Genomic DNA, 259,092 nt, shown 5'->3' with positions numbered 1-259,092 from the left:
TTTTAAATACCTTGGGGTTATAGTGCAGCAAGATGGTAGAATAGATGGTGAAATTATAGCTCGATCCCAAGCCTCAGGGAGACTCTTTAATGCGCTAAAGAGAAATTTCCTAAATAATCCATTAGTGACCAAAAATACGAAAATCCGTGTGTATAAAGTGATATATTTACCTACATTACTTTACGGTAGTGAAACCTGGACATTGACAAATAAACACAGGAGTAAAATGCAGGCTTCAGAAATGAGATTTCTCCACAAAATAGAAGGGAAAACAAGAAGAGACAAAATTAGGAATCAGACCATTAGAGCTAGCCTGGGCGTATCACCAGTGCTTGAGAGAATCGAACAGAACCAGTTATGATGGTTTGGGCACATACAAAGAATGGAAGACTCCAGAATAGCTAAACAAGCTTTGAATGCTAAGATGCAAGGAGCAAGACCACGCGGGAAACCCAGAAGAACATGTGAAGAAGACGTGAAGGTAGCTGTAGAGGCTAGAGGAGGAGAGTGGAGGAGAGCAAAGGAGCTGGCCCGAGACAGAATCCGATGGAAGACCCTCTGGGAAACCTCAACACCGCAAGGTAGAAGAGGATCGACTAAGTAAGTAAGTAAGTAAGATAAAACATAAACTAAACGTAAAGTTTCAACATTCCAGCAAGGTCTTCTTCAGACTTTGCACCAAGTACAAATGTAACAAGGTTCAAAACAGGATGATATATACAGGGTGACTAATTACAGATGTATTCCCTAAAAGGGGTTAAAGTAGAGGCAATTTGCAATAAATTTGACTATATGATACCCTGTCCGAAAATTAGTACTTTTCGAGATAATCAAATTTTTATTGTTCTTTTTTTTTAAAAAAAAATTACAATTTGCACATAAAAGGATGAATTGAGAAAAAACTGCTCATTGTATGGCACATATTTCAGCGTTTTCTGATAGCTAACAAATAAGTGGTTCGTTGAAAAAAAAGATTTTCCCAAATAACAATCACATGTAAGTAACGGGTGGGTCTAAACTTACAAGTGGCAATAAAAAAATACACTCTTAGTTTACTAGGCAACGTATTATTAACAAAAATTATATGACACGAAGCGTACAAATTACTTAAATTACTTCCTTGAGTCATCAGCTATCCAACAAGGTACAAATGTTGCTACCATTCACATTTGTGTACAAGAAATAATACTTGATTCATTTTCATGTGAATGGAATCAATGAACATTACAATTAAAGAACATTACACATCTTGCTCAAAGTGGGCACCTCCATTACGAATGCAGGTACGCAGGTTTTTACGGACATTTGGTCTCGTAACTCATGATGTGCTGGTGTCCTTGATGTGTTGACCAGCTGTTAAGATCCTCGCCCTGAGCTTTTCTTGCGAGTTTACCGGTGTCTTGTAAACTAAGTCTTTCACGTGGCTCCAAATGTAAAAGTCACAACCACAGATTCGTTTATATTTGTTCATTGTAAATAATAACTATAAAAGCACTTGCTTCATAAAGAAGCTAAGGAAAGCAATCTATAAAAAGACTCTGTTGTAAATTGTAAAATGCAGGAATACACTCATTACAAAAATAATAATAATAATTCAGGAACCAACAAAACCTCAAAAATGGATTCCTTGCTTATATAGACTAATAAAAGCATGAGAAAGTGGTATCTATAAAAATGACTTGCTGCAGTACAAGAACTGTTAATTTTGAAATACCATCTATATGTAGATGCACCACAAAATAGGACCACTTTCAGAGTGTCTACATATAGATCCACTGCAGGTAATGGGTTAATGCATATTCTTCACTATGAATAATTGCATCCTTTGTCTTGGGACAGTGTCTTTTGCTAATGTTAGAATCAGTTTTCCTATCCAATTATTTTGGATTCTTCCTAAATATATTTTCCCTTTCAGTATCTCATGGCACCTCTTATTCTTTAAAAAACACCATCTCTTTTTTCTTTTACATTTTGACACTGCCATTGCGAACAACTGCTTTTGGACACTTTTTGAAATATTTTGTCCTCTTGCGTCAGTGGTCTGAAACTTCTTAAACACCCATAGTAACGGACCAATTAGGAAACATTATTTTAGGTGGATAAAATTACCAGATTGAACAATGTGTGGGCCTCTTCCAAGGCATTTGCTACTACCTTGTAATCTAGAGATCCTGGGTTCATTTCCCAGTGAGGGTGCATTCCAGTATTATAGATCCTACTCTCAACTGTAGGCCCGGTCCCAAAGAAACTGTCCATGCATGAACAAATGCTTGGACAAGACATCCACATGGATACTTACTTGCCTTTCTGTACCTTTCTTCTTGGATCCAACCACATGTAAGAATATGTTTCAACCACCATGAGCAAAATTAATATTTTAGGAATTAGTTGGGTGAAATTTGATTATCTTAAACTAAAGGGATAATTACGATTAAGAAAACCTGTAAGTCCTTCCTGTATGCAAATTATGAATGTCAATCTTTCCAAGTCTCTTGAACATGAACAAGAGGAAACGAAGGGTGATCAGTATCTATTATTTAATGCCTTGTTTAGAATGGAACTAACTTACTGAGTAGAGTTCAAAATTTTCACAGGTATCCTAGCAACAGAGAATGCATTGTTGAGACGAAATAATTACTTTCTTATGCTAAGGTCAATAAAGAAAATCTGAATCCAAAAACTGCTGACAAAGAATGGAAATAATAGTTAAAATCCAAATTTGAAAAAGTAGAAATGCTTTAAAAAGATAAAAAAAATTTATACAAATACATAGAAATATTTTGAGAGTAAAGTCATTTTCATAAATTAAAATTAGTAGTCTCCAGTGTGTTTTTATGGAGTACCTGACAGGCACAACATACTCGTATATTTTTCCAGTGTAAGGAAATAAACATCCTTACATTGTCAATTCCTCTCCAGTGCTCTTTCAGATCTCTAGAATCTAAGTTATATCATTCTTACCTCATTCACAAGAAAAACAAAATCTAAATTTCATATTTAAGAGTGTATTTCACAATTTGCAGTTCATTTCACATTATTTCGTGACAAAATAGGATAGGAAGATGCACCTCACACCTTTCAGAAATTTAGAGTTTATTTACCGACCCGTCACTTTCTGAAGTCAGAATTATCCTGTGAGTTATGCATTTCACGAAAAATTGATTAATTCTGCTGTAAATATTTGAGAAGCAAAAATGGACACCTTCATGCAATATAAAATTAATATTCTGGTAATGACATGTGTTATTAGAATGGATTTGTTTATTTTGTGTAGTAAGAACAGTTCTTAAATCAATTTTAGGGTTAGTAGTGTGTTTGGTACTATTATAAACTCAACAAATGATGAACCCCCCTCAGGCAGATTTGGCTACACTTAAACCTAGCTCAAGATGAGCATATGAGCTTTTTGCTCAAGTGTGGTACTCTGTCTAATCCAAGATTTTTGTAAAAATGCCCTCGGGAATTTCCCGAAACTACAGTGTACAAATGATGAGCCCCCTCAGATTGATTTGCCCATACTTACAAAAGTTGCATCAGCCAGATTGTTGTCCATAAGCTTGTTAAAAATATGCCCCTTCTTGATATTGTTTTGGATACACTTGAAATTAAGCCAAAATCCTCATAAAACCCACACCCACACACACATATTTACTTCCGGATTAAGTTCAATTGGGCACCAGGCTCAACTTGCATATCTAGTACTAAAACAATGTAATTCTTCTAGAATTGCTCTGTGACTCTCTCATTTCTTACATCATAAACATATGATTTTTCACCTATGAGAATAACACTACATATGGTGTCATCAGGGAGTGTATTGTGGAATTCACAGATAATTTTAATGTTTGTCCTGTCATTAACCACAACTTGTTTTCTTTTTAAAGTGTTGATGACAAACATGGGTCTCTGTGCTTTGAATTCATCTGGTGTGTAATACATGTCAGTATTGCCAGTAGTGACCCTTTTGTATGCCGTAAATGCTTCATATAATTTAAGGAAATCATCCTTGGACATGTCTAAATTATAATTTTCTCTAGGGAATACCTCATTTCTGCCATTTTTAAGATATATGTTCTTGATGTTGCAGTTATCAAATCTACTTGAATTTTTTTTCCTGATTATTGTGTCTTCCAGTCTGAAACAGTACCACCACAAAATCCGGCATGTCATATTGTATACTGGAGAATGAATTTGTAGCATCAAACTCATAATAAGTACCAGTGGCAGGCTTCTGTACACATTGATATGTATAAAATTGTAAAGGTACTTGTGGATTTTTTATTATATCAGCTTTGTATTTAAGAGCATAACTGGCCTCATATTCAACAACTGGGATTCTTAGCTCCATAGTCTGAATAATGCATTTGCCTTCATCAGGTAGGGTATTAGGCAAAGCTTCCCCTGTAGAGTTTAATGTGCTGTACCTCATCAAAGGATTATTATCATTGGCAGCTCTTCTAAATGTGATTCTTAAACCACCCTTCCACATAATATCTTTGTAATCTGAGAAGAATCCTGGCAACAGGCGCATAGGGAACAGAACTGTGTGGCTCTTAGATATAATTTTATCACCAGCCTCAAATCCACCTATTTTGTAGTAAGAAGCCTCGGTTTTGGATAATTTTAGTGTGGCCAAAGCTGTGGAGGTAATGCCGGGATAATCCACTCTGTTTATAACAACACCATGCTTTCTGATCTCAATTTCAGAGAACAGATGCGGCACAAAATTATCTACCAATCTTATATTTGAATTTGCCGGGTAATCTGTTCCATCGAGCTTTACAACATCAAATTTGATGTATAGATCTGCTCTGTGGGGGTGTATAAAGCCATCCCCTACATCAAGATCAACCTCAATCTCTGTGTTGGGTTGATTTAAATTTGCAAATGTCCTCCTGTTTGGAGGGAATGATTGTAGCTCATAACTCTCAATATTTTCCATTTTTTTTGTATGTATTTTTATTTAAATATTAATCTCTATGATTGCAGTTGTTGTGGCTCCAGCAAAATCAACTAATTCTTCTTTTTCATTAGTGACCATCAACTCAATATAATCTATTCTATTATGGCACACAGGAAAATATAATGTTGGGGATGGAGTGTAGATGATTGGCTCCATAAATTCAGAATTAGGTTTAAATGTTGCAATGATGCCAGTTTGTTTGTGAGTGCCTATGCCATTTGATTTGGTGATCATACCCTCAGCGACATTACAGTGAATATTCAGAGTCTCTATGGCTAAGAATTTAGGTATATTAATAGCAGTGTGTTTGATGGCTGGTTCAAGTTTTGTGTTGTTCTCAAAGCCTAACAGCTCTCCCTCCTATAGTACCCAGATCCACTGTTTCTGTAGCAGATACAATCTCTACTCTGTGAGTGACAGAATTTTGAGTTAATACTATACCTCTGGGTAATTGAGTATTTAGAGTGGACAGATTATATTGCCCTGGAGTGATGACAATTTTTTGATCCCCTACTGCAATTTTGTTGTTGTGGTGTGTAATATTAGGGATCAAGTACATGCCATAAAATGCTCTGAGAGCTATTGTTTTGGGATACACTATATCATCATGTAATTTGAGTTTCAATATTGAATTTTGGCTGGTGAGATGGAATACCCCCATGATGTTTCAGATACCTCAGGGCCTTTTGAAAATTTTCAATTGATGGTTTATTTATTTGAGACATATATCTAAGAACAGATAAACACAAATGTCCACAATTAACATCTTTGAAGTTTTGAACACGGGCATTATTGTAATAAAGATTAGCTGATTTTAGATATTTTACTAAATTTTCAGGTGGAACACCTCCAAATGAATCAAACACAAATGCCTCATTGTTTAAATATTTAAGATAACAAATCCAGTGAGTGCCCTGATTTTTGTACTTATCCAAATTAACAATGCCACACTCTTTGTTGAGTGGTTGTTCTGGTAAAGAATCAGACATGTACACACCTCTAAAATTTTTGATGCCCAGTGGCTTGATTAAAGCTTCAATATCTTGGTTTGTAAGCGGCTCTTGTTTTTTTTTTAAACTTATTCATGGCTCTCTTAACACCTTTGCCTTGTTTCTCCATGGCCAGGTTATGGCGCTTTATTTCATCTAATTCTGCCTTATTTTTCTTGGCATCTATTACTGTTTTTGCTATGGCAGCTGATCCCCCAGCCAAGCTCCCAACAGCCCCAAGTGCTGCTAAGATGGCCGGGATAGTAAATATAAATCCACCCACATGTGATTTTTTTCTAGATTGTTGTAATTTTTTTAATTGGGGGGTACTAAGTAATAATTTCATACCATGGCCCTTGGCAATACAAGAGCTTTTTTTCTTGCACTGCTTTTTGGTTAAAAGACTATTAATAGTTTTAAGAGATTGAAGACCTGCATAAGGTATCTGATACATAACACCCTTGGCCTTCATCATAGGTTTATTATATACATATTCACAGCCCCCACCCCAGTTTTTGCTTGGTGTTCATAGCTATGGTGGTTCCCAATGCTGCTATTTTTTCACTCAAACAAGCATCTTTGCTTACAAATCTACCAAATGCAGCCTCTTCTAATTTCTTGTCTGCAACATGTCTCTTGTCAAGATCAGTATGTGTGTTGTATGCTATGTCATGGTCTCTACAAGCAGCATCTAGGGGATTAACACCAGGATCACCTCTGTTTAATCTATGGTCCAATTTTGTACCGGGACCACAATACTGATAGCCTGGAATGTGTAGTTCAAATGGCAGCTTGTTTATAATGTCATTAACCAACCCCCGGCCCTCAGAAATATTCCAAAATTTAGGTGGTAGAGTATTAATAATTTTTATAAGATATCAAATCCCCTTAGTGTCATTCACTATAAAATTAGACAATTTGGTGCTTATCATGTCCATAATTGCAACCTTTTCATTGTAAAAATTGTGGTTGCCAGCATTTTCCTCCCCAGCTATCACCAATAACCTGTCTACAAGTTTCCTGACATCATCAACCCAGACAAATTCTTTAGGCAGGGTGTTGTATTGTTTGATTCCACTGCCTGTCTTAATTTGTGACCATATGGGCTTGATTAAATTGTTGTATTTTGCTCCACTGCTAGACTTGACTCTTTTTTGTGTGGGATCATTGTTCTGGTATAGAGCATCTGATTTTATTAATATTTCTTTGTAGTGCTCATAATCTTGATCTGTATAGTTGCCAGGCCTTTTCCTAGTCATCAGTTCCCACAACCCAGGTGTGCCGGGATATTTAACAAAACCACCTTTTTCTCCAAGATGAGATTCTGAATATACAATGAGATCATCTCCCATAAATGTTACTCTGAAATTGCCAATTCTATGTATGATGCTACCATCATGCTCTGTGTCAGCATATAAGCCAAAGACCTCATCTTTGTTGTCTTTAGGTGTGCTTAAATATTTTTGAGCAAGAAGACCCAATTCAATAGGATCCAGAGTAGCTTCAATTCTTTGAGGAGCAACAGGACTAGGTGTATGAATACTGGAAAGTGGGGTGATTGGATAATCTAATATGTTCCTTGCAGCTACAGGTACAAGCTCTGTGATCAAATTTTGATTTTGCTCTGTATCAGTTTTGATATTTTTACCTAATTCACTAACAGCATCAATAATAGGCTGTTCTGTTTGTTTGTGTTGTTCATAAATTCCTCGGTTCTGTGATTTCCATCCCTTAAATCTTTTTACAAGATAATCTCTTAATTTAAGATCATCAATGATTGGCCTTTTCATGGTTATTTATATATGTTTCAATGTCTAGAAAATTGTTGATTTTATTTCTGTATTTGCCACTATTGGGTTTTCTTGTCATATCAATTGTGACAAACCCATAACAGTTTTGATTCCAGCACCTACTGCAAAACTTGGAAAAATCATTGTAGCTCAAGTCCCCACCTACATATTCATCATGTATGTGTTTGAGGTTGGTATGATCTTGATGAAACACACATATAAAATTGCTGTTGTCTCGGATTAGCTGCTTTGGTATTTTTGAAAAAGTCTGTGCCAGGTAGAAGCAATCTATGTTTTTGTGTCGGCCCTGTGTAAAGAAATTTCTAACCTTGTTTTGATTATCCAGTATAATGTCATCAAACACAACAACAGAATTATCGAGATATTCATGGAGTGGCTTAACATCTGGTTCAAAAGTGGCAATATCCAATCCATCATATAGCTTCATCAGCTGCTGATATTTTAATTGTTCCAAGCTCTTAGAGAAAACATACAAGTGCCTGTTTTTCCAATCTAACCAGTTGGGTGCCAATAAAAAATTATCAATCATTAGTGTAGTTTTACCACAAGCTGATGGCCCAACAATAAGACATCTAATATTATTAGGCAGCAACTTGCCATTTCTCTTAATCTGCTGTTCAGGTTCTGGCAGCCTTTTTATAACATCCCAGGTGCTCATATTATCACTTTGTCTGCATCGATCCAGCTGTGTTCTGGAAGTCCTAGCCATTTGACAAATAACTTGTTGCCTTTTCTGCAGATGATTTTTTCTATGAGATATTGTGACGTTCGCTAGTCAATCATTTGCACGATTACATTTCGTTCATAAATATTTGAAACTAAAACGCGAAGGTGAAGGTACAACTTCTATGGGTCTATATATTAGTGAAATAACTGAGAAATATGCAGTTCACTATTACCTATATTTCCATTTTTTTCAGACACACTACCACACAATGACTATTGATTCTCGTTGCTATAGCAACGTTAGAATTCCAAATATCTCGTTTATACAGCGTATAGCGCAATAAATAACATAAAACATAATTAACGTAGTACAAAGTAATTATTATACATTTTTTTGAACAGTTAATATAAAGTGATTTGTATAATATGAAATTAATAATTTCAATAAACATACAATTATATTGTGCGGATTCACAGGACCGTCACAACATTCCCCTCCTCCGGGAAAATGAAAACTACCGAACAGCGAGGAGGAGTTTTCATTTACAAATCAGTCCGTTGTTTATCAACATAACTAAAACAAAGTTACAAATGGACAATATTATCTGACATTCGACAACAACATGCACATAAACAGATTTGTGCCTAACAGGTAATAACATATCAGAACATAATACAACATTCAATTGTACAATATGATAAACAGAATGGTTTCCCTTTTCCAGTATCTACTCTCATAAATTTAATTCTCAGACAAGAGTTGATTCCTCTTTTCTTCCGAACAGTTAAACACTCGAAGATTTGAAAAGTTCACCTTGTCATAATATTGCTGGTTCATTGTGTAAAGAATTGCATTATTGTCCTTAATTTCCTTAACAAGGAATGGCCCAATATACAAGTTGAACAATTTATGAATCTGGCTGTTAATTTTAGAACTAACTTGCCTATTTCTTATCATAACCAAATCTCCTGTTTGAAGTTTAATCGAGTTCAATGCATTCTTAATCTGTCTACTTCTTCTAGATTGTCTAGTCCTGATTTCCGCTAAAAACAATTTGCGTTTCCATGGCAAAGATTTAATTTGTTCTGGCCAGCTGATTTCTTCAAATATTGAGTCCTTCATATCTTCATGTAAGAAAAGTTCACTAGGAGATAATCCGGTAACTGAAGAGCATGAATGATTTAATAACTGAATAATAGAATTTATTTTTGGATACCAACTGGTGTGATTATCATTGCAGAATAATCGCAGTAATCTAACAATCTCCTTATTGTACCTCTCAATAGGATTAGATTTCGGATTGTATGTAGTGGTAGTAATATGCTTAATTTTCCTTGAATCCATGTAGGCTTTCCACTCATTTGATGTAAATTGGCTCCCACAATCTGATAATAATATATTACATACAGGGTAATGTTTAAAATATTGTTCTTCAAAACGATTGATAATTTCTCTGGCAGTCGCTTTTCTTAACGGATAAATCATAACAAACTTTGACATAACGTCTACAATTGTGAGAAGATATTCATATGTATGTGATCTTGGTGATTTTCCGATTAAGTCAATAGAGAGGAAATCGTGCGGTTGTTGAGAAACGACGTGATATTCATCTCTCCGCAATGGCCGACCTACAATCTTGGTTCGTGCACATTCTAAGCAATCTTTCAGGTAATTTCTAATAGATTTCCTCATGTACGGCCAAAAATATGCCCTTCTACAAGCTGATAAAACCTTCTGATAACCAAAATGTCCATTTAAATCATGCATTTTGTGCAATACCAAAGGTATAAGCTCACGTGGCACTACAAGTTTACAAATTTCTTCTGAATTGGGTTTATAAAAAAGAATTTTGTCGTGAAGAAGATACTTTGAAAAGTCTTTATCAGTTGTACTATTTTCCAGGTGAGAAATTATATTATTACATTTTTCATCTGCTCGTTGAGCTTTTAGCCAAATAGAAGAAGTACCATCTTGTGAATCTTCCACAATTACTTGATTGATATATAATTTATCATCCAGTGCACAATAAGTAGTACAAGGCGGAAATCTGCTCAACGTATCAGCAATATTATTCGAAACTCCTGGGACATGATATAACGTGAAATCAAAACACTGCAGTTTGAGAGCCCATCTCGTAAGACGAGAATTAAGTGATTGTGCAGTTTTAAGCCAAGACAACGACTTATGATCCGAATATAAGTTGAAATCAGTTCCTTTAAGATATATAGCAAATTTCTCCAGAGCAAATAATATAGCTAAACATTCCAATTCGTGTGTACTATATGTAATCTCTGCTCCTCTAAGAGCACGACTGCCGTATTGTATTACACGAATTTCACCATTATCAACTTGCCAAAGTACACAACCCAATTCTTTCTGGCTTGCATCAACAGAAACACAAAACCTCAACTCAAAGTCGGGTTGACTCAATGCTGGTGCTGAAATTAGAGCATTCTTTAGTAACAAGAAAGCTTCTTGACACTGAGGTGTCCAATAAAATGGCACATTCTTGCGTAAAAGATGATATAATGGACTAGCGATATCTGAAAATCCCTGTATAAAACGATTCCTCCAATTTGCCAGTCCTAAAAATTTGCGAAGTGACTTTTTGTTTTGAGGAACAGGAAACTGTAGAATAGCTGAGTCTTTATCATGATCGACCTTAATCTCAGAACCAGACACCACATGACCCAAAAACTTAATTTCCGTTTGGAAAAATTTGCATTTGGCAAATTTTATGGACATGTTCGTCTTCTGCAATGTCTGTAGAACATAATCAAGATGTTCAAAATGTTTCTCTATTGTTGGGCTAAATATTAAAATGTCATCCACATATATCATCAGAAATGAATGAGTCTCTGGTCCAAACACCTTATTCATTCTTTCAACAAAAACAGAAACAGCTGATTTTATACCAAATGGCAAGTAACAAAACACGTGCTGTCGTCCTCGATACGAAAAAGCTGTGTACTTATATGAGTCGGGCGTAAGTGGTATTTGAAAATATCCACAGGAGAGATCAATCGAAGAAAAATATCTTGCACCCTTAAAATGTTGAAGTAGCTCGTTTATCGGTTCAACATGGGTAAGTGGTGAAATTACATGTTGGTTTAGGCGACGAAAATCCACCACTGGACGCCACTCACCATTAGATTTTGGGACGATATGTACTGGGTTCAAATAAGGCGAAGACATCTCTTTAATTATTCCCCAGGCTTTCAATTTTTCTAGTTCCTTTTCTAACGACGCTCTTTTGGCGAACGGTACTGGATATATAGGTGCCTTAATTGGTTCCTTTGTGTCTAGTTCAATTTGATAAGGTTCTACGAATGCAGATCGGGGTCGATCAGAAAACAACCTATGATATTCTATTATTAGATTCTCAAGCTGAGACTGCTGCTCCGTGCTGAGTGATTCACACGACCGTACCTTCGTTGTGATCTGATCTAGAGAAACGATAAGTAAATTTTCTGCTTCTTCGACTATAGTAACTTCCTGCATCTGGCAGCGATCCCTATCAGTTGTGCATTTGCTAGAGTTAAATGGCTGAACTAGTTCGGAACCAGTAGACGCCATCAAACTAATTTCGTTTCTTCTAAAATCGAGTACAGCTTTGTATTGCCTTAAAAATGGTATTCCGAGAACTAATTCAGCATGCAGTTGCTTCAATACAAACATCTCCAAAGAAAAAACTTCCGAGTTAATTGAAATACTTATAATCTTCCGACCAGCAACACGAAACTTCTGATGTCCTGCAAACGGCAATAACTTAAGTTGATCCACTGTATCCAGTTTGGCACTCGGAATAATTGATTTTATACTGCACCATAATTCATAACTGACTAAATTACACTGGCTTCCACCGTCGATGACACACTGTATTGTAATACCGCAAACTGTTCCTGTGATCAGAGGTTGATCAGTAATAGGAGTAGGTATGCCAGTATCATTTAAAGTCCAAGTAGGTTCATCTTCGTACCAATCTAACTGGAAAAATATTGAAAGTGGATAACAATGATCCATTTCAGATAAAACGGAATTACTTAAAACAGCATACTGACAAGTTGTGCTTATATTATCACTACGATATGATTTAGACGGACCCTCCATTATGTTAGTGCGAGCAAACTGGTCCACGTTCACCCGCGACGTTCGTTTAATGTTGCTTCAGGGACAGAAGAAATGAACTGTTTACAAGAAGTTTCTCTTGGATCGAAAGATGGAGCATTTTCATTTAATGGAGTATTCGCCACTGCAGTTGCATTGCAACTGTTTCCCGTTGACAACTGAGAAGACGAATATCCGCAATTCGCACATACACTGCATGGTTGGAATGAGTGGAAATTATTGTTAGAGAACTGAGAGTTAGGACGCAGTGTAAATTGCTGTTGTTCTTGCTCGTTTCTGGCATTGAAACTGTTGCTCATAAATCTACCATTATTGTTGAAGTATCGTGAGCTTTGTGGACTTCTATTTTGCCGGAAATTTTGAGTCCCTGCACCATTACGTCTGTAACGATTATATGGTCTGTTAGTTAGGTTAGGTTTCCCAAAATTATTATTTCTATTAAATATCATCGTCTTCTGGCTGGAGTTTGATTGTTGGTTTTCAGCAACAAATGGAACATCTGTACGTGGAATCTTAATTCTTTTATTTTCATCGCTAGAAGAAACAAAATGAACACTATCATTAGGTCTTACGTTACGTCTTGAACCTTGATTTCCATTAGGTTCATCATCGTTCACAAACGTTGAACTTTTAGCAACACTCTGAACTCTCAGTTTTGCCCTTGCACTATTATTGTCGGTAAAACTTTTAGAATTATTCCCATCATGTCGGAAATTTTTTTCACGTACATTATCATGAACATTAAAACTCTTGTTTGATCTTGAATTCACTAAATCCAACCTCTTTAGTAACGCAATTACATCATCCATTTTAACTAATCTAGCAGCTAATATTGTTTGTGCAATGGATGTGGTCAACTGATTGATTAAAATATCAATAACTTCTGCATCATTCGGACGATCAACTAAATTATAATATGCTGAATGCGTACGAATAGCAAAAACTTCCATACTACTCGTCGATTTAGGATCATATTTACGACTTCTAAGTTCAGATAATTGAGCCTGAGTTAACGAATAAGACGTGTAGTGATTCAGAAATTCGTCAACAAACTGTTTGTATGATGTAAACGAATCGACATGAGTATTATACCAACCTTCTGCAGGTCCTTGGAAACAATTAGTAATACATTCAAGCCTTTGCATGTCAGGAACTTGCAGTAAGTCTAAGTAGGACGATAAAGTTTTAATAAACTTACGTGGGCTTGATTTTTCAGGATCTCCAGAATATTTAGGAAGAACAGTAAGTTCATTCAATCTTACCAACCGTCGAGGTTCTTGAGTAAACGAACGCACACAATTGTCAGGATAATCACATCGATGATTCTGCGGGTTTGATGACTTTTGGTTAACTTGCCTTTTTCTTTCCTGCCCAGAACCATCAGAATATAAAGAACGGGTTGATTGACATAACTTATTAGTATTACTAGTTCTCACTCGATTATTTCTAGAACGTTTGTGTCTTTGTGAATCAATGCGATTGTGTTCATCATCAGAAACATCACACGCTGAAGAATCAGATGATTTAGGAGAGGTTAGGTTCCGTGCAGGAATACCAGATTGACAGTTACTATTCACATGAGAACTGTAAACTTGTACAGGATTACTTGATTCAACATTAGTCGAAATATTAGATGTTAACTTAGTAATATTTTCCTCACATGCTTCCACGCGCTTAGTTATTTCGTCCTTGCTCACAACGGCTTCAAGTCTTTGAACTTGCCGAGACAACCCTGAAACATTGTTCTGGCATTCTGTAATCTGATCATTCAAGCCAGCAAGTTTATCAGAATTCTCTGTACAAGTAATGTTTACTTCCTCGATTTTCTCTGTTAGTCCTTGCACTTCTCTTTCCATTTCCTGATGTAATGAACGTGTTGCTAATTTGCAGGACTCTGCAACTTCAGCTAATTCCTTTCGTAACGATGTACTCAATTCGTGGAAGTCAAGCTTGAGTAGTTGCTGTGAATTTTGAATTTCCTGTTGAGATTCCCTGATTTTTGTAAACTCAAGCTGTTGAGACTCTTGAGTTTGCCTCATTTTTGTAAACTCAAGCTGTTGAGACTCTTGAGTTTGCCTCATTTTTGTAAACTCAAGCTGTTGAGACTCTTGAGTTTGCCTCATAGAATCTTGAGTTTCCCTAATGTTTGTAAACTCGAGCTTTTGAGTTTCCCTAATTTTTGTAAATTCCATCTGTTGTGACTCGCTGATTTTTCTTAACTCTGCCAGCAGATCAAACATTTGAAAAGGAACATTACTTTGACCCGTTGATGTCTCTGCCAACACAGAAGGACGAATGTCAATTTCTTGAACATTTTCTTGACTTCTTTTCCATTGCACGAAAGCTTCAATACTGAACGGATCATAAGATGGATCACAATCTCTACAGAAATAATTTTCATTTAACTGGTATAATTCCCAATGCTTATCGGACAAACCCAAACATTGTAAATGATACCAATGGCCACAATTTTCACAAGCTACCAACCTTTCCTTGTCGGGATCTTTGCAGCACTTCACCATATTCATGGCACCATTCCTATTTTGTGATTCATCAGGTTCATCACCACAATTGATAGATCTAGCTGTAAGACTTGTTTTGGATCTCAGATTATAAGGATTACTTGACGCGTACATAATATAAATTTATGTACAAACTAGATTCACGAGAATAATGGTGTAAGTTAACACGCAAAACACATCACTCAAGATCGTGCTGATAATGTTCCACAATACTGGACCACCAATTATACTGTGACGTTCACTAGTCAATCATTTGCACGATTACATTTCGTTCATAAATATTTGAAACTAAAACGCGAAGGTGAAGGTACAACTTCTATGGGTCTATATATTAGTGAAATAACTGAGAAATATGCAGTTCACTATTACCTATATTTCCATTTTTTTCAGACACACTACCACACAATGACTATTGATTCTCGTTGCTATAGCAACGTTAGAATTCCAAATATCTCGTTTATACAGCGTATAGCGCAATAAATAACATAAAACATAATTAACGTAGTACAAAGTAATTATTATACATTTTTTTGAACAGTTAATATAAAGTGATTTGTATAATATGAAATTAATAATTTCAATAAACATACAATTATATTGTGCGGATTCACAGGACCGTCACAATATGTGTCAGGCTGTTTAGTTTTGTTGAGTTCTTCTTCATAGAACCGGCCTTTGAGAATTTCTCCTCGGTGATCTTTTATTATATATGTGTTAAGGGTCCCAGGTTTAATATATGTGTTAAGGGTCCCAGGTTTAATTTGAACCACTGTAAATAATTCAGTGCTCCAGTTTCTTGTAAAGCCTCTTTTGAATAAGTGCTTATATTTGCTGATTCTTACTTGATCACCCACCTTGTATTTGGCTTTTCTTGTTGTTGGCTGGTATCTAGGATAATAAACAGTCCTGATCAATTTTTGCTCATCAGATGAAGTTACTTCAGAGGGTTTCATGTTGATTGTGGAATGAACCGAGTTGTTATATTTATGTAGAAGTTCTGGAAGAATATTAAGCCATTTATAATTACCTTGAAGTGTAAATTGTTTATACATAAGATTTTTTAGGGTTTTGTTGAATCTCTCTACAATTGACGCTTTGAGATCACTGTAACTCGAACAATGTTGTATTGACTGGCTTTTAATAAATTGTTGGAACACAGAATTATAAAATTCTTTGCCATTATCTGTTTGCAAATAGCGCGGTGATCTTCCACTCTGATTGATGATTGTCCTGAAGGCTTCTGTAACACATTTTCCAGTCTTGGATATGAGTGGCACAGCCCAGGCAAATTTTGAAAATGTGTCTATTACAGTGAGTAGATACTTGTAGCCCTTGTTGATTTTGTCTAAGTTTTTCAGCTGTCCACTTGCCATCTCAATCAAGTCGCTCTGCCATAAACCATCTATGCCTTTTGTGACTACTGGCAGTCTCTTATAATTATGTCTGGCTTGTCTGTGTAATTCATCAACAATAATTTGTCTAGACATAATATGTAAACAGGAATATTGCAACTATGGGGTGTTCAGCAGCTGATACTACAGGATTTTCTAAATATAATTTGTCTCCTATTTGTATATGAAATTCCAGAGAGCCATCATCTTCAGCAAAAGATGTTTCTAATGTATTGGGATCTGTAAAATCCTCTAACTCTACACTGGTGATTTTTGGTTTGTTGTCAGCATTTGTTATTGATAAGGTGGGGTAGTGGTGTGCCTGTGGTTGAAGCCAATATTTGATCTTGATTGGTCTCAGTGTGCCCCCAACAAAAAACTGGTAATAAAATTGTGCAGGGGACAGCATATATATTTTGCCACCTGGTGTAAATGGTGAATCATATTCTTTGTTGGGGATGCTGTACAATTCAAGAATTACTGTATGTTTTGGATTCTCGATTATGCCTGTTATTTCTTTTTCTGCTGTAAGCAATCTGCTTGTTACAGATTCAAGGTGCTCATTGATGGTCCTAACAACATCATCATGGCCTGGCTTGATTTTTATGTCCACAACAAGTTTCTTGTATTGTTGCACAATCTCTTGAAGCTGGGTGGCAAAAACAGACAGAGCATTTGCTTGATTGGATTCCATGGTCCCTAGCTGTTGCTTGATATTAGCTACAGTTTGTTGCAAATTTTCAATAACTGCCAATTTTGAATTTTGAGCAGTAAGATCATGGACCTGTCTTCTGATATCCTCAAACAGGGCATGCAGTTCATTAATATGTTGATTAGTTGGTAGAGTGGCCACTGTCTGAGTAAGTTGTTTGATCTCTGTCTGGATATTCTTGATATCTTCTGATTTCAATATGCGATTCACAGCTCTCTTAATATTTTTAAGTTCCTGTGATGTAGGCAGATTTGATACAGTATTTTGCAAAGATTTAAGTGCCAATTTCACATTATTTAATTCAGAAGCATCAGCCACATTTTGCACAGCATTTTAGAGCAGGGCTATATCAGCCTGAGTGGGTGTTGATAGTTGTAAAATTTCAAGCTTTGTTTGGATATCATCGATCAAGTGATGAAAATGAGATAGCTCAGATTCAGTGTTGAGGTTTTCAAGCTTTGTGATCTGTTGCTGGACACTGACAAGTGTGTCTACAATACCAGGCAGGCGAGATTCTAGAGATTCTTGTACATTTGTCAAATCACTTTGCACTGCTGCTATTGTACCCTCAAGATGGGTTATGGTACTTTGAATTTTTCCAAAATCTTCATATGTTTCAAGTTGCAGCTTAATGTTGGCAACACTCCGAGTTAATGCACTCAAAGCATCAGAAGATGGCAAGTTGTTCATAAAATTTTCAAGTGTCTCAATTTTTTCTTTAACCTCAGCTATGGCATTGTTCAAGGGGTCCAGATTAGGTATCTGGAGTGATTGAATCTGTTCTTTTAGAGTGGAAATCACTAGATCAAAATCTTCTTGTGATTTTATGCTTTTGACAATTGTTTGGAGCTGTGCCTGGACATTATTTATCTGCTCTTCCAATTGCTGTTTCAATTGCTCAGAGTTGGTGGCCTGGGTCTTAAATTTGGCTTGAAGAGCTGCTACAGCTTCTTCTAAACTTTGAAAATTATCCAATGTGGCCAAATCAGTATATTTCTGAAGCAGCACTTTGAGTTCTGAGTCAATTTTAAGAAGAGGGTCCATGCATTGTGATTGTAATTTTGTAATTTCTAGTTGAAGACTGGCATTGAGTGTGGTTTGTAAAGCTTGTAAATCACTTCTTAATTTCTTGACTCTGACATCAAGCATCAGAATCTCATCACTGTGATCTTCATGCCTTGTATGGCCAAATATATCATTAGGCATTTCTGTTTTAGTGGTTATTTATTATTGAATATCTAATTCTTAATTCTATAAAAAAAGGTATAAGCTTGTCATAGGATCCAGGGACCTCAATATATAAGCAATCACCAGCAGAAACAGTATATACAGTGCCAGAAATCATGTTTGAGTGCTTAATTCTATAAATATTTCTCCCTACTGAAATCTTGACATTACCCTCAGGGGTTGTAATAAATTGCAATTGACCACCTACAGGTAATTGGTAATGATTTAAATTATTGTTAAATATGTACAATGTTTTACCTGTTTCATCATCAACATCTGTAAGTATGCTGTTCAGATGAATAATTAACAAAGCACTTAGTTTAGATATCATATCAGAAGAGGGTTGTGGTGTTGGCAGGTCCATAATAGCCTGTTTTTTGAACCCAAATAAGTTCATAGGCATGTTTATTTATTTCAAATCATGCTCTGTAATTGGGCATTGATTACCACTTTTCAAATCACAATGACCCCATGGTAGAGTATGTATGCCACATGATAAAATGCATCTCTTATCATCATGTGGGTCCAGAGCCACTTTTCTTACAATATTGCTAGTCAACAAGTGATCCACACTCTGAATTCTGGATTCTGATGTTCTGATTGTGCTACATGATTTGAGGCAATTTTTGTAATCTTCAAATTCAAGCTCTTTGTCCACAGTCACTCTGCCAATGCCCTTGGCCTTTTTGTAAACAGTGCCACTACATGTTTGAAAGCTGTACATCTTGGCTCTTAACCCAGCAAATGCCACAATAACATCACCAAGTGTCTCATCTTTTAACTTGCCAGGCACCTTTTTGTTGTGGTGTTGAATCTCTGTATGTTCACTGGTATCAAAATATTTAAACAATTCAGGCTGTGTTATATCTTGATAAACATCTTCTGTTTGAATATCAAGAACAAAACTATCTGTGTCCATGTACATCAGTTTTACACGATCCTTATAAAAAGGCTTCAACACATCATAATACAATTTTAACATGTGTAATTTGGCCAATTCCAATATCACAGCCCCTACATAAATAGGCTTATCAAACTTAATCTTTGTTTTTTTCATGTTGAAAAGTGCCATATTCTCATCATAAATTCTTCTGTAATTGAAGTTGGGCTTTGCAATCAATTTTTTGCTCCAGCTGGGGTCAGTAATTATTTTAACATCAGTATTTTTTTCTGACATTTTCTATTGTTTTGCCATACACAGAATTGACCATCAATTTAAACAAGGTCGTATCAAATTGGCTCATTGCAGATGTTCGAAGCTCTGTGTTTGTATCAATATATGGTTTCAACCATCTTGAGTGCCTGAACCTCAAAACTTTGCCAATTTTGGTCACTTGAACACCATGATTCATCAGGAACTGGAGGTTTTTGTAATATATGACATAATCCTGTTTCGGCTCTAGAGTCATCATCAGTTTCTTCTGTTTAGAGCCAGGTGAGCACTCAACCTCAGGAATTGGGGGCAGATCAGAAAATGTGTTGTGTAAATCATCAGGAATTGTCAGATCAACCTCTAAGAACAGGCCATAGTTACTGTCATCAAAATTCTTAAGATCTTCAATGTTGAAATCTTCAACCCACTCAAGCCCTGCATATGGCAGTTTTTTCATCATGGCATAACCATAGAGGCTGTTGGCATATACATACAGTATATAATTTGATGGCAGTGCTGGATCATAATCAGGAATATATTTGTTATTTGCTCTGGCATATCTCTGAGAACATTGCACCATGCCTCCTCTTATACATTGTTCCATAAACAGATACATATCTTGATCCTGGATCAGATCCAATTGCATTTTAGTGTTTAAAAACATTGCAGACCATGCTAGGCCCGGAGCACTGTAAAAATACATTGGATCCAGCTCATAATTTTGCATGGAAGATTTTCTCAATGCCTGAAGTATATCAGCTAAGAGGGTCACATCAAGTTTTAAATATGCCTTGTGATAATCACCAAATGTCTGGCATTTTAAATTGTTCCACATCAACTGGGCATGGTGATAATCTTCATCAGTGATTCCAGATCCTCTGATTTTGCTGTAAAACTCTTGTTGTGGTGGCAGAGAACACTCATCAAATTTAGAAAAATCTGTAACATAATCATATGGATATACACCCTTCCGCCTAATTAATTTCAGGTCCTGATTTGGAAACAAAGCACATGTGATTTTGAATTGATCATCAGATAATTGAGTGGCCAGTGTAGCCAGGCTAGCAGACAGAATTCTGTATGAATCAAGAAATCTCAAGTGAATAGGAACACCATTAACTTTAATTATTTTGCTAATGGCAATATATTTTTCATTATTTTCAGCTAAAATATTTAAATTCTGCTTGTCAAACCCCTCGTACCTGATCAGATGATGAAAATCATAATTGGATGCACCATGGCAAAATATAGGGACAAATTTTGGTCTCTGGATCTTAATATTACAGCTATTACACAGGGCCATTAAGAATTTACCATCTGTATGAGAATGGTGATGAACCTTGATATTTGTATCTGAAAATTCAGAATCACATACCGGGCATTTTTCTGCATTGTTGAAATCTTCAATCTGTTCCTCTGTTAAAGGCAACATGGGTTTTGATTTTAATAAGACATTAGATGCTATGTCATGGCACTCATTTTCTATTTTATCTGCAAATTTTTTGATGGCATCTGCTCCCATGTATAAATCTTCTTTACTAACAACACCATCCTGTACAACCACATAATAAAAACTAGAAGGTTCATGTAACTGGTATGATGTAATTGAAGGTTCATCAGGATCTGGGCTACAGAATGCAAGAGGTTTGAGGTTTGATTCAAAATCACAGACTATATATGCTTGGTGTTCCAACAAGGCTTCAAATTTTTTGAATTTGGCATTTTCATTTGGGTAGGCATAAGCATATGAACAGGTTTATGGTTGCCACAGTATTTCAGATGCTCAATTAACTTGTTTTTAGCAATTTCTGCATTCTTTTCACAAACACCATTCACCATTTTTCTACCATCAAATACAATTAAACATCTTCTGCACAACTTGAATGTTCTATTAAATTTGTCTAGTTGTGTTCTGACTAAAGCTTCAAGATTATGTATCAGAGTGTAATGATATGTGCCATCCCCTTCAATTAAGAGCAGATCAATCGGAACAGCAGAATCATCATCAAGTGTACTGATTCTGAGAGGTGCTATCAAGCAATTGCCACGGCCAGTAGAACAAATAAATACATTAATAGATAATTGTTTACCATTAATATCCCTGGCCTTTTTTTCAAATTTATCAATATTCTGAACAGACATTGGATATTCTAAGCCCTTCATTGCTTCATGAAAATTGTGGTCATGCTGTTTATAATAACTTATTCTCTCAGGATTCCTTAAAACTGGAAACAAAGCAGCTAAAATACACCACAAAAAGCATTTCTCATCATTATTTTCTATGTTAACCACGGCTCTTTTGTTTTTAATATTGGCAGGTAATGGCAGATATGTAGATCCTTGTAATGGGCTGAATTCAGAAATATTAACATAGAGCTTGTGTGGAGAACCGCATAGGCTCCATCCAGACTCTTTTGCTGCAAATTCAGAGTGTTTAATATTCAATTGATCTATCAAACTGCTTATTATTTTGTCTGAATTTGTATTTGAATATACAGGTACAGTTTCTGTTATGTGGGGCTGTGTAAATTTTGTGCCATTTGGCTTCTTATATTGTGTAAACAATTTGAGGGACAGCTTATAAGAGCCATTTTGTGCATTTAGAATTGCCTGCACATCAGGATTTATACTGTTCAAAAAATTCTTAATGTCGCATCTTGGCTCTGATACAAACCGGTAATCTCTTAATTGGCCATTAAAACTGCTATGGATAGGTGGTGCATAGAGTGGCTGCTTTGCTGCTCTAGCATTAACAGGTGCTTCATGCTTCCTTTTCAGACCAGATGTAGATGGTTGTGGGGGCAATGTTGATGACTGTGCAGAGCAAGAGCCTACATGTCTATTGAAATATGCCTTGCTAAATATTTTATGGCATTTGGGGCATATTTTTGTGGGAGTTCTATATTTGCCTGGGTCACAATTTTTTTGGTGCCTAGCAAAATTGGGGCTGGATATATTTTTATTACACTGATTGCAATATTTTTGATTTGGCATTTTTTGTTGTTGGTTTATTATATAAGATTTCCTGGGGTTCAATTCAAAATTTTGTACTTAATATATATATATATATATATATATATATATATATATATATATATATATTGTTCAGCTGTGTGCTTTGTATATTTCTTGTGTATATTTAATATGTTAATATTATTAATTTTTATTCTCGGTTTATTATACAACATTTTTTGGGTTTTAAATCAAAACTCTATGCTTATTATGACAGGTTGTAAAGCTAATAGCCTACAAGTGGAAAAAGAGAATAAATATTGATCTACACTGACCTTCCGCAAATGCCTGCACAGACATGCATGTCCTAGAAAGGCAATGACCTAGCACTGTGTTATGTATTGATTTTTGTAGAACAGGCTGGGACAGATATAAGCCTGACTCTAAATAAGAGTGGATTACAACAAACAAGCTGGATGCAACAAATATCAGATTTTTTATACAAAATATAAGCCCTTTTTGTTCAATATACCAGAAATATATTTAATATGAATAATAAGAAATATTATATATTAAACCAAACAGGCCTGTAAGTATGAGAAGCACTGTAACAACACATCTGTACTCCTCAGCCACTCTCACAATACTGGCTGATATATAATGCAAAATCTCTTTATATACCCTAAGCATGAATTAAAACATCTGAAACAATAAAGCAATCAGAATATAACACATCATCACATTATGTCATAATTAACCAATCAGAAAACAACACATGCATAATATTGGATAATAATTTGTTGCACAGCATGATGCAATAGAAATAAACCAGAAGTAAGCATATGTGTGTGTGGGTGGGTGTGTGTGTGTATGTGTGTGTGTGTGGGTGTGTGTTTTATGAGGAATTTGGCTTAATTTCAAGTGTATCCAAAACAATATCAAGAAGGGGCATATTTTTAACAAGCTTATGGACAACAATCTGGCTGATGCAATTTTTGTAAGTATGGGCAAATCAATCTGAGGGGGCTCATCATTTGTACACTGTAGTTTTGGGAAATTCCCGAGGGCATTTTTACAAAAATCTTGGATTAGACGGAGTACCACACTTGAGCAAAAAGCTCATATGCTCATCTTGAGCTAGGTTTAAGTGTAGCCAAATCTGCCTGAGGGGGGGTTCATCATTTGTTGAGTTTATAATAGTACCAAACACACTACTAGGGTTATATTCACAATTTTAAAACCAAAATGTCATTTTATATACCACTTTTTCACCACTATAACAGTGAAATTATATTTTATTTACCGCTTTTGAACCCGAAATTGACTCTGTTTTTGTACCGAAATTTTGCTTTTCTATTTACTAGGGATGGGACCAATTAATCGGTACACTATCGGTATTGGCCGATATAGCCATATCGATGTATCGGTTTATTGGTAAAATTACCGATTATTTTACCGATCCAATATATCGATAAATATCTGATAGTTTAGTGCAAAATTCTGCCATTTTGTTGTAATTTTTATGGATAATCTCCATGCCCTACTTTTTTTAAAAAGTAAATGTCTAAATATGCAATTTCTCTTGCACTGTAGTCACTTTGAAATACACATTTTTTAAGGAGGTCAATGAACCTTTCAGGTTTTTCCAGGAACGTTTCTAATTTTATATCGGTACTTTATCGGTATCGGCCAAAATTTCATATCGTCCCATCCCTACTATTTACCAAAAACATGTGCCTCTACATATACACCAATACCTTAATTAGAGAACAATTCGTAATAAGTAAAAATATTTATAATTGTATCGACATATACACACATTACTTCACTGAACTAAAAATGAGTGCCATTTTAAAATTATATAAGGGCAGCAGATTTGTCTTCTTGTTTCAAGTTGATTCTGTGTGAGTGTTTCTTTTCCTGTTTGTATTTTTTATCTTATAATTCAGATTTTGTTTTTCTTGTGAACAGTGACGTGCACTGAGGAGTAGCTAGTCTAGCAGAGATAGATTAATCAATCTCACATCTCTAATTATTTTAAAATCACAATATTTATTGTCTTGTTAAAGCCACAGTTCATATGCAACACTTTATTTTTCACGTGCTTCTCGTCCCTAGGTGTGATCCGCAGACAAAACTGGCCTAGCTCGCTCTTCTTCCACCTTAGCAGTTCCAGTTAGAAACAGCCGCCCGAAGGAAAAGTGAAGATTTCTGCCTCTAACTCCCTTGCCCCCTCACCCTCGCTGCAATGGTTGAAAGCCTGTGCTTTCAGGTCCCCCAGTCTATCTCCTATAGGACAGATAGGGGATTGGTTTCCATTCGATTCCTTTGTAAATCCTCTAAGGAACTCAAGGGAAAATTTTCTGCAGTACTTATGTTCTCTGTATTTACACAAGCTTTTACACGTTGTACAATATGTATGTATAATATGGGATGTAGTTTTATTATTTATGAAATGGGAACATGTTTGTTATGTACAGACAATAATGTTATGCCTTCTTTCTTTTTAGTTTTTCGAATATGGAATATATAATGATTAAATTACAAATATTTGCTCAGGCTCTCTCGCTCTCGTTTTAGTAGGTTTTTTTTTTTAATATACTAATCTCTTGGCCCCCAACGGATGTATTTATTTGGGCAAGAGAACGCACATTCATATTGTTGTTGGTTTGGTTTATTTTACTTCACTTTTCTGCCACATTTGGTTATCGCGAAAATGAGAATGATGTGATGAAATTAATGAAGAGACCTTGAACAATCCACACCGGGTTTTGAACCCGTGATGAGCGTGCATTCTTGTTGCTGTGTTGTACTCTGCAGTGAATAATGAAATAATTTGAAATGAAAAATGTATCTCAGAACTCAAGAAGCCAAATGAATATTATTGAAAAACTATAAAAAAGTGTGTTTTGTTACCTTTTTGGTTTCTGTGCATAAAGTGGACTTAAAACACCAAATCAAACAACCGTGGGGGAGTGGTTATCACAGCGTGCTAGGACACCAGGAGTTCCGGGTTCGAACCCCGACCTGGGTATGGCTGTTCTTTGTGTTTGTCCCTTTATTAATATATCGTATCATCTTCGCAATTAACCAAATGTGAGAAAAAAGCGACGCTAAGTAACAAAAATCAAGTCAAATCATTCATTGATTGCTTGATGTGGTTCATTTTACTTCGCTTTTCCGCCACTTTTGGCTAATCGCGAAGATGATACAATATAATTGATGAAGGGACACACACAAAGAATACCCATGGCCAAGCCGAGATTCGAACCCAGGATCTCTGGCTTAGTAGTCAAATCAAATCTTTTTTATTTTCAAATGGGGGTGGGGGTTACGTGTACTTTTTTTAGTATTCATTCATCATTTTGCAATCTTTTCCTTTTATTGACATTCTTTTTTTAGGAATACTGAGCCCTAAAGGGGGAGGGGTATGAGCACACCAACCTCCCCCCCTTGAGCACGCCACTGATTGCTACCCCAAGTGTCGACGTCACCGCACGTCACTGCTTGTGAATGAGGTAAGAATGATATAACTTAGATTCTAGAGATCTGAAAGAGCACTGGAGAGGAATTGACAATTTGATAAATACTTTTTTAGGATGTTTCTTTCCTTACACTGGAAAAATATACGAGTAACATGAAACATGAAAAATTAACATTACAATGTGTTATTTCACATTTCGTGTTTTCGTCAAAAACGAAATATGCAGGCCTCTATGTATATGTATATATTCTACCATTCACTTAATGAGCAAAAGATTCTGGAGCTGTAAAGTAAATAATTAGTCTGATCTATGGCCGAAAACATTGTGTGGTGAGCACCTTTCAGATACTTGATGCACCTTTGTCCCCCAAGTACATGTATATTAAAGGTGGTGTGAACCTCAGACTTCCTATATGCAGTGACAAAATCAGAAAAATTCCAACCTTTCAACCTTGCTGAAGATTAGGATGAGTGATGATATTGATGATGGGACCCTCCATACACTAATGCCCAGGCCAGGATTCAAACCCGGGGCCCCTAGCATTGTAGTGCACTGTCCTAACTACTCTGCTTTGTTAGATATTGATGTAACATGATAATTGTATATAAAAACAATGTTACATTTATAGGTGTGCTTGTGAAAATCTAATGATAAATTTCGAAAGTTTCCACACATTTACTTCACTTGTGGTAAAGAGCAAAACAAGTATCAATGCAAAGTCCTAGCTCTCCTGGACATTCTAAACAACAAAATGCAGTGTTTTTTCCCTCTATTGGTACAGGAAATAAAAATTGTAACGTTTCAGACTAGCAATGTTACCAAGAATAAAAAAGGAAAATGCTGTGAAACGATGGCTTGATGCATGACAAAAGGAACTGTAATGCCGTTCGATGCAACAATGCTAAGAGAGACACGCAAAAGAGAAACCAAGCTATGTTTACTTCAATCCTTGAGTAATGTGCCATGAAAGACTTAGAAGCCTGCTATGCAGTGCCGCTGATGGGCAAACATTCAAGGAAGACAATACGCATGACACACAGCTACGACCCCACATGATGCATATAGGCATCACCTATTTTCTTTTTTCTTTTTGCATACTTTTACTGAATCATCCTGAATATGCACCAATGTTTGAGAGACACGTTCTGTCTTCAACTTCAGGGTGTATTGTGTTTTCTTGCTGTGTGATCAGTAGGTTTCAAATTTTGGGTTAAAAGGTTGTTTCTTCTTTACAGGCAAATAAATAACAAGTTATGTCAGCGGCACTTGGTTAAAAAAATGCATTAACCTATTTTGCTTGTTGGAATTTGTTATAAGTTTATGCACCTAAATCAGTTTTGGTTTTTATGTATATTTTAAAAGTTTTATAGGATTTGTATATCACACAGAGGTATTTGCACTTCTTCCAAGTCCATGACGTTTTTTCAAAGCTCGAAACAAAGCAAAATGTCTGTTGCCTGCATGGTTCAAAGTGTAAACTTCTGATTCATGTGATCTTGCTCACTGTCGTGTTATTTCATGGCTTTGTGGCATGAAAGCTTTGCAATGTAACATGATCCTCACATACAAAAGGCTGAGATTGACTGAATTGCATGTAAAAGATTGTTTTGTATTGTGCAGCAAATTATGCATAATTCCTCTTTTTTTCAACAAGTAACAGTAGCAACAATTAGTGAATAATTTTGAAAAAGATATATACATTAGGTTAGAAAATTAATATTTCTTACAGTTTCTTTGAAATTTTGTTTTTAACGATTGCACATAATCAATATTTTTCAGAAATTTTGAACAAATTTAAATTATTTAGAACCTAGTTCATGATTTTTTTAGCCTTGTTTACAATTTTCTGAACCTATAAGCACACTTGTTAGAGCCTAAAAATCTGAGGTCTACTGATCAACCACAAAGAAGAATTAGAAATGGAACATTTGCATTCTCAGTGTCAAATTGCAGGCTATATAACCATTATAAATTTAATCACTGTTATACATTTTTTCTCTTTATCAGGACATAAACTGGGTTGTTACTTCTGTACTATGCAATGACTGGTTCTCATTATGGCTACAGCACTCCCTCAATCCTCCTCCGTAGCCGAGGGGGTTAAGGCGTTCACTCGTCTTGAGATTGTTCGCTGCGGGACGGCGTAGGTTCGAATCCGGCTTTGGTCGGAATTTATTCGGCCTACGTATAGGGCCGGTGGCAACCCACCATCGTGAGGAAATTGGGGAGCTCCGAGTGAGTGAGCGTAATCCGGTCACGGAGACCTACTATAACGGCTGGGGATACGTCAGGCTGACCCCCCAATACTGGTTGAAGATCTCCACGCTTAGAGGTGATGAAGGAAAGCTTGGGGGGGAGACCGGCAGTCGGTAGGTATGCCTAGGCCCTTCATGGGCTGTTGCGCAATGGACGGAATGCTCCCTCAGTTGAATATGGAGAATGTAAACCTTCACATTGAACAAGAAACATAAACTTCTTCTGGACCTTGAAATTCTTGTTGGGGATCTAATGCTGGTGAAGTTGCTTGTTGGAAAAGGTATGTTTCAGGTTTATCCATGAAAATAGGTTATTTTATGTCGCTTTTCTGCCACTTTTGGCTAATCACAAAGATGAGCATCATTTTTTTTGAGTTTTTGAAATGAAACCTTTTTTTCTCTCAAAGTGTATTGAACATATACACATAGGGAGAGAAGTTGTTAAAAAATACATTATGTTTCAAAATGATGTGAACGATTTCAACTCTATATTTAATTCATAAGTTGTCAAAATAAGATACAATTTACACAAATGTAATGTAACTGTCCAAGTCTAAGTGCCAATGGTTATCGCGAAGTTAACTCACAAATGCTCAATGTAAGCACCCTTCGTTACCCTGCACACGTCAATATGATAATCTAACTCCATCCCGACAGAATGTTCTCATCAATGGTTTGCACCACAGTGTTAATGCGATAGACTTGTTTGCTGGTGGATCTTCATGAAATTGTGTACGAAACTGTTGTTTGACACTCGCAACCGACCTACTCTCACAAATTGTTTTCTCATCACCACTGGCAGCCATTTTACAACTGATCAGCCTGGCACCTGGTGACAGAATTTAGAACTACTGGGACCATTCCAAACAAAAATGTAAGAATGTGTTTGAATTTATTTTACTAGATATCCGATTGATGATTATGTTGTATTGCTCATGGAACTTGTTTTTATCGTTCATACCATTTTTAAACATGCTGTATAGTGGAAATGGTTCCTATTTTTGTGCATCACTTTTCCAGATTTGATTTTATCCTGTGCATCTCAATTTTAATTCATTTAAAAATTAGTGAATAAGTGTTCAATTTCACACAAATAATATAGAGGTAGCTACAAACAATATTTAATTAAAGTTCATAATTTTAACTTTTCTTTTTACAAACTATAGAAAAGCTGTGTTTTGAAATCTGCAAAAGCACATCGCTTAAGAATATACTCTATGTGATCAAAAGTATCCGGACACACCGCGAAACGTATGTTTATCATAGAGGGCGACACAGTACTGCCATCTACCGCATAGAACACATAGTCAGCGAACTCAGTAGCCTGCAGACAGTGTGAGACAGCAGTATGGGATGGTCTGAGAAACTCGCAGACTTTCAACGTGGTCAGTTGGTTGGGTGCCACTTGTGTAGGAAGTCTGTGTGTGAGATTTCCACCCTCCAAAACATCCCTCTGTCCACTGTTTACAATGCTATATTGAAGGGATGTGTACAACACAAAAGGGGTGCAGGCCAACCTTCCATGTTGTCCTCGAGAGACCATCGAGTGTTGAGGAGGGTCGTACAGCATTATCGTCAATCATCCATCGCCACCATCACACAGGAATTCCGAACTGCATCAGGATCTACTCCAAGCACCATTACCGTTTGGCGCAAGGTGCGGCAACTTGGTTTCCATGGCCGAGCAGCTGCCCATAAGTCAAACATCACACACACAAATGCCAAACGCCGCCTCGTGTGGTGCAAGGAGCGTCGAGACTGGACCATAGAACAGTGGAAAACCATTGTGTGGAGTGATGATTCACAGTACGCAATGTGGCGATCCAATGGTTGGGTGTGGGTGTGGCGAATGCCTGGTGAACGATATCTACCAGCCTGTGTAGTGCCGAAAGTGAAATTCGAAGGTGGTGGGGTTACAGTGTGGTCATGTTTCTCCTGGAGGGGGCTTGGTCCCCTTGTTCCTTTACATGGCAATGTAACGGCACAATCTTACGTTGACATTTTAACAGCTTTCATGCTGCCTACCGCCGAAGACCAGTTCGGGGATGACCATTGTGTCTTTCAACACGACCGAGCACCCGTCCATACTGCAGGGCTTGTGGGGGAGTGGTTTGACGACAATGTCCCACGAATGGATTGGCCTGCGCAGTGTCCTGATTTGGTCCCATAGAACATCTCTGGGATGTCTTGGAATACCGACTTCGTGCTAAATCACACCGATCCACATCAATACCTCTTCTCATTTTGGCGCTCTGCGAGGAATGGACTGCCATTCCTCAGGAAACCTTCCGGCACCTGATTGAAAGTATGCCTGTGAGAGTGAACGCTGTCATGAAGGCTAAGGGTGGGCCAACACTGTATTGACTGCCAGTGTTCCCGATGGAGGGTTGCCCAAACTTGTACTTTATTTTCAGGTGGGTGTCCGGATACTTCTGATCACATAGAGTACATAAAAAAAATTGTATTGGGAGAATTTTGTGTGAGGTTAAATTTGATTTTATTTAGCGGGAAGGAAAGAAGACCAGAACTTTGGCAGCACAATCATACAATAGTTAATCCTATACAAAAACTGAAAATACAATGCCTAATACAAAAAAAAGTGTTGCCATATCTGTTCTGAAAAATTAGTTTTACTCTGCTCCTCTGTTGAAATTGTTCTTTTTTCCATTTTTTGTGAAAAACTTTCTTAAAACTCTACTTAGTGCATGGTGAGAAAAAACTCTTTAAAATTAAACTTTGCATGACCATAATACTAAATTGCACATGGGTTTATTGCAGGGGGAATAGTGTCTTTTGTGTGCAGGAGAGATATTTTCATTTCCTACCTGCACTTGAGATGAGGTCAGAATCTCACTTCCTGTGAGAAACTCGTTTGAAAAAAATCATCAACAAACTCCACAATATTTTGACATTTTTTTTACAAAAATTAATGTTCATAAAAATAGTAGCAAAATTGCATGCAATTTAGCAATGTGTCTGATGCCAATCAGTCTGTCTCATCCTGAATAAATACACTTAGTAAAACCTTTCTCTATATTTCAGGTTGTGCTGCATTGCCAGAAAGCTCCTGATTGGAAAAGATGAGACAAAACTCTGCTAGCTTGTATCTTCCACCATCAGATCCTCCTGCAGTTATTCTGAAATTTTGGAAATATGCAAATCGCAAGTAAGCCCTTCTTTTTATAGTAAATAGCTCCATTCAGCACCATATTGAATTCAATATAGTGCCGATCTCGATATATTTTGCAGAGAACCATAAAATGTAATCTGTGAAAGCCATATGTAGGGACATTGAATTTTTGAGATTCCTGCAGCAAGTGACAACATATACAGGAATTTTATTTTACAAAGTAACACAAACTTTTGCATCAGAAGATATGAATACAAAGTTTAATTTCCTTCCCCTCTAAATATCCATTACAGGTGAAGCACAATTAATTTTCTACTCTGCTTTTGCAGAGCAAACTTTAAGAATGAATCATGTGTAACACCTTGCAGCCACTTGCATAGCTTAAACTTTGTGCTGACTTGTCAGATTTCCCTTCCAACTGATTTGTTAAGTTGTTATAAGAATTAGATGAAATGATACCGACTAAAGCCGTGAAACTGTTAAAATGTGGTGGGCTGAAATTACCTGGAAAGAATTTTCTTGTGCTAAAGCATTTCATCTGATGGTCTGAAATGTATTGAGCAGCACTATTATACTAGAAATACACTGTTCTACAAGGGTCGTTCAAGGTTGACCAGGATTTTCGTACGTAAAAAATCGATGAATAGCCAGATCATGATGAAACGTGCGGGTGACATAATGTATTCCTTCGCGAGTAACTAGTGCCCGGCATGACGTATTTCGCGCATGCGCAGCAGTTGCAGCGAACATGGCGGCAAGCAGTGTGTCTGTGGCTGTGGAGCAGCGGTGTGTAATCAAATTTCTCGTGAAGGAGAAAGTGAAACCAGCTGAGATTTTCAGACGATTGCAAGCACAGTATGGTGAACAAACAATGTCACGGACAAGAGTGTACGAATGGTGTGAGCAGTTTCGCGAAGGACGGGAGCAAGGTGCAAGGTGGGTTCCCTGCCAGCTGACATTCGATCAAAAGTGGACACGCAGGACGGTCTGTGAACAGCTTCTGAATCGGTTTCGAGCAGAAGGTGATGAATTGTTGCAATCCATCATCACGTGTGATGAAACATGGTTGCACAATTCAACCCCAGAGACCAAAAGATGCAGCATGGAGTGGCGGCATAAAGGTTCCCCGCCCCCCAAGAAAAGCAAAATGCAGCCGTCCGCTGGAAAGATCATGGCAAGTGTCTTCTGGGACATGAAGGGCGTTATCCATGTGGATTTTCTGGACAAAGGGAGCACGATTAATGCCCAGTATTACTCCACATTGTTGAGTGGTGCTGTACGAAAGTCCATTCGCAAGAAAAGACCTGGGATGTTGTCTGGAAATGTCATTCGTCTCCATGACAATGCCCGCCCTCACACGGCCAATGTGACAACAACAACTCTGGCCGACATGCGCTGGGAAGTTCTGCCCCATCCCCCCTACAGTCTGGATTTAGCCCCCAGTGATTATCATTTGTTTGCACCCCTTAAAGATCATCTGGGAGGGAAGAAATTCATGACAGACGAATCACTGCGGAGCGATGTCCTCCAGTGGCTACGACAACAACCAAGTTCTTTCTACGCCAAAGGAATTCGGGAGCTGCCAGAACGATGGCAACGGTGCCTCGGCGCGCACGGAGAATACTTTGAAAAACTGACATAGTTTGGTGTTTCTTCTGCTACCTATTTCCTCTGCAGAAATAAAAGTCCCGGTCAACCTTGAACGACCCTTGTAGATTAACTCTTACCTGCTAAGGTTGTTTAAAATATGTATATATATGAAATAAATATATTATATCAAATAGAAGATGGTTTGTTACAAAACTTGTTGAAGTTTGTTGGGTTCTCCACATAAGAAACTCTGGAACGAGACGGTTCAAAATGGTACCTTTTATTCTTGTGGCAAGAATTGCAAACTTGTTGCTTATTAGATTTTTTTTATCTGAATGTAAAAGTTGTTTTCTTTTTACAATGAAAATTTGCCCCATCAAATTCAATTTGAGTATATAGTAATAGGATGCCTCAATGCCTGTGTAGCACTCAAAAAAAGTATCTTTCAGCATTACCTGAGTCACAGTATGTACAAAAAGTTGATTTCAAGGTCTTTGCCTTCCTTTTTTCACAAGTGAAATATGAATAGACACTTGAGTGCTGTATTATTTACATATCTAAGAACTAAATATATGTATTCATAATTAGGAGAAGAGAGACACGGTAGTACATAAATACTGAGAAACTAGTACTCATTTCATCCGCGAAACTGTTTTTTTTTTCTATTAATTTCAGTGGCCACTGCCACCATCCTTGCTGGAACTTGTACTGTTGCTTGGCATGCTTCTATTGTTCTTAGTTCTCCGGCCACCGCTAGGTTCGCTGTTGTTAACTGTACGTCTGCTATTTCCTGTGCATATTTCACAGAATATGTGTGTTCCTGGCAACCCTGGAACGCATCGCTTCATGACAGGAAATGACGTCTCAAATGCAATCAAATGTTATGTGAGGTTGCCAGCATTCAGGTGGCAAAATAGCCTTCTTTGAATTACTGTAGTGATGAAACAATGCACCAACGAGAAAAATGTTACTGAGAAAAGATGTTTGTTTTGATGTCCACTACATGTTTCTGTAGTCTGTGGGTGCCATTAAAATGACACACTGTATACCATTCATGTATAAGAAGGGATACATTAAGTTCCACATGAAATAAAATAGAAAATGCAAGAAATTTAATGTATCTCTTTTTATATGTGAATTGTATCAATTGTTCTTTCATTTAAAATAATATTTTTAGTGGAGTGCAAAAATAAACTATAGCCCTTCTTCATTTCCTTTTTGAAGGCAAAGTACAGCAAATAATCTTATCATCCGCTTTGATGAAAACTTCCTTGGAACAGCTTACCACATTCTATAGCTTGCTGCCATTTAAACCTGGCTTCATCGTTTCAGTGACATCCCTGTCACACAGTAAAGTTAATTCACAATAAAAGTCTATATCTAGCAGATAAGTACACTTTCAACTCAACAGACATGCCGCTTACATTGTGTTTGTTACTGTTTAAACCCAGATCTCATTGTTGCAACAATCGCTGGAATTTACTCCCAATACTCATGGAGGGAAAGATAAGGTAGTAGGTGCTTGATTTTTCTTTCCTCTAAGCTGCACCAAATAGACAATTCTTGAATGTTTTGTTTAGGGAAAATACAGTCCTACAAAATATTTGATATCTTGTCAATAAAGGGACCAAGGAAGATGTTTTTTTAAAAAGGGAATGTAGACTGTAAAGCTTGTCAATAAAGGAACCAGAGAGGAAAATATTTTTTAAAAAAGGTAATGTGGGTTGAAAAAGGGAAGTCAAAACCATGTAATCTTGTTGTTATTTATTCTATGATACTTGTTGAAAAAAAAAAAAAAGGAATACCCTTCAAATCTGTTCTCTAGTTATGACTTTTACTGCAAAAAAAGACATGTTATAAATAAACATTTTGTACCTTTTATTTAACCTTAAATGTTTTTTCTTACATATGGAAATGGGTTTAAATTATTTATACATCCATGGGATTTACTGTATTATACCCAACTCATTCAGCTAATCATGTTTTCTTTCATACTCCATGATGCACTCTTAAATCAAGTCTCAAACATCTCCCAACTCAAAGTATTATGCATAATCCCATTGTGTGACCCAGCATGACACACATGGATGCAAGGTCAATGGAAGTTCCATTGCTACAAGTCTCTGTCTCGCTCGCCATGCTAGTTTGTATTGAGGAAGGTGCGGTGCTTACCTGTGGTAGTGAAGAGTAAGCTCAAATTTGGTGCATACTCCAGATAACTTCCCGTTCACATGAACCAAGTTGCACTGATATCCAAAACATCCAAGAGTGATGCATAGAATGTCCCAAATATATCCTTCCTGGATATCCTATGGATGTCCCTTGGATGTACAGTGAGAACCATTCTAATTCCCGGATGACGGGGAGGGAAGTTTCTCCTTCCAGACAGCTGTGGCTGCGAGGCTGTCACTGGGGACGAGCCAAGTCAGGTGGTTTCTACCTGCCTGCTATGGCACAACAGGCATCGCGCTACTCGGAGCTTACAAGCCACAACTGCGAAGGTTGCGGGAAAGAAATGAAAATATGTTTCACATGCATTGCACATTATGTGTGCACATTTCGGCAAGGGGATATGTGCATGGTAACTATTATATTAAAGACCGTGCCGATACATACTGCATTTAGGGCATTTGAGGGTTAGTTTCCGATTGAAACTAAATGAGAATAATCAAAATAGAGGGCAAGTATTCTCGAAATGTAATCAAGGGGTGTGGGCTTCAATTCCCAGTGGAAGCATTTAATGGCTCGCATCTCATTTTAAACTGTAGATCCGGTCCCGATTAGCCATTCTGTGCATAAAGTGGAATTAAAGCAACAATTCAATCAAACAGTCAAATTCATTTTAAATTTTATGTGTATTTTCATGGGCGTTTATAATAATTTATTGAAAATGAATGTTCATTTTTGAGGATAAACTCAAGGAAAGCTTGCCTTCAGTTCAAGCATGTTACACGTTCTATGAGGTTTAGCTTATCTACAAATAATGCCGTTACTCTTTAAAGTAACGGTAAACTCTCGAATTCAGTTAAATTCCATAATCAAGTAACTGTGTCAGTCCCTTTTTGGGCAAAATACTACAACTGGCTTACTTTTACGAAGTAACTTTACAAAGTCTGAAAGCAACAAGCACACGAACTTTTATCTGTCTGTATGCTGGAGAGAATACGTTGTTTAAAAAAAATTCAACTCAGTTTTCAATAATTCATTTTCATTTGTTACATGCTGGAAAATAGTTCACTAAAGTAAAATTAATACGTAAAAGTACTCGTTGAAGGAGAATCGGACTTTTAACAAATCGTTATTTTATTAGCCGAAGATACTCTAGTATTTCGCCATTAGCAAAGTTGATCTGTTACATTACGTGCATATGCTTCATGTATACTCTCCTAGCTTTGTATTATTAATAAATAATAAAATACTTTGGGAAAATGATGGAAATTAACAAGCACTTCTCAGGTTGCCGCCCGATGATTTTGTTGAAATACTACATTGTGTAATCTACGAGCTTCCCTTTCTAAACATAGAAACAAATTGATGATATTGAAAAAGAATGATCATTTTTACAGGATTCAAACTCAGGAACACCCCTCTGGTCTACTGGCAGACGCGTTATTAAACTTGCATTGACATTGTAGTGTTGAGTTACAATTGTATTACTTTAAAATATATAATCACATGTGCTTTGAAAGTAATAAATCCTTCATTCCTCTCGAAATCCATGCAAACGTGTTTTACTCCATATATATTCCCTTCCGTGTGAGCATGCAAAAACCGGTTCTGCAGCTTGCCTGGGATTTCAAGTGTGCCAGGTGTTCATCGCAGACACCACTTCGCTCGTACCCAGCGACAGCGCCCTACCTGCCTGGAGGGGAAAACTTCCCTTCTGTCTAGGAATACAAATGATTCCCACTGTACATGGGTACCCAGGGGATGTCTACTGGATATCCTTGAGAGTATCCATTAGATGTATCCTGAATAGTGTGCTATATGGGACAGTGCAAACATACACATTATGAAGTAGTGTTTGTTTGAGATGATGTAATATGCAATATCATCATTCTTGCTGAAAACTTTTCCACTAAATGTATGTACAAAATTGTTCAATGATGTCTGACCATTCCATGTAGAAGAAGAAGAATACATGTATAATGCAAAATATTTCTCACCCATTCCTCTTTGTCTTCCCTTTTACCTCATGTTTTCACACCCATGGCCACATGACAAGAGATACAAACACTTATACCCAGAGACCTACACACCATGTATACACATAACTATGTACATACTGCAAACACATGCCTAGCTACCCTACATATGTTTTGCTTTGCTCTTTCTCCCACTCTTATTTTCCAATACTTTTGTTTACCCTTACACAAAACCAATACAGATGGTGAAATTAATATGAAAAGTAAAGTAAAGTGCTCCCCTGTGCTTTGCACCATGCCATAAAGGTGCATACGGTGTGTGGAGTTAGGGCCCCACACTTTCTTGGTCACGGCCAAAGGTGGGGCTGATGTGATCAGCACCATGCCCCTGGCTGCCTTTACTCCTGAGTTTCCTCCAGGTACCTACTTTATACGAAGCTGGGTAGGTGCCAGAGCCACTTGAACAGGTGGAAAAATTCATGGTTCTCCCCCACCGGGGATCGAACCCGGGTATCTCACATGGTAGTCAGATGCACTAATGACTGAGTTACTGCGGCTCCATGAAATCTAATATGACCTGCATAGAAATATTTTTCACATGAAGTTTTAAAATGGCATCCACATTCAAATTATGTTGAAAGCACTAAAAATGAACATTTTCTCCCAATATGAGATCCACGCACAGATAGAAAATTCGAAATGGAAGATCAATTCATACCAGGGAAAGTTTGGCTATATCCCCCATGTAAGGAATCTGACTTTCTACCAACATTTAAAAACTAGTATTTCAATTCAGATAGGAGTATTTTCCTCAGGCCTTTAACCTTAAGTAGACGGCTGGTTTCGATCAAAACCACCTCCACGTGGCCGCAATTAACACGCTATATCTTGAAAAGTACATGTGAAAATTCAGTTTTGTCTTTTTTGTTCATTTAAATACATATGAGGTACGCCATACTCAAATTACTAAACATGTATTGTTACTTCTATTAACAAGCGCAAATTGGAAATGTCTATGTTTTCCCCAACTATTCATCCACCCCACTTTTTCCTGACATGTACATGTAATAATAACAAAACACATTCAGAACATGTGACATTTAAGGGTCCAAAAGCAAAGATCCAATTTTTAAATTTCCATAAAATGAAGACTCGAAAATGTTGCATAATTTCAGTTTTATCAAAATGGGGGGGGATAATTGTTGCATGACCTCAAAGTGTGATATTTTACCATGCTTCCCTGCAAATTTGGTCCATCCAGCTTCCATAGGGCTGACGCTAGATTTTCCAGTTTTTTTGTTCTGTAAGCTGCTCTTGTGCATTATTTTTTCCCCATAAGAATTATCAGCCTATTTTTAATGAAGGTTTGCAAGATTGTAGGAATGTACTACTGCTACATACTAATTTTTTTTCATTCATTTTGGTGTATTGTGGTGGCCATGGGCATTCAGATACCAATTTTTTTGGGAGGTACAATGTATAAATATCACCCCTGTTAAAAGCCCTGTCATTTTTGAAAAAATAAAAACAATTTCATCTTTATATAGACTGTTAGCAAAAAATGCAGGCTCGACCAGGACTCAAACCACTGAGCTACTGAGCCGGCCTGGCTTTGCCTGAATTTTCGCTTTTGCTGTTTTACCTATGTGGAATCGTCTCTGCCAGTGCTACTGCAACGAGATCTGTTGCCTTTGAAAAACAGTAGACGTTGACGTTGCCTCTTTCCTCCCAGCGTAGAGATGTTAGGTACTTTATTAAATTTAGTTCTACATAGTACATCTCCTGTGTGTGCCTAATTTAATGAATTTCATCTTTCCGTGACAATTTGTTCTTGAGCTACGATTTTTTTTGTACGTTGCGACAAGTTTGAAATGCACGTCCTTGAAAAATTCCCATCCATAGAAGCTTACACACCTTCTGCTCATGCGTTTATACAAAAACCAGTGTCAATTATATTTCACTCTAGGTTTTAGTAGCAATTGAGACTTTTTCTCTCTTTACTTTAAAGTTTGTTATTAATTCTCTGCTCTTCAGTTTCCCACAAATGAAACCATCTCTGTACGATCACATACATACATATTGATGAGGATGTTTCTGTTGTAACCCTTATTACACTTTGTGTGTGACATGGAAGAGAAATTAATTCAAGAAACTCAAACTATGGGTCATTTTCATCACTTAGCATGCAATGCAGTATTTGTTGGAATCTGACGTATCAGTGGTGGCAGAGTTGTTGATTCAGTTTCCCAAGAGATGCACTTCAAAAGAACACACTGTTGTGAGCAGTTACTTTTCCTCTCACTAGAGGAGTTAAGAGCAAGTCTCGCCTACGTACATCTGCTCTTCCATCAGTGTTCATGGACAGATGCAGGTTCTCAGGAAGGAGAAGATATGCTGAATCATGTTTTCAACATCCTTCATGTACTTATCACTTGCTGCACCTCATGCTATTCCATGCATGTCTTGCACCTTCAGCACAGTGTGGCTTGAAACTGATGGAAAACCACCCCATACAGCACAAATCTCCATAGAATATCTACAAATGTCCACATCAGATCCACGGACATTGTGGATATCCATTAGATGTTCATGGGATATCCAGATAATGTTATGACCTGGATATCCATGAGATCTCCAATGCTGGATATTCATGGGATATTCAGTATATGTTCACATGTCTTTCACTACGAGGTAAAACCTACTTTAAAACAAAAGATACTAAAGTCTACAGCTATGAAGTTGGATTCTCTGTTTCTGTTTCTTGTGTACAATGGTAAGCATAAATAGTACAAGCAAATTGTCCATCACCATGTTGATTTTAGCAATATGAAGTTCAAGAACTGAGACAAAACACCAATAAAGAAGCTGACAATCTTTGAATAAACTTCAGCTCAACTTCATTCCCTAAAAATTATGTGCAATGCAAGAGAAAAGTTAGTAAAATTAGTGGACAATTTGGTATGATTCATTTTTACCCAGATCTCCCCTGCCTGGATCTTCTGTACTTTTTGGTAATTCTGATCCATGTCAGGAAGTTTACATTTTATGGCCTTGAATGAAAGTATCTGTAGGTCTTGACAGCTTTGTCTTCAAGTTAACATTAATAGTAATCATACGAAATGTCAGTTTTCAGTTTTCAAAAATAATCAAGTTCAATTATTATTTTAAAATTAATAATTTTTCAAAAGTGGGAAATCTTTATGAAACACAGGGTATTTTGCAGGTCTGTCCATCCAACAGTTCTAGTAGATAGCCAGGTATGTTATTCAGTGATGTCCGAACTATTGATAGTTCTCTACACTGTATCTTTATTGCTTGCAAGTATTCGTCCACATGCACACCATCAGACAACTCGTCCACTAAGAATGTAAATGTTCTTTGTCCAATTTTTCATTTTTTCAGGAGAGCCCTTTAAAGTTTTGACATGATATATTTATTGAACCTTTGTCAACATTGCACTGAAAGTTTTGTAGTAGTTCGTTAGGTACTTATGCTGTAAATAATAATTGAAATTTCAGATAAACTGAAGATAATAAAAACACTAGCTTTGATTTGAGTGTGCCAGTGTTCTATCTCAATATGTCAATATTGGTAGGCATCAGATGACAGAGATTAAACAATTGCATCCTAAATAGACCAGGGCCAAAAATATATCTATTTCTTTACAATTAGGAGATAGAACATTTGCATTCTCAATGGATGAAGTCAATTTTGCTTGTGAATAATACGTTCTTGACTTTTATTTCACGGTGTACATCTATAGTCAAGTATCAGCATCCAGGTTTGTATGGGGGGGAGGGGGTAGATGCTGGCAAAGCAATTTGAACACCATTATTTGTAGGATTTGTTGATTTAATTTCTTTTACATCACTTTGATTCCACTTTTGGCTAATCGTGAAAATGATATCAATGCTGATAGAGATGGATAAAGGAACAGTCACAAATACGCATGGACAACATAACACAAGCCTCCACAGAGAATTATCCTGGGTATGGATCCAGGTGCCAGAGCCTCGTTAGCATGCATGCATTCCAAAATGCAGTCCAGGGTGTACTACATGGAAGAGAGGCCAACAACTGAATGCCTTTAGAGAAGGTAACTCCTTACACATTCATTTTGTGTAGGAAAATTGAGCAACAGAATTATTTTGACCTATTTTCAGCAATAAAATTAGGCTGTGACTACTTTCACCAGGTGATGCAAATAGGACTTTTGCCAGTTGGTGAGAATAGCAGAAAGTGCTGAAGTCCAGAAATCACATGATCGGGTGTTGGAAGTATTTGCAGATTTAATTTTAATGCTAACAGCCCTAAATCTGACCTGCCTATCAACAAATGCTTTTCGGAATGTAACCCCTTGATACCTATGTCACGTATACATTAGCAGTAGCAGTCCATACTATAACACCCTCCAGAATTTACACCATGCAGAGAAAAAAGTACTGGTCTAAAGCACGAACATAAGTGCACACCAGCAACTAAAGAACAGGTGGAACAAGTCACAGATCATGTGCAGTTTAAAACCTGGTGAAAATAGTCACTCCAATAAAATTAATTCCAAAAGGGAAAGCTCTGACCCCCTTTGCCTCATCTGTCTCCAGGATATACATCAACAAAAATACAATCACTAATATCACCAATTAATGCCCACTCAAATACACTATGTTAAAATAAAGATGATCACATGTACACACACACACACACACACACACACACACACTCACACTCTCTCTCTCCCTCACATGCACCATACAAACAATTCACAAGTAAATAGTCTAGTAAATAAAGTTTTTTTTTTAAAAAGCAATAATCACCGAGTTTTTATCTGCCAAATAATAAGTATATTGAGTATTATGGTTAGTAAATTAATCCTAACCTGCACGATTGCACAGTCACCATTTCTAGAAATTTACATGTGACAAAAATTCAGTGACAAAAGATATATTAGAAAAGTGTCTCTGGGGGGAGGGGGGAAGGACTATAACTGAGAAACACAAACCAATACTTTTAACATTTTCTAATCATTCTGAATATTTATACAAGGGATTCAAAATGTATTTGTATTAGGCCCGCTTTAGACAAAAGCATTTCCTTTAACATATTCGCTAGCATAAATGCTTCCAAAAATCTCGGCAAATAGTACTTTAGATGGAAGCATTTCATGTAAAATTTTGGTAAGCTTTTGCGATTACAATGTATAATATGTATATACAGCATGTCGAGTTACACCATCTATGGTGAGTGCACGGTGTTTACAATTGAAATAGCTAAAATATTCTTCCATACGTGTACAGTAAATGCTATACAGCATGTATTTATGCACCGCCATTGATTTGTATCAAACTATTTAATAGGAAACCTTATTCCTCTCGGTTAAATACTTATCTTGTTTTAAAAATGTGAAGTGATGCATTCTTTACACCTCACACAGTTACCATTACATCATTACATCTGCACTTATGGCCTAGAGGTTGCTTATGATTGGTTATGCTGCGGAAATAGAGCCCGTTCTATTCTTGAGAAATGCTATGAAATATGATTTTTCACTTTACATGGCAGAATTTTGGTCATGGCGTAAATGTTAAGGAAAATGGACCTTAGACATTCCAACATGCAACATTAATAGTTGAGTGCAACTTGTATTTGAATAACCAAATTCTTCCTTCTAGGTTCACAATAATAATAAATTGTGGTGGAAAATGTTTAGCTCACCTAACTGGCAATCTCAGTTTTCCATAATCCCTCTCAAATTCAATTTCTTCAAATTCTTCCTCACAGCCCCACTACAGCCACCATTCTGAGGTCACATTGGAGATCAGTTACTGTAGCAGAGATATATGATCAAACATCGGTCTTCTTACAGGGCTGTCATACATTTACAATCATTCCAAACTTGCCTAGTGTAACTTATCTCAAGTGGCATTGCAACGACCTCTATGGCAGAGTGGTTAGCACTGCATACTATGATGCCAGGAGTGTTTCGTTCAAATCCCAGTCTGGACATGGGTCTCCTTTGTGAGTCATTTCATCATATCAAAGTGAAATATATTAAACCAAATCAATCAATCAACAATCCAGGTATGAAGAGCTGAAGAGGCAACGTATTGTGTAGTCCAGTGCTCGAAAGGGGGGAGGGGGTAGTAGCCCCCTAATTAGGGAAATTCTCAAAGCTGTTTCTATGTCACCATGTTAAGACTCAGCTGAATCTTCGACCGACGCTAGGGCAGCTTTTTTGTTAATTTTCCTCTCTCCTTTCGAAAAACCGCGATTTTTCAAAAGGTGAGGAAAATAAAAAATTGGCCAAATATCCAGCCGAGCCTTAAGCCACAGGAGCATCCCCTAAGTTAACATTTTTTTAGTTTAAGTGCTGGTGTAGGCAAGTTTTGTATATGCACATTGCAGTTTTCATTGATGTTCAATTAATTTCGAAGGGCCACTGCTTTCAATAACACAGATTATGGCATCTCTACTTTCTTTACCTCCAATCACCAACCCAAGAATAAACCACACTAAATGGAGCAGCACCATGCATCAGACAACCAGCCAATCAACTCCACTAGTTGGAAATCAAACTAATGCCAACAACACAACTGAAACTAACCACCAACATCCACCAGATAGGGAACTACCACCATCTCCATCCGAGATTCCGTAACCTTGGGTTAATGAAAGCAGTGGCCATTCAAAATTAATCAGACACCAATAAAAATGGCAAGATTGAAATAAATACTGTAACCACATATGCAATGCCAAACCATGAAGAGGCAATGTTTAGAAAATCAGCTACTGTACATGATGGAACATGTAGCTCTCTTGGATTTTGATGGCATCTTCAATCAAATGCAAACCATGACCGGCAATTTCTGACCATGCTCCACCAGGATGCTGCAGCATGTGGTGGTTACTTTGTACTGGGCTGACTTCCCCCTGAAGCTATAAGAATATAGAGATGGCAACTAACAAATGTTGGTTTCAAATAGACATTGGCTATGAAATGTACCCATTTGTAACTATCATGTTCCAATAGTGGAGACTGAGAAGATGCTCAAAAAGTGTAATCCTTAATTCTTTTGAGCTAGTGTTTCCAGAAAAATTTAATAATTTCAACCATTTACAATTCTTATCAACCACCACAAATTTATATATTTTACTCAATTCTGCTAAGGGATTCAAACCAAAATGGTTACGTCCAAATTCAAATATTAGCACCAGATTGAAGATTGTAGTTTTGAATGCAAAAATCTGTAAAGCATGCCAAAAACTCTTCTGGTAATACATAGTCCAGAGTGTGTTGAAAGGTGCGTGTCAACTGGGACAAACCCAGAACTCCCCCACACCAGAAGATTTAAAATTTTAATTCTAATGTCAATTAAAAACTGACAACAATACTAGAGTCAAATACATGATTCAGGCTGGCTATTCTGTAAGAGAACTCAAAAAATAACACTTTCTGCTCTAGGAAACACAATTTATTGTCAGTTTCTTTTTCAGTATACAATATAAACACACTCGAACACATCAAAATATAAGTTATTTTTCTTATCCTCTTTTCAACTTTATCATATTTGGCACAATGGTATATGGACACAATTTCTTATACTGTAAAAGAGTTAATTTCACAAACCCATTACACAACTATTGTTCTCTTGATGACTAGAAATAGTAACACCAGGAACTTGATATGTTTTTTTAAACTGTATCAACAAATTAGTCCAATCATCAAACTTAATCTGTCATTAACTTGTATTTCATTTTAGGATAACAGATATATGCATTCCTCAGAAACAAAAATATATATATTTTTTTAAGTTTCTGAATCCGAGAAAATATTATTTATTAATATTTGAAAAACACACCTGAAAACATAGAAGCCTATGCAAAATTTTATATACACAAATATATTCATTCACACAAACAGACACACATTTTTATCATAGTAGAATGAAAAACATATGCACACACACGGACAAGAAATTCTGTCTCACTTTTTTTTTAATGAATACAGTACTGGATCATTTTCTAAAAAAAATAATCTACTCCTAGAATAAAGGAATTTATTTTTCCGTGTTTATACTAACAAATTGTGAGCAACAATTGAGTAAAAAACTAGACAACACTTCATTTCTCTCGGGCATCTACAAACCATTCATTGTATTCTACTAATTGATAAAACAACTCATTAATGCTCTTTGAGTATCATTTATTGCAGTGCTGCAATACATGTACGTATTTCTCATTCCACATGTATAAAATTCATTGGAAACAACTTTTATGTGCAACTTTAAATTAACAATTACACTGAATTTCAACTGATTTTTTAAATAAAAAATTCATCTCCAGTTTGTTTTCTCAGTTCATTATCTTCAAGGCACTAAATATGTTTCCATAGGAAGCCAATTATGTTAGAAAATTAATGTTAATATGAAGCAGTGAAACAAAAGTAACATTTGCCAGCTGGAAATACTCAGTCTTACTTCTTACCTTTCTTCTCTTGTTTTGATCTTGCTGGAGGTGTTGGCTTCCCCTGGGATGAGCCCTTGTCACCACCTTTTGGTGAAGCACCCTTAGGAGCAGATGGTGGCACTGGTGTGGCAGCTGCTGGCTGACTTGGTGGCACTGGTGCAGCACCCTTAGGAGCAGATGGTGGCACTATTGCGGCTGCTGCTGCCAGCTGACTTTGTGGTGCTGGTGCAGCTGCTGCTGCTACTGCTGGTGGAGTTGGTGGCGCTGGTGCAGATGCTGCTGCTGCTGGTGGAGTTGGTGGCGCTGGTGCAGATGCTGCCGCTGCTGGTGGAGTTGGTGGCGCTGGTGCAGATGCTGCCGCTGCTGGTGGAGTTGGTGGCGCTGGTGCAGATGCTGCCGCTGCTGGTGGAGTTGGTGGCGCTGGTGCAGATGCTGCCGCTGCTGGTGGAGTTGGTGGCGCTGGTGCAGCTGCTGCCGCTGCTGGTGGAGTTGGTGGCGCTGGTGCAGCTGCTGCCGCTGCTGGTGGAGTTGGTGGCGCTGGTGCAGCTGCTGCCGCTGCTGGTGGAGTTGGTGGCGCTGGTGCAGATGCTGCCGCTGCTGGTGGAGTTGGTGGCGCTGGTGCAGATGCTGCCGCTGCTGGTGGAGTTGGTGGCGCTGGTGCAGCTGCTGCCGCTGCTGGTGGAGTTGGTGGCGCTGGTGCAGCTGCTGCCGCTGCTGGTGGAGTTGGTGGCGCTGGTGCAGCTGCTGCCGCTGCTGGTGGAGTTGGTGGCGCTGGTGCAGCTGCTGCCACTGCTGGTGGAGTTGGTGGCGCTGGTGCAGCTGCTGCCACTGCTGGTGGAGTTGGTGGCGCTGGTGCAGCTGCTGCCACTGCTGGTGGAGTTGGTGGCGCTGGTGCAGCTGCTGCCACTGCTGGTGGAGTTGGTGGCGCTGGTGCAGCTGCTGCCACTGCTGGTGGAGTTGGTGGCGCTGGTGCAGCTGCTGCCACTGCTGGTGGAGTTGGTGGCGCTGGTGCAGCTGCTGCCACTGCTGGTGGAGTTGGTGGCGCTGGTGCAGCTGCTGCCACTGGTGGAGTTGGTGGGGCTGGTGCAGCTGCTGCCACTGGTGGAGTTGGTGGGGCTGGTGCAGCTGCTGCCACTGGTGGAGTTGGTGGGGCTGGTGCAGCTGCTGCCACTGGTGGAGTTGGTGGTGCTGGTGCAGCTGCTCCTGCTGGCAGAGTTGGAGATGCTGGTGCAGCTGCTGTCGCTGGTGGAGTTGGTGGTGCTGGTGCAGCTGCTGCCGCTGGTGGTGCTAGTACAGCTGCTGCTACTGGCAGAGTTGGTGGTGCTGCTGGCGGAGTTGGTGGCACTGGTGGAGATTGTTGTGATGGTGCACCTGCTGCTGCTGGCAGAGTTGGTGGCACTGGTGCAGCAACTGCTGCTGCCTCAGATTGTGGTGCAGGTACAACTGCTGCTGGTGGTTCAGATAGTGGTACAGGTGTGGCAGCTGCTCCTGGCTCAGATGATTGTGCTGGTGCAGTTTCTGTTGGAATGGCAGCCACGGCTTGCACAACTGGTGTACTGGACACTTCTTGAGCTAATGATTTAGAAGTTTGTACTGGTTCAGGTGTTGGTTGTTCTGGTTCTTTGTCATGTTGCCCTAGATTAAGTGTTTCTTGAATTTTTTTCCATATGTTTTCAAAAGAGTCCCTTCCTAGATAGTCCATCTGGCCATGTTCCCACGACTCCTTCCGGATATGGTCTTCCAATGCCATCTGCTCTGCAGTTTTAGGAGCACCAAGGGTCATTTTTGAGAAAGCACCAGCCAGACCAGCCTGAAGTAAATAAATTAATGCAGTTACATATGGAAGATATCAAAGTATCCATCTTTTTCACAATGAGGTGCATGAAGATCTAAAGATTCCTAGGGTTGTTTTCCTTAATCAGGACTGGGAGCATATAAACATGAGAGTTGTTTTGAGTGTTGCCGACATTCATGAAGGTTATGAGGGGCAGTTCTAAATGTGCCTTCATGGCACAGTGCAATATGCATGGGTACCTTACTTTACCTATGAGGGTAAGTTGGTGGGCATCATCGTCTGGCTCACAGAAGGCTCGTGATGACGTGTGGCATTGGAAGCATTTTAAACTATAAAGATGGTAACATACATGTTCCAAGAATAGCACATTATGATCCGTTTTCTCTGCTTGCATAGGAAGACTCCTATCGCGGAACAGGGGTCTGCATTCGCGGCAGCCATCTGCAGAAAACTTTCAACATTTTCAGGTTCTCTTACAGGATGAAACATATGAAGGTCATTTCTTCCACAGACACTAAACACTCCAATGAGGAGGGTGGCAACAGTTTACCCACAAGTCCTAACTTCTTTAATCAGTCTGAGAACACAAGACTCCAATAAATAAAAACATGTCTGGGCTTACTGGGATAAGGAAAGGTTACACCAGATCTATTTATTTATTATACAAGGAATATAAAAATGTTAGCACACTTACGCTTGTGTATTTTACCTGTAACTTACATGTGCTTTTACCTGCACTTCTGGTCTCTAAGAGAATAAAAGGGGGTTAAGAAACATCCAATGTGTTCCTCGCATTGAGGCTGACATTCATGAAGGTTATGAGGGGCAGTTCCCCTCAGATCGTGGCACTGGTGCAGCTGCTGCTACTGGCAGAGTTGGTGGCACTGGTGCAGCTGCTGCTACTGGCAGAGTTGGTGGCACTGGTGCAGCTGCTGCTACTGGCAGAGTTGGTGGCACTGGTGCAGCTGCTGCTACTGGAAGAGTTGGTGGCACTAGTGCAGCTGCTGCTACTGGAAGAGTTGGTGGCACTAGTGCAGCTGCTGCTACTGGAAGAGTTGGTGGTGCTGGTGGAGATTGTGGTGATGGTGCAGCTGAACTTAATTGTATTTAGAAATTGATTTATTGTTGCAGGTGCCCGGTTCAGTAATAAAGAATGCCACTACACACTTGAGCATCAGCTGGGAATTGGCAAGCCAATTGGTACTCCCTGTGCAGGGATGGCAGGTTAGGAAGGATGGTCGAGGTACTTCCTACAAGCCAGGCAGATAGAACCTCAGTACCTATCAGTCAAAGCGATGGACCAGGTAGATAGGTTGCTGCTGGGCTCCTCTTTCTAGGATGGCTTCTAACTGGAAGGCCGATTTACCATGTATGTTCGCTGCCAGTTCAGGAGCAAACTGAGCTCTCTGCCTCGCAGCACTGGCTTTATACTCGCGCTGGCGCTTGGGAGGTGAAAACTCTAACTAAGTCTGCACAGCATTGCCATCCCGCTTCCAGTTACACCTTGTAACTGGAAGCACTGAGACCAACATGTTTTTACCTTGTAAAAATCACTAATGTAAAAGTTAAAAGAAGCACGTGGTGATACAAATTAAACACTTGCGTGCAAAAGTAAATATGTTACAATAACAAATTTACAAACAACGCACAAGACAGAAATGCAAGTTACATGTTTAACAACAACTACTGAAATGTACATAATGTAAATGTTCAAACTTTAACTGAGTGCATAAACCTCACAGGGCATTACGTATGATTTATTAATTGAAGGGCTCGGGTGTAAAACATGGTAAGTGACATTTTGGTCATCAGAGTTCATTAAGAATAAAGATTATTAGAAGTTATACTTTAGATAAATTGTTTTCGTGTTGTGTTTACCAATTTCAGAAGGCTTCACTGAGTCTAATGCAAATTGTATGACATGGCAATTTCACTCGAAAATTGAAGGATGGCACATTTTAATTTGTAATTCAAATGTGACCAAAATATCACTTACCATATTTTACACCAGAGCCCTTCAATTATCTTTAATTTAATTATTTTAAAGAATATGGCGACCATGTAGGATCATTAAATATGGTGACCATGCAGGGTCGTAACACATTTATTTTATTTGTGCAACCATGTTGCTGAATCAGCTGGCATGTGGCCACGGATGCAGCAGTTCATTGACGCACAATGTTCAGTGTTCTTCAAATTTTTCCACCCAAGAATGAATATTCTTCACATCCACGATGACTTCTCCACATGTTTCACTCAACTGACAATATATGCCAATAGGTGTCATGCTACTCAGAGAAAACTGATAATAACAAGCTATTCTTGGAACAATCATGTTACCATCTCTAGTGTCTAAAATGCTTCTAATGCCAGTTGGCACCATGAGCCTTTAATGAGCTGGACAATGGTGCCAACTGTTTTGAATAACTCCCATGAATGTCTGCATTTTAAAAAAATAACCATGTTTCTACATGCTCAAATTCCTGAAAAACTTCGGAGACCTTAGAACTTCAATGCACCTTGTACATATAATTTGACAAAGATGACAAACTCTGCAAGAATGCTACCACCATTCTTAAGAGAACTTCAGATAAAGATTCATGTAGGTATAAAGGCTATTCAAGCAAAACTAAGACTTTCATACATGAAGTATGAGAATGCAGTGAAAATCATATTTATTTATCAACATAACCCCTTCTACATTCATACCCTTGCCCTAACATTCCACTAGTGCCTGGAAACAATATTCATAGTAACACGTGAGGCTCTACTTTGCCACAAGTGCTGAAATTCTACTAAACCCAGTGGCACAGCAGCCCTTGAAGGTCCAAGGCCTATCCCGCAGGTTTTTTTATTGGGTAAGAGCATTAAAGCTCTTTACCGACTTTCAAGATTGGAGTCTACTAGTGTTGCTTTCAAGTAGTCGTCAATATTTTGATTTTGTTATTTAGCTGCCACTTCTGGCTAATCACAATGATGTGGATGAGTGATGATATGATGAAATTGATGAAGGGACACAAAGAACACCCATGCTTAGGCTGGGACCCTTGGCATTATATTATGCTGTGCACATTCCTCACAATGCTGTCAACAAAATTTTGTACCTCCCCCAGGAATCGAACCAAGCACCACTTGCACCAAAAGTGAGAGTACTACCGTATTTACGCATGTATAGTGTGCGTGCGTGTATAATGCACAGTCTGGTTTTGGATGGGTAAAAGTGACAAAAAATTATATCTCGTATATAATGCGCAGTACAATCCAGTCTCAAGAAATGGCTCTCTTAGTTGTAGGTTGTAAATCTGTTGCTATGCTGATCAAGAGTGAATGACGTCATACCTATTCAATTGCTCATTCCTATTTTTTCAAAATATATACTTTTTCCTTTCCGTGACTAATGTAACATCTATACGAGGCACATTCAGGACCTTCCAAATAGCAGTTAGCACCACAAGATTTCTTCCATTAAGGAATTTACACACTCCATGTATGTCATATTATTTGTCCAGTAATACATTTTAATTTTTATTATTTTTTCCTTATGTTTTCTTTCATCCAAAGTACCATAAAAATCAGAACGTTGCTTCATTTTTTGATGAACTTATTTCAACTGCATTTCACATTAGTGTCATTATCTTGTATGGAATACTGTTGCCATATTCAGAAACTGCAGGATTCAAGCTTTACAACGATATATAACATGATAGGGTTCCGTAAACATGAAAAATCAATGCAAGTGTCCCAAAATCATGTAATGACCCTGTATGGTTTCATGTTGGTTGTCTGAATTATTCCATGCATAATATGCACCACAGTTTTTGGGGGCAAAAATTTTGGAAAAAAGTGGGCATTATACATGAGTAAATACGGTAATTATTTGGCTACAATAATTGGAAAGGCTTTAATATTCTACTACATGGAAGCTTTGCTGGAATTCTATTTTCCTAAAGGCTTTATAAGGGTCTAAAAATGTGTGATTGTTATAATGGATATCTGTAAGATACTCCAACTGTTCAAATGGTTTACTGTGGATGATTGTCTCATCAGGGTTCTGTGCTTAAGTCTTCTGTAAGCATTCATCAGTTTCACAATTCATTTTTGAGGAAACATCATAATATACAGTCCTGTGTGTGTCCTGACACTGTTGCCTGCCATTTTGGCTATTAACCCAAGACATGCATGCCACACGCGATGGGCAATGGGTGCTCAGGCAGAGAGAACACTGTAGGAGACAAGCCAATGACATTTTCAGAATTCCTGGTGGCTACACATTCTCTGAAAGAGCTTCAATAAAAGGGACACTGATTGGCTGTCACAGTACTTGAATCTCCAATGTGCACCATACATATGGGTTCACTGGCATTCATATAGGCTGGTGATAGAAGACAGAACTTATAATACCAGGTGGTTATAATTAAAGTGACTGTTCAGAGTGGTACAGCACGGGCTGTAATGAGAATAGCAGTCTGAAACTTCGTAGATATGCTAATGAAGCAATGTGCTCGCGATTTATGCAAAAAAAAAACGTTCCAATTCACGCCATCAGGGTAAAAAAATGGTGCTCTAAGCAGTCAAAACGTGGGATTTTCCGTAACTCTGACGTCAAAGTCGGTGACATTGCATAAACATTGTGTGAGCTCCCTGGTTGTTGTTGGTGACGCTTGTCGCTTTTTTTTTCCCTTTAGTGATGTGAATGTTCGCCGAACATTAAAATTCTTCCGTGTAAAAATCAATGGCTATTACGAAGAAAGACCATGCACTGCTAGTGAAGTTGTTTTACCAGAATGGGAGCAATAGTAACGCTGCACTGTGGAAATATCGCCAACAGAAGAGGCTGAGAAGAGGGCCCATGTCAATTAATGGGCTGAAGAAGAGATGAAGAAATTCGAGGAAACGGGTGAATTGGGTGTTGCACCAGGGAGAGGAAGGCGGCCCATCCGCGTGGAAGTTGTGGACGAAGTTGCTGTAACTGTAGCTGACCGTGCAGCACATGCCTCAACTTCTGCAACCAGTGCTAGAGGTGTGGCACGTAAATTGTCACTGTCATCTCTAGGCAGTTTCCAGATGCATGGCCTTCCAGATCCACCGACCTTAATCCATGTGACGTCTGGCTGTGGGGATATTTAAAAGATCGTGTCTATCAGGGACACGGTCTCTGCCTGATCTGAAGGCTAGCATACAACGATATGTCGCTCAGATTTCACCAGACATGCTGCGAGCAAACGTCGACCATGCTGTGTTACGAATGCAGCATGTTGCTGAATTGGGAGGCCATATTGAACAGTTCTTGTACCCATAGTTCCTAATAAACATGCCAGAGCCATTGTTCTCATGTGTTTGATCTTTCCTGCCTTTTTCCTGTAACTATACCACGTTTTGACTGCTTAGAGCATCATTTTACCTGGTGGCGAGAATTGGAACTATTATTTTTTTTTGCATAATTCGCGAGCGCATTGCTTCATTAGCATATCTACGCAGTTTCAGACTGCTACTCTCATTACAGCCCGTGCTGTACCACTCTGAACACCATCACTTTAATTATAACCACCTGGTATAAGAAGCCCATTGTAATGGCTAGTGCTTGGAAGTTGAGGAAATATCCTTTTTTTCCCTAGTGTCCGAAGACGAGGCCCAACATAATATGTTCATTTTGGGTCATTGCAGGCCAGAAAAAGGTGGGTTTTATTTGTCCTTTTTTGCCTTTTTCGGTGTTTTTTGGCTTATTGGTCCTATTTTAGCCTTTTTTTTAGGTCTTAACGGCTTTTTTTTTTTGCAACTTCACCTTCTTTTGACTACATTTTTACTGCCCATTCTCAATTCGAATCATCATCAGTTCATCACCTCTTAAACATCCTTTCTGTAGTAAAGAAATAAAAAAGAGAGAAATAAATATATCCGAACCATCCCTGAAACTAGAGAAAAACATTTTTGGACGACTGAAGCAGGTACGGTACAAGGTCCTTTAACCGTAACTTGTCTGGAAGGTCGCGCTGTAAGTGGCAACTTTCTCTTGTTTTGAAGCTTTCAGCATGGTGTATATGACCAGACAGCATGTGCCTGCAAAGATCTCAAGTCAGATACGGAAGTGCCGCGCATATTCATAAATATGTAATTAAAACTGAAGTTATTAGTTAATTTGGATCACATTTATATGTCCTTTTTTCAGTTTTTGGGTTCTTTTTTTGATATTTTTAGGTCTTTTTATAGGTCTTCAACTTTCGAGCCCTAGTAATGACATTCCTCTTCGTGCCTATGAAACTAAAAGTTCTACTTTGTCTTTAATGCACCTGGTATTATATATTTAGGGCCAATCTTTCAATGTCCATCAGATTTTCAACATGAAAATATATGATAAACGACAATTAGCTGATCTCAAACTTGCATTGTTCAGTAGAGAGTTGGAAATATTGAAGCATGGAAGTATATCAAACTTGATCAACATACCATCCCTTGCATGGCTGTCGCCAGAAATTTTTCTAGAGGAGTGGCCAGACCAATGATAAAAGTTGACTCCTTCCCCTCTCTCCCGACACCCATGATCTCTTGTTATATTTCCAAACCAAATTTCAACTGAAGGACACATATGCATGCCGCTTTTCAAAGAACACAAACTTCGAATGTGGAGTGCAAAAAGCAATTGTTGCTCACTGTCATAAGCACAAGATACTGTTATACCCAGTCTTGCCACAAATATTCTCCTGTCACAACTTTGGAAGATGGCTCCTCACCTGGTGTTCAAAGTCAACAACTACTTCTGGCTAGAATGAACACGTGGGTCATCATTGCTAGTTGAACTACAGAAGTAGTAGAAAGCTTGTGAATGGGGCAATTATAAGAACCGTGTGACTATTATAGCACTACATAACGTAGGGAAGTCAGCGGGCGAAATCTTCAAGACCCTCCGGAAGCCTTAGATCTCCAAGGGGTTCGTGTGTCATACTACCCAGCACTTCAGTGGCACTGGAACAGTGAATGGCTAGCCCGTGCACCGCAAGGACCACAACTGGTTAAATCAGTGGCAGCCTGTATGTGCAAAAATCCTCTACAGAAGCTAACAGTGATGGTACGTGAACATTTCCAAAATATGCAAGTATGGTGTGTTACAAAGTGACCTAGGACTGAAAGTTTACAAAGGATGTACAGGTCACTTTCTCGGAGCCGAGTTAAAGCATCGGAAGGAAATAAAATAAAGGCGCCTACTGGAATATTACACAGAAAAATTCTGTTCACCAATAAAAAGTTTACTCTTGGAAGAGGCTTTCAACTCTCAAAAAGTCAGGGTGCATGCATGCAGTGAGTTCATAAGGTTCCAAGAGTTCATAAGGTTCCAAGGGTCCTAAGAAGCCACAATGCTCCTCCTATGGCACCACTGAGCTGCATTTCTATGAGAAAGGGGTAAAAACATCATCCCGAATGTAACTGGAGACAATAGTCAAAGATCTCAGCAACACCCTCTTTCATGGTAAGAAGGGGAACTTTCAGCAGGATTCTGCACCAGCTCATAAGGCTCAAGCAACCCAGCAGTTACTTGAGACAGATGTGCCACTTTATTTTCCCCTCAGACTGGCCATCGAACAGTCCAGTTGTGGTCTGTGCTTCAAGACATGGCTTGCAAGAAGACACACCACAGTATTGCCAGCACTGGCATATGCAGAGGAGGGGCTGATGGGGCTAGATCCCCCTCCAAAAATTTTAGAAAATAAACATTTTCAAATTAAAGCAGTGAAGATATCAGGGGGGGGGTAGAGTGGTAAATGCAAACTCCCCTTAAAATTACCTTTGATTGCCACTTTCATGAGTAGAAACTTCTAAATATACGTAATATCTTATTGTGTATACAGTCCCCTAGAAAGCAGCTTTACAATTGCAGCCCCTCCCAAACAAAAATCCTGCGTACGCCAACGATTGCAAGTCTGAAGAACTCTTGTGAAGGAAGTGGCAGATTTCCCTTTTGATATACAGTGTGTAATACAATTGATGAGTTGGCACAGAGACTTAAGTAGGGCACATGTGCGAGCCAAAGGTGGTAATTTTGGACAATCTGTACACATCCATGGAATATTACAATATCTTAAAGCATCTTGTTTTATTCCAACCTTCTGACAATATTTATAGTAAGATTTGGTATATCCTGTGTGTTCATGTAAATATTTTTATACATGTCTTGACTATAAGCTTTGTGCAGCCTTTGTGAATATTTGTTACTCAGAAGAGAACAAAACAACCTTTCAGTGGGTTAACGTTAAATTATCTCTGTATATGAAGATACAAAAGTATATTTTACATAAATATTTTGCTGTGGTAGGATCCGGTGCTTGAAGTTGCAACGACCCCAAATTATATCGTAGCAAAAGATTTATTATTTCTTTGTTTAATTTAATTCTTTGTGGAAGTTTCCTTGAACCCCTTCCCTGTGTTCAGCGTAATATTACGCCCTTGGTCACTATAGCTTATTCTGTGTTGGGCATAATATTACGCCCGCGAACATCTCTGACTGAAGTAACCTGTGTTGAACGGAATAATACGTTTCTTGTTCGTGAAACATGTGTTCTGCTATTGAAGAACCAACAACCTTTTATTTAGTCACGATTTTCGGTACCAAAAAGAAAAAGAAAAAAGAAGAAGTTCAGAGGAAAGTAAACTGTTTTTGTGTTATGCTGACAAAGTGCAAACGTGAGTTTATTTGTGTGCCGCGTTTAGTAAGTTGCTTTATGTACATTTTTTCATGTTCTGTTATTCGAACTGTTGGTGATTTATTGTTGGTTTTGGTGTGTAAAATAGCAAAGAGGAAATGTGCCAAGAAAAGTGTTCAAGTTCAGATTGTTTTTCCTAAGTTAGAGTTTCTAATAGTATAACAGTGGCGGCGATTTAGGGGGGGGCAAGGGGGGCCGTTGCCCCCCCTTTTTGCCACTTTTGCCCCCACACTATGCTAAATCTAGTCTACAAAGGGAAATACGTCGGCATACCCAAAAGAAACTGAACTAATTCTGTGGTGGGCAGAGCTTTTGTAGTACCGCGTTTTGCCGCTAGGAGCGCATAGAGCAAACCTTCCTGAGTCCGTAAGCAGAGTGCCGTCGCTGAAGCAGGTCAGGACACGTTTCGGCGGAGTTTAGAATGACAGCTGTTTTGTGTGATCGTCATTTTTTCCAATGGCTGATTTTCGGGAACAGCGTGCGACGGTGAAATTCTGCTTTTTGCTCGGAAAGAGTGGAACAGAAACTCTTGAAATGTTAAAAACGGCGTACAAGGACGATGCTATGGGGAAAACTCAAGTGTTTGAGTGGGTTTCCCGTTTCAAAAATGGTGAAATGTCAATTGATAACAAACCTCGTTCTGGTTGTCCTTCCACGGCCCCATGACAATGTTGAAAAAATTTGTGAAATCATCAACGAAGATCGACGACGGACCATTGAACAAATTGTGGAGCTGTCGGGAGTGACTTGGAGTTCAGTGCAGCGAATTTTGACAGACGATTTTTGAATGAAAAGGGTGGCTGCCAAATTCGTGCCACGACTGCTGACTGCTGAACAAAAAGCATGGAGCAATGCCATGCTTTGAAAGAAGAGTCCCAAAATGATCCAAACTTTTTTTCAAAAATTATCACAGGTGACGAAACGTGGTGCTATGCTTACGATCCCGAATCGAAGCAACAATCAAGCCAGTGGAAGACTTCAAGTTTGCCGCACTCCAAGAAAGCTCGTCAGGTGAAATCAAACATTAAAACAATGCTGCTTTGTTTTTTCGATGTGAGAGGAGTCGTCCATTCAGAGTTTGTTCCGCAGGGTCAGACAGTTAACCAGGCTTTCTACTTGGAAGTTTTGAAACGATTGCGCAACAGTGTGCGGCCCGATTTGTGGCAGTCGGGTGACTGGTTTTTCTATCATGACAATGCCCAATGTCTGTACAACAATTCTTGACCAAAAATGGTATGACCCCTGTTCCTCACCACCATACTCACCCGACCTTGCCCTGTGTGACTTTTTTTTGTTTCCTAGAATGAAAGGAGACATGAAAGGAAAGCGTTTTGCTGATGTTGCTGAGGTGAAGAAAAAAACGACGGAGGCGCTATCACGCATCACAAAAGATGACTTAAAAAAATGTTTTGAAAAATGGAATCAAAGATTGGACAAGTGTCTTAATGCAAGTGGAGAGTACTTTGAAGGGGATTGAAGGTTTGTACTTAAATTGTGAATAAATAAGTTCACAAAAAAATTAGTTCGGTATGTCCACGTATACTGTCTTTGCCCCCCCCCCCCCCTCCTACCAGTTTGACACCTTGCTTCCCCTGGTTTTGGAACCCAATCACCGCCACTGGCTACCATTTGACACCTTGCTTCCCCTGGTTTTGGAACCCAATCACCACCACTGGCTACCATTTGACACCTTGCTTCCCCTGGTTTTGGAACCCAATCACCGCCACTGGCTATCTAATAGTATTGTCAAGCAGGATTGCAAAATATTTTTCCCTCATACCTATTGAAGATATTGCAGTGAAACTTGGGACACATTACGTATAGACCATAGTTATTTTTCAAGGTAGATTATAATCGGGTACCTATATCCAGGGCTGGTCCAGAGGGCCCCAAAGTTACCGAAAGGGATTTTTCGGAGGGAAATTTCCCGAATTATCCCAGATTTCCCTTTCCTCATACTTGATGTACACATGTGCATGGTACCACTTGAAAGCCTGTTCTATTCTGAAGATAGAAGTATGAACCATGATACTTAGATGAATTGTGCTGAAGCAGTAGCTACCTAAAAATATTACTACGCGAACTCAGGAAAAAAATACGCAGAGCGGGAAAGCATTTTGTCAGAAAATTACACTGGGAAGAGGTTAAACGTGTTGAGTCACAAGTGCTAACTAGTTTCTAGGTAAGTCAATTACAGTTAATAAAGTGTGAAATATAGTAACTGAGACTATTAATTAAACCCAGCAAGCCCTGGGTGCAGCAGAGTTCTCATACTCCTAGCCTGAGACGTAAAAAAATTGGGGATATCCCCCCGGTTATGAAAATTTTCATAAATCATTCCCCAGCTGGCATAATTTGCATAAGCATTCAATCACCTATCGCCAAACTCAACAATGCATCCCCACAGCTAAGAATTTCCACTTGCAGCAGTGGTAAGATGTGTCAGTGTCATGCGTCACAGTATCTGAAGCACAACCTTGCCAAGAGAATTCTGGCAACCACTCGCTCAATTTCACCGTTAATATGCACATTGGTTAAACTGTGCCAAAGAAATAAACTTTTTATACCAATCACTCAAGAAGGAAGTCATTTTGCTTCCCAACTTCCACTTAAGCAGCTAACTGCAATAAGTAGGGTTTAACCTTTTGTGTCCCAAGCGTCTCGATCGAGATACCCAAATGTAACCCTCACGGTCCCAAGTGTCTCGATCGAGATGCTGTGTCAAGGTCGTAGTTTTTACGTTATAACTTTTCTATTTTTGGCTAGAATTTCGATTTTTTTTATATTGTTCCTAGCACATGTATTTAACAGAAATGTTTCTTTGCATTTTTTTTTTTTGTCTTCATGAAAATGGAGGGGAAAAGGCACTTCTCTTTTCAAGGTCAAATGTTTGCCGACAAAGGAAGACCGGCTTGTTGTTCTAAAGCAATGCTTTTTCACTCCCCCCTGTTAACTGCATTCGAAGGCCGATGTCAAAATGAAAGTTTTCCGTGAGGGCGCAAGCAGGGGGAGGGGGAAGGCTGGTTGTTGAATCTGCGTTGTGAGAATGGAATTTCGAAGCACGCTGAAGGAAACCTTTGTTTTTTTAGCACAAGTGTCCACAAGTTGCAAGAGAGGTTAGCCTGCATTGTCTAAAAATAGAATTTCAAGCAGCTGAAAGAATTGGCGCTCATTTTTCACTGCGTTCTAGCTTTTCGTCCGTGAATGTTGTGCGTAGGTGTCGTTTTGTGCCCAAGTGCGAGGACATTTTTTGGGTGAAGTGACAATTTTTTAAAATAATTTTTGTGGGTTTTCTCCCTTCCCCCTCCATATATACGCCAAATTTGCATAAATTTTGCATTTTGACATTTTTTTCGGGGGGGGGAGGGGCCGAAGGGAAACATTTTTTTTTTAAGAAAAGTATTTTTGAGGGTATTTCCCCCCTTTCCCCCTCCATATGTACGCCGAATGTGCATAAATTATATATCTTCTGAATCTGTGATTCATTCTGCGTACAACGGTATATCGTTCATATCTCCAGGGCAAATAGTCTGAGCTAAAGTCATTTCAAGGTACCGCTGCATTTTGAAGCTTGAATCAGTGGCATGCAGACCATTCCTTTTGGGGGTACAACTCAAGTTACATTGGTCATATGATAATAATGCAAATATTTTTGTGTTCCTTACATGTCGGCGATCATTTCCATGTGCATGTCGACACTGTCATGTACTTTTTTCTTGAGGGGAGGGTGGGGGAACAAAATTTTTTCCCCGAAATTTTGGAATTTTGAGAGTTAGCCCCCTCCCCACCGCCACATATATGCCGAATTTGCATAAATTTCATATAGTCTGTATCTCTGGTTCATTCCACGTACAACGGTATATCACTCATATATCTATGGTAATTAGTCTCCGATCTACACTCATTTAATTGAAACTCTGCATTTTGCTCAAAATCGGCTTGGGCATCAAGGGGGTTACATGTGAAAATAGCCTTGGGCTCCAAAAGGTTAAGTTAACTGTCACCAAACTTTCTGTTACAGAGCTACATTGAAAAACTGGCCCTAAATAAACTACAATTTGTTGTGATAGCATTAGTCAAGCCTCAAAACATTATGGGGGGAGAGTTGCAACAATAACTGAATCCTCATTCAGGAGATTTCTTTCCAGCATCATTAAAAACACAAACACATACATACACACACACACATGTGTGCACACACAATTATACAGGAAGAGCATCAGTTGTGTTGTAAATTTTTTAATAATCTGAGCTTCTGCAAAGTTCTCGCCACAAAAAAATGCATAAACAATTAACTTTCCACATTACACAATTCCTGCTGAAAAAAGAACAAGTATAATAAAATTAATAAACATGATAGAAACTGTCTTATGTTGGCATCTAATAGTCTTATCAGTCACTAACAAATATGTATTTTTATAAACTTATGCACAGTATTGGTGAAATATTCTTCATTGTGTTTTTGAAATTGCGTAGACCAAAATTACCTTAAATCTTGATGTTACTTACATCAGTATCAACTTCATTGTCCAACAGCTTTTCCTCTGGTGTATGAAGATTGTTCTCTACCGCAATAGTCTCGCAACCAGATGGCTCATTGTTAATGGATTTGCTATTTTCACAGTTGCACACACTATCTGCACTATTCATGCTAATATGAGTTGAGGGGACAGGGTTGTGTGTTGGGACTGACTGGTGTGTTGGTGTTGGGTGTTGTGGTGGTGTAATAGCATGTGAAGATTCATGGTGATGATTCGGAGCAGCATTGTGTGCTGGTACAGAGTGCTGTGGTGTCCCAACTGGCGTGTATTCATAGTGCTGTTTGTGAAAATCATGGTGTGTGGCAGTTGGGGATGGTGGGTGATGGTAGTACGTTACAGGCTGAGGGGGTGGAGTATTCTCAATGTAAGGGTTGTGTTGTGGAGGGTTGTGTTGTGGAGGGTTGTGGTGTGGAGGGTTGTGGTGTGGAGGGTTGTGTTGATGGGTCCAAGTATCCTGCTGAACTGCTCTGATAGGTTCGTGCTGCTCTTTGTACGAGCCTCCAGTGTCTGCGAACCATACGACACGATACTCGTGCGCTGACGATTCATGTTTCGACGCACCGTGTGTCCAGGACGGTTGCGTATTTTGCTGCCATGAGTTGTGATAACCACCGTGGTGTTGGTGTTCGTGGTGATATGCATTTTCTTTATGGCTGTAGTTATGGTGGTTAGATTCCTCAATGTGATTGTGTTCACTGTGGTGTTGGTGTTTCTTGAAAAGGTTAATAAGGTAAGAAAATGCAGCAGACTCTACCTGGGATGGTCTGTGTCCCTGGCAGCATGCAAATAAAGAAAAGAAAAATAAAAAGGTATTTTTAGTGCTCATCGCTAATGCAAAAAACAAAGCCACACAGGGGATAATAATTTTAAGTTAGCCAATAAACAAATAGTGCAACACTTTCGTAAGCTGTTATTCTAAATACAAAACAAAAGAAAAAGAAATTATTGTCCATCAGCAAAAATTAAATGCACAGTTTCATTGCAATGGCTTTTAGCAGAATGTTTTATGTAAAGATTATTTAACTTGGTTTTCTTGGTGAATTTGGAACATGTTGTGTAAGGGAATAGGGACATTTAGTTTTACATTCACTTGATTCTATAACATGCCATTTAAAAATATGGTCAGGAAAATGTAGGTACCTTCACGTTTGAGTTTCTAGACATCAAATTGTAGCCATATTTAATACCGCTGTTTGCAAACTTTCTACACATTCCTTTATGAAAACAACATACGGGTTTGCCATGAAATCAAGGTTGTGATTTCAGAACAGCATGTCACCAATATTAAGGCATAAACTGAATTCAACCTACCATGCATTATGAATCTTTATTTACACAAGTGGACAAAAGTGTCAGCGTGGACTTCAAAATGCTCACAAGCCACTTTCTAGGGGCTCAGAGTGCTTGGAACAAAATTTTAAAGAGTATCCACTGTAGCACTGACTTTCAAGTAAATTTTATAAGAAAAAACAGACCCATTTAAAGTAGATGCAAGCTAACGTAAGATAGTGCAGATGTACTCAACACGATAATTGTATAATCTCCAAGAAGAAGAGTTTTGAAGGGTGGTATGAATGCTATCTGATGGATATAACCAGAGTTTATACGTTACTTTAAAAAAGTAACATGTTACAGTTACTATTACTTTGATTTCACAACTTTGCATCATTTTCCTATTGTAACTTAAGTTCAAAATCTCACAACAAAGCATGTTTCATCCTAGTAAAAACATCCTCCAGTTCTGAATTTATCGAAGTGCAAGTAAGTAAAGAGAAGTAACGAAGTGCCATTAAATTTGTGTTATATTACTTCCCAACTCTAGAACCGTGGTTAACAAAATACACCACCAATTGGTTCACAGTTTACCAGAGAATCTAAAAAGTACCTCCACCAAGAAACACACATTTTTCTTTTCAAGAGCCATGCAGATGTTCATCCATTCACCAAAAGAATGTGATTCAACACCCTAGCATGCATATTTGATAAGGGAATAAGAAATACCACATGCACTAGCTGTTTCCAGTAATTACCAATATAATTTTGATTTCATGTTGTTTATTTACCACTTTTGGTTAATCGATTGACTGATTTGGTTCATTTTAATTCACTTTTCTGCCACTTTTGGCTAATTGCAAATGTAAGATTAAATTGATAAAGACACACTTCCAAAGAACACCCATGCTAAGACCAGGATTCGTTCCCGGGACCACTGGCGTTGTAGCATGTTGTGCTAACCACTTCGCCATGGAGGTTGGCACTTTTGGTTAATCCCAAAGGGAGCACTCCACAAAAATTAGTCCTACTCCATGTAACAAAATGAATTAATCTGGAAATTATTATTATTTTTAATTACATTCAGGTTTAAATGTTTGTAAATGCATATAATTTATTTATACATTTTTAAAGCATCATACATGTAACACATTTTTGTTAATGCTTTTCATGTGTTCAGGCTATGTCATCAGGCTCATTTTTGTTTTAATTTCTTAGCAGACACCACAGTACTTCATAATTCTATGAAATGAGTTCATAAAATATTTTAATCCAATCTCATGTCTAGACCCTTCCATTTTGAGTGTAAAATGTCACACGTGTAACCCTGGAATGCCCAAAGGTAATTACCAATATGGTCAACGGATACATTTTAATTTCTATTCACTGGATACATATCAAGGAATATTTGTTGAAAGTACATGCAATATATTGCCACACAATTAACAATGTAAATAAGAAAGCTGATTTCTTAAACAGACATTTTTCCATCACCTAAAGATATGAAAGAGCACCCAAATTTGGCTGAATGCTTTCCCCATGCTTACATGCACTTTGTGGAATGTGAAACTCTCTCACCAGACCCACATCACTTTATACAGAGATTTTTAAGAATAACATATAACCCATGGTGCAACAACCCTTGCTCAAAGGGGAAGAAGATAGTATACGTCAGATAGGAAAATTTATGCATAGCATCCCCTGCTGTCCCATTAACACAATGTTAAACCATAGGAGCATGGCTGATTAGGACAAAACATATGACCTTATAGTTACCAAGTATTTATACATTTTTAAAAATATATTTGCATTCACGTGAATGTTAAGTTTGCAAAAAATCAACAATTATAATAAGGAACAGTGGTATGTCCTCCACATTAACCCAGACCCCGCACAAAAAAAAATTGAGGAAAAAATAAAGACCTTCACTTATGGTCATATTCTCTAGGGATGGGCCGATATGAAATTTTGGCCGATACTGATAAAGTACAGATATAAAATTTACTGATACTGATAACCGATATTCTACCGATATAAAATTAGATATGGTACTTGAAGAACATGAAATGTTCCTTGATCTCCTTAACAAATGTGTGTGTTTTAGGTGACTGCAGTGCAAAAGAAGTTTAATATTTAGACAATTACTTTTTTAAAAAGTATGGCATCGAGATTGTCCATAAAAATTACAACAAAATGGCAGAATTTTGCACTAAATTATAAGATATTTATCGATATATCGGATTGGTAAAATAATCGGTAATTTTACCGATTAACCGATATGCCTACATCGGCCGATACCAATAGAGTACCGATTAATCTGTCCCATCCCTAATATTCTCCCTTGCAAAAATCCTGGTCAATGCACATAACATTTAGGAGAAAAAGATAGGAAGGAATGTGTAAGTTTTCTTTTCTTCCAAGAATACCACCATGTATTTCTGTGTGTGTACCTTCCTCAGTCCTTGATGATAACCACAATTAATATTTGGTGTGTACTGTGAATGGTAATGTTTGTATTTGATTATTCAACATGCAACAAAAAGAGCAAGCATGATTTTCTTCAACTGTCTGTTGCTTACATTGAACATATATCTACTTTCCTATCCATGTATCGTAAATCACTTTCTGAATGACAAAAGCCAAGCAATTTAGCTCGAAGAATGATTTGCAAGCACAAGCAATCAGATAAGCACAAGCATGTTCAAATTTGAGCACTTATTTAACCACACTTGAATTATGAATGCAGGGCACCACAACGGCAAAATTTCAAAATGTAGAAACCGAAAGTGTATTTTGTATGCATGATTTCCACTTCACCAATTTGGAATGAGAAAAAACAAACTACTTGCATCATCTTTACTGAAATACCTACCTTTTTTTACCCAAATTAACACCGGTGGAAAATATTTCAGCAGATTTAATAACCAATATCTATAACAAAGGCAAGATTTCTGATTTCTCAATGAGAAAACTTACTTTTAATAAAAACAAAAGTATAATTAGATGAAAACACAAGACAATTTCTACCTTTAAAAAATGACAACCAAGAAATTTTATAACTTATCTTCAAATTTCTTCCAAAACTCTGACTGGAATAAACTGTGCACTTACATTAGTGTTTGGACAATAATTTTTTTTTCTATGAACAATTCATTCTACTGCTAACAAGAGTATGTGCATACTCTCACACAAAACAGTGACAACTATGAAAATCTAAAATTGTGCAAATGGCAACATTCACAAACAATGTTACAACAATGGTTGATTACACACATTTAGTTTATTTGTAAGTAATTATATGAATTTAGTTATCGAAAAAAGAAATGGTCAATGTATCATAACACTTCATGGGTTTTCTCTACATACAAAGTGTGTGTACTAAGTTTTTAGACTGGCAACACTGTAACAAGATAAATGCTGCCATCTGGTGTTTGGTACATGTATTACATAGTGTCACACGTGAAATCTGTGTGTTTCGGTGCAATATTGAGTGAGTTACAGCTTTTAAATTCGTGGATTTGAAAACAGAACTAAGATAGAAATAAAGTCTTGTGTAAAGCTTGGCAACACCCCTTCAGAAACCGTTGAAATGCTGAAAACTGCTTATGGCAATGAAGCCTTTTGTCATGCCAATGTTTTCATCTGGCATCGTCGATTCCGTGTGATGGTTGGGAAGATGTGGCGGATGATCCCAGGGAGGGTAATCCCTCCACCAGTCGAAACTCAGGATAATGTTGAAAAACAAAAACTGAATGAAAACCATGCACAGTCACTGAGGATGATTGCTGATGATGATTGATGATTGCAGCTGTGTATAGTCATTTCTTAGTACTTGCTAAAGTACATATGAGACCAGAGCTGGTTGCATCCAGTGATTGGTTCCTGCAGCACGACAATGCACCAAGCCACAAGGCAATTGTTGTCTAACATTTTTGGCACGGAAACAAGGGACCCACCTTACTCATCAGATCTGGACTGGCAGACTATTTTTTATTCCCCAAATTCAAACCCCACCTGAAGGGCCAACGTTTTGACACCATTTTAGAAATTGAAGAAGCTGTGATGAGGCACCTAAGCACAATCCCAAAACAAGATTTCCACAAAGACATCCAGCAATCGTACAGCGTTACCACTAAGTGTGTGGACTTAGGAGGGATGTACATCAAAGACTAACTAAGGCTTACGCTAAATCTTACATATTTACACTTTTTATTAAGCCAGACTAAAAACTTTGTACACACATTCTGTAATACTTTTCATTGTAGAAAAAATGATAAACAAAGGTAAAATGGTTAAAACAGAAAATAATGATATGTCGCAGTGAAACAACGACGAATATATTTTTTGTGGTCATCTTGACATAGTTAACTCACATTGCTAGTAGGCACTAGTAAGATTAAAAGATTTGTGGCAATTGATGTAGGAAATATCTGGTTTTAATCTTTATTGTAAATATAATTCTAGCCGAATCAAATCAAATCGATATAACTATTATGTTAATGAACAATATTTCCAGTAGTCTAGAACTATACAACACAGTGCACAAAATACAGTTATAGGTTCACCAAATGGCAAATAAAATTCTGTAATTATAATGAAAAATAAAATAAAAACCTACAGGTGAGCTAGGTGTTAAATAATATTGCTAAAAAATAATGAAAAGAAATCAGAGAAGGTTGTACAATAAGTGTTTACATGAGATGCTAGTACTGAATGACTGGTCTAGGAGGAATGATTTTCTTAAAATCAAAACAAACACTGATATGCAAAGTGAAAAACTTCAAATTTTGCAATATTGAGGAAATATCCATCACATGCATCTCCAACTATGAACGTAACAGGAACGAGGTTCTTCGAATGAGATTTGGGATCAATCGTAGAACACCTGGATTTCACAGCTAAGTTTTATACTTGTGCGGATATGGAATTTTGACCCACTGGGTACAAATATAAATATGAATGATATTATTCACTTCCCTTATCTTGATTTTATATTAAAACAAAGTTGTTTTAACGTTAATGAAAGTAACAGAATTCTGGAAGCAATGGTATTGCATTTAAACATATTAAAATGAGAAATCTTACTGATTATCACATCAGAACTTAATATCCTTATATAAAATATTGACAATATATGACAATATAATTTTCCTTGCCGGTACAATGTATACAAATGAATGGAATTGAATTTTTCTTCTAAGTCCACTTTATGCACAGTTAGGCAAATTGGGACTGGACCTACAGTTTTAAGTGGGATCCAAATCACTATGTGCCTCCACTGAGTATCGAACCTGGGATCCCTTGATTACAAGGCAACAATATATGTATAAAATGAGGAACTACATTATTCAAATTGATTTTCTGCTTTCAAATCACACTTATGTATTGAACAATGATGTGGAACTCTCTATACACACAGACCAGTTGCAAAGATAAATACAATTTTTGGTGATTGTGTTTTTCTTATATTTGTGCAGCACTCAGAATGTACGCCCATGTATGTCCTTCTCAAGAACAGAAAATTATTCATAAATGTAAGAATGTGTGAGATTGAATAAATTTACATGAAAGAAATCTACAACGTGGAAAGTACCTGAATCCCATTTATCATGTTAGATATGGAGGATGTTTGACAAACATTGACAATGGTGAAATAGGGGTTAAATTATGTGGTTTTCCTAACATTGGATCAAATGTGGGATCCGATTTCATTAGAATGCACTTTGGTCTTCAAATAGACTGCTAATGTAATAAAACATGACAGGAAGTATGGAAAAGGAAGGGGAGTTTTTGTTTTAAGCCCACTTTCATGCACAGATATACTAATTGGGACTGGACCTACAGTTTATAGTGGAATCCGAACCACTACGAGCCTCCACTGGGTATCAAGCCCAGGACACATTGATTAAAAGTCGACGACATTACCACTACGCCATCGGGAGGGAGAAAAACCAACATTCCACGTGGGAGCTTCCATTGCTTTACTAGAAGTATTGATTGTTTTGCAATTTCTTATACATATTAAATTTTTCAATCATTCCTTGCTCCAGACAAAGAAATGTGAATTGCATCTCAAAACAAAAAAATTTAAAAGTACATTTGTACATTAATATTTTAATATCAAATTACTGTGCAATGTTTCTGCCACTATGCAGATCACTATTAAAAACTTACTTCCTTGAAATATTGAATCGAAAGTGTCTTTTGAGGGGAGAGGTGTATTAGACGGTATGGATACACAGTTTGAATGTCCAGTTGAGCTTGTTTAATATGAAGGAGATAACTATGCTTTCCATATCATTAGAAATGTGGAAAATGAAGTAGCTCCTTACATTCACACAAGAGTCAACCATGTTAATTCTATGGATGAAACTATGCATTTAACTTGTACTGGTGCCACAATGAACAGTTAACACTGAATATAGTGATCACACACTTTACACACGTATTTTCTTCTAATTATAATTTGTTACTACTTAATAGGTGCTTCTCACCCCATAGATCAGTAACTTGTGACCACGGTTATTTCCACTATCTTCTCTCCATACATTGCCATGCAGTGTTGCCAGTCTATCGCTTTCTATCTGCTTTTGGGTAGAATTTGCACATGACATGTTAGTAGGTTGAGGGGGGGTTTGTAAAGTTCCTTCAAAAATGAAGGTTAGTCTTGTGATTTTGTGAAAATTTGCATGATGCAAGAGATATTAACAAAATGCTTGAACTTCAAAAGAGGGACATGGTGCTCTTGATCTTCAAAGGAGGGACATGGTGCCCTTGATCTTCAAAGGAGGGACATGGTGCCCTTGATCTTCAAAGGAGGGACATGGTGCCCTTGATCTTCAAAGGAGGGACATGGTGCCCTTGATCTTCAAAGGAGGGACATGGTGCCCTTGATCTTCAAAGGAGGGACATGGTGCCCTTGATCTTCAAAGGAGGGACATGGTGCCCTTGATCTTCAAAGGAGGGACATGGTGCCCTTGATCTTCAAAGGAGGGACATGGTGCCCTTGATCTTCAAAGGAGGGACATGGTGCCCTTGATCTTCAAAGGAGGGACATGGTGCCCTTGATCTTCAAAGGAGGGACATGGTGCCCTTGATCTTCAAAGGAGGGACCTGGTGCCCTTGATCTTCAAAGGAGGGACATGGTGCCCTTGATCTTCAAAGGAGGGACATGGTGCCCTTGATCTTCAAAGGAGGGACATGGTATCCTTGAACTTCATGAAGGACATGGTGAAAACGTACCCAATTTTTTATGCACACAAAATACGTGTATAAGCAGAATAGATATTTTTAAAAAATCTATCCATATTACACCTATCAAAGTGAGCACCATGCCCAAAATTGTCAGAACTTAGCACCAGCTATGAACAGGAAGAACAGGGAGACATGATTTATGGGAGTAATGTAATTCTGTAGTGACCCTTTGTTTAAAGTCGGTATTACATATTCCAATGTAACAAACTTTGTTATTTCAACATGTTCATTCAGTTTAGGTTGAATATGGTCAGGTTGATCCAATGAGAAAAATTATGTTACTAGCAACACTGCAGGCAGGCCACTGTATTGGGAGGAGAGAACTGAAGAAGTGGTCCAGGGTAGGGGTTGGAAGGTAGACCTTGGGATGCCTCTACTCACGTAAGGCCCTAGCACCTCCAATGTATTTCATCAATCATATAATAAGATAATGATATAAAGAAATTAAATTTCTGACAAGCAATTTTAGTGTAACAATATCCTGCACATCTTAGCATTTGTCAAAGTGTCAGTTCCTTAATAACTGCTTTTCAGGGATCATGTAAATCACTTTACTTAAAATGCACAATTCAAGTACATCATTTTGAGGTATCATTTGAAAATTTTACATCCATGAAAATACGAAACATTTCTGCAAATTTCATTGCTTTTGTGCTTAATCATTAAGTCTGAGAAAAATGGTTTTGATTAGACTTGTTTCAATTACTGATTTGTACTAAGGAGTATATGAACATTGTAAAACATTGATTTCAACCAATTTTCTTAATTTGTTAACCAATTCTGTTTTAATATATCATTCTATGGGGTATAAAAAATACAAGAAAGGAAAATGTTAATTCACACAAAATTTGGAAATTCAAATGAAAATATTCACTATATTGAAACACAAGCAGGCATAAGACTAAAGAAACTATGTTAATAATCACAATATTGTTAATATGATTATTGTAGAAACATAGATAATAACTAAAAAACATTTAGCATGCATAAAAAGCAGTAAATACTAATTACAAACATGTATAATTATTACTCTTTATAATCTTACCAGAAATGGGCAGAACGTAGACTCTGTTCCATGCTGAACTATCACTGTAGTGCAATATTTACTAGCTATATATCCTACCTTGACTTTTGTCTGTCCATATGTGGCAGCATGCACAAAAACAGTAATAATCAAAGAACAGATTTTATTCTGAGCAAGCTTATGCTTAAGGATCATAATTCTTACAGGAATATCACGAGAAACACTTGATTCCAATATCGCACCATATCTTTCTATCACCAACATTTTTTTAATTTCAATTCTGGTTATTTTAATTGCATCTCCGTGGCCTAGCCAATAGAGCTGTCACATAGAAGACCAGAGTTCGATCCCAGGGCGGGTTGGAATTTTCTGGGCTTGCCCCTGCATAAAGTGGCTCTCAGCCTCAAATAAATGGGTACCTCCCCTTCTCCCCACCCAAAAAAAGGCTGAGATCGAGAATGTGTGGTGCCCTATCTCCACATTTTCCCTAAGTCTTCATAACACTGTGCACAGACGTGGGGGAACTAGTCCACCCTGCCCTCCTAATTAGAATTCCTGATTTGTGAAAGTAAATACAAAAGTGAATACTACTGTATATACAGTCAGTATTAGTTCTATCAAGAACTCAGAATGCAAATAATAAAAATTAATGTTTACAGTTCACATAGTACATATTAAAGAAGGGCACCTTTTATTGTAAAAATCATTACATCCATTACTTTTTCAGAATGATTTTTCATTTACATTAATATCCTAGTACGAAATAACCTTTATTTACAGTAAATAAATTAACAGAGCTTCACCATATCAGTTGCATTTTTGCACATTGTATTCAAATTCAGGTAAAGGCGTGAAGCAGGTGGTCAACAACTTGACTTATAATATTTTACATTACCATCGTATTGCTCATGCACACCATTATCTACAGCGTGTCCCGCTTATACGTATAATAAAAGAAAAATTCATAACTTCTAAACGAACTGTCAGAATGATGTGATTGTTGTTTCATTTTAAAGAATGACTCAGAATTTTTTTTAGCAACATATTCAGTGGTAGTTGCGCATGCACAGTAGCCAGAATGTCTTGAAAAATGATATCAGTTTCTTAGTAGCCATTCGTTCATGGTCGCCACAAGAAAAGGTGTTTTGTGTTTTAACGTTGTCTGAAGTGAAGTCTGTGACACTTGTGCAGAGACGATTTCGTGCATGTTATGGTTTGGGTGCTAAAGAAATAGTTCCATCGTGCATTTCAATAAAGAAATGGGAAAAACAGTTACGGGAAACTGGTTCATTTCTCAAATCTCGTTAGAGACTTCCTGGATGAGCATTTCAATGGAAAATGGATAGGAAGAGGTTCAAATTTTATTGGATGGCCCCCACGGTCGCCAGACCTATTTGTGTGATTTTTTGTTGTGGGCGTGTGTTGAGGACAAAGTTTACTGTACACCGGTTAGAGATTTGCAAGACTTGCGTGAAAGAATTGTGGTTGCAGTAAGCAACATTACCCTGCACATGCTTCAAAATGTCTGACTTGAGGCTGACAATCGGTTTGACATTTGCCATGCCACTAACATATGGAAGTGTGCTAGTTTTCTTGATTTGTAAAAAAAATTTGAGTTGTTACATGTTTGTACAAAGTTGGACAAAAAATATAGGTAAATAAAAAAGTTTTGATTTTTTCTTTTATTATACGTATAAATGGGACACGCTGTATAATTAGGACGTTTCAATACAGTTGTTTTTTTTAAAACTAAACTCCATTTGCTAATGGAGAGAATGCTAACTGATTGGCTATGTGGGAGCCCTCTGCTAAATTAACTCTGATATATCAGTGAAGATCAGAGATGTGTCATAGGTCTATGCCGACAATGTGGACTACACTAAAAATTAAATTTCAATGCTGTTCTGAAGTGAAAGTTGTATTTTTCAACTATAGAGCTGTAAAGAATCCTATTTAGAACAAAAAATTTCCACATTATCTTCCAATCATCAGTTGTAGGGAGAGCTAAAATGTAGGCAAAAACATGTGACACTTGTTTTTTCTGTCAATTACTATAATATTTCATATACTTCCTTTATTTGTCAGCGAAAAATTAATTGTAATTGTACAGTAAAAGTTACTTCTGATACTTCAACAATTGACACACTGAATAGTTTTTACTTCAACAATGCTCTTTCTTAAGCCAACCCATTACTGCAATGTTGTTAACAGATTACATTGCACATACATATGTCATAGTCTACATTGTTTATGTAAAGAATGTCTACTATCATGTATACATAGAGGCACATCACTGGTGAATATATGCTTCATGTTCTGTGGCCATAAAAAAAAGTTCGAACCAAATGAGGAAAAAAACTTGCACAATTTCTGAAATATGCATATTTAATTTCAAAGATTTTTCATGATTGTATTGTCTCGTCATTTTTTGCCAACAAAACGTTGACGAGACATGCCTCATCTTAAAAAAATATTACATCTTAGCAACATGTCTATGATCAACTTTCAAGACACTATTTGTATAGCATTTCATTTTTTTTAATGTTGAATCCATCTCTTAATTTTGGCTGATCGAGATGAGGATGAATGACTATTAGATAACAGTCACGAAGAAACTAGTTTGACTACTTAATGTGCTCAGGCACTAAGCTGGCAAGATTGCAGCTCTTGAAAAAGATACACATTTGTGGTACTGAAACATGAAAAAAGTAACGCCATAGATGGGTTAATTCACTGTTCACAAGACATGAACTTTCACATGTAACTTGGAAAAGAAATAAGCAAAAATATATTGACTCACCATTTCTGGCAACAAGCTAGAATGGATATCTGAGCAGAAGATGTCCCACCAATACTGAAGAAAATATCTCAGGTGTTCCTCACCGGGAGGTGATCGGACCTGCCTTGTTTCACTGTCAAAGTATTGCATCCAAGGCTTTGAAGATCCAATGAAATGCACTATCTTGATGTTCTGTCCGAACCTACAGAGAGATTTACGCATTAATACAAGATGAAAATTTCAACCATCTGTAACATATGATATAGGCATATCTCAATACCCTGGCAGTATTTTTATCAAATCATATATCTTGTATTTGATACAAGATATATGATTTGATTGTAAGATAAAACATATATTTATTACAGTTGATCATGAGGGAGGGGAATTTTAGTTAAAATTCTATTCCAGCAGAAAAACTGAGGGAAAAAACGTTAAATGTAGGGAGCAAAATTCAGAAATAAGTATTTCATGTTCTTATACCCTGCCACTTAGCCCAAAGACAATAAAGTTTTACATAAACTTCATGAATAAAATTTCCAAATAATGTTCAAACGCAAGTAACCAGAACCGTTGGGCCAACTACAGTTTTTATGTGGGAAACGATGGATGTACGCGCACATTGGTTGGCAAATTGAAGTGGCCTTACATTGGGCCAACAGTTGTTGCCAATGCTTACCCAACCATGAAAAAGTGAGTCAAAATCAGTTTTAAAACTACTTTCTACTGTTAAGACCATACTGAAGAGTGAGTAAATTCAAGTGTAAAATAAATTGTGTGTAACAGTGTTTGTTTTTGAATATTTCAGTCACAGCACATACTGAAAATATAATATTTTGTTAATGAAAGTACAAGCTATTCGTAACTTGAAGTCACTCACCAGTTCTCTGTCAGCTGCCATGGATGAAAGATATTTCTATCAGGAATTGCTTATGATTTGTCTGTTGAACTGTAGCAGAATGAGAACATTTTTACATAGGGTGGCCAATCTAGGACCAAGATAAAATTCAAGTATAATTCTCGGTTTTCAAGGTGAACTTTCCAAAAATTCAAGGCTACAAGCAGATGCTTTCTCTATTTCATCCTTACACATTGCTGCCTCTCACCACCCACACACTTAACACACAGGTATACAGAGGTTGATTCATATATATTGAGCTGAAGTCAATGTGCAACTGTACCACGCATGCGCAACGCATGCGCAACGCATCGCCGTGAGATTGCCACGAGGAAAGCAATAGTATCTCGTTAGTCACGCAGTAGAGAAGTGTGGTCGAGCGTAGTCTGATGCTGCCAAAACTCAACAGATTCCAGTTACATTGTTGCCCTTTCCGACGGTAAGTCTGACGGAATCGCGCATCATAGAAATGTATAAAGTGCGTAATTTTTGTGTAGGTCGTGCCACTGTGATTCGTATTATATGGAAATATGCGGCACCGAGTCCTGGGCCCACCACACCTTGATGAGGCGTGAATTTACCTCACAGACTGTGGTAAAGTTCGTGCCATTACATACAGACCTGTTGACGCCAAGGGCCGAAGCACGTTCTTCCACCAGTGTGCAGAGAGTTTCCTAAAAGGGTTCATGATTGTGGCCGGTTTCTCGTACAGGGGGAAACTGCATCTCCGAAAGGTGGAGTGAAACATCAAAATCAATGCAGTCAGACTCATGTCCTGACTGAAATGTACCAGCATGAAATCCCAGCATTGTACGGACAAGACGTGAACCAGGTTGAACTGCATCAAGACAAGGTATCCAGCCACACGGCGAAAACATCGCTGGAATTCTATCGCCGTATGGAACAGGAAACTGGAATGTCTGCAATTCCCTTCTCCGACATCCCTGTCAAGAGTTCAGATGCTAGCCCAATGGACTATTGTGCTTTTGGACTCCTCAAGTGGTGCCTGTCCCTTCGTCGAGTCTGCACAGTTTCCGGCCTGTGGAAAGCCTGTAACGAGGAGTGGGATGCAATACCCATGGTCCAGCTGCAAAAGGTCTCCTGCTATGGAAACTCCGATGCCAGGCAATAGTCAGTAGTGGTAGCCTGCACATCGAACACAACCGGTGGTGGAAACACGGCATTTCCTAGGTACGTGGCACATTCGAATTCGGCTGAATATAAATGAATCAACCTCTGTATTAACAACAAAGAGGATCTGTGTGTTCCCAATGTATTCAAAAATTCTATTTTAATTCAATACATATACATATATATAAACATATGTATGTACATGTACATTTAAGGCACGGAGTTTATATTTGCCATTTCACATACTCTTGACTCCAAATACATCTTCAAAAACAAGTCACAAATATTACGGGATACACTAATCTATGAAAAATTGTTAATTGTATAAGAATTTCAAACTCAAATTTACCTAATCGACTTTAAGATATTTTATCTTGCAATAATCTTCCGTCTGTCAGATAGATTGTTCCGCAAAGAACACTAACAAAATAAACGGATTGAGAGAATTCTGTTTTCTTTTCAATGAAGCTTTCTTTTCTTTCCTTGATGAAAATAAAAACTAAACTGTGAAAAACTTGCCTCAGGAATTTATAAATACGAGGGACATTACGAAAGTAAGTTTCGTCATTTTTTTTTTCACAGGAAAGCTGTATTACAAAGTGAGAGCAGAGGAGCGATGGCGCATGCGCAGAGTGCCAAAGACTAGAGATAACCAGCAGACCAACGTGCCAGAGCTCATTCGAGTGCAAACCAGTATGGCAGAAATGTGGTCACAAATAGAAGTGCATGCTGTCATGCACTATGAATGGGCTTATTGTCATTTTTGCAGTCTTGCGCTCAGGGGTGAACACTTGATGCGGTACGAGTGCGAGGGCAATGACTTCCTGTAAAGGTTTTGTTCTTGGACGACAATGCAAGACTCCACACAGCAAGCGTCACTGCAGAACACATTCGTTGTCTGGGATGGGAGAGATGGAATTACCCGGCCTACAGCCCTGTTCTTGCCCCATCAGACTTACACCTTTTTTCTGCGTTGACGTCGGCACTATCGGGACGTCACTTCGGAAGCAATGAAGAGGTGCAACAGGCTGTGAAGAACTTCCTTAAATCGCTGGGCACCGATTTTTACCAGGAGGGTTTCTTAAAATTGATTTCACGGTATGACAAATGTATCAATGTTGGTGGCGACTATGTGGAAAAATAGCCAAAAGATTGTTTGTTATGACATTGTATTCTTCTGTTTGTAATAAAGCTTCCCTGCGAAAAAAATGACTAAACTTAGTTTCGGAACGTCCTTCGTATTATAAATTCAATGGGATTTGTAATAATAAAAATGTCAATTTTTCAAGTATACGGAGAAAAATTTCACAGAATTCTTGCATAATTCCCGAAATTTAAGGAGTATATATATATATTTCATTCATGTTATTCTACAAATAAATTATTTATGAATAAATTGCTATTAATATTGAGTACCTCTTTGAATGAAGCAAATAGTAAAATCCTGATCATAATATGAAAATTATGAAAGCTATTCACAATGCTAATATTAGTTTCAAACTAATTTTCTACAATGTAGGGAAGACCCCTCCACTGTTATTATTATTATTATCAACAGCAGCAAATTAATAAAATTGAACTTAATAGGTTTTCCCCTGTACTTTTAAAATGTTATTTGCTTGCATTGTGTACAATCTTAAAAGAATCTGACCTCTGTGTCCCCCTCCAATTTCCATGAAACTTGGCAGGTGTATAGAGGGGCCCAAAGGAAGAAATACAGGTCTTTTTTGTTTCAGCTAAAAAACTGTTTTAGGGGGCAAGAACCCCCTCAAATGTCAAGATAAAGACAAATGAAGTGAGGATCTGAACATTATATATATATATATATATATATATATATATATATATATATATATATATATATATATATATAATCACAACATAAACCTATACATTAGCTTTCAGTACATTGGCCCAATGTAAAATACACCTGATGGACCAATGTTGGAACCATGGCCAAAATCACAGTTGCCCAACAATATGTTTTTACATTTGGCCAACTATTTTTAGTATGGTTGGCCCAACAACTTGAAAAGATTGTCCTTGGTTGAAGTGGAGCACAATTGTGAATGGTTCTGTATTTCAAAGTAATAATTTTGTATGAATGACTTTGGCAAACTCCTTACAAAAGTTCTGGCAACTCATGTTCTGTGGACAAAGTTTTCTGCATGCACTCACAAACAAAGGACTTTCACAAGACAGTAAAGTTGGAAATGTGTAAAAGATTGTTTCACGTCAACTTTTATATTCAGATAGGCTAATTGGGACTGGCCCTACAAAATCCATCGGAGAGGGATAGTACTAAATGCATGGCCATGAAACAGGCAGCTGGGCAGAACTGCACTGGTGCCAGATATGGGAAAAGTAAAGCGAGAGTGGGACAAAAGCCACTGGTTCCCATGCACTGTGTGGCAACGTCAACCAGGCTGCGTTGCCTAGTTTCAGCATCAGACCGACCTCTCTCTCCAGGGCATTTCTCGGTGAAGAAGGTTGGAAACACTGTATACCCACTAATCGTCGATGCTACTGAAGCTGTACCCACCATATTTTGTCTTAAGGGCATGCAATACAATTTCCACGGGAGTCTTCCCAAGCCCTTCCATCCATGGCAGTGTGCAAACTTAGCTCTCTTGGAGCCAGATCTGGCTCTTTCGTGCACTCTAGCCAGACCCTGTGGCTGAGTGGTTAGCACATCGCGCTGTGATGCCAAGGGTCCCAGGTTCGAATCCCACTTGGGATTGGTTGTTTGCGAATGTCCATTCATCAATTTCATCACTCATCCCCATCTTCACAAATTAGCCAAGAGGCACAAAATGCGAAGTAAAATAAACTAACTAAATCAATCAATCAATCAATCTCTCGTGCACTCGTTCGGCTGTGAACTGGGATGCCCACCCCCCCATGCCCCACAATGATGCCATCTCTGGTTCCGATCCACATAGACCACCTTTCATCATAATTATACATTTTGCACGTGACGTGATATTGTTATATTGGCTGTGTCGCCCCACTCTCTCTTAGCTCTCCAGCTACTTCTTTATAGCACAATGCTAGACGTGAAATTGACATAATATTGTCATCAGGGAAATCTTTACTTTCGATTTCATACCACCGTCGGTGGATTATTGAGATGGATGATGCCGCCGGATCTAGATGTTGAAAACTAAGAATAAATTGTCATCAATTTAGAGTTAACGATAATAGCAGTGCCCCACCCCTTTGACAACTAACATTACCCTAGAAGGCACTTTATCCAGCCATCGTAAATCTAGCTCCATGAGAGTCAGTTTTAACTCCATTTAAGGTGAAATTTAGTTCTTTTATGCCCATCAGGTTTGGCAACACTGCCAGGAGGCAAGGGAAAAAGCATTGATCATATGGGAGTATGATTTGATTCATTCTCTTGTGAATATAAAATTTCCGATGGAATAGAAAGAGATGTCAACGGGAAGAGGGCACTTTGAAGATGAATTTCATCAGCGGAAAAGTCGAAACTTCCATTTGATTAGCCGTAACTTGATGTTGAAGTTGATTCCCCATAAGGAATACATGGGATTCCAAAAAATATTATTCATCATATTTTTCAAACATCGTGTCCAGCTTAATAATCAACATAACAAAATGTTTGCACTTGCAACATGGAGAGAAATTCATCCTCTTGGATACACCCAGGGTTTGTTTTAGTAGCAGTGCCCATTCGGGCGATACTTAAATAAATGCACAATTTCCTCGCCTTAAGGAAGCAAAAAAAGGACGAACAATAATTACTATTATTGACATTATTTTCATCAGAAAATGTGAGAAAAGCAAAATCACACCTTAAACAATCTTTCGCAATGCACAATAGGTAAGTACGAATGTAAAAAGTGACGAAAAAAACGAGTGACAAGTGTTAGGCTGATCGACAACAGGTAATGAAAAATCAGATTGCATGTGATTCAAGAAGAACTGAAAGATCAAGGAACAAATAAATAACAGTGAACTCTTAGTTGCACCACAAGTAGTAGTTGCAACAATGATTTTAAACATTCAACAAGTGTTAGTAAGCAAGAATGAAAAAAAAGCTATCTTACTGTTTATATGCTGGAATATAGGAGTAAACAGCACTGGAAACCATGTTATAGATGAACGGCAAATGTCTACTGATGTCCTTAGTGGCCCAGTCGGAAAAGAACAGATTCAGAAGTCCTTGATCTCCACCTGTGGAAATTAAATATATTCATTGCAACAAAACAGGGATCACACACATTGCCATGGTATCAACAATAATGCATTTACCAATGTAATCAGAGACATTAAAAAAATAATCTTCATGCTCTACACCATTTTCACAATCTTATCTAAGGAGGTTCTTGGTTTGAGTTTTTTTAAGTCCACTTTATGCACAGTAAGGCTAATCGGGACTGGACCTAAAGTTTAAAGTGAGATCCGAAACACTTGTGCCTCCACTGGGTATCGAACCCAGGTTCCCTACATTACAAGGCAATGACGCTACCACTGCACCATGGGGGAGGACCTCTAAGGAGGTTCTGAATGAAGTCCTGGACAAGGTGTGGCTGTAGTCCATTCTGTTTGTCTTTAAGGACAAAAAGTCCAGTTTCCTTCATGAAGCGCAAATAGCCAGATGAGAAGGCAATCTGCATTGACTTTTTATTAGCGTTGTTAACACATTGGGGTCTCACGACGGGCATAGCCCGCAGTGCACTTAAAGTCAATGTGGACGAACGATGGGCATAGACCATCCTGCGGTATGCAATCGCTTTGCCGATTGAATGACGGGCTATGTTCGTATTTCGTCTCACGAGCGTGTTCATTCAAGCCCCTCTGTTGAAATTCCGACTGCTAGGTGACTCATGTGCTATTTTTATCTCGCACCTCTGACTCTTTGTTGTCGGGTTGATGTACTATGCATTGTTTAGAATGGCGTCATCAGATCCATACTGCATAGAGGATTCTGCCTCAGAGTTTGAAGTTAGTGACGATTTTGATGATGCAGATGAATTTGAAGATTTGGAAGGTAGGTCATATTCGTAATAATTATTGTCGACAATATAAACAGTGTTGCAAACTAGTATTTTATGAATGAAGTGAGAAGAGTTAATTTTTTTGGGTCTATTCATCTTGCCTCTTGCTTGATTCTCCTACATGCTCTGATGTATTTTTAGTTTTTCCATTTATTATTTTGTACAGTGTATGTCAAATGAAAATTCATTTTATTTATTTACTTTATTTATTTATTTATTTGTTTAATTTTTACAGATGACGCAGAACCAACTGATACATCGTCTGGTCCTGTCCTGCAGCCACTTTTTCATACAAAAGATAATTACTTGTAATTTGTAATTATTTTTGGTTATGTGCACATAAGAAGTATTCTTATGCAAGATTCAAAAGATGTATTGATAGTTTATGTAGTTAATTATTGAAATTTCCAGATTACGAACTTAAAATATCTCTATATTAACATTTGTTACAATGTTGTACTTTTTTCTTCTTCACAAAACATTGCTGAAAAATATATTAAGAAACGTCTGAAAATGAAAATAAAATGAAACAAATGTTTGTTCATTGAAAAGAGGAAGTTTTGTAGATTTAAGAAATGTGTGGTAAATAAAAACAAATTGAAAATATTTTTTCTATGATTTTTTGAAAAACAACCAAAAACCGCAGACCGGAGGTAACAATGCTGTATTATGAGGCCAGACCCGAATGTGTTAGAGGTGCAGGAGCCCATACATTCCAATGGGTTCTATTGGGATCTGCTGCAGAAATGGAACCTTTTCTCTCTCACAATTTAAATTCGATCCAAGTTGCGTATTGTTTCATTGAAAAAAGATTCCTGGACCGTATTTAAATTGATCCAGAAAAAAAAAAAAAGGTTTCTGGGTCAAATTGAAACACATACTTTAAACATACGTAAAAAGATTTTTTACGGTCTAGAACCCATTTACAATTGCTGATTTTCTTTCCCAGGTCGGGAATTGAATTTATTTCAAAATTCGACCTTTAACCACCCTGCTTTTTATATACTCTACAAATATATTATAAGAGAAAAACATCAAACGGCATGGTGGTAATGTCATTACCTTGTAATCAAGGGGTCTCGTTACAAAGTGGTTCAGATCCAACTTTAAACTGTAGATTCAGTCCTGATTAGCCTATCTGTGCATAAAGTGGACTTCAAACTTCAAGAACTAGTCAAGCCCCTGTTGCAGAAAATAGCATCCGAACAGAAGTGTCAGATTTTGGGTTTGAATGGTGAAAATGGAAAGTTAAAAATGTTTCTTTACATTCTCCCCAGTTAGCACAACATGCTACAACACCAGGGGTTCTAGATTCGAATGTAGGCCTGAGCATATGGGCGTTCTTTATGAATGTCTTATCATCAATATTATCACTCCTCATCATTATTGTGATTAGCCAAAACTAGCAGGAAATAACAAATCGAATTTTTTTTTACTTTTTCTTGACTCCCCCTCTCAAAGATAAATAATTCGAAGTATCCTCACCATCGAAGCTTCCTCTTGAAACAGCAAAACTAAGAAGAGCCTGGTAGGTATCTGTGGAAGGACGGAATACGAACACTCCAGAGTTGAAGCAGTCAGGCCAACCGGCGTCAGGTGCTGCCGACAGCTCTTCTCTGTCAAAAAGTTCATCACATGGCTGTACCACCTGTTGAGACAATAACAACAACATAAATAAGAGTAATAGTAAAATAGGAAAGCATAGGTTGTTTTAGTAATAAGAGGAGTTGGAAAGTAATGGTTGTTGTAAAGAAGGCATTGTTGGTGTTGTAACATAGTGGAGTTGTTGTTGTTCTTGTAAAGTACAGTGGAGTTGTTGTTGTTGTTCTTGTAAAGTACAGTGGAGTTGTTGTTGTTGTTCTTGTAAAGTACAGTGGAGTTGTTGTTGTTGTTCTTGTAAAGTACAGTGGAGTTGTTGTTGTTGTTCTTGTAAAGTACAGTGGAGTTGTTGTTGTTGTTCTTGTAAAGTACAGTGGAGTTGTTGTTGTTGTTCTTGTAAAGTACAGCAGAGTTGTTGTTGTTCTTGTAAAGTACAGCAGAGTTGTTGTTGTTCTTGTAAAGTACAGCAGAGTTGTTGTTGTTCTTGTAAAGTACAGCAGAGTTGTTGTTGTTCTTGTAAAGTACAGCAGAGTTGTTGTTGTTCTTGTAAAGTACAGCAGAGTTGTTGTTGTTCTTGTAAAGTACAGCAGAGTTGTTGTTGTTCTTGTAAAGTACAGCAGAGTTGTTGTTGTTCTTGTAAAGTACAGCAGAGTTGTTGTTGTTCTTGTAAAGTACAGCAGAGTTGTTGTTGTTGTTCTTCTTGTAAAGTACAGCAGAGTTGTTGTTGTTGTTCTTCTTGTAAAGTACAGCAGAGTTGTTGTTGTTGTTCTTCTTGTAAAGTACAGTTGAGTTGTTGTTGTTCTTCTTGTAAAGTACAGTTGAGTTGTTGTTGTTCTTCTTGTAAAGTACAGTTGAGTTGTTGTTGTTCTTCTTGTAAAGTACAGTTGAGTTGTTGTTGTTCTTCTTGTAAAGTACAGTTGAGTTGTTGTTGTTCTTCTTGTAAAGTACAGTTGAGTTGTTGTTGTTGTTCTTGTAAAGTACAGTTGAGTTGTTGTTGTTGTTCTTGTAAAGTAGTGAGTTGTTCTTGTAAAGTAGTGAGTTGTTTTTGTAAAGTAGTGAGTTGTTTTTGTAAAGTAGTGAGTTGTTGTTGTAAAGTAGTGAGTTGTTGCTGTAAAGTAGTGAGTTGTTGCTGTAAAGTAGTGAGTTGTTGCTGTAAAGTAGTGAGTTGTTGCTGTAAAGTAGTGAGTTGTTGCTGTAAAGTAGTGAGTTGTTGCTGTTGTATAAAGTAGTGGAGTTGTTGTTGTAAAGTAGTAGTGAAGTTATTGTTATAAACTAGTTACAGTAATAGTAATTGTTTTTTTGGAAAATTGTTCTATTTGCAATAGTTGTTGAAAATTAGCATTAGTACATATGTACATACAAATTCATACTGCCCTGTTCCACTTAATACACATATGAAAGATGTCATTTAATTTTCTACTCTATCAAAATTGAAGACATATTTTTAGGAAAACGTGAGCAGGTAAAGAAAAAGTGGGAAGCCAAGGAATGACTAAGCACAATTTTTAAAAAAAATCCATCCCACAGACTTGGTTTCTCCAGCACATGCTTCTGACTTTGTGTCACCATTGGAATACTTCCAGCATTCACACGTTCTACTTCCACTGTTTACTTACAAGGGTATCAGCATCCAGGAATACACATTTTGAGAACTGCGTCAGGCGCCAACAATGAAGCTTTGTAAATGTGATGCCCAGTTCGGGTCTGGAGAGTAGAGCCAAGTTTGCAGAGTCGTTGGAATCTAATACGTTCACCTCCTGGACTAGATCAAACACTCCTGACAGCTGATTCCTGAAAGGGGAAAAAGAACGCATTGTGTTTTAGTTGTTCGTGGAAGCACAGATGTTACTCCTAATACCATTCACACGTACACACACAAAGAAAAACACTGTCATGTCAAGGAATTACGAAGGGCATTAGGAGTTCTTTCTCGTGAGAGTTAGTCGACATACGTGGTGTAGTGGTTAGCACATGTGCTATAATGCCACGGGTATCAGGTTTGAATCCCAGCCTGCCCATGACCCAAGAAACCACAAGTGTTAGGCCCATGGGCATCGAGAAGGGGGGGGGCAAGGGGAGGCCATGCCCCACCCCCGAAAATGAAAATCAACCAAAAATTATATATTTCACACATATAATTTCATTTCAGCCACAATAATACGTGTTCATTATTTCACGAACATGGTAAATTCAAATTTAAGCAATGTTTTTTTGAGGGAACAACACTATCATTGGGGAAAATGTGCCATGTTTGCCCCCCAGAAAAAAAAAATACCTTCCTTGCCCCTCCCTGGAAAAAATCCTGCGGACGTCCATGGTTGGGCCAATGTCAGTTTTTACGTGGGAACGGTTGGCTTTACGTTGGGCCAATGGTGTTTGCCAACGTTTGCCCAACCATGGAAAAGTGAGTCAAAATCAGTTTTAAAAACAATGTTCTCATGTTAAGACAACTTTCAAGAGTATGCTGTAAATTCCAGAGTGTAAAATAAAATAACATGTAGCAGTGTTTCTTTCCGAATATTTCAGTCACAGCACATACTGGAAATATAACATATTTTTAATGAAAGTAGAAGCTATTTTTAACTTGCAGTCACTCACCAGTCCTGTGTCAGCAGCCATGGATTGAAAGATGTGTTGGGAATTGCTTATTGTTTGTGTCTTTAGCTGAACATTCTTACAGGTATTGTTGTGAAGGTGGTTAAACAATGTTATGTGACACTAAATTCCATGGAAGGTGGAAAACTAAGTAAACTTTAGAACGTTTTTTCTGCTACCACTTGAAGGTATGGTGCCTTGAAAACAATGATACCATGCGACTGAGAAAGTGTGTGTATTTGTTTTATTTTCACGAATAATTTGTACTATTGCTTACATTTGGCCTCAATAATTATGTATGTATCAGATCACAAACCTATGTATACTTTAGTTTTCAGTATGCTGATCCAACAGAAAACCATATGTTAGCCCAACATAAAAATCATGTGTTGGGCCAATGTTGGAACGAAGGCCAAAATTACCGTTGTCCAATGGTATGTTCTTACATATGGCTAACCAGTTTCAGTATGTTTGCCCAATGACTTTTGGTTACTTGGGGAATGTTCTTTGTTGAGTGTCCATCAATTTCATCATATCGCTCATCCTCATCTTCACGATTAGCCAAAAGTGGCAGAAAAGTGGAGTAAAATAAACTAAACCAGTCAATCTGCGAGAGTTAGTGCTATATTTTGTCATTTTTTTATGGATAGTTATCTTTTATTGTTTCAGAAAATCTGATTCTAAAATTTGGAGGTTGTTTCTGTTGCCCTTGTCTCCTTAAATTCAAACACAGCACACAAATAGTTCAAAAGCCTAGATTTCACTGGCATCCAGTCACATTTTCAAGGTAATAACATATAAGAAACTGCTTAGTAAAAAGGTACTTAACATTTCATTTACCTCAAACTACCTTAAAATATCTTTAATAGTTGTACATCTCTATGGTTCAAACTGATATTTTAAGTCCTGAAGTGTATCACGTATTTAAGTTGCTCATCAAAGGTCTTTTATTGCAATTATACAATTTATTACAATACTGACATTTGATTGTCATCATTAGGGCTCGGAAGTTGATGACCTAAAAATGTCAAAAAGTTACCTTTAGAATGACCTTGAAATTCTTAAAATATTACCTAAAATTAATTTTCGCTCTGGAAATGAAAGCTTGATTTTTCTTCATAAATTACACGAGAGTAGTTAAATAATTTGAAAAAAAAAAAACATTGTTTGGTGGTTTAAACTGCTGAAGCAAAGGGATAAGAGCAATTAAGTGCAAATGTAGTTTTCTTTATTTTCAGTTCAAGGTTACATAAAATACATCACAAGATTTTTATGTATAAGTCATTTATCTTCTTTCAGAATGGACCTTTCATGATACAGTAGTCGGCCAGTGTTTCACATATATCAGATTATATTATTTTAAATATTGCGACTAATTTTACTTTAAAACCACAGATTAAAGCGATAATAGAGGCAACCAAGGAAACCTCAATAAGTAGGCTTCACACAAAGTATTTCAAGTTTGCGGGAGGAAAAATAAATTTACCATAATTAATTATTTAATGAATTGCCAAAGATTCCAGTTGTGCTTTTGCATTGACAATATTTTCAATTAATGGCGAACTTGCTATAAGGAAATTTAAATATGTAAGTAATGATACCAAATGCATTTAAAATTCATGAAATTACATGTGAGGAGAACGAAAACTTCAAAAATGAAGAAAAATGCCCTAAAAACAGCAAAAAATACCGAAAAATAACCTAAAAGCCAAACAAATGCAAAAATAAAAATGTTTTCTAGTTCTAACTGCAGGGAAATGGACCAATATCAGTTTTAGCATTGTTTTCAAGACACTGATAAATTCCGAGCCCTAGTCATAATAATAAAAAGGTAAAAGAGCAGAAAGCCAGGCATCAGTACCTTCAGAGCTCTCTCTCATAGTTCTACAACATCTCTTTGTTAAGTGACACACTGAAACAATGTTAGGGGTCCCGGGTTCAAATCTCAGCCTGGGTGTCCCTTCACTGATTTCATCACTCATTCTTCATAATTTGCCAAAAGTGACAGAAATGCAAAGTAAAATGAACCGGTACTTTAGTATTATACGGACTTTCTCCAATTAGTATGCTATACGTACCTAACCTAACTCAACCTAACCTTCATATCTAATTAGTATGCCATAAGAACCTAACCTAACTACTTAGATATGTAGGTTAGGTTGAGTTAGGTTAGGTACATATAGCATACTAATTGGAGGAAGTCCGTATAATACTAAAGTACCAATAAACCAAATTAATCAATCAATCTTCATAAGCGAGTCCCCAAGTTAAGAAAGAGCTGTTCTTGAAGTGCAATTTCAGAGCACTAAGGACTATACCTGCCTAATTGACGATGTGGAAATGTAGTTTTCATATTAAAAAGTTTTGTATTACAATATCTAATATTAATAAAATCAATAAAAAATTGTGTTTTTACTCATAGCAGACTGTCAATCATATTTTATTGTTAAATCAGTATTTAGTACCATGTTAACATTGCATACCACTATAGTCCAAATTCATGGCACATAGGTCGACCTCATATGCCATAATTTAATAGTTTTTGCATAATATATAATGAGCAATTACACATATATTAAAGCTAAAAGTATAAAAATATATGAAAAAAGTTGGTTTACTGGTGGTAAAGATGGTAACATGGCACTGCAATTTAGCATTGAATGTGCATGCACAGGCAAAAATGTAATGAGAAAATTCATCTATAATTAGGTTTTTAGTTTAGGCAAGAAGTAACACTATTTTTGAAATAACCAAAAGAAGCTGCTTGACTGCTTGTTAAAGGTCAAATGATAAAAATTATCAGGAAGCCTCCACCCCTATACACATAGGTTATCAAAGTCATTAGCTTATCACCATGCCCTTGGCTTGAAAAAAATCTTTATTATAAGTTTTCTAAGAGATGAGACTATCACAATAAAATTGTCACTTAAATAACTTGATTACATAATATATTGTATAATACTCTTATTACCAACAGGCTGTTTGATATAAACATGGAAGAAGTACGCTTAACAATTTCCTAGAATGGCCGGGAATCTCCCGGAATCGGACAAATTCTCTCGGACAAGCTTTGTTATCTCCCGGAATGAAGAGAGTTAGTATTATGTATTATGTTATTAATTAAAAATAAATTTATTTCTAACCAAACCATTGAACTTCACAATATTATGAAGATTGTGAAAAATGAGTCATTGTTAAAGTAAATGGGAGGGGGAGAAAATGAAAATTGAGACACATTGTTGCACCAAAGCTTCTACACAAGAGCTGCAGGAAACTAAACAAAGGCATTGTTGCATCAAAATCTCAAGACTTCTTTATTTCCACCCAATTTTGCTTTATTCTAGATTTGGTTAGTTTCAAATTTTTAAATCTAGTTTTTGGCATAAATTTATAAATAAATTTATGGTATTTCATCTTGAAGAATTTTGTATATACAGTATAGTATTACAGCTTCAGAAGAGCCCGTATCAGAATAATGATTTTGTTTTGTTTACTCAACTTGTGGTTGATAGATTGTTTTGACCAAGTTCATTCAATTTTGTATTCAAAGTAGCAAGACCACAAAAAATAAACGGATGATATTCAGGAAATAAGGCTTCCAGAATATTTTAATCACAAGGGTTAGGAAGCTGTAAAAAAAAAATCCTGGAATTTTATTCTTCAAAGAAGGCAAGCCTAGGAAGAACTCCTACATAACTGACCGCATCGGATAAAAATAATGGATAAAAAAGAAACTAGCAATATCATCAGTGCGATGCTGAAGAAGGGTCATGGAGAATCATGTATTTGTACTATCACTGTGTATTGGAATCAATTACCATATACAATACAGCCCCGTGCAAATTATTCGGAACAAGATATTTTTATGCATGAGAGAGTCTCAAACTTGACTATTGTTTCATGATGATGAATCTATGACAAATCGTGTAATACAAATTTATAACAGAAAGAAGAACATATTAGCTATTTAAGAAATATTACGAATATGTAATTTATTGTTTCTGAATAGTGTAACTAATGAATTAGGGTATAAGTACAAAAAATACATAACGTGTGTAGTTATTGTCGTATTTCAATTAATTCCCATGGGACTGTAGACCTCATTTCTGATTGGCCTATTTTATTTGAAATATTTTCTCAACGTTCATACATTTATTAGTGGGCGAATTCATGCACATGTACAGTCCCGTTCGAATTTATTGAAATACAACAATAACTACACACTTTATGTATTTTTTTGTACTTATACCCTAATTCATCAATTACACTATTCAGAAACAATAAATTACATATTCGTAATATGTCTTAATAGCTAATATACTGGGTGATTTTTTTAACCTTAATCATTTGAATATCTTGAAAAAAAAATCATCCTACAAAAAAATGTTCGAAATAAAAAGTTGTTAGTTTGGAAGGGGAAGTTTAGTGGTGCAACAAAAGAACACCCCCTCCCCCTCTTGTAGGTGTAGTTTTGTCTGAAACATTTTTTTCGATTCGTGATAGATGGGGCTATAATTGACAAATTTTCATTTCTTGAATGTTTACACTTTAAAACCAATGTATTTCATTTCGCAATTCATTTAAATTCAAAAAATAAAACCTTCTCGTGCATAAACTTTGTACTAATTCTTGACAAATCTTTTGAGATTTCATTAAGCTGGTAATTCGCCTATTTACAACATTTAAAAGTTATATTCAATATTTGTTTAATTTTTTTTATTGTTGTGTCAAAGATGCTTAACAAAGCTACAACAGAAAAATAAAATAAAAAAAATAAAACAATTTCAAGAAACAGTTCCTTTTTAGACTTTTCCTGTTAAATCATTTTTTTTTAGATCACAAGAATGCTCCGAGCGATTAAATTGACTAAGCTGTTGATACTTTTTAATATCAATGGATGTATTAACTGTAGAATAGAAAATTGAAATGGTTCTCGTGTATGGAGAATCTGGCAGGAATCTCCATCAAGCTGTCGTTGTTTATGCTGAGCATTTTCCAGGCAGGGTGCTTTCTTTCGCTTTGTTTCAACGTACAGTCAATCAATTTACTACTGAAGGAAGTGTTAAACCTAAACAAAGGAATTTGTTTTACAACAATTTCAAGTCCTGGAACAAAAAGGTTTTATTTTTTTAAATTTAAATGAATTGCGAAATGAAATACATTGGTTTTAAAGTGTAACCATTCAAGAAATGAAAATTTGTCGATTACAGCGTCATCTATCAAAAATCGAAAAAAATGTTTCAGACAAAACTTATGTATTTTTCTCCGTAAAATCCGAATCTGTAATAAAAAATAGGGGTTTCTATTTGAAATTTCAAAGTTGCCCCCCGCCCCACCTACAAGAGGAGGAGGGGGTGTTCTTTTGTTGCACCACTAAACTTCCCCCTCCAAACTATCAACTTTTTATTTCGAACATTTTTTTGTAGGATGATTTTTTTTTCAAGATATTCAAATGATTCAGGTTAAAAAAATCACCCAGTATTCTTCTTTCTGTTATATAATTTGTATTACACGATTTGTCATAGATTCATCATCATGAAACCATAGTCAAGTTTGAGACTATCGTGTATAAAAATATCTTGTTCCGATTAATTCACATGGGATTGTAATATGAATTAACTTTCAAACTTCTGAGATTTTTTTGTGTACCCTACCATTTGCCATTCTACCCTCTCCCTTCCCCTTTTAAAAAATGTTCCAGTATCCCTACTGAGTTTAATGCCTATCTAAAACAGTTAGTGTATACCTGGTAGAAAGCCTCATTGTATGTGAGTAATAAATTCTTATAAAAATATAAAAATACTCCACCAGGCCAAATGCCTCCTTCTAACACAGGTTGCATGAGCTAGTAACAATAACTTCATTAGCATGCAATGTTAATTAGACATTATCCACTGTCTTGTGATTCTACAGCGTATACATATTGTAACACTATGTTTCAAGAGAGACCACATCTTATCTCATCTTCATGCTGGTGATGATGAAACCTACGCCAAGAGCTATGATTTAACTACTGATCTATTGCACTATCCAACTATGCCACAGTCGCCCCCCCCCCCCTACCACCACCACCTGGAAATTTATACTGTGTTTCCTGTATAGAATGGAATTAAATAGAACATTACAGTAACATTTAGCAATGGCCCAAAACCATGCTTTGCATCCACAGTTGTAAAACAGAACTTTTCAAATGCAGAACACACATCAAAAACTATATTAATATGAACATTATACTCTTTGTAGATAACAATATGCATCTCCATTGTCCACTTTGCCACATTGATAACCAATTTATAATGAAATAAATTGCAACACATCTTATTGTGGTGCTACTTTTGCCAAACTTTATTGTTTCAGCAAATACATATTTGACATCAAAATTGCTGAAAGCCTATGTAATCACTAAGAAGTTAAATATTGAAAGATTACAAAAACTTTAACCATTGAACCATCTTCTTACATGTAATTACAATATAATTTTAATGTACTCCTGTTGAGCTGTAATGTTTATTAGCTGAAATGATGATTTTTCGCAAAAGTAAGACCACACATTGCAATTTTATTATAAATTAATAAAATATTGCAGTTCACATACCTCATGGGTGGGGTCACTCCCGGCGTAACCATGACTACCAGTTTCCTTGATGTCCCAACTCGACGAAGAGACTGTGCTACAACCAATGCTCCCAAAGAATAGGAGTCGTTGGTAGCCAACGTCACCCATGCCTGATCTGGAAGGAAATTCATAACAAAATTAATTTACACGTGGCTGAAAACCCCATGCTATATAAACTCTCAGCTAGTAAAAACTGGCAAGTAAGGAAATAAATGATTATACCGTTTTGTACATCACTATCTACAAGACTTGACCTCCTTATCAGAGTAGATCACCTCTGTTAATAATCAGTTCAAATTTGTCAAATTGATTGTGACAAACATAGGCAATAAATTCATAGAAAAACAACAAGAAAACCTTGGTATGGTATATATATATATATACTATATAGTCTTTCTTTAGGAGGTATGTTTCAGCCTTGTCATAGATTTGAGAAAATCATAATAAAATAAAATACAAAGTAATACACAGCATGTGGCTGCACAAACTGTTGCAGCTTGTAGAGAACTTTGAGGTAAACAACTTTTCTTAATGATGCTTTTTCGTTTGATGCATCATTTCGATGCTACAAAACCTTGAAAAACTGAAGTTTATCTTCAGATTATGCAACCAGCCTGCACATGTTCACACAATTACTGATCAATTATGCCGTAAATAAAATATATGATCTATATTTGCTTGAGGCATAGCAAGCAAATGCAGGTAGTATATTTTGTTTATGGTGTGGACTTTGGTAAAATATACACTATGTGATCAAAAGTATCCAGACACCCCATTTGCTCTGCAGAACTGAAGCGTAGATGCATCACAGCGCAATGATTTATCCACACACCCCTAACTGCCCACAAAATTACCTCAATACCCTATAACATTTTTTACTAAGACCTAATTTATGGTGTTTCTGGCACTAAATTTAAACTCCTCCCCCATACCCTACCCAGATGGAAAATCCTGGATAACCCTATCAAGTCCGGTATGGCAGAAGGTAGGGTATCACGCAGTGTTCGTAGATACGAAGTGCCAGTTGAACTGGTCACATAGGTATGAAGACATTTCAACTGTTCTGCAATTGCCAAAATAGATTGTTAGCAGCGTGAATATGAAGTGGAAAAGCGTAGAAGCAACCTCAACAACATTGCGACCAGGACCGTGAAGTGTTGAAGAGGGTGGTTCGTAAAAACCACCAGACATCGTTAGAAACCATCACCCAAGAGTTCCGTGTGCTGAGAGATGAGAAGAACGGGATTTCAAGGTAGTGCAGCTGCCTGTAAACCGAACATATTCGGTGTGAATGCAAAGCGCTGCCTGAGTGATGTAATGACCGATGCCACTGGACAGTGGAGCACTGGAAATGTGTGACGAAGTGATGAATCACACTAAATCTAGTGCCGATCAAATAGTAGGTTTGGACCAAACCTGCACTCTTGTGTAGGGCATACGGTGAAATTTGGAGGAGGCGGTGAAATGGTGTGGAGATGTGTTTCCTGAGTTGGACTGCCATTTTGTAACACTGCACGACACTCAATGCTGTAGGGTACAAGAATATTTGGACCAGTTGTGTACTTCCTACGGTGGAGGACTTGTTCGGTGATGGCCATTGTCTATACCAGCATGACAAAGCTGCCTGTCATAAATTGGGTACTGTGCGTGGATTGGTGAAGAATCGGATTTCTGAAATGGACTGGCCTAACTAGAGTCCTGATCGGAACCATGTAAAATGCCTATGGGACGAATTAGAACGTTGTCTTCACTCTAGACTGCAACGTCCCACATCAGCACTCGCTATGGCTAGAGCTATTCAGGAAGAAGTCCAAACTAGAGTAATTTTTAATCCGACAGTAGTCTGTTTTTGCACTAGATATGTTAGTCGATCTCCGTGGCGGAGTGGTTATCACAGCACGCTACGACGCCACGGGTCCTGGGTTCGAATCCCAGCTCGGACATTGATGTTTGTGTTAGTCTGTCCTGATGAAAAATGAGAATTGAAAGAAATTGACATGTGGGGAAGGCTGCGGCATAGGGGTCTTCCTTTATAAGAAAATAAAAAAAAAATTAAAAAGCCAGAAGGGCATCTGACTGCCATGCGGAGAGCCGGGTTCGATTCCCGGGGTGGGTGATCTAAGATCGGAATTTTTCCGGCCTTGTCCCCGCAGAAAGCGGATCCGGGGGTCACCCAGCCTCAAATCAATGGGTACCTGGGGTCAACCCTGGGGAGTAAAAGTGGCCGGAGCATAGTGCTCATCACATCGCCTCCGAAATGGCAGAGATCGAGAATGGGTGGGGCCATACCTCTACATTCAGTATTGCTTGATGTGAAGAAACCACAAAGGAGGCAAGATTGTCCTTTTGCTACCCCCACAGTCACTCCCTAAAAAATGAAACTACGTCTATTTCAACTTATCTTGGCTATGTGCACTCACGTTTCCATTAACAGTAAGAAGCACGTGAAATCGCAGTCAGGCTTTGCATATCCCCGTAGAAATTCGCTGCTTCTTGTTTCCAGTTTTGTTTCGAAGCCTGCCAGGTTTTGTACCTACAAGTGCGCTTCCATATAACAATACACCGGGGAAGGAGGACAGAGGACAGTTTAACTTTAAATCTTCCGGTGCATTTTCCGAACACGAACTTTCTTTAAGGACACCTTGCTGTCAAAAGGCCATCGGCCATGGAAAAGGTGCATCTTGTAAGTTTTAGGAAATTCAAGTCTAGGCTAATCTCCCCTTCTCTTCCCAAACTTAGACTTGGTCAGACGACACAGTCATTGTTCAGAGTAGAATAACTGCAGGTAGTGATGAGTTTGAATTTCCTTCCGCACCAAGCCATATAACAGCGCATATACTGTATGTATACGAGCAAATCATTTGCAGAAAGTACACCGACTGCAAGGTCGCGTCGGAAGATCACTGCACTTAGTCGCCTGATATAGAATCAAAACACTGGTAAGTCTTACTTTTCTCCTTAACGTTTTCTTTATTAATTTATATTTTGTGTTTGAAAGGACAGAAAAAGACGAGACTAAAGATGGACAAGTATAGTCTCTCGATATACTAGGGACGTTCAATATATAAGTTTCCCTGTGCTATAAAATATTGTATAAAGCAGTGCCATTAAAAAGAAGCACATGGTTGACAAGCGCCATCCTTCGTCTACAAGGAACAACAATCGATTCGTTATGAGACGTGAAGGCGCATGCGCTCAAGGGCGAAAAGTAAATGCTTGTTCGGAAAACACGGGCTCGCGTCATAAGGAGTTAAGAAGCATGGATGCTAAGGGTGTTCTGCTGATGGACTTTTTGGAGCGAGGAAGAAAAATTAATGCTGACCGTTATTGCCAAACATTGGATAAACTGAAAAACGCAATTCGACATAAGCGACCAGGTCTCCTGTCAGCTGGTGTCATTCTTCTTGACGATAACGCTCGCCCCCACTCAGGAGTGCAAACACCACACAAAATTGAAGAATTGGGGTGGGAACGGCTGCTCCACCCTCGATACAGCCCCGATTTAGCACAGAGTGATTTCCATCTTTTTCCGGTGTTAAAGTCTGAATTGCAAGGTTACCGTTTCGAAACAGATAAAGAAGTGAAGCGTAATGTGACAGTAGTGCTCAATAGCCAGAGCCCTGATTTTCTTGCAAAGGGTATGGACAAATTGGTGCAACGGTGGGATAAATGCCTGAATCTCTATGGGGATTATGTGGAGAAGCGAGAAAGGATCCTCCTACACATGTATGTATAGTTTTCTAATGTATCTTAAAAATAAAAAAAATTACAGAATATGGAAACTTATATATTGAACGACCCACGTACCATGCCTCTCGGGTTTTAACGCTGCAAACTTTGGAGTGTATGAACCACCTCCTCTCGTGGAAAGGGAGGAACTTTTATTTCTTGGCAATTTAGATTATTAAAAGTTTACAGTTTGTTTTAAGCGTCATGTTCAGGGCTGATGGCTTAGTTTTAGACCTCAGAGAGAGGTTTACTAATTTCGCAGTCAACGTATCTAGTACCTACATGAATTTCATTTTGAAACCTCCATATTTGCTGCATTTATCGTAGTCACAAAATTGGCGACGCCTGCAATTCATCACTCATCCCTTCTAAACTACATACTGTATTAAATATGTGCCTATATTTTTTTCCTTAAAAGCTTATAGCTTGAGTGATGACTGATGAGATAAATTTTCTCCGATTTCCGTTTCTTATTCCACTATAATGTAGTGTAGACAATATGAGTAGAATTTGAAGCTCTGGCAAGATAGAGAAAATCGGGCTTTTGTCTACCATCTTGAAACATGTGAACTGATTTGATTCACTTGCAATAATTGACCAATATTCTAAGGTATCTATACGGTATCAAAATTTCAGCTTAAAAACTAAATATTCAGCGGCGTTCGTTGAAGTTGAAAAATGACACTGGGCCTCCAGTAACCATCTAAATTGCATATTATACTTTAAATGTTTTATTGTACATTTGTGGCTAGGTATATGACCTAACCTTACTGAGTTTAGAGCGCCTAGATTTGGTTTATTTTACTTCCCTTTTCTTTCACTTTTGGCTAACCTCGAAGATGAGGATGAGATGCACACACAAAGAACACCTATGACCAGGCCGGCATTCGAACCCGAGACCCCTGTCGTCGTAGCGCGCTGCACTAGCCATTCTACCACTGAGGCCTGTACTCGTCATGCGATTTCACACAAATACAATAGCTTTCTAGCTCTCCAAGGTATCTCATTGCAGAAGCAATTTTATCTGAACGATTAAATTTATGGCAGTTGAGATGGTCAGACAATTTGTGACGAAAGAACAGATGTTTCAGGGTGAAAACAAGTTCTTCCTTTTCTCTCTTGCCACGTAATAAGTCCATGAGAAGGTCGCAATACGTGAGAATAACAATATCTGAAAAATATAACTTTATCTATCGTCCTCTCTGGGCGTAAAGCCAGTCTCGAACGGTGGTTAAGTAGGTCCCCACTTCCCTACCCACTTCCGACTCGAAGCTACCATAATATTTTTTACGTCTTCAGTTCGCGAAGGTAGCAAAACGGGTCTCACACGATCCTTAAAATCGCATCTTTAAAAATGGCGACCGCACAAACACGGTATACCACTTCGCGAGTTTAGATGCTAATAACTGCTGAAGATTTGAGAAAATAATGTTTTCTCTTAAAAGAATAAGAGAATAACATTGGCACTGTTGAAAAATGTGGCGCATGTACCCTGTGGCAGTGAATGTGAGTATACAACATATGTTATTTCAAGTTGATATACCACTTTACGGACACACTAGCATAAAGTTGCCTTGCCCGTATATTACGATAGAAGTTGCATATTCTATTGAAACCCTTCTCGTACGGTTTCGAAATATATCCCCCAATACGAACTAGTCAATTAAATTACATAAACTTCACAACATTCAAAGTGCGAAAATTGTGGTGTTTACATTAAATTACCATATTATATTTATATTTCATTGACACCACTTTGCTCCTAAAATACTTATGAAGTCCACGAAGATCTAATTAAAATTCATAACTTATATATCATTACAACACTAGCAGATTAATTTCCTGCTGAGCTACACACAGCACAGTATTTGTTACAGCCAAGAAACCAGAGAGTACATACATATGTGTGGCTGTTCAGTGTTTACCGTTTACTCAAAATAGTATTCGCGTCGGTTGTGAAAGTAAAATAACCGTATCAAAATAGGAAATATAGGCATACGAACTATTTATTTAAAACAATAATAATTAGTAGACTCTTCACTCAACATTCAACAAATAAAATATTCGCCCTAATAGCTGTATTGGTCGAATCTTTTTCTTCTTTAAACTGCCTTGAATAAACAGTCGAACATCTATTGCCCTTCTTCTACTTCCTACTTCAGCTGGCCAGTGTGCTCCTCAATTCTGATTGGTAGTTCTATGGTATTAACGATGGATTTAGAGACGGTTTTTAATTCTGTCGTGAACTGAATAAGAGAATGCTCTCGCACAATCGTTAAGTAAAGAAGCTAGAAGTCGATGGCGAAGTGAGGACATAAGTAACTGCCGTGTGACTGGCTTTAAGTTATGACTTTTTCTAGAGGTACCCAAACGTCAACCTCTTCTCCATGTAGTTAGTACACCCTGGACAGAATTTTGCAGGTTAACGAGGTTCTGGCGTGAGGACTAACAACCCGTGTAAAACCCACCATGGGAGTTTGTGTTTTGTTGTCCATGTGTTTGTTGATTTGATTTGGTGCTTTAAGTCCAATTTATGCACAGATAAGCTAATCGGGACTGGACTTACAGGTTAAAGTGGGATCCGAACCACTATGGGCCTCCACCAGGTACCGAACCCCTTGATTACAAGGAGACAACGTTACACTACGCCGTCGGGGAGGCCTGGAGGGAGTTTTCAGTTATTAAAGGAATAATACCTCAATACCATCATGCCTCCTCACTGCATGCGAAGATCGAGTACCAGGCAGGGATGGAAATTTGCGGTAATTATCGAAAAACATAATGCGTATTTCAGTTTTCTTGTATTAAGCGCAGTTCAATCGAATTATAACTTAAGTAATAAAGGTATAGAGGTATCTGGGCTTCCTCATATGGAGGAATAGATTGTAAAAACTGGTTGGCGGATTTGAAAACCTAGCCCCTTCCACTCCAAAATAAGTTCCGACGTCCCTGTTGACACACACCATACTGCGAACTGTGTAAGAGAGAAAGCGTGACTACAGTTTAGGGCAGATGCCCGGCTACTTTTGATCCTAGAGTGTATGTAGTTTACCAAAAAAAAATCTCCAACATGACGAGGCAAGACCGCAGTGGGTGTTCGCCTCTACTGGGGGAGGGGCGCTAATACATTATCAAGGGAGCAATGACGTGCCAAGGGAAGGGTTGCTGGGAGTCATACCCCCCCCCCCCCCTTTTGGTCCAGTGTTCCTTATAAAAAAAAAAGAACGTCAAAGTCAGGAAAATATGGCAAATTGAGGGTTCACTACTAAAAAAAATATGTACGTAACCCTTCCCTTTCAAAAATTCTAGGCACGTTACTGCATGGGGGATGCTTAAATACCATTATTTTTCACAAGTTTCATGGTATAAAATGAAAACATTTAATGAAATTAATTTATACAATTAATTCATACACTCCTCTCAAACGCATAGCCTCGTATAATATTTACGTCAGTAGCATGGGTGTCTGGAAATTCACATCGTCACATCCAGTTACAAAAAAAACAACTTATTTTTATTCTACCATTTAATTCAAAGAATGGTTCCCCAGTTCAAAATTCCAAACATTATACTATGAGAAATATCATCATACATGAGAAATGTTACAGAATAACATTAAAGTTTAGGGGAAAAATGACGGAGCAGCCACGTTCAATCTGATAGGATTTCTTCGCCTATTTCTCAAACAGGATATTCATTGAAGAATCTATTTCTGTGGCGACAAGATTAAAAAGAAAGGAAACGGTGATCGAGCGTCCAACCAGACGCGCGTGCCTTCCTTCCCTTGCCCTTGAAGGCTTTGCTCGCTGCTTCAAATGAACCAGACCCCGCGATGGGGGCGGGAACTATTTCGATGCAGAATAATCTACAGCGGGGGTTGTGCCGGCTGAAACTTGACAAGCAGGCATGCCACAACACCGGAAGCTTTGGGGTGCACGGTCAGGAGCAATGTTGCCATCTCGATGCTTTAATCCCCAAAGAGTTTTTTTTTTTTTTTTTTTTTTTTAACTTCGCGAGGTTCACGGAGGAATTTGGTTTAGGCTGTTATGTAGGGGTGTGCGGGATCCTGAAAAGTCGGGACCGGGATCGGGGGAAAAAATTCCAGTCCCGATCCCGACTTCGGGAAATGAATTCTGGACTTTTCGGGATCCCGAGCAGTCGGGAAATACCGAATGGTAATTTTAAAAAGTCGTTAATTCTCGACGTTTTCTGCATTGTAAGTGTCTGGAATTTATCGAAAATTGTTAGTTTTTGTACCAGAAATGCAAAAACAATCACTTAAAGTGAAAATTACGTGTAGAATTCGAGATTTCCAGAGCTTCGGGAAATTTTGAACATTTTCCGTCCCGAAAGTCGGGATTTAAAAAATTTATCGTCCCGACCCAAAAAATTCTGTCCCGCAGAATTCTGTTATGAATGGACAGTTTTGATGTGTTTTTTTTTTTTCAGTGTGTGCTGGCACCCTGTTTTCTAACATTAACAAATTCAGGTTGTCTGTTTTATATATTTTCAAGGACCAGTAATAGTTTCACACTCTGCTCGTATCCCTAAAATTTAATATTTTTTCTATTAATCTTTTTTTCCCCTTTCTATTACAACTTATATCTTCGAGGCATAAGCGTAGCGCGAGATGTTCCAACCGAGCAGTCATCCCCCCCCCCCTGGAAATTGGTCTCGTCCAATTCAAAGTAGAAAAACAAATAGCTTATTATTAGGGCAAGGCATATAACGAATTAAATAGTACAAAATAAGACTCCAAAATTGTTTTAAATTACTAATATTAAAAAAAACCATTTCCATTATTATTGTTCTTTAAAAGGTAATGAGTTATAATTTTATAGGGCAATTTAATGGATAACAGTTTAAAATGTTTCAATTTACTATAACTCGTTCGGGAAACGGGGGAAGGTAATGGACTCGTGGATACCGCCTGTATATATTTTTTTATCATCAAGTTTCAAGTTTTTCATGTGTTCGAAAACATGCCTCATCAAAACTGCAAAATAGCCATTGGCTGCGTCGATGACTTTCTTATTCGACGATTTTTTTTACAATGTAGCTAAATTTTTAAGTTCAAGAATGGGGAAAACATCGTACTGACTAATCCGGGAAATACGATGGACGAGGAATCAATTAGAAATCCGTGTGAGAGGCTATTTGTGGGACTGCGCGTTGTCCTGAAGAAAGAGCACTAGTGTTGCCCAAGAGACGAGACTTTGGCCTGTCTCGTCTCGTGGAAATGCTGTCTCGTCTCGAAAATATTCGTTTGTCTCATGACACATGGTCAATCTCGTCTCGTCTCGAATTTTTAAAATCCTGTCCTGTCTCGTCCCGTGGACAACACTAAAGAGCACCTTTTTTTTGTGCGCCAATTTAAGAGATTATGAAAGTGGTCGATTCAGACGACTGTCAAACGTTAACGGCGCGTCGCATTTGGCTGAAAACTTGTCGCAGGTCGTTTGAAGAATGATACTTCCCAACAGTCATGCCGGAGCCATCTGAGGAAAATTTACCAAACTTTTCAAGCAACCCTCGTATATTAATTTAGTTTAATAATATAAATATAACTATTCCTCTCTCTCTTTCTCCACATATAATTGTGTGTGTGTGTGTGTGTGTGTGTGTGTGTGTGTGTGTGTGTGTGTGTGTGTGTGTGTTTCGCATCCTGACATTGCCGTGCCCAAGGGGTGTTGGTGGGGGTCATAAACCTCCTTTGTCCCAGTATTCCTAAAGAAAAAAACATCAAAGGTAGGAAAAGATCGCAAAATGAGAACTGTGTACTGAAAAAAAAGTGTACGTAAGCCCCACCCGATTTCGAAAATCCCGAGTACGCCACTGCATCCTGATGATATTGCTCAGATTTGCAGGAGGGAAATTTGAGGGTGTAAACGGGAAATTCTGAGAACACTGTCGGCTTATCCGTTCGTTCCTCCCTTTCGCTTGGAGCCCGCCCAAACAATGCATCTGTTGGCGCTGGATACTTTTAAAATAGCAGCATTCTCTGACGCCAAGAACGGCATTTCGGCTCCATGGTGTAGGAAGAGGTTCAACGGAACCAGAACGCTGTCTGAAAATTAAGACTGCAAGGCGAGGTAGCGAGGAATAACATGGGGGTAGGTTCATGTTGTTGGAGTCAAAGGGTCTCACTTTATCGGAAAGACTCCAACAACCTTTCGGTCAGGGTTGGCATGTTTAAAACAAAAGTGTCACGTTTAAAACACCTGGCTGTTTTTTATGGCGTTTAAAATATTTTTAAAATTGAATACTACATGGATGAAACCGTTTTGTTCCTCGCTTAACACACTGCAAAATGTGCACATTGTTGTTAATATTAACATTTAGTTGAATGCACGATAAATTGTCGTAAAAAGCTACCACATGGACTGAGTGAGGGCTGGCAACTGAACTGTATATTAGTTGAAGCCACAGAGTAAATACTCTCTGTTGAAGCCTACAAGCGAGATTTAAGATTAACATAAAAGTGTATTTTAAGAGGTTAGTCAAGCGTTACTAGGAACCCAGTGCATGCTTGGATGATTAACAGATTCCTTATTAATCATTATCATTAGAAAATAAGTCTTCTTGGCATTATGTTTTAAACGTTTTATTTAGGGCCTCCCCGATGGCGCAGCGATCGACTTGTCCGGGTTCGATACCCGGTGGAGGCACATAGTGGTTCGGATTCCACTTTAAACTGTAGGTCCAGTCCCGATTAGCCTTACTGTGCATAAAGTGGACTTAAAACATCAATTCAACAAATCATAAACGTTTTATTTGTTTAAAACAAGTTTTTTTCGGTTCTTGTTTAAAACACTGTCTAAGATATTTAAAACATGTTTAAAACAAAACAAAAACTTCGTAGAAATTTTCAGCGAAAGATGCAGGCTCGACCAGGACTCGAACCCAGGTGGCATACCGTGCCATTGCTCTACCACTGAGCTACCGAGCCGGTCTGGCCTTGCCGATATTTCGCTTTCGCTGTTTTACCTGCGTGGAATCGTCTGTCTACAATAAAAAACAACTTTGTTTTGCTTCTTTTTTTAAAAAAAAAACAATTTGCCAACCCTGCTTTTGGTCAAATTCCGTCCTTCCCTTCGCCTTCTGGCCTCAGAAAAAACGTTTCAGGGTTTAGATATCTTTATATAAATAATACCTTTTTGGTCAAGCCTCGAAAAAATTGAAATGTATTTATGCTAAAAAAAAAAAAAACTAAACCTAACAATGAAGGCATTCCACACTTACGTCAGACGAAGGTCTGGGTTGGACCAAAAAGTTGTTGGATTATTGTGCGATCACCCGGGACATGAATAGGCCACCAATGGTCAAAAGGAGGGAAACACGCTCACCCACCTAGAATAATCCAGAAATCTGTATATTTCCAGCATGTGTGAAACAGCATGTTAATAAGTAGAGCTAACCCAAAGTGGCGATGTCATAATGTTCTGACAGATATCCAATCGGTTTCATATTTAGGGCATACTCACAGCATGTCCAATAGTTGTGTCATTTTCCTGAACTACGCATGCGCAGACTGGGAACACAACCTGAACACAAGGTCCTTTACTCACAATGATGGGGAAAATATTGGTGAAATTGACGTGTGTAATGGACACAGGATTCTTGCCAGGCTTATTATTCCCTGTCCCAACCCATTCCCTGTATAAAAAGAAAAACACAGAGCGTGTTGACTTCTGAAAACGTTGCTACATCTTGACTCTCTTCTCCATTGTCCTGGTTTTGAACCTTCTTTCACTTCGCACGCGAGCACTACGGGGAGATGTCCACATGCGACACCCTCTTCCTATACAGTGTCAGTCGAGACACAAATATGATTGTTTTACTTTGTTTTTCTGCCACTTTTGGCTAATCGCGAAGATGAGAATGATATGATGAAATTGATTAAAAGGACAAGCACAGGCACACATGAACAGAAGTCCCACAGAGGATTAACATGCTGACCGACTCCAGACGCCAGAGCCTCGTTAGTCTGCTAAATTCAACCCAGGACGTACTACGTGGAAGGGAGGTTGAGGTGCTTTCCGAAAGAGTAATCCCTTACACTTCCCGTGTCAGTGGAAAGAGCGAGCCTTCCCTGATTCCTAAACCCCCAGGCTGTATTTTCTGCAGGGCAGGGGTGAAGAAGGTCGTTCAACACTGTCACGAAGAATATTGTATATACACACACACACACACACACGGTGTCGCCGCACAGCATCGACAAACTTGTCAGCATGCCAGGGCGTGTGTGTGTGTGTGTGGATTTGTTTTATTTTACATCACTTTTCTGCCACTAAGCTAATCACGGCGATGAAAATGAAGGGCTACTGGGTCAAATTGATGAAAACACTATCACCAACACAGCAGAGAAATCCCATAGTGGTTGTGGGCAAAAATGTATTTTCCAAGGTGTACTTCGTGAAATGTTGACATGCCATGGGCGTTATTTTTATTATTAATAATATAAATAAACTAGTTGGTATTCGAACAGAGTAACTAAAGAAATAGTACTTTAGATGGAAAAATTTCGGTGTTAAATACAGGCACCATGTTTTCATATTTTAACATTTCATCCAAAGATAAAAGTTTTCAACATTACAAAACTTACAGTTTTACGTCAGACGTTACTCAACACAAACTTTATAACTAAAACTTTCCCCTAGACTTTAAGTTTATTATTTTTAACGAGGTGTGTAAATCGTAAAAGTTAATAACATAGAATAACTACGCATTTCAGTACACTAAATGCATGAAATATTTAAAAATAATGAAAAATAGTTGTAATGGATATTCACTCATCTGGTGGTATCGTCGAGAAGTTTCCACTTATATAATTAAATTTGGATTATTTTATTAATGTCATAATAGTTATTATTTCTGCTATTCAAGCTTTATCAATAGCCTGACTCCCCTACAAAAATTTCCGGCAGCGGCGGCCATGCGATACATAATCATGGTTGCTAGTTGAATTTGTCTGATACTAAAAAACAAGTTTTGAGGTTTTAAGTTCACTTTATGCACAGATAGGCTGGACTGGACTTAAAGTGGGATCCAAACCACTACATTGCTGCACCGGATATCGAACCCGGGAGATACTGATTACACAGGGACGACAAACTAAAAAAAAAAGAGAGTACATTATGGGAACATGAACTAATCACTAGAGACTCCATCAGGGTAAAGCCTGTATGTTGGAGGTGTAAGCCAGAATTAGCCCCAACCCCTTTCCTGCAGACTTGAATCTGGCGTGAACCTGAGCGCTGTAGACGTGCGGACAAAGGGGAAAACGCAATGTCGTCTCAGCGCTGAAAACTGCGCGCTTTCCGTGCCTGCATATTAATGACCTTCGAGTTAATATTAGCCTCGAAATCCAAACAGTTGCGGTTGCTTTGAACTTTCGTTGGAAGAAAGATTTCTTGACAAACGTATCTCCGGCAGTATGTCCTCACTGTCTATGCACGCACATGGGGATTCATTACACATGGGTAGATGGTAAAAATGGCACCAGTGGCGTACGCAAGGGGGGGGTTACCGGGTTTAACCCCCCCCTTGAGCTTTTGAAATATTATGGAAAATGCTGTAGAAAAAAATTAAAAATGGCTAATTTATCACAGTTAAAGATTTGCGACAGTAATAATAATAATAATAATAATAATTTGAATTATTATTCCCATGCAGCATGAAGAAAAACACAACATTGCAAACACAATATAAGTGGCCGCAAAGTTCAATTTTGCAATTCTTTTTGCAAAAAGTCGCGCACTAACTCTCGCGAGAATTGTGAAAATTCCTTGCTTCGTCGCAGTGTGCCGACCTTATTGCAAACGTTCTTCCCGGTACTGATTTCACATCCCCTTGTGAACTCTCAAGTGATACTGAATCTACATCCACATCATTAAATAATGTTGAAGAAATGCTTTGTGAATCACCTAGAAGTGATAAATGTGTTGGAATGTCTATAAACTTACTTTTCAATGAAAACATAGACTCAGTGGAATTTAGCAACATTTATTCTCGCGCTTCATCATCATCCTGGGCGAGTTCCATAGGTAAAGGTAATGTAAATTCCCCCCTGCATGTAGCACCCTGCCATGAAGGCACACGTAGTGGTGTGGTGGGCCCCAAAGATTCTCGATCTCGAACTATTTTGCAGGTGATGTGATCAGCACCATGCTCTGGCAGCTTTCATCCCCCCCCCCCAGGGTTGCTGTCAGGTACCCATTGCTATGAGGCTGGGTGCGGAGACAAGGCTGGATAAATTCCAACCAATTCCGGAAATCGAAACTGGATATCCCACGAAGTTGTCAGACTAGACCAGCTCGACTTCTTGAATTAGTTTCATATTTCGATTATTTCAATAAATTTAATATATTTGCTTGATTTATGGAGTTTCTTCACACTTAAAATGTCTCACTTATCATATACAAATAACCGTTGACTAGACAACTATTTTGTAACAAAGAAACAAAAGAAATGTAATATTTTTTATATCTTTCATAAATAGCAGCTGCATTAGTAGTAATTATTAGTAGTAATTAAATTAATTAATTAATTATAAGAATTATTAATTTTTATTATTAATTAATTAAAGTATAATAAAACAATGGTAATGTGAATTTGTAGAAAGTTTTCGAAATAACACCCCCCTTGATGAAATCCTGCGTACGCTACTGAATGGCACCATCACATGGCAACACGATCAAGTTTGGCACAAATAATACTATTAGAGATTGAGCTACTGAGTTTTGGTTCATGAATTATACATCTTTCATTTTATGAATTTATGCTGGTTGCTACCCACAAGCCCGTTGCATATGAAAATTTGGACCTTCATTCAAATATGGTTGAAGACTAGTGGATCTCTGCATGTACAACATGAAACCATAAACTCCTGTATTACATATATTTTGGTGAGCGAAGAATGAAGTCACATGCTCGGGTACGATTGCACCGACAGGTCTTGACGAGAACCAAACACTCCTTCCAACGTGTGCCAAGTTTCCCCAGTACTGATTCATCACTCAAGAACGAAAATACAAGCATATACAAAAGTAGTAGTTCGTGGTTTGGGTAATTTACGACACTTGCCAAGAACCAGAGATCAAGATATGCAGCCAACAGCTCTCAATCCTTTACCAACTGAAGATTCGCTACCATATTATTAAGCATATGTCTTATTAGGCACACAACCAGTCACAAAGTTAAGCCCGCATCACACGGAACTGGATTTCCAGTAGGTATGCCCTAGTTGGCGCTGGATTGGCTACCAATTTGCTAGTTTTCGCCTCACACGATACTTATCAGCGTACTTGTCGATAGACTTTTGTTCCCATACGAGGGAAGTTGTAATGGCGGCCGCGTGAGATGTAAACAATGTATCACTTCACATTTTTAAAATCCGATAACTATTCAACCGAGAGGAATAACGTTTCGTATAAAACGTTATTAGGTACAAAACAATGGCGCTGCTTAAATACATACTTTACAACGTTTACTGTACACGTATGGAAGAATATTTTAGTTGTTTCAAATGTAAACACCGTGCACTCAGCATAGATGGTGTAACTCAACGCGCCTTTCATGCTGAATACGTTATACATTGCTGGAGTAACACTCGGAAACCACAGACAAAAGCGCTCCTTTGCACACTCACATTATCTTCACACGTCGAAACTTTGCTCTGGCTGTTCCACAATCCAGTCGAGCAAAGCAAGTAGCAATTAGAACATGTCCTATTCCTCCAAACCAGTCAAGCAGTCAGCCAGGCGGCCATGATTGCTACCTAGAAAGTTAGTTCAGCGCCAACTAGGGCATTCCTACTAGAAATCCAGTTCCGTGTGATAGGGGCTTTACACTGTAAAAACGACTTACTCAAAATTGAAAAAAAATAATGTCATTCGACTAAATCTAATACTCACAATAGCTCCAACACGATTTTCTACAAAAATGATTTTGCCGTTTTATTTGACTTTAGTACTTTCTTTTGTTCTCTCTCTCTCTCTCTCACTCTCTAATAAAGGGGAGGGGGAATCGAGTGGGCAAAGCAGAAGAAGAGAGTAGTCATTTTTTGAGACCATGTAGCTAAAGAATGAAGAATGACCACTTCTCAAGCTTAACGCTAATTTAACCATTTCTCGAGTTAACATTTAGTCAAAACTTACAAATAACTACTTCTTAGTATTGAAAACACGCAGTTGGATGCATAAATATTAGAAGGCAAATTGTCACACTATTTTCTTTTCCACCCTATATTTCTAAAGAAAATAAATGTACCGATGCTGAAAGAGATATTGTATGTACAGTGGTGGAAAAAAGTTCTTCCCCATAAGACTTCAATGGCAGTAAATAATGCCGGAAGGGTAGGCAACACACATTGCACCTTTAGGTGATCGGGTGATTCTGTCTGTTTCAAGAGCAACTCGTCTTTCATGCAAAAGCCAACAGGCACAGGAAATGTAGGAAAGTCACGGGACCTGTCAGGTTGAATGTTGTTCGTCAGAAAATCGCCTTTTCTCAAGCAAGGTCGCACAACCGACAAGAGCTACACGTCCGAAAATGATTCGCCTAAAACGTTGAACGAAACACTAAAAGAATTCTTGCCTTAATTATATAGGCTACTACACTATATGTGCCGCAGTAGCTCAATCGTTAGGGCGTTTTTATATAATGCGAGAGATCTGGGTTCGATCACCGACGGGGGAGAATCGGAATTTTGTCCATCTGTTCAAGCTGCTCTGGTACCCACTGAGCTTCGTATAAAGTGGCTACATGGAGGAGGGGTTAAGGAGGCCAGGGGCGTGGTGCTGATCACATCATCCCCACCTTCGGCTTGATGAAGAAATCTTGGCGCCCTAACCCCACACTCCTTTTCCCAATACTCCATTCTCAGAAATAAATCTCAATTCGATACACTGAAAATGTAGCATTTTCTACATCTTAGCATGCAATTAGCTAGTAGCAAAATAATGTGTGTAAAGAGAAAAATTACGATTTGTAACGCACTCTGGAAATTTCGTATTATTTTTTTTCAATTTGAACTGACATTCATAATATTCATTGACTAAAGAATAGCTTAGTCGTTCTGCTACTTTCAATTCTTCATTACCGTAGTCACCGTAAATCTCTCTCTCTCTCTCTCTCTCTTAGCCTTCCCCATGGCGCAGTAGTAGGGGAGTCGCCTTGTAATCAAGGAGTCCCCGGTTCGATACCCGGTGGAGACACATAGTGGTTCGGATCCCACTTTAAGTTGTAGAAGCAGTCTCGATTAGCCTTTTTGTGCATAAAGTGGACTTAAAATACCAAATGAAAATAAAAATCAAAATCACCGTAACTCTCTACAAAGCAAGAGGATCGAGGTTCGAAACCTGTCGAGGCTTAGATGTAGCATTGCATTCGTATCATTACCCATCATCTTCATCGTCGCGATTATCGCAAGAGATAAAAATGCCACACAAAAAAAGACAAACAGAAGCTTGGAATCAATCTGAATATTGGTTACGTTGGATACGTGGTAGAATTGTCTTAAAATCACTTCCTGTGATGTAATAGGTTTTTTTATTAGAGACCATTTGTATTATACATATCGGTGTTGCGAACAATAAGTAGTTTCACGTTCACCACACTCTTCGGTTGTTTAGAAATGTAAGGAAGAAGGATCTCTAAATTTCCGCTTTCACATGTCAATGAAACTTTAACATAAGTTTAGTGTAGGCCACAAAAGAGACTTACATATTGTTATGATATCTTTTATACGTCACGAAATCTACTTCCAATAAAATACGATACTACTTCTTACGTTCCTGTAAATGTTCACCATTAGTCTGGCGAAAGAAAAAGTAACGAACATTTCTGTGTTTCCTTGAGCGGAGATAAGGAAGGCGCCTGCTTGTAGCAAGCAAGCAACAACTGCTTCGATCAGTGACCTTCACTGCCGGAGTGACTCACAGCAGGCCTGCGCTCGTTCCAGTGTGCGTATAAAACAGGTGTTTTCTTTCATTCGTTCCAATCCACAGTTATATCAAGCTAACATTCTAATATTTTCGTAAAATATGTAGTAAACAAGTTGTATACATTATGGTCTTCCAGAGTGTTGTTGCCTGCTATTTACACGCGGGAGATGAAGGTGTTGTAAACATTTCTGAACCCAAAGGTCGAGCACGAAGGAAAAGTCGTGTAAGCATTGGAGGTAATAACAAGGTAATAGAAGTTGAAGGAAATGCTGGAATAAATTATATCAGAAATTGAGTAAAAACAGTTCACATCACACATAGGGCTATCAGATCACTCTTCAGCGGAAAGTAGGACAAATTGTCTCAAAATGTTGGACACGATCGCATTTCCAGTAAATATAATAGGTTACTAGAACATCTTAGCATATAACGAGAATATGACACATCTTCAGCTCAAAAATTAATGTTGAAATGAACGGTTGAGTTCAAAATTCATGCTAATTAATAGCACGGCCGTATGTGATTTCAACTTCTGTATGCAAGACAGAACGTTTTTCGTCGAGACGCGGCCAGGAAGGGAAAACAATCCATGAATTCGGGAAGGAAAAAGTTCACAATTTCGTAAACAAAGTCTGGAAGTTCTTGTTTATTGAAATGTAAAAAAACTGCTATACACTGAAAAAAAAAACAACAGAATTTTGTGCCTTGTTTGACCAATAAGGACTGAGGGCCCCCCAGATGGCGCAGTGGTAGCGTCATTGCCTTGTAATCAAGGGGTCCCGGGTTCGATACCCGGTGGAGGCACATAGCGGTTCGGATCCCACTTTAAAACTGTAGGTCCAGTCCCGATTAGCCTTACTGTGCATAAAGTGAACTTAAAACACCAAATCAATCAATCCAATAAGGACTGTATATGTAATTTCTGGAATGAAACTTGTTACTTCGAACAAATTAACGACACTTATTGTATCGATAAAACTTCACAAAGCAGGCATTTTTATATATATATTCGGACTTTTCCGGATCTAGAAAATCGGGAAGTAATTTCTGAGCTGGGATTGTAATTGTTTTTCCGAACATCCAGTAGCAACCATGCACACTCTTTGATTTAAGCATACTTCTCCAAGGAACCACGTTATCTCCGACTCCCCTCAGATTTTCTGTTTCTCAATCTAATTTGAAGTTAAGTGATGCCCAAAATACGTATAAGACATTTGTGATTTCTTTCAAATTCTTCCGGAGGCCAGACACAACTCTAAAATCTAGGACACGTCCGGAAATAAGAATGCTTCTTATAACCTCTTTTTATTTTCTTATTTAGTGTCGTTTTCCTTTCACCTTTTACTAATCGCGACGACGAGGATGAGTGATATGATAGAATTGATGAAGGGGCACTCACAAAGAACACCCATACGCACGACGGTATTCGAACCCAGGACATCAGACATCGTAGCACACTGTGCTAACCACTCTGCCACGGACGGAATTCTTATAGCCCTAATCGATCCACAAGCATTTTTCCTATCTTCAACTACACACGAAACATAAAGATCAATCACGTAAATAAACAGGTGCCAGTTCACACTCTAACTATAAAATAAACATACGCACGTGAAAATGCAAAATAATATTTATTTTTAGGTAGTTGTGATTTATTATTGTATATTAAAGAAATATATTAGTGATAAAATGAATGAAGTAGAGGAACATCTCCAATGAAACACTCATGCCTTATGGATATTTTTATTTCTTGCCGAACAAGGTTCCGAGTTCGAGTTCCGACCAAAATGGGTCCATTGTGTATGTTCATTCATGTGTTTAATGTAATCATAAATCGTCGTCATGAATAATTTAACTTCAGAGGAAGAAAATTGAGGTAATTACTAATAAAAACAATAACAAAACAAATTTGATCTTAAAGCCCTGGCTACATATTCCATCACGGGGACTGACACTTTACGTAGGTGTAGACACGCTTCGTACAATTTGATGATATCGCGATAACGTAATGGATGTGCAGCCACTTAACTGAACGCCCCAAAATTCCCATTTTATTACTAAATTCTAAATTAGCATAATATCACAGTTTACCTATTCATAATATGCGCCGCTTTGGTGCACTTTGTGTATTGTTTCGTTGGTTGGTTATTTTAATTAATGTTGCATTAATTAACATCAGGTTAATCGCGCCAGGCAAAGTGGAGGGAAAATGACAATGAAGCAGAACTAGGAGGGCCTTGGTTCCCGATTAATGAAACTTTGTCTATCGTCGGGTGAAATCGCTGAAGTAAAGGTAAAGTATTCCCCTGTGCATAGCACCACGCCATGAAGGCGTATAGGGGGTGTGAGGGTAACGCCCCACACTTTCTTGATCCGGTCGTGAGTGGGGGTGATGTGATCAGCATCACGCCCCTGACCGCCTTTACCCCCCAGGGTTTCCCCCAGGTACCTATGTTATTCGACGCTGGGTAGGCGTCTGGGCCGTAATTTCTTAATTTTGCTTATTTTATATTGCTTTTCTAGCACTTGCGTCAACAAAGGCGATGAGGATAATTAATGAAGCTATGAAATGGATAATAGGACATGATGATCCCTGCCTTACACAAAATTCTAAGTTGGGACTAATGAATATCGATTCGTATTATCATTTGTCAAGTAGTTGTTTTTAACTCCAATCTTTTTCAAGGACTTCTGGGTTGACAGCATGTGTGTTGCGCGATGATGATTCGATGAAAACCACAATTTTAGTGAACTTTCTTGACAGTGACTCTAATATCAGTAAAGAGAACATATCCTTACGAGTAGCTGTTGTTAAGAAACCAATTCCTGAAACTTATTCTGGTGGTCTCACTGCACCCAGCTGTCGTTTGTTATGGCTGGGCCTGGGGGTATGACTCACGCTGCTGTCAATAGCTATTCAATCGTTTCCGAGAAGCCAGGTTCACCAGGAAAACCTAAGTGACAATTTTGTTATTTGGGTTGCATAGACAACAGGCTGTAAGATGTTATGATATCGTAGGTATCGTGGCCCAAGAACTACTTTCTCTGACTGTACTCCTCTTCGTTGCGCTTCTCTTTCATGGACCCCTCAGACTTGAGGAACCAATCAGAATACCTCTGAAGGAGAGGCACTTCAGTTCTTAATTGTCAAACCTCCCACTGCATTAGAGCGTGAATGAACATTGTGATGGACAAATTGCCTAAGATTACATTTGTCGACCACTGTATTCTCAGGCAAATTGTCCACCAGTACCTTAGAGTATTATTACTCAATGCCAGTATATTCATTCAATTTGTTTCATGCAGATGGGCAATTTGGCTAATTTGTAATCAATATATTTCTTCACTTTGATTTATGTGAAGTTTAAGAACAGAAATTAAAAAATGCGAACGCTTAAAATTTGAAAGAAAAAAATCAGTTCAATGGATGCATAGAGGGGATTGAATCTAATGTAAAGTGAGACAACCAGTGAAATTTGTGCAGTGGGATGCGTAAGTATTGCTCGACGAATTGACCATGACCATTTTTTATTTCTCACCCCATGTGTTTAAGAACTGCATCATTATGCATGCTGTTCGGCGTTTCGTTTCAACTGTTGTCATTTTTATTTTTGAACCCAGCCAACAACACTGCATTGGATATGAAATTGAGAGCAACCCAAAATACAGTCATCTGCAAGCAGATTCTTGGCTGCGCGATCATCCTCACCTGCCTGAGCTTGTTAGTTAAGCCATGTGCGTAGCTATTCTCTGCACGCCCGGCATTTTAATGCGGTGCACATTCTGTGCAAGTCTTGAACAAGACAACCCTCTCGACAAAACAGGGTCATTACACTAATACGCAGTTGTCCATCGGTGCCAAACAGGGCATTCTTGTTCTTCTGGTTATCCAAACGTGTCATTTGTAAACAACTGACAACTCAAGAGCCACCCGCGCGCCACCATGTGGCCGGAGTTAGCAGAATTCCGAATAGACGTCTTTGAAACCACTCAACTGGTTCCAAGTTTAGCTTGCACGTAGGAGTCGTGCAGATTTTTATCGTCGATTCTTAAGTTACCAAAAATCGTTTTCTCAGCGATTTATAGCGAAATAAAACCAACGGGATCTGAAGTGACGATGTAAATTTGGAACTAAAGCAAGGGAACATCAAATGCATGTGCAGTTTGCACGTCATGGTAGGCTATATTTAATATATTTACTTTAAAAAAAAGTGTGTATCAGAATGCATTATACGTCTACGGTTTGCCTTTTCAATTCTGGACAAATGATCAGTTATGGGTTTGATTGTATTCGACTGCCATCGTTTACTTTCGTGTTACAAGGAGCCGAACGCTGCTCTTGGGCGAAACAAATGAGTGTCGGACACTCCATGTTGCCAAACCTGTTGCAGCAAGGATCCAAAAATATAAAAAAGCAAACCAAATTCGAAAACTATTTCATGACAAAAATTACTCGTTGTTTGGTACTTAACAGAGGACACAAGAACACGTAAAGAAGGCCTAGGGGCTAAAATTGTATTTTATAGTCAGAGAAATCTGTAGAAAGTGATCGCCCAAAAATTGATGCAGGATAACATTCTGAGACATGAAGGAACAAAGCAAAATATTATTGAAGGAAGGATTCGAGTCCGAAAGCTACAGAAAAATGTAACAATGGCCTACCATAAATCAAGCCCTGGACCCCTTGATTACAAAGACAGCGTTATCCGAGGCGGCAAATAGTTAAACCCCAAACGCCCAGAACAAATGTCAACTTCACATACCAACACATGGCATATGTTGGTTGCCTGTAGGGGTCACTAAGTTGAGAATCACAAACGTACATCAAGCGGTAACCCCTAACATCTTGGAATGCGTGTGGAGTGACACGCCTGACAGCATCTACATCAAACATATTAGACGACCTGTTGTTTATTTAGCCTTCGATACGTGACTTCTGGGACACCCTATATTGTTATAAATAGTACTGACCGTACTCTGAAATAAGACAGTGAACACATCCTGTTCTGAATTAAAAAATCCCTGCAAAGCATATATTAGCAAAATCGTCGACGTGTAATAAATCCCTTATTAAGGTAGGCGAGCCAAAGGTGGCTATAGTTCTCAAGGTGGCCCACTTCACGAAAATCATATTAGTATTTAACAAAGTTAACAAATGGCACTACATCCATGTACACAGTCTTCTCTGGTGTACTATGCAGAAAACCAACTGTCTCTGGTTGCCATCAGCCATTTCATGTGATATTGTCTCAGGAATCGAGCAGGTTAGTTGTTATTTTAAGGTAAGGAAGAAATGTGTGTGTGTGTGTGTGTGTACGTCCTTGAAATTAACAAATGTTAATATTTTATACATATTTTGAAAGCTTGTTTAATTATCTGGTAAATTTCTCGTATCGGACAAACGGTTGAAATTTGCTAGTTCATTTAATTTGAATATTCGTACTTACGTATTCTGCATTGAGAAACATTGCTGAAGGTGGCAGTTCGCTTATTTCACGGAAATAAGATCTATTTGCGACAGGGGCGCCGACTTGTCAAAATTATTGGGGGGGCTCTGATCACTGAAATAAATGAATGATGACTCGCTCCCTCTCTTTTTTTAAAAATTAAAAAAAATACGTCTTCGTATAGCAGTTTTTAAGCAGCTATTATATACCTCATGCAAATGAAATGTAACATGAAAAACGTTCAGAAAATGTTTCAAATTCTCTTTATGTCTATTGTGTCTGCACATTTGTTTTTTTAGATAACAATTAACATTTTTATTGAAAAGTATGTATTTACATTAAGAGACCAACCTAAAAGTTTTATGCCGACCTCGGTGGCCGAGCGTGTTGGGTGGTAGACTCAACCCGCTTTGATCCAGAGGTCTCGGGTTCGAGTCCCGGCGAGGGCATGGGCGTGTTTTAATGTCCGCAACAGACATGTGATGGGTTGCAAATAACCCATAAAATAAACAATATTTAACAGTTTTATTTAATTATTTACATAAATGCTAACACAAATCGCAGGAAAATGGTTTTACTTTTTTGTTCTTGCTACAATATTTTACTTTTTGAATTTAATTTTGCAATAATAAAAAAAAATAGCATGTACACTAAGATATAAATTGACATACACAACAAAAACATATGAACATGATTTAAAAATAAAGCAAAAGTCTCTCTCTACGCAGTGGGTTATTTTTTATGAACTCATTAACGATCGGTCTCAGGTCCAAATTATCAAGCACAGTTTGATGTATGTGGGGTACCGGCAAGCTGCTTAGTCCCTTCTACCTCATTGTAGATCTCAAATATGTCTTTAGTCGGCTAATAGCACTGAATGACCTTTCGGCTGTGGCTGTCGTCACTGGCACAGTGCTGAGGACCATCATGAATTTGGCTCCTGGAGGGTGCTGTCTTCCAAAAGAAACTTTCTTATGTCACGCATGGTAGTTAGAACCACTTTCTTCTGTTTGGCGATATCACCAAGCATGGACATGTGTAAGGGGAGCCTATCGGCATCCAAATCTTTGCGAAAGAATTCTCGCGTTTGCTGAAAGTTTGTTGTGCAACTGTTCACAGCTGAGATGCATTCTTTCTCTACGGCTGTTACTTTTTGTAGTCTTGTAGATTCATGTCCTTGTTTAACACATGATATTGCTGTGTCACACACGTCAGTGTATATTGATTTATAATACTATTTTGGAGTGTAGAACTTGCGATGTTTGGCAGCATCAGGATTTTCAAGTCTCTTAAGGACCTGACGTTTCCGGGGCAATTCTGGCTCAACGAGGCTCGGTTTGACCTCTGTGCATTTCAGCCAGAACTGCTCAAAACACATTCGCTTTTCTTGAAAGATGTCAGTCAAGTATTTTAGTTTTGATTCCACTTCTGTAGCACCAATGCGTGGAGATTGAATCTTACAGTTTACCTCTTCTATTGGACCCATCACATGGCAGTAGAGGGAGAGAAAGAAAAATGTCTTGAAGTGAAGCATTGTCTCCAGGTATCCAGCATATTTTAATGTTGCGTCAGTAGAATCCTCTTCAGAAAAATTCTCAAGAAAATTGAGAAGGTTTTCGTAGTTCCTTAAGATCTGTTGCATACTGGAGGCTCTCAACGTCCACCGACGAGGGCAAAGTGGTCGCAGTCCAGTATGGCCAGCCTTCTCGTTCACATCAATAATATTCCTATATATTTGCATTCTTTTAGGGGATTCCCAAACAGTCTTTAACAAGTCGTTGGCTAAATTCATTATGTCTGATTAATATATGTATAATAGTAAATAATAATTATATACGTACTTAGTATATAGTTATAAGTTATGTGTTTTGCTGTTTCCGGTCATAGCCCCCCCCCCCCCAAAGTTGATGGTTTATCGGTCTCAGCCCCCCAAAGTTGATGGTCTAGAACATTTGAAATGTGTATTTAAAGTTAAGTTCATGTGGCAAAATTCAGAGTAAACTTTACAAGATAAGAAAAATAATACATTAGATTCTCTTAAGCAAAATTATTGGGGGGGGCCCTGTCCCCACATCATTAACATTGGGGGGGGCTCGAGCCCCCCTAAGCCCCATGGAGTCGGCGCCTATGATTTGCGACATATCGATTAAGTTTTTTCGTTTCTTTTTGCCTTCGGTAACACACAAAATGGCGGTCACAGTTTCACTACCGTACTCGGCATGCAGTGTTTCCACCCCACTGCACCCAAAAATACCTACGTAGCCCCACAAACCATTGACGCATAGCCCCACGAACCATTTCCGGTAAGGTTAGGTTAGGTAGGGTCACTATAGGTTACAATAGTGAAAATTTGGTTTCGAAAAAAATATGCGTAGCCCCACACACCATTCTCGCATAGCCCCACGAACCATTGACACACAGCCCCACAAACCATTTGCGGAAACGCACCTTCTTCAGTTATAAAAACACGTGTTTGGAAACACTGACCGGGATTACGTCATCACACACAGGCTACATCCACCTGGAAGTAAATGGATGCAAGAGCTTTCGTGCATCGGTCAGACATTTATGTCGAAAAATAGATTATTTACCGGCAAAATTCAATGAACGATGCGAGAAAACACTTCCCCGAACTTTCACAAGTCTAAAGAAACTGCATTCGGTAAGTAATTTCTCCTGTAAATTTGAAGAAATCCGTTTGTCCGATACGAGAAATTTACCAATTATCTTTTTGATCACGTAGTTACATTGTAAAAAAGTTTGTCAAAGGAACGATACATATTTTTGTTGAAAAACAGGTTACACTCGCCTCTAGAATTTACACTATTTTCACATTAAAATACGTTTTATTATTAAAGATTACCTAATTATATTAAATTTTCACAGACTTTCATGGATCACTATATGTTATTAATATGTTGGATTTATATGTTAAATACTTCAGTGATAATTTTTTTGAGGAAGTGTTTCTTTTATTTATTTCGTTAAGCGTCGTTACTGTACATAATGCATGGGGCTCCGGTACCTTTCTACACCATTGATTTCAGGCACATTTCAAATATTTTCGAGAAAATATTTAGTTCCTCATAACAAACAGTGTTTGCAAATAGCGTGGAAGTTAATTTTTTAGATCTACGTGCTACGAAACTTACGTTTTTTATAAAATTAAAATTCCTTGCCAAACGTCAAAAAGGTTTTTAGCACTTCTATGATGGCGGATGATGGATTCATGTCACAGGCGCACGTCTGATTTTTTTCTTTTTCTTCTTATGATTGACTTGTGCAATGGGAACATTTGCGATTGCGATATGTTATTTGTGTGATATATTGGCGGATTGGACATTTCAGACATTGGATTTCATTTATGCGACTTCAGAAATTGGAATTAATTATTTATTTTTGGCAACTGCAGGGTGTAAAGGGGAGGGCTGTTTTATCTAAATGACTTGTGGGATGGGATAATTTGCGACATCTTATTTTTATGATGGGAAGGGAGTGGAGGGTGGTATTCTGTGGAAAAGGACCAAGGACTTTCAACGTAGGATTTACTTCATTTTTGGACTTACAAATTTAACTTCGACCCGCAATTCAGTGCCTGGTCTTGGTAAAAAGAGGTAAGTTACCTTCTTAGGTTTAATTTTAGCCTTCATTTTTGGTATCTTCATGTGTCAATGCGGAAAACAGTGAGAAATAGTGTTGGGGGCAGGTGACTCCGGCCAATTTCTAAAATGCCTTTAAAAGGGACTCTATAGATAAAGGCGGGGCCGCGGTAGCGGTAGGGGGCGGTAAGTCAATTACCCCAGGGGCGGAGCCCGGGATCTGTAGGAAATTTGGAATCGACAATTTCAAACGACAAAATCTCAACTTTCAACGGCTGTACAGTCGTAAATACTTCTTTCCGCGCTTCATTTTTTTATTCACAATTAGGATCACATAATCTTCATACAGAAAAAAATTGAATATTCGAGGCTGTAGAATAGGGTACCCGCAATTTCTCTAATAAATTATAAAAAAAATCAATAAACATGAATAAATATGTTTCCTTGAGCAAAAGCAACATTTTCTACGAAACTATAAGCAGTGGGCCACCTTTGGTACCCACGGGCCACCTTGAGAACAGATGTAACGGTTTTGTAATTATTTTTTTTAAAAAAGGTACATGCAATTTTACAAAATATTTATATGGTACAAGTTGTTAATTAGTTATGAGTTATTTATGAAAATTTCATAAATATATATCTCTCATTGGAGATTTGTAAATTGCCCTAGAAGCTTAACTATGGCTACCTTTGGCTCACCCACTTTAATCAATAAATTCTGAAGAACAAATGTCACGTTCGTTCTTTAAAGATAAGAATACTTGTATATGTACGTAGTGTTCTAGTTTAACTTCAATCAATTCTTACAAATTGTAGCATGAACATTTCAGAAGATAAAGTCAATGACAATAAATGGTAAAAACTTACTAGAATGAAAATAGTGATAACCGATAAAAAAAAAAAATTGATCAGGTAACATACTTTATATATTCGGGAAGCCATATTTCACGTTTCGAACAGCAAAAGGATGTTGAGAAATTTTTTAAAAATAATTGTAATAGATAAAATTGAATTTTGAAAAGAAATTTTGTAAACAAATGAGAAAAGCAATTTAAATTAGATACCATAACAATTTCAAAACCTGATCTTCTACATGGTAGCGAATGTTGATCTCTTCGTCAACATAATAAAACTAGAATAAATTGTTCACAAATTAGATTTTTGCAGTCTTTAACTGGAGTAACCTTTACGACAAAAAATTAGAATTAAAGAAATCCGAAATAAATGGAAGGTCGAAGCAATGATGGAAGAAACTTATAAATATCAGTTAAAAGTGAAATGAACATGTTCTGAGGATGCCAGATAGCAGTTTATCTTGAAAATTATTAAATTACAGATCGAAAGGAAAATAATTTTACGAAGACCATATCGCCGATGGGATGATAATTTTTTGTGGTCGCAGAACGGGCTTTGGTTACCCAAACCTGCATTTTACATGAACTGACCATAGGCGTGTGCACGGGGGGGGGACAAGGGGGCAATTACCCCCCTCTAATCACGGACACAAAAGGTACAAGCAAGGTATTTTTCCAAGGGGCATATTACCACGGTACTAGTGCTGCCTCTCAAAAAACACCACTTGAATTTGAAATTATCGCATTCCTGCGTCCCCATTACATAATAATTAATGTAAATTACTATGACAAATCAAATTATACTTTATGAAATGTATACTTCGAAGGGGAAGTGTGGTCATCCTTGCCCCCTTCCAGACGTTCCATGCCGCTATATTATACTTTCACCTAGAAATTTAGTGGAGAGGAATTCAATCGCTGGTATTAAACAATATTATACTCTAAAAGAAAATGGCGTAACCACAAGGGGGCAGGGGTCATTGCCCGTTACCTTTTCCCAACCTTAGTCGGAAATCAATTGTAAGTAAAAGACAGCAAGACTAGCAGAATCTACGAGTAGCAGGACAAAAGGATACTCAAGGCTGAATTAATTTTCACGTCCTTCTTGCCTTATTTCTTCCAGACGGCTAGGATCACCTGCAGGGGTCACAGAGGGGCAGTTGCCCTTTCCACTTTAAATTTTATACTAAAAAAATACATTTCGTAAACTTTTCTTGCTAGCTTCGATCGCAATGTCTCCAAGAAAAGCAGTTCAGAGCCGTAGCTAGGAAGTGGCGGGAGTTGGCTCTGGGCGTCGAAAAATTGTATGAAAAATGAATTTTTTTGAGCCCTATTAAATCAATACTCTTTTCAACTTGCAAATTTGGGTCGAAAAATGTTCTTGCCTGCTTCGCTCTCAATTTCTTTTCTGCAATGCTTTGTAAATTACCAGAGAGAAGCAAGAACAAATAAGTACCTCAGACAGTTGCTGCTATAATAGTTTGATTGCGAGGAAAAGGAGCGCGCACACTTCAGAGAGGTTATATATTTAGTATATATAAATTAGTTTGTTCAATTTATATAATTTTTGCTGTTGGTTTGTTATGGGGCGGATGAATAGATTATGTAATGTATTTAAAAAATGTTTACATATATATATATATATATATAATATACACACACGCTCAGACACACACAATGCAAAAAACTGAAACGGTGAGATAAAATGAAGTTTTTCTTTCCCGACTGAATTTTCAAGGCTTTTGCCCCCCGCCCCCACTATGCACGCACGCCTATCGAACTGACTGGGCATATGTGAAGTTGCTTGGACTGATTGTCCATAAGACAATTCCGAAACGGAAACTTAACATTGAGACCTATTAAAGCGTGGCCTTCTGCGACCACTTGCCAGCAGCTTGGTGTCAACGTCTAGAGGAGTGATATGCATGGGAAAGTAGTTCACCAATGATAAGAATATATATTTTCAGGTCTCCTTATTAACAGAGGTTAATCAGAAATTAGCATTTCAAGAGCAGGATCCGAATTGCTACAATGCTTCTTGCCGGGAATCGAACCCGAAAATACCAGATTTTAACGCGAAGCTCAAATACCGGGTGTCATAATTATACCGCGTTTGGTAGAACCTGTCCCGCTTCCCGCGCTAGGGAGCGCTCAACAGTTTCGGTGTCAATGAGAAACGAGGAAAAAATCGTCTGCTGGGCAGCGAGGAGCGAATGAAAGCCAGAAGAGAGGCGTTTACGTAGACTCTGTTGCGACGTTGCGTATTTTAATTGGCTGCCTGGCTTTGACTTTCCCCAGCACGGAAACTGTTGAGCGCTCCCTAGCGCGGGAAGCGGGACAGGTTCTACCAAACGCGGTATAAGTTGCTCTACTCTGAGTCTTCTGAAGCCCGTTCGAAGCATCGGTTTGCGGCGAAACTTGGTACTGAGATTACGGAGACAATGCGGAAAAGAATGCTGGTGAAAAAAAGTTCAAATTTTCACCACCAGGTAGAAAGGTGAAGCTGAAATAATAACCACCACAAATCAGATATGCAAAACTTGATTTTTAGTCCATGCCTGTACTACAGTGTTCAATATGCGCGACGTTAACGTGAATGATCATTTGGAAACATAAGACAGCGTCATCAATGGTGGCACCAAAGTTTTCCCAGATTTCGGCGTCACATTTCCACCTGGTGGTGACAATTTGAACTATTTTTCCTACTGCCAAGCACCCTTTCGTTTCTTTCCTATACAACACTTAACACCAGTTGCACCTGTGGCCCCACCAAACAACATTTTGATCGATTAAAAATTCATTAACACTATTTAAAATGTTCAGGGAAATTTGCAGCAGAACTGAAGCACTGCGTGGGGAACAAACTTGCTATTCTAAAGAAAATCTTCAGAAGCAATTGTAGGACACCAAAATTTTCACTCCTTCGTAGCTTACCGATTCGTAACCAGTCCTGCATAATCTGCCTGCCTTGAGGTTACAGTTGCCCCAAGTTCTAGAAACCAACTTTTCGTTGCAAGTGACCCTTCCCTTACAGATAGAATCAAAGTCTCTGCCAAGCGGTCAACAGTAGGGGGAACGAGAGATACATGGAGTTCTTCAATAACTGAGTGATAATGTTCTGAGATTTGAAATTTGCCCCTGCTTTATCTTCAGAGCTTTGTGTTCTTGCAAGTATCTCGTCTCGAGTTGCCGTGGGTGTGATCAGTGTTGTAGTAAGTTTACATTATTAATGGATATTTTCCAATTGCATTATCTTGGACCTGTCAAAAACAAATCATACTAGCGCCTGCATATATATTGTTGATTTGCTTAGCTTTCGTTTCTGCTAATAGTTTCATAGGAAGAAATTTCAAAATTTCAGATTTGCCCCAACTGAATAACGTAGGTACATAACTACACTCAGCACATGTTGTGGGCCTACGAATCAGAGGTTGTCGTGCTAAAACTATGGCGTCTTCGCGAAGATACTTCCTTCTGGTGGATACGCTGATTCCTAGGGACATTGAATTTTCGCGATGCGCGAAATCGCGAAATGTGAAAAAAAAGATGCAATTTTGAACATTCTGCACAATGCGAAATGTGTGCTTTTCCACGAAATGAACGCTTTCTCGCGAAATAAACGTGAAATATCATCAAATTACGTAGTAAACACGCAAAACCCGGCAATCGAGGTTGTGCGCGCAAACTGTCGATTTGTAACGAAACGTTTGCCTAAAGTTTCCTACCATTTGCAGCTGAAGAACGTTTTATCTTCGATCACATCAGGAAGACGCTGCAAATTGGGATTTCCCATGCACATAATCTCAGTTCGAAAACTTCGTTCCCTGTCAAGCTGCATTCCTTTCTTCCCCCGAATGTCTACTCAACTTCCAGTTTCATTGAACTTGCTAGCTGTAGCAGCGATAAGATTGGTCTGTTCCCGCACATCAAGGGAAACAATGGTGTCATTTGTGTTCAGTCATGAATGAATTTTGTTTATCATCATGTGATTTTCAACATGTGTTTGTGTATGTACAGTAGTGATTATTTTATTTGTTAGACAGCAAGGATATCCTTTAAATACATACAATGAATAAATCACTTGAGATATGCAATTTAAAAATGAGGTGATTTTGTGTTTATGTTTTCTTTTTGGTTGGACAGCTAAATACTTGTGTATGTGTACAGTATATAAAAATGAAGTAGTTTATCAATTTATAGCTCTTTTGTATGTTGTTTCCTCTCATAATGAAAAAGTGTGTGCCAATTTTTTTTTCCCACCGCTGGTATATACCGCTGATCTAACATTTTATTTACCGCTCTCCTCAGTTTTAATTTACCATAAATTTGTCTCCCTACTGATTCCGTACTAGGACGCAATTGTAAGTCGGTAACCCTACGTGCGTGGTAGTAGCCAATTCAGCACAAAAATACTTGGTGATAGATGTTGGAGGAATCTTGGCAGGCTTCCAACAGAAAACTCCTGCAATGTGTGAATGATCATCGCTTCCGATTGAAAACGTCGTCACAGAGGTTAAACGTAGAGGGTCGCAAACCTTGCATGCACTGTTTTACGACCTGGAATGTAAACTGTAGGTATACGGGGAAAATGCATAAGATACAGGATCACAGAGCAACAATTCGCTGGAAGTCAAATGGGCTAGCAATAAAAGGAAAGCATGATCCAGTTTGAAAGTGGAGTTGCATAAGTATACTCCAAGAAACATCGCTGGACAGGGATTTATTTTGGTGGAAGGACAGGCTTTTAAATCCACCAACCGATTGATTTATTTTACTATGCCCTAATGCCACTTTTGGCTAATCGCGAAGATCAGGATGAACGGGAAAATGAGAGAACCCCTGAAGACGCCTAAACTCCATCCGCATACATTCAGGACTAGGCGCTTAGTGCCCTCGTGTCTAAAATAAACCAGGGTATCAGATCCGTGGAATTTAGGTTCTCCCGTTCTTATTCTCCTCCTTCTTTATTGATACTTTCAATTCTCGTACATGTTTGAGGCGATAACCCGCAACTGGTCAGCGTCTCATGGATATTGTAGACCAAGATTGTTTCGGCGTACCCAGAAACAAGCTTGGTTTACAATGAAGGTTTATGGGCTAGTAGTGCAATACAGCAGAGGCGTCTCGTGAACATTCTACTTTCTTCATATAGAAGAAGTATTTATTTGACACGAGAGCGCTCAACTAAGCTTATATTACATTTCTTGGATCTGAAGTGAAAGAAAATAATAATTCTTTTCCCACAATTGATGCATGCGTCACTTCAGATCCAAGAAATGTAATATAAGCTTAGTTCAGAGCTCTCGTGTAAAATAAATACTTCTCCTATATGAAGAAATTAGAATGTAGAAATGCTCATGAATGTCATCGCAGAGCAAGCTGTCCTTTTCCCACAATTGACGCATGCGCAGCATACACAGCATGCGTTCACGAGACGCCTCTGCAATACAGTAAAAAATATATAAGTATGTTAGTAATAGAATAATGGTGTAATGTTAGGACGGGGGGCCGGGGGTAAAACGAGTGTTATTTCTTGAAGGGTATTAAATAAGTTAGTCTAAAATATGAAAATTAGTAAAAAAAAAGGGTTAACCAGAAAAGATAAGGAAGTTATAGCATAAAATATACAGTAAAACCTGTCTATCCCGGAACATGATGGTTTCGAGCAAAATTTTCCGTCTTAACAGTTTTCCTTCTTATACAGGGTTGACTTTAAATACAGTATAGAGCGCTGCAAGAAATAATGGAAAGACAGATTTACATTTCGCATTACTTATAATGTAGAGTATAGCTCGGCCACAAGGAAAAAAATCTTCCATCAAAAGCGTTCGCGCATCTTCCCTGCAGTTATCGGTGCTCGGGGCAGTGTTGCCAGGCCAGACTTGAAAAAATCGGGGATTGTTCCTTGGGAAACCAGAAGATCTGCTACAAAATACGATGATCTAATAGTAGCGGATGAACAACGTTCTCGGGGGTGGGGGCGGCGGCATAGGCGTGCGCACTGGGGGTCAAGGGGACGTCCACAGATTTCTTCCAGCGAGGGGGAAACAATGTATTTTTATCAGGCGGGTAAACGAGGCATATTACCCCGTAATAATGTTGCCCTCTCAGAAAACACCACTTGAGTTTGAAATTATCACGTTCCTACATTCCTCGTAATAATGGATGTTAATTACCAGTGCCGTCTCGTCCCTTGGGGCTTCCGGGGCTTAGCCCCTAAAGAAAAACGGACGTATTCACGTAATTATCAATCACCATAACGCATAACTATCACACAGTCTTTTAAAAGGCGATTTTTACGCACGTAAATTCATCGTCTGTTGCAATGGATACGACAGCGCTCCTAGCGGCATTGATGTCAATTATCGTTTTTCGGGGTAAGTCGCAAAGGAAGGCGTGGCCTACACCCATTTACGCTACAGTGAAGGTCACGTGCTAGCCGAGAGAGGAGGGGAGAGTGCAATGGATTTGAGTGCTGATTCGGGGTTACTTCCGTTGCGTCGCGTTCGATCTCGCGTGTTGTTCTGTAGTGTTTTGGTGGCGTTCATTCGCTATGTTTGAGTGAGTTTGGCAGGGTTGATGTTCGAACACAAATTGATGAAGGACATAGGCTGTCAATTACAAGACAAAATGAATTTGTCCGGAAAAATAGGCATATATTAAATAGAATTATCGATTGCTTAAAATTCTGTTGTCGACATGAACTTGCTCTACGAGGACATAATGAAAGAGAACAATCTTTAAACAGAGGCATCTTCCCAGATTTATTATCCCTTCATAGAAGAGGGAAAACTAAAGAGGGAACTTCGTGTTCTTTATTGTAGTGAAGAGTTGAAAAACATAAACTCTATCAGTAGATTGCATTCATTTTTTATTTAAAATTATTTAGAGGGTACCTTTTCAGAAACAGTAAAAACGACAAACATAGTTTTAATAACTCTAGTGGCAACAGCTGAATCTGAACGATGTTTCAGCACATTGAAGCGTATTAAAACCTGCGTAAGAAATGCAATGGGACAAGACAGACCAAATGCCTTGGCACTTGCTTACAATAGAGATAGAATACATTTCAAACATAGAGGGCTTCAACGAAAAAGTAATAACAAAATTTGCTGAGCAGAAGAACAGGAGTCAACGTTCGTAGAAAGGTATGTTTCACAACAATACCTGTTTCTTTTGTAATCATGTGAATTGTCATTATATTTTAAATTCTTTAAAAAAATAAGTCCAGTTTTGTAGTTTAGAAGAAGATAAATACCCGTTTTTTTTGTAATTCATGTAATTTGTCATTACATTTTAAATTCTTTCAAAAATAAGCCCCGGCCAAATTTGAGGCCACGAGACGCCACTGTTAATTACTGTGACTGAAATAAACTCATGCGTCTGAAATAATATGTACTTTTGTCAACATTCATTTTTCACAATCTTTCAAGTCGAATGCTAACAATAACAAATTAATTTGCCTTCTGAAGGTGTTCGGTGTACAGCTATCGTTAGGGATGGGCACGCGTCCTGAAGAATAATAAGAAAATGCATTCCGTACGTGAAATATATTTGGTGAATTAGACAGCATGTCTTCCTCAATAATTCAAGATAGCAAAGCTTATGCTAGGGTGCCACCTATCCTCCCCATCTGCTAGAAAAACACACACACACACACACACGTATAAAATAATTTTCCCACGCTACGAAGTCAGTGTTTCTACCTTGTAAGGCAAGGACGTTTCACTGTGTTTGTGTCACATCATTCATTTCATCAGTTTTTCATTCATCCATATTGTCGTACTTACCCGTAGAGGCACAAAAGCGACGTAAAATAACTAAAATAGAAATAGATTTTCGGGTGGGATAAAATATAACCATCTAAAAATAGTAATGTAGTAAAAGTAATAAAATAATAATAATGTCCTAACACAATTGAGTATTGTTTGGCCTAGTTCCACAGTTCAAACAGCACTTTTCACGGCTGTTCAAGAAAGATGAGCAGGAAACGTGTTTTTGAGCAGGCCGTTGGAGGTTCCTTAGCAATAGTTTATTAAGGAATTCTCCCGAGAAATCAATAGGTCTCGCAACACTGACGTGAACCGCGCTGAAGGGTCCTACCCCTGTCCTTTCCCCCACCCGCCAGCGCGATGAGATTCTGCGCAGGTTTCTTTCCTTGTGGTTCCACTATACTAATGCATGTACGTACATGAATAAAAATTAAATACATTCATCAATTTCATCATATCATCACTCATCCCCATCCCCGCAAATTAGCCAAAAGTGGCACAAAAAGCGAAGATAAAAGGACACTCACAAACATCCATGTCCATGCCAGGATTCCAACCCGGGACCCCTGGCGTCGTAGTGCGATGTGCATAGAGGTAAAAGAGAAAGATTGGAAGATGGAATAAGAGAGGTGAAGAAAGATTGAGATAAAAGTCAAGGAAAAAAGAAGGAATCAAGGAGAGAAGAAAAGTAGAAAGATGACGAAAGAACAGAGGAGAAATAGACAAAGAAAGGTGGAGAAAGAGGGTAAGAGATGAAGAAACGGAATCGTAACAGCTATGAGTATTGTAGCGCATTATTTCATATCGACAATGTTACCGATAAGCGAGTGGCAACAGAGGCGTGTTCCACTTACAGTATTGCATTGTTTTCTTGCGAGGGAAAAAATAAAGGAAGAAATTTCCGTCTTACTGAGAATAAAAACATCTCGTTGGTCTTTAAATGGTGTTCAGTTTCCGCGTTAAGGAGGTTTCCGCCTTAAGCAGGTCATTTTCAGGTATAAAATCGGTCCGTTCTGGGGACTTTTTTTTCCCCCGTATTTACAGGTTTCCTTCTTTTAGAGGTTCCGGGATATGCAGTAAAAAAAAAGGATGTATGAACAGTGACTATAGGTGAGATGAACTATCAAGCATTTTGGAGGACACAACATGAGCTTCACACTGGATCCCTTACACCCCTCCACAAACCGATTTTCACAACCTTTTTTCCCTATAAGGTCTGCACTATAGCCGTACGGTCTAAGGCGTCATGCTTTGGGCTCGGGATGCGCGCAGATTCGAGTCTTCTGGGGGAAGTGTAGCCAACTTTTCTCTTCAGATTTCTGCCTGTGTATGGGACCGGTGGCCACCTACCATCGTGAGGAAATTTGGGGAGCTACGAATAACCCAGTCATGGGAACCTACAGCAACGATTGGGGGTTCGTCGTGCTGACCACACGTTAACCCGTACCTGGTTGGATGGTCTCCGCCTCGGCATGTACGAGTGATGCCGGTAGTCGGTACACACACACGTGTGTATTATATTTAAATATTAGCTTTGTATTTCTCAGTGGCGTATACGGAGTCCAAGATCTGGGCTGCCCCGACCCTGTGGCCGAGTGGTTAGCACATCGCGCTGCGACGCCAAGGGTCCCGGGTTCGAATCCTGGTCGGGCTTGGTTGTTTGTGAATGTCCATTCATCAATTTCATCATTTCATCACTCATCCCCATCTTCGCAAATTAGCCAAGAGGCACAAAACGCGAAGTAAAATAAACTAAATCAAATCAAAATCAAATCAAAAGATCTGGGCTATCTCAGTATGTCAAGTGGTCCTAGGTTATGAATAGAAATCAGGTTGCCAACTCACACGAAATCAGGTTGCCAACTCACACAAAATCAGGTTGCCAACTCACACAAAATCAGGTTGCCAACTCACACAAAATCAGGTTGCCAACTCGCAAGATATCAGGTTGCCAACTCGCAAGATATCAGGTTGCCAACTCGCAAGATATCAGGTTGCCAACTCGCAATATATCAGGTTGCCAACTCGCAATATATCAGGTTGCCAACTCGCAATATATCAGGTTGCCAACTCGCAATATATCAGGTTGCCAACTCGCAAGATATCAGGTTGCCAACTCGCAAGATATCAGGTTGCCAACTCGCAAGATATCAGGTTGCCAACTCACACGAAATCAGGTTGCCAACTCACACGATATCAGGTTGCCAACTCACACGATATCAGGTTGCCAACTCACACGATATCAGGTTGCCAACTCACACGATATCAGGTTGCCAACTCACACGATATCAGGTTGCCAACTCACACGATATCAGGTTGCCAACTCACAAGATATCAGGTTGCCAACTCACAAGATATCAGGTTGCCAACTCACAAGATATCAGGTTGCCAACTCACAAGATATCAGGTTGCCAACTCACAAGATATCAGGTTGCCAACTCACAAGATATCAGGTTGCCAACTCACAAGATATCAGGTTGCCAACTCACAAGATATCAGGTTGCCAACTCACAAGATATCAGGTTGCCAACTCACAAGATATCAGGTTGCCAACTCCAGAATCACCATCAACATCTCACTGATATGAATAATTTTATTTACAATTTCTGATCGATTTTTCTCCTGCATTTTATTCTCTAGACTTCAGGCTTCGCAGATAGGCTAGCTAGCGTATAATATATGCTCCTGGTATTTCTGAGACGAATGTCCTGATGGTTCTCGATCAGATATAACTAATACTTTCCATCATTCCTGCTATCAATCTCTGGTTTACGCAAAGATAGCTTATTTAATGCCGTTTCTATTTAGTGAAACAGAATACGCATACAATGCCCGAAACCACATCTTCCGTACGTCTCCGCAATGAGTCAAAAAGGAGAGAAAGAAAAAAAACACTTGTAGAAAAACCAAAAATAACTCAGGAAATCCCTCAGAGACTCGCCCTTTCAACTTGTGCTCCTTGTTTGGATAAGGGAGAAACAACCCTTGACATGTCTGTCGCTATATTTAGGGCGAGATTTCCCGGAACATGCACTCCAGACGATAAAGGAAGGCAACCCTTCACAAAAGCTGTTTTTGCCAGCTGCAACTGGTACCACTGATAAAGCTCAAGTAAAAAGACAAAATATCCACGAGGAGACATGACTAACAGGAAATACCTCCAAGCCCACGATTCGAAGTGTTGCCACCTGATGGAAAAAATTGCATTTTATGTGGGGAAATTAGGACCGAATTTTGGGCGAAACGAGGAAAACAATGAAAAAATATTAACAGTTCAGGGAAGTTTGAAGCCATCAGGCTCAACATAGTACAAATTATATTAGGCTCCAGTTCTATATCAATATTTATTTTGCTGTTCTTTTTTCCACTCATTTGAGTATAAGCCTCTACGTCTTTATAGTTCTACTTTGTCCATTTTACGTCTCTTATCTACATCTTCGGTTAATCGCGACGATGAGGATGAATAACGAATCTATGAAATGGAAGGAATAAACACAGTTGTAAATTCATACCTGACCAGGGCTCGAACCTGGAACATCTGGTCCAATAGCAATGAGTAGGTGATGCATATGTTTAGCATTTTTCATGCATACGAACATGGGCCAACGAAAACACTACTATAATTCTATAGGAAGGGGAAAACTGAGCGAAGAATGGGAAAATGTTCTCAGATTCTGGCAACACTTATTTCGAACAGCAAACGAGAATAAAACAATGCAATTAATAAAATGTACTCGTTCACATTGAAAGTAATTTTATTGCACTAATTTCGACCATGGCACGATAAAATGTATGTTACAAGGAAGAACGATTTGTCTTCGATAAGAAAATAAGATTCTTTGAAACGGCTCAGAAATGAGGCAAAGTTAAATATTACAGATTCACTGGCTGCCATGCGGAAGACCAGGCTTGGATTCCTGGGTGTGCAATTTCAGATGAATATTCTGAATGTTCTGCGCGCCATGATTAGCCCTCGGCGAATAATCTAAGGTCGAAACTACTTCCCATTTGTAAGAACTGGAGCCACCTTGAACTGCAAAAATAGAATTATACGATCGTCTACCGTACAACTACAATCGACTCAAGGTTGTCCCCACTTGAGAAGACTGCTCGGAGGAACAAATATAGCCAGAGTCCTTTCACTTTGACTGTTGTTACGGCATAATGCAGCGAGTGTCACATTCAATAAGAGTTTTATGTCCGAAAGTGATTTTCGGAAAGGCACCCAGAAAGTAATGGCATCGTTCAGTCACGAGTACTGTACAGGGTGTTCATAAAGTCTCGGTACCATTACATTGTACAGTCACGGACACTGCTTGGTTGTAACAAACTCAGACTTTTAATGGAATTATTACAATCCAGAAGTGACTGTACATTACATTTGAAATGGTACCGGGACTTTATGAACACCCTGTATATCGCTTCACAAAATACCGTTCGTAAAACGTGACAACTTTCTTCGTTGCGTGAATATTTTCTGCAACCCGAAACAAGACAATGACCCAATGGGATGGAACTGATGCGCTGACCACGTGACGTCCACGGCAAAGTCGCTTGGCAGCAAATAAACACCCATAGCTTGATCTCGAAACCAGGACCTCTGGCTTCGAAACGCAGCAAGCTAACCGCTCCGTAACAGAGGCTAGCCGTTGGTATAGTTATCACGTGAACTAATTACCAAGGATTCTGACATGGAAAACTAAAAAGACTGCTAAGGGAATAATCACTTCCGCCTGCCTCCACATATCCACTCGTCTATCGTTTCAGATCCAGCATGCGAATCCCGACCAATATTTGCTCAACGGAGACTTTCATCGACCTTGAAGGCTTGCGTGTTACGTCAGAGTACTCGAGAAAATCCACTTCCCAGCTCTGAGGCGTCACACTATTTTGCGTCGCGTTAGTGCAGCGTCCCAAGTTCACTGAACCGTCCTTGTAATGGACTGTGCTAAGGGTTAGGGGTGGTTCAGAGCCTACTGTTTGATTTGTGTGCGTGTGTCTGGAATTGTAAAAGTGGATATTACATAGCTACGGTCTGAGGAGGGGGAGGCTTATACACTTTACAACAATTCGAAATTACAATTTGTAACCTTTGTTTTTAAAGTTGTTCCAAGAATAATCGGGGTCAATTTACGGTAAAAGGGTTGGCATTCATCCCTTGCTTTTTTTCCGTTTCGTTTTTTTTTTATTTCAATCTATTTTTTCAGAATTTCGGGAGAGGCTGTAGCCCCATCAGCCCATCATCTCGAGACGGAACAGATTTGGCCAAGTCTCATCTAGGTTCTAGGCCGACCCGGATTCGAACGCCCATCCTTAGACAATGAAGCAGTTGGCACTATAGCTCTCGCCACGAAAACAGCCCAGTCAAGGTCGGAGTTTCCCCTTGCCTCCTCCACACCCCTGGCCCTCCAGGGTTGCCACACTTCTTCTAAGTTGCTAAGTCGACACTTCGCACGTTACACGTATTTCGTTGGTTGAAAATGTTGCTTATTGGCAACACTGTAGGTGGGTGGCGTGACCTTGACTGAACTGTTTTCGTGGCGAGAGTTCTAGCATTAGTACAATTTGGGGATGACGTCAGAGAAAAATGAATGAAAATAGAGGACAACTTGCCTCGTAATATTTATGCATCGCATGCTATATGTAACGGTTAATACCGTCAAAAGCAAACTGGTTTGAATGAAATCATGAGAACAAAACCAACACAGCAAAAAAACATGGTTAGTCTAGGGACGCAGAAATTCAGACAAACATCCCAGGGAGGGGGGGGGGGCGCAGAAATTCAGACAAACATCCCAGACTAAATACAACAGGAAGCGAGTCTTGAGCTTTACCGTGCCAGGAAAAGTGCTACTGTCATTGGCACGATCTCACCAACAAACGCCAATTGAGATATCACGTGCCCTCCGCCATATTTCTTCCACTATTGAGATGCGGTGCTTGCCCGAAGAGGAGTTGCTCACGGACCCATTCCGTTGCATTGGAATTTTTTTTAGAAGTTCGATTTATGCACAGAAAGGCTAATCAGGACTGGTACTACGGTTTCAAGTTTGATCCGAAACACTGTGTGCCTCCGCCGGGTATCGAACCTTGTCGACCTTGTCAAAAATTAGACCTGACCCTTTCAGACTTCACCAGACGCCTGTAAAATCGATACATACTGTTTCTATGTAGAAATAGGACCGAAAATGCAGACTCGACCAGGATTTGACACCGGGTCTCTTGTATACCGTGCCATTTCCCTGGTTTCGCTTGATTTTTAGCTGTCGCGCCTGTGTGGAATTGACTGTCAGGTCAGTGCCACCATAACGGATCTCTCTCTAGTTTCTACCACCGATTTGGCACGCACATGAGATGTACTTTGTAGAAATTTCAGGACTGGTTCGATAGCTTAGTTGGTACATCAATAACACAGTACGCTTAGTGACTGATTAAGGCGGGTGCTATTGATGCTGCAAGATTAGGCCCATTCCTGAAATATGCCCAGATGAAAACAGACGAGAATTTTCCGAAAGCTGGACAGTTTTCTTTTGCTATATCAACCTGAAAATAAATCTTAGAATGAAATTTGGAGTCCCAATTTCGGATGGCTAGACACAGCGTTACTTATTATACAGTTACTATTATTCTTTGCGCTGTGACGTCGAGATTGCGTTGCGCATCTATCTGCGCATGATGGTGTCCAATGCCTCCGGCGAACGGAGCTTCTCTAAGGGTGCGTTCCGAAAGTCTTAACGAAACGAAAGCATTTAACGAAAATAACTGGGCTCGTGAATCTGGTGAAACCAGTTATTTTACAGACTTATGGGACACGCTAGGCGAAAGCGCAGGCGCAAAGTTTTGTTTAGAGAAAGTTTCCGCATGGCGTCAGCGGAAGGAATGTCCTTATGGCAAAAATAAACTCTATTATGGCCACTGTTACTCATTTTAATCACATTCTAAGAACGGTCAAGGCATACTTATCTTGTGCATGTTGCTTCATATCGCTATCTGTTAAAATTATAATACATTTTCCGAACTAGTGCAGTTTGAATCCATCAGCACGCTCTTTGTCTGCAAGGAGCAGACGATTTTCACGGAACAAACCAGCATCCTGGCCCGTGCGTTTGGTGAATCTCGTTCTTGCACGAAACGCACGGAATGCGACTTTTGGGACAGCATAATGAAACTCACGAAACGCACGGAAGTACTTATGGAACGGCCAGTTACCATAACTCGTTTAACGCGTTAAACTCGTGCGACTTTCGGAACGGGCCCTAAGTTGGGAATAGTCAAAGGAGAGCTGCGGTCTTCAATGGGGCAGGAAAGGCTAAGCATGCTGGCGCTTATGAGCATGAGCTGCTGCTCTGCCTTGACTTCACTGACACGATCGAAGAATTCGCGCTTGCTAAGACTCGAAAAATTGCAATATAAGTAAGCAGCACTAGCGCACTTCTCATAATCATTTCACGGTACATTATCATAATCACAATAATAATAAAAAACAACATACAAAACAAGAAAAACATTAAAATACAAAGACAAAAAATATATATGTTAATCATAATATGTAAGTCGATCAGCCCCAATTTGCGCTGCAGCATCAGGCCCAATTTCGTCTTAATCCGGCCCCGAGTACGCTCGAGACCCTGTTTCGAGTCTTCGTCGAGCCTGCATTTTTCGCTTAAATTCTTACAGAGTACCAAATCGTAAGGAAAAACTGTTTCTAATATGATTTTTTTAAAAATATTTAGCGTCGCTTTTGGCTAATCGCGACGACGAGGATGATGAAGGGACAAGTCCTATGCCGGGATTTGAATCCCGGACCTCGGCGTCGTACGGCGCTGCGCTAACCACTTTGTCATGGAGGCGGACAGAGTTGAATTTCGTTTGAGACCGGTATTTTGGCATGTAAAGAAAATGACATATTTCGCTCAAATCAAAACTACTTTACCACAAGACTAAAGCCCGCCTCCCACGCAGCTACAATACACACCAAATTGTTATCCGGCTTCTGTAATTATAATTTGTCACTTTCTAACAGGAGAGTGAAGGCCACGATCTCACGCCCCCCGCCCCCCCCCCAAAGAAAATGAGCAACTTACAACTGTTGTTACCTTCTCCATTCTGTCGCGGGAATCTCTGGAACGAGCAAATGAAAACGAGTCTCTGAGCGAGTAGTGATTCGAGAGTGCTCGACCAATGAACTCGTAATAGGGAAAGTGAGAGCAGCTACCAGTAGTTTTCAGCAGCGTGCACTTATTTGCTCCACCATCTCGCTTTCTTCCCTTCTCTTCAGTTATCCGCGGCCTTGCCCCACAGATTCCAGACATAGAACATAGACACACTGCAGCCAGTGTTGCCAGCCAATATTTTCCTACCAACTTTTCAGAATTCTTAAAACAAAACTGACTACTCGGAAGGGGGGAAGTTGTAATGTTCTGTGAAAATTGTCGGCAAATCTTGTGGTTTTGTGAAAATATACGTACTTGGACTTCAAGAGGGACATATTTTAGCCAAAAGGGACAAGTGAGTTTTGATTAAAAATACCACAATTTCAGGGAAATTTTAAGACATCTGACTACATTATTATGTTAAGTTCCACTTTCATATTCACATTTTCATCTTTTTCCTGCTCCCTTGAATATAGCCTGCATCTATTTATATTAAGTACATAGCTTTTCTGCACCCTTGGATAATAGTAACGATGAGGATTGATTAAATGGATTCCTTCCAGGATCCAAACCTGGGACAACTGGTCAGGAAGCGATAAAAGTGACATGTGAAAATAAAATTAACATTTTTTATTTACACGTACATGGACCAACGGAATTACTACTGCTGCTGCTTCCACCACCAACACTACTAATAATAAAAATTACCGGGACTGCTACTACCACTACTAATATTATTATTATTGTATGATTTGCTTAGGTGAAGGGAAAAAATGGTCCAAAAAGGTAAATTCTGTCCCTTGGAAAGGGAAATTGTGCCCTCATATTGTGGCAACACTGGATCGGTGGAGAAGTAGAGTTAGATTATTTCCATAACATCCCTGACTGTTGTGCATTTGCAGCTTGGGAGCGAGTCACAACTTCCAAAGCAGCCAATCAACAAGCGAGCTACTGAAGTCATTTCAACCCGGCACCAATTGCGGACCCTCTTCCTCACGCTCCTCGCTGTCGGTAGGCTCACTAGCTTGACTCGCGCAGTCAGCCAGAGCTGTTCCGAAAATAATCTGACTCTACGAAGGGAAAGAAATCGTTCAGGGATGGGATTGGAAGCTGGATCTTGAGCCGCTTCACCTCGCGTAACAGGCTCTGGTTTCACAAAGTACTGGTAGTATGAATCTAATTTTTTTATACAACACATTCGTTAAAAAGAGTCAATACATCTCATTTCCTGTTACGATTATGGCGAACGATATTAATGGATTTTGAAGTAAATCGTGGAATAAGTAACTGCAAGCATTTCGGGTTACAAAGTAATACTTCTAATGTGTCAATTCTGAGTAAGAGAATGTGAAACCAACATTTATAGGGAACAATGTCCGCATTCATAGCAGGCATTCACCTATCTTACTGTCAATTTATTACACGCAGTTGGCAACGTGTGCGTTCAGCGCTGTTGACGGGCGTTTAGAGCAGGATTGAAAACCCGACGGCACAAATATGGAACGTTTCGAAGCCTGCGCCAAGCTTCCGATCCGACGGAGGAGAAAGCACGCCAACGCACTGGGGAGGGAATTGGCAGGGGGGCAAATCCCTCGGATCTTCTTTGAGGTAATCGAGTCCTTGTTGCAGCCGCGTAACTGATCGTCCACATTCTTCACACCCTAATCTGTATCCACTCTGCCAAGATTTCTCTAGAAATTCTAAGATTCCACTCTCTTTTGTTTCTAATGTCTCGGTCCCAATGGTGTAATATTGTGCAGTAGCCCACACGTCTATCAGATCCAGACCAGGGGTGTAAGGGGTGCTCCTTCCACGTAGTTCACCCAATAGTCAACCTCACTTCCACGTTCGTACACCCTGGACTGCAGACTAACGAGGCTCTGGCGACTGGACCCGCCAGTATAATATTGTTTGTGTTGTCCTGTGTTTTGTCATTATTTGTGCTGAGTGCTCCTTTACAGCCTCAGCTTTTAACGAAAGTCAGAATATTTTATGATTTTAGTTATGCAACGTTAGAGTTGTTATGTGTAACGATAAGGGGCTGGACCCCGTGTAATGTGACGGGTGCAAAATAGCCTTCGTGCTGACGAACCCAAAATTTTAAATTCAAATTCAAGATCCAGACCAGGGTTGTTAAAAGTTTCAGGAATGTTAAATACATTTAATTCCGTTCAGGAGAGAAAATCAGCAAGTGTAAATGGGTTCTGGACCGTAAAGAACCTTTTCATGTTTCAAGTAAATTGAATTCGGTCCAGGAACCTTTTTTCCGGATGAATTCAAATACGGTACAAGAATAATTATTTCGGATCAATTTAAATACGGTTCAGGGGCGTCGCGAAAGTTCCGCTCACACTTCCAAGAACCATTAATGACCCTCCGCCACCCTACAAAAAATCAAATATTCATGTATTGTATTTATTTAATATTTGATTCACATGACACTTTTCCCAGGCTGTGGATAGGTTAAATAATTGAAATATCTTTCAACTATTTAGGCGTGTTTAAAAAAATGTGTTTATAAATACTTCGTCATTATTTTCTTGCTAGAGTGCGCGTCTCCTGCATATAGCGATAGCCAATAGCAGCGCACTGCAGCGGTGCCATCTCGAAATCTCACACGGAAAAGATACAGCGTGGTTGATCAAAACGCCTTGTCAAGGAGAGCACGGCAACGCCGCACGTCTGTGATTCGCTGGTGCTGTTCAGCCGTTCAAGGCCATGTGCAGGAGATTTGACGCGCACTCTAAAGTCGTTTTCACGTTCAGAAGACACAACGGCGCTTATGGAGAAACCGCACAGTGTTGCCAATACAGCGCTAGCTCATGCCGCCGGGAAATGATGACCTTCCTTCACAATGAAAGTGTTACATATTTTGTATATATAATGATAATTATATGTAAATATTAATATTATACTGTGAACGTTACAGTTACCCTTTTTACTATGATCCATTGCGATCACTACACGCGCGAGTGTAATGCACGAATATGACACTTCAGAAATCGCTGAGCGCTCACACAACTGAAAACGCTTTTTCGAGAGAGGAAAAAGGTCTAAACAGACCAAAGCAGATCTCTCACTCAAGTAAGGTGAACCTGGCACATGGGTTAGATTCAAGTTGCAACCCAAACAAACAAATGAGTTATGGCCCACTTGAACTGATAAGACGTGAATGACTCAAGCAAGGCATGTCATATTTCTATCTTGAAGCCCCATATTTTGTCACGTGTTGGAAAGTCAAAGGGTAATATGGTGTCTATGAATTTATGTGTACGTCGGAAACTGAAAGGTGATCTTCATTTCAGTATTAATGTCGACAGTAATGTAAACAAAAAGAACGTGTATTTGCGACAGCACTAATGTTGCTCACAACAGCAGCACTGGAAATAATTGTCAATTATTAAATTTAAGTCATTTCAATTCTATTATAACAAACTGCATGAAGTTAATATTTTTACTGAATGGAAATAAAATAACAACTCGAAAACTTGGTGGTGAGTAGCCAGAATGCTGCGGTGAGTCAGCTCAAGATGGCCAGACAACGTCTCCTTACTTCGCGCGCGGTTCGGGTTAAAAAGAAACTCCAAATGCATGGAAGTAATATTTCTGGGAACCTTTGAGTGGTTATAAAAAATAATTTCATTATTTTCTCCACAACTTTGTCGCTGGAAGTTTTTACTTGGAATTACAGAACAAAAAATGGCCAGCGACGACATTTTCAACTGCATGAATATAAAAAATCTCCACATACTTTATTTGAATATTTTTTAATACAAATATGCTTTAAAATATTGATAAATTCTGAGCACCACCATCACCTATGACAATTAAAAAACAGTGTCAATTTTTTTCATAATGAATGCTTCAATTTTACGGCATGTTTCAATGTTAGGAATGAAAACAATGTAAAATTTTGTTTTCACAGAAAATTTGCTTCTTTAATTTATCTTCAAATTATGTAAGCAAGTTACCAGTTTTTTGTGTTCACCATCGTATTCTCTACAAAATTTTCTGCAAAACTGCAGGTACCGGTATTACTTAAGCTAAATTTGTAAATCCAAAAATGTCACAACAGCGCGCTCGTATTTTCCCATAAGAAAAGCATTGTCCATAAGAGCCCACTGTGTCTTCTGAACGTGAAAACGACTATAGAAAGCTTTGTCATATCATCGGTTTATCGTGTTTACTGCAGCTTTTGTATCGCTAATGTATCGATCATAAGTATCCTTTTTGTTGGGCAACAAAGCAAACACGATCGGATGTATGTTCGTCTCTTCGTTGCTGCTCCCAAAATCAGCGTGAATTGTGTAAATTTGGCAGAACTTTAAAGCGTTCCGTCCATGAAAAAATTGTCATAAATCTGTAAGCTCCCTCTTCCTTTTTCTGCGCTTAGAATAGTAATTCTTTCACCTGAAGTATTGCCAGTGCTCGAAAAATTTTCTTCAAAGCTAGGCGCCAGGAAACTACCTACTAGCAATTGTGTTGTGTTTCAAAAGTCTCACAACCCAAACTTTTAAAATGTATATCATGAAAACCGTTAGCGGTATTTACACCAGGTTTTCTGCACTAAACTAATCATGTACGCTATCACTGGGTTAATAAATATATGTTAGCATGTATCCAAATAAAAATATTGTTAATTTGCTGAAAATACCTGAATTGATTTTCAACAATATATACTAATGTAGAAATTTTCAGCGAAAAATGCAAGTTCGACCAGGACTCGAACACGATTCTCTGATATACGGTGCAATTGCTCTAACCACTGAACAACTGAGCCGGCCTGGCCTCGCCTGTCGCTCTTTTACCTGCGTGGAATAGTCTCTGCCAATGCTACCGCAACGGGATCTGTTGCCTTTGAAACACAGTAGACTTCGACGTTGCCTGCTTCCTTCCAGCGTAGAGACGTTAATTATTGAAGATCAGACACACACAGGAAATGTACTACGTAGAAATTTTCAGCGAAAAATGCATTTTCAAAGTTTGGGTTGTGCAACTTTTGAAACACACTGTATAAGAAGCTGAGCATCACGGTATTCAAAACATCGATAAATCATTCGAGAAAACAGGAAAAAGGGGGTATTGGGGGACAAAGAGTAAGAAATTATTACTGACACACTGGAATGTTCACAACGTTGATTTAAAAAAAAAATCATTTGCTAACTTACGCTGTACTGCAATTTGAACTTAGAATCATCAAAATTTCGTACATATTACAGCATAAGATCACAGTCGCCAGGCTGAAATTTTTAGTCGCCATGGCGACCGGAATTTTTCGAGCCCTGAGTATTGCCCTTAGTAGTTGTAAGAATCTCCATAGTGCACCACACAAAAGTCACATCTGAAATGAAATGACATAAAATAGTTGGTGGCGAAGGGGTGCATTTCTCTCAGCGGTGAGTCATACGCAGGTGCGCTTCTTTCCTCCAGGAAGCTGAGCGCAAATTTCGCAACATTCCATTTGAGCGAAATTTTCACAGAGTACATTTTTCATACAATCTGTTCAGGAACCGTTCTTTCCGGATCAATTGAAATACGATACAGGAACCTTTTTTCTGGATCAGTTCATATAGGGTCCAAGTTCCGTATTGAAATGAAACACTACGCAAAGTGGACCGAATTTAAATTGTGCGAGAATAAAGGTTCCGGTCCTATTACGGAACGGAATGGAACCCATTACAACTTATGGGTTCGTGGAAGGGTGGATTAATTTAAATCACTTTAAATAAATAATTTATAGAATAATGTACATCAGGATGTCGTAGATATCAGAATTAAATAAATAATTTATAGAATAATGTACATAAGGATGTCGTAGATATCAGAATTAAATAAATAATTTATAGAATAATGTACATAAGGATTTTGTAGATATCACAATCAGTTTTGGTGAAAGCACATTAATCTCGTAATCATTTAAAGGTGTCTCATACTCGAAGAAAGGAAAATAAAGGAAACAAAATATATGTAGTGACTGTGTGAAGCTCATACGAAAGGAAATGTTAACAAACATTTCTGATTATTTAAAATTCAATCATTTTCATAGGCAAAAATGGCAAACATTTTGTGCAGAAAAATATACAAAATACTAATCATGTTAAACTATAAATACTGCCATTATCACTAAACTGTAAATCAACATGGCAGCTCATATTTTTCTAACTACTCGTATCATTAAAAAAGTTGCCAAAACACAACTACAAAGACTAAAAAAATGTTAATATTTTAAGTTGCAATTGTAGAGTACGTTCAGAATGTTTAATTTTCACTGGAATAAAAGTTACTGAAATTAATATAGTTTCATTAACACACTCAAAAACATTTCTATAGTAGGTTCATATCTACAATATCAAACAGAAAAATGTATATTTACGTATAATTTTTCTATTTACTTCAATCAAACTCTTCAAATAATTTACAGGACTGTTTACTAGAAAAATCCTTTCTAAAAAAAACATGTATATGCATGGTGCCAAAACCCATACAAGCAATTTTAATGGTGTTTTTTTAATTATTTAAATAAAAAAATCAGATTTAAATAAAATAATCAAAAATGCTTTTTTTTAAATAAAAATCATGGTTTTTATCTGGTTCCTGCACCTTTAGCAACCCTGCTACATATACTGTATTTTTCCAGAAAAAAAAAGTTTCAAAACCTAACCCAACAATCAGTTTCCGGCTCAAAGTTGTGCACAGATAAGGAAGCTTATATTGTTAACTACTGTATAAGAAGCCTTATCATAGCGTAAGTTTTGTGAACTTTGCACTCCTGATGAGTGACCCTTCTGGCCTGGTTGTCCTATATGGTAACACAGCACAAACATTGCTGAAAGACTGCTTTAAGCAGATCAATATTCACGCCAACGGGGAACGCCATGTAAATAACTTGGCAAATTTGAACTACGATCTAAGCTACACGTTTCAGCTGAGCTGTTTCTTCTGGGAAGGAAAACACGGAAGGTCATAGATGAGTGTATCCGGTGATAAGCGGAAGCGAATGCGGAAATCTATCAAAACGTTTGCAGGATTGGGCAAACTGAAAGACGCTTGAAAATTCAGTTAATATAGATGATTCACTGCAAACCGGTGATAGCAGATGAACATTTATGGTTGAAAAGGTCAATAAGCGAGGTCAAAATTGAGTCCTCTCCGTAAATTTTACATTTTATTTTTTTCCCGCGAACGTATTCCTATATTCTGTAGCTAGAATGAAAACATGGCGTAGGTAATCATTTAGAATGCTAAACACAGATGTGACACACAAGGAAAAACTTTCAACGTAAAATTTGATTGGTTTATCTTGCATAAAGACATTTTTTTCAAATATGACATGCAATTTTCAGTTGTATTTCAATAAACTCCTCTGAAGAAGTCAGATCAACATGACTCCACTTCTAATCCTTAGCAGTAAGGTGGAGTCACGCATGGACATTCGAAGGATTTCTTCCAAGGAGGGGCAAAGAGGCATATTTCTTCCAATAACAGTGATGCCCCCGGGAAAAAAAACACAGTTTCATTCAGTCTGAAATTATCATGTTCATTCAACACACAATAATTAACATAAATTACTGTGAAATATATATTTTTTAGGTGGACATTCATTTTCCAGGCGGGATCCATGGCCACCCTTGCCCCTCCTCTTCCAAACGTCCATGGAGTCACGTGTCTCCAATTTGCTTGACTCTTTTTAAGAGTCAAGACATATTCCTAAGAGTACAGTATTTCCTCTCTACTGTAAATGTGATCAACTTTAGTTACGTCCCTCTGGTTCTCAAGACGACAATTTTCGGTAATTAGCAGTTAATACTTCAAAAACGGTTACGGTCACCTTTTACGGATTAGTTCGTTGGTAGCTGAAATCGACGGCCTTAAGGACCTCGCGCCCTGAGAACGGAACAGTTTCGCTTCAGGCGTCTCACAAGGGAGGTATGCCCGACCCTGTGGCCGAGTGGTTAGCACATCGCGCTGCGACGCCAAGGGTCCCGGGTTCGAATCCCGGCCGGGCTTGGTTGTTTGTGAATGTCCATTCATCAATTTCATCATTTCATCACTCATCCGCATCTTCGCAAATTAGCCAAGAGGCACAAAACGTGAAGTAAAATAAACTAAATCAAATCAAAATCAAACACAAGGGAGGTATCTAAGTGCCCCCTCAGATTTCCATGAAACTTGGCAGGTGTATAGAGGGGCCCAAAGGAAGAAATAAGTGTTTTTTTTTGTTTCGGCCAAAAAACTGTTTTAGGGGCAAAACCCCCCTCAAATGTCAAGATGAGGACAAATTGAAGTGGGTATCTGACCCCTGTGCCCCCCTCCGATTTCCATGAAACTTGGCGTTTGGTACCGACAATCCTACAGTTCTGTGCTGTGTGTGTTCCAATTAGATGTGCGTGTTCTTCCTATGCCACATTTACGTGGTTTCGGGGTCAAATCCCCACTTAAATTTGTCCTCATCTTGACATTTGAGGGGGGTTTTGCCTCCTAAAACATTTTTTTTTAGCTGAAACACAAAAACACGTATTTCTTCCTTTGGGCCCCTCTATACACCTGCCAAGTTTCATGGAAATCGGAGGGGGACACTTAGATAACCTCCCTTGTCAGTGTGCCATAACCTTCAAGTAGTGGTCATTACACCACATGATTTCAATAGAAGCAGACAACAGAGGGTCTGTGGCCGGATCCTTTCCATCTCAGTGCGCGACAAGCTTTAGTATTTCTCCAAGATATCCCAAAAACACTGAAAGAGTAGAAAAGCAAGTGGGAAATATGTAACATTTGTATTTCGTCTATTTCTGCAAAGAATGCCTTGGCGATTTGGCAAAAGTGAAAGAATGTGAAATAAAACAATCTACAAGGAAAGCCAAAATTACACGAAGTCACCCGGAACGGCACGAGAGGCAGTGCGTACGGAAAAAGATCTCTGGAAACTTCCGGCATGGAAATTCCTACGTTGACATGTTCATCGCCCAATTTCATTGACAATGTTAGCTCCTTACGACTCTAGTCCAGAATGTCATCACCTACCGTAACCAGAGATCCAGAAATTCCCTATGTAGAAAAAATAGCATTATCAGCATACGATGAAGCTGTGTAGCTGTGTATCAACCAGTACGGAAACTTAGCTGGTGACCTCTTCCTGATAGTAATTACGTAAGAATGACGTAGATGCAATCTGCTCTGATCACAACGCAGCTGTTTTTTCACACTCCTATTCGTTAAAACAAAATATCATCTGCTTCTTACGCACACACTTGAGTCCCAAAGGGACATAACCATCGCGAGTCCGTGTTCCTCCGTGAGATTATCCTCTACGGATGATATAGAGACGATAAGAAACCTGGCAATCTCGTTCTTGTACGTATATGTGCATATACAGCGCATTTTTCTAGAAAGGACGGTTTCGGTACTCTTCAAGTTAGTTTGTTGTTGTTATTTGTTGTGTTCAACAAAATAAGTATTCTAATTATTGCAGTATGTTCATTAGACACACGCACACACATTCCTTTCGTTAAAATATTTTTATTTTATTCTAATCTGTAAAAGGATGCTCGCATGATGTAACATTGCCGTTGCGTCCTACTCGCAAAAATCCACTGTGCATGATGTTGTTTCTTATTAAAAAAAACCAGCTGAAACCATTTTATGTTTTGGCAAGTCTTTAATTTCGGTCTACGAGTGGTTTTTCAGTTCGAAAATTGGTGACGATGTCAATTGAAAACCTGACCGTTCATCAACGAGCAGACATTACGAAAACATGGACAAACCATTGAACATGTTTCTGAAGAAACAAATTTGTCACGGAGTACCAGCAAACGAATTTTAACAGAAGTGGAGATTGGTTGCTCGAACATTACAATGCTCCTACCTACACGGCTCTGTCTGTCCGACATTTCTTGACGAAGAACATGGTTCTTGTGTCCCTCCCTACTCGCTTGATCTAGCGCCGAGCGTCTTATTTCCAACGTATGAAGATAACTCTGAAAGAAATTAGATTCAGTGAGGATTGATTGATTTGATATATTGTACTTCTCTTTTCTGCCACTTTTGGCTAATCAAGAAGATGGAGATGGTGAGGGAACACTCAAAAAAAGAACACCCATGACCAGGTCGTAGCGCGATGTGCTAACCACTCCGCAAATGAGGTGAAAGAAAATGCGCTGACAGCTTTGAACAGTATTCCCTGTCAAGAGTTCCGAACTCTTTCTAGCAGTGGACTCACATTGAAAATACTTTGAAAGGGACTCAAACATGTAAGTGTACCGTTCAATACAACTACCAAAATGGAAACTAACATTTTTGGGAACTCCCTCGTATCCTGGGTTGTTTGAAGACGTCCGATAGTAAAGTAAATTTGAGTTAATGTAACATTTTCAAATGTATCAATCTGGCTGGACCGTGCTCCACGACACACCACCCTTACCGGGCCGCTTCTGTCAGGGGAAAAAAAAAAAACTAAATTGGCTCGTGAGTTCTGGGTTCCCGTCCCGTTCCTGGCCAGAGCGCTTAGAACAAAAGAATCAGTTTACAAGCAAAAACTTACTGAATTTACTTTGAAGGATGGTTGCTGAAAACTTACAGAAAATGGCTTTATACATAAACAAACAAGTCCCCGGTTCTTCCATTTAACGGAACCGCAGCGTGGAGACTATCCTGTCCTCTGTCAGAGAGGACATATAGTACATATGCAACTCCATCGTCGAGTGAAGAGAGGGCTGAAAGTTTAAATTCTATTGGCTCTTTTGAACTCTTGAAGACCATGGAAGAAATCCCGAGAATACAGAACTCTTTACAATTTAAATGTGGGTAGGAGGGAAATTCTCGAATTATTTGGCATAACTAGAGTCGTTTTCACGTTCAGAAGACACAATGGGCTCTTATGGGCAATGCTTTTCTTATGGGAAATACGAGCGCGCTGTTGTGAAATTTCTCGATTTACAAATTTAGCTTAAGTAAAATCGGTACCTGCAGTTTTGCAGGAAATTGTGTAGAGAATACGATGGTGAACACAAAAAACTGGTAACTTGCTTACATAATTTTAGATAAATTAAAAACGCAAATTTTCTGTGAAACACAATTTTTACATTGTTTTCATTCCTAACGTTGAAACATGCCGTAAAATTGAAGCTTTCATTATGAAAAAAATTGACACTGTTTTTTAATTGTCATAGGTGACGGTGGTACTCAGAATTTATCAATACTTTAAAGCATATCTGCATTAAAAAATATTCAAATAAAGTATGTGGAGATTTTTTATATTCGTGCAGTAGAAAATGTCATCGCTGGCCATTTTTTGTTCTGTAATTCCAAGTAAAAACTTCCAGCGACAAAGTTGTGGAGAAAATAATGAAATTATTTTTTATAACCACTCAAAGGTTCCCAGAAATAATACTTCCATGCATTTGGAGTATCTTTTTAACCCGAACCGCGCGCGAAGTAAGGAGACGTTGTCTGGCCATCTTGAGTTGACTCACCGCAGCATTCAGGCTAATCACCACCAAGTTTTCCAGTTGTTATTTTATTTCCATTCAGTAAAAATATGAACTTCATGCAGTTTGTTATAATAGAATTGAAATTACTTAAATTTAATAATTGACAATTATTTCCAATGCTGCTATTGTGAGCAACATTAGTGCTGTCGCATATACACGTTGTTTTCGTTTACATTACTGTCGACATTAATACTTAAATGAAGATCACCTTTCAGTTTCCAACTTACACATAAATTCATAGACACCATATTAACCTTTGAAAGGCTTTCCAACACGTGACAAAATATGGGGCTTCAAGATAGAAATATGACATGCCTTGCTTGAGTCATTCACGTCTTATCAGTTCACGTGGGCCATAACTCATTTGTTTGTTTGGGTTGCAACTTGAATCTAACCCATGTGCCAGGTTTCCCTTACTTGAGTGAGAGATCTGCTTTGGTCATTTTAGACTTTTTCCCTCTCTCGAAAAAGTGTTTTCAGTTCTGTGAGCGCTCAGTGATTTTTACTTTTTTAAGAGATTTCTGAAGTGTCCTATTCGTGCATTACACTCGCGTGTGTAGTGATCGCAATGGATCATAGTAAAAAGGGTAACTGTAACGTTCACAGTATAATATTAATAATTACATATAATTATCATTATATATACAAAATATGTAACCCCTTCATTGTGAAGGAAGGTCATCATTTCCCGGCGACATGAGCTAGCGCTGTATTGGCAACACTGTGCGGTTTCTCCATAAGCGCCGTTGTGTCTTCTGAACGTGAAAACGACTTCTAGAAGAATTAGTCTGCAAGGTATGTCATGGGAATTTGTCTATCAATGCCCCTGCACAAAGCGACTCTGGACCTTATCCAACCCCGAGCCTGGGGTAAATCCTGAGGGGGAGGAAAAAGGAAGCCGAAGCGTGGTGTTGATCAGTATCGCTAAGATGGTGGAGGTGTGAGGGTCCTACCTCCACATACATGCTTTCATGCCACGGTGCACAACACAAAGGATACCTTTCTCACTGTACACTATTACGATGTTAAACGATTGCACATTTTAATAAGTTCTTGGAAAATCAGTTCCCCTGGAAAAGCATGCGTTCTTGTGATTGTTGAACGGTCTGCAAAGGGAACGCACAAAAATTAAGTGTAAAAGGATCGAGTACGTGTTATCAACATACCAAAAGAAAAAGAAACGAAGTTGAAGTTGCAGTTACCGAATTATCCGGGATTTCGGGACAGAAAACCAAAATTTTCCAGATCAAGTCATTAGCGCAATTCATGTATTTAAATGTGTAAGAAGCTAATCACCAGACTTAGAATCCAACTTGGCTCACCAAGTTTTTAGAATATTCACTTCACATGTTAAAAGTAATAAAAGAAACTGAACAGAACTTGACTCTTGGATAGGGACATCAGGGGTGAGCTTTTATATGTTGACTAATGGTAAACAAACAATTGTTTTTATAAAAATCATAACGATTATAGCATAAATATAGTAATATATGTATTAATCCTAATACCAAGCAAACAACCCGAAAATTGCAATATGAAAGTGGTAAAAGCGAACGGCTGTAGAGTATTTACCCGCTCTCACGAGTTAATTGGTTGAGCCCTCTCGAGTCACTATAGTTGGGAGCTGAGAAGACAGAGTGCGGGGTGAGGTTCGGGGTGAACGGGGAGGAAAGCTTCGACTTGGTGTTCAGTTTTTCAATGTTGCCAGACATGCAGAAGTCCCTGGTGAGAATCTGATAATGGAACCGGGACTTACAGTGTGAGGTGCAGTCTGGCGTTCGAAAAAGTTCGGAACCATTCGTGAACCTCCACGGATGATGTCAGCCACGGGACATCTCAAAGACCAGCAACGGAATAGGAATTCACACTTCTTACGTGTTTTCGGAAATAAATTTGATTTAAAAATCGAATGAATGTTCTGGCGTGTGTGTATAAGTAAATGTATATGTATAGAGCAGACTATATCTAGAAAACTGGGTCGCTGAAGGTTAACTATCAATAGAATTAACATGCAACGAAAAGCCGGCTCGGGGGTTGAGCAAAGGTTTATTCAGAATTTTTTTTTTATTTGAGGGGTGTAAGTTTGTGTTTATGGGTGTGAAAAGGTATACTTAAGAGCCCAAATTACCATAAATTTGTCCATTTATAAAAATTGTGTGGGGTGTTAGGGCGTAGTTGGTGGATGAATCACTGGGGCCGAGACAATACAACTTCATGTTCCATAATCCGAAAGTTACAGAAAAGCGATGCTACATACCAAAATGTAAATACAAACGAGCGAGAACATGTACTACCCTGCATAAGTTAAAATTAATTGATCCATATCCAGGAAAGAAGCATTAACAAGACGCTAGGAAATACACAATAAGCACGCACACACCCTTACTTTCTTAGTCACGCTGGGAGCAGATTGCTTTGATTTGTGAAGTTTTACTCCATTATTAGCATTGCTTTCACATGTTACTATGCAATATGTTCCATTCATTTGCAATGCGTTTTCGTACCATGCCTTTTTTTATTTATGCCGCTGCCACCCTGAAATGAAGACGAGCTGGCAGGTCAGTTTCGCATTCCTCAGCCTCGCAGTCTTCTCAGCTCCCAACTGTACTTGAGCTTGCTCCACAGTGTCCTGGGGCGAGTATAGCAAAGTTACTGTGCAATGTAAAAGGGTAGACGCTTGTTGTACGCAGTATTGTAAATGAAAGATCAACCATGTGCCCTCCAGAAGCTCAGAGACTTTTCTAGAGGGAAAAATCACCGCGTTTCTACCTGTGAACGAGCTTCCACTGGTTCACTTTTACCACATTATTTTCTGCCGCGTGTGTCTCTTCTCGACCAGTGTTGCCACAATATGAGGGCACAATTTCCCTTTCCAAGGTACCAAATTTCCCTTTTTGGACCAAATTTTTCCCTTCACCTAAGCAAATTATATAATAATAGCAGTAGTTAAGTATTCCGTTGAATTTGTTATTAGTTTGAATAAAAAAATATTTTTAAAAAAATTCCACGTTTCAGTTTCATCACTTTCTGACCAGATGTCCCAGGTTTGAATCTTGGTCAGGAATCCATTTAATCGTTAATCATCATCGTTACTATTTATCCAAAGATGCATAAAAGCAACGTACAATAAACAAATAAACTTAAAGGAGCAGAAACAAGTAGGAATAGCAAAATAAGTAAATAACATAAAAATGTGAATATGAAATTCGAAATTAACAAACTGTAAAAATGTAAGATGACCTTAAAATTTCCCTACAATTGTGGTATTTTCCATCGAAATTCCCTTTTGGCTAAAATTTCGGTCCGAATTTCCCTCCAAAAGGGAAATTTCCCTTCATGTGCAACACTGTTCTCGACTCTTGACACTCAGTTCTAGCTTTCGTTACAATTTAACGTACAGTGCATGAAAAGGGGGGGGGAGTGAAATCTCGTGAGAAGGCACGATTGATTCAAACCGTGGTGCGATAACATTCCCCCGTTATCAGTCAAGACTGAAAAAATCCTCATTATGCAACCTCTCACCCCACTCTTCCCTTCCTCCATGTTGGCGTAGTAGTGCGTCACAATGTCAACTTTATGGCGTCTAGTGACCGCTCGCATGGTAAACATGCCTTCAAGGCCAGCAAGATGAGGACGAAGGTCGAATAAGAATTCCTGGTCACTGCAAAACGTTTAGAACCAGTTACAACTCCTTATCTGCTACATCGCGAGGCTGATCTGATACCCAGTGGCGTACCGGGGCAGGCTCAGAGTTACCTTTGGCCAGCGCCTCCATTCATTTTCGGAGATTTACGTTTAAAAGTAACAAGAGTTGCAGTTACTTTGTTCAAAAAGTAATCAAGTTACCGTTACTTTCAGAAGTAACGAAGTTTGCTTTTACCGCTTTCTTATACTTGATAAGACATAACGCGTACATGTTTCATGCGAAAACCGTACAGACTGTCCCTTTTTCAATGCCATAACATTATTTTTATATTAAAATGTGCCTTCACCGGGCATCGAACCCGGAACCCCTTGATTACTTAGCGATAATATCCGAACTACGACTTCGGGAAGGCAAACATTTATATATTTGGAGATTTGAGCTAATACCGTGAGGTCATTTCTACATACAATTAACTTTTGAGCAGCGCTAGAAGTATAAAATGTAGGCTTTGATTCGGGGGGGAGGGGGGGGGAGGTTGCGGTTGTATGCATGGTTGCTCCTGTGTTTTAACAATTGGAGAGTTGGTTAGGTGATTTACGAAAATCCCCCCTTCACTTCCGATACTGCTATTGGGTTGTCAGAAAGTTATTTCCATTTTTGAATTTGAAGTATTTCATTTTTTTTATTTGCCTTATAAAAGTTATTTATCCTGTGTGGAGGCCCAAGACTGTGACACTCTTCAAGCATCCCTAAATCTGAGTCTGAACATAATAATCTATGGCGTTGTACAGTCAGCAGCAAAGATAATAGTAGGCAAATTTCCATCAATGGAATTCTATTGTTGTGAAGCAATTGTTGCCCCCTCGTATTGTTTTTTTTAAATTTATATTAAGCACACCATAATTTTGTTCATTACTGTTGAAATCGATTTTATTATTGTTATTTAGCGTCGCTTTTCTGCCAATTTTGGCAAATTCCGACGATGAGGAAGAATGCAGGGTTGTTAAAGGTTCAGGAATTTTAAATAAATTCAATTCCGGTCCAGGAGAGAAAAGCAGCAAGCGTAAAAGGGTTCTGGACCGTAAAGAACCTTTTTATCTGTAAAGTATTTCAATTCGGTCCAGGAACCTTTTTTCCGGAAGAATTTAAATTCGGTCCGGGAAGCGTATTTCACATGTGCACATTGAAATAGAGATTGGGGGCGTGGTTTTGTGTATGAATGCTCCCTATTGGCTAGCAGACTGCCTTAATGTTACAGGATAGGACACTGACATTTAGTTCATTGACTTGTGCGAACACTTTCTGTAAACCACAGACTACAAGCAGAACCATCTAGTGGGAAAAATACAACGCAATCGGATAGTAATCAATACTCGAAAAGCGAATAGACTTTCTTATAGGAAATAAAAGAGGCAATAATTTTTAAAATGTTGCGTTGGATGAAAATTCTTATACAAATATTTAATATATTGGGTAATTTTCCGCTTTTCGTCAGATGCAAACAAGGAACATTTTTAATTCTTACTTTAAAAATCTGTCAAAACCTCGACTAGCGCCAAAACCTTAATTTCGACTATATAAGCGCGCGGCTATTTGTTTTGTAAAAAAGTTGTTACAAACTAGATATTACATACTGGAAACAACACAAGATGAAAAGAGAGGAGTTTCAAAAAAGAAAAGTAGATGGCAGCACAAGGCAAAGGAATATAAATAAATCGCTGGAGGATAAGTATGGATTTAGTGAAAGTGAAGTACAATAGAATGATGTAGAAAAGATCAAAGCAAAGTATAAAAAGTAGAAAATAGATGGAAAAGGAAAATATAAGTGGTTAACATCATTCAACAAGTTGAAGCCTGCAGTCAATTGTTAGGCACGCCATAGAAGTACTCAATAAAGAAAAAATAGACTAGCCAACCAGAAACGTCTCCATTACAAGCCACGCCCCCAATCTCTATTTCAATGTGCATATGTGAAATACGCGTCCGGGAACCTTTTTTTCAATTAAACAATACGCAACTTGGGCCGACTTTAAATTGTGCGAGGAAAAAGATTCCAGTCCTGTAGCGGAACCCAATAAAACCCATTAGAATTTATGGATTCCTGGACCTTTAACAACCCTGGAAGAATGACGACATGAAAAAAAATTATGAAGGGACATTCACAAGGAACACCCATGCCCAGGCCTGGAGTCGAACCCAGGACCCCTGGCGTCGAAGTGCGCTCTGACAGCCACTCCGTCACGGAGGTCGCTTTTACTGTTGAAAAGTGAAGAAAGTAACTGTAAAAGTAAATATCACAGTTATCCATTTCAAACCTCGTTCACTCTCATCGTCGCGATTATCCAAGAAAAGCGGAGTTCAAGAATAAGAATAAAATTTGTTGTGTTACGATTAACCTGGATGTCATGACTGTACAGTCAGCGGCAATAAAAATGGGACACCAAGATCCTGAAATAGTCTCTTCCCTGAAAGGCTTCGTGTGTATTGCATAACCCTACGGCCGTAGCAGAACTTGCCATTGAAAATATCCTATTAAAATCCACTTATGGCCGTAGTTAGGCAACACACACAAAGCATTGCATGGAAGCGAGTATTTCAGAACCTAGGTGTCCCATTTTTATTGCCGGTGAGTGTACACTCATCTCGCGTAGTCGAATTGCTTTCGGAACATCTCCGGCGGACTGCGCGAGTCTGTCTAGCGAGCCTAGTGGGCGTGTAGAACCTGAGCAAGGGGCTCAGCGATAGGTTCTGGGTTGAGATGACGTCAGCGGCTCGCTTGGTTAATTGGCTGCTTCCAGAGTTGAGACTCGTCCCGAAGCTTCAAATGCATAATAGCCAAAGATGTTACGGAAATAATCTCCCTCTACAGTGAGACCACACGCAAAAGGACCTGCGCAGAACAGCATGTCCTGTGCATCGTCGCGTGTGGAGGGGCAGATTGTGGCATGTTCCCTTATGGCCAGAGTTGAACGGATGAAGGCGCCAAGGATTTTGGCCGAAGGTCCTTCGCTTATGGTCACACTATAGTAGTGCCGTAATGCAGGTGACAAACGCTACCAGCACCGCGTACTGCTTCGCTCTGCCCACTCGCTTTCTCCCCTTATCTTCCATCATGAGCGGGTCTGCTCCATAGACCTCTAGGACAGACTGACTGTTATGGAAAATAGAACATTTGCTTAGAGGAGGAAACTTTCCTGCAAATTTATTCGTGTTTAGTGTGTCATACAGTATGTTTAATGACTAGTACATTTTCTATATCCCACATAGTGTTAAGATTTTCTTAATCTCCCTGTATATCATTTTATCCGCTTAGAAATAACTTGCTCGCACAGTATAATTCTACAAAATTTCGGGATGATGTCGGGCGCCCGTTAGGTCAAGGCCTGGCTAAGGAGGAAAAATCTTCTCAAAGCCTACGGAAAACAGTGCAAGCAATGTCCATTTTGCATAAAACCAAGAATACGCCACTGGCCTCTGTTTACGAAATTCTTGATCACGATACTCATCATACAGAGTTCAGATTGGCACAGAAAAACATTAACCTGATAAGAAAGTAAAGGTACATAGGAATCTCCGTGCCTTTTCAATCTTATCTCGCGGCAAAACAGCATGTGTTCATTCACATTGCCTAAGATCAAGGAGTTTGCGCGTAAACAACGCGGAAGGTTGCTGCAGATGATCCTATCGTTCGCTTTATAAAAAAAGGTTGTTCAAGGGGGGAAAAAAGTGGAATTCATTATCTTTCTTAAATATTACTCCATTTTCCCAGACTTCTCTTGGTTTTTCTATGTATTTTCAAATTTCCCTGACACTTGCACTGAGTAAAAACAGGGCGGGTGCGTGTTCATATAGTTTAATTTTGCACACTCCTAAATTTATCTTAAGTCTAAAGTATGACCGGGGCGTACCAAGGATTTTCGAAAGGTGGGATGGTTACGCATACTTTTTTTTAGTATTCAGGCCTCAATTTGCATTCTTTCCCTGCCTTTGACGTTCATTTTTCTTATGAATACTGGTCCTAACGACCCCCACCATCCCCACTTTGGTACACCACTGCTGTTTGCTTCTTTTACCCCCACTGGACGAGGTTTCTGATATATAATAATTTTCCCCCATTTCCTCGACTTTGTGAAGATAACCGCCTCACCCCAACGTTGGAACTTTGATCCTCATCCACCTATGAATCATGTCAACATATGGACAGGCCACCTGTTAGCAAAGAATCTGCAGCACAGCATACCCGCTTGACGTATTCAAGGATACAGGAGTATTTATAAAAGGAAGGCCGACACTTGTACAGTTTTTGATAGGAATGGAATATTGAACCAAAGTATATTCTCTACCTATTCTAGCTTCCTTTCAAAGTACTTCCCTTGACAAAGTAGTGCAATTGAGGAACTTAGTATTTACAAAATAAATGACATATCATCGTCGCGACTAGCCAAAAGTGGCAGAAAAGCGACAGTAAATAAGAAAAATCAAACAGAAAATTATCTAGTGAAGTCAAAAAGGCTGATCTTGAAAATCATGCTTTCATTTTATCGAGATTTCTGTTTGGAAAAGATCAAATAATGTATAGCGAGAGAGAGAGAACATATGGAGCGACCAAGTAGTGAAAAAACAATTTTTGACCAATTTTTACGGACTGCTGAAACTTTTCCAGAAAGGCACTTCTAAACTATCAAAAATCCAACTGACAATACGTTTATCTTATTAACGTTTGGTTCGAATGTAGTATTAAATGAAGAGAGCAATCATAAACATAGTGGCAGGTACATGGAGATTATTACCTACGACGCGAAAACAAAATTCTCAGAAAGCATACATTTTGCCACACTCTAGGTATATATATATTTTTTTTTTTTGTGAAATGCTTAACCAAAAGTGGGTTATAACACCCACCAACACCCCACCCCTTCCCTTGCGCACGCCACTGTATACAAATGAATGCTCTATCTGCCCCGTGTGTGTGTGTTTGCCACCCACTTCAATAAGCGACGTCCAGAAACGTATGCCAGCGTTTTCCACGTGCAAACTTAAAACTAATTCCCGGGAGCAACAATTAATGTGAGTATACAGGTATAGACGTAATGCATTTACGATTTGAGGCTTAGCTAAACAAATGCTGATACCAATTGTACACTTTACAAAATCTTATTTTCTAACGTACTGTCCATATACTACAAATATCAGTGTGTTAAGTATGCAATACAGAGCAATTGTGTAGTTTACAACCGGGAAACAAATTTTCACTGTTAAATTAATTAGTTCCAGTGGGATGTCAAAGATTTTCGAAGGGGGGTTACGTATACTTTTCTTAGTAGTCAGTCCTTTTCCTGCTTTTGACGTTCTTTTTTCTTTTTAAGCAATGCTGGGCCAAAGGGGATTTATGACCAGCTCCAATGCCCCCTATTTCGGCACGCCGCCGATTAATTTAATTATTTCAATGATGGCATTGAGAGTAGAGTGATTTGTAAAAAAATTACTACATATCGCAATTATATCTGAAAAATTGTTGCTAAAAGTTCCACGGCAGTACAACGGAGCAGAAAATTGGCCTAGAACCACAATACAATACTAGGCACATAAATTCCGCACAAACTATAAAACAAAAATCTTGCACACAACTCTTTACGAGATTAAGTGGAAGGTCTCGATTTTATCAGGTCATGCGAGATTATGTGGCTTGCACTTACAGAAGCTATATTTGCAATTACAAGATGATTACACAACGATCGATTTTTATGCTGCTTCTATATACCCACCTTCTGTCATACTGTTTTCGCATTATGCATGCACGTTAGTTATGATATTTCGTGTTGCACAAAAATCTATTCTCTACGCACGTGAGCAAAATAGCAGACGATATTCAATACTGCACTTCGCATACAGATCTACGCTCCGCATAGATTGACAAGTTTATATAAATGGGCAACTTTTTGACGTCAACAAGCAGATACATTTATATTTTCACACAGAACTGAACTTGAGTGTACAGCTCAGGGGAAATGTTACAACTAATATCGAAATCGAATTAGGGTCGCGAGAACAAATGCGAGAAGGTCATTTCTGTACCCTGCCAAAAAAAATCTCTCGTGCCATATCAAGAGTCACTGACATATATGATGTTGAATAATATAGCACGAATAAAAATTAAAAGACATGGTACTTACCACTCATGGTTAGCACTACAAAAATTCACTCTTTACGCCCTTAAAGATTTACTCAAACTCTGCTCATCACAACACTGACCAACCCTCTTTCTCGCCGGGTTCGTCTCCTTTTGAACATATAAAACCCGAAAAGGAAAAATGAGTAAAACCCGAGAAGGAAGAATCAGAACCATTGGAACGGAAGCGCCACTGAGCTGCTGTTTTCACTACAGTCAAACTACAAGGGAGAATTCTATGAGAAATTAAACTGTCGTACAATGCAACCTAGTCTTTTCTTTCTTTCTAGTTCTATTAGAATTTTGAATCCACTTAAAGTAGTACATAATACCAGTTACATTTATTCCATGCCTATACAAATATAAAGACGCGACCAAACATTTCTAACAAGTCAATTTCAAATTTCCCTGTTCCATTATGTCATGTGTAGAGCTGATATTTTTCATTTGATCTGTATGAGGTTGGTGTGTGTGAAATTAGCACTTTTTATATAATTTCCAAGTCGTCGTCTGTGTTTCTAGGCTCCAGAAGAACAGGCCTGTGTTATTTTTAACGTTAATCCTTCGAAAATTTTATATGGTGTACTATAAAGTATAGCGATTTATATGTCCTGTTTGTTGTAGGCTCAAAGGTGTGTAGACATATTTTTCTGTACATGAGGGGAGGCGATCCTTGCCAAACGCAAGCATGTAATATTCAGAAATGCCTTAGAGGTTAGTACAACACCAGGGAGTTAAAAGCAATTTGGATATACGGTCAAAGATACCTGCACGTAAATCGTTCATGTCCTTTCACGTTCTACAAGCTTAACACCTGATGATTTCATACTGTGTTACGTAGGATGGCCCAAGTTCCGATCGTTCAATTGCGAATTCTAGGGTGTTCGGGAAAAGGCACGTAAGGTACAAACTGCGACTTTGTGTGCGCTTTCATCTAAGTCACAGTATATTATATTAGGTACCAGTTTCATAGATCGGAGACACATTAAAAACGGATATTTTGTGTTTCGCATGGTTCGTACTTACCAATGTATTTATTGTTCGGGTACTATTATAGTATGGGGGGTGACACCTATAAATCATATATTTCGTATTTTTTACATTGCTATCGTACTACTTTGGAATGCGGAACATTTCCTAAGGTGAAGTAATGCATTTCTAACTAAGGTAATGTCTATTTCTTATATTTACGAGTACTTCTTGTTATTTCGATTCTGTAACACATTATGGCGGTCGATAGCGTACTGGTTCAGGGCGCGTTGTGGGAGTGTTTTGTCGATTTATGCAGTGTTGCAACCTCGTTCACCAGAAAATACCTACTTTCGTGCCTGGATTTCACAAACCATTGACGTTAGCCTCACAAACCATTGATGTTAGCCTCACAAACCATTGATGTTAGCCTCACAAAACATTGACGTTAGCCCCACAAACCATTCGTTAGTCCCAAAAACCATTTTCCGTAAGGTTAGGTTAGGCAAGCATAGTTAAAAAAAAAAAATACTCGACACGTCATGTTCTAGTGAAAACACGGCAAGTTTGAAACACTGACTATGGGGTTACATCATCTTAACACACGGAACATTGTGCTCTCATGCAGAAAGCAAATGGCGGCAGCAGAAACAGTGTGTCGGACAGAGATTTTCGCAGAAAACAACATGTATTCGCATTAAAATGGATCAAAACTACATTCACGAAATTCCACAACGCTACAGAAAATGATTTCCATAAGTACTTTCTCCTGTAAATTTGAAGAAATCCGTCACCCCTATACTATAATGTTACCCTGATATCAGTGTTTCCAAACTTATTAACCGAAAAATGCCCCACAAACTATTCACAGAAGGTTTTTAAGCGAAAATTGAACCACAAACTATTCACGGAAGTTTAGGTTAGGCAAACATAGAAAATTAAATTTAAAAAAAAACACTCACGTCATCTTGTAAAACTACCGCGTGGTTGCTACAGTAACACTTATTAACAGAAAAATGATGCACAATCTATTCACAGAAGGTTTTTAAGCGAAAATTGATCCACAAACCATTCACAGAAGGTTAGGTTCAGTTAGGTTAGGCAAATCTGGAAAATTAAAGTTGAAAAAACAAAAACCCACTCACACGTCTTGTAAAACTACCACATGGTTGCTACACTAACAGGGGGTTACATAATCGAACGCACGGAACATTTGATTCACGTAGTCTATGGTAATGGTTGCAAGAGCTATCATGCATCGGAGATACATTAATGTCGAAAAATACATGATTTACCGGCCAAATAAGTTGAACGAAGGGAGAAAACACTTCCACGAGCTTCCAAAAGTCTACAGAAACTCAGTTCCGTAAGTAGTTTCTCCTGTAAATTTGAAGAAATGTGTTTTCACTATACCATACTGTTACCCAATTGTGTATTGCGGAACATAGTTCAAGGTGCCATTATGCGTTTTACACCAATTTTTCACATAGTAATTTTTGTTATTCCTTTTTTCGCTTCCCTAACACAATATGGCGGGCAAAATTTGACTACAGTAGTGGGTATGCAGTGTTTCCAACCTTCTTCATCAAAAAATACCTACTATCGTGTTCGTCACGTGTGAAAATTGTACACGGGTAGCTGACGGATAGCCCCATGAACCATTCTGATAAGGTTAGGTTAGGCAAGCATAGTTATAGAAAAAAAAAAGTGTTGGAAACACTGACGGGGGTTACATCATTAAACGTATGCAGCATCCGGTTCACATAGGGAAAGCAATGGCAATTGTGCATCTGTGAGATATTTCTCTTGAAAAATACATAATTTCCTGGCCAAATACATTCCACGATGAAAGAAAATACCTCAACGAACATTGGAAACCTTAGAGAAAGTCATTTCCGTAATAGTTTCTTCTGTAAAAATGAAGAAATGTGTCTCCGATATGTCAAACTGTTACTTACTTTATATTATGGCTGTGATGTTTGCTGCTAAAAGAATAAGCAAGAAAACTGCTGTAAAATTTCATTTTTTGACTTGTGCTTTTTCCCAAACAGCATAGTGCACAGGCCTTTTTTTTTTTTTTTTTTTACATAGTCTGGTTTCTATTAATGTTATATTTAGTGAAGCTTGTTTTGAGAGTGCTATTAAACCCACATGTTCTACAAAGCCAAATGGACAATTTGGGTTTACTTATCCTTGAATTTGACTAAGTACTGCTCTTTTTGATAGTTGGTCAGCAATGTCGATGTTTAATAAATGTGCATCATAGTTTTCATACTTTGGAATAACAGCATAGGCCTCCCGATGTCGCAGTGGTACAGTCATACCCTTGTAGTCAAGGGGTCCCGGGTTCGATACCTGGTTGAGGCACATAGTTGTTCAGATCCCACTTTAAACTGTAGGTCCAGTCCCAATTAGCCTTACTGTGCATAAAGTGGGCTTAAAATCAACCCAGGAATAACAGCATGTTTTATTGAAACCTACTAGAGAGAAATATATGCATATTCAGCCCAAGTTCAGATTGTGTAATTCCTATTATTATACCCTTGCATTCATGCACAAACTGAATAGGTTTACTTATGCACTTTGTTTCTTTTGTAAGAATGAAACTCCCATCTCTCTCGTGTTGTTCCATGAGTAGGTAGGGTGAGACAGAAAAGGAGACTTTACCCGTGACCCTCTGGAGAAAGTGAAATATTTTGCATGTTTATGAACATTTTCAGTTGATTTTGCTCGTGGAAATGTGGTATTGTGAAGCAAAGTGCATCTCTTACCTTAGCATGTTACTATACCGTGTAGCAGAAGAGTCCGTAGGCTTTGCACAAGTGAGTATAGCACCCAAAATGACTTTCCACAACTGCAGCTATAATTTTACGTAGTTAGTTTAGGATTGCTAGGTTTGGTACTAGACTTCTTTCGCTATTTTACTGTGCATGCAAACAGTTTTTACTAACAAAAATTGGCGAAAGTACTCCAAAATTTCAGGTTTTAACTTACACACCCCATTCTTTGTTATCAAATATCTCTGTTATTTGTGCTTTCCTAATCCTATAAAAAATGTGAAATACCCACAGGATATACTGAATTCTTAAACCCACACATTCTACGGAACCAAATTAACAATTTGGGTGGCACTTATCCTTGAATTTGTAACCACTTATCTTATCTTACGTAAAACATTGAAATCTGTAGATTCAAAACAATGACAATTCTCGAGGGGGGTACAATGGGTCAAGAGCCCCGAGGAGACCAGCAATTGGGCAATTTTACCTTGTATGATCCCATTTCACATAGTCGTAACAGTTGGCGAGTTCTCCTCCACAAAAGTTCTGATTTCAGACATTGAAAGCATGGTAACCGTACAAAATTAACCTTATTTTGAAATTTTGCATCATGATAGAATAAATATTAATTGCTTAACAACATATTTTAACATTTGTTCTCTTTGCATTGCAGCAAACAATTATCAGGTATCAGCATGTGAGGAATTTTTTAAAGCTATGAGAGAATGCTGTAAAAAGTGGGGTGATATGTCAGTTTGTTGCTCAGGATTTAAAACACCACCACCAGAAGAAGAAATAAATCTAAATAAGAAGAATTAATTGTATTAAGAAGTATTGGATTTGGTCACATTTTTCACAAGTTAGTAATATGTTGTTCATAAGTGTTTTACAAATGAGCATGGTATCGCCGGTACCAATATGTTAAAGAGTATGAAATCTAAATCTAGCTATTTCAAGATTTTCAAACTTTTTTCTTGTATGCATGCATTGCGTACATTGTAGGATTATTATCAATCAAACTAAAAATAAATATCTCATGAAGGGAGCATGTGTTCTCTTGAAACGTTACATCAAAAATTGTGTTTATTTGCATAAAGTACAAGAGAAAGTATATACGAACTGGTTTCTAGTTATTTATCATCCACAGAAGACCATAATTTTGAATCTTTGTCTCAAGGATTATTTGTTTTTCATATTGGGAATGATAGTTACCCCCAGACAATACCTGCATTTTGAGCATCGCAGAATTTGTACTAAGAAAGTCTTCTAATTTTAACAAGAAAATTACAGGGTAATGACTTCTCTCCTGGAGAAATTTATTACTATGCAGCTTGGCAACAAACACTGAGTGCATGTGAGAGGAAGTAAGAGGTTAAATGCTTACTACAATGTGAATGCGTGGAAATGTTGTTCAGTGTCAGCAGAGAAATAATTTCATTGTGTAAGGGAGCTTTCAGCTTTAAGCAACAAGCAGCATGGAGAATTAAGGCTAAAGCAGCAAGTGACTGGTGACGCAATGCATGCTATTGAGAAAATGGCCCGGTCTGAGTGACATGTGTCACTTCGGTCTGAAATATCCCTAAAAGGTTAAGTCAAGGCAGTTTCAAACATTTTCAAGTGTTCAAAGTTTTACAATTATATTTTGACTAAAAGTAAATATTTTGAAAATGAGCTCCCCAAAAAATATCATCTATTAAAAAATAATTATTTTGAACTCAAAATTACTAACCCAGGAATTGTAGCTTTCCTGGCGACGTGATTTGAACAGGTGTTCTCGGATTACCAACCACGTTAGATTGCAACGTTTCGAGCACATACATTGCTCTCATCAAAGAGAAATATAGAAATGGAGGCCAGTGGGGGTTAAATATATGACAATTATGATGCGGAATTTGGGTTCTGGTTTTGGTTCAATTTTGGTCCTCCTCACTCCATGTCTTGAGGACCATCCATAGACCACCATAGACCAAGGCTCTTCTCCGCTCAGTCAAGGATAACCTGGAGCTACGGATTCCAGGAGTATACCATATTCCTTGTGAGTGTGGGACACCATACATAGGCCAAACAGAACGCACCATTGAACATCAGCGCAACATCAGATTATTCCAACCTGAAAAGTCAGGACTTGCAGAACACAGCATCACAGAGGGACACAGGGTTTTATTTTCTGACATAAAAATAATAGCCAAATGTGCCGGGCACTGGGACAGACGAGTAAAAGAAGCCATAGCCATATCATGGGAAAGCACCAATCTCAACAGGGACGTGGGACTCCAGCTCAGTCACGCCTGGTATTTGCTCCTCCATAAAATCAAAGCTGCAGCCAATAACAACAACAGGATCCAGAGTGAGCCAATAAGACAGAATCCAAATTCCGCACCATAACTGTCAATATTTAACCCCACACTGGTTTCCATTTCTATGTTCTCTGATGATGAGAGCAATGTATGCGCTCGAAACGTTGGAAGCTAATTCCAATTTAACCTGGTTGTTAACCCGAGAACACCTGTTCGAATTATTACTAACACATTTTCTACTATTAAAAGGTGCAGTATAAGTTTTTGCCCCAACAATGTAAGTTGCATACTGAGGTAACTTCACATCAAGTCAACAATGCCACAAGCTTAGCTCCAACTGTCAACCATCTTTGTTTCTCTCTAGAAGTTGTTAATGAAGCAGGCTGCAACACAAGTAAGTCATTTCCATCATTGCAATGGACCAGTGACTTATGCCATGAATGTATATATCATGTAAATTACTTACTATGAATGATTGTCTTACATTTGGACTTAAATCCAGGCATGTATCTATAAATACTTTGTAATAATAATCAGGAATAGTAAGTATATATTATTACATGAATAGATACTGTACAAAATGTACAACAAAATACATTCATTGCATATCTTATTCTATAATGCTGTTCCATCAAGTAAATTAATGTCAAAATAAATACGAGGGGATATCAAAAAGTAATTGAGTAAATTTTTTACAGCGAAACTGAAATGTATTCACAAAAACTGAAATATACATTTGAAAGTACATTAGTTCACCACCTTTCCACGAGATGGCAGGTGTGTGCATCTCGCAGTTGCTTCAAAATGGCAGCTACGCTTGAGACATTCGACACAGATGAGCTGAGGAGTGTCATTCGGTTTCTGTGGTCAAAGGGACAGAAACCACCTGAAATCTATCGTGAGTTGTGTGCAGTGTATGGTGACACGTGTATGACAAATGTCTGTAACTGGTGTGCAAAGTTCAACACAGAGCATGTAAATTCCTTCGATAAACCCTGTTCTGGACAGCCTCGCACCTCCCCCACACAGAGCAATGTTGATGTGGAGGCATTGATTCAGGAGGACCCGCGGTCAACAATCCAAAAAAACAGTGGATGCAGTGTTTCATATGGCAGTGCTTACTCCATCATCCATGAAAAACTTAGGTATCACAAAGTGTCAGCGAGATGGGTCCCCAGACAGCTCACACCACAGCATATGGAGGACCGTATGGGATACAGTGTTGAGCATTTGCTCCGGTACCATAGGGCTGGAAACGCATTCCGAATCGTGAGTTTTTCATTACACCCCTGAACGAGAGGGACACAGTATGGTATGGAAACATACAAACTCGCCCCCAATCAAAGAATTCAATACAACCCCATCTGCAGGAAAGGTTTTGCTTACAGTTTTCTGGGACAGCCAGGGTGTCATTCTTGCTGATTTTGGGGTAAAAGGAGCAATTGTAAATGTTGCTGCATATTGTGCCACAATCTCTTTAGGAGGTCATTCTCCATGAATGCTCGTCCCCATGTGGCTGCATCAGTGACGCAAAAGGCCAATTCCTGGCATTGGGAAACTCTCAAGCATTCAGCGCACAGTCCAGACCTGGCCCCATGAGACTTTCGCCTCTTCGGCCCATTGAAGGAACACCTTGCCGGCAAACACTTCGGCTGTGACACTGAAGTTGTGACAGCCGTGCATCGTTAGTTACGTGTCCAGCTGAACGATTTCTACCACATGGGCATCGAAAAATTGGTGTCACTGTGGGACAAAAGTATAAATGTGAATGGATGTTATTTGGAAAAGTAGAGTAATGTTCACATTTCAAAATGTATATTTCAGTTTTTGTGAATACATTTCCGTTTGGCTGTAAAAAATTTACTCAATTGCTTTTTGATATCCCCTCATAGATACATGCAAGAACCATCGACTTTTGAGGTGCTGGTTGGGCCTTCTTTCAGTGCATTTATAACAATAGTTTTTTTTTAACATGAATTGTAGCCAGATCGCTGCTTGTGTATAAAGTACCATACCGTGTGTGCCTGCTCGTGTAAAATAATGAAACATGCCTGCTAGAGGTGTGACCATGTTCACCTGCAGGACCAGGTTTGCTATGTAGAACATTCTCCTACCCCTGCACATGATCGTTATTCAGGACGTTCCACTTCACTTTGATATTTGAGAATGTTCATTTTTCTTGTAAACGAATGCTCTATAATCAGTGTTTTCATCTTTGCAGGTTTTTGCCATGAAGAAAAAGCCAGCACCACCAAAGTATCTAAAGAAGCAGCCGTGGATAAATAGAAATCCTAGGCTTTTTGTTGGAGTCTTCAGTACAACAATGCTTCTGGCATTCTTCAGCAAACCACTGTATGATGCTTTCTTCGCAGAACGAGTTCCGGCAGAGTTAGCACAGAAGAGATAAAATAATATATATTGAAATAGTGCTAGTCCTTGTGTTAGTTTTGTGAGCCTAGTGTTCTCTTGTCAGCAATGGAATCTGTCAGTAAAGCGAGAGCCCGTTTGAGAAAATATCCGCAGTTGTTGATAGAATGCAAAGAACAGGGAGCCATCTATGCAAAATGTGTTCTTGCCGAAGACAATATCAAGAAAGGAGCGTGCACAAAGGAATTTGAAGCTCTGAAAGCGTGCTTGCAAGTCGTTGCTCGTAGAGTTGGCACTCGGTTGTAGTCATTTCAGGGTATTTGTCAGAATCGAAGCGAAGGAAAATGAAGATTGGTACGCATATGCAGCTGGCATTCTTATGCCGTGTGGTCTGTATCCTGTACGGGGAATGCCAGGACCAGACTATGGTCGTTAAGTACACGGATGTGGACTATCAAGTCTTTATGGATGCTTCGAGGCACATTGTACAAGGTTCTTCTCCGTATGCACGTCACACTTACCGATACACACCTTTAATCGCCTTACTGTTAACTCCTTGTATAACCGTGAGTCATTTGTATGGGAAAGTTTTGTTTTCGTTACTAGACATTTTGGTAGGTCTATTGATTTATTTGCTAGTCAAAATGGAAATTCGGGGTGATAATTCTGAGCGAACTGCTAAATTTTGTTCCTTCTTTTGGCTCTATAACCCTCTTCCAATCGTAGTTTCCACTAGAGGCAATGCAGAATCCATAATTAGTGCTCTGGTTTTGGGAACTCTGTACCTTTTCAAGAAAAAGGTTTTCGTTTTGACTGGCATTATTCTTGCATTAGCAATTCACTTCAAATTGTACCCAATAGTGTTCAGTCTTCCTTTGTATCTTGCTCTCGGGAAACAAAATAGTTTCCGAGCATTATTGGATATAAACAAAGCTAGGTTTCGGTTAGTAACATCTACAGTTAGCACCCTTATCATATTGACAGCTTTTTGCTATTACATGTATGGCTATCAGTTTCTAGAAGAGAGCTACCTGTACCATTTAAAAAGACGTGACACACGTCATAATTTCTCTTTGTACTTTTATATGCTCTACTTGGGCTTGGATTCCACATCAGCCATTTTGAACATACTCCTCTTCTTACCACAAATAATTCTACTTCTTGGCTTTTCGTTCACATATTCAAACAACCGAGACCTGATCTTTTGCTTATTCGTGCAAACGTTTGTTTTCGTGACTTACAACAAAGTATGCACGTCCCAGTATTTCTTATGGTACTTGTCCATTTTGCCAACCTGCCTACCCAAGTTCTCTCTCACCCCCGTCGAAGGTGTGTCTCTGCTTCTGATCTGGTTTTTCGCCCAGTTCTCTTGGCTATTCCCGGCATATTTTCTGGAGTTCGAAGGAAAGAACACATTTCTGTACATTTGGCTTGAGGGTATTGCCTTTTTCTGTGCCAACATCGGAATTCTAGCCAAGCTTATCAGGAAGTATAACGCAAATCAACTGTCGGATGCGAATGTGCACGACACAGATAAGAAGACGAGTTAGTGACTGTTGAACTCACAAGACTGAATCATAAGGATTATCCCAGAAACTGGGATTATGTGGAAGTAGATAGTAGTAATAATGTTAGTGAAAATTGAAGAATATGTACATTGTTAAATGGTTTTATGATCTCTATAGAGGTCATTTCAAGAATTATTAAGTGAGAAATTCTATAGCAAAAAAACATAATTTTTTTTCTAGAAATTAATAAAATTACTAGTCTGAGAAAATAAACCTTTTCGTTCTATTTATCCTCGTACGAGGGCCACTATTTATATTTTGAGCCTTGGCAACACTGATTGAAGTTAGGCGCGATTTGACGTTTGCACAGAATCGTCTGGCATTATTGACCATAACGTACTTCAAATGTTTTGTCAATAGCTTGATTTGTGTTGTTTATGTTGCCTTGGAGATTGCGCCACAACATTAAAATGGAATTAACTCTTGAACATTTTTGTGCGATGATTTTTTACGATTTTCGACGTGGATTATCAAGACAAGAGTTAATTGATCAACTTACTTCCACATTTGGCGATGAAGCCCCATCCTTTGCCACTGTGAAACGCTGGTATAACGAATTTAATCGTGGCCGCCATTCGCTGACCGACGAGATTCGCGAAGGTCGTCCAAAATCAGTTGTTGTTCAAGAAAACATTGATGCTGTGCAAAACCCTAATACTGCAAGATCGTCATGTGACATACTGTGAGATTGAGGCAACCATAGGCATTAGTTCCACCAGCATATATAAAATATTACATGATCATTTAGCTGTGAGAAAGGTATGTTCTCGTTGGATCCCACACAACTTGACAAAAACTCAAAAAGACGCTCGCGTCAATTGGTGCAAACAAATGCTCAATAAATACAATCGTGGTGCTTCAAAAGACGTATATAAGATTGTAACAGGTGACGAATCATGGATATATGCATATGAGCCGGAACGTAAACAGCAGTTGACTGTATGGGTGTTTCAAGATGAACCCAATCCAACAAAAGTTGTTCGTGCTCAAAGCACATCGAAACAAATGGTCGCCTGTTTTTTTGGGAAAACTGGTCATGTGGCAACTGTGCCTTTAGAGGAACGTAGAACGGTCAACTCTGAATGGTACACAACAATTTGTTTGCCCGAGGTCTTCGGTCAAATACGGAAAAGAAACCAACGCCGTCGGATCATTCTTCATCAAGACAATGCCAGCTGTCACACATCCCCTCTAACAACCAACTTTATGAACAGTCAAAAAATCGAATTGATGGGTCATCTGCTGTACAGTCCTGATTTGGCACCCAATGACTTCTTCTTGTTCCCGAATGTCAAGAATAAATTGCGTGGACAACGATTTTCATCAGCGGAAGACGCCGTTGATGCGTTCAAAAACCATATTATGGAGGTGTCTCAAGAAGATTGGAAAAACTGCTTGGACAAATGGTTCAAACGAATGCAAAAGTGTATTGACCATAAAGGAGAATACTTCGAAAAACAATAAAGCAGTTTTCAATGCCAATTTCCTGTTTTTTCATTGTTAGGCTCAAAATATAAATAGTGACCCTCGTATCACTCATAAGATGAAACTCTTGGAAGTTCTTAGAGCTTAGAAATCTTCAAACCTCAGTTACAATATCAACATATAATAACAAGAAAGGTTAAGAAGAATAAGTTTTTTCATTAATGGCACTTACTAAAAGCAACAAGTTCACTCTAATCTAACCATAAAAATAATCAAATATTTTCTTTAAAACTGCCTGCATATGAAAAAATCGTGTTCGAGAAATGAAATCAATCTATTCATACCTGAAAGCTGTACAAGTTTATAATTGTCAGCGAAAATGCAAAGTTTGTCCTAGTAAAAACAGAGAATTTATCTGTAGCCACTCTGATGAAGTATGCGATGTGGAAGGCAGTGATGCTCGTTGCTAGATATATATACAGATCATTCCCTGGCATTCGCTACGAGACTGTGGCCTGGCGTCAGTGCTTGTCTTTCCCGATGAACGAGTCCACGACAGTCACATGCTATTTTTTTTCTTTTTTTTTTGCTCTCTTTCCCTGTCTGTTGACATTGCAGACTGACACCAGTATAATCCTCCCTCGGAAGCTGTGTTGTGTCGTGTCCGTGTGTTCAAGATTGTGGCTTAATATGGCACCACAAAAGTTTACATTACAACAAAGGATTTATCTTGTCAAGTGTTACTTTGGAAAGAGGAATTGTGGAAAACTGCGACTACGTTTTGCATCGAAATTTCCTGGTGTTCCCGTTCCACATAGGAACACTATATTAAACCTCGTAAAAAAGTTTAGAGTAACAAGGTCAGTTCTGAATAAAAGTGGAAAGGAAAATGGGGAAATCTAAAAAATAAAGTATACAAAGACAATCTGCATACCATCCGTGAGTTAAAGGAGTATTGTACGAGAAATCGGGAGAATTACAGCAGACGAACTTGCACGTGTAAACGCCAATTTCCTTTGGAGATGCCAGGAATGTGTTGCAGCAGAGGGACATCATTTTCAACGCCTTCTGTAGTCACTGTGTTAGTACACAATATGAAAACTGGAGTATTAATAGCTGACTCGGACCCATTGACCGGGAAAGACAAGCGCTGATGCCAGGCCGCTTGCCGCCGAGTCTTGTAGCGAATGCTTGCACGCTCTCACTCTCTCTCTCTCTCTCTATATATATATATATATATATATATATATACGAGATATATAAAACACAGGAATAGGATCAGAAAAGGTGCCAGAAGTGCGGGTAAGTACAAATGATGAAGGAGACAGTAAACACTTACCACACGAAGAGAAATAATTCTATATTTCGCGATCTGAGTTGCATTTTCAAGATAGAAGGAAAAAAGATCGGCGTCACTTGGAGAAGAGGCACAGAATACTGACCGTAGCATCTCTACGATCAGTGTTGCCAGAAACAGTTGATAGATAACGAAAAGTACTTTAACCAGTGTTTACTGTAAGGTGGGTGGGTAGTTTCAGGGAGGAGAAAAAGGGTTACTGGTTGGCTAGGTTGAGTCCGGGGGGTATAGTGGCATGCATGCCTGCTATATAGGCCCTTTCCCATCGCCTGCGGAAAGATGTGTCAGAGCGGGGGATAAAAGATGGATGATGGCAACACGGAAGCAGTTATTGAAGGTGGTGTTATGGCTGTTGGTGTGGATGGCAACTGTGAAATCTGAGGTTTGGGTGGAGGAACAGTGAATATTGATCCTTAGATTCAAGGGGGTGGAGGTTTCGCCTAAGTAGAAGTTGCCGCAGATTTGGCCGATGAGGGTGTAAATTAGGTTGGATGAGTGGCAGGTGCCCTTAGGGTGAAGGGTGAATTCACCTGCCACTGTGGGGATCAGGAGGGTGGGGGAGGTGATGAGTATGGGGCAGGTCTTGCATCTGGGTTTATTGCATCTATGAGCTGGGGGGAGTGGTGTGGAAGGGGTGGGAGTGTTTTGGGGGGAGGGGCGACGGGAGACAACCCTTGGTTTATCCTGAAAGATGTCCCTGGTATCGGGATCACTGTGCAGGATGGGGAGGAGGGAGTGGAGGGTATGTCTGATTTTCGTAATGTGGGGGTGGTATTGGGTGATCAGAGTTGGAGGGTTGGTTTTGGGTTGTTTGGTGCGGTTGTGGGAGTTGGTTCTAGTGATTTGTTTGTTGATGAGGGTGGAGGGGTAGCCACGGTTGGTTAGGGCTTGGTGCAGGCATAGGTTGTAGTTCTGACGGGATGAGGGGGATGAGTTGAGGCGCTGGCCTCTGAGGGCAAGGGAAAATGGGATGGTTTTTATGGTGTGGTAGGGGTGTGAGCTGGAGTAGTGGAGATACTGGAGGTGGTTGGTCGGTTTGATGTGTATAGATGTTTCCAAGTGGTCTCCCGCAATGTGGATGTCTACATCTAGGAAGGTCACTTGATCTTTGGAGTGGAATCAGATGAATTTGAGGGTAGTGAAGTTGTTCAGTTGGTTTAGGAATGTAGTGAGGGAGGGTTCGCCATGTGTCCAGCGGAGAAAAATGTAATCTATGAATCTTAGCCAGAGGAGTGGTTTCAGTTGCTGGGAGTCTAGGAATTCCTGTTCCAGCCTGCCCATGAACAGGTTGGCATAAGAGGGGGCCATGCGGGTACCCATACGTATCTGCAGGAAATGTTGGTCACCGAAGCAGAAGTTGTTGCAGCTAAGTACAAGGTTGGCTAGTTGTATCAAGAAGTGAGTGCTGGGATTGTGGGGTTTGTACTATATATATATATATATATATATATATATATATATATATATATATATATATATATATATATATATATATATATATATATATATATATATATATATATACAGGGTGACTGGTAATTAGATGTATTCCCTGAAAAGGGTTAAGGTAGACACAATTTGCAATAAATTTGACCATATGATACTCCGTCCGAAAATTAGTAGTTTTCGAGATAATCGAATTTCAATTTTTTAAAAAAAAATGAAAATTTTCCACATAAAAAGATGAATTGAGAAAAAACCTGCTCATTGTATGGAACTTATTTCAGCGTTTCCTGATAGCTAACAAACAAGTGGTTCATTGAAAAAAAAGTTTTTCCATAATAACAATCACATGTAACGGGTGGGTCTAAACTTACAAGTGATGATAAAAAATTGCACTCTTAGTTTACTTGGTAACGTATTAATAACAAAAATGGTATGACACGAAGCGTACAAATTACTTCCTTGTGACATCTGCTATCCAACAAGGTACAAATGTTGCTGACATTCACATTTGTGTACAAGAAATAATACTTCATTCATCTTCATGTGAATGGAATCAATGAACAATACAATTAAAGAACATTACATGTCTTGCTCAAAGTGGGCACCTCCGTTACGAATGCAGGCACGCAGGTTTTTACCGACATTTGGTCTCTCAACTTGTGATGTAATGTTGTCCTTGATGTGTTGACCAGCTGTAAAGATCCTCTCCCTGAGCTCTTCTTACGAGTTTACCGGTGTCTTGTCATGTGGCTCCAAATGTAAAAGTTGCAAGGCTTCAAATCGGGGGATCAGCCAGCCAGGGAATCGAGCTGCCTCAGCCAATCCATATCTTTGGGTAATTTTCATCCAGACACAGTCGCACGCCCTGGCAGAAGTATGGATGGGCATAATCAACAATCATTTGATCGAGCCATTTTTCCTGCCCCAAATCTTAAAAGGCATCACTTATGAACATTTCTTGAGGAACGGGATGGCAATTTTGTTGGAGGATGTGCCTCTAGCTACAAGACGTGACATGATTTATCAGCATGATGACTGCCCAGCTCGATCCCCCGATCGCTTTTAATCTATAATCGATAATCTAATCTAAAAATAAAAGTGTTTTATTCTGGTAAGTGCTAAGTTAAGTCTGTTTATGAATGGAAGCGATGCAACATCCTGAAGCAGAAGACACTTAGTTATTCTTTAAAGTGTAAGTTGAATATTGTTTAACTACTTATTTTTCCTAACATCATTCTTCCTACTGTACTGAACAATGCAACATTCACAATAATACCGCCCAACCCTGTGGCCGAGTGGTTAACACATCGCGCTGCGATGCCAAGGGTCCCGGGTTCGAATCCCGGTTGTTTCTGAATGTCCATTCCTCCATTTCATCACTCATCCCCATCTTCGCAAATTAGCCAAGAGGCACAAAACGCGAAATAAAATAAAACTAAATCAAATCAAATCACAATACTACTGTATAATTTTCAACATCCTGTAATTTTGTTTCTTTTGCTTCTTCAGATTTTCCCTAGGTTCTTTTGTGCAGAGTTTTTTTGTAATTCAAAAGTGTCTTGGTCTTGTCCACATCGAATTTATCAGGACTCTACTGTATATTATTTCAGTATAATTACAAGGATGAAATAACCTACATTACTGACTAATCCTATTTTGTGCTTAACACATTCTCTGCCATGTCGGTCATAATGACCGAAACTGGCACACATGACCAAAACACATGACTTTGTTGTTCCCAGGGTGCTGTCGATCACGAGTATAGCATTGATGCACATAAGGCATAACCGACAAGGCATGGGGAGTCAAGTCCACATAACATTTTTTTGTCTATTCAATTTTTTGCAGGGAAAAAACAAATTTTCGAATTTGGAAATAAAGCCCAATAACTACTTTGGCGCAGGAGGAAAAAACAACCCTGGCAGAGAATGTGTTAATCATTTGAACTGAGTACCTCTGCAGATTACCAATAAACTTTACATCAACAAAAGATGATGATAACGTAAACGAATTACTAACTCTGTCCGCAAGACTTACTTTTAAAGGTTCTCTGATGGTAAGAGACCTGTAGGAAGGCCAAGACGAAGATGGAGGGACAACGTTGAGATGGACCTAAGGGAAATCGGTAGGGATGGAAAAGAGTATATAGATCTTGCTCAAGATAGGGAAAGATGGAAGGCCTGTGTTGCTGCAGCCATGAACCTTCGAGTTTAAGAAGGCTAGGGAGTTACGGTGGGTCCTGCCACTATCCAATTGGGAATTTATTGCTTCATTGCTTAGTTAGTAATTCGTTTGTTATATTTAATATGAAACCAGGTCTTGCATACCCCAAACATGAAAACAATGTTAATACTAGGTTCAACAACTAATTAATTTATTGTATCTTCATTTACATACCTAAGTACATGGCTGTGAGTATTCAAATGGAATGGAAATAGAGAAGGAACTATATTTCTTCATCTCTGAAGAATTAATGCAGTACTAGACATTGTTTCATTACATACGTACATGTTTTAAACACTTCAGCAAAAATTTACATATGTACACAAGCTCTTGAGATTACGGACTCTTAAAACACAAATTTCCCTTTAGAGAGCACCATTATAAAATTGTAATTCACGTATGACAGTTAAAATTCTTTGTAGATACAATATCTTTAGCTACATGTGAGAGAACTGGACAAGGTTTACACATTTTGCCTGAAATATGATGGAAAGTCAAATGAAACCTTTAAAAGCCCAACAAAAATGTAAGACTGATTGTGTATAGCTCAATTTGATTTAATGTGTCAGTTCAGATGTTATTTTTGGAACACCCTCAACAATAATGAGCTTAAAAATTTCGTTTAGTCACTTTAAGGACGGAGGCTTCACTGCACATGTATGTACCAGTGAAGAGAACAGTTGTTTCTTACCATCTGATAGCCTAGAACCTGTACAAAAATTATTTAGTGACTGCCCTGTGTGTTCCTATCACATTTGCATGAATCGAGAAAGTTTGATTATGGAGTCACTTTGCAGGCAGATGTGTAGATAGTAGGGATGGACCAATGTGAAATTTTGGCCGATACCAATATAAAATTTACCAATATTGATATTCTACAGAGTCGACATAAAATTACAAATGATCCTTGACGGACCGGAATGGATCATTGATCTCCTACTTAAAAAACGTGACTGAAATGCAAAAGAATTTGCAAACTTAGATATTTACTCTTAATATGATAAAAAAATGGCAGAATTTTTCACTAAATTATAAGATATCTATAGATATGCGGATCGGTAATTTTATCGATACAACGATATGCCTATATCGGCTGATATCAAAAGAGTACCGATTAATCTGTCCCTATCTCTAGTAGAAAGACTTTCCTAGAGACTGCATGCACACCACAGAGAGTAGTTTTCTTGAGGCAAGCATTAGTTGAGTACTTAAAAATGTGCGTTGATCAACAAGTCTATCTTGAAATATGCCAAATCTCTGCAACGCTATATGCAAAAAATGTTCTATTCTCTGTCAAACGTTAGAATGAAGTCACTGTAAACACATGGTTTGTGATATGATAAAGAGATATCACTTTATGTAACTATAGTGAGATTGTGGAACCACATGTATTGTGCTGTACAACTATGTATTATGGGAAACATAACACTGAAACTAACAAATACAAATTCAAATTGAGCTATTTTTCAAGTGTCATGCGGTTTTGTTTACATTAACTTCACTCTTACAGTGGATAGAGAATAGATAAAAAAATTGAGGTTTTCATTTGACTTACCTTCATATTTTTAAAATCACTATTTTTGTCAAAGCTTCTACGTATATAATGACAATTCATAAATTAATTATAAAACATGCATGATACATAAGTACAATATAATACATATATGATACATGGAGTTGAAACAACAAATAACCATGAGCATGGAAAGATAAAATAATTCTTGAAATATTTTCATAAACATTTTCAACAACTAATATACCAATATGTGCTACTGTGTTCTACAAACTTTCACACATGGTCTGTAGAGCACTTCCATTTCTGTTATTTGAATACATTTGTTGTCTGTGGATTTGTAGAAGCTAACAAGTGCAAATAAAAACTAGCTTATGGCAGTTTCTGCCTTTAGCAGACTGTGCACAAACTAGTTTTTTTTATCAGTTTTGTTTCAAAATGGATGTCAAAGTTAAAGGGCACTATTCCAGGTTCCTGTGCAACAGCAAGTATTCCCCTTGGCTTCTGCTATGCAACTGAAGATGCAAGTCACATAAAAACAAGTAAAAGCATAGGAGTTTATCACCCCAAAGCAATATTTACAACACATATCTCTTTTCAATTGTTTTTCTGTCTCAAGTTAACTTCAACAGAAATGTATCAAAGAAATTCGTGATAGATTCAACACAAAAAAAATCTATGTGTTGTATGAGGTTATTTAACACCACTTATTTACAGATTTTCAAAAATCTAATCACGACAATGAAGATAAATGATGAAATAATTCTTGAAGTTTGAAGTGAACATAATTTCAATCCCTGAAGATGAGAATGAAATTAGCTCTCGAAAGCTCGGAACCCTATCCAGAAATTACCTGGTTGAACATACATGTTCTGCAGGCAGAAGTCCTAAAATCATACTTCAAGCATGGACATCCAGAAGGTTGGGCGGGGCTGGGGGCATTGCTTGTCACAGTAATGTGTGTTATAACACCAGTGTGGACCCACAGTGTTATGCAGGTAGAGCAGCATCTGATTGCCACGTGGGAGGTCCAGGTTCAATTTGCAGGGTGTGTGATTTAAGGTAGGATTTTTTCCAGCCTTGTCACTGCATAAATCAGCTCTAGGCCCACCCAGACTCAAATAAATGGGTACCTGGGGAATAAAGGTAGCCGAAGCATAGTGCTCATCACATCACCAAAATGTCAGATCAAAGGATGTGTGGTGCCTCAACACCATAGATGGCCATTTGACTTTGGCCTTGCGTGGCCAAGCCTCACACGGCCTCAGCCTCCAAACTCCATCTCTCCGTCTGGCTTCACACAGCCTCCAGCCTCAGCCTCTGAACTCTGCTTCAGCCTCCGACCTCCAACTCAGCCTTGGCCTCACACGGCCTCAAGCTCGAGGTCGACCTCAGCCTCACAAGGCTCCTAGAGGTTTCCGGAGGTTGGACATCTCTGGTCTGAACTGGCAAAAAGTTGGCCAATTTCTTCATCAGTTCATGGGAAATCCTGTTTTTTGTGTGTGTTAATAGAAGGGGCTAATGATTACACAATATTAATAATCATGTTAGATTTAACATAGAATATTATGAGGTATGGAACGTGTCTATATTTTCATTCTTTTCAGAACATAAGCACCTCAGGTATAGTCTGCTGCAGTGACATGCACTGAGGAGTAGCTAGTCTAGCAGAGGTAGATCAATCTCACATCTCTAATTATTTTCAAATCACAATATTTATTGTCTTGTTAAAGCCACAGTTCATATGAAACACTTTTATTTTCAAGCACTTCTCGACCCACTGTCCGATCCACGGGCAAAGCTGGCCTAGCTCACTCATCTTCTGCCTCTACCTCCCTTGCCCCCCGCTGCAATGGTTGAAACTCCGTGCTTTCAGGTCCCCCAGTCTATCTCCTATAGGACAGATAGGGGATTGGTTTCCCTTTGATTTCTTTCTAAATTCTCTAAAGAACATAGGGGGGAAATTTTCTGCAGTACTTATGTTCTCTGTATTTACACAACTTTTTACATGTTGTACAATATGTATGTATAATATGGGATGTAGTTTTATCATTTATGTAATGGGAACGTGTTATGTGCAGATAATAATGTTATGCTTTCTTTTTTACAAAATATGGATTATAATGACTAAAATATAAATATTTGCTCAGGCTCTCTCTCGCTCTCGTTTTAGTAGTGTTTTATTTAAATATACTACTCTTGGCCTCTAACAGTCATAAATACGGATGCATTTATTTGGGCAAGAGAATGCACGTTCATATTCTTGTTGGTTTGGTTTATTTTACTTCGCTTTTCTGCCACATTTGGTTGAGGATGAGTGATGATATGATGAAATAGATGAAAGCACCTCATATGAACAATCCAGGCCAGGATTCAAACCCGTGATGAGCGTGCATTCTTGTTCTTATGTGTTGTACTCTGCAGTGAATAATGAAATAATTTGGAATGAAAAATATATCTTGGAACTTAAAAAGCCAAATGAATATTATTGAAGAAACTACAAAAAAAAAAGTGTGTTTTGTTACTTGTTTTGTTTCTGTGCATAAAGTGGACTTAAAACACCAAATCAACCAACCGTGGGGGAGTGGTTATCACAGTGCACTGCGACATCAGGAGTTCTGGGTTCAAACCCAGAACTGGGCATGGGTGTTCTTTGTGTTTGTCCCTTCATTAATTTTATCATATCATCTTCGAAATTAACCAAATGTGACAAAAAAGCACCACTAAGTAACAAAAATCAAATTAAATCATTGATTGGTTGCTTGATTTGGTTTATTTTACTTCGGTTTTCCGCCACTTTTGGCTAATCGCGAAGTTGATATGATAAAATTGATGGATGGACACACACAAAGAGCACCCATGACCAAGCCAAGATTCGAACCCAGCTGGCTTAATAGTCGAATCAAATTTTTATTTTTTTTATTTTCGAATGAGGGTGGGGGGTTACGTGTACTTTTATTTAGTACTGGTTCATCATTTTGCAAGCTTTTACTGTTATTGACATTCTTTTTTTTATGAATACTGGGCCCTAAAGGAGAGAGGGGTATGACACACACAAACCCCCCTTGAGCATGCCACTGATTACTACCCCAAGTGTCGACGTCACTGGTCTGCTGTCCTCCCGTTTCCTAACAGAGGTGGTGAACAGGAGCATATTTCCTTTTCAGGAGGCATCCGACAACGACTGTGCAATTTCTGGATGTGGTTTCTAGATAGTCCAGAAGTTACGGATTTTCTATCCAGAATACCCTCGGCAAAATCTGACCAAAGTAAAACAGAGATAAAGAAACAGACTGCACCCTACGCAACAGAGAGCCAGGGAGATGCAAAATAAAGGAATGCAGCCTACCATTGAGGCCAGAAATCACCTCTGGCATTGCTCATATCAACAACTGGTAGAAGGCGGCCTCCCTTTCTGAAGGACAAAGACAGTTTCACGAAGTCCGAACTTCATAATACTTCCACATCCAATCCATTGGAAGTGAGATCGGATTCTACTATTGTGTATGCAGAACTGTTCATTTGATATGGTTTGCGAGGCCCAGCTTCCAACCTCACACGACCCCAGCCTCCAACTCGGCCTTACACGACCTCAAACCTCCAAGCTCAAGGTCGACCTCAGCCTCTGAACTCAGCCACTGAACTTCAACTCTGACAGCCCTACAATGTCCTGAGGCTGAGGCATCCGCCTCCGGAGGCTGGACATCTCTGCTCACCACCATATCCCCCTATATATGCTTCATGGTATGTTGCAAAGTATAGGGGGAATTTTTATCTTATTACAAGGGTGTTGCAGGAACATAACTACACACTGAAGGAGTGCTTTTGAAGGGGGCAACATTGTTATGGAGAAAAGTGTGCTCCATTTGCACTCACCTGGAAAAAATACCTTGCCCCTCCCTGGACAATATTCTGTGGACATCCATTCTCAAGTCAGATGCCATTAGAGCACACTACAATTACCAAAAATACGTAAAAAGAAACATCACATTCATCAGCCAGTTTAAAGAAGAAACTTTAAAAAACAGGTACCAATAGATACCGAGATCTAGAACCAAAAATCGGCAACCTGAATCGAATTTTACTTGGGCTGAGTCAATACCACTTTGATCCAATAACAATACTTTTACTGATTTCTACCGATGCTTGAAAATTGTAACAATTAAAGTTTGTTCAAAATATAGATTAATACTAGTGGGCGAATATTTTACTCCAACCAGTGGTACCAATTTTTGCTTAAAAATAATAAAAAATTACACAAGAATTTAAAAATGCCTATTATGTAATCACAAAATAGTTTCTTTTCCATATACACGGCTTCCAAAAGTTAAAGTTAAGCACGCAATGCAAATTTTCGAAAGCATATTTGAATGTGAGTGGCTGAAAATCGCTGCGGATGTAAATGTTAGTTTTTATGTGTAGCTTCCTTTTTGTAAGTAGAGAGTGAATCATCTGTACCTAGGTGCTTAATCTGTGCTCTTGAAATAGCATAAAAGCGAGGATTTTGTGCAAGAATAAACTTTCGTTGAAGATGCCAGCATTGTGAAGGGTTTGAGGTGAAAAGCTGACACGAAGTGTTTATAACTTTTGTAGGATTATTTGTGATAATATTCATGTTTCTGCTGAAAGAAGACGCATAACATAGTGAGTTCTGGCATGCTGTTGGACGCATTGAAGTAGGACAGTCAATTAAAGATGTCTCTATCTTCTTTGGCGTTGATCATTTGGTAATTTCTCGATTATGGAAACAATTCCAAACAATTCAAACAGTTGTCCGGAGACCTGTGCCCAGTCGTCCAAGGGTTACCGCCCCCTCTGATGATCGATATATTGCTATAGTAGCCAAGCGGAATCGACGAGCGACCTCCATAACTGTTACAACCATGGTTGCAGCGGCACTTGGTAAGACAATATCTGCCAGTACTGTGTGCCAAAGGCTCCACATGAAGGGATTGTATGCCCGAGTGCCACATGTTTGTGTTTCACTAACCGTCCAAGCCAGAGGGGCAAGATTAAAGTGGTGTTGTCAACATGTCAATTGGACTGTCTCAGATTGGTGCAACGTCCTGTTCACGGACGAATCCAGATTTGCCCTGGAATCAGATGATAAACGTGTTAGGGTCTGGAGAGAACGAGGCACATGCAATCAGGCCAAGAACATCAAGCATTCAGAGGTGGCAGCGTCATGGTGTGGGTTGGAATTTCAATGGGATATCGCACCGAGCTGCACTTCTTTAAAGGCGGTTCTGCGACGGCTGCGCGGTATCGGGATGAAGTCCTAGATCCCATTGTGAGACACTATGCTGCAGCAGTTGGTCCTGATTTCCTCCTTATGGACGACAATGCCCATGCCCAGCAAGAAAACATCGTTCACGAGTACCTGGAAAGTGAGGGCATTTTTATATGGAGTGGCCAGCGTATTCCTCCTCCCGACCTTAATCCCATTGAAAACCTTTGGGATGCCCTCGGGCATGCTGTCTCTGCACATTTACCTCCACCAGCCAGTCTCAGAGAGTTGGAAACTGCCCTAATGGAGGAATGGCCATTGCTCGCATCTGCGATGGTTGATCATCTCATTGAAAGCATGGAAAATCGTTGTAAAGTTTGTGTGAAGGTCCGGGGTGGTCACATACCATATTACTGTAAGTTTTGTTTGCCTTTAAACATCATTATGTTAATGACCAAAATGATAAGTCATCATATAACTTATGGTCCTCCTCCGTAGCCGAGCGGGTTAAGGCATTCACTCGTCTTGAGATCGTTCGCTGCGGGACGGCGTAGGTTCGAATCCGGCTCTGGTCGGAATTTATTCGGCCTACGTATAGGGCCGGTGGCAACCCACCATCGTGAGGAAATTGGGGAGCTCTGAATGAGTGAGCGGTAACCCGGTCGAGAAGACCTACAATGGCTGGGGGTTCGTCGGGCTGACCACCCGTCACCCCAATACTGGTCTAAGATCTCCACGCTATAACAGGTGACGGAGGAACAGTGTGGGAGGGAGACCAGCAGTCGGTAGGTAAGCCAAGGCTCTCAAGGGCTGTCGCACTGTGGGTTATTATCATATAACTTATGAAAAGATAAATATTTTTTTTCTCATTTTTGTACACAATTCTTGTTTTATTTAATGCATAAACACAGTTGCTGTCATCATATAACTTATGGAAAGTAAATATCTTTTTTCATCTTTGTACACAATTCTTGTTTTATTTAATGCATAAACACATTTGCTGTCATCATATAACTTATGAAAAGTATATATATATTTTTTTTTCATCTTTGTACACAATTCTTGTTTTATTTAATGCATTAACAAATTTGCTACCTTCATGTGCAATTTTGTGTTAATCAAAGCTTTACTTTTCCATTTCTGTTGATTTTACCATCCCGTGCTGAACTTTTGGAAGCGTGTTTATTATTGATCGAAATCAGCGAGAACTTCAAATTTTGCATAACCTCTATAACACACACAAAGAACTCTGTGAACAAACAAAATGCTAGAAAAGTATCGGTACATAAAATCCAACCGATACTTTCTGATACCGATACCACTGGTATTCGAACAATACTGATACATCAGTATCAGTTAAGCCCTAATTATTACCCAGGTATTTAAGAATCCAGATCTGGCCACTTCCATTTCTTAACATGGAACCCAGTGTGATTATTGGCTGCAGAAGTGACATACCAACTATTCATTCAAGACATGTCAAACATTTTTCCTACTTAATGACTTCAACTTGGGGTGGACAATATCAGAAATTTGATATCGCGATATATCGTCACAGACGTTACAATACAATGTTTTTCCATATCATGATATCATATCCACAATATATACTGCCAAATATCGTGATGATTTATCTCTAAAATATGATGATATATAGCCAACATGATATATATCGCCAAAATATCATGACGATATATTGCTGACACGATTATATATCAGCAAAATATTGTGACGACATATCGTATAGATGATATTGCCTGGATGATATTGTTTCAAAATTATGATATATCATCTCGACGATATATCGCCAACACAAATTTCAACCTATCTACGACATTGGGTGCTTCAGGAAGGACCTAATTCTATCAACTTCATTAACTTTGGAGAACAACCTGGGGTAAGCTCTCATTCTCTACCACTATCTGCCATGCGCTTCCAAGCTCTAAGCTCTCTACAGTTACATACTGGAAATCCTGTATCTGATCACCTACGAAAAAAGTGTCACTTAATTTGGCATGAATGGCTGACAAGGATTCATCAGGAAAATTGTTGCTGTTCGAGTCCTCTGAGAACTCAGACATGAGAAGGTAATTGATCCGGCCATCTATCAAGAGTTCCTGAAATTTTACCTGGTTGTCACCCAGAGAGGTGTTACTGTCTTTAGCCGCTTCGTCTGATTTAACAGCAAGCACGGAACTTGTATCAATGTCTGGCTGGCCGATTTCTTCTACGGACTCAATCGTCTCCATGGTGGCTGCTGTGGAGTTATCTACGGAGCTGACAACCGCTACACCATCTGAAGGTAATGCAAGACGAAGAACTGACGAATTCAGTAGAGTCATGTACTGGGTAGGCAAATTCTTGTCACCTGCATCCGGAATGGCTATTGCACACAGAGCATCTGTTGAGGATTGTTTATCATTTTTGTCCAATTTCCCGGTGTCTGGTGCTTCATTATCAGATCGTTTCGAAGCAATAATTTCACTACTCTTCACTACTTCACTAACTGCATCCATCTCCTTATTCAAACTTGCTCCAGCAATTTCCTCAAACTTCTCTTCACTCGTCTCAGCAGTGTTCACCATGACTACACCACAATTTAACTCAATGCCCTGTGAATCTGGCAACACTTTTTCCGCAGGTACCGCACGAAGATTTGTAGGTGATATACATCGATGTTGCCGGAGTGATACCTTATGACGGAAGTTTCTCAGGCATTTAGCACATTTGTACGGTTTCAGGTCACGATGGATTCTAGAATGTACATCCAGCGTGACTTTCTGTTTAAACCTTTTGTGACACACCTCACAAGCGAATAATTTTGCATCCAAATGTGTGAGTTCATGTCTGTTTAAGGTCTGCTTTTCTCTGAAACGAAGGGAGGAAATGTTAAATTAGTACCGCAACGTACAATGTACATATACATTAAGTTTAAGCACCTACAGTATTATGAAACATGTCATTACTGGCTAAGCTCCTAGCCACTGTACAGTCCCTAACTACTCGTGTACACCTATGTACTCTTCACATTATATAGGCAATATCCAATATTAATTTTCTGAATGTTAATGAAAATGTTTCTTTGTTAGCATGGAAGGCTAATTGGTAGAGGCATGCGTTTTTGACAAAAACATGAAATGTGAAATAACACATTGTAACGTAAATTTTTCATGCATGAAATAATCCGAAATAGACTCTTAAACACAAACTTTAGAGTTTATTTACCGACGCGTTACTTTCTGAAGTCACAATTATCCTGCGATTCATGGAAAACTGTTTAATTCTGCTGCAAATATTTGAAAAGCAAAAATGGACCCCTTTATACAGGAATAAACTTAATATTCTGGTAACGACATAAATGTGCTATTAGAAGGGATATGTTTATTTTGTGTATTAAGTGCAGTTTTTAGATCAAATTTGGGATAATATTCACATTTTTAAAACCAAACTGTCATTTTATATACTGCTTTTTCACCACTATAACAGCAAAATTTTATTTTATTTACCACTTTTGAACCTGAAATTGACTCCGTTTTTGTACCGAAATTGTGCTATTTTATTTACCAAAAATATGTGCCTCTACTAATTGGACATTATCCATTGTCTAGTGCTTCTACATACACTTATTAGAACACTATGTTTTGAGAGAGCACCTCTTCCCTAATTCTCTGGTGAACATTTTTTTTCTGGTGGTAGGGATCTAGCCTAGCACAGACCAGAGGTGGTCACCCTCCAGAGGGCGACCCTCACGAGGGCAGACCTCACCCTCACCCTCACCCTCCGAAGACTTGTGAGGGTGAGGGTGTGTGAGGGTGCAGGCGAGATCGATCCGTGAGGGCGAGGGCGTGTGAGGGTGAGGGCGAAGCCGAGCCGTGAGGGTGAGGGTGTGTGAGGGTGAGGGCGACTGGTGAGTCGTGAGGGTGAGGGCGAAGCCGAGCCGTGAGGGTGAGGGCGTGTGAGGGTGAGGGCTACCTGTAAGTCGTGAGGGTGAGTGTGTGTGAGGGTGAGGGCGAAAGGCGAGTCGTGAGGGTGAGGGCCATGTCAATCCGTGAGGGTGAGGGTGAGGGCGAAAGGCTAGTCGTGAGGGTGAGGGCGTGTGAGGGTGAGGGCGAAGTCGAGTCGTGAGGGTGAGGGCATGTGAGGGTGAGGGCGACTGGTGAGTCGTGAGGGTGAGGGCATGTGAGGGTGAGGGCGACTGGTGAGTCGTGAGGGCATGTGAGGGTGAGGGCGCCCTGTGAGCTGTGAGGGTGAGGGCGTGTGAGGGTGAAAGGCGAGTCGTGAGGGTGAGGGCGAAAGGTGAGTCGTGAGGGTGAGGGCGTGTGAGGGCGAAAGGCGAGTCGTGAGGGTGAGGGTGTGTGAGGGTCAGGGCGAGGGCAAGTAAAATCCGTGAGGGTGAGGGCAAGCCGTGAGGGTGAGGGCGAGGCATGAAGGTGAGGGAGATTGAACGAAAACGACCACCTCTTGTTTAAAGTTGGATCCGAACTACAGTGTGCCTCCTCCACCGGGTCTAGTAAGAAATAGGCTTTAATATTTTTAATTCGTTTCATGGCGTTTCTAGTCCAAAAATGCATTTTTATATTGCCTATAAATGCCTTAGGTGAGTGCCTATTTTGCTTAATCGTCCCTAAAATGCCTATTCTGCAATTTTTGCTTACTTTATCTTTGTTATGCGCCTTTGACTTTCCCTATGTTGAATGTAAGCCTTCGTTGACGTTGAACTGACTGAAAGCCTCAATCGGGGTAAGCAAACTGGACAACCTGTTAGTGACTCATCATATATGTGGACGTAACGACGCCAGTTCTCCCCTTCTTGGTCTAAGTTGGTGTTCTAAGTCCACCTAATCGGGACTGGACCTACAGTTTAAAGTGGGATCCGAACCACTGTGCCATGTGCCTCCACCTGGTATCGAACCCGAGACCCCTTGATTACAAGGCGACGACGCTACCAATGCACCATCGGGCAGGCCCCTCTCCCCTTCTTTTTTCCCCCTGAAAGATTTGTGGGAATCAATCAGTACTCATTTGCTTTGTTGTGCCTGTGAAAAAATGTGGTTGTATGAGGAGGTATCATGTGTTTCAAAATGACAAGGATATGACAGCCAGAAATGTATTAATTAGTGGCGTGCCAAGAGGGGATCGGTGGGGGTCGTAACCCCTCCCCTTTGCTCCAGTATTATTTTTAAAAAGTGAAAGGCAGTAAATGATAGAAATTACTGCGAAAATCCTGGACATGCCACTGGTATTAATTAACAATTCATCTTCGCAGGGAATTGTGAATTAAAGTAATTCTGATATAAAGAACTTGCACTAACCATTTGGCCAATTTGAACAAATATCCCAATTTCGGATGGCATCCCATTTCGCCTAACCGCCTAAACTGGTCGGAAGGGGAAATCACAATCCAGCAGCCGGGGGTGTTTGTTATATTTTCTATAAGATAAAGGAAAATAGGACTCCATTTCTTGGTCTATCTTTTAGTAGGCAGAAACAATCCTCCACTCGTCCCCCTTCAATCTCTGACTTTAGTCGGATTAGAAACTCTAAGCTGCTTCATTGACGCTTAATGTTCTGCTTGTTCTTGTTTTATCTAACCTAACAAGGTGTGCGATATCAAGGATAACTAAGAACGACTTTCATAACTTGCACCGGAGTTCGGGTATTTATTTTGGTTAGAATAGGCAGAAAAAAACATTTATAATGTGGAAAATAGGCACCAAATTAAAAAAAATAGGCGCAATAAACAAAAATAAAGTGGGAAAGTTCCAAATAATTTATCTCTATAATTTCATTTTAAAATCAACATGTAAATAACATATTTACTTTCATTTCTTGCCTTGATTACACACAACCACTATTTTTTTTTTTTTTTTTGAACATTCATTGCTAGCCGTCTGTCAGAAAGAATGATTTTCATAACGAGAAAATGATCTCATTTGACCTCCCATGAAATAGGCTATTGTAAGAACTGGATTCATGGATAAGAGTTTCACCACTTTTTCCTAGCTTTGTAATTGTTTCTGGCAACTGGCAACATCGTAATGTGCTAATAAATAATGTTTTTGAAAGAAAACTAAGTTATGTACAATTTTTTAAAAACACATTCTAAAAATGTCATTGAAAATTTAAAAAAAACAGGCGTAAAAATTAAAGATATAGGCAGTAGGGTATAAAGTAGGTAAAACGAAAAAGTTTCTAAAACATTATCACCAACATAAAAAATGTACAGGGGATGGACAAAAATATGGAAACAGCACGACATCGGAACGGGTGATATCGACACACTTTTTCCACTTGAAATCGGACACGTTGCGACATTATTTTGTCTTGCGCCGTGAGATAGGACCCTGTCGGACTGGTAGGAGTCGACATTTGCACTGTAGATAGCGTGCATTGCAGTTGATACTGAATCATGTCGGAGCTGACAGTGTTTCAAAGAGAGCAAATTGTTGGTGCCTGCCTTGCAGGGGCCTCTGTTACCATAGTAGCCATGTTATTTGGCGTAATCAATTTCGGTGCAGTGGCGGCGATTGGATTCTAAAACCGGCAGGGGCAAGGTGCCAAAACTGGGGGCAAAGGCAGTATATTTCCCTTTGTAGATAAGATTTAGCAAAGTACGAGGGCAAAAGTGGCGAAAAGTTGGGGGGGGCTATTGCCCCCTCGCCCTCTAATCGCCGCCACTGCCTCGCTGTTGTATTTCCTTTTTCATGACATAGGAGCTCCAATAATTATTTTAAACTTTCCTTTCAGAAGTAACTCAAAGAAAAAAATGGTTGCTGGAGGGTAATTTAAAGGGAAGTTTTCCCAAGTTCTTTAGATTTTCTTATTGTCAAAAAATTTCGGGGAGGGGTTGTAGCTCCTTATTCCCCCCTCCTCCGCGTACGCCAGTGGGGTAAGCAAATTGTGTCTGCTAGTAGTGGATTCCCGAGATTCTTGGATTTCAAAGCGACAGCGTGGGCACTACATTATCTGGGAGTTACCAAAGGGAACCCCACGATACAATTAACCATGGAAAATAAATGTAGAAATTGACTGACATATTTAAAATTATAACACAGTACTATTGTACTTGTACTTTGATTGCTGTTCTGTGTCATTAATTTTCTCTTTTCAAAAACTTCCACCCAATACGTCATTATATTTCCATTTCCACTCTGTCTTCAAAACTCTTCATTCACCAAGCTATAGTAAATGCTCCTGTTTCTTCTGTGAGATTACCATCATGGTTTCCAAGAATGAATGTCTTTCTTCAAATCGAAACTGTCCCTCTTACAACAAAGGATGGGGTGGAGGTAGGGGCTTTGAACACCTGCGGGGCAAGTCTTCCTTTTCCATGGAATTCCAGTAATTGTCACGTAGTGAGATCAAGTTCAACATATTTGTGCAGAGGATGAAGTGATCCCACAACTTAGATGTTTACATATCATCAATAGCTTGCGGATTTGCCTTTTTCATTCTTTCGTAATAAAACATAGGCTTTAATATTTTTAATTCGTTTCATGGTGTTTCTAGTCCAAAAACGCATTTTTGTATTGCCTATAAATGCCTATTAGCTGAGTGCCTATTTTGTTTAATCGTCCCTAAAATGCCTATTCTGCAATTTTTGCTTATTTCAGCTTTGTTATGCGCCTTTGGCTTTCCCTATGTTGAATGTAAGCCTTCGTTGACGTTGAACTGACTGAAAGCCTCAATCGGGGTAAGCACACTGGACAACCTGTTGGTGACTCATCAGTCACCACCGTGGACATAACGACACCTACCGCCTAACTACCCTTTCTTTTTTCCACCTGAAATCTTGTAGCAGTCAACCCATACTCATTTGCTTTGTTGTGTGTGTGTGAAAGGAAGTAGACAGTTATCTGTGGAGATATCATGTTCATATGTTTAAAAATGCCAAAAGCACAAGACTGCCAGATGTGTATTGATTTAAAAATGGATTTCTGCAAAAGTTTGTTTAACCACCGACGGAAAATTTGATTTTTGTTATTCAGCATCGCTTTTCTTCCACTTTTGGCTAATCGCGAGGATTCGGATGAGGGATGACATGATGACATTTATGAAGGAACACTCGCAAAGAACATCCATGCCCAGGCCAGGATTCAAACCTGGAACCCCTGCTGTGCTATCCACTTCCTTACGGAGATCGGCCCCACTGACAGAAAAGTAATTTTCTGTCAAGCTTGTGTTAAATTACTATACAAATTAATATTCTATCCCACATACACGTACGTACCTATATAGTTTTACAAAATATCCTTGTTCAAAACTCAAGTTCTCTGTACGTGATTTTAGGCTCCTCTGAAAATGTATTTCTACCTATCGCGTTCTTAGGAAACAAGAATAAATGGTGAACAATGCACACCGAGATGAACCCTCTTACATTGCCTCAGTTCTGAATGAAACAATGCTAAGTTATAAGTTATGTGAAAAACTTAGTGTAGTGCCTTTGTGTTGCATAAGTCAAACGATGCTATTTATTCTAAAATGTAATGCCATACAAATTAACAGCTCACGTATTAGTGTAATGTGCGTAATCAGCGCAATGAGTAACGCAAGTTCATTTCTTCAGATACATTTTATTGGGAACATCCACAATTTATTTTAAGGGTGCAATTTTTTTTCATAACTTGCAAACAATTGGGCATGAAACTGGTGGAATTTACGTAAAAATGGCATAGGCAATAGTGGCAACGGAAAAAGTGGCAAATTGAAAATTGCAAGCGAATAAAATGGGAACGATACAAATGGTGAGAATAAAAGTGGCAAATACAATTATTATGATTTTACTTGAAAACTGAGAAATTTCTCGCATTTCACAGTTTGAAATTAAAATTTAATATAATGGTATATTTTTGCAGATATATTTACAAGAAGTATAACTTGCACATGTAGCTCAATATCGGACACACTGGACGGAGCAGAACTAAGCCTGAAATCTTCTTCATTAAGTTTTAGCCTAATGTACGAATTTCCATTGATTGATTTTGTTTATTTTACTTAAATTTTCTTGGGTGATCGCGAAGATGAGGATGTGTGATGATTAGGGTGCGGATTTATAGGCACTAAAAACCTCTGAAATAGGCAGGCAATAGGCACCAAAATGATGCAAATAGGCACTTAAAAAGGGGCTCTAAAATAGGCAACCAAAATAAAAATACATTAAAATAGGCATTTTTTACTTCCAATGCACATGCATACTGTATTAGCATTCCAGTTTACATATAAAAGTGGGCTAACAATTCACAAATTTCAGAGAATCGTCAGTTCAAGTAATTCTCGCAGAAATTACTTGAGCTAACGATTGTTACGTGAATAATTGTTCTGAAGTGATGAAAAAACGATTTGCACCATTTTAACAAAAAAATATTTTAAAGGATGTTCCGATTAAAATTTCTCCGGAGAAATGAATTTCTGTTACCCACTGTACTAATTGCGCACATATGTTTAACAAACTATTGACAATAGTTTGAATGAAATGATCATTTGCAGGGAAGCTAGGATAACACAACCTGGTTAATTTATTTATTTGAATGTATTTTACTTGCACTTTTTGCACGAGTAGATGAGCTGTTCATCTGTGTATGCGCATAACATTTTATAATAAATAATATCGTTTGATTTGGTGTCCGTGCTCGAAGTGAGTCGGCATACGAGCGGATGGCATCCTCGCAACTAGCGCCAAGACACGCTATTAGTGTAATTCTCCATATTCATCACAAAGCCACTAAACGAAGTTAGTCACATAACATAGCATTGTTACATTTAGAACTGAGGTAATGTAAGCTGAAGGCTCGTCACAGTGTGCATTGTGCACCATTTATCTTTGTTCCCAAACAACACGAGAGGTAGAAAAACATTTTCTGAGGAGTGGAAATTTATACGTGAGCAGCTCAGTTTTGAACAAGTGCAATACATAAAACTATACATATGTAGTACCTAGGTACAGGTGATATTTCCCATGTGAAAGAAATTGTTTATTTGGAAGTAATTTAACAGTTAAAGATGTCTGCTTCATACAAGCTTGACAGAAAATTACTTTTCCGTGTGGGAACGACCTCGGTGGCGGAGGTGTTAGTACAACAAGGCTACAACTCAAGGGTCCCGGGTTGGAATCCCGGCCTGTGCATGGGTGTTCCTTGTGAGCAGTGTCGTGCCCAGGATTTTCGAAAGGGAGGAGTTATGTATATTTTTTCTTGGTAGTCAGCCATCATTTTGTCGTATTTTCCTACCTTTGACGTTCTTTTTTTTAGGAATACTGGGCGAAAGGGGGGTTATAACCCCCATCAAGCCCCCCCCTTGTGCACGCCACTGCTTCTGAGTGTCTCTTCATCAGTTTCATCATATCACTCATCCTCATCGATGCGATTAGCCAAACGTGGAGAAAAGCGGCGCTAAATAACAAAAATCAAGTTTTCAGCCGTAGAACAACCTTCTGCATCAATCCATTTTTGATTAATACACTTCTGGCTGCCTTGTACTTAGGCATTTTAAACATATGAACACGATATCTCCACACATAACTGCCTATCTCATATCACACACTCAACAAAGCAGATGAGTACTGGTTGACACTAGAGGCTTTCAGGTGGAAAAAAGGAAGTAGTGGGTTCAAATTTGGCGAATACCATATTTCAGTCAGTTCAATGTAACCAATGGCTTACCTTCTTCAATGTAGGGAAAGCCAAAGACGCATAAAACCAGCTGAAGTTATCAAAAAAGGCAGAATAGGCATGTTTAGGCACGATTAAGCAAAATAGACACTAACCCTCAAAATAGGCATTTATACGCACTAAATGCGTTTTCGGACTATAAACACCATGAAACGAACTTTAAACATTAAAGCCTATGTTTTCTGCAAAGGAATAAAGAAGGCAAATAAGCAAAAATCCGCACGCTAGTGATGATACTTTAAAACTGAAGAAGGGACACTCACAAAGAACACCTATCCAGGCCAGGATTCCAACCCGAGACCTGTGCCATCGTAGCGCGCAGTGCTAACTACTCCGCCGCGGAGTAGTTCTCTTAGAAGAAGAAGATGAGAAACGGTTGAAGCAAAAATACCGACCTAGTTTAACTTCAACGTGGTGAAATGATGACAGTGTGGCAGCGGGTGGGATGATCTGTGAAATTGTTGCTAACTCGGGGAAACCATGCCCCCTCACTTCGAGCACTGCTTATCCTCTTTTTTTTTTTTTTTTTTAAAGTGATAGGTAGAAAAACAAACCCTGTCCCGGATACGTTTTCGAGTAGCCGAAAATCACGTAACCAGCTGATAGTTTTAAACAAGGCCGTTACATAAAATTACATATTTTTCCCATGAGGGAAATAAATATTAATCTGTCTTTTGATTTTAGGGTGTTTTTTGAAGTGCTTATTTTTTTTATTTTTGTGCCCATTTGTCTGCCTATTTGAGGGCTTTTTAGTGCTTTTAAATCCGCACCCTCATTGTTAGACATTATACACGTACACATTAATATCTACTGTTTTCCGGGCTCGGTTTAAAAACTGAAAAGTGGAGTTTGATCTTTCCAATTTCCCTTCAATTATGTCCATGGAATGATAACTACCAATTTTATTGTATTGTCTTCACACATGCATATTTCTCAACATTTATCCCTTAATAATCAAGTAATGTAATTTTATCATAAATCGATTGTGTTTTAAATAAAAATGAGAACTTAGCAATATTCCAGTGGTTTCGAGGCCAAATATGTGACGCATACATAAAACGTAAAAACATTCACTGTCAAACGGGAGGAAAGCAAAGTAACAAGAGGAGAAAAAAATAACGGATCCTGGTGTGTCTAACAGTACCAAGTTTAGTTCTAAAGAACATAAGTATCCACTATGTCGTAAACCAAGATTACGAAAAATTCGGTTTTTGTCAGATGTCGTGGATAAGATCTGGCAAGCGTAAAAAATATTAGAAGTTGTTGATTGATGTGATGAATAAAGATAGAACTCTTAAAGTAGTCTGCCAATGTTTTCGACATTGTCAAACAAAACATCGCAGTGTCTGCATGCCAATCGTATATTTCTTTAACTTCCCTATTGTTTTTTTGGCACTTGACAATTAATTAATTAAATTTTCCTCAATTAAAGTATCACTTACATTTCTTTGTGTGTGTGTGTGTGTGTGTATTTGCATACATTCTTTTACAACATATTGCCCTCTCATCCCACATCAGTCCTTTTTATTCCTCTTCTTATCTATGTTCCTCGTTTTTTAAATTTACCGTACTTGTTGTTGCTATCCCCTGATACTACCCAGGTCTTGTGAAATATATGCCGTCAAATATTTCTCAGTGTTCACATTATGTATATATATGTAGACAGAGACAAAGGAATTGAGAATGGGAAAGAAATAATTTAATAATTCAAATTCAGTATCGATACCTCATATGCAAACAGGTAGGAGCAAGCGAATACTCGACTGTTTCCCCTATTGACAATGACGTTACTGTAACCACATTCGTAAAAGAACAGCATTTATATCATGACGATCAGATTTCCATTTACCTGGTAGAGGTTAAATCAACAAATTTTCTTGACAGAAAATAAACTAAAGTAAATGTTTGGTAATTGCAACGTTGTGTTCTCTTAAAATCGAGACGAATTACATGTGGTGTAGGCAGCAGTAGCATATGATATTCGTAGTATCTTTGCCATAACCCACTCTGTTAAACGCAGGAAGGAACCATGTGATTATTTATTAATCGAAACACTGACCGTGTATTATGACGGATTTCTTCCGAAAAAAAATGAAGTGAAATATTTTTGTGGGGAGAGAACATGAAATGAAAAGTTTCATGTGCCCAGATATGGTTTTTTCTTTGTGTTCTCTCGCCTATTCCTTATTCATGTATCTTTATCGTTGTTATTCTAGAGAAGTATAATTGGAACGTGAAGAAACCAAAATACGATTTGATTGATTGATTGATTTGCTTTATTGTACTCCGCTTTTGTGCCAATTTTAGCTAATTGCGAAGATGGGGATGTGTGATGAGATGATATGATGAAATTAATGAATGGTGATTCACAAGCATCCATGCACAAGCCGACAGTCGAACCCGGGACCCCTTGCGTCGTAACGCGATGTGCTAACCACTCCCCATCAGGGGCCGGTTCAAAATAAGAAGAAAAAGAAGCAATGTACATTGCCCATCAACAAGGTAGTAATATTTTATATTCGTTATCAAGGGATGTAGTTTGTTAGACGTAAATTTTATGCTCAAATAAGCTAATATCTACTGCACCTACAATTACAATGGGAGAAGTACTAAATTGTACACCAGCTAGAAGTGGAATCCTTGGATTCCAAAACGCAGAGGGTGCAACAACGAATTTTTGTCGGGGCGGGGCAAGTACAGTGGGATCCACAAGTATTGCTCAGCAAATTGTCCATGACTATTTTCGTTGGTTTTTATCTTAATCTTACGTATTTTTAAGGACTGATTTTTTATGTATACTGGTTCAGAGGTTGTAAGCAGATTGCTTGGTGTTTTTTTGTCAGTTTGTGAAGCTCTCATTGCATAAAACAAAGGGAGTAAATGTTGTGATGGACAATTTGCTTGGTAATACTTATGGATCCCACTGTACCAGGGTAAAAGTACCAGTAGTAGTAGTAGTAGTAGTAGTAGTAGTAGTAGTAGTAGTAGTAGTAGTAGTAGTAGTAGTAGTAGTAGTAGTAGTAGTAGTAGTAGTAGTAGTAGTAGTAGTAGTAGTAGTAGTAGTAGTAGTAGTAGTAGTAGTAGTAGTAGTAGTAGTAGTAGTAGTAGTAGTAGTAGTAGTAGTAGTAGTAGTAGTAGTAGTAGTAGTAGTAGTAGTAGTAGTAGTAGTAGTAGTAGTAGTAGTAGTAGTAGTAGTAGTAGTAGTAGTAGTAGTAGTAGTAGTAGTAGTAGTAGTAGTAGTAGTAGTAGTAGTAGTAGTAGTAGTAGTAGTAGTAGTAGTAGTAGTAGTAGTAGTAGTAGTAGTAGTAGTAGTAGTAGTAGTAGTAGTAGTAGTAGTAGTAGTAGTAGTAGTAGTAGTAGTAGTAGTAGTAGTAGTAGTAGTAGTAGTAGTAGTAGTAGTAGTAGTAGTAGTAGTAGTAGTAGTAGTAGTAGTAGTAGTAGTAGTAGTAGTAGTAGTAGTAGTAGTAGTAGTAGTAGTAAAAATGACATTATTATTATTATTATTATTAGTAGTAGTAGTAGTAGCAGCAGCAGCATCAAAAACGTTATTATCCTCTTAAATTACGCAAAAAAAGGGGTAGAAGTCGGTGCTAAAGCATTTGTTTGGTCAAACGATTTGAAATATTTTTTCAACACTTTCAATTTCACATTAGCTAATAATGGAAAACAAGCACACAAACTGTATTTTTGAATGGCAGAAAATGCACGATAAATGCATTCCGATTATAATTCTTTTCGTACACATGACATGTATAACTTTCATGTACATCATATGTTTTACACATATGCAATATGGAGCGACATAAAATAAGAAAATACATATGCAACATGCTGCCACTAAATTGTGTACAAATTCAAAATTTATTCAATACATATATGTACAACAGATGTATATTGCCTAAATATATTACATTATAGAAAACAATTATATTGCGAGCAAAGCGTATAAGAAAATATTTAGATCCAATTTTTCCAAACTGAAAAGAATATTGATTTAATATGGCGCAAATAATTTCACGGGGCGCCATGGCATTCTCTCTTTTATAGCTTTTTTAATTTAGATCACTCGGCGTCCATGGCCGACTCCCGCCGCCCCCTAACAACGGCTCTGAACTTGACGAGATTGAGTAAAGCAAGCAGTCCGAGCGAAGCGAGCAAGAAAATTTTACGAAATGTATTTTATTTGCACAAAATTTGAAATCAAGGGGGGGGCAATTGCTCCTATGTACTAGGGATGGCCAAACGGATCCGGATCCGAAAAATCCGGATCCTTTCGGATCCGGATCCAAAAGTTACGTATCTGGATCCGGATCCGAAAATTCCGGATCTGGATCCGGATCTGAAAGTTTCGGATCTGGATCCGGATCCGAGAGTTCCGAATCCGCGGATCCGGGTCTGAAAGTTTCGGATCCGGATCCGAGAGTTCCGGATCCGCGGATCTGGATCTGAAAGTTTCGGATCCGGATCCAAAAATTTCGGATCCGGGTCCGAAAGTTTCGGATCTGGATCCGGATCCGAAAATCCGGATCCGGATCCGAGAGTTTCGTATCTCAATCCCATTTTAATATTACCACACCTTAGTCCTACAAGAATTTTTTTCAAGTGTTGTTCCTAAAATACTTTGCTACGCATCGGCTAACACACTCGTGCACAAATGTCCGAAGTGATTTTGTAAATGCCATTGAAACGAATATGTATTCATTCGAATGTATTGGAAATGAAAACACACATAAATGTGAGACATTCCATTCCAGGATGAAACCTTTAACACATATAACAAGGTAGAAATGTTATACAAAAATTATACAATTGTTCTACAGTTACAGTTTTACAAATTAAAATAAAACATTATAATATATGCAGTGTTAAATAATTACAAAGTGTAAGACTAACAAGGGAGGTTATCTAAAGGTCCCCCTCCGATTTCCATGAAACTTGGCAGTATAGTGGGGCCCAAAGGAAGAATTACGTGTTTTTTTGTTTCAGCTAAAAAACGGTTTTAGGGGGCAAAACCCCCTCAAATGTCAAGATGAGGACAAATTGAAGTGACGATCTGACCCGTGTCTTTCCGATTTCCATGAAACTTGGCAGGTGTATAGTGAGGCCCAATGGAAGAAATACGTGTTTTTTTGTTTCAGATAAAAAACTGTTTTAGGGGGCAAAACCCCCTCAAATGTCAAGATGAGGACAAATTGAAGTGAGGATCTGATCCTGTGTCCCCCTCCGATTTCCATGAAACTTGGCAGGTGTATAGTGGGGCCCAATGGAAGAATTACGTGTTTTTTTGTTTCAGATAAAAAACTGTTTTAGGGGGCAAAACCCCCTCAAATGTCAAGATGAGGACAAATTGAAGTGAGGATCTGATCCTGTGTCCCCCTCCGATTTCCATGAAACTTGGCAGTATAGTGGGGCCCAAATGAAGAAATACGTGTTTTTTTTTGTTTCAGCTAAAAAAACGGTTTTAGGGGGCAAAACCCCCTCAAATGTCAAGATGAGGACAAATTGAAGTGAGGATCTGACCCCTGTGTCTTTCCGATTTCCATGAAACTTGGCAGGTGTATAGTGGGGCCCAATGGAAGAAATACGTGTTTTTTTGTTTCAGATAAAAAACGGTTTTAGGGGGCAAAACCCCCTCAAATGTCAAGATGAGGACAAATTGAAGTAAGGATCTGACCCCTGTGTCCCTCCCATTTCCATAAAACTTGGCAGGTGTATAGTGGGGCCCAATGGAAGAAATAAGTGTTTTTTTTTGTTTCAGCTAAAAAACGGTTTTAGGGGGCAAAACCCCCTCAAATGTCAAGATGAGGACAAATTGAAGTGAGGATCGGACCCCTGTGTCCCCCTCCGATTTCCATGATACTTGGTAGGTGTGCGTATAAACGGGCCCAAATGAAGAAATACGTGTTTTTTTTTTGTTTCGGCTAAAAACGATTTTAGGGGGTAACCCCCCCTCAAATGTCAATATGAGGACAAATTTAAGTGGGCATTTGAGTTGTGTGTCCCCCTCCGATTTCCATGAAACTTGGCAGGTGTATAGTGGGGCCAAAGGAAGAAATACATGTTGTTGTTTTTTTGTTTCAGCTAAAAAACGGTTTTACAGTGCGAAACCCACTGAATTGTCAAGATAAGGACAAATTGAAGTGGGGATCTGACCCCTGTGTCCCCCTCAGATTTCCATGAAACTTGGCAGGTGTGTGTATAAACGGGCCCAAATTAAGAAATACGTGTTTTTTTGTTTCGGAAAAAAATTTGTTCTAGGGGGCAACCTCCTCTCAAATGTCAAGATGAGGACAAATTGAAGTAGGGATCTGACCCCTGAGTTCCCCTCCGATTTCCATGAAACGTGGCAGGTGTATAGAGGGGCCCGAAGGAAGAATTACGTGTTTTTTTTGTTTGAGCTAAAAACTGTTTCAGGGGGCAAAATCCCTTCAAATGTTAGGATGAGGACAAATTGAAGTAAGGATCTGACCCCTGTGTTCCCCTCCGATTTTCATGAAACTTCGCAGGTGTATAGAGGGGCCCAAAGGAAGAAATACGTGTTTTTTTGATTCGGCTAAAATACTGTTTTAGGCGGCAAAACCCGCCTCAAATATCAAGATTAGGACAAATTGCCGTGGGAATCATCTGACCCCTGAGTCCCCCTCCGATTCCCATGAAATTTGACAGGTGTATAGAGAGGCCGTATGACCCCTGTTTCTTCCTATGCCATATTTACGTGGTTTCGGGGACAGATCCCCACTTCAATTTCTCCTCATCTTGACATTTGAGGGGGGGGCTCTATACACCTGCCAAGTTTCATGGAAATCGGAGGGGGAGACTTAGACCTCCCTAGTAAGTAAGTGTATTAATTAATTACAAATCGCGCACGCGAGCACACACACTATATATATATATATGTGTATGTATATTATATATATATATGTATATTAGCAGGTAGCAATATGTTATAAGCACATTCTTACTTTCCAAAGAAGCGCATGTGGGATGGCAAAACGGATCCGGATCCAAAAGTACCGGATCCGAAAGTTTTGGATCCGGATCCGAAAGTTCTGAATCCGGATCCGAAAGTTCTGGATCCGGATCCGAAAGTTCTGGATCCGGATCCGAAAGTTCTGGATCCGAAAGTTCTGGATCCGGATCCGAAAATTCTGGATCCGGATCCGGATCTGAAAATTCCGGATCCGCAGATCCGGATCCGAAAAATTTTAGGATCCGGATCCTAAGGATCCGAAACCAACCGGATCCGGATTTCGGATCCGCCAGGATCCGGATCTGGCCACCCCTACTATGTACCCCCTGGAAATGCCCTTGGCCGTCAACGTTTGCCCCCCTAGAATTTACTTCCGTCGAAGCTTTAGGGGGCAATGCCTCCCTGCTCCCCTGTAGTTGCGCCACTGTCAAAATGACAGCGTGGGCACTAGTCTGTTTGACAAAGGAAAGTTTATTTAACCACGACACGATACAATCAGCGATTCACGAATCAATGAAAAATAATTTTTGAAATTGGCTGACATATTCAAAATTGTAGCACAGTACTATTGTACTTTGATTGTTCTGTCTTCATAATCACGAAATTTATGCCCCGTCAATATATACTGCTGGACAAAAAAACCGGACACTTGCATTTTTTGTGATAACGCAATGGGTCGATAAAAGCTCTGGTACAAGGGCTAACTAAATGTTGCAGAAACTGAATTAAGTACGAATGCATAAACAAAGTCCGAGCCTATGAATGGTGCATATGGTACTACATGATCTGCCGAACATTCTGTAATATACCTGCGAGCAGTTATTGCAATTCAGATGTCAAATATTAAAGTGTCCGGTTTTCATTGTCCAGCAGTATATTTCCCCCTTTTAAAAGCTTCTACGTTCTATTTAGTGAACATATTTCCATTTATAAGCTGACTTCAAGCTACTCCTGTTGGAGGTGCAGATTTCCATCACGGTTTCCAAGAAGATCAGTGAATGGAATGTTGTTTTTCAAATCCAAACTGTCCTTGCAGACAAGAGGGTGGGGGTAGGGGCTTTGAACGCCTGCGGGGCAAGTCTTTCTCATCTATGGAATTCCGGTAATTGTGACGTAGTGAGATCAAGTCCAACATCTCTGGGCAGAGAATGAAGTGATACAACTCAGCTGCTTGTATATTATCATTGTTATAGTGTGATAAACAACAAGAAATAAAGACAGAGCAGTTGCATCTTCCAATGATAAGGTGTTTATAAAGTGAACGCTACTGTCAGTGGCCCACCCACAATACTGTATACTCGTATGACACGATTTTTGTGACAACGTATAACTCAAATAATCTTAGTCCAAAATGATACTCATTGTTAAACCTTCTTGCTTAATAAAGAAAATTTATTATTATTATCATTATTATTAACTTCCTTCACATGAATGAGTTAACAATTTCGTGTCATTTCAATGTATGAAATGCACGTGGTAAAGGAACCAGTTATTTCTTCAAATATCGCTAACTCTCTACGGAGGGCAACCCTCATGAGGGCAGACCTCACCCTCACCCTCACCCTCCGAAGACTTGTGAGGGTGAGGGTGTGTGAGGGTGAGGGCGAGATCGATCCGTGAGGGTGAGGGCGTGTGAGGGTGAGGGCGAAAGCAGAGTTGTGAGGGTGAGGGCGTGTGAGGGTGAGGACGAAACCGAGCCGTGAGGGTGAGGGCATGTGAGGGTGAGGGCGACCTGTGAGCCGTGAGGGTGAGGGCATGTGAGGGTGAGGGCGACCTGTGAGCCGTGAGGGTGAGGGCATGTGAGGGCGAGGGTGAGAGGCAAGTCGTGAGGGTGAGGGCGAAAGGCGAGTCGTGAGGGCGAGGGCGTGTGAGGGTGAGGGCGTGTGAGGGTGAGGGCGACTGGTGAGTTGTGAGGGTGAGGGCGTGTGAGGGTGAGGGTGACTGGTGAGTCGTGAGGGTGAGGGCATGTGAGGGTGAGGGTGAGGGCGTGTGAGGGTGAGGGCGTGTGAGGGTGAGGGCGAAAGGCAAATCGTGAGGGTGAGGGCATGTGAGGGTGAGGGCGAAGCCGAGCCATGAGGGTGAGGGCGTGTGAGGGTGAGGGCGACTGGTGAGTCGTGAGGGTGAGGGCGTGTGAGGGTGAGGGCGAAGCTGAGCCGTGAGGGTGAGGGAGGTTGAACGAAAATGACCACCTCTGGCACAGACCCAATTTTACTACAAAACAGTACCACACCAGATATACATTGTCTAGTCCTTTTAGCTATACTTATTTTAACAATAGCCTATACTTATTCTGCAAATCCCTGTTGTAGGTTCAATCTCCAACATGCAAGAAGAAATCTGTTCACTTGAAAATGAGAGGCTGTTTGAAGACGTAATGTTAGAATAAGTACAGACAAAAGAACTAGACAATGGATAATTTCCAATTAACATTTCATGCTAATATCTAGGATTGCCTACGTAATGTTAAGCAACACCTATGATTTGTTCCAATTTGCCCATAAATGAATTAACATCTTTTCGGTGCGTCAGCACTGAGGCTATTTTGAACCCGTCACACTATACGGGGTCCAGCCCCTTATCATAACAAAAAATAAAAGTGTGTCTGAAAACTAAAATTTCCTCATTTTGGTTAAAAGCTGAGGTGAAAAAGGGTGCTCAGCACAAATAACGACAAAACACAAGACGACACAGAATTATACTGGGCGTCAGGCCAGTCGCCAGAGCCTCGTTAGTCAGCAGTCTAGAGTGTCCTACGTGGAAGTGAGGTTGACAATTGGGTGTACTACATGGAAGGTCACCTCCTACACCCCCAATACATTCTAATCAAACGTGTAAACGTTACAGTAAAATGCTTATAGAAATTCTATTCTGTAGCTTCCTACACCGATTGATATTTAAAGACTACAATGAGAGGTGTTCATGTACCTAATTAGTGGATGAACATTTCTTAAAGAGTTTCCTTTTAATTAATTCAAACAAATTTTATCCAGCATAGTGACAACATAATACTCTATGAAGTTTCACACCCATGTATCAATTGGCATCATTCTAAATGCACGGCCATAAAATTAGGTGGGTGGCAGAAGTTCACGCTGTTGGCACATCAGAGCACAACTCCATGTGTTAGGTTTAAGAGAATGAGAGAGCTAGTCATAGAGTTGGTCTTTGTAATCCATGTGATACAAACTGACTGCCCCAAGAGAGAGGTGGATCTGGTGCTCGAACTAGGGAACGCAGCCCGGTTGATGTTGCCACACACTGCACGGGAACAAGCGACTTTTGTCCCGCGCTTGCTTTGCTTTTTCCCATATGCGACACCAGCTGAATTCTGACCAGCTGCCTATTTTCATGGCCGTGCATTTAGGCTTGATGCTACTTACCTCTGAGAAAGCAAAACTGCCCATTTGTGAGAAATCAGATTTTGTCCTAGCAAATGTAGTCACATATTTATAGTGAATAACTAGAGGCACATATTTTTGATAAATAAAAAAGCAAAATTTCGGTACAAAAACTGAGTCAATTTCAGGTTCAAAAGTGGTAAATAAAATAAAATATCGGTGTTATAGTGGTGAAAAATTGGATGAAATGTGGTATATAAAAAGACATTTTGGTTTTAAAATTGTGAATATAATCCTAAATTTGATTTAAAAACTACACTTATTCCACAGAAGTAACATTTCACTTCTAATAGCACATTTATGTAGTTATCAGAGTATTAAGTTTATTTCTGTGTAAAGGAGTCCATTTTTGCTTCTCCAATATTAACAGCAGAATTAATAACTTCTCTGGGAATTGCATAACTCTCAGGATAATTCAGACCTTAGAAGGTGTCGCGTCGGTGAATAAACCCTGAATTTCATGTTTAAGAGTTAATTTCACTTTTTGCAGTTCATTTCGCATTATTTCGTGACAAAACATGGTCACAAAATGCATATCACACCATTCAAACACATGAAAAATTAACACTACAATGTGTTTTTTCAAATTTAGTTTTTTTTGTCAAAAACAAAATATGCATGCCTATGAATAACATATCAGTTTTTCAGTACAAAAACTAGGCACATATCGGGATCAAAAGCGGTATATAAAATTCAGTGTTAAAATGGTGAATAAAACGCAAAATCTGATTTCAGAAACTATACTAATTTACACAAAATAAACATTTCCTTTCCAATAACACATTTATATAGTTATCAGAGTAATGAGTTTATTCCTGTGTAAAGGAATCTATTTTTGCTTCTCAAATATTTATAGTAGAATTAATAAATTTTTCATGATTTTCACAACTCCCAGAATATTTTAAACTTCAAAAAGTGTTGCATTAGTAAATAAACTCTACAATTCATGTTTAATAAGTTTAGTTCGCATTATGCAGTGCATATCGCACCATTTCATGATGATACATGGTAAGAAAATGCACATCACACCTTTTAAAAACATGAAGAATTAACATTACAGTGTGTTATTTCATGTTTCGTCAAAAACAAAATATACATGCCTTTAGAAATGGTAGTTCTGACAAATTCCCTGAATTATGCCTGTTTCCCAGGTACTTCTAAATTAGTTTCCATGTTGCTCTATAATGATTTTACCATACTAAAAAGTAAGTTAATATTGCATGTTAAAGAAGTTTATCCAACAATGTTGAAAATATATTATGAAAACATTACAAAAGAATATTTCTACATGAAATGAGAGGCTCAGAGCATACGAGTGGCGAAACTCCATTCAAGACAGTTTTGAGAAAAAGACACATTTAAATAACTTAGTACTATATTCAGCTGTTGGAGTACAAACATAGTGGTGATTTTATGAGCAAGAATTTGAATATAAGACGTAAGCGATTTACTAAAGATATATCCGCGAAACTCTCTTATGTCACATTATCAACTGCGTTGTTTATTCCCCTTAACATGAAAAGATTTTGAGACTTGGGAGATACTTCTAGCACTGAAATCATGATACTTTACAGTTAGTAAGTTATACCTGTAACTTAATTTCCATGATAAGTGGAGTTACACCACTTGAGTTCTGAACCCCTAAAAATATACCACCCCCATCCCCCCCACCAGTAAAAAAAACAGTTTGGAGGAAAAGGTGAAATCTAATTTGAGTTTACAATCCTGACAACAGAAAAATTCATTAATTTTCCTGATTTCTTTCTCAAGCCACGTGAGTAGAGACCATGTGAGTTTAGCACTAACAATTTGGCTATGTTGGAATTCAGTAGCACTTTACCCTTACTGATGTAAATTGGTTACTGCAACACTAAATACAATTAACGAGTAACGTGTTGATTGTGTTACATTACTGACCAACTCTGAAGTACGAGGGCTATCCAGAAAGTCACTCACATTTCGGCGGGGTGTCGCTAGGGGCAGGGCGAGTGCCGCCATTTTGTGACGGGGGCTTCCGCCCGTTCAGTGCGCATTCAGCTGTGGACTTGTGAAGTTCATGTCGCCTCTGCTCTGTTCATAATACATTGTTAACATGAGTGCTCCGATTGAAAATCTCGCCAGTTGTGAAGTGAGGTCGGTCATACAATTTTTGTTGGCGAAAGACACTAAACCGATTGACATTCATCGACAACTGTGTGAAGTTTATGGTAAAGATGTGATGAGTGAAAGTGGAGTGAGGCGTTGGTGCCTCATGTTTAAAGATGGCCGCACAAATGTTCACGATGAAGACCGAAGAGCAATTCAAAACAAACTCCGAGGAAAACTGAGTGCAAAAGTCCTGCTGTTTCATGACAACGTCCAACTGCACTCGGCCAACCGGACGCAGGAACTTTTACAGGCCTCTCATTGGGAGGTTTTTGACCATCCGCCATATAGCCCGGATCTCGCACCAAGTGACTACCACTTGTTTCCCCACATGAAGACCTGGCTAGCAACGCAGCACTTTGATGACTACGCAGAACTTCAGGCTGGTGTGCAGAAATGGTTGAAGTCACAGGCACCAACTTTTTATGACCATGGACTTTGTAAGCTTGTTCATCGCTATGATAAGTGCCTAAACTTGTACGGCAACTATGTCAAAAAGTAGTGTAAGAGTGTCGCTTCAAAATGTATATAATAAAAAATGTCTACTTTCACTTGTCTTCTTTTTATTCCAAAACGTGAGTTACTTTCTGGATAGCCCTTGTAATGTCCAGACTTTGATTGATTGTTTTTTGTTTTACTTAGCTTTTCTGGCACTTTTGACTAATTGCTTGATGATACGAGTAAATTGAAGAGATTAAGGGACACCCAGGCTGGGATAACCTGTGTTAACCACTCTGCCATGGAGGTCGGCAGTAATGCATAGATACCCACACAAAAAATGACACATACTATCCTCAGTAGGGTTGTGTCGAAGCCGATTACAGATGTATAAAAATCGGCAGAAATTGACATATTGGCATCGGCAAAAATCCGGTATTTAAACCGGTACAGATAACACTACAGTTTTACCTTCTAATAAGTTTTATATTTTAGTTCTGTAAGATTTATTGAAAATTAGGTTATGATTTTTCATCATTTGTAAAGTTTTTGTAATAAAATTATTGCAAACTCTCATTCAGAGGATCAATCTACCTCAAAATCAGAAATGAAACGGTACATTGTTGAACCAACTAGTCCAAGTGACCAGGATTCGCTGTATTGGAAATTCAAAAATGGGTATCCAAACCTGATGCAAGTGGTGAAAAAATACTTGGGCACACCTGCTGCATCAGTATTCAGTGAAAGAGTGTTCAGTTTTACTGGACAGATTTGCGACGATAAGAGAAGAAGTAGGTTACTTCCAGAAGTGCTTCCAAAACCAGTGTCTCTGAGTTTAATCTGTCAGCATTAAATTTACAACATTAAGAACAGGAATTCATTTTGCATTTCAAAGAACTGCTTGTGTACTAATGTTAAATCTCTTGAGAATCTATGTTCTTCTTTAAGGTTCACATAACCACTTTTTGTAGATGGAAATGTACATTCGCATCTCTTGATAATGTATATACATATATGCAACAGAAATGTACATAGCAAATCATGCTGAAAATAACACCCCATTTCCGTTGGATAATCTTATGTATCGGAATCGGTTAAATATCGGTATCAGTACTGGTTCCAAACATTATCAATGAGTACATCGGCATCGGTAAATTTTCAGCTTCATCACATCCCTAATCCTCAGCATTCTATTAAAGTTAATACACAAAGTCCACCACAAAAAAAGGTAACTTTGCATTGTTTATCGCTAAAATTAAATGTCACTCCCAGGGTCGTACCTAAACTGTTTGCCACACCGCTCACAATGGAACCTTTTGATTCCCTGGTGTATCCTTTTATGCCTGATGTAGCTGGCCAGGTAAGGAAATTTTCGCCCACAAACTGTACACTGGTACGGCATCTCACCTTGAAAGGTAACAAGTGAACAATGAACACAAATAATTAAAATATCATTAAAAAGAACAGTATACCATGACAAAGAATGTCCAGTATTTCATTTATAGATGTATTTTCTTAATTACTACCAGATACTGTGTGTTCCGTTCAAACCTCCCACATTTCAATTCATCATTGCTAAAAGGTTATGAAACATAATGGAATGCGTCACGTACACAAACTGCATTGTTGTTGTTTGAGGTAGAGGATCATAGATGGTAGCATGCAAAAAGAATGACGCTTATATTTGAGGATGCATAAAGGAGTTTAGAAAGTGGGCCAGAGATGTGAGCACTCAAAAAAACGTCTACCATTGTAAAAAGAGAAAAAGGACAGCGCGGATGTGGTGAAATAATTATTGTAGATATTAATACTAATTATAACGAAATAAATAAATGAACTTAGCACAATAACAGGATATAAATAAGGTGGTGGAAAGTGTAATTAATATTCAGTAATAGCATAAGTGATCATTATATAAAAGTAAAGAAGTCTAATAGTAATTACGATTCTGGGTCTATTACGGTTCCCACAAACTGAGAGTTTCGTGCAGATTTTCGGTTGTTTGCCCAGGTGTAGCGCCATTTCACGGCAGGCAGCACTTTTGGTAGGCGCATCTATTGCAGCTCCAAGTTAAGGTTAGCGCTGGCCAGGCAGCGATCTTTAACTAACCCCTTTTGCTTTATTTGTCTGGGAGATCGACTTTCTTAATATTTCCATCAATTTGGAAAAGGTATTGACAAAGAAACGAGGGAAGAGAGGAGGCAGGAAAATGAGAGAGTCAATTCTGGCAAGATGAAAAAGGGAAGGAGGATAAATCTTACAAGCTCCAATCATCAACTATGATCCACTGGGTCTATTGCACGATGTTTCCAAACAAGAACATGCATATAAGATGCAGAACCTAGATATACATACAGTTCAAGGAAGTATATATAAAGATACAAAGGGAAGCGTATATAATGATCCACGTACAAATAAAAATCACGAGCCAGGATCTAAAAGGCTCATTAGCAAGATCAATGAACGAACCAAAAGATGTAAATAAAGAATAAGGAAAGGATGATGTTACATAGATGAAGAAACTTAAGTAGCATCAGGAATTTGTAAATAAGGATGTAAATATACAGTACGTAATAATTGCAAGAAGAAAAAATCTTTAGTAATTATAAGAAGAAGAAGCCTTAGTAATTAAAAGAAGAAGAAGCCCTAGTAATTACAAGAAGAAGAAGCCCTAGTAATTACTAGAAGAAGAAGCCTTAGTAATTACAAGAAGAAGAAGCTTTAGTAATTATAAGAAGAAGATGCCTTAGTAATTATAAGAAGAAGATGCCTTAGTAATTATAAGAAGAAGAAGCCTTAGTAATTGCAAGAAGAAGAAGCCCAAAGAAGAAAATTGGCTGCAATTAATAAGAAATAAAAATAGAAGAAAAAAATATTGTATGAAAAGATTTTCAAAGTTATCTAGTATTTGTACATGTTATTCAAGAATATATTACAAATTGTACCCTCCGTAGTGGGTTAAATTATTGTTTTCTTTCCATATATTCGTAATGTTAGTCATCCTGATCTGTGGCCAGAGGTATCTCATTGTTTCTACCCTGTGCTCACGTGAGAGGACGTGGCAAATGCGAGTGGTACTAGACGAAAGAGAAACTCAAAGAATTTTATTGCATGACCTCAAAGTTCACCGTTCTCTCACTATGCAGTGCCACAATCGCATAAAGCACAATGGCTACTCCGCAACAGCGTGCACAATCTGTATTTTGGTATGCAGAGACCAAATCAATCATTGCAGTGCAAATAAATTACCGGAGAGAATATGGAGGTGAAGCACCTGATGGGAAAACCATTAAGGCATGGTGTGCAAAGTTTGAACTTTGAATTGCTTGGACGCTTGGCGAAGTGATTTACGTGGGCTTCTCTGAAATCCAGCTTGAATTTCTTTCACCTTCTCCTCCGAAACACGTCAACGAGAATCTCCGGATTGCTTATTAACACTTCCAATCACCAAAAACTTTGCACACCATGCCTCAATGGTTTTCCCATCAGGTTTTTCATCTCCACATTCTCTCCGGTAATTTCTTTGCACTGTAATGATTGAATTGGTCTCTGCATACCAGAATACAGATGTGCACGCTGCTGCGGAGTCACCATTGTGCTTTATGTGATTGTGGCACTGCATAGTGAGAGATCGGTGAACTACGAGGTCATGCAATAAAATTCTTTGAGTTTCTCTTTCGTCCAGTACCACTCGCATTCCATTATGTTTCATAACCTTTGAGCAATGATGAATTGAAACGTGGGAGGTACATTCAAGTACAGAAATCACATTGTGTTGAATATAAACCTTCCACAACTATTCATGCTGGCAACAAAAAGAATTGGTACCAATATTGTACCGAGTTTGTTTCACAATACACCTATACATAGAGGCACAAATTTTTGGTAAATAAAAAAAGCAAAATTTGTACGAGTCAATTTCGAGTTCAAAAGCCGTAGCGGTAAATAACGTAAATAACATTTCTGTGTTATAGCGGGGATAAAAATGGATCACTATATAAAATAACATTTTGGTTTGAAAATTGTGAACATAATCCAAAATTTTATTTAAAAACTGAACTTATTACAAAATAAATATAACCCTTCTAATAGCACATTTACGTAGTTACCAAAGTATTAAGTTCATTCCTGTATAAAGGGGTCCATACTTGCTTCTCAAATATTTACAGCAGGATTAATCAATTTTCCATGAATTGTATAACTCACAGAATAATTCAAACTTCAGAAAGTGTCACGTCGTGTATAAGAGTCTATTTCACATTTTGCAGTTCATTTCGTGACAAAATAGGGTAGGAAAATGCACCTCACACCTTTCGGAAACATGAAAAATTAGCATTACAATGTGTTATTTCACATTTCGTGTTTTTAATCAAAACACGAAATATGCATGCCCCTACTTATATGTAGTACATTGATTGATTTATTTGGTTTATTTACTTCTCTTTCCTGCCACTTTTAGCTGAGGATGAGTGATGATATGATGAAGGGACACTCACAAAGAACACCCATGCCTAGGCTGGGATTCAAACCTGGGACCCCTGGCATCATAACATGCTGTGATAATCAGTACTCTTATCAGTATTGATCAGTATAAGCATATCAGTGAATCAGTTTATTGACAGTTTTTCTAATTACTTAATGATTTTAGAATCAGTACACACACACATTCAGGGAATGACAATAGCAACTTACCAGAATGTCGCCGTTGATGTGACTGTAGGGCAGAGCGTGTAGCAAATACTTTTGAACACTCCTTGCACTTCAAAAGAGCATGGTCGTAGTTCCGCACATGATGCTCTAAGCTGTAAGAAAATTATATGTTACACACAAAAGAGATACACTCCCACATTGTTAATTATGTATGACAACAGGTTTGTAACTTGAGGGAAAATATCTTCTTGGGAGGGGAGGGGCAATGACAAACACAGTAACCTCATTACCCTTCAGTTAGCACAATAAAATACTGATTATTTGTCGTATTGGTCCTTTACCATTCTTTTTTCAGTTTTTATTCCATTTTCGTTTTTAATTTTCCTAGTAATTTGTCAAAACTTTATGCTTATATTCTAATATTGAATAGGTCTTTACTATATCATACGAGGGTCACTATTTATATTTTGAGCCTAACAATGAAAAAACAGGAATTTGGCATTGAAAACTGCTTTATTGTTTTTCGAAGTATTCTCCTTTATGGTCCTTTTGCATTCGTTCGAACCATTTGTCAAAGCAGTTTTTCCAATCTTCTTGAGACACCTCCATAATATGGTTTTTGAACGCATCAACGGCGTCTTCCGCCGACGAAAATCGTTGTCCACGCAATTTATTCTTGACATTCGGGAACAAGAAGAAGTCATTGGGTGCCAAATCAGGACTGTACGGCGGATGACCCATCAATTCGATTTTTTGACTGTTCATAAAGTCGGTTGTTAGACGAGATGTGTGACAGCTGGCATTGTCTTCATGAAGAATGATCCGACGGCGTTTGTTTGTTTTCCGTATTTGACCGAAGACCTCTGCCAAACAAATTGTTGTGTACCATTCAGAGTTCACCGTTCTACATTCCTCTAAAGGCACAGTTGCCACATGACCAGTTTTCCTGAAAAAACAGGCGACCATTTGTTTCGATGTGCTTCGAGCGCGAACAACTTTTGTTGGATTGGGTTCATCTTGAAACACCCATACAGTCGACTGCTGTTTACGTTCCGGCTCATATGCATATATCCATGATTCGTCACCTGTTACAATCTTATATACGTCTTTTGAAGCACCACGATTGTATTTATTGAGCATTTGTTTGCACCAATTGACGCGAGCGTCTTTTTGAGTTTTTGTCAAGTTGTGTGGGATCCAACGAGAACATACCTTTGTCACAGCTAAATGATCATGTAATATTTTATATATGCTTGTGGAACTAATGCCTATGGTTGCCTCAATCTCACAGTATGTCACATGACGATCTTGCAGTATTAGGTTTTGCACAGCATCAATGTTTTCTTGAGCAACAACTGATTTTGGACGACCTTCGCGAATCTCGTCGGTGAGCGAATGGCGGCCACGATTAAATTCGTTATACCAGCATTTCACAGTGGCAAAGGATGGGGCTTCATCGCCAAATGTGGAAGTAAGTTGATCAATGCACTCTTGTCTTGATAATCCATGTCGAAAATCGTAAAAAATCATCCCACGAAAATGTTCACGAGTTAATTCCATTTTATTGTTGTCGCGCAATCTCCAAGGCAACATAAACAACACAAATCAAGCTATTGACAAAACATTTGAAGTATGTTATGGTCAATAATGGCAGACGATTCCGTGCAAACGTCAAATCGCGCCTAACTTCAATCAGTGTTGCCAAGGCTCAAAATATAAATAGTGGCCTTCGTAATAATAGCATATTTAAGTCATCTTCTTACAAGTCTTAATAATAAGCATTTCATAAATTGCAATTTTTTTATGAACTACAACTTATTTACAATTAATTTGTAATAGTTTAAGTCTTTCAAATTTGGCACGAAGCATGTAAGCAAAGTTTTTTTCTTCACCGAATCTATTTCACGTTCATTTGGTAAACATGCTGGGAACAGTCCGATCAATGCTAGACATGGAGGGGGATGTTATTCTCCCAAGTAAGGAAGACTTATCGAGACATCCCCTCAGCTGTCCCAATGTAAAAATATGACCCCTTCACCCAACTAAATACAATGACCAAGCAATGCCTCCCCTTTTAGGATTTCCACTTCAAGCACTTTAAAGGCACTAACTACATACCCCTGAGGAGGTTGGGTTATTTCGAGGATTTCACCCTTTTCTTATTTCCCTTTGAACCAAACTGTGTCTACCATGATGGAGGTGTCCTTGGCCATTACCCAGAGACACACGTTTGTTATTAGTGTTGTTATTAACATGAGCCAACCATCATGACAGAAATTAAGCAATAGTTCAATCTTAAACTGGCATGGTTTAATTCCATCCGCAGAAAGTTCATATCCCAAATATTTAATGCAAGATCGAAAGAATTTGCACTTTTCCAAATTAACTTTCACGTTATTTTGAGCTAACCTGTCCATGCCCTCAATACATCTGCTAACCGTTTCTTTCAATCCAGATCAACAAATTAGAATATCGTCTTGATATGGAATCACATAATGCAGACCATGCAAGATTTGTTTCATTACTCTGAAATATTTGTGACAATATTTTTACTCCAAACGGGAACCTTGTGTGTTGTAATAATCCCCATGGTGTGTTCATTATAAGCAACCTTTTCCCTTTTTACTCAAAGCCATTTTCCAATAATAAAAGTACTTAAAAATGAAATTGAAATGCTGAAGTATTGCGTAAGGTATACTCACAAATCTAAGTAGTTTATTTTGCAGTATATATTTTTTAAAGTACTTTTATTATATCATCACGAGTAAGTCACACATATGAGCTATTTGCCAGTAAGCTTTTTGCAAATCCAAACTAACAAATATGGTATAAAATATCCTCTAACAGTGGTAGGGGATAAGAAGCATTTTCTACATATTTGTTCAATGTACTTTTCGGATCACAACAAAAGCGTAAATCTCAGTTTTCTTTTTAATGACAACCATCGGACTGGCCCATGCACTAGTGTCGATTCTTTCATAAATGCCATTTTTCTATCAGTTTATCCAATTCTGATTTGATTTTATCTTTAATTCCATATGGCATATAGTAAAATCTCTCAAAAATTGGAGTTGCATCTGGTTTTAATGGAATATCAGCTCTAGAATCCTTTATAGGCATGCTTAAATCACCATCAAAAATAGAATGAAATTCTTGCTTGAGAACATCGACGATCCCTTGTACATCATTAGCTTTTATACAATTGTCACATTTTTTAAATATATGCATGAAATTACACATTACTTCCTGTGGCACTGTGTGCAATAATATCCGATTGTGAGGAATAAATTTCCCTTGCACAAATTTTAGTCAATTCATAATGTAACTTGGGCATCATAATTTGAATTCAACTTCTTCCTAAAAGCAGATATTCTAAATGACAATTGATTATGTACAAATCTAGACGATAGAACTAATTTCTCCACGCAACAGTTACATTAACTTTTCCCAATAAAGTATCACATTATTACCAGCTCCTCTTAATGTACGACTAGGTTCAGACATTTGTACATTTTGAAGAAACGTTTGATAAAAATCTTTACTAGCCACAGATGCATAAGATCCCGTGTCAATATCAAACATTGTTCCGTGGCTATTTACACTAATTTCTACTAAATGTGCATGCTGATTAATATTGAAATCTAATTCCCTTGTACACACTTTAATACAACTTTCAGAATCGTTGATCACATGTTGTGACAATTGGAAGGCTGGATTTTTGATCCAAGATTTCTTCTTTATCAAGTTTACTACCAACATTGGCTTGTGCACCATTAGAATGCATAAAAATAGTGGCAATAAATAAATCTCGACTGTTAGACGTGTCTGTTGGAATAGATTCAGTCTTAGGTGCGGATTCTAGAGCTGTATAGGCAACAATTTTCATATCGTGTTCACATTTTGTGAACTTTCTACATTCAATGTTAATCAGTTTAAAACATTTTAAATAATTATGGCCTTGCTTCCCACAGAACGAACAGTAACTTTCTTCATAATGCCCTTGCACTTTGGACTTAGATTCATATGTTTTCGAATTATTATATTGACCATGAAGATTATATTGCCGATTGCTAAATCTAGAATCATTCTTATTTTTATGTGAAACATTACTTGTTCCATGAAATCTTCTGTCATTGCCCTTGCACTTAATATTCATTGTTCCGTGTAAGTTAACTTCACGGTAATAATCCTTCGTGTCACTCTTGAGCTTTCCATTTGTCTAGCTAACTCAAAAGCTTTCTCAAACTCCATGATGTTCTCTGCTATTATTTTCTTCCTAATAATATCAGACCATTCACAAACATATCAAACAATGTAATAGGTAAAAACTCTCCATGCTTCACCTATCTTTTGAGCCTTCTTGCAAAATCTTCAACCTTCTCCAAATTCAATTGCGTACATTTTCTAAACTTCAGACGTTGAACTATAAAATTACTACTTGGATTGTAATAAGAAATGAGCCTATCAGAGATTTCCTTGGATGATTTCTTCTCTGGTAGTTTTGGAGAGAATAACTCATGTAAAACTTCATAAGGTTTGGGCCAAGTACAGACATGAATCGAGGAACTTTGTTTTCATCAGAAATGTTTAACAGCCGGCAGTAATTATCATCCTTTCCTAATAAGAGTTTACAGTTCCTTCCTCTGTCAAATCCTGGCACATACGCCATGATTCCTACAGCATTGATTAAATCCCATTAATCATAGACAAAACTCAACTAAGTTTGTACTACGCCATTAACATTTTCTATTTTCCTCGTCTCGTTGCCATGTACGAGGCACATCCAGAAAGTAAGTTTCCCTATTTTTTTAAAAAAAAACCAACACAGTTTCAGGAAACCATTTATTGGCAACAGGTACAGCAAAGGTTCAGCTATTTTTCAACATAGCAACCACCGGAATTGAGACACTTGTCGTATCGTGGTATCAACTTTTGGATCCCACTGTCGTAGAACTCTGCCGCCTGTGAATGGAACCAGCGTGTGACAGACGTTTTCAGCTCTTCGTCGTTGCCAAAACGCTCACCGGAGGACAGGAATTTCTTGAGGTGCAAGAAAACGTGAAAATCGCTGGGAGCCAGATCAGGACTGTAAGGTGGATGATCAAACAATTCCCAGCCAAATTCCGTCAAAACAGCTGCTGTGCGCCGAGCCGTATGTGGACGAGCATTGTCATGGAGGAGCACAGCACATGCAGTAAGCATGCCACGCCTCTTGTTTTGAATGGCACGTCGCAATTTCCTTAGTGTTGCACAGTAATGGTCAGCGTTCACCGTTTCACCTCTGGGGAGGAAGTCAATGAGCAAAATGCCCTTCCTGTCCCAAAACACGGTGCACATCACTTTCTGTACCGACAGCGTCTGTTTGAATTTCTTCTTGACCGGAGATCCACTATGCCGCCAATGCATTGACTGCTGCTTGGTTTCCGGGGTGAAGTGCGAAATCCACGTCTCATCGCCCGTGACGATCCTGTCGAGGAAATCATCGCCGTCATCATGGTACCGTTGCAGGAATGTCAGTGCTGCTCCTGAACGTTTCATTTTGTGTTCGGGTGTCAGGTTTTTCGGCACCCACCTGGCACACAATTTTTTGAACAGCAGGCGCTGCGTGACAATCTCATGCAACACGGATCGCGATATCTGCGGAAAAAGGCTACTCAACTCCGTAATCGTGAAGCGACGGTTCTCTACGATGCGCTGCCGCACCAGCTCAACCAGATCATCAGTGATGAGGGACGGACGCCCACTGCGCTCTTCATCATGCACACTTTGACGACCTTCCGAAAACTGCCGACACCAGCGACGCACCATCTGCTTACTCATAATGTTCGGCCCATAGACCTCACAGAGATGCCGATGAATGTCAATTGGCGCAATGCTTTGTGCATTCAGGAACTTTATCACCGACCAAACCTCGCATGCGGTGGGAGAAGGAATACGAGGTTGCATTTCGGACCACTGCTGCCTCGCTACTGGCATGCGGCGGGAGAAGGAATACGAGCTTCCACTTCGGACCACTGCTGCCTCGCTACTGGCGCCGGGTGGGATCTGTCCGCCTGGAATATGATTGATACGTCTTAGCTCTGCTGCGCATGTGCAATTTACATGGCTCATTATGTTTACTTTCACGGGAAAAAAATAGGGAAACTTACTTTCTGGATACGCCTCGTAATACTTCTGTTGTGTATTCGAACATACGCAGATTGCTCTCAAGGTGTCGAGTTGATTTTAAAAGATGTGCACTGAATAATCCAACATTATTTATTTAACATCAAACTGCCACTTAACAATTTATAATGAACTCCATGTCTAAAAGACAAAACACAATCTGTTCTACAAACATATTGACAATTTCGAAGATCTTATAAACTATACAGTTCATTTACATACGCAACATCACACACGACAGTTAACTCAGCATGCTACAACAACAGCGGTCCCAGGTTTGAATCCAGACCTGGGCATTCCTTCATCATTTCATCACTCATCCTCATCTTCGCGATTAGCCAAAAGTGGCAGAAAAGCAACACTAAAATAAAGCAAATGAATCAACCAATTATTAACATGTGCCAATTAGCAGCAAACAGCACATGTGATCTGTTATATATATATATATATATATAGAGAGAGAGAGAGAGAGAGAGAGAGAGAGAGAGAGAGATAGAGAGAGAGAGAGAGAGAGAGAGAGAGAGAGAGAGAGAGAGAGAGAGAGAGAGAGAGAGAGAGTAATCTTATGTGTGTGAAACACAACTATATTTTCAGATGCTGACTGCTTACTGTATTGTGCAAGGTGTACCTAAGGGAGGTGACTGATTTACACACACACCTTGATGTATATTTTCAGTAACCTTGAAGTAAAAAAATATAGAAAACTAGGTGTATAGAACTTAATTGCCTTTTTCCCTTTGCTTCAGCACTTTAAAACACCAAACAACTACTTTGTTGTAATTTATGAGAAAATCAAGCTTTCATTTTTAAGAGCTAAAATTAGTTTGTCATATTTTAATAATTTTAAGGTCATTCATTCTACCTAGGTATAGGTCGTTTTTTGAAAAATTTTCAGGTCATCAACTTCCGAGCCCTACTCATGAGACATCATCATCATCTGTGTTGAAAAATGGCTTCAGTACAAGAGTAAATGATCATGACAGTCATCTCTTGGTGAACCACCAATCAAAATGGCAATGGATTTTCCCACTTTGTGGTTCATCTGTAGCATTCGTAATGATGGGACCCACGTTTCATCACTGGTGGCAATACAATCATCTAGAATGTCTCCGGAACTGGGATGTAACCTTTTGTTCCTTGTGCCCCTCACTGTTTTTTGTGCAGATCAGTGAGCTGTAGGGAATGCACCATGCACAAACTTTTCAGTATCCCAAGCCATCCTGCACTTGGCAAATGCCGATCCATAGATGATATCCACACGTGCAACAGACGCTGCTTTCTTTAGGTCTTCTCTGATCTGCCCAACCACTTGTGCTCGCAATGTGCATGGGTGATGAGATTGGCATCTATTAGTTAAACTTGTACTTCCAAATTTAAACCTTTCTGTCCAATTATATTTCTTTTTATTGATTCATGGTGATTGGTTTACAGCATTGATACATTTCTGTCTTTCAGCCACCTCCCAATGCCGTGCCCTCTTCCACACTTTCCATACAAAAGTGAATTATCCACAGACCGCAACTGGCCTTTCAACATGGTTGCCTTTATAAAAATTGGCAACATCCAAGGGGTATGTGGTGGCCACATGCCTCTTCACATCTCGTCAAGATTGTTGGCAAGGTAAGGTCCGAATTTCTTTAAATTTGTCCAGAGTTGTTTGTGGATATCAGTGCATTAGCAGTTTTCAAAGAGTCCATTTTCAAATGCAAAATGTTATGTAGTATTTCCCAAGATATTAAGACTTACCACATTTTTCTCCCAACAAAAATTACGAGTTTTTGTGAATAACTTTGACATTCTTTCTTACGCTTTTTCTTTTAAAAAAAAGTACATACCTTCTGCACCATGCAAAAAAACTATCAAAATAATAGTGTGTATCAAGTATACAATAAAGATAACTCACCTAGATTTACTGATGAAGATTTTGGAACACATTTCACATCTGATTTCACTTCCTAGTTCTTCATACATTGTATCTGATCTTTCGTGGATACTTGAAATATGTTTCTTCAAATCTACAATGATAAAATAAACATACATTTACAATAATTATTTTAAATTACAGTAGAACCTCAATTTTATGTTTCTCATGGGACCAGAATGAAGAAAATTCAAAATGCAGGAAAATGTAATACCTGGGAAAATTTTGTAACTTGTTTTACTGAGACCACAAAGCTTGAGTGTATAATAGAGGAAAACGGAAAACCTGGGAATGTAAAATCAGAGTTCTATTTCATTGGGAATCAAACATTTGAAGCTTTTATCTTTCATTAATAGTAAGTAAATCTGTATAAAATCTACACACTTTACTTCAAAGTGAAGTAAACAAGTAAATCTAAACTTTATGAACTTTTCTTTTGTTTAGTGGATTTCAAATTTAGAAATAAAAATATTTCTGATATTTAAACGGAACAATTTAAAGTAGTTCAGACATTTATAAACGTTATTTAATATAAAATCCATTTTCCGCACAATGCTAATAAGAATGTAAATGCACAAGGAAATTAAAACTGTTATTATTAATGACTACTGTCGGATTAAAAAATATGGATAACCAAGTTTGGACTTGAATTAAAAATTAACCAGTACATCTACATAAAAACGAGTTACATCAAAATTTAGCTCATTCAATTCTCCTTAGTACTTAAGTGCACTTAATGATACTTTTGTCTTATAAACAATTACAACAAAATCCTCACCATACGATCTAATGAATCTTCTGTGGCAAATGTGGCAGAGAAAAGGCCTCTCACCCGAATGAATTCGCTGATGAATTTCCAGGGCACTTGGCCTCAAGAATGACTGTCCGCAGTCTTTACATTGGTGCAGGTTCTTGCCACTATGCATCCTGAAATACAATTCATGTGTTTCAATATATAAACAGCCAGCTTGATATTTTCGTAACAACAACATGCTCAATTGTTTCTTGAATGTTCATATAACCACAATTATCACTATGGCAGAACAATACAATGAATTAAAATGGAAAAGTGGATGGAAAGATTTAAACATTTCGGACAGAAATGGCCTGGAAAACATTGTCAGCCATTGTGCCATGTGAGAAAATGCACAGAACACACGCCACAAGGAATAGCAGAAAAAGAACAAAGAAACAGCACTTGTGCTGCCCTCAAGTGGACAAATTATGAAATGAAATATTAAATCTTTGCATCAAAACATTATAAATGACGTGGACACATGTACACATTTCCATAAGCACTCAAAAACAAATTTTTGGAAAAATCTACATTATCTGCAATTTGTGCAGCAGAGGAAAACATAGATTTACGTTCTCTGTGCCGAAATGGTTAAAAAAGAAAGTAAAAACAAAAAGATGAATAACTGAAGAATCCAGCTATGAATTTGAAACATCACAAATCAAGATATTTTTCACATGTAAACATTAACTTTCATGCCACACAAGACAGGCTTGTGTTTGATTTTTTTAAGGCATGTGTGATGTCAAAAAAGTTGTTGTTTTTTTTCCACCAATGTCCCTGCATAAGCAGATCCTAGGCTTGACCTTATCAATGGGTTTTAAGGTAAGAGGCAACCCTATGAGATATGGGCAGTCAAAGTCTGGTGCTGATCACATCATAACTGGTACACAGAGATTGAGAATGTCTAGAAAAAATGTAATGTGCCATGCCATGAAGGCTTCTAGACATTCTCAATCTCTGTGTATCAGTTATGATGTGATCAGCACCAGACTTTGACTGCCCATATCTCATAGGGTTGCCTCTTACCTTAAAACCCATTGATAAGGTCAAGCCTAGGATCTGCTTATGCAGGGACATTGGTGAAAAAAAACAACAACTTTTTGACATCACACATGCCTTAAAAAAGTCAAACACAAGCCTGTCTTGTGTGGCATGAAAGTTAATGTTTACATGTGAAAAATATCTTGATTTGTGATGTTTCAAATTCATAGCTGGATTCTTCAGTTATTCATCTTTTTGTTTTTACTTTCTTTTTTAACCATTTCGGCACAGAGAACGTAAATCTATGTTTTCCTCTGCTGCACAAATTGCAGATAATGTAGATTTTTCCAAAAATTTGTTTTTGAGTGCTTATGGAAATGTGTACATGTGTCCACGTCATTTATAATGTTTTGATGCAAAGATTTAATATTTCATTTCATAATTTGTGATGATGAATGACCATAGAACAGAAACTGTATATGATTTTTTTTTCTCTAGAGGCGGGAACTTCAGTTGAGAAATTGTAATGCTTCAGCAATCCTTTAATGATTATGTTTTGGGTAAATCACAGGTCTGATTGGTTTTCGCATTTCAAAAATGACATGTTAACTGAAAACCATACTTCAATGAGCAGAAATGAGGAAAGCAATAAAGTTTGACAGGCTATTAATAAAGATCGTCAAGTTTCTGAAGAAACAAATTTCTCGTAGAGTACCTGCTACAGAATTGTGGAGATGTGGAGCTTGGTTGCTTCACCAAGACAATGCTCCTGCACACACAGCTTTGTCTGTCCGAAGAACAGCATGTGACTTTTGCTCCACCCACCCTATTTGCCAGATCTAGCTATGCAACTTATTATTATTCTCATCGATGAAAAACATTTAAAGGAGAACAATTCAGTGACATGGATGAGGTGATAGAAAATATGCTCATAGCTTTGACCTGTTTTTCGTGTCAAGGGTTCCAGAACTATTTCCAGCAGTGGAAAAAAAAACATTGGAACAGGTACATTGACTCATCTGAAGAGGGCTAACATATTTAAGTTTAGAGATTAATACAACAGCCTAAAGGAAAAAAAGAAAGAAAGGTCTGGTTATTTTTGGGTACCCCCCTCATATGATCAGTATTTTCATTGGTCTTAATTCTTACTCAGCACTTTTCAATGAAAATGTCAAATTATACGTCTCAGCAAGGATTTGTAGAATATTACTATCAATACAAGAGGAACATTTTATTTATAACCCACCTTATCTCATATAATATACACACCTCTGATGTTCCCTGACTGTAGTCTGATGCTTGTATGTCTTCTGGCATATCTCACATGACGGAAGCTTTGCATCGAGGCTATTAGCTTCATGACGCTCTTGATGAAGCTTGTAGCTATGGATGTGTATTTGCCTTTTGCATATCTTACATTCCACATACCTTGGAGTGTGTTTACCTGATAAGATTAAAGACACATGTTATTATCATAATATCTCATGTCTTGGTCTTCTTACAGTTAACCCTTTCCGGACAAGCAACAGACATACCCATCATATAATTACGTCCAATAAGACAGCTGCAGGCATAGCTTGTCGTTCACTATAAAATTCCAATGTGAATGAACAACCGGCTATTATCACACCATGTCTCTTGTGCACATGTGTTGTAACCATGTCTTTCAAATTTCACCCACTAGATGTCGCATCTTCTTTGTTGCAGTATTTTATTTATAATTGTGTCGAATTAAGTTACGCTTTTGTTTATACACTAGACTCTCGCTAATCCGGCCCTCAATAGTCTGCCCTCTCAGTAGTCTGGCCCACATCCCGCCTGTAGTCACTCAAGCAGAAATGACACGCACAACAATGAATTATCGTGTTCAACAATGTTGTTAGTTAAAAATGTTAAACAATGCTATACATAAGTTCAGTATTCAAAATTGTGACTTTCTTACAGTAAAGTTCAGTACATACTATGGCTTCTAAAAGGAAACACGTAAAGTACAGCCTGTATAGTCCCTATGTGTTTAAACTACATAGTAGTACGTAATTTCCGACCCTCTCAATAATCTGGCACTTCCGTGAATCCAGCACCCATATGTGCAAGGAATGGCCAGATTAGTGAGAGTCTAGTGTACTCTTGAGAATAGCATTTAATAATTTATATCCACACATGGAAATTTGTTACAATAATTCTGATTCGGATTTTGCAGTTAGTGATGATTTTGATCCTAATAGAAAGTTTTTAAATTATTTTCATGAATTAATTTTATACTGCCTAATCAAAATATGTTTTTAGTAACTAAAATGCAATATTACATTTTTTTTTACTTTCAAAAGTAAAGTGTTACAGAAAAAAATCATAAATGTGAGAAAATGTATATAAAAATTTAACATATTGTATATCTGTGGAAAGTGGAAGTGGTGTAGGTTTTTTTTAAAAAAAAAGAATAACAGTCAACAACAGCTATGATTTTCTTAAAAAAAAAAACAGTAAAAAAAACTTGTCTCCTGAGGAAAACTTGGTCCTCTCAGTTCCGTCCATAAAGGGTTAAGGTAAAGGTAAAGTTCCCCCTGCACATAAGGACCTGGCCTGAAAACTTATAGGGGAATGAGAAGGCACAGCCCCCCAAATCCACAATCTCGGCTATTTGCAAAGCACCATGTCCTGACCCACTTGTTAGAGGCTGGGTGAACTCCAAACCTACTTTGTGCAGGTACACTGCTGGAAAAATTCGCACCCGGGACTCTCATATGGCAGTCCAGAGTGTGGACTGCCATGTGGGTCTACGATATATGTAAAAACTATTACACATATTACACCTGGAGACTCTATAAATAGAATAACTCTGACCAGAAGTGCCTAAAATGGTGTTCATTCATGGAACTTTCAAGGTGGAATTTTATACTAGGGAAAATCAGAAATTTTCACAATCATTTTTCACATTACAAATTAATTGTTGCTTCATTCAATAGATAATTTACTTTTCTTTTTACCTCTATCTCCCTCAGTACCTAAGTGGTTAACTTTTAATCTTGTCATTGAAATTCCTAAGTTAGATTCCTGACCTGAACATAGGTGTTCTTCTTGTCCCTTCATCTATTTCATCTACGCATCTCCCATCCTCACCATTGCGATTAGCCAAAGTCAATCTATTTTAAGTTCAATTTTATGCACAGATTGGCACTGGACCTACAGTCTGTTTAAGGTGGGATCTGGACCACCATGTGCCTCCACCAGGTATCAAACCAGACTGAACAGTAAGTACATTACCTACCTTTGATGTGATTTTCCAAATGTCTGGTATGCATGAATGTCATATCACAATGTCTGCATTTGAATTTTCCATTGTTCTATAAAAAAATAGAATTTAAAGTATAAGACTAATAAACATGTTACAAATTTAACATCATAAAGATTAATCAATTGCAATAGATATTACAGATTTTTTTGCACCACTATTGTGTGAAAAAAGTATTACATAATTTCAATTTTAATATTCTGATTGCCTCAGATCTGAATTTATGAATATTTTGAAGTACAACTTCTAGATTCATATGGCATACTTTTACATTAAGATTTATAAAGATTCAATAGAAATTGTCACATAATTCTGATCTATTAGGAACCACATAAATTAACTGACTTGTAAACTTGTGGGAGTGACGACAGCACTTTGTATAAATCCACCAAGCTATCTGAAACCTCGGAAAATATGCAAACTACAGGCATCCCTGTAGCTTTAACTAGCAACACTAGCGCCACTGCTCCCACGCCAGGGTTTCAGATGCCTTGGTGGATCTATAATTAGGCTCTAGCCTCACAGGTTATCCTTCTTATTTCTTTCTCACACAATCCTGAAGTAAGAAAGCTGTAGATTTACACTGAATTCAGGTTGAGCTATAGTCCATGAGGCCTTAAAAAGATAGCTTCGTGGGCTTGCAGCAGACGACAATATGGGGGTGTGTCTGCGAGAACCAATCAGGTCCGTGAATGAGCGAGCCCGGTTGCCACAGCTAGCTCGCTGCACCCTTCTAGAAGGGTGAGTGACCTCTGCCTGTTGTGAGTGAGCACGCTTGTGCTCAAAATATAATACGTGCTCGAGATGGAAATGCTGCTACCTGTGTTTGTTGTGGTGTTAGTGTTTATATGTTGTAGGAGGTTTACGTATAGAGGAACAAGTATACGATCAGATGCGAGGGAATTGGTTGTGAATGTGTATACATTTTTTTTAGTCAGAATTTGATGTGTGCAGCAAAAACGAACCATTTATTTAAGTAATTTTGGTGATGACCAGTGCGTGTAAAGCCACAGGTCTTTCGAAATCTTGCATTCGGCTCATTCTGAAAGAAAAGGAAGCTGCAGATGCCAGGGGGGTCCCCCTCTGAAAATTCCAGGTAAGAAGAGAAGGAAAGCCACGAAGTCAAATATTGACAATTTTGATAGATCTCTCTTATGTAGAAGCATTTTAGATATATACAAATACAAGTGCATTCTGAGCCTGCCTGATATGTACAACAAAGCAAAGGAGGTTATTTCATGTCAAGGTTCTATGTAAGCTTTCAGAAAAGTGATTACGGCACTTGGGTTTGTCTATAAAAAAATGATTTGGGAAGAAAGTACTTGATAGAGAGAAATGATGTGATTTCCAAACAAAGCGAGTATCTTCAAAAAATGAAAAGGCTTAGGGAGGCTAAACAATTTATCGTATTCCTTGACGAAACGTCGGTTAATGCAAACCACACCAAAGGCAAATTATGGATGGATGAAAGCTCAACACCTTTGAAAACACCACTAGGAAAGGGACAACGAATAATTGTTGTTCATGCGGGAAGTTCTAATGGGTTTACTTTGAATGCTTTGTTGATATTTATATCTAAATCAACAAAAGACTACCACGAGGAGATGGACGCCGATCAATTTAAAGAATTGTTCGAAAATCAACTATTACTCAACATTCCTCCACATTCAGTGATAGTTATGGATAACGCCTCATATCATTCCAAGGTTATTAACAAAGCTCCAATCTCTAATTCAAAAAAGGATGAAATGCAGGCCTGGTTACAAGACAAAAATTTATTTCGAGTTAGATATGGTAAAACCAAAATTATATGAATTGATCAAACAACACAAAGATAGATTTCGGCAATATGAAATTGATTTTTTGGCTCCAACCATATATGTGTGAATTAAACTTATCTGGGGGCATGTAAAAGGTTATGTGGCAAAATACAACATACATTTCAAGATGTCGGATGTTGAAAAATTATTTCGGGAGGCAGTTGACAGTGTGACAACGGAAAACTGGAGTAAAGCATGCGACCATGTGTGCGGAAAAGAAAACTTCTAACCTGAAAAACACTCAGTGCTCGATCAAGTTATAGATAACTTTATCACTTCTCTATCATCTGGAAGTGAATCTGACTCCGATGGCGAGACCCTGGATGACAGTGAATCCGACGAGACTGAGGGTGGACTTGAAGGAATCCAAACTTTGGATGAAACGTAAGGTACGTGTGTATTAAATTAATTTCCCTTTTTTGCTAAATTATGTTGTTACATGTTTTTGGCATAATGCATTAGAATTTTCATTTGTTTCCCTTACTTGTTCTACGTCTTTTAAAACAATATATTCCTTGACTTCAGTGTACGGGAATTTCATAGTGATGTGCCTATTCTTTCATTCACTGAAAAGCACTGAAATCACCGTGCAAAATATTATTCCTCTTTGCTACCTCAGCCTGTTTGTTCAGCCGAGGAGCAGACGACACGAGAGTACCGGCAACAGTGTGCGAGCGACGTTAGTCCGCAAAGCGCTCTTTCTAAGGCCTCCTGCAGTATAATGTAAGACTGGATTTAGTATTTCCTCTGGTTTTTTTTTTCCTTTTGTTGCAGTGGCATGACATTGTTTAATCCAAAGGAATATGTAAGGTAAACTTGGTTTGATTACTTTAAAATTTCTGTACTTCATTCTTCCTATTAACACACACACACACAAATGTAAATATACAACATACCTTCACCCAAAAATAATTTGATACACTTGACCCTATGTACCCCTTGAAGAAAGTGAATTATTTTGCATGATTTATGAAGATTATATTGTTTACGAGTGTTTTCCATTGTTTTTAGCTTTCGGAGATGTGCTATTGTGAAGTAAAGTACGTCTGTTACCTGAAGGCTTTACCCAAGTGAATATAACACCCAACACTATGTTCCACAACAGCAGCTCTAATATCACATTGCTAGGTTTGGAGTTGATAGCAATAGCTGACATGTTCTTTCGTTATTTTAGTGCATACAAATGGATTTTACTAATAAAAAGAAGCGAAAGTCCTCCGAGATGGCAGGTTTTTGCTTACGCAGACCATATTTTGGAATCAAATATCTTAGTTATTTGAGTTTTCTGCATGCTGGAACCAATTCTATATTACGTAAAACATTGAAATCTGTGAATTAAAAAAAATGAACAACAATTCTCAAGGAGGTACAGTGGGTTAACAACTACAATAATTCCAGCAATCAAAATATAAGAGAGCAAGGACTTCCACATCCTGCCTTTCAGAACAAAACGAACACACAATTACTGCTGTCTGCACCTTAGAAACATTCTACAAATTTCAAACGTTATTTCCCACTCACTTCAAAATGTTTTGTTTATTCATCCATAAACTTGGGAAAAGTCAACCAACGTATGGATGTTGGACCTTAAAGCAACAGCATTAAGTTATCAGTAAACCCATTCACATATCATATAGGGTTCTTGACACACTATACTTCTCAAGAACTAAGTCGAACTTTTTTGATTGACAGATATCGATTTTTTACGTTATATAAAATTGTTTCCAGCATGTGGAAAACACACACAACAGAGAAATTTGATCCCAAAGTATGGCCTGTGTAAGTGAAAACCTGCAATCTCTGAGTACTTTCACTGCTTTTTATTAGTAAAAACCAGTTGTATGCAAACTGAAATAGCTAAAGAACACATGCAAAGGATCATTCCATCACTTCGCACCCCTAACTTAACAAATATACTGAATATTGCTATTAGCACCAAACTTAATGGCATAAAATTATAAACATCAATAAACCTAACACTCGTAATAACTTCATTTCTATTTTGGTTTCATAAGTTTTCAGTCCTTCATGGGTTAGACTGCACAATCGACCCTTCTGTTTTACTGTTTGAGTAAAAAAAAAAATTGTGTGCTAATAGTATGTATTTAACACTTCGAATTGCCACTGTGCATTCCTCAATTTAAAGTTACATTTCTATGAAATAATTTAAAAAATATTACTACTGTTTGACCAGCGATCCGAGAGCTCCAGTTGGCAAAGTGACAAGAAAAAAGGGAAGTTCATGAGCGGAAGGCAGGTGGGAGAACACCATTTGCGGTTGCACGTTGAACAGTGTTACCAATCTGCGAGGATGCTTATCCACCAGAACATAAGTAACGAAAACTGAGGGACATGCACAGAAGTAATTTAGGATTGTCACAAGGACTTGTTTTGTATCACAACCATACCATTTGTCCTTCTTACAATTTAAAGTAGAAGGATAGTAGGGTAAAGAATTGCAGTTTCACTTATAGGGGCATCGTTAGAATGGGGGTCGCGTCCTCTCCAAGATATTGGCAAGAAATAAAACAGAAAGAAGAAAATTTCATTGCAACAAAATAGACGCAAGTGAAATGTTCGTAAAGATGATGTGCAACACAATAAGCATACAGAAAAACAGAAACATTTGAATGACATTGTACAGAAAATTATGTGAAAAAAAAATGTGAAATAGCATACCTTTTGTGAAAGTAGTTCAATCGTTCAAGTCATCCGAATCGAAAGCTGACTCATCACTGTCATTTAAATTGATCACCAGAGGCTCACAGACTTCTTTGATTATTCCATCTCTGTCCCAACAGATATTTTCCAATGAAGAGACATGAGAGCAGTGTTTCTTCCACTTTTCGACTGTGACACTGTTAATCGCCTGTTCAGAGTACATCAACAGATTTGACATATTTGTGTCACCAGTTACGTTGTGATTGCGAATAAATCTTTTCACATCTGCCCAGACATATTCAATGTCATTAATATTGGATAACCTCAAGGTAACCTTAAAGCAACGTATCCATGTTCTTGGAGCATCGTGTCGAATTTGAGTATTTTCCTTGCAGGCACGTTTCTTCTCACCAGGTCTATTAACTCAACTTTGCGCATTTCGGACAATGCACGATCCTATTTGCAGGGAGCCAATCTAAAATTACTTGCTTAGTATTGGAAGCTGTTGGAACCTTGTTCAATATGATAGAGTGGTAAGGGGCATTGTCTATAACAACAACAGCAATAGGGGGAAGGTTCGGAATTAGTTTTTCCTTTGCCCACTTTTCGAAGATAGTCGAGTTCATCTGACCATGATAATCTCCACTTGTTGTATTGGCTTTGTACAATAAATTTGAATTCGCTATGAAACCTATTTCTCCCCCACACAAAACAATTATGCACCATGATGCATTACCGGTTTGAACCACTCCACATTCGTCTTTACTTTGCCAGCATTATCCAAATGTAAGGTTGCTGTCTATCCACGTTTCGTCCACAAACACAAGAGGCCTATTTTCTTCCCTTAACGTCGTATTGTTCTCAAATACAGGATTCTAGCTAAAACTATATCCATTTCGTTCCATGATGAACTTTCTTTTGTTCCGTGACGTTTTGAAACAAAAACCGATCTCGTGGAGAATTTTCCTTAAGGTTTCACTTTTCCGACGAAACCCAATGCGTTCGTTCAACACAGGAAGCAATTTATGAATGGTTGGCACAGTTTTCTCGACCACGTAAAATTCATGTACAGCTCTTCTTATTACAGCAGTCTCACAATCGTCTAAAGCGACATTCTCAATAATGCTGTTTCTCTGGTGTTTTCAGGGTGATCGAAATTGCAGGTTATCTTCGCCATTTGCTTCACTGTGAATTCTCTTCACAGTCGCCTCTGATACGCCTGCAATTGCACTGGCACATTTTGTAGCCTCCGAAATTGGAATCAGGGGGTGGCATTCTAATGCTTCTTTGTCGCAGAATGGAAGCACATTGTACACCATCTGCTTGCACGCGCTGTGTAGAGGTTTAACACCAGAACGTTGTGACAGCCCTACCTCCATCATTACAAAAGCAGATACAGAACTTCGCACGAACACACTACAAACACACACACGAACAAACTTCAAGTCTTTCCGCGTTTTGTTTACTCCTCGTCCTGATTCCAACCTCACTTTACATCAAAGAAAGTTCCAAAAGATCCGTTTTCCCCCTAACAACCACATGTCAGGTCCACGTGGAGTCAAATAAATCGTTCCCTGAAACCTTTCCCACCAATAGCGTTCGTCCAAGAAATGACAGCTCTGGTCAAGTCCACGTGGAGTAAATGAGATGTTGCTAATTCGGTTTCCTTAGAGATTTCTGAACGCAAGGTTGCGATTCTTTATCTTAGCTAGGTTGTATTATTGTGCTGTGCTATTTTTTTATATATAATATGAAGACCTTGGGAGTAAAACGACGCAGTGAATGAATGGATGTCTAAACACTGCAGGCAAAAGTGACAACATCGCTTTACAGAAAAACAGGTGGTGGCCATGGACGTCAGCAGGATTTTTTCCAGGGAGGGACAAGGAAGGTATTTTTTTTTCCAGGGTGCAAACAAGGCACATTTTCTTAAAAAATAGTGGTTCCATGAAAAAAATTTCTTAAATTTGAATTTATGGTGATCATGCAATAATTAACACATATTATTGTGGCTAAAATGAAATTATATGTGTGAAATACATAATTTTTGGTTGACTTTCATTTTTTGTGCTCCCCCTTCCGGATGCCCATGGTGGTGGCTCAAAACCAGATACGGATCCAGTCAGCTTTCTCTGGGGTTGGGTCAAAGATGCCGAACTGGCACTATGTTCAAGACTTCAACTTTTTCAAAGGCGCCTCTCCACGGCCAGAGCACTTCCAATACCTTGTGTCAATATTCTCCGGTTGGCAACATTGCTTTCTTTCCCCACGTGACACTCGCGCTGCTCACGTTTCAGAGAAGCGCCTCCGCAAACTCCCCCAATTTACGACTGGACTCTGCTACTTTGGTCATGCGCAGAAAACTCGAGAGCTCTCAGATCGCTGGTCAAACAGTACATTACTTGCTAGCTGGTTTCCTTGAACCTAATCCATGTAACACACAGTATTCTCAGGTCGAATTTTGGTTTTCAACGGGAATATCCTATATGTGAATTTCCACTAGGATTCAACTTTTTTTAAATCATGTTTTCATTTAAAGGCAGGGCCGCGGCAGCGGTAGGTCAATCACCCCAGGGGCGGAGCCTGGAATCGGGGGCAATTAATACTACTTTTTCTCCACTTCCAATTGTTTCGTCACCTTCAATTTTACATTTCTGGAATCCTTGATTCATACCCTTTCCAACGATGTATCAAACATATTTGGTCGATTCGACATCCTTACCCCTTCATGTTTGATTTACTTTATTTTATAATATAGGCCTATTTATGAAATGGTAGGCAACATCCTGTCCGCTGCTGTTGTGAAATGTCATGTTGGATGCTACATTCACTTGTGCAAAGCCTTCGGGTGGTTCTGCTTCATGCTGACAGATGTACTTTACTTCACAATAACACATCTCTGCAAGCTACAAACAACTGAAAACAACATACTCTTCACAAACAATGCAAAATACTTCACTTTCTCGAGGGGGGGCAGAGGATATCATATGAGCATTCTGCAGCAAGAAAAACAAATAAATAAGACTATCACCTGGTGTGTTTTTCTATGTTCATCCAAATGCTTCTGCAGCCTGTAAACTTTGTTGCACTCAATGCATTTTATCTCTCCAGAATGCAACCGTTTATGCAACATGAGATTCGCAGGGTACACAAACTTCTTGTCACACCTATCGCACTTATACATGGTCTCCCTGTGCATAACCATATGTTTCTCTAAATAGATCGGTCTCCTGAACATGTGATTGCATACACTGCAGACAATTCTGCGACGATGATGCAACTTCATATGATCACGTAAAACTTTCATGGAACAACAAAACACCTTGTAGCACATTGGACACACCCGTTGCTTCTTCCTGTGAATGTCGGCCCAGATCTCACTGTAAAACACTTTGTCGCAGTTTTTACACAAATGAGGGCCAGTCCCGTCCGAATGAAATGTTGACTGATGCTCCTCAAACAATTCTAACGATAAACAGTCGACATTGCACACATCACACGCCAAGTTGAGTTCAATGTGAGTGTCTGTGTGAACCTTAAGTTCCTGGCCATTTTCAAAATGCTTCTCGCAGTACACACAAACATTACGAGATATACAAGGATTGTTTCGTGCATGATTCACAAGCCCTTTTCTCGTATTAAAGATACCTCCGCAACTGTCACAGAAGAACTTGGAGTTCTCCTTCTCTCCGTACGCTTCAGAGAATGTCTCTGATTCTGTGCACTCAATGCTTTTCTTATCGCAACCACTTGGTAAGGTGATAAGGACATTCACATTATCCACGCTACAGGCATTATCAATATTGCTGCTCGCACACATATCAGTATTCAATTCTTGCAACACCACTTCGTTAAATTTTCTTTCCTTTCTTGCGTAGGTCTTGCCACAAAATTTAACTTTCAGCGTTGAAGATTCGTCGTTACCATTTTCCTCAAAGTTCCCATTGCTACACTGCAAGCTGCCCTTCACCGGAGTGTTGCCATTTTCTTTACCATCATCTTTATCATAATCTTCAATTTCATCTTCAACTTGTACACCTGAAACACAGAAAACAGCAGCATTTAATATTTCCACGAAAACACACACACGAGGCCCATTAATTTAACACCAAGACAGAAATTTGGCCCAAAAGAATCCACTGAGCACTGTACGGAGATGGCAATGTCTGAGGATTTAGCAACAGTGGTGCTGTCACTGTAATTATGTTCAATGTGACATGAGAAATTGTAGTTTAAAGATGGTGCATGCTGTCTCATCATGTAGCATGATGGATAAATTAAAAACGAACAGCAAAAAATTTTTAATTATATTTTGCTGAATTTTATCAGCTGTTATTTAATTAGAACTTAATGACACTATGGTTTATAATAATTGGTACTTTGTATATCCTATTTTTGAACAAAATGTTTGCTATATTTGCACGTATTGTGTGGAAGAAACTTAAGGTGTTTACAATTTAGCTAACATATTACATTTCTCTTTTGCATGAGTACATATGTTTTGTTACTGTGCTTTTCCTTTGAAAATGTTACACAATATAAGGGCCTGAATAATTACCAGATTAATGTACTTTCAGCAAAAGTCATTATGAGAACTACCAATTACTTCTGTAGATAAATCTGTAAATTATTTCTTTCATCTGAAAGTTATTTAAATCTAAGGTGACCATATTTTTAAAACATTTTTCATAATTCTCTTGAAGGAAACACAGGACAGCAAACTATATCTACCCCTTTTAACATAAAAACTGTTTCATCAAAAATGTTTACATTTGAAAACTAATTAATTAAATAAGTGCATACTGTGTACATAATATGGTGATATGTACTGCACTTCAATCAAGTAGTCCTTTAGAATTAGAAGTCATTCATTGATATTTTGCTGATGAATGCATCTTGTTCAGTACATTCTTCTTTTCAAATAACATTTTGTAAAAGTTTATTTATATGCCGGCAAGTCATTTGTCACAAAAAAAGAGACTTTTGGCATCCCGTTTTACATTCAAAATATTGGCAGAAGAGTCCAAAAACACAGAATGTTCCAGTCTGGTCACCTGATTTAAATCATTGACTTGTTTTTGAAAATCATTTGATTTAAATCAAACAACCTTACTGATACGTAACTAAAAAGGGCATTCAATAAGTTTTGCACAGATGGGTATAATATTTTTATTAGTTGCAATATGATGATGAAATTTTAGGTGAACATACAATGATCCTTTGGCTAGAAGACCATGTCACTCAATGTAACCTCCATCTGCTGTGACTCATCTTGTCCGTTCTTTCCATGCCTTGAATGCACTTTGGTAAAATTCAGGTGGCTGACTTTTACACCATTGTTTCACACAAGAAATGAGGTCCTTGTCACTGTTGAATTTTTTCCCCCGCAGGTGGGCCTTCAGGTGACCAAACAGGAAGAAATCCGATGGAGCCAAGTCCAGACTATAGGGAGGCTGAGGGATGACTTCCCATCCCATGTTCATGATTTTTTGCTGTGTCATATGGCTGTGTGTGGCTTGGCATTGTCATGATGGAGTTTGATGACCTTACCTTGCAGCTCCGGTCTCTTGGTCTGGAGAGCACGTCGTAACTCCATCATGACAATGCCAAGCCACACACTGCCATGATGACACAGCAAAAAATCGTGAACACGGGATGGGAAGTCATCCCTCAGCCTCCCTATAGTCAGGACTTGGCTCCATCGGATTTCTTCCTGTTTGGTCACCTGAAGGCCCACCTGCGGGGGAAAACATTCAACAGTGACAAGGACCTCATTTCTTGTGTGAAACAATGGTGTGCAAGTCAGCCACCTGAATTTTACCAAAGTGCATTCAAGGCATGGAAAGAACGTTGGACGAGATGAGTCACAGCAGTTGGAGGCTACATTGAGTGACATGGTCTTCTAGCCAAAGGATCAAAGTATGTTCACCTAAAATTTCATCATCATATTGCAACTAATAAAAATATTATAACCATCTGTGCAAAACTTATTGAACGCCCTTTGTACATACTAATCCTGAAATGAAATTCACTAATCATGTGGCTGAAATTGTCATCAGGGCTCTATAACCTGCTTGATTTTTAGTTAACAACTACTCTAATACTTTTAGAACATACTTAGAATAAACATAATGCAAATTAAGAACCGAAGTGACAAATGCACCATAATCTCATTATGGATACTTTCACTTATCTAATTCATAACATGAATCATAACATACAGTAAGGTGCATATTAAAAAGAATATAGTTTATCAAAAAATAATTAAGAACCATGCTACACGTGTTTTAGTAACAACAAATCAAAAGGATAAAATACAGGGTTAGCCTTAAAGAAATAAGACACTTTCAAAGTTTTACAGAAAGAAGAGTTATAACAATAGGACTGAAATACTTACATGGTTTGAAGAGTACATACTGAAGCTTACATTGGTAAGTTATAAGTGTTCTGTGTGTAACCCTTTTGTAACACTACAGATATCAATGCGATAGTCCAGTTGTCCTCTCCCAGGACTTTTCCCCTTGCACAGACAACCAGTTTCCTTAAATGTCTTGCTCCAATCGTAGATTGACTGCCTTGTGGGTGGTTGTTTACCAAACAGTGTTCTAAAACGACGCTGCACGATAGTAACAGAATTTGTTTTGGCAAATTCCATCACGCAGAAAGCCATCTCCACCTGGCTAGTGGCCATACTGCTTGACTTACGTCAAGGGTGCTCACGTGATGCTGACGTCACGAAGCCAAACGAAAAGCGGAGGTCGTAAACTTGAAGACTTTCTCTATACAACAGTACTAAACGCTTTCTGATGTAACAAACCAATTTCAATTTATAAAGCGATTAAACTGTCTATATCTTTTAGGCAAACCCTTTATATAAAGAATTGTTTTATTTCTGTAGCGTTATATGAAAGTGGAACATACACTAAAAAGGGGTGGAATAAGTTAATATTTTTTAAAAATAAAATCCTTAGAAAAATATTTGAACCTCAAAAAGATAAACAGGCAAGTGTTTAAGGTTACCTAATAGTGAAGCTTTACTATTAAAGTTCAGTAATAATAAAGAATTAATTGGTTACTTAGCTAGACATGTTACATTGAAACTTACCTAATTCAGTCTGCTCAATACTTTTTCCTATCAACTCACATAGAGCTATTGTACTTTGAGAAACGCCAGTAGTCTGATCTTCTTCCTTCAATAACAAACAACTTGAGGATGACAGCATCGTTTCTTCATCTGCTGTGAAGCAGAGAGAGTCATCTGAGAAATATGGGGAAGCATGGATGACCTCTTCAACCAAAATTCCATCGTGATAATTCACTCCCTTTTCATATGTCAACAAGGATGTGTTAACCACATCACTACAATCCTGAACAAGCAATGTATCTGCAGTTCCAGTTTTACACACGAAAGATATTATCCCCAGCTTCAAATTGTTGCAAAGAGATGATGAAAAAGTATCATTGCTGAGAAACATGATTTGATCGACAGGTAATGAGCATATATCAACACCGGATTCCTCCATGTAGTTATCTGAAATTAATGAAACCAAATTAAGCTGCAACTTCAAAGTAATAGCAATAATTAGTTACTTACATTGCAAGCAGGTTGTCTGTTTATCTTTTTTACAATGAAAATTACAAAAGCTATTACTAAGGGTGCACAGATCTGTTCAATGAGAAGGCTGTTGAAATTCCACACTAGCATGTAATGTATAACAATGTAATAAGAACTTATTCTTTGGTAAATTACATGTTAGTCCATGCAAATATATAATACATTATTCTTCTATATAGCAGTCATATTAATATTAATATTTTTATTCTCTTGGCATTTCTCAGAAATGCAGTAATACTACATGATATAGGTTAATACAATGAAGGAGGGAAAATGAAATACTTACAGGCATAAGGACATTGAAACTATATGACTTATCCCGATATCCACACCTGGTTTTGTAGAGAACTATGCTAACAACTTCACCACAAGAGACCGAAAAACACCTATTCCTCATGTAAATAAAAACTGAAAATATCCAAAAATCAAGAGCTGACGAATGTATCTGAACTCATCATTTATTCAGGGTAAGGATTTTAAAAATGGTACTATAGAATTTTAACCTATATTATCAAAGAAATTATATTTTCATTTGAAATATAAGCAGGGAGAAATGAAAGTAGACATCATATATATTCATTTCTATTAAACCACAGAGAAAGTAAATTTACCTTCTCTGTGCCATTAATAATGCCAATTTTGTAACTCATAAATCCGATTCACATTTGTTTAACAGAGTGACTATTTTCACCAGGTGATGAGGCTAGCTTTTGAGCTATTTTCACCAGATTTTAAACTGCATGTGCATGATCTGCAAACTGGCCTGGACTGCTACATGGATGTGTGTATTCTTTAGTTGTTGATGTGTATGAAGCTTACCTTGGTGTGCATTTACTTTCGTGCAGGAGACAAGTAATTCTTTTCTGCACATCATGGAGTTGTAAAAGCACCGCCAGGTGTTGTGATGTGGACTGGTGCTGCTAATATGTCACGACATAAGTACGAAGGGGTATTACCTTCCTAAATGCATTCGTTGTTAGGTTAGGCATATCAGGTTTAGGGGTTCTAGCATTAAAATTACTTCGGTAAATAGCTTTCCAACACCTGATCATGTAATTTCTGGTCTTCAGCACTTTCTGCTATTCTCACTACCTGGTGACTAGTGGTCACACCAATTTTTAATTTAAAATAACTGGTACTATTATCGTATGAGGGAAACACCTACGAATCATATATTTCGGACTTCTTTACATTGCTAACATGTTATTTTCGAATGCGGAACATTTCTTAAGGTGAAATAATGCATTTCTAACTAAGATAATGTCTATTTCTTCTATTTACGAGTACTTACTGTTACTTGTTGTTTCTAATCTGTAATACATTATGGCCGTGATAGCGTACTGGTTTAGGGGGCATTCTGAGAGTGTTTTGTCGATTTATACAGTGTTGCAACCTCGTTCACCGGAAAATATCTACTTTCGTGCTAGGATTTGAAATTATGCTAATACGTTGCAAACCATTGACGTTAGCATCACAAACCATTGACGTTAGCCCCACAAACCATTGACGTTAGCCCCAAAAACCATTTTTCGTAAGGTTAGGTTAGGTTAAGGGTAATTATGCGATAACACCCGGACACCTTTCACTCATTTATTTCCTTCATTTTACCACTGGTACTTACCTATTTTGCCTTGCGGAACATTCTTTAAGGTGAAGTTATGCCTTACCTCCACAAACCATGCACATTAGCCCCAAAAACCATCCACGGGTAGCCCCACAAACCATTGACGTTAGCCCCAAAATCCATCCATGGGTAGCCCCACAAACCATTGACGTTAGCCCCAAAAACCATCCACGGCTAGCCCCACAAACCATTCACACAAGGTTAGGTTAGGCCTGTTAGGTTAGGTTCCATTAGCACTCATTTCACTCCTAAATTCATCGAAAAAACAAAGCGTGGAACCATCTGCACGCACACAATGTAAACAACGGCATAATGTGGCAGGCAATGCAATTTCTTACGTAAAAAGTGATTAATTCTTGTTCGGCAGCATTAAACTACGAAGTTTTACTTTCCGTGAAAGAAAATACCTCCAAGAACGTCCAGAATGCTAAAGAAACTCATTTCAGTAAGTACTTTCTCCTGTAAATTTGAAGAAATCCGTCCGGGCGATATCGCATATTTACCAGGTTAAGTTAGGTTAGGCAAACATAGTTAAAAAAAAAATAAAAATACTCGACACGTGGTTCTAGTGAAAACACGGCGCGGCTGAAACACTGGCTACGGGGTTGCATCATCTTAACACACGGAACATTGCACTCTCATGCAGAAAGCAAATGGCGGGAGCAGAAACAGCATGTCGGACAGAGATTTTCGCAGAAAACAACACGCATTCACATTAAAATGGATCAAATCTATATTCAGGAACTTCCACAACGCTAAAGAAAATGATTTCCGTAAGTACTTTCTCCTGTAAATTTGAAGGAATCCGTTTCCCTCATACGATAATGTTACCAAATAACTTCTTACCAGTAAGTTCAGCAACACTGCCAACGAATATAATAAAAGAAGATAAAATACAATGTTGAATATAATAAAAGAAGATAAAATACAATGTTATGTTATGATTCAGGTAATTATTTTGCTAGTGAAAATAGCCCTATATGCTATTCTCACCACCTGATGAAAATAGTCACAGCCTTTGTTTAAACAAATAAAATAGACAAGCTTATTTTTGGACTTTTAACCAATGTGTTATTTTCTAAATTACTAACGTTTCGGAGGCTGATTCTGCCTCCGTTTTCAGGGTAGTGTGTGATCCACTAAATCACATTGCAATCCCTGGACACATGATGTGTTTTGGGATGGTGTCTATATAGAGAATAAATTGATGCCTTGTAGGATTAGGTAAATTACCTAGGATTATTCTCGGTGGCCAAGGATCCACCTCGTCTGTCGGTTACAAGGACCTTTTGTACATGAAGTTGCCAGGGAGAATTATGAGTGGCCCAGGCTCCACTTCGTCTGGTGGTCACGTCAAGACTGTTTTTCTATATAGGTTGCCAGGGAGGATTAATTTGCGGTAGCTCAGGGCCAAAAAGTTAAAAGTCCAGAAATAAGAATGAATAAATCACCACAGACCAGCTACAAAGAAAAAAAACCTAGACAAGATTTGTACTCTATTTTCTTCCGACAGAAATTCGCAATAAAACGTACAATTAAAGTGCTCTTCAGCGACTCAAAAACAAATCGCCCCATGTACGTATATTCGGTAAAACATAATAGAAACTGTAAATACTGAGTTGTCTGTTAGAATTCAATTGAAAAACAATTCTATAGTGTACAGTATACCAGTTGCACAGATTACTCACCATGAGTGCCATTAGTGATTCATCTGTGATCTTTGCCAATATCTTTTATGTTGTACACCACGATTGAATTTTTTATAACGGAAATCAATTCTGTAACATATTTTACATATTTTATTGCCTTTAAACTAACGAAAATCACTATAAAAAAGTAAAATTTGTTTTTGTGATTTCATATCTGAACATGTTATGTAAAATATAAGAATACCGTTCGGAGTTACATTTAACTGTGCATTTGGGAAGCAACCCCTTGGTTATTTGTCTTCAACACATCTTGCAGAGAGGGGGTGAAAGAAAGGGACGCTGAAGTCTAAACAAGTGGTTGTGACCACTGGCGTACGCACGGGAGAGATGATGGGTCTATTGCCCTTCTCGAAATTTTCAAATAAAATCCCTAAAGAATTAGGTTTTGATTGATTTATTGTTTTAAGTCCACTTTATGCACAGTAAGGCTAATCGGGACTGGACCTACAGTTTAAAGTGGGATCCGAACCACTTGTGCCTCCACCGGGTATCGAACCCGGGACCCCTTGATTACAAGGCGACGACGCTACCACTGCGCCATCGGGGAGGCCCCTAAAGAATTAGGGAAAAAAAAAGAAGTGTAACAAAATATTTTATTGTGTATCGATCGTGCTACCCTAGAACGATGTCTTCATGACAAAGCCACGTCGCAAACTCAACGCACAACAAGACTAGTTTCAAGTAAGTCCTGAAGCTTTCCTGGCGACGAATGATGAAAAGATTCATTAGCATGTGAAGACGGTTCTTCTACAATGGGTTCTCGAACAAGAAGCAAATTCATATTGTCAAGAAATCGAATAGTTGTAGTGCGTTCAGAGAAATGTTTACAGCAACTGGGTGACTACGCGAGAAAATAGTGCAAGATATGTGTGTTCTATTGTACAGTCAATGCCAAACAAAAGATAATAATAGGCGAATTGCTCATATATATTTTCATTACTATCTTGGATTGGATTGATTTGTTGTCCACTTTATGCACAGTAAGGCTAATCGGGACTGGACCTACAGTTTAAAGTGGGATCCGAACCACTGTGCCATGTGCCTCCACCGGGTATCGAACACGGGACCTCACCCCGCGTAGTATTTTGTGGCTTTGACTATAGTAGTACCGCCATAAGAACAGGCCTCCATTCAAACCGCAGAACGAGTATTTTGACAAAATCCTGTTCCCTGCTGGCTGCTTCGAGTAGGAGTGATTTTAATGTCGCTTCTTGCCTAAGCGGTAGACCTAATTGGTTGTTTGACCGCAAGTTCATTTGTAGGTAAACGCGGCAACAGAGGGTCATTGCCATAAATGTGGTCTGATACGGCGGCCTCACTATAATGTCGAAAGCATTGCTTAGACTGATAGTACTGATATATTTATTCGAGACACAGGAAGGCAATGTTTTATCTGTTTTATGCCAGTAGGCTATGGTCAAATCAAACACTCAATGTTGTTCCTCACAGCAAGAGTTAATTTATATTGCATTGAGCATTTATTTGTTAGTTCTCTCAGTCCACTCAGTGTAGCTTCTGTACCTATGTTTCATGATTGATTCATTTGCATTATTTTGCTTCGCTTTTGTGCCACTTTTGTCTAATTTGTGAAGATGGGGATGAGTGATGACATGATGAAACTGATGAATGGAAACTCACAAACATCCATGCCCAGACCGGGATTCGAACCCGGGACCCCCGGCGTCTTAGCGCGATGTTGTAGCTATGTCTCTGACAGACAGACGGATACGATTCTGTTCATAAGTGTACGGGGAAAAGTCATTAAATAGGCTAACAGGAATATTATTAATAACTTTGTTACAATAATAGCCTACTTAGATAAATTGTTTGTGTCTTATTTCATTTTCGACAAAGTCATCGTTCTCCGCAACTCGCTTGGTCAAACTGTCCACAAGGTTGCGGAAGTCCTCTGCAAAAATGCTTTTTGGTGCAATCTCTACCCAACTTTACACCGCCTTCATTACGTCGTTATTATCTGTAAACTTCTGACTTGGCAAACAGTGATGAATTCAGGGGGTGACCCGGAGGAATCCCCCTGGAAATTAAAATGTTTGCAACCTTGATTTGATTTGATTTGAATTTAAAATTTTGGGTGCGTCAGCACTAAGGCTATTTTCCACCAATCACATTATACGGAGTCCGGCCCCTTATCGTTACACATAACAACTCTAACGTTGCATAACCAAAATCATAAAATATTAAAATCTTCTGACTTTCGTTAAAAGCTCAGCACAAATAAGGACAACACAAACAAAATTATACTGGCTATGGGGCCAGTCGCCAGAGCCTCGTTAGTCCGCAGTCCAGGGTGTACTACGTGGAAGCGAGGTTGACTATTGGGTGCACTACGTGAAAGGACCACCCCTTACACCCCTGTGTGCAACCTGGCAGAGCATTCGGGCAATAGGTAAGAAATTTGGCAACAATGTTCAATCTGGCTTGCTTTCATTCACTTTAATTTAACGTCGAACGTATTTTTCTGTTGTTTTTTTAATGGTAATAAGCACTCATTCAGTTCTCTTTATAATTAAAAGTCAAAATAATGAACGGATTCAAATTATCGTCTGTCTTGATAACTGCTAAATTAAGAAATATGATGGATCAGGATACGCTTCAAGTTCATGTAGGCTACCATATGTGAAGGGGCCAACTGCTGAGTGGGACGTGGAACCCACAAAAATTCTTAAAATTATAGTTAATTAAACCTAATTACAGTTAATTTAATTACATATCAAAAGTAATGCCAAATTAAAAGTATTAGAATTGTTTTACTGGATTTATAGGCTAATTTGTCTATGTCATTCTCCCGTGGAGTTTGATGTCTCTCTGGAGTAAAGAGGCTGGATTCAACACTGCTGGCAAATGTTCTCTCAAAGGTCAAAACAAGTGAAAGTTCGATTGCACCAAGTCCGGACTGTAGGGTGAATGTTTCAACAATTGAAGAGCACGGAGCCATATGATGGTGCGCATTGTCTTGAATCAACAATATACCTTTTGAGAGAAGTCAGCGTTTCGATCGTATCACTGTCCTCAGCTTCTTCACTAGCATATCACTGTACTGTACAGAGCACTGGTCCGAGTTTGACTTTTCCTGGAAGTGTACCAATGTAGGGCGCAAAAGATGCTCAGCGTGACTTTTCCAGCGGAGGAACGTATCTTGAATTTCTCCTGGCTAGAGACGACGGGTGCTTCCACCGCATCGACAGTCTCATATTCTCTGGTTCATAATGGTGCATCCAGAATTCGTCTCTTGTCACAATTCGATCGAGAATAGTATCTTCTTCACGAGCATAACGGTCCACGTGCTCCTGCCAACTTGTCTCTCGTGCACGGTTCTGATCATAGGACAGCTGCCTTGGGACCTATCTGCTACACATTTTTCTACACCCGAGGTCATCATGGACAATATTGCACGCAAAGCCGTGACTCGTGTTAAATTCTAATGCAATTTCATCAATAGTGACTCGTCTGCGGTCACGCACTGACTTCTCGATCTTCTTCTGTTTTACTGTCTCAGTTGCCACGCTAAGGGTCTCCCATTTTGTCGTTCTTCAATGACATTGGCCCTGTCTAGCTCGTTGCACTTTTGGACTGTCTCTGCATTCACACGTCTAGTTGGTTACAAAGTGCAACACCGAATCTACTTCGTTGATTTGGTGCCACGTAGTGTATTCGGTGTCTTGGCTGCACCGTTTGCACTACGTTCTGGAGCGGTGTACAGTGTGGTGCATAGTCATGTGGTACGTGCTCACCAATCAAATAAACGATGAAAGCGGCAGACAGCCGTTTCATTTGTTCCATCTTTTGGACTTAACACAGCTTATCGTCTATTTGGTTGAGCACTGTTTCTTTGCAACAGCCTGACACTGGAAGACAGGTCCGTACCCAGGAAGTTTTTTTTAGGGAAGGGGCAGATCCGTGCGTGTTTGTATATACAGTGGCGGCTATTTGTGTGGTGGGAGGGGGTCCTGGGGGCAGTTATACCAGACTTTCTCTTTTGCCACTTTTGCCCCGTACTATATGACCTCTTAATGCTTGTCTACCAAGAGAAAATAACTGTCCTTGCTCCCCACCTCTTCCCCAGTTTTGACACCCAATCGCCGATAGACTGGTTAGAAGTATTCGGATAGTTCTGAGTTTCGCAAATTAAAAGTATTTTCAAATTTCCTTTATTTTCTTATACCAGAACCATTTAACAGCCACGATAATTCTACAGTGTGTTTAGAAAATAATATATTTATGAATTAAATTATACGCATTAGAAATTATTATTACAATAAAGAATTATAAATGTGAGTTAACGAACGTAACTACGAAGGCTAGCGGGCTATTGTTTAACAAAAGAGAGAGACATTTTAACCGGGTCTGGGTAGACAAGACTTAGCATTAAGAGGTCTTAGTGCAGGGGAGCAAAAGTGGTTATAGGACTAAATGTACCCAATATCGCAGACTGCAGACTTCTGCAGACTGCCTCTCTACACGAGCAAAACATTCATTTATGCAAGGACAAAATTGAATATTTTACAAGTTTGAAAAATCGTCGATGTTATTTTCGTAACTTCTTATAGGTTCACATTTTAAAATTTCATGGCTCGAGGGGGGGGCATGGCCCCCATGGCCCCTCTCCTGGGTACGGGCCTGTTGGGAGATACATGCACTACACCTTGTGTCAAAAAGTATAGCGAACTAGACGGAGCTATTTTGTCTGTAGTTTTTAAATCTTTGCACCCATTCGTACACTTTCCTCTGACTGTCTTCATACTGATCCACCATTTTCTGTAGATTTCAGAAGGTTTCACAACCTCTGACGGTAAAAAAAACCCGCTTCGTTGCTCTTCCACACACGGTGCAATTCGACAGTGGAGCGGCCATGTTGTACGAGCTACTGCACAGGCGCATACAGCTCGGTCGTCACTCACGACCCCCACATAGGGTGTTTACTAAGGAACCATATTGTGACCCGAAATCAGATTTTCCGTTATGCATATTTTTCCATACATTTTTGAACAAAATTCCCGTTCTTTAATGATTTTCTCTGACATTTTTCAACTTTTCATGTTTAATACTCTAAAATGGAAACCAATTTTGTTGTAAAAAGTTTGTCTACTTAATGATCAAATATACTATATAGCAGTAGCGAAGCGTAGTCTTACGAAGGAGGCAAGCAATGTTTCAGTACAACAAAACATGTAGTACAACGACATGCCGAGGGGAAAGATTCAAGGTTTATAGCCTCATTTACCCAGTCGCTGGATTTGTCAAAATATCGTAATAAAGTGACTGTACTAAAAATAAACCATATGATCCGCAAACGTCACATTTACTTTTTAAAAAAAATCCAGGTAACGTTATTCATATGATATTAAACGTTTTGCATATGCGAACTTTCCGCATACGACTAAAGGGAGACGGAATTTCTTACTTACTTATTAGTACCTTCATTTGTTCATTATTATTTAATATGGTCAAACGGTGACCAAACCGATTTAGATAAAAAAAAAAAATGGGAATCATTTGTTTATTTTACGCTGCATGATGTAATTTAGTATTTTTGGGCACCCTAAAAACCGCATTGGAGTAACTTAAACACTAAATAAAAAGTTAAACACAAACAATAAAAAATTCATTTCAAAGCAAAGAAACACATGCATAGACGATGTACTCACCACAATAAATTTCAAACTCTTGGTGTTGGTCGACCCCCTTCCACGATTTTCATTTTAACACTTATCTCTCTCGAGCTAAACGAAGCAATTTTCAATTGCTCAATAATACACCCGCACTTCACATCAACCGTTCCTAAATACGCGTTCATTCCGATAAATTCACAGCACAAAACACGAAGCAACAAGCACTCACACTATCCCACGCGCTTTCCACAACTGCAAATGCAAGCATCCACACAAGATCACTTTGAAAATCTCTGAAACAACAGAAAGTGATACCAACCTATTTCCTTTATTTTATCCGTCACAAAGGAAAGATATATCAGTTTGGAGATAAAAATTACGCAGAGGAATCAGAATCATTTCAGCAGAACGAGTATGTACATTAATATTTAAGTAATAAAGTGTCATTCAATGGCGTGCCCGGGGCGAAGGGGGGGGGGTGGATGGTAGACATAACCCCCTTTTGGCCCAGTATATCTAAGAAAAAACGTCAAAGGAAGGAAAAGATGACAAAATGGGGACCGTAAAAAGACCCTGGGAACACCACTTGCGTCATAATAATAGAACTTAAAACATATTCGGGCCTCCCCGATGGCGCAGTGGTAGTGTCGTCGCCTTGTAATCAAGGGGTTCCGGGTTCGATACCCGGTGGAGGCACAAGTGTTTCAGATCCCATTTTAAACTGTAGGTCCAGTCCCGATTAGCCTTACTGTGCATAAAGTGGACTTAAAACAACAAATCAATCAATCAATCATTAAAACATATTCTTGTGCTCATAATATGCAGAATGTATACGATTTACTTCTATGCCATGTACAAATATCAGTGGATAGTTCTTTCTCAGATAGCTTTATTTTCACCCCAAGTTTTATTCAAAAGCAGTCAATTTATTGATTGTAAAATTTGTGAAAGAGCTCACTTGAATTACTGCGTAAATAATTTGGCAGTTGCAAACACTGGTAGCGGTCAACACTTCTGGCGTAATTTGAGCTGGACCGACCAGGAAGCAGGGTGCAGGACCAAGGTCCGTCCAATCTTCCCTCCCTCCCTGAGAAAACTCTTCACGGGGGTGCAGAAATTCCACTGCCCCAACTCCCAATGTCAACTTTTTTTACGCGTTTTACATTTCGCGAAATCTAAAATAATTTGTAATATAATATGATATATATGGAATTTAGAACAGTGATAATAACTTCTTTTAGTTATTTTATGACTAACAATTATTATTATATTTGCGATCTTGTTTACGTGTTCATGAAGACAAATATTCGTTACTAGTTTTTGCTGGCAACGTACCCATAGATGAATCCTTCTGCTTTCGGTTGAACTCGGCTATTTTCGGGAATCATGCAAGCTCGGAAAGCACAGCTTTTTGTAGAAGCTTTGTGGACGGGTTCCACCAGAATTTCACGCTTCGCCATGTGACTCCTTCGGAGGCCTTATTTTCCCGCAGAACGGCTGCAAGCATTGAGGCTGGTGCTTGCTACAGAGCTGCTGGGGGAGTTTGCGGCCGCATTTTTTCGCGAAATCGAGTGCGATGGAAACTAAATACGGTTAGAACATTAAGTACATTAAATGATATTCGAATTATGCAAGCAGTGCTTGCATTGCTTGTACTATATCTTCGCCTCTGCTATATAGACCGATCTATTTCCGCTGCCACACACGTATCGAAGGAAATGACCACGACCGTTTTAAAAGTATTACATAAATACCGCAATGAATGCAATTTTGTTGATTCTGTCCTCAAAAAATTATTGACCGTGCACACAATTGCAATTTAAAATTATTATACAAGGTAATGTATATCCAAACGTAATTTTGAAAGTATTTTTTCTAACACGTTTCAATGTTGTACTGTACGGCTATGTCTGAGTATCTGTCTTTAATATTACAAGAAGTTACCGATACCATCTATGATTATAATTCTAGCCATATCACCGATAGGTGACGACATGGATGCGCCTGAGCTCATGGAGAATATTATCAATAATTGGTAACAAGAAGTTGCGTCTTGAATTTGTAGATTTACAAGCAGAATATTAAATTTTAGCTAACTTCGAACAGTGTACAGTTTAAAGTAGGGTATGGGCAGGCGCGTATCTAGAAATATATTTCGGAGGGTGTCCGAATCAAATGGCTCAAAATAATAATAATAAAAAATAAAAATAATGTTTAAATTAATTCAAAATGATTATAATTAATGACAGTATTAATTAAAATATTCAAATAAATTAATATTATATTTTAATTACACGAATAGGTAAAATGACTGTAAGCATAGTGATATAACAGCACGTATTCATTATCTAGCTTACGTATAGTTAAGGTCCTCAACATTTGTAAAGAAAAGACTGGCCTGTCAAGGAAATTAATTTCAAGTAGATGAAGAATTTAATATTTTTTAATATCAAAAAAGGATGTTAGATCCAGTTGGCGAAAAATAAAGTTCCTGGTAATATGTTATGCATATTATTATAAGTAGTAATAAATCTTGCATAAATCTTCTTTGGTATTATCATTCAAAGTCCTTTGATCCCAATATAATCCTTGGCTTCCAATTACTTTGGCGGAAGTAAATAACTCTCGATTAAACAAGTATATTTCCATTTTTAAATTTTAGTTATATTATTATTGCATTGTTTTCATTATTTATTTTTATTACTTAGTAAGTCTTTCGGGAGGGTCCGGGCCCCTGGGCCCCCTTAATACGTCATCGGTTACGGGGATCGAATGCGGGACCCCTTGATTACGAGGCGATAATGTTACCACTATTCCATCGGGAAGGCCAACCCAGTTTTGTTATGCATGAACGAAGTTACCGAAAACAAGAACATACAAAACAGTAAAATTTCTGTAGGAAATACAATCGTGAAAGCACGAAAACTTGTTCTAAATTTTCCCCAACACTTCCATAAATAATGAACTATTAAGCTAATATATAAGTTGAAGATTGACTCTTCATCCGTGAATGAAATATAGTTCCTATTTGACGGAACAGGTGTAACATGTTTCACTTGATTTGAGGAATTGTAGAACAGCATGCAAAATGCCATGGAAGTTGTATCGTAGTTAATACTTAGCTTGCGGCACATTTTCACCGTCATACATTGTATTATAAGTAACAAAAAACACACAATTAACAATTTGCTTCAAACATTCTGAAATTTATAGTGGGATATAGTGCGTCACCATATTCGTTCACTTTAACGCAGTGCAAGAATCAAAAAATTTGAAACAAAGCCCAAACAAAGCAGCCGGCAAACTCAGCACCAGAATAAGTTTTCATTAATAACACGTAGAACTAAAGACAATTTTAATGAGAATATTTGCAATTAAACTATGTAGAATGGGAAGCATAAGTATTACGAAGCAAATTGTCCATCACCATGTTTATTCAGTTTGTTTTACCGAAACGAGAGCTTCAAGTAGTGTTGTCCACGAGACGAGACATGTCCTCGTTTTCGAGACACGACTCCTGAAAAGTCTCGTCTCGTCTCGAAAATCTCGAAAAAATATAAACACAATAACTAATCAATTGCAAATATTTATTTTTTCGGAATAAAGCATTTTCTTTGGAAACCCAAAACAGCTTATATTACATGAATAAAGATCTGTAAGATTCTCCCTCGAAAAATCCTAATTCTTCACACATTGTCCGTAACGAATTTGCCCAGGCTTTAGCCTCGTGTCCCAGCTATGCAAAATCCCTGTATCTTCCTACTGAAATTTCCTCAGAATACCTTAAATCTGGCAACTATCTGCTACCCCAAGAGCTCTCTTCCATTCATCCTTGCGCAAGACGATCCGTAAGTAGTCACTGCTATTGTTTACTACGGCCCTGTTCCAGCCGTACTGGCGACAATCGTCATAAAATTTCTTGCCCAAACAGACCCTTCTTTCATTTGCGAACCCTCTTCTCAAAATCCACAGCAGCCTCTAGTGCTGGTTGCAAACTCCAAAGATTTCGCACTAAAATTCGGTAAACGCAAAGTTCCAAGTGCATATAACACAGTGCCATGAAGGCAGATTTACGGGATGTGGGGGAAAGGTGATTGTGGAGGCGAAGTGATCAGCATCACACTCCGGCCGCTTTTTCTCTCCAGGATTGCGCCCATGCACCCATTGATATGAGACTGTTGAGTCCCAGAGCTGCTTTATGCGGGGACAATGCGGAATAATTCAGACCTTTATTCACCCACTCCGGGAATCGAACCCGGGTCTCCCGCTTGGCAGTCAGACACCCTAACGACTACACCACCGCGGCTCTAAAAACCCAGTAAAAAGCTACTGCAATTAGATACTCTACTATGACGTAACGAACATGAAATTACCTGAAGTCATAGGACTAATGAGCGACATGCGACAGAAACAAGTGTCGCTTGGAAATGAACCAACAGTAATAAATGCAACCTTCCGAACGGAAGCGACTAGACCGGTAAGCGGCACGTGTTGCTTTGTCGCTTGCGTGTCCTTCGGACTGGTCCGTTTTTTAATAGCGTGCATTGTGTCGCCTCTGTCTGTTGGTAGTGAATTCACAGTGAAAGCTTGCTTATAGACTGAGGGAGATTTCATATCGAAGCAACACGTGTCGCTTCAGGATTTCACCAAACGAACAGCCTGCAATGATTCTACGCTGTGAAACGTTGCTGTTGATTGGCTCGTTCCAAAGCAACATGTGTCGCTTGCCGCTTGTCGCTCCGGTCTGAAATCTCCCTAAACGAGGGTGTTGCTTGTTGCTTTGGTGCGAAAACTCTGTGTCGCTTGTCGCCTGTCGCTTGTCGCCTGTCGCTTCAACCTGAAAGCTATCTTGTGGAAATTTCGCACCGAAGCGACAAATGACACGTATAATTCAGACCCAAGCTACAAGCGACACAATCCCCTTCAGTCTGAAGGAAAACATTCACCCCGCATCCGTGCACAACGGACCGAGGCGACAAAAGACACGTGCAGCTTTTCGTGTCTTCTGTTCGAAAGGTTTCATTGACTACTGAAAGTTCGCCTGTCGCCTGTAACTTTGGTGTGAAGAAATCTTCCTCACAGGAAACTGTTCGAACCGAAGCTGTACGTCTCGCTTGTCGCTTGCTTGTTGTTTTGCTTAGGTTGTTTTCGGGATACCGTGTATAGTTACGAGGGTTGTTATCCGCGCATGCGCGATGAATGTTTGCTTATAAACTGAAGTGTCGCTGTCGTTCGTTGCTTCAGTGTGATACTTCCGTGTCGCTTGTCACGTTGAACAAGCCACAGGAGAGAAGCGACAAGCAACATGTTTCGCTTGGATACGAACCCTCAGTAAACGTAACCTTCCAAACCGAAGCACCACGTGTCTTTTGTCGCTTGTGTGTAGCTCAAATTGGGTCGTTTTCTTAATATCGAGCATAGAATCTCCTCGATCTGTTGGTACTGCCAGTGCGGTGAATACTTTTTTTAAATTTGATTTGTTTTATTTTACTTCGCGTTTTGTGCCTCTTGGCTAATTTGCGAAGATGGGGATGAGTGATGAAATCATGAAATTGATGAATGGACATTCACAAACAACCAAGCCCGAGCGAAATTCGAACCCGGGACGCTTGGCTTCGTAGCGCGATGTGCTAACCACTCCATAGACGGAATGGAAGGGGATCCTGTTCGCTTGTCACTTCAGTGTAAACCCCCGTGTGGCTTGTCGCCTGTTGCGTGTTCCTTCTGTCTGAAAGCTCCCTGCGTGTACGATGGAAAAAGAGTAGATGGGAGCTAGAAAAGCAAGGCAGATTCTATACACTATCTAGCTTTGATATACTCATGCTCTTATGATTAAGGAATCATATTTATTCTCACTATAGCTACAGTGAGCAAAGTGATTACAGATTTAACCCACTTTCGAGAATAATATTTTGTGTTGTCTCCCAGTTATAACATTTGTTGGCATAATATCCTGCATTACTTTTACGAGACGGGACGAGACGAGACAGAACCCTTCGAGACGAGACATGAGACGGGACAAACTAATATTTTCGAGACGAGACACGGGACAAGACAGCATTTTCACGAAACGAGACGAGACAGACCAAAGTCTCGTCTCGTCTCGTGGGCAACACTAGCTTCAAGAATTGGAACAAAACGCCAAAGAAACTGCTGACAACCTGTACACCCACCAACTAAAATCTATTCCCTAAAACACATAAGATGCAAGAGAAAAATTAATGAAAATAGTCATGGATAATTCGCCGAGCAATACTTGTGCATTTCACTCTAGAGTCTTCAATTCTCCGCAAATATTGTCAGAATAGAAGTTGAATTTTTTAACAAGCAAGTCACAGATTATAAACCTATTTGTGCAAATCTAGCCTCGCCTCTTAAAACATTTAGCTTTCTTCTTCTAATCTGACAATCGTTTTATAACCGCCTGTGGAGCGTTTCATGAGCATACGTTAGATTCTATAGTGCGTACAGTCAACGGCAAAAATAACAGTAGGCAAATTGTCAATCGCTATTTAAATTCTTCAATTAATCTACTTCCTGTGTTGTTTCGAGAAATGGAATTCTGTTCATGCGAAGCAGATGTTTTCCTCTGTATATTGACGTTTTTATTTCAAATCACGATTGTCATATTGCGAATACAGAATGAATGAAAATGGTGATGGACAATTCGCCTACTGTTACTTTTCCCATTGGCTGTACAGTCTTAGAAAAAAATACCTGGGCCACGGGACGTAGAATTTCGTAACGTCTTAAAGCCTGTTGTTTATGCAACCCAAATAACAAAATATTCGCTTAAGTTTGCCTGGTGATTCTGAGTTCTCGGGAAGGATTGAGCTTTGATAGCATGAGTCACATGACTCGTGCCCCAGCCACAACAAACAGCTGGGTGCTGCGATGCCTCCAGAAAAAAATTTCAGGAACTGGATTCTTGACAAGAGCTACTCGTAAGGAAATACTATTCTTTCAAGTGATATTAGAGTCATTGTCAAGAAGGTTCGCTGAAATGATGGTTCTCATCACAGACCACATGCCACACGTTAATTGTTTAAGTCCAGTTCATGCACTGGACCTACAGATTACAATGGGATCCGAACCAAATGCCTCTCTATTTGGTATTGAATTCGGAAGCCTTTCATTACATGGCGAAGACGTTACCACTACGACATCAGAGAGGCAATGGAACCCCTTGAGAAAGAGATAAGCGAAAATTGCTACGTGACAAACCATATTTGCCCGTAAATTTTAAAAATAAGACAATATTTTGTACTGACAGTTTCGAACCGTGGGAGAGGCATATATTTTTTTGTACCATCGTCCATTTCACGAGTTTATAATTCTTCCTCACCGACTCGAGTAACGCGAGTGGTAGAAGAAAAGCGAAGTAAAATAACTGAAACAGAAATAAAAAGAAAAAGCGAAATAAATTTTATTCATAATATTCTGCAGTCACTTGAGTTGTATTCACGGGATGCTATCTTTAAAGAAAGCCATGGTCTCTTCCTTGTCTTTTTCGCTTTCTTTGTGCTCTTGCTTCCCCCGTCACGATTGGTCTAAAACTAATTAATGCGACGTTAATTAAACAATTCAAACAACGAAACAATGCACAATCAACTGCACAAAACAACATTCCAAATGTTTTCGAATCGGAAAACAATTGAGATGCTGTAAAATGACTTAAGATGCAGTAATAAAGTGGGAATTCGGTACCGTATAGAATTAAATCGGTAGAGATGTTCAATTTGATTGGATGTTTGTTATTTAGATTTGCTAATCTTTCACTTTTGGCAAATAGCGACGATGAAGATGAGTGATGCTATAATGAAATTGATGAAGGGACACTTACCAAGGACACCCACGCCCAAGTCGAGATTCTAACCAGGGACCCATGGCATCGTAGCGCGCTGTGCTAACCACTCCTCCAAGGAGTGGACATTATAGCATATTTTGTGTGCTCAATTGGGATCAATCAATGGAATGAATAGGCATATTATATGATTAATAAATTCATATCATAATACCACGTCATATTATTCGGCACGAAGTAACATCAGAGACATTCAATCTTGCATTTTTGCCTTTCAACTAATTCTTATAATTCAGGTAAATCACAACAATAAGATAAATTATGAAGCAAATGATAGTGAATGTGGGATATTATTACGAATTACCTGACAGAAACAACATTAAGCAGGCTTGGTGGTCAAGCTCATTAAGTGATTGACATTCGATATCGTCGCCAAAGTTCCCGGGTTTGAGTACCGTCCTTGTCAGGGGTGTTTGACTATTTCGTCATCAATTTCATGTAATGGTCACTCGTCCTTATCGTCGCGATCATCGAACAGGGAATAAAAATTATAAAATAAATACGATGGTTGTTGAGTTGGTGTTTTTTAAGTCCACTTTATGCACAGTAAGGCTAATCGGGACTGGACCTACAGTTTCAAGTGGGATCCGAACCACTTGTGCCTCCACCAGGTATCGAAACCGGGACCCCTTGATTACAAGGCGACGACGCTACCACTGCGCCATCGGGGAGGCCCTAATAAATACGATGGAAGAGTACTTATTTCATCTCTCACGAAATCTCCTACAAAACCGGAATATATAAAATACATGTATATTCATTCACATACATTTTCGATTTCTATATTTAACTAATCGAGACCGAGAACGGGAGAGCAATTTTCAATTCGACAAACCGAGAGACGGAGAAACTGTCAAGTCTCGTTTCTTCTTGGCACCTCCTAATCGAGTTGTTCTGTTTGTCATTGGCTTTGTATTGGCAATTATTGTCATTATTCTTCCCCTGCAGGTAAACCATAACGATGAATTATGATGAAATGAAGCAGATAAAAGGGCAAGAACAAGAAAGTCATGCCTGTTCGGGACTCCAACTCAGAACCTTATGTAACGAGATTTGAAATTCTGGAGAAGGCGTCCGTGTTTCGCTTGGTTTTCTCTTTCCTCTACTTCTCTTATATTATCATACATGTATAATAAAAATGGATCTGATACGATATGTTGCGATTCATAATTGTGCTGGTTAGATGCTACAGATGTGAACTCCAACCTGCAATATATTATTCCCTTTTGTTTCGTATCTGGTTGAACATGAAATTTTCTTACTGTGACAATTTCTTTCTTAGTTTTGGTTTGGTGCACAGATATGCTAATCTGGACTCGACCTTCAGTTTAAAGTGGGATACTAACTACTATGTGCATCCACCGTGTATCAAACCCGGGATCCACTGATTACAAGGCGACGTTATCACTACGCCATCGAGGAGACCCCATGACAAAATGTTATTCACTCGATCTCTACCATAATTTATTTCAGCATTTACATTTTCGTTTTCTTCTTCTTTTTTCCTTTTGTTAACTACTCTTATACAACTCTTTTTGCGTCTTCGAATTTCTTCTTGTTTCAGGAAAAATAATGCATGCAGGCTGTATAAAAATCCCCCGTTCAAATAGATAAAACGTTCACTCTCGAGAACTAATTTACATGTTTATCACTAACGTAACCAGTAGGAAGGAAACTATTGAAATGTTAACTGATATAACTGCAGATGAAACAATACTTACAGCCACTAACGAAATATCTATTCTTGTGTAGCCTCACAGACAACAAGTATATGGTGAGTCATTCACTCTTGCTGACTACGGGCGAAGGTCACAGAACTAAAGGGTGGTGGCAAGCAAGCAGGCTTCTGCTCCACCAAAGACGAGGTCACGTGTTCCAGTTATCAATGGCGTACGAAGTAAGGAGGAACACAGCTATCTGACGTATGTTTTGGTCCCGTCATTGCACGTAGAACCCTTTATCGTCGTGGCCTTGAAGTTCCCTCAGGGCACTCCTACGTAAAGGTTTCTCAGCTAGAAGGATAGCTTCCCCATTGAGTGGAGGAAAAGTGGGTGCGTATAGAGGTCCTTCAACTTTCGTATTCTTTTTCATTTCAGAACCCGTGCTGTATCGTCGACTTAATCCAATCTATCCGATGTAGGTTTTAGGTTCTGTTTCTGTTCGGTTATTTCACGTTGTCTTCCTGCTTATGTTATTCGCGACGAAGGTTCTGGATTCGATAATCTGGACAATAACGGGATTGTGTTGGTTGCTTGATTTGGTGTCTTAAGTCCACTTTATGTCCTGTTAGGCTAATCGTGAATGGACCTACAGTTTAAAGGGGGATCCGAACCACTATGTTCCTCCACCGAGTATCGAACCCGGGATCCCTTAATTACAAGGCGCCCACGATCCCACTGCGCCATCGGGGATTGTGTTCGAAACGAATGAATCAAATTTGAGTGATATGATATGCAACCATTGGAAGACTATTGAAAGAAAAGCTATGGGAACCTGCCAGTTTTTCTACTGCAGACAGGAAACCATAAACATGGAAGAGAAGCTTATATTCTATGAAATCTGACGCTATGTGCTCGAATACTGGCTAAATATAATCCATAGAGGCATAGCAACGTTAAACAACCTCTTATATGATACATATAGGTTTAAAAAGGTCAAAATACAAAGATTGTGTGCGCCTCACTGATGGCGTAGTGGTAAGGCCTTGTAATCAAGGGGTCTGGGGTACGATACCAGGTGATCGCACATAGTGGTTCGGATCCCACCTTAAACTGTATGCACTTCAGATTAGTCTATCTGTGCCGGTGACCCAGTCGGTAACGCGTCTGACTACCATGCTATAGGCCCCGGGTTCGATTCCCGGCCGGTTCAAGCCCGGGAACTTTTCTAACGTTGGAAGCGGCCCCAGCGCCCACCCAGCGTCGAATGACATGGGTACCTGGGGGAAACCATGGGGGTAAAGGCGGTCAGGGGCGTGATGCTGATCACATCACCCCCACTCACGAACGAATCAAGAAAGTGTGGGGCGTTACCCCTACACCCCCTATACGCCTTCATGGCGTAGCGCCAAGCACTTTTTGGCATAAAGTGGACTTACAACAAAATTTAAACTTGCGATAAAGATTATAAGGTATTAAAGAATTGGGTCTAACACATTTTTTTATTGTTTACCAATGACATTGTTAACTAATATTCTTAATTTCAGTTTCAAGATGAAATCGGCTACGAAATAAAAGGAGTGGGTTCATATTTCTGTTACGAAATTCCACTTTTGTAGTAGACCTGTGCCACACTAAGTTGTGACAATAAACAAATCTGAGACACTTTCAAAGTATTAAATTGCTATCTACGTATTTGGGAAAAATCTTTCAATATAATACTTTTTTGGACGCGTCAAATCATAGTATTTAATTCCTGTTTTAGCAGCTTTAAGAAACCTGATTTTTTTTTGGGGGGGGGTTACAAATGCCCTTTCTGCTCCCGTCAAGTTACGCCTATGACAAACAGGAATTCAAAGTAAAAGACTGTCCCGACTAAATCGGGAGACACGTCTGATAGATTTACAATTGGGAAAACATAATTAAGCGTATAGTTGAAAACAACCTATTTTCATATATTGCATGCAGCTCTACTTTTTCTGCAATGTGGATCAAGAACTGGGGACGTGGAGAAGCACAACACTCCACGTAACCAATAGTCACGTGACCCTCTTTGCTTTCCTGTCATGTTGACCTTCGCGTGGAACACATTTCTCGGTGTTAAGACAGGCAAAATCACCCGATCATCGAAGGGTGCAATATGTGTTGCCTACCCTCCTGCATTACTTGCTCCTATTAAAGCCTTATGGGGAAGAACTTTTTTCCATGACTGTACCTGTACATAGGATATGTCGCAGTCGCTTTACGCTAGACAGTGGATCCACCTAGTGGTAGGTTCGTGAAGTGTTCGTCGAAACACTCACAATCCATCCACGAACAATCGGGGCTTGAGTCCCGACTTCAAGGGTGTTTATTTTTTTCAAAGTTTTGTTTGCTTCCCTGGAAGCTGCACAGTTTCTTACCATACTTCCATCGATACGAAAAATCATACAAGCGAATGAACTCTTTGACGTCACTAAGACACAAGTGTATCTTATATTTGAAGTTTGCTGCTACAGGTATTGAATAAGAAAAGAAATACACAAGAGCCCAAACGTTGCCTTTCAAGTCCCGAAAGAGTCAAGTCCATCTATCAATCTAACAAAAGAAAAAAAAATGTACTCATTATTCCACGTTTCCACCTCCATTCTTTTCAGCTTTCTACAAAGCGGCCCAGTGTTTAGCCTCTGTATTTTTGTCTCTGGATTGTGTTGGCCCGGCATAATGTTTGACATTTATTACGATTTATGTCTTGAATAAATTGAAATATCATCCACAAAGAGACGGTGCTTGTCAGTCAAAAATGCGGTTTGAGCAAAGTTTAACCTTATGCAGATGTAGCGCCAACATTTGCAAGTAGGGCCCCTTGGTGATGAAGTTTAAAAATTGATATTCTTCCGCCGAGAAGTAATTCCACTTTTATCTACGAAACAATTCAGCAATCTTTCGGTCATTCACAAAAGGACCAGACGAGAATTCGTAATTCCTTTGGGTGGTAAAATTTATGACCCGTCATCCAGCGGTCACGACTGGTCTCTGCATGAATAGCCCGAAGCCTCACCAAAGCACGACGGAAGAATAGAACGTGAAATCTGGTAGTTGCTCTCTTGGACACGACGTTGTGAAACGTAAGAATTCAGCTACGTAATTGTTGAATTTCATGTCTGCTATGCATCCTCGCACATGCGAAGTTTTAGGCAAAATCATGGTATATAATCAAACGACTCTTCATTAACATCACCATCTGACGCAAGATTCCGACATTCAGGTCCAAATCAGTGTGTCGAATGAGTAATACATGGCCATAGACATCTAGTATATCAGACTGGAAAATGCTATGCGTTAAGATGTAAGTTGACCTTCCCTGGAGCACAATGGTGTTCATCCTATTACGATCATTGGTTTGTTTGAATTGGGTCTTAAGTCCACTTTATGCACAGATAGGCTAATCGGGAGTGGACCTACAGTTTAAAGTGGGATCCGAACCATTGAGCAATGTGCTTCCACCAGGTATCAAACCCGGGACCTCTTGGTTACAAGGCGACGATGTTACCACTACGCCATCGGGCAGGCCCTCATTGGGAACTATGGAACCACTGCAACAAATATCGCTGTTTCCACTCTATCTCGAAGTGTCGTCGATCAGTCTGACAAGTGTTTTATTGATATTCCTGAATCCGACTTCAAACTCAGGAGCGTCGTATATTCTAGGCTATCTGCGAAGCCTGAAGCACACAGACTAAAATACAGAAATAAAGCGATTATAAAATGTGAATACAATTCTTCAATGTAATAAGAATATAGTGGTGACCGATTCCAGTGAGTATGCCACCCGACTGTCGTTCCCATTCGCCATAACCTAGGAACACGTGTCACTGAGATGGTCTAGATTTTAAACTCAGCATACGCCACTGGTTAAACTGTAAGCCCAATTCCGATTAGCCTATCTGTACATAAAGTGGACTTAAAACAGCAATCCAATTCAATTCCATTATTCATCGCGCTGCGGCGCCAAGGGTCCCGGGTTCGAATCCCGCTCGGGCTTGGTTGTTCATCAATTTCATCATTTCATCACTCATCACCATCTTCGCAAATTAGCCAAGAGGCACAAAACGCGAAGTAAAATAAACTATATCAATCAATCAATCAATCAATTCCATTATTGATATTCCGTTGTCCAGTGCAGGAAATGACGTTGGATGGCATCTCCCCCCAAGGTAGCAAAAGTTGTGCAAAGCATCCTTCCAGTCATCTTATTGTCACCAAGTTGAACCATAGTAGCATCCGCCCAGCTTACCCTTATAGGCTCGACGGAACATCCCCCAACTAACATATTCCACTTCAAGCGCTGCTATTCCTTTCATTTCGACGAGTGGAACTCAAATCATAAGTAAACGATCTTTACCGTTATATCACAGATTAATAAGATCGCTTACTTCCTATCTCTCCTTTGTAATCTGTGCGTATACCAAACCGGACATGTGGAGCCACCCTACGGCTGTTTCGAAACGTAAAGCGTTGTCATAGCAACCTCTCCGCCAATCATATCTTACTCTTGGCAGTGACAGTTGAATGCGTCCCAGCGCAATGATCCGCTCACCCCACCCTTCCATTCCTGCTTTTATTTTCTGCTAATAATTCGGGACATATCTCGTAAGGTCGAATTAATTATTTTATATAAGTGCATAAAAATGTTCTACAAGGACAAATACCATTGTTCAGTTAATGCACGTTACGTTTGAATGATTTCTACATCTAAGTTACGAGATATACAGAATAAGTAGCCCAGAAGCACAACATACGAAAATAATTTCAAGTTTCTGAAATTCCAGCACGTAAATCATTCCGTTGTGCATGAAAAATGGTCCGTGTATTATCTGTGGTAATAAGTATTTTTATGTCGTATTCTCCCTATTATGCGTTGCTTTTCTGACATTTTGGGCAAATCGCGATTTTATCTTGTGTAAACTCTACAGCGATTACTTTGTTCGTAGATCAATGCGTTTTACCCCTCCCTCGTGGTTGTTTATTTAGCGTCGCATTTTTCCAATTTTAGGCTAATCGTGACGATGCTATGAAAAATTGATGACACAAAGAAAGCTCTAACAGGGATTCGAACCCAGAACCCCAGAATTAACCGAACAATGGTATTTATCCTTGTAGAACATTTTTATGCACTTATATAAAATAAATACTACGACCTTACGAGTTATGTCCCGAATTATTAGCAGAAAATAAAAGCAGGAATGGAAGGGTGGGGTGGGCGGATCATTGCGCTACCAAAAGTGTTCTAAAGGGCGCTCGAGCCATGTTAAGACATTTTCCAAATTGTCTCTTTCTCTTCATAACAATTGCTGCACAGTTTAACGTGGGTGGCAATCTGCAGGATACAGCATACTTAATACCAGCAACTGTTTCTGGTGCCGTCACTGTAATTTTCTCCCTTGTGTAGGCCTACCATATTCAATCGCAAGATGTAGACACTTCTGACTTACCAACGTAGAAAATTCCATTCATCTGTCTATGGCCTCCTAAAACGAAAGACAAATGCATCCACTTTCTCTGCAATTTATATCAGTGGAGTACCCTGAGAGGGGGGGGGATTTGATGCTGAAAATGCCAGGGAAACAAAAGACAGGATTCGAAGGTTTTGTCTCAGGAAATAAGAATAAATCATAAAACGTATATTAAAAACTACTGATGGAACATTAACGCTATTCATCTAACGAAACCATTACAAATCGGCTGGTGGCTTGTAGGTATGAAATATACTGGAATAAAAGATATATACATATAGTCAGTCAGTACTTGTTTTCCAAACTTAACCACCATCCTAAGAAAATTGGGGACCTACAAGTGAGTAGCGTAACCCAGTCTGGGAAATCTATAACAGCTGAGGGTTCGATGTGCTGACCCTACGTCACCCCATTACTGGTTGAAGATCTCCACACCTCTAGGTAGGGTTGTGGGAGGCAGACTGGCAGTCAGTTGATAGGCCAAGGACCTTCCAGGGCTGTAGAGCAGTGGATCTCAACCTTTTTCAGTCGGGGACCCACCTTGAAGGATATTACACTTCATGGGACCCATAAGATGGGAACAAGCGGAATTACTTTGTAGGGGTGTGCACCTAGTCTATAATCATATATTTGCTCTTTTACAACAACACGGCCTGAATTTAAATGTTAAAACAATATATCTAAGTAATTTAAGGTAATAGGTTTTTAAGACCCAGTTAACAAAGTTTTGAACCCAACTTCCCGACCCACCAAATGTCCCCTCAGGACCCAGGAGTTGGTCGCACCCTATAGGTTGAGAAACTATTCTGTAGAACCATGGGTTATGTTATGCTGTAGATGAAAGTAAATATTTTACACTACAGTTAATTTCTATCACAACTTACATTCAGTGTTCTGTAGATGAAATAGTATTTTGGACAATACGACATAGAAACTAGTTCAGTGCCATCTGCCATGAGAGAATAGAATAAAATAATAGTTATGAGTGACACAGCTCATTGGGGAAGTTATCAAACAGAATAATTTCTGGAATAAAATTGTAATTGTTTTAATTCTATCGGTCTATTTCTCTGTAAAAACTACTATGATGGTGATAATGAATAGTTAGAGGAAAATAGAGTAAGAAAAGGCCACACCTTACACAAGTTAATCTAGAATGCCTATATAGCAAACACCCCATCTCGAAGTTGCACCTATATGGAGACGCATAGTGGTTCGGATCACACTTTAAACTGTAGTTCCAGTCCCAATTGGGATTACTGTGAATAAAGTTGACTTAAAACACCAAATCAATCAATCAATCGAAGTTGTATGAAATTTCACTTTTCTGCTTTGCATGAGAGTAATTTCAACCCATTTTTAAAAACGTGTGAATGTTTGTAAGATATATTATTAACTAATCACTGCATGCTTATTCATTTTAGCATTTGTCAAAAATCCCTAATTTTTAATCTAGAATGGAAGTAGGAGTATGTCATGCAAGCGAGTTTTGTTCGAAGTTACTTACTGGAACCACTCTACATATTGACTACAATTTCATCATATGGCATTACATATTTCATAGTTACACAAAAATCTGGACTCGAATTATGAATGTCTTAGAATAAAAAACAAAGCAGTCATTGAGTATGTAGGATCAAGCTAGATAAGCACACTCCCAGCCCCCCACTCCTAAACACACACACAATGAAATTAAAAATACACCACTGAAAGATCTTATCCTGCACAGATATGTATTTTATATATTCATATACTTAATACAGTACTGAAGATGATACAATCCATGCATTCAGAATAAATATTGCACATGAATTTTTTTAAAGCTAATTAAAAAACAAAAGAAATGTGCAAATTTCCAGCTGATGACAAAGAAACCAACAGTATTTTTTTGCAATTTAGAGAGATTTCACACCAAAGTGACATGTGACATATGCCACTTGGAAATGAACCAATGAACAGCAACATTTCACTCATAGTGGATGCCATATTGACAAAATCCCTGCTACTTCTAAATAATGTCACACATGTTTCTACTCAGTCTAAAAGAAAGTGAACATAAAGAGTTAATAAATAATCATTCTTTCAAGCTTCACACTATCAGGTCGATCATTGGTGCATGTTTCTCATATCATCCCTTCCATCAAGAAGTAAATTTAACTTGGCCTCGTATTGAACATAGGTGTCTCACTCATGATGATTTGCTGCAAGGGCTAGACCATCCAATGTGTCATGTCTAAATGTTAAGTGATTGGCTTATTCCTACCTAATGTGTAGATTATACTTTCCTCAAACTTTTGATCTTACCAATTATTGACCAGGTTGGGAGATAATGAAAGCACTTTAACAAATGTCATTACCTTTTTGAGAAGAGCGGGGCTCTTATACTGTCTCTGAGGAAGTTCGTAGTTTTGTGTATATCCTTTGCAAGTCTTTATAACATTTCACTTTCAACCTTTCACACCCATTTTTTAACTCAGGTATGGGTTCGATACCCGGTGGAGACCCATAGTGTTTCGGATCCCACTTTAAACGGTAGTTTCAACCAAATTAGCTTTTCTGTGCATAAAGTAGACCTAAAGGAAGCTAAGTTTAAAAAAAATTAAATCCCGCGTGGCTCATTAACATGGAGTATTGGTGGCACTGTATCCATACAAGTTCGAAGATTGAAATAGATATTTAGGTTTAGTTTAAGTTCATAAAATAAAGCAGGAGAATCTCAGTAAGCTAATTCTTATAAAACACGCAATCCCGCGTGACTCATTACCATGGACTATTAGTGGGCCTGTATCCATGGTAGTTCGACGATTGCGAATAGA

General features: G+C 38.7%; 4 protein-coding genes across 7 annotated transcripts in view; 2 read left to right on the top strand and 2 right to left on the bottom strand.

Moving 5' to 3' along the window:
* Positions 1–44,574: 44,574 nt before the first annotated feature.
* On the bottom strand, positions 44,575–155,731 carry LOC145982003 (uncharacterized). 2 transcript variants are annotated; one of them, XM_083115537.1, is made up of 8 exons: positions 155,610–155,731; positions 90,784–90,919; positions 83,210–83,384; positions 81,480–81,642; positions 79,044–79,170; positions 72,963–73,143; positions 60,581–61,384; positions 44,575–47,393 (listed from the first exon to the last, which is right to left on the bottom strand). In XM_083115537.1, the coding sequence occupies exons 1-8, from the start codon at positions 155,614–155,616 to the stop codon at positions 45,591–45,593; spliced, it is 3,396 nt and encodes a 1,131-aa protein (XP_082971663.1). In that variant the 5' UTR covers positions 155,617–155,731; the 3' UTR covers positions 44,575–45,590. The 2 variants fall into 2 exon arrangements, with proteins under 2 accessions (XP_082971663.1, XP_082971665.1); XM_083115539.1 differs by lacking the exon at positions 60,581–61,384.
* A 6,177-nt stretch (positions 155,732–161,908) lies between these two features.
* On the top strand, positions 161,909–164,200 carry LOC145981818 (uncharacterized). The gene is made up of 2 exons (XM_083115252.1): positions 161,909–162,045; positions 163,873–164,200. Exons 1-2 carry the CDS (start codon positions 162,025–162,027, stop codon positions 164,056–164,058), a joined length of 207 nt encoding a protein of 68 aa, XP_082971378.1. The 5' UTR covers positions 161,909–162,024; the 3' UTR covers positions 164,059–164,200.
* Positions 164,201–164,226: 26 nt separating this feature from the next.
* On the top strand, positions 164,227–165,792 carry PIG-M (Phosphatidylinositol glycan anchor biosynthesis class M). Its single transcript, XM_083115251.1, has one exon. The coding sequence runs from the start codon at positions 164,363–164,365 to the stop codon at positions 165,566–165,568; it is 1,206 nt and encodes a 401-aa protein (XP_082971377.1). The 5' UTR covers positions 164,227–164,362; the 3' UTR covers positions 165,569–165,792.
* Positions 165,793–174,866: 9,074 nt separating this feature from the next.
* The window catches only part of LOC145981896 (uncharacterized), a 383,471-nt gene continuing 299,245 nt past the window's right edge, over positions 174,867–259,092 (bottom strand). The window contains exons 1-10 of one of the 3 annotated variants that reach the window (XM_083115385.1): positions 235,454–235,591; positions 231,787–232,212; positions 227,713–228,719; positions 220,177–220,252; positions 218,181–218,355; positions 215,910–216,058; positions 215,114–215,225; positions 207,088–207,197; positions 203,676–203,802; positions 174,867–181,645 (exon numbers count right to left, since the gene is read on the bottom strand). In XM_083115385.1, coding sequence (XP_082971511.1) covers positions 180,652–181,645; positions 203,676–203,802; positions 207,088–207,197; positions 215,114–215,225; positions 215,910–216,058; positions 218,181–218,355; positions 220,177–220,252; positions 227,713–228,719; positions 231,787–232,204 — 3,168 coding nt within the window. In that variant the 5' untranslated portion in view covers positions 232,205–232,212; positions 235,454–235,591 and the 3' untranslated portion in view covers positions 174,867–180,651. Of the gene's footprint in view, positions 181,646–203,675; positions 203,803–207,087; positions 207,198–215,113; positions 215,226–215,909; positions 216,059–218,180; positions 218,356–220,176; positions 220,253–227,712; positions 228,720–231,786; positions 232,213–235,453; positions 235,592–259,092 lie in introns of those variants that run through there. The other 2 variants (XM_083115387.1, XM_083115386.1) reach the window with 2 other exon arrangements.

This window comes from Lepisma saccharinum, chromosome 30, assembly GCF_977018435.1.
Source record: "Lepisma saccharinum chromosome 30, izLepSacc3.1, whole genome shotgun sequence".
In the NCBI taxonomy this organism is placed as follows: domain Eukaryota; kingdom Metazoa; phylum Arthropoda; class Insecta; order Zygentoma; family Lepismatidae; genus Lepisma; species Lepisma saccharinum.
This window is presented reverse-complemented; position numbering and strand designations above follow the sequence as displayed.

Bases quoted from the DNA above. Each gene is read 5' to 3' on its own strand.
- LOC145981818 (XM_083115252.1), top strand. From the start codon at position 162,025: ATGAAGCAGGCTGCAACACAA. The intron at 162,046-163,872 runs GTAAGTCATTTC...TCATCTTTGCAG, and splicing joins TGAAGCAGGCTGCAACACAA to GTTTTTGCCATGAAGAAAAA.
- LOC145982003 (XM_083115537.1), bottom strand. The intron at 73,144-79,043 runs GTAAGATAGCTT...ATCTCTCTGTAG, and splicing joins TATATTCCAGCATATAAACA to GTTCGGACAGAACATCAAGA. The intron at 61,385-72,962 runs GTGAGTCAATAT...GCATGCTGCCAG, and splicing joins CTAGCTTGTTGCCAGAAATG to GGACACAGACCATCCCAGGT.
- PIG-M (XM_083115251.1), top strand. From the start codon at position 164,363: ATGAAGATTGGTACGCATATGCAGCTGGCATTCTTATGCCGTGTGGTC.